Raw genomic sequence first — 288,358 nt, 5'->3', positions numbered from 1 at the left:
TTTAAATAATGGCCATGATTTTCCTAAGTGACTAATTAGTTTGGCTCCTCATTTTGGGGAGAGTAGGGGGGGTGTTAAACTGAGGCACCTTAAAGGGGCCTAATCTTCAAAGGATGGGTGCTGAGAACTTTCCGAAGCTCAGACTGTGATGTTACACTCCATATTCGTCATAGAAATATGGTTATGATATGAACATGGCATAACTAAGATATACTTTATGCAAGATGGCTCATTTAAGATATCATTGAAAAGGTTATGACCGACTGAAAGTGTTTATCCAATTTAAAAAGAACAGGAGTACTTGTGGCACCTTAGAGACTAACAAATTTATTTGAGCATAAGCTTTCATGGGCTACAGCCCACTTCTTCAGATGCATAGAATGGAACATATATACATTCTATGCATACATTCTATGCATCCGAAGAAGTGGGCTGTAGCCCACGAAAGCTTATGCTGAAATAAATGTGTTAGTCTCTAAGGTGCCACAAGTCCTCCTGTTCTTTTTTCGGATACAGACTAACACGGCTGCTACTCTGAAATTTATCCAGTTTGTATGCAGGTATCATTTTTGTGTCTGAAGCTGGGAATATTGAACATGTATCTGTATTTCAAATGTGCTACGTTGGATGACACCCACAAGCAGTCTTTCAGATACAACAGTAAAGAGGCCAAAGAATGTTAATGGCTAATGGAGGGAATGCACACAAACACAAGGACTACTGCAGGAACTGTGTACAATAGAAACCTCTCAGAGATAGCTTGACACATTGGGAACTATTTAACCCAGGTCATAGCAAAAGAGCTTTCCAGCAAGTGGGGCGAATACATTAAAGGGGGACAATGACAACATAAGGGGACCTCACTCTCCCTACAACAATACACCTGGAAACACCTGAGGAACAAAGACTAAACTGTGAGAAGTGATGGTCCCAGGCTAGGATTTTTAGCCTGTGTATGAAAACCTGGGAAAGCCAAAGCAACTTGTGCCTTAAGAATCTGCCAGCCCGTTTATTGCTCGGGGTGAGAATTTGCTAATTTATACCCTACCTATCGAATGTGTTAAACTCAGTTTGCAGCTTTTGTTTATTTACTAAGGTAACCTGCGTTGTTCTGTTTGCTATCTCTTATCACTTAAAATCTGCCTTTTGTAGTTAATACATTTGTTTTGTTTATTGTTAAACCCAGTTTGTGGAAATTCATATCTGATGGGGGGTGGCAAGAAGCCGTGCATCCCCTCCTCCACATTGATGGATGGAGTGGATTTCACAATCTACCTTTGGGTCTGCACTCCAAGGGAGGTGGGCACGTGAGTACTGGGTGAATCCTCTCACACAGAGCTGACTTTAGTCTGGGTCAGCAGCTGGGTGTGGCCCTACCTGTGGGTGTGTGTGCTGCAAGAGGCCGGAGAGCCTAATTCAGGAAAACAGGGAAAAGGAATCCAGGCTAGTGGAGGAGGGGCTCAGTGAAACCCCAGTACATCAGGTGGCCTCCCAGATGGGGTCTAACCCCTCACGCAGACCACTGAGGGTGTCTCCCATAGGGAAAATCATTCACCACTTTTGAAAATCTTGAGGGTGAAGTGGGGGAGAGAGAGACACACACACATACATGCATTCATGAAATGTGGCCCTCTTGAGGTGGCAGTAAATGATAGTAAACAGAAGAAATGCTGTGAGCTTTTTGAGGTTTATTGGGGGAAAACAGAATCTGAATTTTTAAAACTTTTACCACAGAGTAAATTTAATAAATAATACTTAATATATTCAAAGTTTACTTCAGAAAGATAAAGCTCTGATTCAGTGCTGCCAAGGTCTGAACCTGTGTGACTCAGGGGAGTCTATTTAACCTGTTGTTTTATTCCTTATATTAGCCCCACCAGTTTGAAAACCCATTCAATCAGTGAACAAATAGGAAGAGTCTACTAATTAGGCCAGTTGTCTCCTGTCTATTCCCTAGTGGACACAACAGGAAATAGACAGGAGTTGTTGTAATACTGACATCTCCCCAAATTTTAGGTGGATAAGCCTGAACTTTGGACAACAACACCTGCAATGCAGCAAAGCATACCAAATACCTAGTTACTACTCTTTCCTAATTGTTCTGCATCGAAGCTGAGGTGCCGACTGTTTTTAAAAATGTGAGGCTTCAGTTCACGTTCCCATTTTGTTGTGGCATTATGTGGCAGCTGATGCTAGAGATGAATGAATTGTATATTTTATTTAACAAAGATTAAAATAAATTAGTTATCAATGTATTGCCTGACCTAAACAGCTGGTAAGTACTGCCATCTTTCATTCCCTCAAGAAATCATTGTCTAGGTTTATGTGATGTGGTGATGTATTATTCATAGTTAATTGCACTGGCAATGTGACTGCAGATTCTAGATGCATAAGACTCTACATAAAGTAATGAAAGCCTTGGAAAGAAAAGGATAGGTAGTCTATTTTGTGAATACAGACACTCCCCGGGTTACACAAGACCTCACTTACGCAAATCCGCACTTATGGAAAAAGTTCCGTAAGCTAGAAATAGGAGGTTTTTGTTTGTTTTTTGCCTAATGATCGGAGATACGTTTCTGATTTACGCAAAATTCGAGTTACGGAAGGCATTCCGGAACGGAATGCTTGCATAAGTCGGGGAGCGCCTGTATGCATAGACATGCATAGAGAAAAACAGGCCTTCATAGATTCAGGAAAATGCAGTATTTTCTGTTAATCAATGGTAGCGACCCCTCTGATTGTCTTTCACATCCCATTATAATCCCCTAATTTCAATTGCTTATAACGTTGATACACTTTAAATATTTGGACTAAAAACTTCCTTGCTTGGTCTCTGCCCACATGTGATTAAAAAAAATAAATAGCAAAAATGGTTCTGCCATTTCTGAGAATGAGGCTAGGGAAAAATAGACAGTTCTGTCAATGTTAACCCATTTTTTTCTGGTTTATTTTTAAGAGATTCAGTGTCTCCCTGGTTTGTAAGAAAGACTTGAAATCAAGCTGGGTCATAATCCTATAATCAGCGATATGTCTCTTGCTAGTCCTATGAAAATTCATTCAGATTTGACAAAGTTATAAGCTACAGAAAATCACCATGTGCACTTGCACCGTGGAACTTGTGAAAGTCTTGCTGTTAAAATCTTGGAACATGCTCTCCATCCATAATAAGGTTCCTGAAGACTCCACAGAGACCAGAATGGCCTCTCTAGATGGATGGGACATATCCAAAATGGATTTTCCTCCACTTTCTCTTTGGTCTAAAGGAAAGTGAACAGAGCTGGAAGCCAGGAGTTCAAGTCTCGCTTCTTCTACTGACAGGTGTTGTTAATTCTATGCCCTTCACAATCCATACTGTTCTTCAGTATCCCTTCTCTAGAAAGAATTCAAGTATCACTACACTACCAATTATATGGAAGCAATTGAAAGCTGGCACAAGATTGTTATGGGCAGCCATAAGAATAATACTCATACTTCTGTATGGCACAATCAAGTAGCTGCTGCTTAGCCCCATTGCCTCTCAGAAACAGCCTGCCAAATCTATGTTCCTAGGTATGTCATTTATGAAAAGGGCCTATTTCTATCTATGTAATCCACAGATTTAATGTCTTCCAAATCCCCGTCTCCAGTAGCTGGTCCACAGCTGTTAACAGCCTACTGCTATCATCAGCAAACAGGTAGAAAACACTTATGGTAAAGGACGATTTTTCATGTTGCAAAGTCCAAGCATTCAAAAGTTAGGAATTGCCAGAATTATGGTTGCAGCTGAGAGCCCATAAACACAATGGCCCAGACCCACAAAGGTATTTAGGCTCCTAACTTCCATCAATATCGTTGTGAATCTGGGCCAATATATCAAAAACCAATAATAAAACCAATAGGTATAGAACAACTACTGTTAGCACCACCGAGGAATAGAGAAATACACCCACAGTGCACTTGTGGGCACTTCTGGCTTGATCCTGCTTCCAGCGAAGTAAATCACAAAACTCCCATTGATTTAATTGAGCAGTTCCATAATTATCCATTTGTAACAATAACAGACAACAAAAGAACCAGGGTTTATGCTTCACAGGCCTCCAAAGCAATTGACAATGTTTCTACGTGTGCTTAATCTCTCATGGAATATGCTCATGCATTTCAAATTACGGAACTAGTTTTCTTCAAACTTGGCTTTTTATTTTATTTTATTTTGGTATATCTTACTGAGCCATAAAAGTCAAGCCCAGCCACAAGATGTGCTGTTGCCGTAGAATGTATTATATGTAACATTGTATAAAAAATCCAGTTTGATTTGTATTATATATTTTATTGATTACGACTTTAATGATAGAATGATTGATCTGACCAGACCCCCAGCTAGTATAAATTGGCATAACTCCAGTGAAATCAAAGAAGCAAAATCAATTCACACCAGCTGAGGGCCTGATCTACCATATGTAAGGGATACGTTTAAGAAGGCAGAGTTCATGTCTCAACCTTACTCTGTATTTCCTGACCTTTCAGTACTTGACTTCGATGCTTATCACTGCATCAAAGCTAGTTTTTTCCTTGGCGTATAGATGGTGTTTGTTTTCAAATATCCACAAAAGTAGAGCTGGGTGAAATGTTTTGTATGCGACTTTTTTTTATTTAGTTATTTATTTTTTGTATTTTGGGTGAAAAATGCAGATTCAGGGACAGTGAAACATTTTAAACATTTGCATTGGTTCCACTGAATTGGTTGGGGGAGGGAAAAATCCAAAAAAAGTCATCCATTTCCTTTCAACATTTTCAAACTGAAACATTTTTATTTTTTTGTTTTGAAATAACTTCTCATTTCGAACCTTCTTTGTTTTCTTTGAAAACATCAACAATATTTAAAAATGATCAAACTCAAAACAAAACATTTTGATTTTGTCTAAATAGACAATTTCCTTTGACCCCAAATGAATTTTTTTCAACATTTAAATGGACTGAACATTTTGAAACATTTAGCTTTTGGTTCAGCCTGCGACAAATGTTATTACTGAATTTTTGGAATTGTCAGTAAACTGAAAAATCCATTTTTCACCCAGCTCTACCTCAGATCACTTTTCTTCTTAGCCCATGATTCCTGAGATGTTACATAGTCAAATGATGAGCTTGTACTCCTTGAATATTCAAGTTGTCTCATTACGCGGCATTTCTACCCTTTTCCCCCACCATATGTAAAAGGTCTATGGCCAGATTCTGATCACAATTACATTGGTATGAATCCAGAGTAATTCAATTTAAACCAGTAATGTTAACCTGGATTTAACTGCTGTAATTGAAACCAGCAACTAGCTTTATACCACCCTGTCCCCATTATTTATTGCAGTCTACATAATCTGTATTTTCCTGCATGGATTCTAACTGACTGGGAGATTTCTTGACACTTTTACATGAAAGATGCAATATAAAAATGAATTGTATTGTGTTATGGTATTCTACGTTCCCCTGTGTTGCCCTTGAACCTTTGTGGATACTAATATTATTCAACCTGTGTATATTGCCTAGTTACCTCAGGCAGTACTATGTTCACTGTATTGGTACAGTCACTTTTGAAAGTTTTTAGCTTTTCACCAATTTTGTTTTGTTTTAATTGGAGGTTTGCAGGGAGTGAAGGCTTGTTTTGTTTTGTTTTTGTTATCTTCACTGTTTGCAGACCATTTTGGACTGTGTTGGTTACCTAGGAAACGGCTCTAAGATAGAATTTGATGCCAATGATCTCAGACCTCCTCAGTGCACTAGAATTTGTGCCTTGTTCCTTTCACACTGCAGAGCCAGTTTAAGAGCAACTTTACCTCAGAAAGACTCTGCTCTGGGCGGGCTAATGTCGGAAAATGAAGGCTGGGGACTTTCAGTAGGGCTTAAGGAAGTTACATGTCCAACTCCCCTTGGAAATTCCTAGCCTAAAAGCCTAAGTCTGCATTTCTTATGCACCCAAGGCCTGATTCAACACCAAATCAAGAGAGTGGTACAGGCTTGAAACCGAAGCAAAGCAATGGTGAACCAAGTCATTAGTGTCCGAGGAAGTTTGGGATGAGTAACGATGACAGGATCAGATGCTTAGTTTCCCCTATTCTTTTGTATTTAGTACCCCAGTGCTGCCAAGTCTTGTGATTTTATCACACTTCTTGTGATATTTGTTGTTTCTCTTGAAGCCCCAGCTCCTGGAGTCAGATGAGTACCTGAGAATCTCAGTTTCTATTTGATTAAAAAAAGTTTCTAGCTTCCTCATTATGGAGGAAAGCTTCAAAATGTGAACTTTAAAGGCTCAGAAACTAGAAGACAGATTTAAAAAAAGTCAAGTTTGTTTGTTTTTAAATCTCATTTGACTCTTGATTTTCAAATGCAGGGGATTGGCCACATTGGCACCCTGATTTTTATATACTGTTTCTTCCTATTTATCTAAGAGGAACATGCACCAGCCATATCAAGGTTTATTGTGAAGTAATTAGGTTTGTTATGTTCGTGATTCTTTACATTAAAGCAGTTATGAAAATAGACTACTTTGCATTCTAAGTGTCTAATTCTCAAACCCAAAGATTTCTAGATCTGTTCTTCAGCAAAATAGAAAAAGGAGGTGGTAAATTTATATCTGATCCTTTGAAAGGGGTTAGATGAGAGCTGCAATGTGATTGAAAGAGGTTTCCAACCCATGAAATTATCTTTTAAAAAATCTCATTGCGACTGTAAAGCCTCTTTCATCATCACTGTATCACTTCTAAACTGCTCTCACATTTTAAGATGTATACAGCACCTTCCATCCAAGGATGTTACAGATGTGGAAAGTGAGGCATGGAGAGATTAGTGGTAGGATTTTTTACAGCACTCTGTAATTGGCCTAACCCTGATCCCATTAAAGTCAATGGTAAAACTCCTGTTCACTACATTGGGAGCAGACTTAGGCCAGGTCTATTCTCCAAAGTTAGCATAGCTAATGTCGTTCGGGGAGGTGGTGTCACTATACCAGTAGAAGAACTCCTGTTGGCATACACTGTGTCTACATGGGCCTCTGCCAGTACAGCCGTACCACCAAAACATTTGTACGTAGACGAGACCTTAGGCCAATGCTGAATCTTCTGAAAATCGTTCCCTATGTGACTTGCACAAGAGAGTCAGGGGCAGAATGGGCAACAGAATCCATGCATCCTGCACCTGTTTCCTGGTACATTCACTGGGGATGGGATTTTCAAAAGAGCCTAAAGGGTTTAGGCACCTAACCGCCATTGACTCTCAGTGGAAGTTGGGTCCTTAACTCGCTTCCTCACCTTTGAAAATCCCACTACAGCAGAGATAAGAATTAGGCAAGAAGGACCCAATCTAGACAGAAGTTAGGGTCAGAGTAAAGTAGTGGAGACCCTCCCATGCTTGGAGCAACCAGAAGACGTGTAGGGTAACAGAGACCTCCGAGTCCCCACTGAAGCAGCCAAAACCTTGCAACAGCCAGGGGTAGATTAGCGGGGATTTTATCCCTCTCTCCCTTATTCACATCATTAGAGGCTCTAGAGAGGGCAAAAGAGACCAAAAAAGCTCCTTATTCTTTCTAGCATCCACATAACACCTGCTAGCCAGAGGCTGATGCAAAAGATGGAGCCCCCCCAAGCAAGCTTCAAGAATAGCCCCCTGGTGGGTATCCCAGAAACGGCTGGGAACAGGTCAAGGCTCCTCCACTGATAGGAAGCAGCAGGGTAATCTGCTCCAGGTGACACTTTAGGCCTAGCCCACTGCTGGTTTCTAGACAGATCCTCCACCTCACCTTTATTTGCAGCCAAAATGGTTAGTACTCTGTAAAAACTGGCTTCAGCCACAGATTCCACTTGATGTCTTACTGCAGAGAAATGAAGCTTCAAGTCAGAAGCGACATGCATACTAGTATTTGAGGCTAATAAGAGCATGGGCACTCAGACTGAAGGAGTGAACGATTCCACCTGTCCCTAGGTGACACTGCCCCATGCTGGACAGGCTGCACCTTATCTATGACAGACCTTAATGCTTGGCCGGCCTTACACTTGGATTGCTTGGCGTGCCAGCCAGGTATTATTGAATGGAAGTTAATTGAAAGGGGGCAGGGTGGATGCAGGTGCTTGACTGAGGGGGACAAAGGGCGGGGGGATTTAGGCCAGGGTGCCAGGGCTGCCAGTGGAACTGTCTGCCTGGCCAATGCAGGGATGTAGACTCCGGGGGGGCCTACCTTTAAATTCTGTCAGGTGAAACACATTCAAAGACAGGCCTTGCTGCATTAAAACCCCTCCTTCCGCCACAGTGAAATGCACTCATTGTCCCATGAGTGTGAGTCTAATGGAGAGAGAGAGCTGGACTGGGGCTCAGGACTAGAGCTGGCTGGAAAAATGTCAGCAACCATTTTCCATCCGAAAATGCAGTTCCTCTGGAATTGAAACACTTCCAAAATCATGTAAAAGCAGCAAAGAGTCATATGGCACCTTATAGACTAACAGAAGTATTGGAGCATGAGCTTTCGTGGGTGAATACCCATTTCATCGGATGCATGTAGTGGAAATTTCCAGAGGCAGGTATAAATGCTACAAGACTCTTTGCTGCTTTTACAGATCCAGACTAACACGGCTACCCCTCTGATACTTCCAAAATCATGTTGACTCTGCCTACATTTTGTTTAGGAGAAAAACCAAAAGAAGTTCCTGGAAGGAATGAGACAGTGATTAGGTAAAGTGACCTCATGTCAGATGGAAAGGGCCTAAGTGTATTTAATGGATTGTATATTGGCTAGTAATGTATAAGTAAATGCATAAGTAAAATATAAACAATATAAATGTTGGCTTAATTGGTCAATAAGACCTTTGAATGAACCCTTTGGGAAGGAGTGCGTCCAAAGCTGCCTTGGCTTACTAAATACCTTGTCGTTCAGCTTTTGGAATGTGCCTGAATGTCCCTGACTTGGGTACAGGACAACGAAAAAGTCATTGTGACCTGCTAAACACAGTCAGGGAAAACAAGGGAAGTTCATGTCAAGTAAGATCGATAGCTTTCTTACTGTTAATAAGTAGATAAACATGTTATATAATCTAGTGTGTAATGTAGAATTTTATATATAGTCATTAATATTATTAATTATTATTATATAAAGATTCAGAAGAGATGGTGTTGATAAAAGTCGGGTGTCATCTTGTGTATGAAAAAAGTGTACTGAGACTTAAGCCTTTGCTTTCTCCGTGTAAATGGAGAGAACTATTTTGCTGTTACATCCCAATTGATCACTGGGGTGTGGCATTCTCCAACTACGTTGAAATAAATCTGTTCCTTGGATTTGAATTCAGAGTCAGCAGGTGTTTTTTATCTCCTCCGGCCAGCAGCTAGATTTGTTAGGTAATCTGTGGGCCTGGTGGGTAATCTTGAAATATCCGTACAGTTCCAACAGTGCTGAAACATCCCATATCAACATTTTTGGAAGGAAACATTTTGATTTTTTTCAATATGAAACAACTCTTTGTTTTGAATTGTTGTATGCAGTGTTGTTATAGCCATGTTGGTCCCTTAGAATTGTTTAATTCTGTATTGTATTGTCTATAATAAAAAAAATTTAAAAAGTCTAAATCTAAACAATTTTATTTTTCAGAATGAAATATTTCGATTGATCCAAAATGAATTTTTCTTTTTGGAATTTTCCTTCACAGAGAATTTCAAAAAATTTGGGATTCTTCCCAATTTGAAGCAAAATCCTTCATGAAATGGAATTATTATCTTCTAGCCAGCTCTACGTAGACACCTGTACAATGGAGCTCCTATCTCCAGGTGGCACTGAAATATTACTTCTACTAATGTGTTTGTTGTAACTTGTCTCAGTTTAAACTAAATAAAGGACACTATGGCATAAATGAATACTGTATTGTATACATATTGAATTCAACATAGACCCTTTACTGAAGACGTTAGCAATATCTATAAACGTGACAAGTTTGCAATGTCTAAGTGTTAACAATTTGAAGCCCGAGGGACCCAAAAAAGCAATATGAAACCATTGAAGACTTTTAACAGGTTAAATGATTGTGACTTTTAGCCTTTTGAGAATCACTTAAACCTTTTACATAAATTCAGTCTGTGTCTCTATAGAAGGTGGTGACAGATTGGGAAGGAAACGTTTTGTTTTCTCATACCAATGGGATATGTCCATTCTTTAATGGCATATTTTAGTGCATGATTAGCTACTCATCATCATCATGTATCCAGAAGATTTTTAAAAGTGCCTTAAGGTTTGGGGAGCACAAAGCAGGATCTGTGTTCCTAAATCTCTAAGGCTTTCTTTTAAAAAAAATTCTACTCAATGTCTCTATATTGTAAGTCATGTTTCTGTGTGGGTATATATACAATATATATATCTACAGGCACATATTGTGCACTGAAAACATTTCCAGAGACTGTTTCCAATCATTGTATAAAGCATAACTCCAGCTCCACCTGGTGGCTAACTAGATGCAACAAAGACAAGCTGCTAAAATTTATCCTATAAATTTTTTGTCTAGTAAAAATATTGCCGACTTCGAGCATGCAAAAATCATGAGAGCAGCTTGAATATAATGAGATTTCAAAATGTGGGCATCTTTTTATTTGCTTTCTGTTTTGTGAGACATTGAGGGTCATATTTTTCTCTGCAGTCAGGAGAGCTAGAAACGTACTGTTATTTAAATGAATGTTGAGATTCTGACGTGATTACATGACTCCAAGAGCTGGGGCTTTATGAAAAATACCAAATATTGTGAGACACGAAAACACTGTAGTACTAAACTCTAGCTCTCCATATATGACCCCCGGAAACCCTGCTCTCAGAAACAGAACTGCTTGCTGACAATTTGACCCTTGTAGCTAATTCCTCTAAAACATGCTATTTTGCACGAGATAGTAAAAGTAAGTGTATTCTGGTCTAATTAATTCCCTTACAAATATTAATTAGCGCTGGGTGGGAACAGGAATTCTCTCTTCTTAGGAAATTCCATGATTTTGAAATTTGTTTTCATTCCAGATTGGACCAAAATCAAATAATTTGAAAAATTCCCGCAAAACAAAATTTTATAAAAAAAAATTGTTTCAGGTAAATCAAAAAGTTTCATTTGGATAAAATGAACATTGGTCATTTTTTATTTGATAGTATACTGTAGTTACTGAAAACGTAATCTCAACACACAAAAATCACAATGTTTTCTTCCAAAAGCCAATGTTTAAATGTCATCCAAATGCTTTATTTAGATTTTGGGAAACAAAATATCGTTGATGTCACCACCACAGTAGAAAGCTTTGATTTTGACGAGACAGCATTTTCCAATGAAAAAAACATTCCCTTGGCAATTATTTGACCATCTCTAATGTTAACATAATTCCAGGTAAAATGCAAGGTAAGGACCAGAGTAGGCCACTGGGACACTGGCTGTCTGAGGAAGATGGATGGGGGCTTGGGAAGGGCCATTCCTCGGGTTCCTATGGAAGTGCTTGATACAAAGAGAGATGGCACAAGCTTGCCCTGGCTGATAATGCAGACTTCTACCCCAGCCGCTTCTGCTAACCAGTTTGGTGGAGGGTACGGGGCCCTACCCACCGTAGGAAGATATGTGTCCCTGGAGGAGCAGGAGGAGAATGATCAGGGCTGACGAGGAGGGGGAGGGAAGTTAGTACAAATTACCAGGGCCCGGCGGTCCAGAAGGGGGCCCAGGGCCCGGTTTCCCCTGCTTTCCCCCATCCCCCTCGTCGGCCCTTGCTGGGAGGCCCGAAAAATTTTTTTCACCGGGGCCCGAACCCACTCTCGGCAGCCCTGAGAATGATTATGTGTCCATCAAATACCAGAGCTGTGATGGGTCCTTGTATGCGACATGCAAGGGAGGCAAGCATCTTCCTGTACAAAAATCAGGCTCCATTCGGCCCATAGAGGATGCTGTAGACCGCATTGCTGGGTGGCTTTTGCTTTGCCCTCCACCGTGTAAGGCAGCCCTAAATAATGATTCACCTGACAATTTTATCCATCTCCAACTGTCTGAGAAGAACTTTTTGCTGCTTGTTAGTACGGCGCTCAATCCAAAACCCAGTATAGTCTAAGTGAGCTTTTCCATGGATTCCACTGGGCTTTGGAGCAGGCCAATACAGAGCACATGCCAACATGTTCCCCTTTCATATTCTTCCTTAAGCATGCTAATCGTCTGCAAGGGCAGCACAGCTCTGGAAGTAGGGTTCCACAGTTCATTTATACTCTTTCCTGGCTGTGCTGCACCTGAACACCCAGTTTAACATCTCCCAGGCCCTGGACACCAGTGGGGGTGCAAAATGCAAGACAGGTCTGTGTTCTCCTGGTAGTTACTATTAGTTGTATTGCAGTAACCGCCTAGAGATCTTAAATGAGATCAGGAGAGTATTGTGCAAGGCACTGTAAAGAGTAAGAGACAGTGTTGTAATCTCACATTACAAAGAGATTACGTTCTAAATGGGTCAGACCGATAAATGGTGTAGGGGAAGTAGGGGCGCAGAAGGGTGAAGTGACTTGCACAACCTCACAGAGCAAGTCCGTGGTAAATCCTAGAACAGAACTCTGGTCTCCCAAGTCCTGTCTAGTTCCCGAGCCATGAAGCCCTTTTCGTCTCCACTCAGTAGCAATCACAATACAATTAATAGCAAATAGAATGAAACCCACTTGCAAGGAAATTTGATACAGTGAAACAACAGAGATAAGGAATTGGGAAATTAGTTCAGTGCATTGTGATGTGCAAATTAAAACTTCAGGTGTCATAAACCTCGGCTTAGATGAAGAGATTCTGTGGGGGAGGAAGTTAATTATAAGAGATTTCTGTCATATTTAACTCTGCTGTTTTTGCTGCAGAGTTCTCTCCACTTAGATGCACCATCATAATAAACCACCCTGGAGTTATGTACCAAAGTCGTTAGGCATTTGGGGGATGGAAGAGTTGTATATTCCTGTGGTGTATTGAAAACTGATATAGCTGTGATCTATCATGTTATATTCTCAGGGGGTTTCCTGGAGCTGCTTACAAGCTAGGGAGCTCTGTACGGAAGCATGTGCTCTGGGCCTAGCAGCAGGCAGTCGGCAGACAGTCCTCTTAGAATCAGGTGGGGTGAGCTGTGCGTCACTGCCTTAGGGAGCAGTCTGCTTTGTCCCTCTCTGTTTTGGTGTTCTTGTGTGTCAATCTTTCTAAATTCTAAGATATAAAGCAGTGTTACATTGCCACCTTCCTGCAAAGTACTTTGTATTTTTATCTAACTTTTCTATATGTAGGCCATGAACACAACAACCCCCTCCTCTTTATGTTTTGCACATTTCTCTTTTCATTACAGTGAAGAGAGATCATATCACAACCAAGAGTTTTCTAGGTCTTAGGCTATGTCTACCACTAGCACTTTTGTCAGTAAAACTTTTGTCAGTCACGGTGTGAAAACACACCCCGACCGACATAAGTTGCACCAACAAAAGCGCCAGTGTGGACAGTGCTATGCCACCGGGAAATGCTCTCCCGCCAACATAGCTACCACTGCTCATTGGGAGTTGTTTAATTATGCCAACAGGAGAGCGCTTTCCCACCGGCACAGAGTGGCTACCTGGGAAACCTTACAGCATTTACCACCACACTGAGTTTTGTACCCTGACAAGAAAGAAATACCAGGGATTCCATGAGGTCCATTATGGACTTCAGTATTGCTGCTGATTTTATATGGAAGCATTTCAGATATTGTGGTGATGGGTGACAGCATAAAATCCTGAAATACATAGCCACAAAAACACCCTTCCTCTATAATAATTAAACTTTAATTTTATGCTAAAGGAACATTTGTTTTGCTCTAGAATATTTCTGCAAAACAACCGAGAGAGAGAGAGAGAGCGTGTGTGTGATCTCATGAAATGCAGATGAATTTGGCCTGAATAATGACTGTTTCTGAGTATTTTTGGTGCACTAAGATACAGTACGAAATTACACTAGAATTGGATTTAACATAGACCAGGGGAACAAACTGACCATGAAGGTGGGGGGACTTGAATCATAGAATATCAGGGTTGGAAGGGACCTCAGGAGGTCATCTAGTCCAACCCCCTGCTCAAAGCAGGATCAACCCCAACTAAATCATCCCAGCCAGGGCTTTGTCAAGCCAGGCCTTAAAAACCTCTAAGGAAGGAGATTCCACCACCTCCCTAGGTAACCCATTCCAGTGCTTCACCACCCTCCTCATGAAAAAGTTTTCCTAATATCTAACCTAAACCTCCCCTACTGCAACTTGAGACCATTACTCCTTGTTCTGTAATCTGGTACCACTGAGAACAGTCTAGATCCATCCTCTTTGGAACCCCCTTTCAGGTAGTTGAAAGCAGCTATCAAATCCCCCCTCATTCTTCTCTTCTGCAGACTAAACAATCCCAGTTCCCTCAGCCTCTCCTCATAAATGTGCTCCCAGCCCCGTAATAATTTTTCCACATCCTTCTTGTAGTGTGGGGCCCAAAACTGGAGACAGTACTCCAGATGAGGCCTCACCAATGCCGAATAGCGGGGAATGATCACAGCCCTCGATCTGCTGGCAATGCCCCTACTTATACAGCCCAAAATGCCATTAGCCTTCTTGGCAACAAGGGCAAATTGTTGACTCATATTCAGCTTCTCGTCCACTGTAACCCCAAGCTCCTTTTCTGCAGAACTGCTGCCTAGCCATTCGGTCCTTAGTCTGTAGCAGTGCATGGGAGTCTTCCATCCTAAGTGTAGGATTCTGCACTTGTCCTTGCTGGAAGTTTGGCACATCTGCTTTACTCCAATGGGTGAGCTCTGTCTCCCTTCATTTATAGTGGTCTGAGACTGCCAGATTTAGGGTGGGAAAGGAATTTCCCCCAGGTCAGATTGGCAGGGGCTTTGGGATCCTTGGGCATATCTCACTTAATCCTTGCCATTGCAGGGGCCTTGAAAGTTGACAGAACCTTGATTTCTTCTGGTCTCTGCCTGTGACTCACTGTCCACTCTCCTGAGAACTGAAATCCTTTGGGCTAAGTAGAGCGGTATCTGGATGAAATTCAATGCCCTGTGATATACAGGAGGTCAGACTAGATAATTTATTGGTCCTTTGAGCCTTGAACTCTATGAAACGATCAGACTAAGGCCTAGGTAGTGTTTTAAACCAGTACACACCGGGCCTGATTCTCCATTTTCTGCACCTACCTTGTATCGTTAGTTACCCTCATATAAAGGAGGGTAACATGCTCCCACTCGGAAGTTGCTTTACATCCATTTTGCACTTCTGAAAAATGAATGCACAAGGGACAACACCATGGAGAAATCAGCTGTCTTTCACCCACTTCCCCTTTAAGAAATAAATGGAGGCTGCAAAATGTCCCTTCTCTAAGCCTGCAATAAATATATGTTCCTTAAAGAAAATTGTGTTCTCCTACTGATTTGTGTGGACCACAGCGAAGTGGGTGCCTTAACAGCCCTTAAAATACAGCATAACGTAAATAACTACTTGGCACTTCTATAGCACTTTTTAATCCGTAGGTCCTAAAATGCTTTACACAGGCGGGGGAGCATTATTTTCCTCATGTTTGGATTGTGTGGCTGGGGAAACCGAGGCGCAGAGCGATGAAGTGACTTGCCCAGGGCCACGCGGTAAGGCACAGAAAGCTGAGCAGGATGCACAGGGAGATCTGGAGTGCTGGCTGATTTGAAAAATGATGGTCCTGCCCTTTCTGTCCCCTATTCTCATCTCAGTGCCTTTCCCTGTCTCCCCAAGAGAAGGCACAGCTCAGCCCACTGGGGAGAGGAAGGAGCAAACCGTGGAGAATGCCCAGCAGGGGAGTATCATCTACTCCCAGATGGATATTTGTTAGGTAATGTTGGCTTCCTCTGCAAATGTGTGCAAATGAGCAAATTGGGCCTCCGGATTTTGGAGGCCTGAAGGTAGGCAGATCTGGTGGGTGGCTGGTTGGAGAGCACTCTTCCCCTCGCCACCAGGCTCTGCTGCCCTCACCAGCTGCTGCACCTGCCCACTCCCTTGTTCTCATGGGGCCCAACCAGGAGAGGGGGAAGCAGCAGTCCGTAGAACCCAGTGTTTGGTTTCTCACAACTGATGCCGCTGGAGGAGGGGCATGCATGGTCCCTTGCAGCTTGGAGTTCCAGGTGCCCTGGGATTGGTCTCATACTCCCTAGGTGGGAACCACAGTCTTGGGGCGAATATAGCATCCTGTGGGACTGATCCAAAGCCCAATGGGCACAAAGGAAAGACTCTTCTTGCCTTGAGTGGGTTCGGATGAGGAGTGGGTACAAGTATTTATAAAGCTAAAGGAAGAACTCAGCTGGTTGCTCCTGAAGGACCTAGGCAAGCTGGAGTAAGGAAACAGATACAGAGGGACTTGAAGAGAAATGGGATTCAGAAGCCAAGCCAAGCCCTAAGCTTAAAACCCCTCCCCACAGCCACACCCTAGGAATCTATACATATAGATTCATCCTTACTAGTGTCTATTTGAACCACCTGGAAGAAAGTCAATTTTCCCAGTGAAAGGGTGAGGGAATTGCTTGGCATGGGAAAAAGAGAGAATATATATTGAGCCTTAAACATGCTTTTCCCCTACAGCAATTAGTTAAGAAACTTTATATTTCCTCCCTAAACCAAAAAAGGCCAGAAAGGGAAACATTTGCATAGTAAAGGAGAACACCTCTGCTATTTTAAACTGATTTCCTAACTGGGAAGTTTTATCAGAGTAATAGAAATACAGATAGATTGATAGTGTGCATATTTCTCTCCCTCTCTGTGTCCTGTGTTATATTTAGAGGCCAGACCAGACGATCATAGTGGTTCCCTCTGGCCTTGAAATCTGTCTGTCTGTCTATATCCATCTGTCACTTATAAAGGCCAAGTTAAAAATATTTGCTAATTATTCAGCACAATTATTTCTGAAACGTCAAAGGGGCTGCTTATTCTTGCAGTAAATGTACTATAATGCCATAACTGCAGTCTGCCATGCTCTTATAAGGCTATTATAGAAGTATTTTACATGGCTTATCATGTATGTTAAAGGAATGTTTACTGGGGCCTCTCTGGATCTGAGATTCAGAATGCGCCAGGGATACCTCACCAGAACTGTTTCACTGTATGTTTTGTGTGATTATTGGGTAATGGTAGAAGAACGCTGATGCTTTCTATAGTTTGGAAATCCGTGTCTTAATAATTTCACAAATGCAAAGCATCCCAGATTGCAGCTGATTGGAATGAGGAGAATGCAATTGGATGAAACGAAAATATCTTGCGCTCCCATTAGGGATGGGTAACCTTTGTATTTTGTTTTCATATTTTCAGTGTGACCAATTAGAAGGAAATGTCCAAGGACCCTATTAAAATCAACTATTACATTACAGCTACAGAATTCCTCTGCTTCACAATGAGACTCGCTGGGGTGCTTCATAGTCCATAGAAAACCAATTTATAAGGATTACAGAAATATTAATTTTGGAATAGACAGAAGGTAAAACATGTCCACAGTGGTGTGTATCCTGATGGGGCTTTGCCTAGCATTTAGTTAATTAAAATATGGGGATTACTAAATTTACGACTTGGCCTTTGCCTTTGAACATTTTTCTTGTTATCCAAAAGACAACAGAGAAGTTACAGTCATGAGAAGGAAGACACAAACAAGTGGAATGAGCTGAGCTGAGCTTTCTTGGGTATATTTTCATGATGAGGATATTTCTCTAATACCTAGAGCAGGAGATTAATCAGGATATAATTGTTTATGCAAATAGGGAGGAATCTCTTTTGATGCTTTCCTGGACATGATAGCTTCTGAGATAAAAGTGGGATTTTCCCTCAGGCTGGGGTTTTCAAAGTACCCAGACACTGAGGAAGGTCCTTAGCCATTGTCTAGGCCCACTGAAATCCATCAGACACATCCTATGGCAAGGTGTGGTTACAGACTGACAAACGCTCTGGAGTTAAGATAAACTTTGTTGAATTAAGTGATACCTTATTGGATGAGCGTTGAAACCTTTGGGGTACATTGTATTAAGATGCAATGGAGTATGTAGTGCTGTGCATTGTATGCAACTTCTCTAGTAGAGCGGGGGGATGTTGATGAATTTCCTCCCAGGGCCGGCTCCAGGCACTAGCTTGTCAAACAGGTGCTTGGGGCGGCCACTCCGGAAAGGGGCAGCACGTCCAGGTATTCGGTGGCAATTCAGCGGACGGTCCCTCACTCCGGCTCGGAGCGAAGGACCTCCCGCCGAACTGCCGCCACAGATCGCGATCGCGGCTTTTTTATTTATTTTTTTGGCTGCTTGGGGCGGCCAAAACCCTGGAGCCGGCCCTGCTTCCTCTATTCCTTTGAAGCCACTCGCTGGAGAGCTACGCTTACGCTAGGGCAAACTGGATTCTCCAGAGCCCAACAAGCAAAGGGAAGGCTTTTGGATAAAAAGCCTGGGTTTAAGCTGACTCAGTGCCTTCTTCCTGATCCAACACATGGCCAGGACCCTTGGAGGGCCCCAATCCTTAGGGAAGGATTGGAAGGATGTGGCCTACAGAGGACTCATAAGACTGTGTGCTTGTTCTGAGCTGAGGTTCTGATGTGCTTGTAACCACAAAGGAGCCCCTGAGGTGGGGTTCTGTCTGATGAGTTTATTAGCATGTGTGTGGATTTTTTTATTGTTTTTAGTATGTTTTCTCTGCATGGTTTGTTACCTTAAGAATAAAGTAGGATTGCTTAGAAAGTTGGTAACTTATATGTGTAGCAATCACTCAGTTATCAGTCGCTGAAGAGAAAGCAAGCTGGTGTCCTTGGGCAGCCTGTCTATCCTGGGAAATATGCAGTGAAGGCACGGGATTGTGCAGCCTGGAAATATCCAGGTCAGAAGGGAAGGAGACACCAGTTTCCCCCCAAGAGAGGTGGCAGCTGGGGAACTGGGAGTCTAAGAGGGGTGTCCCTTGCTGGACCATGGAGGGGAAATACAGGACCAGTTGCCCTGAACTGTGACAGACGTTATTATATTTTTAGCATAAACCAGGCTATCAACTACATAGGTTACAAGCCCTGATCTTCAGTCACCATTTAATTTAAATCAAACAGCACAGAATGGGGAGAGAGACATAGCAGACAAAAGGTTAAGCAGAGCACCTTGTATCTAATGTTCAGCTGAGGCTGAAATATTGATTTTGGAACACAAGTAAAAAAGCAAGTTTAATTGTGTGCCTCTGCAGTGATTTTTGTGTTCTGAACAAAATCTGAAAGCCAACACTCCATTTATCTCTGTGCATTACTTCAGCATGTGTGCCATAATAAAATAAAGAAGTCATGAAATATCATTAGTGTTTTCTTTTTGTTGATTACCAAGTTACTTTTGCTGCAGGGTATATCGGGGGAAATTTATGGTTCCGACCTTTAGTTTCGAATTAATGTAATTGCTGCGCTTTGGGATTATGAATGGCTGTCTGCTTGATGAACAGTGACAAACAGACAACCTTTACAAAAACTGTTTAAGAAGTGTGGCCTGTGTTTGGGAACTTTTACACAATATGTGAAGTTCTTGAGAAGTAAGAGCATTAATCTAATGGAGAATAGGGATACAAATAACAGTAAGAACAACTGGTGGAGTGTGCAGTACAAAACACATAATGAAGTTGTTTCAAGGAGATTTGCAGTAAGTACTGTAATTTTTTTTGGTAACAATTACAGGATGTGTTTGCAAGTTCTTCTACATAATTATGACTCATTCTTTTCTTCTCAGCGTTCGCTGGGCCAGATCCTACTCTTGATTGTGCCACTGTAATTCCATTGACTGTGATGGAGTTACTCCCGTTCTGCACCAATCAGAATCTGTCCCACAGTGTTTAGTAATATATTTTCACATTTCAAGCTAAATTAGAGTCAGATCCATATTCTGTCAAATGAATTACCAACTTCCTCCTGTTTTTTTGCTTTAAAATTTATACCTTTGAATCCTACTTTCCTCTTATAGAACAATTTAATGATGTGCAATTGTGAATTCACAATCAGGTGTAGGTAGTCAATTTCAGCTTTTTTGGTGGCAAGCCTTTCCTGTTTATATCTACTGAAAGTATATAATTACAGCGCCTCCCTCCCACAATGGCTAGATTCCATCGCTATGTCCCATTAGCATTTCGGCTGCCCTTTCAAGAACTTTGTCTATAGAAATTCTGCATAGAAAATGAAATGGTGCCAAAAAAATTGTACCTTTAAATACCAGTACTGAATTTTAAGAGGGTTTTTTTTAAATATATTTGGTATATAGTTGATTGTAATAATACTTTACATTCCTACAATATCTATTATCTAAGGATCTCAAAGCCCTTTACAATCGTTAACTAATTTAGCTTCTCAGTACTCCTATGAGGTTAAATAAGGGGAATAAAGAGATAATTTCCCTCATCACCGAACTGCACCTGCCTCTGGAGTGGAACAGCAGATGCTTAACAGCACACAGCAATGCTATACAGCAGTGCAGCACAGGAAGTGAAAAAAGATGGCATACCCAGTTCAAACTGGGAGGAACTTGTATGAGTTGAAATTTGACCCAGACACTTGGGTTAGTTAACACCCTACTCTTATAAAAATGGTGTAGACTCTTTAGTGGCTATGTGTAGTTTTACAACTTACACTGCTCCTTTTGGAGCATGCTGGAGCATTGATTTAATCCCCACTCAGAGAAGAAAGTGATGCTAATATCTATTAAATCATCAACAACTCATCGATCACCCTTAGTTGTTCTGTGGGAGGTTGCCATCCAACCACTCAGTCTGATCCTATAAGCTTTTGTAGGTTGGTAGTATCATAGCAATAGATGGCATAAATACAGTCTGTATTGTAATACTGTAAGACTTTAAAAATTGGCGCCTGAAAGTTAGTCTCCTAAATTTATATTTAACCTAAATAAGTGGCTGGGTTTTCAGAAATTCCTGCTATCTAATACAGAGCTGGTTGAAAAATCCCAATATTTTTTCAAACAACCCCCAATTTTTTTTAAAAAAAAATTCCCCATTGATTGTTTTCAGTTTTCAAAAACCATTTTTAATTAAAAAAAATAATAATCTGTCTGGTAAAAAGATGCGACTTGTTTGTTTGTTTACCAAAACCCAAACCAACTGCCTCCTCCTCCCCCAAATTTTAACTGAAAACCAGACATTTCTACGGATATTATTCTGAGCTCTTGGTTTTGTTGTTGTGGATGGACATTTTTTTAAAAAAACGACCGACATGAAATTTGCTCAGGAAATGGTTGTTTTGATTGAAACGCCATTTTTGTCTAAAAGAAGGTTGAGATGATTTATTTTGTAACTACCTCTATCCAACAGCTCTAATTCAAGTGAAAGGGAGCGTTGAATGGATTCATTCCTTATCCATATAAAGGTGTACTAAGTGCTTGATCCAAAGGCTACTGAATATGGAAATGCAGATCTAAGAACATGCCAGGACAGCTTCATACATGGGGGGAGGGATAGCTCAGTGGTTTGAGCATTGGCCTGCTAAACCCAGGCTTGTGAGTTCAATCCTTGAGGGGGCCACTTAGGGATCTGGGGAAAATCAGTACTTGGTCCTGCTAGTGAAGGCAGGGGGCTGGACTCAATGACCTCTCAGGGTCCCTTCCAGCTCTATGAGATAGATAGGTATAGGTATACTCCACTCTGATCATCAGATTCTGCAAACTCCTTTAGTCATTTATACTCCATGGGAGTCAAGGAGCATTATAACTATAAAGAAAACAAAATGTTGAGATTTTGTGCTGTGAGGCATGCTGCAGCCCTGCCCCTGACATGCCCTTCCGGCCTTGCCTCCAGCTTACCCTCTCCTGAATTTGTGAGGGGTCCTCAGAAGGCAGCAGTACAACCGTGTCCAGAGTGAGGAAAACCTCCTCAAACCAGATGAAGGGATTTTAGGGCTCCTTTCTGCCCTTTTTCGTAGGGTATAGTTACCACCCCAATGAATATGCATTGGGCCTTATTTTAAAAAGTGCTCAGTGGGACTGAGAATAATTTCCTGCAATAGTCTGGATAAATCTAATTGAATTCAGTTTAATACTCTGGGACCCATTGTATTAAGAATGCAATTGTTGATGTATTATTGTAGGATTCTATGTACTTTTTCTAGGAGTCCGACTCATGTAAACCTTGGGGAAATGTTAGGAACTTCAAAAAACTGTTTAGGACAATATCTGAGAAATGGATTTCCTAGGAAGTACATGGGAGACCTTTTGAAACTATGACATTGTCTACTGATTACCTGTTTCTGGAAACCTCAAATCAAAGCCTGCTGAATTGTATAAAGAAGGAACCTTTCTTTTGCTGGCAATGGGTGCTTGGGTACACGTAAAATGCTACCCCGCTTTAATGAAGACGCTCTAAGCCAACGCAAGAGAGCTCTCCTATCAGCGTAGTTAATCCATGTTCCTAACAGGCAGTAGCTACATCATCTAGATAGCTTCTCCTGCCAACATAGCATTGTCTATAAGGGGGGGAGGGGAGGGTTAGGTTGGTATAACTACATCGCTCAGGAGTGAGGATTTTTCACACACCTGAGGCTACGGAGTTACACCAATAGAGGTCTGTAGTGTAGACCAGATCTAACACCGTGAAGGCAAGGAACTGTTCAGCCAGGAGTTATCCCAGTCAAAAGGAAGAGGGATGCATGGCTCCACCCCAGACAGGCAACAGCACCCCGCAGCTCCATTTGAGAAACTCTGGTCCCTTATTTTTCTGCCTAAATGGGGGCCGAGCTCTTTGGAACACTTGTTCCTATGTGTAGTTATGGAAAAGGTATGTATGTGGCAGGGGCTGAGTCACTAATGAAATGTGTAGATTCGAGGCTCATACTCTAAGGCCTAGTACAATCACTGCCGAAGAGACAAGAAGGCACATTCTTGATCAGTCTATTTTGTGCTTACAAGCGCTACATCGTTTAAGTACAACTTTACAAGGTAAAGAGCAATGCAACTTGGGAAAATAACAGCAAATTTGTTCAACATCTTTTAATACAATAGTTATGTCAAATTGTCTTAAGTGAAACCCGTTTCTGCGACAGCAAATCTCTGCATTAAACCATGTGCAAGTCTGAATGCCATCACAAAGAATTTGTCTAATTGGCATCACACATAATGTCTGCTGGAGCAAAGGAGCTCTGCTACTCCCATAATGATTTTGTTGCCATGGTTACAGCTATCCGCTTCCCCCCCTACAGCAAGTTGACAAACTGCATTTGGACAAATTTTCAAACTGGAACATCTCACCTGGAAATGTATAGCTGTATTTTTGTATGAAAAAACAGCCCTACTTTGTGGTGTTACCTAACTGATCTGCTCCAATAGGACTTGCACAAGGCCCTGGACCTTGGCCCTGGGATCCATTGTGCAGTGAAGACTGCAGCCTATCTCCAGCCCTTGGTACAGGAGAGTATCAGCAGAGGCACCAAACCCGTGGATTTGTTGAGCTCCCTGACTGTAAGGATTAGCCCTTTTGCATGCGGCACAAGCAAAGGAGAAGGTTCTTATGGAAATCAGGAACTCAGTGTACACATGTGAAATGGATTTCGTAGAAGATACTGGAGTTGTGGGGAATGCAAATGACCTGGAGCAGAAAACCATTGTTGGTCTGATTATCTATTCACTCTCTCTTCAAAGGCCCAAACTTGATAAACAAGTGACTTTCAGAGTCATTAGGGGGGCTGCTTGCAGCAGAAGCTGCCATGAACTTGTAATGGCATGAAAAACTCCTGTGTGAGGTTTGAAAGACTAGTCACCCACCGGAGCCAATGTTGGGCTCTGGGAAGTATATTAGAAATGGATGTAGGTTCTTTTATTGTTTGTAATGTGTTTTCTATGTAATGCTTTTACCTACGAATATACTGGGCTTACTTAGAAATAGCTGTGTGGGAGTGGGACTGGATGTTTGCCCCCACACAAGCCCTGAGTGGGTTAATGTGGGCCAGAAAGGGCCAATTAATGGCTACACCTGGAGGGGGACTGTGGTTTGATAAAGACTAATGACAGATAAAGCCCAGCTGGGGGAGGGGCTGGGATAGGATTATAAAGCTAGGACATGAGAACAGGAGGAGACTGTGGGGAAAGGGTGTGGAGCCCCTCTCCAGAGGGAAAGGGAGTAGGTCAGGGACAAGGGGGAAGCCTAGGGGGAGAGTAAGTCCAGGGATCTTGTCCTGGACTAGGGAGTCTGACAATTGGCCAAGAGGGGTGAAGTAGCTGTGGGGAGCAGAGGAAACTTGGGTGATGAACCCAGAGATGGACCAGGAGATAGAGAGGTGGTGCAGGAAGGTGACGAGGGAAACAGCAACAGTGACTGAGGCTGAGCAGACATGGTTTGCTAGTCATAGAGGCCCTGGGCTGGAACCATGAGTTCTGGGTGGGACCAGTTTCTCCTACCAGCCCCTGGGAGGTGGCACAGGACCTAGAGGTGAAACAGACCATGTGAGATGGCCTCTGGACAGCTTGTCGGGTGGGACTTTGCTACCCCACAAGAGGGGGACTGTATAGCGACCTGGCCAGAGGGTTGAGTCAGAAAGAGGGAGTACTTTGAGTTGCAAAGAGAGAGATGGACCCACGGCATGAGCAGCCAATGTCAGCAGGAGCCTTAGGGGGCAAAAGCTAATTCCCAGCCCTAGCTCTAAGGAGATGCTCATGAGGTGAGTGGGCCCTTTACAGGTAGATTAACTGTAGCAAATACATTGTGTACTATCTCTGAGGATAAGACAAAACACCCTGCTTCTGCAGTCTATCTTTGCTGGGGATATGTCAGGATAGTTAGGGAACTATGAAGCCTGTAAATATCCCAATCAGAAGGGAGAGAGATGTGTATTTCCACCCATGAGAGGAAACAGCGGGGGAATGAGAAGAACTAGGTTGTTTGTGTCTGTATAGAGACTACTTTGAATGGACTAGTTGACCCCTTGAGGTCCCGTCCAGCCCTACATTTCTATGAATCTATGAGCTTCACAAGCAATTATGAGTTGCATGTTTTCACAACTGCCAAATTAATGGCTGACTTCAAGCTGCCTCTGAAATACAGGGCTACAGGCAAAGCGTCAGAGCCAGCTTTCATTCCCCACGCTTGGTTTCTTTCAGAAATCACACTCCATTGGCCCCACATAACCTGAGTCACGGATGGGGAATTGTGGGGCATGGGCTGGGAGCAGGAAGCAAGATACGTGCATTTAGCAAATGCACCTTTGCCCTGACAGCCCCGAGTCTGCTGCAGCTTGTTCATTCATCTGAAGCAGGAAAAGCTCCAAACTGTAAATGAAAGAGGAAGAGGGAAACGAAAGAAATGGGGATGTCAAACTGCTGAAGGCACTTTTAAGTGAAAACCCCTTTTTTCATCTAATTTCTTGCCTTCCTCTCCCCCCCCCACCCTTTCTTTGAATAGTAAGCAGCAAGACTAGCTAATCCATTTTTATTTTGTAACTTTAGCACCCTCGTGACCATAATGGAGTCTGCTCTGCAGGCAGCTCTGGCCACGAGACGGCGTGTGCAGGAATGCAGCAGTAAAAATCCCTTGCACCCCAGGGGCACCTGTCCCAAACCCCTCAGAGTGAACATACACCCACAGGAAAAGTACAATGGATATAACAAAGGGAGATATTTATTTACAGAGGGATGAGAGGAGAAAAACAACAAGGGGGAGCAGTAGAACAAGGTTGCATCCAAGCCAAGGCCCCACAGGCCCAGTGGGAGCACAGTCTGGAAGGGCAGACACCGAGCAATGTGTCTGCACACAGAGTTCAGAGGCCTGAGCAAAGTTCCAGTCCAGTGGTGAGTCTTGGGTGCTCCTAGTCGTCTTCGGCGCCAGTGAACTTTCCCCCAACAAACCCCTCCGGTGCCCTCTTCTGCCGCTCTCTGCAAAGCCACACAGAGCGACCACCTCCCCACTTAACTAGCTACAGCCTCTCTCCTTGTTCCCAATGCAGAGTCCCAAGCCCCAGTACTCCCGGCCCCATGCAGCTCTGGGCAGCTGTGATACTGGGTCCGGCTCCGGCCTGTCCTTCTCGGGCGATTCCTCCCTGGCACAGTCCTCCTGGCTCCTGTCCTGGGGTGTCCCCGATCGGCCGCCCTGACCTTCCCAGACTCCAGGCAGGTTCTCTGCTGCTTCCTTTGCGAGGGCCTGCGGGCTGCTCCCTCTCTCCCTCCGAGCTCCAGAGCCACCCCCTGGAGTTTCCCTCCTTTTTTCTCACTCTCCCCCTCCCCCTAGGAAAAAGATGTAAAGGGGGCATGGGACCATGCTCTCTAAACCCCCAAAGGGGTTACCATTTATTCTATTACAATCACAGCCCCTCCATCCCCATTCAGACTGTAAGCACAATGGGCCACATTGTATCTGCTCAGGTGTCCAAGGGATGTTGCAAGGAGACTCCCCTTCCTTGCATCCCCGGCCATAATTACAGACCCTGTTACTGCCCTCATCTGGGAAGGAGTGAAGGTGGCTGGTTGCATAATGGGTGTCACACTACACCATTCTGTTGCTTCCCCCCTTGTGGCTGGGACCTTCAGATGGGATGGAACTGGAAGAGAGCAGGCTTGAAATGCAGGACAGAATTTATTTCCCTGCAGAATCTTTATGAATGGCAAAGATGTGTAAGCAGAGAAGGTCACAGTATGGCTTTCAGATCCCAGGTCATTTCTGCAGGGCTGGCGTTAGAAAAACAGCTCTTGATGCACAAATTTAGCACATTTGATGTGATGTTCAAGGATGCTTTTCTTAAATATTTATCCTGTGTTGCTCTTTTTGTTTCCTTGGTCTGTCTTGGTTAAAGTGTGCCTGCAGACTGGCATGCAGTGGTGTCTTTTACCGACAAGGGGCACTATTCTTGAGCCACAAACCCTGAGTGATGGGTAGTGCATAGCTCTGCTTTACTAGGAGAAGAGCAGGACAAATGACTTGCTGTCTGATTTCTTGTTCCCTCCTTGTTTTTGGTGGAGCCGTAACATGCACCAGCCCTTTAGCTGGTGAAATTACCTTCCTGCCATTAGTGGCAGGCAGCCTAGCTACGCTTGCAACTTGGCCTAGAACCCACAACACTATTTATGGCAGTGAGAGCTGGGCAGGAAGTGGCTGTCTGCTCATGCAAAAAAAATTGAGATTTTGCATAAAAAATTCCCATCCTGATTCAGGATGAAAAGTCAAAATCTCAAATGTCTATGAACAAAAAAATCTTTGAAAAAGTTCATGTCAATCAAAATGTTTTCTTTTGATCATTTTGAAACTCAAGCGTATGCTTACATGCTTTTTGGAATCAGAGCTAAAGTGACTGGCCCAAGGTCATGCAGCTAGGTTGTAACAGAACTGGGATTTGACCCCATAGGTCCTGAGCCCTAAACTTCAGCTGGTCAGAAAATGAGGGAGAGTGTCTGCAGAAAAAAAGGAATGAAAAAAATAATTGATTTTCATCAACATTTTCCAAGGAAAACTTTTGACTTTTCAAAAAAAAAAAAAGAAAGATTTTTCTTCAGCCAAAACCTGAGAGAAATTATTTGGACATGCTGCTATAGCACCTCACAGGAGCTATAGTTTGGATGCTTCATGCTCCCATCCCCCAGGCTGGGCTCTGTGGTCAGACTACATCTCCCATGATGCACCATCGTCTCCCCTCTTTTTGATATGCTATGGTGAACCATGAGAGTCACTTGGTCATGATGCATCATGGGATATGTAGTCACTTTGGGGACCCAGCCCACTGAGGAGAATGTGAGCATCATCTTCTTCAATGCTTAGTCGAACAGTCGTCCGTAGCGCTCGTTCGCCATTTGGTTCGTTCCTGCACAGCTGTAAGGGCTTGACGTCCCGAGAGTCCAACATCAGAACAGACTTTATGAACCCATGTAATAGCGGGTCTGCCTCTGGGCTGCCTCCACCCCTCAGTTGGTGGAATTTTATCCTGGATGTTACAAGCCATCCTGAGAATGGCGTTTGCTGGAACATCTTGTAGCATTCTCACGACATATCCGAAAAGTGTAGGGCGCTGTCTGTGGACAATGGCCCCAGTAGTCTGTAGACCAGAGCAGCCATAAACATCTGCATTACAGAGGAAGTCATTCCACTGTGTGCCCATTATACAACATTGGCATTTTGTGTGGAAAGCCTCCAACTTTGCCAGTCTGAGCGGCGTAATGTCCATGTTTCGCAGCCATACAACAGTACAGGGAGGATACAGCTCGAATAGATCCTGAAATTGGTTTTCGTGCTGAGATGATGTTGGTTCCATATTCATCATAAAAGACCAGTGGCAGATGCTACAATGCCAATCCGATGGAGAACCTCCATGTGGGAGTTGGAGGAACTGGTGAGTTTAGAACCCAAATAGCAAAAGCTAGAGTCTGCTTCGACTGTTTCATTTTTCAAAGAGATTGGCGTCACAGGTGGACCTGGTCTTAGATTTTTGCAGGTTTGTCTTTGACCACGAAACATGGAGGCCAATCTTAGCCGACTCATCCTCCGTTTGCTGGAGCACCTTGGGAAACCTGTTGGGCTCTGTATTAGAAGAACAAAGTCATCAGCGTAATCAAATTCTGAAAGCGAGAGATCACCAATCTTAATGCCTACGAACCTGACAGAATGCTGCATTATGAAATCCATTGCCCAACAAAAGAGTACAGGGGCCTAGATGCAGCCCTGCCTGACACCAGATCCTGATTTAAAAGATGCTGACATCCGATTCCCCAGACGTACATGGCCAGTGGTTCCATTATGCAGCTCCCTAATCGAGTCCAGCAGAGTGGTAGGGAATATGACACTCTCAAATTAAATCTTTTTTAACATACCATTGCAGCATTTCAGTGTCAAAACATTTTGGTTTGGGGGTGTTTTTCTTACATAGTCCATTTTTTCCCCAGAAAGCTGACACTTTTTGCAAATAAAAATTATTTTTTAAAACACAATTTTCCATAGAAAAACAGTTTGGATGGAAAATTTTCAACTAGCCTAACCCTAAATGTGCACTTTATTAAAAGGAAGGATGACGATGTAGCTAAAATTTTCTTCCTTCACCTAAGATCTCAATATTTTTACAAAGACTCATTAATGTAATGTCTGAAGTGTGGTGAAGTTAAAGATAGCACAGATACACAAGGAGACTGTTGCACAGACTGAATAGAAATGAAATGTCCTGATTCCCAATCCTGGGCCTTATCCACAAGACCATGCGTTCCTCATTTTTTTAGCTCATGAGTGCCTGTAACTAACAAGTGGAAATGCATGGAGTAAGTAAAAACACATTATATCTACTAATATATGTGTTGCTTGGAGTGGAGCTGCTTGGATTTCAAAGTAATTTAAAATGCTTTACGAATTGTTCTGCCCTGTCTCAGCTCGTGAAAGCACAGGCAGGCACAACTTGCTCATGTTTGAAAGAATTTCCTGTTTTTGCACCACTTTTTGCTACTCTATTTGAGCCAGCAACAAGATTGGACTCTGAGAACAACCAAAACCAGAAAATGTTTTGCTGAAATATTAAAAACTTGGATTTGGAAATGCCATAGGAATGGCTTATAGGAGATGTTGTTTGGGTGCCTTGTGCCTCTCTCTCCTTAAGAGCCAGACTACATCTCCCATGATGCACTGAGGCAATGGGACTCCTATGATGCACTACAGCAGCTCAGCAAGAGAGTAGACTGTTGAATCATGGGCAATGTAGTCCAGTCAGGGCCCATAAAGGAGAATGGAGCATGAGGCCCCTTAACTACAGTTCCCATGAGGCAGCACAGTGGCATTTCCAAATTACATTTTTTTTTCTGTTTTTGCCCCAAATTTTTCAGTTTTTGATATTCCACCAAAAAGTCAAAATTTTCTGTAGAAAATTAGTGAAAGCTAATTTTCTAATTTTTCTTTTTTCCGATGGAAAACTTAGACAAAAAACAAACATAATCAAAACAAAAAAACCTTCATTTCCTGACTAGTTGTAACTGAGACCTTCCATAGTAAATGCACGAGCCTCTGCTGCTTGACTTAAAGGATTAAGGTTTCCAACTGCCACCTGGAGCAGGTTCACCAGCTGCTAGGAGGGGCGGAAAGACCCACCCTCTCTATTTGTGCTTTACAGAGATATACTATGCCTGGGACAAAAAAGGGCCTAGCCCAAGACTTGAAACATGAGCTTATTGACTTGTGTTATCTGAAGTGATTAAAATTATCAGACCCGACTTAGGAGGAGTTAAACCACGGAAATGTACTGATTTCTACAGTTCCCGTGTTCGGCAAATTACGGGCCATTTGGATGACGGACAGGGTCAATCGGTTTTAATAATTCTCTATGACTGGCATACAAATGAGTCGCAAACCAAAATATCACAAATACTGAGTTAAACCTTATATTTGTAAAGTACAGGAGTGATGTTGCATTCTTACATCTTAAGTTATAACCAAGCTGCAGGAAATACAAGCGCCATACTGAGTAAATTATAGAATACTTTATTGGGCTTGATGATGCCCAGCGAGCTAAAGTAAATATGTCCTTAAAGTATTAGTAATTCATGTAATATGTTAATTACTCAGTGTGTAGTCATTACATTTCCAGTAGCACTCATTACTCTAACAGCACTGTGGTGTTTCGGCAGAATTATTTGACTCATAGCTATAAGGCTAGCATTTTGTAAGTTTATAAAAGCTGATTTTTCTCTGATTTGCATTGATTTTGTTTTATTTGTCATTTTGATGCTTAGATTCTTCATTCCAAAGAGCCAACAATTATCAATTAGTTCAATCAAGAGCCAAACTAAAAACATGGCTTCATTTGCTAAGAAATCAATAAAGAAACTCAAAACCTTCCAAAAGCCAGTAAAAAATAAGCAATTAAACTATTCACAGTCACTGGAGCTCCTCACTCTTTGATATAATATTACTCCAAATGGAAAAAGTACTGCACAGTTGGAGAAAAATGAATCCTTAGGAAGCTCAGCGTTGATTTTTGGCATTCAGCCTCAACATCTGAAGTGTGCCGCTGGAATGTAGACACTGCAGTGATGGAAGGTGTTCTTTCATTTCTGTAGTGAATCCACCTTTCCAAGAGATGGTAGCTAGATCGATGGAAGAATTCTTCCACTGACCTAGCACTGTCTACCCTGGAGCTTAGGTTGTTTTACTATATCACTCAGGGATGTGAAAAATTCATGTAGAGATGTAGCTAGGTCAACCTAACTTTCTCGTATAGACCAGCCCTTTCCTATGTGACCTTGGGCAGGCCATTTCAATCAGCTGGGGCTTCAATTTTCCCTCTATATACTGGGGAGGGATAGCTCAGTGGTTTGAGCCTTAGCCGGCTAAACCCAGGGTTGTGAGTTCAATCCTTAAAAAGGCCATTTAGGGAGCTGGGGCAGAAATCTGTCTGGGGATTGGTCCTGCTTTGAGCAGTGGGTTGGACTAGATGACCTCTTGAGGTCTTTTCCAACCCTGATATTCTATGATTCTATGAAATCTTCTCCATCTCCATATAAAACACTAATACTCAACAGGTACTTTATACATACATGGCTGATGTAGGCTTACAAGATGTATAGAGATCAGTAATCCTACCGCCAGAGACTATACTCCCCCCTCAGTCAACATATTCAAATTGGACACTTTTTCAGTGTCACAAAACTTAATCAATTTTGTCTTTGTGGCATTGATACTATTGTTATATCTGACCATGCTCATATGCATGTCTTTTAGGTCCCCAGGCTATGCACTCCCAACCAAAATATGGAGATTAAGTACCTCTCTGCTGTTTGATACATCATTTGTTAACTCCATCCAACAGGAATTAGAATTCTTCCCCTCCCCTCCACTCCCCAAAAATGCCCCCATCGCTTCTTCAGCTGCCATACTTTGGAAAGCCTTAAAGCCTTCATCAAAGGTCGTATTATCTCTTATGCAACCTTTAAAAAGAAAAGTATTTAGAAAGAACATAGAATTGATAGCCTGGTGAAAGAAATTAAGGCCTTGGATATAGAATTGGTCCTGCTTTGAGCAGGGGGTTGGACTAGATGACCTCCTGAGGTCCCTTCCAACCCTGATATTCTATGATTCTATGGTGTCAAGTATCAGAGGGGTAGCCATGTTAGTCTGAATCTGTAAAAAGCAACAGAGGGTCCTGTGGCACCTTTAAGACTAACAGGTATTGGAGCATAATCTTTCGTGGTTGAATGCCCACTTCATCAGATGTCTAATGAAGTGGGCATTCACCCACGAAAGATTATGCTCCAATACCTCTGTTAGTCGTATAGGTACCACAGGACCCTCTGTTGCTTTTTATGATTCTATGATTATGATTCTGCCCCCTCTCCAGAGAAACTCAGAGCCCTGGTCAACCTACGATACGAAATCAACAAACTTCTATCCCAAAAGTCTGAGTGCTTTATTCTCTTTGAAGCAAAACTACTGGGTATCTGGTAAAAGAGCTGGCAAGCTGTTGGCATATAAACCTAAGCAAAAAGCTAAGAGAAATAAGATTGCTGCTATTTGCGATAGCAGCAATAAATTATGTACAGCGCAATCAGATATAATAAACAATTTCAGCAGTTTTATTCAAAATTAGCTGACAAGGTAATCAGTAAAGATGCCCTAACTGAGTTTTTTAGTGGCTTGTCTCTGCCACGGATCTCTGACTCTCAGAAGGACCTCTTAGATGCCCCTGTAGAAATCACAGATCTGACTCCGGCTATAAAAGAAATGAAGGTCGGAAAGACTCGTGGGGCAGACAGTTTCCCTATTGAATTTTCTGAAAAGTTCTCTGAGACTTTGACATGTAGTTTATTGGATATGTTCAAAGAGGCCAAGAATGAGCAAACTCGCCTGCCTAGTTTAAGAGAAGTTGTAATTTCAGTTATCCCTAAACCTGGGGAAAACCTTGCACTAGGCAGTAATTACAGGCCAATTTCTTTAATCAATTGTGATAAGATTTTAGCTAAAGCTCTTGCTATGTGATTGGACACAATTTTCTCACGTTATACACATAAATCAGGTAGGCTTCCTTTGTAATAGACATGGCTTGGATAATTTGTGTCAACTGATTGATATTATTGCTGTTTTGAGAGCTTTTAAAGAACCCTTAGCTGTCACTTCTTTAGATGCCTTTGATGACATAGCCTGGGACTATTTTTTTCATGTGTTAGCAAAATTTGGATTTGGTAAACAATGTATTGCTTAAATTAAGCTCTTGTACTCTCACCTGACTTCCAGGGCAGGTACAAAGGTTATTATTTGCAGGGCTGCCCCTTGTCTTCTGTTTGATTTAGCCCTAGAACCTTTAGTCATTGGCCCACCATGATACCATGACTATGTTGATTTGCTCAGGTGGCAACCAGAGCTCAAAATTATGCTGTATGCAGATGATGCTCTTGTATTAGTATCTAAGCCTGAGGTCACCATTCCTAACCTTCTAACCACTATCAGTAAGTGTAGACTCCTCTCAAGATATAAATTAATTGGGGTAAATCAGAAATTCTAGGCACTATCAAATATGCCAACAAAGGTCTCGTCTCAGATTGGGACTTTCAATGACAATCCTCTTACATGAAATATTTAGTAATACCGATTCCCAATAATATTCAGGACATTCCTAAGATAAATGTAGAATCAATTGTTGCCCAACTGGCTAGCAATCTGGGGTGATGGAGTTTGTTAACCCTCAGCTTTGGGGTAAAATTAATATACTGAAAATGAATGTCTTTCCTAGACTTTTCCTGAGGGGTCTCCCTATTTCTATTCCTCAAACTTATTTTAGAAATTCAATAATATTTTCAGAATGTTCCTTTAGGGTGCAGGTAAGAAACCTAGACTGTCCCTGAACAAATTACAGCTCCCCTTAGCTCTAGGAGGATTTCATTTTCACAGCTTGGAAAATTATCAGATCTCTCTTTTGTTAAGCCAAGCATCTTTGTGGCTGTTAGATCTGATGCCACAGACCCCATCTTGGATTCAATTGAATGAGAACTGGTAAACCCTTTCCCCCTTTCAGGCATTGTAGGATCAAATATTATAGGTTTGATGGCTCCAGAACTCCCACAATAACGGTTGTGAGGCAAGCTTGGTCAGACTTGGCTAGAAAGTAATGCTGCCATATGTTCTCCCATGTAGAGGTGGTCCTATGGAACAACCCCTTCCTTAAGATCTGTGAGAAACTTTGATGTAGAGAGATTGGATGTAGAGACAAATTATGACTCTGTCACAGCTAATTGACAACAATAAACCGTGTATAGATCTTCAGGAACAATTTGGCTTACCCTGCTCTGGAGCATGGAAATATCTATGGTTAAAGCATTTACTTACAAATGTATTTGGACCAGAGGCACTGGGAGCTCCAGAACCTCCAGAACTTTTATTATTTTGGAGGAAACTTCCTGGATTTACTCAGCCAGCAGTAGCCTTTTACAATTTTCTGGGCCAAATAACTCTGCCAAAGATTGAGAATGTGAGAGTTGCTTGGAATGGAGACTAGGATCTCTGAGCCAATGGAATACAATCATATCTAATGTTAAAAAAGCAACTACAGACCTGAGAACACGGTTTATTCATGAAAAGACACTTTTTCTGAATATATTGGTCCCCACAGTGGTAATGGACTTCATAAATGCTGACTGCTGTTGAAAAGGTAATTCTCTGGGTGCTACACTAGCTCACGTGTTTGGGGAGTGCCCCGGAATCAGGAATTTCTGATATGAGGTGGTCAAAGGTGGATGCTCTGCTGCAGCCCCTCCCCTGCCCCCCACCACCTTAAATTTCATTCTTGAATATATTCCTGAGACCTGGATGTTACCTAGTAACAAGGCAGCTTGGTTCCAACGTTTAGCTTTGGTAGCTAAAAAATAAATCCTGCAAAAATGGAAAAGTCAGTTCCCACCAAATATTTATTCCTGGCTCATTGAGATGTCTGAGCTCACATCTGACAAATAACTGGCATTCCTCAGAAAGGGAATAACCAAAAAATTCAAAGCAATTTGGGCTGACCTTTTAGAGGACTCTCATTAATGTAGACCCTGAAGATAGATGTATGGCTTCCCCACCCCTCCTTTTATCCTAACACTTCTTACTTTGTGCATCACGATGAAGCTGGGGTTTTGGTATATTTCTTGTATTTGGAAAAAAATGATAAAAAAGTGATAGACTTTTTTTTAAAAAGTGGGAATGTTAACACTTCCTTTGTCTTTTCTAGAGTGTAAACACTTGGGGGCAGGGACCATCTCTCCCTATACACAGAAGCACTCTTGTTCTCAGCTGTGTATATTGCTGTAATATAATAATAAGAAAACAATTCTCTATGTTTATACATGAGCATAGTTTGATATTTCCCCTCTCCTCCATAGTCTGGGCTAACATCACTCCATGGCACCTGAGGCCTTTTCCTCAGACAGTGCTAATGGAGGCTGTATTATACAATTGTGTATTGTGGGGTAAGATATGGCTTTCCTGTTCCTGCCCTTTTGAGCACCACGGATGCCATCACTAGGAGATTCTTTGGACTGTTACAAATTGTACGTCCACAAATGGGGTCTGTACTTGGTACTTCTAGAATCACAGGGCACTTAAAGCTCTGAGAAAGCTTGTGGGACATCAGGGCAGGAATTAACCCATGTGCCTGATGAAGGGTATGAACAAAATTCAGAATGAAAGAAAATGTTGTACTGAGCTAATTAATTCTCATGGAGCAGTGCCTTGACTGAAAAAGGATGGGTTTTCTAATGGGGTCTGGATATGTTAATTATTTGTTATGATGTATGTTTCCTAGAGGGCACCAGCTGAGACCAGGTGCCATTTTGCTGTGTGGTGCCTGAGCAGTTCATCCACAGAGTGAGAGCCCTGAAGAGATCATAAGCTAACTAGACAGTGAGGGAAAGGTAAGTAATATTGTGCCCATTTTAAAGATGAGGAGCGGACACCCAGGAAGAGTAAATGAGCTTCCCAAAGCTATCCAGAGCGTCTGTGGCAAAGCCATGAATTGAACTTGGGTATTTTGAGCACCAGAACCGTGAGCCCACCTTTCAGGTGTTGGGGTTAAAAGAGAGTAATCGACATTCTTTCTCCTTTTAAAATGTCTTAAAGCAAAGCCTGTTTTCTGCGTATGTAGCAAAACTTGTCAATAAATGCTGACAATTAATCGTGTGTGTAGAATGGAGAATTTAAAGAAACAAGCCAAAGATATCGCCTCCTCCAGTGTGATCTGAATAGAAAATACTGTCAAGGCAATTAAAGAAGAATAAAGGACAGCGCTGCAGTCAGACTGATGGAACAATAATTGTGTATGTGCTCCCCAGTCACACACTGTCCCTGCTGGGCGCCGGGGAGAAACCTCTATTTTCACAAAGCATATTGGGTTTGATCCTACCTAGCGTTTAGGCTGTTTGGCAATGCATGGGAGCTGTGTGCGCAGCCTACAACAAACCTGCTGAGTGCTGTGCCACTGTCATTGGAAAGTGTGTCCCCTGAACAAACCAAACAGAGTCAGAATTAAATACTTTAAAAAATATTAAACCAGGGGGCATTTAACTCTGGTTTATTGATGTAGTCACCAGCCACACTGCTGTGCCTGTCTATGGTTTTGGCAGGGTCTTGCATGTGCTTTGGATTTGGGAAGAACGGCACTGTTTGACATCTGCATTCTCGTACTATCATGGCACACAAAGAAGTCTCCGGGGAACAACTTAGGGAACGAGGCCATCGAGGTGTTTGGATGCAAGTGTGTAAGGCGAAGCTCCCATTCATGTCAGTGGGATTGGAGTTAAGCTAGCACAGGGCGACTCTGGGTATGTCTTCACTGCAATTAAAGCCCCCTGGCACTAAGTCTCAAAGCCTGGCTCAATTGACTTGGGCTTGCGGGGTTTGGGCGGCTGGGCTGAAATTAGCAGTGTAGATATTTGAGCTCGAGCCGGTGCCCAGGCTTCGAGACCCACCCTCCTCATGGGGTTTCAGATCCTGGGCCCAGGCCCGAGCATCTATGCTGTAATTTGTAGCCCCACAGCCTAACCCCCACAAGCCGGGGCCAGCTATGGGTCTTTCATGGCAGTATGGAAGTACCCTCTGAAAACCTTTTGGGGGCAAGAATTGTCCTTTTTTGTAAAGCCCAGCGTGCTGGTCAATGACTGGGGACTACAATAATACAAAGGATAGATAATAATTACAGAGTGCCACCAGGAGCTCATAATAAGCAATTCCTAGAAAGGCACTGGAGTTTTTCCCCTCAGAAATAAAAGGGGGTTGATGTCCTCAGCTGCCACACCATTAGCTCAAATGGTTGGTGCTTGCTAGAAAAGGAAGCCTGGGTGCGAGACAGTTTTAGTACTCTCAGAATTACAGAAGCAATAGATAAAGGACTCCAACTGAGATAAAGGACTCATTGCACTAGTAAGAGATGGTCCCTCCTCCAAAGAGGGCATAACCTTTATTATTATTATTAAATATTGAGATATACCTATCCTCATAGAACTGGAAGGGACCTTGAAAGGTCATCATGTCCAGACCCCTGCCTTTACAGCAGGACCAAGTACTGTTCCTGTTGTTGTTTTTGCCCCCCAGATCCCTAAATGGCCCCCTCAAGGATTTAACTCACAACCTGTGTTTAGCAGGCCAATGTTCAAGCCACTGAGCTATCCCTCCCCCCTAAATAGAGGGATTGGGCCTAAGAGAAACAGCAGCACAAAGATGTGAAGAGATTTGGCCAAGGTCTCGCACCAGGTCAAAGGAAGAGCCAGAAACACATGAAATCCTGGCCCCGCTGAAGTCAGTGGACCAAGAGTTCACTCCTAGTCTCCAAATCCCAATCTAGGGCCCAAGCCACTGCCTATCACCAACATGGTTTCTCAGATTAAGGTCTGATCCAAATTCCATTGAAGCTAATGACCCACATTTATTGCATTGGCCTTTGGATCAGGCCCCACTGGGTGCTAGGCTAAGTGGGCTAGCACTGTACTTCCATTGCCTCTCTCTTGTGTAGGAAACTTACAAATGCTTCTAAGAGTAGGGGCTGAAAGAGGGTTGTGGTATGCGCTCTGGCCTATGACAGGAACAAATTGTGAGCGATACCACAGCACACCCTCTCTGACTCCAAAAGAGAGAGTATCGGAGTACTTCATCTTTGGTGTGAGCTGGGTAGTTAATGATAGCACTGGTCTATAATTTTTGAGAAGTCGTCTGCTTCAGAGATAAAATGGGCTATTTATTATGCATTTTGATGTGCTGAATTCAAATATGACCATTAAAACAACTGATTGGCTACTGTTTCTAAGATATTTAAGTTTTTACATTTTATGTCTATGTAAATTGTGTAGATAGTAGAGTTTTAATCATAAATTGTAAACCTAGGTCTTTTCATGTGTTTATGGTTGCTTTACATGATAATACTTCACTTGTCCTGTTTATGTAACGCTTTAAAAATCAGCAAAAGGGTTATATAAATAAAATGTATTATGAAACAAAAGGCAAAAAACTATTTTGTACATAGTTTAGTCCTATTCAGTGTCTACTCGGCACTTCTTGGCTTGTCTCTTGTATTCATTAAATGGAGCATCTCTTGTCACTGTTCAGCAATAGTCTGCAAGCATTGATGGGCTCCATTTGCCCTGATAGTATTTCTCCATTGTTGCAATGTCCTGGTGAAATCGCTCGCCGTGCTCGTCGCTCACTGCTCCACAGTTTGGCAGAAAAAAATCTAAATGAGAGTGCAAAAAATGTATCTTTAGTGACATGTTGCAACCAAGGCTTTTGTATGCCGTGAGGAGGTTTTCCACCAACAACCTGTAGTTGTCTGCCTTGTTGTTTCCGAGAAAATGTATTGCCACTAACTGGAAGGCTTTCCATGCCGTCTTTTCCTTGCCACGCAGTGCATGGTCAAATGCATCATCTCAAAGAAGTTCACGAATCTGAGGACCAACAAAGACACCTTCCTTTATCTTAGCTTCACTTAACCTTGGAAATTTTCCATGGAGGTACTTGAAAGCTGCTTGTGTTTTGTCAATGGCCTTGACAAAGTTCTTCATCAGACCCAGCTTGATGTGTAAGGGTGGTAACAAAATCTTCCTTGATTCAACAAGTGGTGGATACTGAACACTTTTCCTCCCAGGCTCCAATGACTGTCGGAATGGCCAATCTTTCTTGATGTAGTGGGAATCTCTTGCACGACTATCCCATTCGCAGAGAAAACAGCAGTACTTTGTGTATCCAGACTGCAGACCAAGCAAGAGAGCAACAACCTTCAAATCGCCACAAAGCTGCCACTGATGATGGTCATAGTTTATGCACCTCAAAAGTTGTTTCATGTTGTCATAGGTTTCCTTCATATGGACTGCATGACCAACTGGAATTGATGGCAAAACATTGCCATTATGCAGTAAAACAGCTTTAAGACTCGTCTTCAATGAATCAATGAACAGTCTCCACTCATCTGGATCGTGAACGATGTTGAGGGCTGCCATCACACCATCGATGTTGTTGCAGGCTACAGGATCACCTTCCATGAAGAAGAATGGGACAAGATCCTTTTGACGGTCATGGAACATGGAAACCCTAACATCACCTGCCAGGAGATTCCACTGCTGTAGTTTGGAGCCCAACAGCTCTGCCTTACTCTTGGGTAGTTCCAAATCCCTGACAAGGTCATTCAGTTCACCTTGTGTTATGAGGAGGAGGATGGGAGAAAATGTGGGTCCTGTGACATTTATGGTTCAGGACCAGAAGTTTCATCCTCTTCCTCTTCCTCGTCTGACTCAAGTGAGAATGATTCTGGTGCATCAGGAACCGGCAGTCCTTCTCCGTGGAGTACTGGGCGTATAGCTGATGGAATGTTTGGATAATGCACAGTCCACTTTTTCTTCTTTGACACACCTTTCCCAACTGGAGGCATCATGCAGAAGGAACAATTGCTGGTATGATCTATTGGCTCTCTCCAAATCATTGGCACTGCAAAAGGCATAGATTTCCTTTTCCTGTTCAAACACTGGTGAAGATTTGTTGCACAAGTGTTGCAGCATGTGTGTGGGGCCCACCTCTTGTCCTGATCTCCAATTTTGCAGCCAAAATAAAGGTTATAGGCTTTCTCAACCATAGTGGTTATACTGCGCTTTTGTGAGGCAAAAGTCACTTCACCACAAACATAGCAGAAGTTATCTGCACTGTTCACACAAGTACGAGGCATCTCTGCTCACTTTGGCTAAACAGAAATGTGTCCCTTTGCAAAATCAAACACTGACAAATAAGAAAGCACGACACTGTATGATTGCTAGAGCTGATATAGGGCAATTTGTTCAGCAGAGTGATGTAAGATTCGTTATGATTGCATCATCCATGACTTCTAGGAATAACATGATGCAATTCATATCATGTATGATGCAATACCAGCTTCAGATTGCATCATTCATTGTTTTGCCTAAAAAGCAAGTACTGTCCAAACCCAGTCATAGATTTATTCATAGATCCAGTCAAAGATGTATTTTAGTCATTTCTGGTTTAAATTGAGATCCCTTCCCTTTATAACTCACTTATCCTCCGCCATTCCCAAGTCAAGGGTTGTATATACTGACCCAGTAGCATATCTTGACAACTAGAGCCAATCAACAATTTTAAGCATCATTTTTGTTCTTAGTGACCCAGAATTAGTAAAGTTTGACTACATTTATTTCAGAAGCATTTTGGCTGTAGAGCAGTGTAGTTTGTCCATTTGTCAGAATGATTAAGGTTGTTGGCTGCATGACTGTCACTTCTACGCGTGACCATCAGGTAACTGCAGAGTTCCCTTGAATAGCTCTAGCTATCATTGCATCAGCTTTCAAGCTCTTTCGTACCTATTATTTTTCCCTGGGTTCTTCCAAATCCTAATATATTTTTAGTTTGATTTCCTAAAGTAAAATGGATAGAATGATCCTAACTGGGCAACAACATCATTTACAGTTTTTTTCCCCCTCAAATTGTGAGATTGGACTAAAAATCGCCATATGTATTTGCCCTTTGCATTTTCAGCTTTTAGGGTTCAGGTTTTCAAGCTTTCCTGTGCAACCAGACAAGCTAGAAATTTACTTTAAAGCAATAAATGAACCCCAATGTTGAGATTTTTCTCTCAAATAATCACCTGACCCCAGAAGCTGGGGCTTTAAGTAAAATACCAAATATCCAGAGACTCGTGATAAAATTGCGAGTTGGAAAGACGGAATAAGTGCTGGTCTGCTGCCCATTGGCTGCACTTTTTAAAAACAAACAAAACCTTTTAAATTGTTTTATTGTTCGTGAGAAAAAATATAATTTCACAACATCCCTCTGTTTTGCAGACTAACATTTAATTATCGTATTATGTGTTGTTAGTATTCATTACAAAAGTGCTTAATAATAACTTCTGTATATTGAATATATTTCTATTTTTGTGCTATTGGTTTTCATGCATTTCCATTGGTTCTTCTCATTTGTTTCCCCCCCCCCCCCCATTGTTGATTATTAAAAGGCAGTACATATTGAAAGTTAAAGCAGTGGTTAATATTCTTAGGGACCCCTGGCATTTTCTTTATTAAAAGATTTTTCTCTGCATTGCATTGCAATTCTTTGCATTTAAAAAAAAATGATCCAGATGTCTGTATATTTTGGAAAGTAGCTGAAGTAAAAGCTTTCAGAGAAGCTGTTAATAAAGGATTGTTTTCTTTTGCTGAATCTGTACAGGGAGTAAATTTTTAATGACTCATTAGCAAAGCTAATAGTTATGAAAATCATTAAAATATGAGTCCATTATTTAGTTTCCTTTTGCAGTACGACGACTGCACCATACATCATAAAGTTTTTGGTTCTGTTCGCGCTTCCAATAAAAAGCCTTTGGCTTAAATCTGCTTCCATTGAAATCAATTGCTAAGGTCCCTATTCAGCCGCATAGAGTACTTAAGTATGGTCATCACAATTCAGCAAAGCACTAAGGGAGAGATTTTCAAAAGCACTGGAGGGATTTAGAAACATTAGTCTCATTGGAAATCACAAGGGATCAGATTTCCAAAGGAACTTAGGCGGCTAAGGACGCAGACAGGTGCCTAGTGGAATTTTCGAAAGTGTCTGAGCAGGTTAGACACCTAACTCCTATTGATTTCATTGTAAATTAGGCTGACTTCCTGGCCATTTTTGAAAATTCCAGTAGGTGTATTGCTGACTTTCCTGCATTTGTTAACATTTTGCACATGATCCTGTCTGGGGCTGAATATGAAGAACTTTGGACTGGAAGCCATTTGCAGCGCAGTACAAGAACGTTATTGAGCCTCCTAGCATATATACATTGCTGCATTTTCTTTTGTGCCAATGGATGTCACTAACTATCTTCATGCCTTCAGATTCAGTTCTGGTCTCCACAATTCAGTAAGGATTTTGTTAAATTGCAGAGGGTTCAAAGAAGAGACAAGGGAATGATTAAAAGATTGGAAAACCTGCCTTGAGCTCTGGGCATCCATCACTCTATTTAGTTTAACAAAGAAAAATGACTTGATCACAGTCCATAAGTACCTAGATGGGGAACAAATATTTGATAATGCTCCAGTCTATCATGCAAAGGTGTAACACAATCCAGTGGCTGGAATCTTGATTATCACTTCAAAAGTTTTTTTTCTCTTAATTAATTGGCCTCTCAGAGTTGGTAAGACAACTCCCACCTGTTTATGCTCTCTGTATGTGTGTATATATATCTCCTCAATATATGTTCCATTCTATATGCATCCGAAGAAGTGGGCTGTAGTCCACAAAAGCTTATGCTCTAATAAATTTGTTAGTCTCTAAGGTGCCACAAGTACTCCTGTTCTTCTTTTTTCAGTGGCTGGAAGTTGAAGTTAGACAAGTTCAGACTGGAAATCAATCATACATTTTTAACAGCGAGAGTAATTAACCATTGGAGCAATTTACTAAGAGTCATGGTGGATTCTCCATCACTGGCAATTTTTTTAAATCAAGTTTGGATTTTTTCCCTACAAGATGTTGTAGCTCAAAAGGGATTATTTTAGGGGAAGTTCTATGGCATGTGTTATACAGGAGGTCAGACCAAATGATCACATTGGTCACCTCAAATGGATTAAACTGTCTACAACCATTGGATATTGTTTACCTCTTTCTCAAGTGTCCATGTAGTCCATTGCTTACTGAGCAAAGAGTACTTATAGTAAATGTTGGTAATTATGTGTCATCTTTGTGAACTAGAGCATTAAATCTATTGTCAAGTGCTGCCAAGGGGTGATTTGTGAGCAAAAAAGAGTGGGTTCAGAGGTGGGTGACAAGAACTATTAGTGGCATGGAAAAAGGGCATGGAGAGATGGGAAATCTTAGGACTGTATACCTTAGAGAAGAGGCAAATAAGAGGGGATACACAAAATGACTAGCACAGAAAAGGTGGATCAGGAACGCCTGTTCTCCCTGCCTCAATATAAAAACAAGGAGGCATTCAGTGGAAAGGAAAGGTGGCAACTTTACAGCAGGTAACAGGAAATTCCCACTGACTTCATTGGGAGCAGGAGCTCCAACTCAATTAGGTCAGTACAACTAATAAAAACTCATTAGGGGTATGATTTTAGTTGATGAGCTCGTCATTGATGCGATCAGGCCCAAGTTACTTGATAACTTGTTTTTAGTAGCAAATACTTTCCTTTTTGCAGTCAGCTCTAGTTTTTATCGTGTGTTTAGAAGCAGCATGGCCCAGTGCGTAGGGGCTGGCCAGAATTTCAAGAGACTTGGAATCAATTTCTTGCTCTGCCAGTGACCTTTGGCAAATTGCTTCATCTCACTGTGCTTCTGTTTCTCCTCCACCTTTTGAGTAACTTGTCTGTCCTTTGGGGCAGTTTCTATGTTGCACTCAATGTCTGTATAGTATCTATCACAATGGGGCCTGATCTCAGTTGGGAGCCTCTAGGCACTACTGAATTTATCACAGAACCTCAGTTGTATTTTCCTTACTAGCTGTCCTGTCTCTCCTTCACTGCACGCAGCTTCCTTTGTTTTAATATTCCTAGTGCAGTGTGTCGCGTTGACGTGCATCGGCTTGTTCGTCTGCATCCATGGCAGTGCGGCTACTATTATGCTAGAGATGTTTACAGATGCGAGTTGCTTTTACCCAGCCAGAGAGACCCTAAAACAAGTTCAAGTTTGATTCTTTGTAGGACTAAATCCCGCTGTAAATAATGGCACATTGGACTGCTAAGAGAAATTAATCTGGAAGGCTTTCTTTCATGGTACTTGGGGGCATCAAGGTGTTACAAAACCTGTAAATAGAAATTTGTAAGAGATGATACACCTACTTGCTCTTACTCACTGATAATAGAAATGTGTTTCCGCTGCTGCAGGCGAATTATCTGACCTGTCAGTTACACACTATACTCTATTAACCACTGTGTTTAGGCTGTAATCCGTTCAGTGCCTTTGTTCTCCTTTTGTTATGTGTACACGGGGAATGTCCTCTCTCAATGCATGTGTGTAAGGTCCTGTTGTGCTAATGGAAATAAAACGTGGCTACATTAATGCAAAAGGCAGACATCACCCGAGGTCCTTTAATCTCTGTTCTCCTTCCAGGAGCAACAGGGGAATATACATGTTTAATCCACAGACTCCTCTTAGAAAAAAAGAGGGAAAGAACGGTCACTTCCGAGATCTGGAATGAATTCCTGGCTCTGCTACAAACTTCCTATGGGACCTTGAGCGAGTCACTTAATCTCCTGCACTTCAGTTCCCCTCCGTGAACTGGAGATAAGCGTCTTTTCCTTGTTTAGTTAGATGGCAAGCGCTCTAGGGCTCAGTAAGTTTTTGGTACAGTGCTTGGACCAAAGGGGTCCCAGTTTCAGTGGGGCATCTAAGTGTTGCTGCAACATAATGAGAACTGCTGTGCGTCCCCTGGCCCTTGCAGCTCCAGCTCAGAAAAGTCCACCTGAGTTCCCATGAATCAAGACAGCAAGACAGGTGGAAGGGGATGTCTAGACTGCAGTCAGGATGAGATCACAGCTCGAGAAGACATACCCGAGCTAGCATTGGGTGTGGCTCCATCGAAAGGGCTACAGGTTTGCCAATGCAGCTGCCCTGCTGTAGCGCATCGCTGTAGACACTACCTGCGCTGATGGGAGGGGTTCTCCCATTGCTGTAGTTAATCCACCTCCCCAGGAGGGGGTAGCTAGCTCTAGCACTGTCTACACCAGGGGCTGGGTCGCTACAGCTGGGGCTGGGTCCATGTCCACACCCCACAGAGACCTAGCTATACCAATGCAAATTCCTAGTGTAGACAAGGCCTAAGATCTAGCTAGCCTGAGTCCCAGAGCAGGGAAGCTAGGGCAGCACAGGCTGCAGTATGAGCCATACACACCCACCTGGAATCATGGGTCGTTCTCCTGGGGTTCGCCCGTGCTGCGGCATGCACAGCTTCGCTGCTCCGGCACGGGAGCTAGCTAGATTAAAGCTACCTCACGGATGTCTGCTCAAGCTGCAGTTAGCTCGTAGTTGAAGTGTAGACACAGCCTAAGAGTCCAGGATGGCTCAGGAATGTGTCTAATTATTCACTCTGTGGTTTCCAGAGAGATATTGTTGGCCTCTAAGTGGGTTTTAAGAAATGGGCAATTTTTAAGGCACATGATTCATAGCAAACTGGGTCCAATTGGTGCTATTTAATCCTTAGCCTGCAATAAGGGCCAGGGCATCCCAGGGAGAGCGTGGGCAAAATATTGTCTCAGGGAGGGTGCAGCCCCTTCATACACCTGGTCAGCCCGTGGTCCGTGTGGAAGGAAGTTGGACAATGGCCCCATCTCGTTCTGCTCCCCCTCCCAGTCTCATTTAGGATGACGCTCACTCCTGAGGGAGCATGGAGTAATTACTGTGCTCCTTGAGTGAACGCCGGACTCTGGGGCAATTAAGTGAGAGGAGCCTCCTTCATGTTGTCCCCTGATACCTGGGCCAGTCATCCACTATGTAGCTTACAATTGCATTGGCCTTATTTGCAACCATATCATATTACAAACTCATATTTAATTTTCTGTCCTCTATCACCCCAGGGTCTCTGTCAGTCTGCCTTCGCTCTCCCACTTTCCATCTCGCTGGTTGAAAAAATGTGTCGAACGTTCATCCTGATTTTTCATCAAAAATTGGCAATTTCATATTTTTCGGCCAGCTCTCATACTTCAGCTCACTTTCCTGTGCATTTGTTGAACTGGCTTGGATATTTCCACACTGAATCTCATCGGATGGTTGTGTTTTTTCTCTGAGCTCACTGGTGCTCCCAACTCCCCCCCAGTTTAGTATAGTGTGCACCTGTTTACTCCTTCCTGCAGATCAACAGTGAAGATAGTTCGATAAGGTGGCACCCAGCGTGAGTGCAGTGGAATTGTTAGGTGCTGTGTCCTTTTAAAAATCTGTCCCAAAGTCTGGTGCTGGATTGAGGCTTCCAGAGTTAGCACAGGAAGGTAGTGTCAGGAATCGGGGCCTGCAGCGGAGCTAGTCTCCAGGCAACCTCATCTGTACAGCTAGCTTGCAGCAGGCCGCCTGACTGGCAGGGCTCCCTGATTGGCTGGAGAGGCCAGCAAGATGGCTCCGCGGGCTGGCTCTTAAAGCAGCAGCAAATTGCTGGTTGCTCAGTGCTCATGCCCACCCATGGCTGTCCTACGTTACCTTGTTCCGGCTGCTCCCGCCTTGCCTCTGTCCTGCCCCACCTCAGAACCCCTCTTTTCCTGGTACCCTGCTTGCTCCAGTTCCTACCTTCTGGCTTGACCCTTGGCTCCTGCTTCAGACTACTGACTCCAGGACTGGCACTAGTCCTTGGTACACGACACCTGCTCTGGCCACTAGTCTAGACCACGCTTGTCCCAGTTACCTGACAACAAAGAGTTTGGGTAGGTTTGTTTAAAGTTGGTCAACTTCTTATTACACTAGGGTCTAGGGCCCTGATATGCTTGGGACTGTAGAAGCAAGTCTTGGAAGACAATTCCCGCCTTCAAGAGCTTAAAATCTGAAAGACAAAGAAGGCTGGCAGGAGGCGCAGAGATGAAATGACTTCCCTAATGTCACACAGTAATGCCAGAAATGGAACCCAGCCCTTCTGTTGCCTTAGCCATGCTGCTTCTCCAACTGTACTGGAAACTTATCCAACATTCTGCATTAACCAGAGAAAGAGTAAACCAGTGGTCCCCAACCTTTTTCGTCTGGCGGGCGCTAGACGACGAGCCACGGAGGACCGTGGTGGCGGACAAGCAACCGCCAAAATGCCGCCAACAAGTGGCGTCATCCAGCCATGGCACCCGTGGGCACCGTGTTGGGGACCCCTGGACTACACAATGTATGGAAAACAATTTTTGTAAAGGAAGCTGTTTAACATGCGCTCCTTGTTACTGGCCATTTCATTCAAGGGGAAATTCCACATGCCTCGTCCTCTCATAAAACATCAATGAACCATACAGTAGTCTAAAGATCCTGTGTAGCGATGTGAGAAATGGTTGGCTTGCAAACTAAAATGTATTGTTAGTATTGGCACATTCAGCATTCCAGTATTTTTAAGGGTAATTATTGTTGCTGTATGGATTCTAGCTGGTAATTCCCAGTCTTAATTATCTGGCATTTAGTTACAGCAAATGGTTCCCTAATTCTTTAAATGTAAATAAATTAGCATGAGCATGTGCTTAATGGGCTCTTTCATATTTTCCTTTTCACCAACACTGGAAATTATTCGACTGTAACTAAGCACCTCCATATTTTGAGACTGTATATTTATCTCTCCTCCTCCTTTTGAAAGTAACATAGTCAAGATAAATTGTTGGGCATCTTGTAGGTACTTGAGTGATGAATGTGGTAGCTATTTCCATGCCATTAGTTCATTGTACATGGCATTTTATCTTTGTTTAGGGGGGGAAAGATGAATGAAGTGCAAATGTTAACTACATATTAAACAAACTTGATTTATTCTGAAATGTAATAAAGCTCAGGGATGGGATTGCCCCATAAAGCAATGTCCTTACTCTGGGAATGTCTGATGTATCAAATACCCCTAATCTAAACCCACCTTTACTTATTTGGTTCAGTAAACAGTTTGTCTGTTCAAATATTGGTGCACCCAAGAAACACACATTTGGGTTTTGTTTTTCAGCATAACACTCAAAATGTATCTCTCTAGATGTCATGTATCACTACTGGACATCATCACAGCGACATGGAGTTTGGTAACAAAGTGATGTGATGTTGACATCAGGAGCTCGGTTAAATCTCGTCATGGGTTAGGTTAAGCCTTCTTGAAACTGATGGGTGTGAATGCACCCTTCATTTAAGATTGCTGAAAGAGACAGTTAAGGGACCCTACCTAAAACAAGGCAGAACAGAGTTTGCCCAGAAACTATTACTGTGTGGGTGGAGGGTTCCACGGGATACCAAGTTTGTTTGGGGTTTTTTTTGTGGGGGGAAGGGAGATGTCTGTGTGTGTATAAAAGACAAGCAGGAGGGCAGACAAATTGAGAGAGACTTAGGGAAGGCAAGAGAGCCAAGCAGCATCCTGTAAGCATGGTGTGACCCTGGGAGAAGTCTAAAGAGGGGTTGGGGGGTGCTGACTGAAAGGAGCTTGGGCCCATAAGCAAATTTCTAGCTTTGTCTTTGATTCCTCCTGTGTTCAGAGAAGCAAAACTTTGTGCACTCCTTGTAAATCAACAAGGTTACACCAAGGTAAATACCAGACTCCATCATCAATTTCTACCCTCAGCTGGAATAATCTACAAGGTCCCATACATTGACTGTCCATTTGGGTTGGGTTGAAAAGGGGGAAGATGATAAGTCCTGTACACCCGTATTGCTTGTTGCATTGCTCGCTGATCGCACTTAGTTGCGAGGCTTTTCTTTGTTAATAACTTTGCTTTCACTTATCATAAAAAATCTGAGAGCCCTCAGTTGTGACAGAGACATACACCAACTTCAAATCACTGGGAACTGCATGTGTCCTAAATGGTGGTTTGGGTTTTTTTATTATTTTTTTAAGACACCATGGTCCCCATTCTGCCTTTGATTGATCTAGCAGCAATTCCCATTTAAACCAGTGGGAGTTCCAGTCATTTAACTGAGAGCAGACTTTGGCCCAAAGTATGCAACTGACCTGTTATTGGCAGGGTAGCAGCCCAAGAGCCTTGTCCTTTGGGAAAACTAGATGTATGGGTCCTCTTTGCACTGTCAACAAAGGGAAAGCTTGTTTGTTTGTTTTTCTGCATTGGTGCACTTCTTCCAGGTAGCAATGGTGAAGTGTAGAGTAGGAAAAACACAGGCATACTTTCCGATATGTCATCCAAACCTTCAGACAAAGAAAGCAGCCAGGTGTGGGCAATGGATGCTCATGTGTGGGCTAAGGTGTGGTCCTCATGATACACATGCTACCCATAACAGGGTTCAAAAAAGAACTAGATAAATTCATGGAGCACAGGTCCATCAGTCACTATTAGCCAGGATGGGCAGGGATGGTGTCCTGGCATTGGCCACTGTCGGTAGACAGGACACTGGGCTAGATGGACCTTTGGTCTGACCCAGTAGGGCCGTTCTTATGTTCTTATGTCAGAGGCCTTAAATGCTACTGATAGGCAAAATACATTTGGTGGCTGCTCAGCGGTACTCTAACATGGGATCAGGTTCTCCTGTTCTCTTTGCTTTGCTCATCACTTTGTTTCTTGTGTTCATATCCCAAACCTGGGCTGGGTGGGACCTGCCATTATGAAGCAAGCCTTACAACATCCCTGTGAGACAGGTAGTACTATAACCCCTTTACCAATGAGGAAACAGAGCTACCAATTCAGTTGTCTAAGGTTACGTGCACAGCAAGTCAACGTCGTGGCCAGGAATAGACAGTTGGTGTTATGATTCCCAGGCCTTGCTGGAACCACTAGGCCAAACAATCACTTTCTAGTTAATCTTTACCAAGATTTTCCAAAATATTAATGGCTGAAGTTAGGCTCCTAAATCCATTTTAGGCATCTGAATAAATGGCTTCACTTTCAAAAGTATTTAGTTCCCATCAGCTCTAATTGACTTCAAAGCATTCCAAGGTATTGTGGAAAGCAATGGAAGACATGGGACAACATTTTCATAAATCTGGTTTTCAGCAAAGCTGATTGAGTTCAATGGAAGCTGTGTGTATTCAGCACCTTTGAAAAAAAGGTCACATATTTAGATGGCTAACTTCACAGATTCACATTTGAAAGGTCCTAACAATTCACAAGATCCTGTAGTGTTTATATATACTGAACTCCCATTGACTTCAGTTATGCAAATACATTGGCTGCAGGATTGGAAAAATATTCCTTTATAGTAGATCACTAATAATACCCCTTTTGCTCTGAGTGGTTAGCTAAGATTTGGGGTCTTGTAGGTTGCTTCTGTTAGAAGGAGAAATTGATGATGGAGCCAGATATTCTTTGCATCAATCTTCTTTATTTATAAAGAAAATACACAAAGTCCTGTTTTCCTGATCACAGTAGGAATCAAGCAACAGGAGGCAGTTTCCCTGTTCAATATCCCAAGCCTCTTTTTACAGCCAGCACTTTGCCCAAAAAGCTGTCTCTCATTTAGCTTTCTCTCACACTCCACGTGCCTCTCTGGCTGCCCTTGGCTTTCTCCTGACTTCTCTGTCTGCTTCTGAGGTGTCTCTGCCATGTCTGTGCACACATACGCACAGCTCCACCAAAAGAGTGCCCATCCTTCTGTATTTGCATTCAGCCCCCACTGAACCCCTCCACTCATCTAGCTCAGTGCCGGACAAATCTTGCATGTGGCCTGTGTTTTGGGTAGTGACTCCTATTGTCTCAGCTAGTTTATTCCTTAAAGCAGCTTAATTGCTTCTTACCTTTATCCCGAATGAAGGGCAGCTGTATGCCCAACTGTTTCAACAAGATTTCAGCCAACCCCTAGCATAACATTTATTATATGTTTATACAGTGCCCGGTACATTGTCAGGCTACTGTCGTATTACAATAATCCATGATAAGAAGTCACTGTTTAGAGTCAGTCTAATTTTGCACATATACAATTAGATTAATTACTATCTGCAGTAGCTTCCTTTTTTCTGGATTAGTGAGTCATTTTGTGTATTCTTGCAGTTTGCATGAAGTTGGGCGACATCTCCCTCTGAAAGCTGATGCTTGACTTTATGAACTGAATTCAACACCTGGGTAAGGCAGCACAGCTCTCATTGACTTCACTAGGCCTTGCATCTACTTATGTCAGGGTTCCATGAGATGCTGTGTAGTGCCTGTGTGTGTGAAAGGGGCAAAGGGATCCCATAGTGACTATAAAAAGCACACCGGAGATTTACCATCATGTACTATAGAGGGGAACACAGGAGGTTAACACAGGATGCAGGTGATGAGTTGGGACTGTTTAGTCATGGATTCAAGACTTTAAAGCCAGAAGCAATCATCTAGTCCAGTGGTTCTCAAAGCTGGTCCGCGCTTGTTCAGGGTAAGCCTCCTGGCGGGCCGGGCCAGTTTGTTTACCTGCCACATCCGCAGGTTCGGCCGATCGCGGCTCCCACTGGCTGCGGTTCGCCGCTCCAAGCCAATGAGGGCTGCGGGAAGGGCGGCCAGCACATCCCTCGGCCCGCGCTTCTTCCCACAGTCCCCATTGGCCTGGAGCAGCGAACCGGGGCCAGTGGGAGCTGCGATCGGCCAAACCTGCGGACGCGGCAGGTAAACAAACCGGCCCGGCCCGCCAGAGGCTTTTCCTGAACAAGGAGCAGACCGGCTTTGAGAACCACTGATCTAGTCTGACTTTCTGCATTACACAAGCCAGAGAATTACACCCATCCTGCATCCAGCCCACATCTTGAGGTTGAGTTAGAGCATATCTTTCAGACAGAGAAATCCAATCTTCATTTAAAGATTTCAGGTGATGGAGAATCCACATCACCCGTAGATCAGTAGTTCTAATGGTCAATTATCCTCACTGTTAAAAATTTGCATCTTATTTCTAGTCTGAATGTATTTAACTTCTGCTTCCAGCCATTGGATCACATTATTTTTTGTCTGCTTGATCGAAGATCTCTCTACTGTCAGAAATTTTCTCACTATGTTGGTATTTATAGACTGTGATTCAGCATATTTTATTGCTCATAATAACATGATCATTTTACTTTTACTTGGTCTTCCTACCACACTTTCACCTGTGGCGTTTTACCATTATTCTAGACTGTGAATTGCCTAGCTCAGGGACTGTTTTACTTGTGTATTCAGTGCCTGGTACAATAGGATCCGGATCCTTGAATGTTGCCACAGTGTGCAACCTAGACTTGGAAGGCTCATCCAGTGCATAGGGAACTAGACTCAAGACACAAAGTTCAATTCCTGCTTCTTTTGAAAACTATCTGGGATATCTTGGACAAGTCATTTATTTTTAGACCTGTACAAATAATGGATTTTCCAGGTCACTGTCTGTTCTAAACTTTTTTTTTTTTTTTAGAGTCTTGGTTCACCCCAAAATTGGACTTTTTTTTTTTCTTTTTTTTTTAATTTCCAGCAAACTGGGGTAAAAAAATTCAAGTCAAACAAACATTTTATTTGGATGTTGAGCACTTTTCTACATTTTTTTTCATTGTTTTAAAATAAAATTGAAACAAATGTCTAAAGACAAAAGTCATTCAGACCTCCAAACTGATTTTTTTTAAATTATTTTTTTACTTCTTCAGATTTGTTTTTCATCTGAAATTATGTGGCCAAATTGACACGAATTGGTGACATGTTGCAGTGTCATTGAATTGAGATGTTTTTTCAAACAAAAGTTTTCAACCAAAAACGTTCACCCAGCTCTACTCAGTTTGCCCTGTATTCCATCTGTGAAATGACAATAATATTTTCCTACTTCAGGTTGTTGTGAGGATAATATCCATTAATGAGCGGGAGGCATGCAGACACTATGGTAATGGTGCGGGGTGGGGGCAAAGTACTTGGATAGATATTGAAATACAAACAAATAGTTATTCTTTTAAATGGAAGGCCGTTGTGGAAGAGAGATACAGGGACAAAAAGGGTCAGAGTAATGGGGACCAGTCTATGGTTATTTCCATTCTACCATTTTGAATTTTGTTATAAATTGTCTCTCAGAAACTGTTTAAAAAAAATCAAGCTGAGATTTCTAAATCTGTCTCCATTAGAGAAATACTACACTAAGAGGAGCGACAAAAAATCCTGTGGCACCTTGTTGACTAACAGATGTATTGGAGCATAAGCTTTTGTGGGTGAATACCTCACTTCATCAGACGCATGAATACCTCACTTTTACAGATCCAGACTGTCAAGGCTCCTTCCCCACTCTGAACTTTAGGGTACAAATGGGTCCTGCATGAAAACTTCTAAGCTTAACTACCAGCTTAGATCTGGTCCGCTGCCACCACTCCCAAATGTGCTAATTCCCTTCCCTGGGTAGCCTTGAGAGACTCTTCACCAATTCCCTGGTGAATACTGATCCAAACCCCTTGGATCTTAAAACAAGGAGAAATTAACCATCCCCCCCCTCCTCTCTCCCACCAACTCCTGGTGAATTAAGATCCAACCCCCTTGGATCTAAAAAACAGGGAAAATCAATCAGGTTCTTAAAAAGAAGGCTTTTAATTAAATAAAAAGGTAAAAATCATCTCTGTAAAATCAGGATGGAAAATAACTTTACAGGGTAATCAAACTTAAAGAGCCCAGAGGACCCCCCTCTAGCCTTAGGTTCAAAGTTACAGCAAACAGAGGTAAACACTCTAGTAAAAGGTACATTTGCAAGTTGAGAAAACAAAGATAAAACTAACACACCTTGCCTGGCTGTTTACTTACAAGTTTGAAATATGAGAGACTTGTTCAGAAAGATTTGGAGAGCCTGGATAGATGTCTGGGCCCTCTTAGTCCCAAGAGCGAACAAACACCAAAACAAAGAGCACAAACAAACGCCTTCCCCCCACCAAGATTTGAAAGTATCTTGTCCCCTTATTGGTCCTTTGGGTCAGGTGTCAGCCAGGTTACCTGAGCTTCTTAACCCTTTACAGGTAAAAGGATTTTGGAGTCTCTGGCCAGGAGGGATTTTATAGTATTGTACACAGGAGGGCTGTTCCCCTTCCCGTTATAGTTATGACACAGACTAACACGGCTACCCCTCTGATACACTGAGAGGGACTGTCATGGAGCATTTAAAAGATTAAACAGAGAGGTGCTTGCATAAGCCCAAAGCCATCAGTTCCAGCGGCTTGTTGCATGCAGTATTGTTCATTTTGCAGATTACAAGTTAGCCACTGAAATGAAAACTTGTTGGTGAATCACCTCCTTTAAAAAGGAAAATGGAGCAGAAGGATGCTGCAACAGAGAGTGAGAGTTCACCACAGCGATATGCTTTGGCCATAGATTTCTGGGTCGATTGTCTGCAAAAACAAGGTAGTGTTTCTTTTGAGTGCATTTATTATCAGACATTTTCTTTGAAAAGGAGGATGCAGGACATGTATTGCCAACCGCTAGCAAATGATACAACATATTCTTTGCATGTGGGCATCTTTAATACATTCTGTAGGGATATTCTACGGATGCCCATCCTTCTCAACTTTCAAACCTGCCAATCAAGTGAATGAAAGTGGGAAAATGTATTTGGTTGCACTTCACACCATACTTTATAGATTACTGTGATTTTTTACAAGAATAAAAGTTTTTAAGGATGTTTTCTTACCGAGAAAATAAAACGAAACTGGTTTTAAGAGAACTGGAAACACAAAGCGTATTACATGCAGATCCCTCAGTATAGCTCATCATCAGTATTTAAATCAGATTTTCAGTTCAGGCCACTAGCACTTGAGTTCCTAGAATAATTGCTAGCCTTTATGTGAACCAGCCATGAGCGGGGGATTTGGCACACATTTTCCCACTGGGTTACAAAGCTATCTGCTAAAATAGAATATTCGACAATAATAGAAGCCTGGATAGCCCAAATTCTGGGTTCTGGACCTGTCTTTGGGAGGGGACTGTTCTGCAGTGGTTAGAGTTAGGGTAATCAAGGTACAGACAGTGTCTTCTGGGGAGCAGGTGATTCAGTGGCTAGCGTTACACCATTCCCTGCCTTTGTGGTGTAATAAAACAGGTGGCTTGATGCAGATAAGAAAGGGAATGTCATACAAAATCCAATATGTTTGAGAGGCCTTTGGGGGAGGGATAGGTCAGTGGTTTGAGTATTGGCCTGCTAAACCAGGGTTGTGAGTTCAATCCTTGAGAGGGCAATTTAGGGATCGGGGGCAAAAATCTGTCTGGGGATTGGTCTTGCTTCAAGCAGCGGGTTGGACTAGATGATCCCTTCAGGTCCTTTCTATCCCTGATATTCTATATCAGATTCTCCCTACTGTAATTTGAGGTACTGAATGAAGTTCAAGGCTAAACCAACAAGTTTGTAGCAGGGCTAGGAGAAAATATCTGTTGTCTTCTCTTTCTATACTGCAAACATCACATGCCCTAATTTCCTTTTCTCTGACAGGGGACTGTAACTCATATAGGGCATTGCTTCCAGGCACTATTCCACCTATTAGGAAAGATATATTGATTGCAGGTTAAATATAATTATTCGTGGTACACTTTTATATTACAGTAGTGCCCAAAGTCCTCAATTGAGATTGGGTCCCCATTATGCTGGGTGTTGTACAAACAGAGAAAAGATACAACCCTTGTCCTGGAGGGATTACGGACAGTATTTGTTTTATACTAACACACATACCTATGCATGTGTAAGTGTGGGGGCCCTTTAATTGATAGTACAGTGAGCATGATGTAATATAGCTTTTTATGAATTGTTGTTATTGATTTCAGAAGAGCTGGGGAAATAGTGATGTAATAGATGTGAAAATATTTTTCTGAATAAAAGCACTAGGTTCATGCTGGCATGACATTAGATCTTCTGAGTATTTCAATAACTACTGGTTGGCTTGGATGACCAGCAAAACAACACAGAAGGAAAATAGTAAATTGTGGAAATGAACAATTAGCAACCCACCTATAACCTAGAAACTCAGCTCCAAATCCTTAGAAATAAAATCAGGATTGAGAACCAAAAGAGGGACCAAATTTGTAACAATTAATATTTGTAATATAGTCCAGATAGATGCAGTGATAAGTAATATTGCATAAGATTGCAACAGTGGTTACTTACCAAGTAGTTAGCTTTTCCATTATTTATGTTGATGCATATGGTGAAATTCTGTCTACCTTCTAATGTGGCCCCAATTATCACAGTATTTGAGTTCCTCACAAACATTAATTACTTAATTTATCCTCACAACAGCCCTATACGGTAGGGAAATATTATCACCTCCCTGTTTTACAAATGGGGAACTGAGCATAAATAAATGAAGTCACACGGGAATTGCATGGCAGAGCTAAGGTGTCGTGAGTCCCACGCTTACCCCAGGACTATCCTTTTGACCATCAGCATAAAACCATATCAAGCAAAATTAAAAAGACTGATCATTTTAACACAATGATGCTTGAAATAATACTGAATTACTGATCAGTGCTTAGTGAAGCAAAGGTGGAAAGAAGCTCAGTGGAAATTATTAAATAATCATTTGTCACTTTAGCCATCCTTTCAAGTGTTCTTTAATTTCTCCAGGGCATATTTGCTATAACCTACAATTGCAGATGTAATCTGGGTTCATTTGGTCTAGTTGTCTTTAGGTTACCTGGCTTCTGTGCCTTCAGGCATGCATTTTCTATATATTAGCTGAGACATTACAATGTAATGGCACAAGTCCACAGAGAACATATCCAACTTCTGCTCCATGTATTTTTATAAGGCACCCTCACGACAAAGCAGTTTTCTTTCTCTGAGAGGATAATATGTTGATTACAGGTAAATGGACTCTTACAGGGGGGTGCTTTCATTTCAGAATTTTTCCCAGTTTGGGAGCTTTAGGTTATGTCTACACAGCAATAAAAGACCCATGGATTGGAGTCTCAGCATCTGGATCAATGGACCCAGGCTGGTGGAGCATGCATTGCAGAGCTAAAAGTATCAGGGTAGACATTTGGGCCTGGCCTCCAGCCCCGCAGTATAAGCCCCATGAACCTGAGTCAATATACTCGGGCTCCGAAACTCAGTGTCACGGGTTTTCTTTGCAATGTAACTATGCCTTTATTTCTTAGTATCCAGAATGATACCCAAATACAGAGAGAGAGAAAATAGAGAGGTACAACTCACCCCACCTTCTGGCTGAAAACTGATTGCTGCTTCCAGGTGCTGCACTACAGAGCGCCTTTTGTCTATTTTAGAGAGCAGTCTGTTTTTTCTCTCTCTGTATTTGGGTTCTTGTGTGTCATCGTTCTGAATAATAAGAAATAAAGTGGTGTTACGTTGCAACCTTCCAGCAAGAGTATCAGGGGGTAGCCGTGTTAGTCTGTATCTACAAAAACAACAAGGAGTCTGGTGGCACCTTAAAGACTAACAGATTTATTTGGGCATAAGCTTTCGTGAGTAAAAACCTCACTTCTTCGGGCTTTCACTCTATGCATCCGAAGAAGTGAGGTTTTTACTCACGAAAGCTTATGCCCAAATAAATCTGTTAGTCTTTAAGGTGCCACCAGACTCTTGTTGTTTTTCCAGCAAGAGTAGTTATGTTTGTATCTAACTTCTCTACATGTGTGCCATGAACATAAGTTTGCACACCTAAAATAAGCAGAAAATAAGATACATGTTTTGCCAATGTGCACCTGGTGACCATACTGGCTGATATGCTGTTATTTGACAGGAATTTGCTGTTCAGTGCAACCCAAGGATGAACAGAAGTGATGGAGAAAACAGTCATAGCACACATATACATGAGCAATGGCGTGATGGTGGCGCTTGTAGAGTCCAACAAGGGCAGATGGTTGGCAGCTGGCATGAACTCTGTCTAGGCCCTTTTGAGAGGGCCGTGAGGCAGATTTGTTGATGGATCCGGATCTTGGACCCTGTTTAGCTTTAATCAGATCTTGAATATAACAGGTGTGCAAAGCAAGTTCTTAGCATATCAAGCAGGTGCAACAAATTCTTGGGGCCTGATCCAAAGCTCGTTGACGTCAATGGAAAAGTTCCATTGCCTTCAAGACATGTTAGATCAGGCCTTTAGAATGCAAAAACGGCAGAAGGTGATGAGCTTAACTCTATGAATAATGGGCGGAGAGAGAAAGGAACTGAAGATGGGAAACTGCTTGCTGTTGCCAGATGGCTATTGCCACCCTGTGGTCTTTGATGTATGTCAGCAAGAAATCCAACATGCTGTTTTGTGTGGCATTTGAAACATTCCACAATCAGCGCCATCAGTACCCCAGCTAATGAAAGGGGGTTGAGCAGAATGGAGAGACCAGCTTTGCATTGTCACCTGCTGGCCAGTTTGCAGAAATGATGAACATCAGACCAACGGGCAGGTAGCCTTGTCTGTGTTTATAAGTCTTCTAGCAGCTTTTGTCAGTTTCCTAACAGTATCCTCTCCACTGGGGGCAATCCTTTCATAGCTGACAACCCCATTACATGAGCTGGGAATCTGGCATTGCCTGGCAATGTCTTCTGGGAGCTCCGATGCCACTACGTAAAGCACTGATGTAGGAAAAAATTAATTATCAAAGTATCCGAGAAAGCAAATTATTATTTTTTATCCCTCGGTGTAACTCTTCTGACAATTCTGCCTTCTGGAGTGTGTGTAGGGTAAGCAATATACATAGGGCTAAGTCATGAGCTGGCCTGAACATTTGTGCAGGGGAAGGTGGGGGACTAATGTGCCCCTTTATTAGTCTGTGTGGGCTACCCACATTGTATGGTAACACAGGGAGGCAGAGCAGCCTCGCTGGATGGGGTTGATTTCCCCCCTCCAGTGCAGGTGGGAGAGCTGCAGTGGGTGGAGCTTTGGTTCTGATTCCCCCCGCTGCCAATGTATTGTCAAGCCCAGCTGAGACGGCGCAGAGGTGGAAGTGAGCGACACCAAGAAAAAGGCTGGAGCAAGCATGATTTTGAGACTCAGACCAGTTTGATCCCTATTCTGCTCCTGGGACACTGCAACTATATGCTGCTCCTTACTCCAAGCGGATCGCTAGGTGCCAATCTACCCCCTCATCAGTGTTCTGAGGGCAATAGCTGTAAAATATTGTCCAGTAGAGAGAGGGGTTTTCGAACCAGTGATATATGATATTTGCATTAGATCCTGAGATAAACATTTTATAATCCTGTTACAAGAAATATAGGTTGGAATTACTGTCTCCTCAAAAAAATGGGCTACTTTTAGTCATTATTGCAGATAATGGTCATATGATGTAGTTGAGAACGGAAAATGAGCAAAATATAGAAAGTTCGTATAATTATATATTTTTGGTCGGGAAGGAAAAGAAGAAATCTATATTTAACAGCATTTTGTTTCTCCAGACACAGGCTGATTAGATAATTTCAGCATGAATGACTTAAGTGCACATCAAAACAAAACAAAAACCAAAGTCAAGTTTCCAGGAGATTTATGATGTCAGAAGTAATTTTAATGAATAGCAATACCAAGAAAAAATACATAAAGTAGTACAACTAAATTAGCTCAACAAATATGTATAATGAACCCTATCAAGAGTAACTAAGGCCACCAAACATCTTGGGATAGCAAAAATCTCACATTAAAAGAACCCAACAAAAAAAAATACAGGAAACTACAAAAAACCTCTCCCTAATCATTAATCAAATTTTAAACACGAAAGGCCTAATACTACTAAACTCAGTGGCAGAATAGCTCAAACAGACTATGAATGTTACCCCTATGACATGAAAAATCCAATATAAAGTTGAACTCTCTAGTTCAGAGTCACTTTCATGACTTCAAAAAGAATCTCAACAGCTCTTAAGAGATTAGAAACGCTTTACAGTCCTCATAATCAGAGTGAGGCATTTCGTCGTCTTTAAACAGGCTTTTATTATCCTTCACACACAAAAAAGTCTAAAAGTAATAAATGACAGTCTGTCACCATGTCTCACTGCTATTCTGACTGTCGTTCCTGCACAAATATACAAGTTCCAACCCCAAGCAATTCTCCATCCCAAAACTCCTTCATAACTGCCCCTCCAATGCAACCAATTCCACCCCCTTGCTACTCTGCATTCCTGGTGCTGAAGGCCACAAGATCCAGTGGCTAGAAGCTGGAGATAGATACATTCAAACTACAACTAGGCACCGATTTTTAAACTAAGAGGGAAATTAACTAGTGTACAGAGAAATAGGCGTGATGCAGGAATTCAGTGCTAGTCAGGAGGCCAGACTCGATGATCAAAAGGATCTCTTTCTGGCCTTAAAATCTATGGCTTTATGACTAGCTGCCTAATGTTATTGGAAGATTGCGGCTGAATGCTGCCTGGTGAAGATACAGAACAAAAGTACAGAGAAGCACTGAAGCGCATAGAATGGGTCATGCTGAAATTCCTGCCATTGGTTCATCAGTTCTTGTATCTTGCCTCCATCCGTGGGCAAAAGATAAAGCTTTTGAGGAAGGTGAAAACCCTCATAATGCACCTACCAACCATGCTACACTGGTATGGGACAGTTTCTTTTTTATTTCACCTCCTTTGACCTTTGCTGTCAAACATGCGTGTGACCCATTTAACCTCTACAGCAGGAGACCTAATTAGTAATTTGGCTCAATGGATGAGGCACCCATCTGGAAGCCAGAAGACCAGTGGTCTGTCCTGATTTGCTGTGTGATCTTGGACAAGTCAATGACAGGTAACTAAATTCCTCTGTGCCTCAGTTTTTCTCTCTGTAAACTGGGAATAATGCTACTTACCCACTCTTGTGCTTTGAGATCTGTACACACAAAGTGCCAAATAAAACAGAGCTCACATAGCTATACATATTATGAGTGGCCATAAAATAATTCAACCCTTTTAGAAACCCAGCCACTCACAGCACTTGACTCAATGACAATGTGACCCTGAATTCAACAGGTGATTGTGTAAAAATGTCCAGCATTTTACTGGGCTGACTTAGCTGCTCACATCCCATTTGGCGGCTTCCCCTTATAACTCCTTATGATGGGCAGATCCTGAGCTGATGTAAATTGCTCTAGCTCCACTGAAGGCAACTGAGCTGTGACCCTCTGCACCAGCTCAGGATGCAGCCCCTCGTGTGCCCTGATATAAAATGCACCGGATCTAATTCTGGGCTGCCCATGCAGGAGAAGACAGCCCCTAAAACAAGAGGGGAATAGGTTGGCTTTACACCACCTTTGCAGCAGCCAGATTCAGGGCTCCTAGGGGGCGGGTGAGGCCCCTGACATAAATTAGAGCCGCTAAGGGCTGTTTTAATGTATGGCAGCTTCTTATGCGCTGCCTGTGGGTTGTATCACTGTCCAGAACGTCTACATTGGCATGCGTAATGGCTACATCCGCTTGCACTCCCTGCACACCCCTTCTGCTGCGAGTTGCAAATCAGCAGTGTGGGGCCACCTGCTCTGGTGGCATTCTCCCTCTGCATCTTGTGGCACCTTTAACGGCTCCTGTGATGGGACGGCTGGCCCTCACTGGCAGAAAAGGGGTTAAAACAGCCCTAGGAAGGCTGTGCTGGAGGCAGCCAATTAGAAGGGTGCTGAGAGGAACAGCCAGTCATGGCTCAGCAGGCCCATATAAGAAGAGCTGCAGGGCAGAGCAGAGGCCAGTAGTGGACTGGAGCTCAAGGGGAGAAGACCAGGCTTCTAGCAGAAGAAAGGGGCCTTAGCACCTGGGACAATTCAATGCTGCAAGCAGGCACCAGGGAAGCTACAGAGAGATCCTGGCTGGCTGCTAGGGCCTGTAGGCTGAGGCCCTGAGGTAAGGGCAGAAAAGGGTGCTGGAGCTGCATGGGAAGTGGCCTGGGGACAAAGGACTGTAATTGGTAATCAATTGCAGGTAGATTGCAGGTCCCCCGGAAGGGGAGAACACAGAGCGTGGCACAGGCAGAGGGCAGTGTCACTGAAGAGGACCCTGAGGGTTCTTGGGGTGACATGGGTCCAGGAACAGAGGTGACAGTAGGGAGAGACCACCAGAAAAGGGCTCAGAGCTAATTGCCAAGACAGCCAGTAGGAGGTGCCACAGTGGTGAGTTGCACCCGGTCACTGCTCTATAGGGTTATGGGCACAGGGCAGCACATAGGGACTGATGTGTGAGAGAGTACCTGTCACTGAGCATTGTCATTCTCGCCTGGTTAAATCGGTGGGATTTTAGTTGTAACAGTGTTCCAGAAGTCCTTTTCCATGGACAATAGGTACATTACAATATGAGGTTTTAAGGGTGGAAATCATCCTGCTAGATCAGTGATCCTCAGACTCAGGGTCGCAAGCTGCAAGTGCTTCTTTAATGTGTCTCCTGCAGCTCTTCGCAGCACATGATATTAAAACACTGAGATTTAGGTATTAACCAATCAGGATGCTTTTACTATATTGTTAACCAACTGTAGTTAAATAAATTATAATATTTGTTCAATCATTTGGCTGTGAGAGATTATATCCCCATCATACTGTTTAAATATGAATATGTAGTACTATAATGAATTCATAGAATATCAGGGTTGGAAGGGACCTCAGGAGGTCATCTAATCCACCCCCCTGCTCAAAGCAGGACCAATGCCTACTAAATCATCCAATTTTTTGCCCCAGATCCCTAAATGGCCCCCTTAACAATTGGGCTCACAACCCTAGGTTTAGCAGACCAATGCTCAAACCACTGAACTATCCTTCCCACCAGTCCCTTCACCCTACTCTGGCTCTGCTGAGTAATGTTGATTGCTAATTTGGCTCCTAAATCACTGAGGTCTGAGTCTCCCTGTGCTGCACTATTGTTAGGTTACAGATGCTGTATCCTTTCTAAAAGAATTAAATGTGTTAATGGCTGAAAATCTACAGAGCATCTGAAATCTTTTTGTCATCTGTGAGCACCAGAGCAGCCTTCCAAGAGCTCTATGTCCAGAGAGACTTTTGTTCTCTTGGGAGCCAGGAAAAAACGCAGCCTTCAAAATGCTGATGGGATATTATGGTCACCAGTGGAAATTCAGTCATAACGGATGTGCGTCGGAAGCCCCTGTGGAGCTGGCAAGGTGAAAAAGAGAAGTGGAAAGATTTAAGACCGTATTAACTTAGCCTTTATTGTGCTCATTATTTAATTACGTTTTATTTTTCAAGACACCTAACTTAATCTATGTATGAAACTGAGTTTGGTACCAGCACAGGAGGGGACACGGCCTTTATTATAGCAATGCTAGCAGGTGTCAGCTCTTCAATATATACCTGACCCCTTTTCACGACAAACATGTCTTAAAAATTCACTAGATAGAGAAACTTACTATACAAAATCCAAGCCCAGGGGGGACATCATTGTTATATGGTTATACCACTGATGAACATTAATGGGCAAGAAGGACCAGACCAGATTTTGAAAAGCGCTTGGCATTTAGCAGTTTCCATGTTCTCTCTAATAACAGGGACACTTCATTTAGGCTCCTAAGTGGGAACAGAGCACTTCTTAACATCTGGCCCTCGCTTCATAATGTAGATACTGGAGATAGTCAACGTTGTTTTCAGCTGAACAGTTTTCTATGATAAAACACAATTTCATCAAAGTCATAATATTTTGCAGGGACATATTGACTTTGATGTTTTCAATGGAAAAGTGTCAATGATTTCAACTTTTTTCTTTTCATTTTGATAACATTAATGGTTTGCTTCTGTAAGGTAAAAATGTTGTGCTTTAAATTTCTCATTTCATTTAATTCCCTTTAGATTTTTATATATATATATTATAAATAAAACTATATAATTATATATCATTATGTATGTGTGTGTGTGTGTGTGGTATATAACTATAAAATCTAAATGCTTTATGTATTCATATTTTATGTGAATGTCCACTAATATTGAAACAAAATGTTTTTGCCTTTTCAAAATAAAACAATTGATTTAATGTTTCCAGATCTTTTTTTTTTTTTAATTTCTGTTCCACAAGACATTTTGACTTGTCTGATTCTATATGGGGAATTGATTTCATTCTGAAACTTATAGACTGTGATCAAGTCACTCCTTAACCTTCTCTTAGATAAACTAAATTGATTGAATTTCTTTAGTTTTTTACTATAAAGCATGTTTTCCAGACCTTGAATCATACTGTAGCGCTTCTCTGAATCTTTCCAAATGTAAGATAATCAGAGAGACTGTGATTATAAGATAGAATACTGCTACTTTGCTTTGCCTAAACACCTCAACTAAGAAGGAATTGGAGTAGGAGCCAGGATAGGTACACTAGGAAGAATAAGATGGGTGTGACTAGCGCCATCTTAAAATCAATGGTGCTACTAACGTGTGTGTTGAAGTCTTTAAAACAGCGTGGATTATTAAACAAGATGCAATTTATACTTTATTCTCAATACAGCGCTTTCAACCAAGGATTTCAGGAATTATTTGGATTATAATAAAAGAATTCAAACTGCTTACCCAGTTTTGAACCAACCCTATGTTGAGGTTTTCTTTAAAAAAATTGGATACATTTTCTCCCATTATTTTCCATCTTCAGAATCACTCTCTGAAGTACTTGGTTTTGGTGGATACACAACTGTACAAATGATGCCTTTACCATACTGTGATCCAGACATGACTGGAAGAAGAGAGCCTCAGAACTCTCATGGGATAGATTTTTGCAGAGGCGTCTGACTTACTCAAAGTGAGGCAAGCATCTAGATTTTCTGGGGTTTATCTAGACCAAACTTCCGGGCTCTCTGAGATTTACCTATCCCTGTGATTCTTGCCCTTAACTCTGCTATCAATGAATATTAAGAGTAGGGCACAAGATGGAAAACAATGGTTTGGAAAAGTAGTAACTGTGGCTGCAAATGGTGCAATGTAATCCCCAGTGTGTTGTCTGTTGAGAGTGAAAACCTGGCTTTTGCACACAGCCTGTGCACTGAAAAAATATCCAGGTATTAGAGCAGTTTGGATTTCCTCCCCTTCCTCTATTCCAGGAGTGAGATACAGGGCTGCATCAGCGCCTGGCTACAAAACCCCTCTGTGAGGGTTAAGGTATTGGCCCCACATAAGCATATTCTGTGGCATGACATTACATAGTAATGCAGAGGCCTGTGTATGTAGCTTCTATGACCTTTCCCCCTAAGTGCCTGGTGAAACTGGACCAACTCAGGGCGTTTTCGGACTTTAGGCCACAATCATGCAAACACGCACTTAAACCACATGGCCTATGAGAGGGATATTGGTAAGTTCAATACGTTACTTGGTACAGAGGACTTGGTGATGGCAAATAAAACTGAGGGAGGAATTCAAAGACAGTTGGTGTTGGCCTAACTCTGCTCCCATTAAAGTTAATAGGAGTTTGACCATGGACTTTACTGGGAGCAGACTAAGACCAATGTTGGCAGTTTTAGAAGATCCTGGCCATAGAGTTCTTGGCCCTCTACTTCCTAGAGAGAACCAGGATATGTTGTGTGGGGTTTCCACTTAGGAGGTCATTCTGCTCTCTGCCGAAGCACCAGTGCTGTTTGTCCTCTCTCTGGTCCTACAGCTGACTTAACCTTTCAGAAATGAGTGACGATTCCCAAGGGATTTAATGTGCATGCAGCTCACACAAACACATTCTGGCTCTTTGTCTCACTTTAGTGGCTAATCAAAATATAGAGGGTTAGGGATATGCCACCCCATCTGTGCTGAGAGGCTTGGTCCTTTAGCTCAAGCAAGAGAGGTTTGCGCTCAAAGGTCTAAGGGTCAGTTCCTGCAGGTGACCCAATTCACTATGTGCAGGGAAGGTGGCTTCAGGTAAAGTTTCCAATTAACGGCTGTGCACAAAACCCAGCAAAAGTAAAGGTGCCGTGTTTGTTGTTTTTTCCTGAATCCCTGAACCGTAACAGAAAAGTTTTTGAAGAAAAAAAATGAAACAGTAGGATAGACATTTCTATTGGAGATGTTAATCAATTGTTTGTATCCCAATAGACATGCCAAAAAAAGGCAAGATGATTCCTTGGCACTGCCACTTCAGACTTTTCATGGCACAAACTCTACTTCTAGCTGGTAACGGCAAAGCTAGGAACAATGGGGACAAAATCAACACACACACACATTTCAAAAACTACACAACTGAAAAATACAATCCAAGACATGACTGTCATTTGCTGACATTTAAACTGTTTTTGCTAAGTGTTCTAGTAAAGCTGATGTAACGGTGGTGTCACATGGTGTAGTTATGTCACAATGTTTTTTTTTTTTTTTTTTTTTTTTACAAGAGCTATAGACTTTCAGATGCAATCCTTGGTAATCCTACAATTGTATCACCAGAGTGATGAGCTCTCAGTTAAGCTCTCATCTTATGCCATGTTGATCTTGGTGAACTGATGCTTTGAACATTGATTTTGATTTTGCATGTAGCATTCTCATTAGTCTAGTCTGGTTTGTTGGTCGGTTGGTTTGCTTTTCTTTCCACAATTGCTGGGGGAGGGAGTGGAGACATGCTGAATCGTGACACAGCATAAAGTCTGATTTTTCACCTCAGGATTCTTATGGTTTTAATAAACTCTTCATTGCTTCATTCTTGCAGTTTACAGCAACATAGGGACCCTTCTGTAAAATTACAGCTATAAATTTCCTCTTGTGCTGGACAGATTTTACTCCTGCTCTTCTGCATATATGTTGTCCTCTTTCTGACAGAATCAAGATATGACACAATTGATTAAATATTTATACTACCCTTTCCAACTATATAGTGAGAATAAGATTGCTTAGGCAGAGGACGAGATAGTGAAAGCTTTAGAACCTAGTTTGGAGTTATTTATTGCTGTTCACACATGGAGAAATAAAATAAAACAAAAATACTGCCACCTATTGAGATAAAAATTCTTTATCTGGTCTAAGATGGGCAAAATATCTTTATTACTACTGGCATTTGGCAAAAGGTGTTAGTCAATCATCCATGAATGCATTTTCCTGCCATCTGCTTCTCCATCAGTTGAACCACTGATGGTCCCCTAGAAACTGTCTGCAGTTAGCCGTGATCCCTAATGATGGATAAGTGAACTAAGCAGACGTCCGCCTCCCCTAAAAATCTTCTGGCTGTGATTCCACATTTATTATATGTCAGGCTGGCAGCTGTAAATTGAGGTAACTGTATGCAGGCTTTTGCTGCAGCAATTCATGATGGGGTGGAGTCTTTCCGAGTTCCTTCACATTTTCATCTTTAGTCTGTTGCCCCAAAGGCAATGCCTTGGGCCTGCCCATTCTGCTACTAACAAAGCTCCGTTAGAATTCCTCCTAGAATCAACTTCAAAGGGGTCGCTTACATTAAATCATTAAGCAGCCTATACCTCCCAATGCCGTGGCACCAGATTCGAATGTCATGACTATTAGGAGTTGTTTGGGTATGCCTGCATGGCAATGGGAGGTGTGATTACAGCATGGGTTGGTTTACCTGCATTCGTTTTAATCTAGCTAGCCTGGCTAACAACAGCAGTGACGATACAGCAGTGCGGAATTCAGTGCAAACTGTATAAACCTGCCCGTGTTCCTAGCCTGGGTCTGCCCTACATTCACTGCTGTTTGCATCCATGCTAGCTAGATTAAAGCTGGCATGTGTATGCCTACCCGAGCTGCAACCACACCTCCCATTGCAGTGTCAATGTAGAATAGGGTTACCATTCGTCCGGATTTACCCGGACATGTCCTCCTTTTCGCGCTAAAAATAGCGTCCGGGGGGAATTTGTAAAGCACTCACAATGTCCGGGATTTCCCCCTCCCCCGGCAGAGCGAGCGGCTGGGAGGGCTGCAGAAAAATCCCGGGCTGGACTCCTGAGCAGCTGTAGAGGAGCCGGAGCCGCCCTGCATTCTGAGTTGGCCTCTCCTGCAACCCGGTCCGGCAGCACTGTGCAGGGCCAGGGACCGGGTTTTGTTGTGCAGGGCCAGGGACGGGTTTTGTTGTGCTGGGAAGCGCAGCCACGTGTCCGGCTCGGCTTGCACAGAGCCCAACACCCTGTTCTGAGCAGCAGGGTAAGGGGGACCGGGGGCAGGGAGGTTCTGGAGGGGGCAGTCAAGAAACGGGGGGGGGCTTTTGGGGGGGGGGTGGAGAAAGTTTTGGGCAGTCAGGGTACAGGTAGGGGGTAGGGTCCTGGTGGGCAGTTGGGGGGGGGTCTCAGGAGGGGGCAGTTAGGGGACAAGGAACAGGGAGTCTTAGGTAGGGGGTGGGGTTCTGGAGGGCAGTTAGGAGCAGGGGTCCCAGGAGGGGGCAGTCAGGGGACAAGGAGCAGGGGGGTGGGGAGCTGGGAGTTCTGGGGAGGGGCTGTCAAGGGGCAGGAGTGGGGAGAGGGATCGGAGCAGTCAGGGGACAGGGAGCAGAGGGGTTTAGATGGGTTGGGCGTTCTGGGGGGGGCTGTCAGGGGGCAGGAGTGGGGAGAGGGATCGGAGCAGTCAGGGGACAGGGAGCAGAGGGGTTTAGATGGGTTGGGAGTTCTGGGGGGGCTGTCAGGGGGCAGGAGTGGGGAGAGGGATCGGAGCAGTCAGGGGACAGGGAGCAGAGGGGTTTAGATGGGTTGGGCGTTCTGGGGGGGGCTGTCAGGGGGCAGGAGTGGGGAGAGGGATCGGAGCAGTCAGGGGACAGGGAGCAGAGGGGTTTAGATGGGTTGGGAGTTCTGGGGGGGCTGTCAGGGGGCAGGAGTGGGGAGAGGGATCGGAGCAGTCAGGGGACAGGGAGCAGAGGGGTTTAGATGGGTTGGGCGTTCTGGGGGGGGCTGTCAGGGGGCAGGAGTGGGGAGAGGGATCGGAGCAGTCAGGGGACAGGGAGCAGAGGGGTTTAGATGGGTTGGGAGTTCTGGGGGGGCTGTCAGGGGGCAGGAGTGGGGAGAGGGATCGGAGCAGTCAGGGGACAGGGAGCAGAGGGGTTTAGATGGGTTGGGAGTTCGGGGGGGGCTGTCAGGGGGTGGGGAGTGGTTGGATGGGGTGTGGGAGTCCCAGGGGTCTGTCTGGGGGTGGGGGTGTGGATAAGGGTTGGGGCAGTCAGGGGACAAGAGGCAGGGAGGCTTAGATAGGGAGTGGAGTCCTGGGGGGCAGTTAGTGGCAGGGGTCCCAGGAGGGGGCAGTCAGGGGACAAGGAACGGGGGGAGGGTTGGGGGTTCTGGGGGGGCGGGAAGTGGGAGGGGCAGGGGCGGGGCTAGGGCGGGGCTCCTCCCGTCCTCTTTTTTGCTTGCTGAAATATGGTAACCCTAATGTAGAAGCACCCAGGATGACATTAATCACTCAGTAGCTGCATGCTGGCAGCCATTATGGGGTTTCTTTGTGTTGCAGACCAGCTGCACACAAGGAAATTTTGCCCAGTTCACATCTGGAGACCAAGTCATCAAGTTTTGGTCTAAGGGGTTTCTCAGGTGTAAAGCCAGGGGCTGAGGCAGGAAAAAGAAACGGTGTGTTAAGCAGTTGGATTCTGTGGGAGCCTAAGAGGTCAGAGTCTATGAGGGCCAGGGACCAGGAAAGGGCTGTTTCCTGGTGACAGGACAAGTGGTACCTTACTGGAGGTTTCTGCAGGAAGGGGTCACCTGTGACAACCTATTAACAGAGACAGCACGGCGCAGGTACATCTTGTAAAAGAAACTACACTAGAAAAATCCCCTGACTATGACATCAATTTCTGCTTCAACCAGAAATTGACTTACAAGCTCATGAAAATCTTCCACCATTCAACAAAGGGGCAACACCCCTCCCCGCTCATATATCTTTAGAAATTTTTTTTTAATCTAGCAACCGGCTTAACAAAAGATGTTTTTGTTTATTATTTGTAAATATCTGTTTCTTACCTGGAGACTAGCTTCATGAAGGAAAATATTAGCTCAAACTTAAATCTGGAAGAAGGCATTGGTAACTGGTGAATGGCAACTGGTATGAATAGTTCAGGACTAGATCATATTGTCCAGAGAAATGACTTGTGTGGGGACCAGAATCCGGAGTTTCAAAATCCAAGTTTCATTCAAGAGGGGGGGGTGTTGATTACAGCTGCAGCAGAGAGGGCAATGAGGAGGGGAGGCAGAAGGGAGGCGGTCTGGCCAAACCCACAAATGACTTATGGGGAGGTTCCAGGGATGAGAAGATAGAGGACTAGAGGATTTGTTCCAAGGCCCAATATGTCACACTTTTGCTCCCACTCTGGGTGACAGTGTGGTTTCCTCAGTTACAGAGCTGGCAATGGTTCGCAGCCCATTCCTGCCCCAACCCTTCTCATAGGTGGGGGATGGCTATTCCACAACAGGAAAAGAGCAGTCAGAAAGGGGCTAAGGCAGGGAGACTCTCCGAGGGGTGAAACACCAATATACCTGGCAATATGCCACTCCCCTCTCTCCTCTCAGTGCAGGGGTGTGGCCAGAGGAAAGGAGTCATTACAGAAAGATGAAGTTCTGAGGCTTCTCTAAATTACCCTGGACTTGAGCTGGGTCCCAAATAATCTCATGTTCAGTGGTGGGGCATGATGATGGCATAAGACCACCTTTACCCTCTTGACTTGTCATCTGTGTAGCATTCAGCACCAACTCCGGTCTGGGCCAGAGAGTGCGCCACCTCTAGAGGCAGGTTTTCAAAAGCTCAGCTCCCATTTAGGTACCTAAATGAACTGGCCCCATTTTGAAACATGCTCAATCCCCAGACGCTTTTATTCAGAGCCACGGCATTTCTGGTTGCTCAGCTCATTTTAAGTGCCTAAGTGGGGACTGAGCACATTTGAAAATCTGGCTATTTGTTTCAGCGCATAAAGGGGAAGGAATTTCTGCTTGAAAATCTAACCCGTATTTGGAAAGAACACCCAAACCATCTCTCTCTCTCTTGTAATTAGTACAATCCTATTTCTCTAATGATCAATGTTTTTTATTCTCTTGGAATGTCTCTCAGACTGCAGCTGGAAACTAGCATTGTGTAGAAAATAACATTTTATCTTCTTTTGTCTCAGCTATAACATATTTTGATACGGAAGACAGGAAACTGAGTGTGTTTCATAAGTGACAGGCATCTAGCACTGAAACAGGTAACTGCAAAATTAATAAGACTTTTCATTTAACAGCATTTTGATAGAGCTGAGACAAGTTAATCAAAACATGGCCTTTTGCCCTCTATTAGAAATTATTGGGTGACTTCTTAAGTGGCCATGAACAGTAAGCGATCTATTGACATCTTCCTCGGAAAGCTGTAGAAAAGGAAGGATACATTTCTGTTACAAAATCATTGCCTAGTGCTAAAACTTCAGAACAATGAGCTTTGTTCCTACATTTTCTTTCACTTCAGGGAGCCGTGTTCAAATTAATCATGACATAATGCATTGAAGACTTTTTCACTGGTAATGAAAAATAAGTTCAAATAACCCCGGTGTCTCGGCATAAATGTCAGGAAGTTTGAAAATGCAAGTTTAGTGTCTCAAAACTCAAAGGTCTTCAAATTAAGAACCATTTTTAAATTTGCAGCTCTCATGCTGGTTTCAGCAGGGGGCATGTTTGAAAAGATGCATTGAAAAAGCTGTTAAGATTTATGTGGTGGTGGAATCATCCCAGAAATAATCTTGCGGGGTTTTATTTTTAAAAATGTCTTATGTTAAATCCTAGGGTTCCTGAGAAAGTAAATTAAAGATTTTAAGCCATAACTACAGGGACAAGGACACCTATGGAAGAAGCCTGTAAGACCCAGCAGGTCTAGAACCCAGACCTGTAGAGCTGCAAAAGACATCTCCATACCAGTGGCAGCTGTAACCAGTTTGCATTCCACTACCCACATCTTGCTGTGGACACAGACCATGGAAAGTCCCACCTCAAGGGGTCTGACAGGCAGCATCCTTAGGGCTCCTGATTGGCCCCTGCCCTATATAAACCATAGAATGTTCCGGAAATGTCCAGGCAACTCTTGGGATAAGTCTACATGGCAATTAGAAACCCACAGCTGGCCTGTGCGAGCTGACTTGGGCTAAGGAGCTATTTAATTGCGGTCTAGACATTCATACTTGGGCTGGTACCTGGACTCTAGGACTCTGTAAGAGGGGAGGCATGGGCCAGCCACGGATGTCTAATTACAGTGTAGATATACCCTTGAATTCCTGGCTTCAACCTTGGCTTGAGTTGGATTTCATCTCCTGACCTTGAAACCTGACTTGGACTCTGACTCTTGTTATTGAGGCTAGCCTGGAACCTGACTACAAACTCCTCCACCACTCTGAGCCTCAGGTTTCACCCAGCTCTGACCCTTGGTCCCAACCGCCCATTTTAGGAAGATATGTGAGACATTCGTTTTTATAAAACACACACACACACACACAACTTTTATCTATATACAATGGGTCTGATTCACCACTGCAAACATCCAGTTATATACTGATGGAATGCCACTGATTTCAGTGGAGTTCCAGTTGGATAAAACTGGAGAAACATAGTGGAGGACCAGGTCCTATGTATAGAATGTGATACATTGATCTAGCTTCCTCACAAATAGGGGCAATAGGTTTTGGGAGCCAGCCTGGTATAGTTGGGGAAAAGAAGTGCTCCAAAACAGGAGGGAGCAACCATAAAGTTGCTAAAGTAAGGAGTAATTCTGAGTGGTGTAGAGTCAATGTAGAGGACAACATATCACTCCACTCACATTCTCTAGAGTGTCAGGGGTGTGGTCAAGGGAAAGGGGCCATTACAGCAGGCTTGCAATATTGTGCAGTGTTAATCATGTGTGTTCGCAGGTTTGTGGCCTGAAGTTTGGACAAGGCTCAGTCAGTCACTCTTGATACCTGGGTCACTAATTTTTCCCCCAATATATCTCCCAATAGTGCTGTCCAGTTGCCCACTACCACATTTCATGGAATGTTAGGTCACATGGTGTTTCTTCTGTTCCATGAAGCGTGAGTGTGTCAGGTAGGGGCCAGGTTTTCCAAAAAGCTCAGAACTCAACAGCTCCCGTTGTTGGATTTTCAAAAGAACAGTGGCAATCGTTGGATGCTGAGCACTTTGGAAAATCCAGCTCTACATTTTCCCTTACTACTTACACATGCGACTTTGAAACTTGCTTCCCAAGAATACTTCTGCCTGTAAATTCCATCATTCCTGGAAAGCAGATACAAAAGGAGTACGAGTGTAGCTGAAGCAAACAAAGCTTTAAAAAGTAAGATTTCTTCTTGTAATGCTTCACCTTTGCCTAGGCCACTGCAACCCTTTCTTGTGATTGCAGACTTTCCAGCTATCCATGCCTTTCTTATCCTCAGACTTGGCTTACTGCACTGTGCCCCATGTAGGGTTGTTTTCTAACACCATTCAAAAGTTCAGCTAGTACAAAACATAGGTAACTTTAGTTAGTTTTTTGCATCTCAGGCAGAGTGTGTTAAGAGCTGTATCAAGGAAGATATTTTTGAAGGACAACAAGAAGGCAACTTAGTGGTTCTACAAAACCCAGAAACCATGGTATATATTCTTGAGTGCCATCTACTGGGACCTTATCTAGTTAAAAAAATATGTAAATACATGTATAGGGCACTCTTGTAAGTCTCTCTTCTTATAAAGAAAACTGAGTAATTTCAATTAACTATATAGTCTTTCAAATGACTAGCCACTTTCACCACTAGTCCCCTTTGTGTGGTTCCTTTTTGAAGAAATGTCTATACTTCCAGATTTTCTGGCATCACCTTTCCCAATTCCTCAACTATTTACATATATGGAGCACTTGGGTATCGAAGCACATTCACATTATACCTGTGCTTCATCTATGTCATGGATACTGCTTACTTCCATTTGCAATTCAGGGGGTTAAATTTGAACTATAAAGTCCTACAGTAGAGACCACCTTCCACGGGCTCTGTCCCAACAGTTGACATCAACAAGGATGAGCTTGCTACAGATTATCAGATCTGAACTCTTGGTAGTTGGAGATGCCGAGGTGGAGACTTCCTAAAACTCCTAAGGATTTAGGAATACAAGTTACATTGGCTTTCAGGGGTCTTGTGTTCCTAAATTCCTTATGTGATTTTGAAAGTCCCAGCCTGAATTTTCAGTGAAGGTGCTCTCAGTTCTAGATTTCTCTCTCTCTGCATCAGACATACAAAGACCACATTTACTGGCCTTCAGGACATGCGGCAAGTTCTATTTGTACTGGACTTTGCTTGCGAGAAAGGAGCTAAGTGTTTTGAGTTTCATTATTATGTCAGAGGAATTATTTCTGAGCTGACTTTATAATACAAATGTCAATGTTTTGCTTTATAAAAACTGGTCATATTTTAAATTTAAATACATGTTCTCAGAGGCTACCATTGGTATATTTCTATCAAAGAGAAAAATAAATTCTCACACTACTGTTGATACACAGGTGTATCAATGGAGTAGCATTGGTCCCTTATCAAATGTGCTACTTAATCAGCTGGAATATTTTAGTAATAATATGGTATCAGAGTCTGAGTCAAATATTTATAAATATTTAATTCAAGTCCCTATAATTAAGGTTGTTCTTACCTCATCACCATTTCATCAGAGAAAATTAATTTGGTCTATTTTTATGGCTTTTATTCAAAAGCACAAATGACGATACGATTAAGTAATATATTATAGTTCCCTAAAGTACTAAACAATATGAAAATTAGATTGAGGTTCCAATGTAAATCAAGTTAGTGAAATCAAGGAGTTAATAATGTAAATGAAAACTGTTTAATTAAAAGAAAACAATCTGAGATTAGCAAATGATTTAATCATTTGCATGACCACAATCAGTAATCAAATCACAAAGTTAACATGGGCTGTACTGGGACAATTTCTTGCTTCAGATAGTGGAGGAAGTAACTAGGGGCAGCCATTTTAGACTTGATTCTGGCCAACAGGGAGGAATTAGTAGTGAAACTGAAGGTGGATGGCAGTTTGAGTAAAAGTGATCATGAAATAATAGATTTAATTGCCCTAAGGAAAGGGAGGAGTGAGAACAGCGGAATAAGGACAATGGACTTCAAAAAAGCAGACTTTAACAAACTCAGAGAATTTGTAGGTAAGGTCCTATGAGGAGAAATTCTAAGGGAAAAGGAGATCAAGACAGCTGGCAGTTTATCAGACAATAGTAAAGGCATGATAGCAAACTATCCAGAGAAGAAGGAAAGATAGGAACAATAGTAAGAGGCCAATATGGCTCCATCAGGAGCTCTTTAATAATGAAAACCAACCTTGAAAATCAAAAAAGGAATTCTACAAAAAGTGGAAATATGAACAATTTGTGAAGGATGACTACGAAAGCATAGAACAAGAATGTAGGGACAAAACCAGAAAGTCTAACGCACAAAATGAGTTACACCTAGCAAGGGAAATAAAAAGCAATAAGAAGAGGTTCTCTAAAACATTAGAAGCAGAGAAATTCAAATGAAAGTGTAGGTTCACTACTTAGCAGGGAGGAAGCTAGTAACAATGGCATCAAAAACACTGAGGTTTTTAATATCTCTTTTGATTCAGTCTTTATTAAAAAGTTGAATTGTGATCAAATACTTACCACAATTAATATGAACAACAATGAGGCTGGAATACAGGCCAGAATAGGGAAAGAACAGGTTCAAGAATATTTAGATAAGTTTGATGTATTCAAGTCAGCAGGGCTTGACAAAATTCACACTAGGGTACTTCAGGAACTAGCTGAAGCAGTCTTGGAACCATTAGCACTTCTCTTTGAGAACTCCTGAGGATGGAAGAGGCCCCAGAGGACTGGAGAAGGGCAAATATTGTACTTATCTTTAAAAGCGGGAACAAAGAGGACCCAGGAATTTATAGAGCAGTGAGCCTAACTTGGATAACTAGAAAGATACTGGAACAAATTATTAAACAATCAGTTTGTAAGGCGCTAGAGGATTATAGGGTAATAAGTAACAGCCAACATGGATTTGTCAAGAACAAATTATGACAAACCAAGTTAATTCCCTTCTTTGCCAGAGTTACTGGACTAGTAGATAGGTGAGAAGCAGTAGATGCAATCTTGATTTTTAGTAGGGCTTTTGACACAGTCCCCATACTATTCTCATAAGCAAACTAGGGAAATGTGGTCTAGGTGAAATTACTATAAGACAGGTGCACAACTGGTTGAAAGACCATACTCAGAGTAGTTATTAATGGTTCACTGTCAAACTGGGAGGCAGTGTCTAGTGGAGTCCGACATTGATCTGTCCTGGATTTGGTACTAGTCAATATTTTCAGTAATGACTTAGATAATGGAATGAAGAGTATGTGTAGTGAGGCAGAGTAGCTTCCCACTGAGCCAGAGTGGGAGTGACCACTCTCCGAACCAAGGTGGGCGGAGCCAGGCCATGCTCAGCCCTACAACCGGAAGTCAGGAGGAGGGACAGGAACTATAAATGGCAGGTCCCTCAATTGGGCTGCAGCCACCGAAGGAGACAGACACCTCCTGCTTGCTCCTTAGCTGGGAGACTGCAGCGGACCCCCGCCAAACTGAGGACTGGACAGAACTGCTGGAGTCACCCACTGACCAAAGCACTGAGGAGTCGCTGGGACTGCCAGTGGCATTCTACGAATCAGAGGCCCTCCCACGGATCCAGGGGAGGGGAGGAAGTGGCCCAGGGGCAGCCAACCCTAGTCTGGCTGTATTGCTGCCAGACACCCAGTCAGCGTGTTGCAGCTGGATTCCCCAGTGGAGGAATACTCTGCCACTGTTAGGGCCCTGGGCTGGCACATGGTGGAGTTAGGTGGGCCTGCCCCCCCTTCCCCCTGCTAGCACACCCCTGGGTGGCAGTCTCCCCTCTCTGGGCTGAGAAGCCTCTGTTTGTCAGCCATCCACTGGAGCTAGAACACTCAACCCTCTTACTGCTCTGCCCTGAGTACAGACCAGAGCCATAGACTCTTCACTGACATGCACTGACTGCAGGCTTGGGCTTATAACTGATTGCCACTCTGCCCCGACTGCAGGCCAGAACCATAGACTTTGTGTAGTGCTCTGCTAATGTCCTGACTGGGGACAATGCCCAGTGATGATGTGAGAAGGAGTGGCCTCCCACTGACCCTGAGGGAGAGGGACCAGTGCTAATCCACCACAGTATGCTTATGAAGTATATAGATAACACCAACCTGGAAGAGGTTGCAAGCACTTTGGAGGACAGGATTAGAATTCAAATTGACCTTCACAAGTTGGAGAATTCCTCTGAAATCAAGAAGATGAAATTGAATAAAGCAAGTGCAAAGTACTTCACCTAACAAGGAAAAATCAAATGTCCAACAACAAAATGGGGAATAACTGGATAAGTGGTAATACTGCTAAAAAGGACCTTGTGGTTATAGTGGAACACAGATTGAATATGAGTCAACAATAAGATGCAGTTTAAAAAGGCTAATATCATTCTGGCGTGTATTAACAGGTGTGTTGTATGTAAGACACAGGAGGTAACTGTTCTACTCTACTTAGTGCTGGTGAGGCTTCAGCTGGAATACTGGAGTATTTGGGTTCCATACTTTAAGAAAGATGTGGACAAACTGAAGAGAGTCCAGAGGAAAGCAACAAATGAAAAAAAGTTTTAGAAAACCTGACCTGTCAGGAAAGAAATGGAAATGTTTAGTCTTGAGAAAAGACTAAAGGTGGGCCTGATAAATCTTCAAATATGTTAAGAACTATTACAAAGAGGGTGATGATCAATTGTTCTCCATGTCCACAAGAAGTAATTGGCTTAATCTGAAGCAAAGGAGATTTATGTTAGCTATTAGGGGGGAAATGTGAACTATAAGGGTAGTTAAGCACTTCCAAGTGAGGTTGTAGAATCCCTGTCATTGAAGGATTTTACAAACAGGTTAAACAAACACTTGTCAGGGATAGTCCAGGTATACTTGATCAGCATGGGGGGAAGGGGAGGCTCGACTAGATGACCTCTCAAGGTCTCTTCCAGCCCTACATTTCTATGATTCTGTAACACCAATGATTGAAAGACTGATGCAGTTTACTTAGCAGCTTATACTTTCTTTTGTGGTCAAAATGGGTTAAGGTTGGAATCTTTACTGTGGGTGACCTCTACTGATGTGTGGTAAGGTTTGCTTTGACATAAGAATGGCCATATGAGGTCAAAGCAGTGTTCCATCTAGCCCACTATCCTATCTTCTGATAGTGGCCAGTGCTAGATGCCCGAGAGGGAATGAACACAACACAACAATTTTGAGTGATCCATTCCCTGTTGTCCAGTCCCAGCCCCTGGCAGTTGGAGGTTTAAGGACATCTGGTGCACAGGGTTGTCTCCTTGACCATCTTGATTAAGACCCATTGATGGACCTAACCTCCATGAATTTAACCAATTATGTCTTGGACCCAGTTATGCTTTTGGCCTTCTCAACATTCCCTGGGAATGAATTCCACAGGCTGACTGTGCATTGTGTGAAGAAGCATTTCCTTTTGTTTGCTTTAAACCTGCTGCCTATTCATTTCATTAGGGGACCCCTGGTTCGTGTGTTATGTGAAGGGGTAAATAATACTGCCCTATTCACTTTCTACACACCATTCATGAATTTAAACCTAGGTTACTTGATGCCCCACGATAGCTTGTACTATGGGCTTATATGCATCCGCTATTCCGACCAGACACACACTTCCACATTTAAGAAGGCTAGGACAAGTTTTTTCTGGCAGACATCTTTGCACAGACATTCAGATATCTTATTAAGGAGACAAAAAGAAGTTGTTTTCTAAGGGAAAGGATCTGCTTTTTGGTTTGCTTGGTCTGTGGAGCATCATAATTAGTCAGGAACTGAAGTGAGGGGAAGCAGGTGCTGTTTTGCGTTTTAGGTACCAGCATATTAGTGGGCATCGTCCTTCTATCAACTTTCCTTGGGAGGGAAAGCAGAAATCTGAACCATCTGGTTAGTGCTGTGGTGACCTTTTGAGAAGCACACCCATTTACCTGGTCTTCTAAGGGTGAAACACAGGTTGGTTACCTCCCCTGAAATCTTCTGATCAAATCAGGGGATCACAGATTTGTACTCCAAGTGCATTGTCCAACCCTGGTCCAATGAGGTCAGTCTGATCTTTGGTCCATTCATGGGGCCTTCCTTCCTAGGGCACTGGTTCTTTGTCCCATCCACAATTCGGCTGGTTTTTTAACCAAGCAAGCAAAAATAGGGGAATAACAAGAGATGATGATGCCACCAACACAATCTCAACTCTCTTGTCTAGGCCAACAGATGGGGCTCTGAAATGGCTTCTTTTCCCTCAGGGACTGGCCACTTTCCTGGTCATAATTTATGACTCATTGTCCTTTGACTTAGAAAAGTTGTTCCTTACCCATTCACATAGCTGATGCTTACACTTTCTCAAGGCCTTCAAGACCTCATGACCACAGTAAGAAAGTACAGAACTGTCACCCTGCCAGGGAAACTGTAAAAAAACATTTTTCGCTCTATCAAAGCTCAAAGTCAAGCTGCTTGAAAAGCTACGTATTAAATCCCATTAATATAATCATTGAAAATATAACAAATTAAAGTGTATACGTTTTCTATATTACTATAGGGCCTACAATGTGTGTTGAAGGAAACAATCTTTCACAGTTATCTGTCTTAGAGATCAACCTCCTATTGTCATGGCATGTTTATTGCTTTGTTTTAAAGGGGTAGAATTCCTGGCTCAAACCTGTTTGGTTGAGGCATATGAAGTGGTCGTTTTCAAAGATACAAAGAATAGTTAGGTGCCCAACCTCCACTGAATTTTAGTGGGGTTGGGCACCTATCTCCCATATCAGAGGGGTAGCCGTGTTAGTCTGAATCTGTAAAAAGCAACAAAGGGTCCTGTGGCACCTTTAAGACTAACAGAAGTATTGGGAGCATAAGCTTTCATGGGTAAGAACCTCACTTCTTCAGATGCAGGACTCTTTGTTGCTTTTTATCTCCAATATGTACATCTGACATTCTCTCCAGCTTTCGTGAGTAAAAACCTCACTTCTTCGGATGCATCCGAAGAAGTGAGGTTTTTACTCACAAAAGCTTATGCCCAAATAAATCTGTTAGGCCTGGTCTACACTAGGCGTTTATGTCGAAGTTAGCGCCGTTACATCGAATTAACCCTGCACCCGTCCACACCGCGAAGGTATTTAGTTCGACATAGAGGTCTCTTTAATTCGACTTCTGTACTCCTCCCCGACGAGGGGAGTAGCGCTAAATTCGACATGGCCATGTCGAATTAGGCTAGGTGTGGATGGAAATCGACGCTAATAGCTCCGGGAGCTATCCCACAGTGCACCACTCTGTTGACGCTCTGGACAGCAGTACGAGCTCGGATGCTCTGAACTGCCACACAGGAAAAGCCCCGGGAAAATTTGAATTTGAATTCCTTTTCCTGTCTGGCCAGTTTGAATCTCATTTCCTGTCTGGACATCGTGGCGAGCTCAGCAGCACTGGCAACGATGCAGAGCTCTCCAGCAGTGATGGCCGTGCAATCTCAGAATAGAAAGAGGGCCCCAGCATGGACTGATCGGGAAGTCTTGGATCTCATCGCTGTGTGGGGCGATGAGTTCGTGCTTTCCGAGCTGCGATCCAAAAGATGGAATGCAAAGATCTACGAGAAGATCTCTAAAGACATGGCAGAGAGAGGATACAGCCGGGATGTAACGCAGTGCCGCGTGAAAATCAAGGAGCTGAGACAAGGCTACCAGAAGACCAAAGAGGCAAACGGACGCTCCGGATCCCATCCCCAGACATCCCGTTTCTACGAGGCACTGCATTCCATCCTCGGTGCGGCCGCCACCACTACCCCACCAGTGACCGTGGACTCTGAGGATGGGATAGTGTCCACGGCTGGATCCTCGGACATGTTAGCGGACGGGGAAGATGAGGAAGGAGATGAGGAGGACGAGGCAGTCGACAGCGCTCACAACGCTGATTTCCCCGACAGCCAGGATCTCTTCATCACCCTTACAGAGATCCCCTACCAACCCTCCCCAGCCGTTACCCCGGACACAGAATCTGGGGAAGGATCAGCCAGTAAGTGTTGTAAAAATCTAAACATTTATTTGTAACAGAACAGGAATATTAACAATTTAAAAAATGGGTTTCTCATGATTAGTTTGATTAGCTTAACGGTTCAGTCATGGGCAGTGCAACTATTGAAAAAAAATCTAGCAATGTCCGGTTTTGCATGATTGTCCTGCCCAAGCCGCTCTACTGGTTAGTCACTGCTACAGCAGCTACAGTAAAATGCGGTCTATATGTCCGGGGATGGAGCAGAAATCCTCCTGTGACATCTCGAGGAAGCTCTCCTGGAGGTAATTGGAAATCCGCTGCATTAGGTTCTTGGGGAGAGCGGCCTTATTGGGTCCTCCGTAGTAGGACACGTTGCCACGCCACGAGACAAGCAAGTACTCTGGAATCATTGCTCTGCACAGCATGGCGGCATACGGCCCTGGTCTTTGCAGGCTTTCCCGGAGCATTCGCTCTTTCTCGCTGTCAGAGATCCTCATGAGGGTGATGTCGCTCATGATGACCTGCTTTGAATGAGGTAGGGGAATGTTAGTGTTGGGACTGCTTTGCCGTTCCTTTACAGAACTGTAACCGCTGGTTTGCAGCCACGCGGTGGAGGCGGGAGAGGGGCAGCCGAAAGGGATCGTTCCCGGGGACAGCCGCGAGGGTGTGGGACAGGAGCAGACTTCCTGCTTGCCGAATTGCTGGCAGCAGGGACCGACATTGATTTCAATGTGAAATGAGGCCATTGCTAATATTAAAGTTTTAAGCTGCCACAAGTCTACGGCTTACCATGTCTGCCTGCAACAGAAATTCCGTTCTCCTGAGAGGCTTCTCAAATGTGCTGTAGAAGACCCCAGGCACTGAATGCGAAGGCCGAGAATTCGACCTTGTGCTGAGTGCGCATGTGATAGGTGCTGTGCATGGTCTTGTTCACAGAGAAAGACTATGTTCTTTGTTCACAACTACATTTATCTTTCTGAGGAATTCACTCCCTTTTTCCCATTCCCACAGCCCCATCTGCGACTGTCTCACAACCTAGCCTGTCATCACACTCCCAGAGGCTAGCGCGGATTAGGCATAAGAAGAAGAGGACACGGGAGGACATGTTCTCGGAGCTTATAGCCTGCTCCAGAGCCCAGGCAGCGCAGCAGACCCAGTGGCGGGAGAACTTGACCCGAATGCACCAAGCCAACATGGATCGGGAGGAGAGGTGGCGTCAGGAAGACCAGCAGGCGACTCAAACCCTGCTTGGACTAATGTGGGAGCAAACGGACACGCTCCGGCGCCTTGTGGATGTTCTGCAGGAACGGAGGCAGGAGGACAGAGCCCCGCTGCAGTCCATCTCTAACCGCCCTCCCCCGCCACCAAGTCCCATACTCCCCTCACCCAAAGTGCACAGAAGGAGAGGCGGCAGAGTCCCTGCTAACTCTCACTCCACCCCTGCAGAGAGCTCGAGCAGCAGAAGGCTCTCATTCCCCAAAATTTGACAAGTTCTTTCCTTCCCGCCTGACACAAGCCCCCGTCCAAGTTTCACTTTCCCAGTTCCATGTTTGGTTGATAATAAAAAATACGTTTCTGTTAACTACTGTTTCCATCATGTTCTTTTGGAGGAGGGGGGGATAGGGGGTTGGTAATTCGACAGGACAGTCACCTTTGGCAGGGTATATAGTCGGGGGCAGGCACAGCAGCAGGGCACATACATAGTGCAGTGATGCAGTGACTAGTTACCCTGGTTAGTCTGGGAGGTTGTTTTCATGTTATGTGGTGGGGGGTGGGTTGCTCTGTGACTTTGTGGCAGGGGAGGGCAGTTACAGATCTTAAGCGGCGGTCCTTAGGCAGGATCACAGAGCCACACAGCAGGGGATCTGTAACCGTCCTCCCCCTGCCACAAAGTCACATAGACCCCCCCATACACACAGTCCCTATCAGGAGGGGTGACAGGCTCTGTTGAAATAACCATCCCACCGCAGCGGAGCCTGTCAATCCTTGAGTTTAGAAGCTGCATTCGCGCCACTACAGTACACCTGCTCCGCACCACAGTCTGCGTCCCAGTTTTAAAAAATTCCCGCGAATACAGTATTAAAGAAAACGGTGTGCTTTAACAAAGTAGAACTATTTTTATTTTGAAACGTGTGTTGGAAGTGGGGTGAAGGGGGTATGTAACTGGATAGGATAGTCAACATTAACTGGGTAAAGAAACGGGGGCAGGTTTAGCTTCTCAATACACAAACTTTAAAGTCACAGGTTACCCTGCTCACTCAGGAACTTTGCTTTCAAAGCCTTCCGGATGCACAGCGCTTCCCACTGGTCTCTTCTAATCGCCCGGCTGTCTGGCTGTGAGTAATCAGCAGCCAGGCTATTTTCCTCAACCTCCCACCCCGCCATAAAGGTCTCCCCCTTGCTCTCACAGAGATTGTGGAGCACACAGCAAGCTGCAATAACAATGGGGATATTGGTTTCGCTGAGATCACAGCGAGTCAGTAAGCTTCTCCATCTCCCCTTGAGACGTCCAAAAGCACACTCCACCACCATTCTGCACTTGCTCAGCCGGTAGTTGAAGAGTTCTTTTTCAGTGTCCAGGGCGCCAGTATAGGGCTTCATGAGCCAGGGCATTAGCGGGTAGGCTGGGTCCCCGAGGATGACTATAGGCATCTCCACATCCCCAAGAGTTATTTTGTGGTCCGGGAAGTAAATACCTTGCTGCAGCCGTCTAAACAGACTAGAGTTCCTGAAAACACGAGCGTCATGAACCTTGCCCGGCCATCCCACGTAGATGTTGGTAAAACGTCCCCTGTGGTCCACCAGTGCTTGCAGCACCATGGAAAAGTAGCCCTTTCTGTTAATGTACTGGCTGGCCTGGTGTTCCGGTGCCAGGATAGGGATGTGAGTTCCATCTATGGCCCCACCGCAGTTTGGGAATCCCATCGCTGCGAAGCCATCTATGATCGCCTCCACGTTTCCCAGGGTCACTACCTTTGGCAGCAGTACATCAACGATTGCCTTGGCTACTTGCATCACAACAACCCCCACGGTAGATTTGCCCACCCCAAACTGGTTCGCGACTGACCGGTAGCTGTCTGGCGTTGCAAGCTTCCACAGGGCTATGGCCACTCGCTTCTGGACAGTCAGGGCTGCTCGCATCCGGGTGTCATTGCGCTTCAGGGCAGGGGACAGCAACTCACAAAGTTCCAGGAAAGTTCCCTTCCGCATGCGAAAGTTTCGCAGCCACTGGGATTCATCCCAGACCTGCAGCACTATGCGGTCCCACCACTCAGTGCTTGTTTCCCGTGCCCAGAATCTCCTTTCCACGGCATCAACATGACCCATTGCCACCGTGATGTTCTCAGCGCTGGGTCCCCTGCTTTCTGAGAGGTCTGTGCTACTCTCAGACTTCAGGCCATCACCGCGTTGACGTAGCCTCCTCGCCTGACTTTTCTGCATCTGCCTCAGGGAAAGGTGTATGATAAGTTGCGAGGCGTTGAGAGCGGCCACAACTGCAGTGATGGTTGCAGCAGGCTCCATGCTCGCAGTGCTGTGGCGTCCGCGCTGTCACTGACTAGAAAAGTGCGCGAACTGATTTCCCGCCGGCGCTTTCAGGGAGGGAGGGCGGGAGTGATGGACGGATGACGACAGTTACCCAAAAGCACCCTGGACACATTTTTTTTACCCAGAAGGCATTTGCGGCTCCACCCAGAATTCCAATGGGCAGCGGGGACTCCGGGAACTGTGGGATAGCTGACCACAGTGCACCACTTCCAATGTCGACGCTTTCCCCGTTACTGTGGACTCACAAAGTCGAATTACTGTCCTTAGTGTGGACACACACGTTCGACTTTGCAATATCGATTCCAAAAATTCGATTTAAGTAAAATCGAACTACTCTCGTAGTGTAGACAAGGCCTTAGTCTTTAAGGTGCCACCAGACTCCTTGTTGTTTTTGTAGATACAGACTAACACGGCTACCCCCTGATACTTCTCTCCAGCTGTGACTCCTAAGGCCTGCTAGCTGGGGGAGTGCCAAACGATCAAGTTTTAGGAAGGGAGGCAGAAAAGGCCATGTGTTCAGACCTGGGAAGCGGATGTGTTTGTAGATGGAGTTGATAGAGCAGAGTATGGAGGCTCCTGATAAGCAAGAGGAGGTGGGAAGGAGTTCCTGCTGTTCCATCCAGAATTGTGATAAAGAGGGAGACAACTCGCGTCACCTCAGAGGTCTCAGTCAGTCCAGCGCAGCTTATTCTCCACACCACATACACGTAACTCTGTCATTTCAACCTGTCCCTTCAGGCTGGATCACCCAGGAACCAAGGCCAAGCTACAGCTTTGGCAGCATTGCCTGAAAGTGCCTTTTTCTGTGACACTTTATTCATGTCATTTGGCTTTTGCCAGCCTTTTTGACATTATCCATTCATCCTCGTAAGCTGTAAACTTTCCTATAACAAAGTTACAAGAAAGGTTAAGCCACATATTAAAGTTTCGGCACAAAATTGCAGTTTGATCCCAATAAACACTAGCTTTTATGAGGCTGTAAATGTCTCCTCCATTTATAAATATTGTAACATAACTAGAGGTTTCAGGGTTATCAGGCAACTAAACCTTATAAGAAAGCCAAATGCTTTCTAAAGCACTGCTCGTAGAATCCTTTGCAGGCATCAATGTTTAATTAGTTCTCTCAAACAAATCTCCTTGGGAATCTAGATGCAACATAAAATCTGGGTCTCAAATGTGGGAGAATTTAACTGAATTTGTAAGTCATTTCTTTAGGATACACTGGACAGGACTTTGGACATAACTCAGTGATATTCAAAATTGAGTACGTAACCTCTCAGGGCTAGATTCACAACAGGACGTAGGTATCCAAGTGACACGTTAGGTGCCTCGTTCCCAGAATTGGGTCCCACTGGGATTCACAAAGCCTGTGAGCAGCTGCCCCCAAACTCTGTAGCCACACAAACTTTTTCAGCACCTACATTTTTGCTGTAAAATCTCCCTAGTTACCTATGATTCTGCTTCTGAGCATGTGCAGTACAGCCCCATGCCAGGTGTCCTGTTGCCTGAGCTCCACAGCTAAGCACAAGCCCAGGGGAAGGTAGGTGCCTAACTCACCTGCAGGGGCTGATCCAGTGAGCATTCTCAGAGCTCACCTACCAGGATGGGCCCCTATAGAGAGGCTTCACTAAACACCAAGGGGGAGGACAAGAAGGGCCTCCCTCATAGCATCTAGCCAAGTGATTAGCACTTACCTAGGATGCGGGAATGCCCTCTCCACATGGGGGTGGGGGGGAGAAGGAATTTGAACTGGGTTCTACCACATCATAAGTGCATGCCCCAACCACTGGGCCATGGGATACTCTGGGGATGGAGGTAGGTACCCTTGGTCTATCCTGTCAAAGCTATTCCACCGTGGAGAACTAATTTAAAAAAAAAGTCATTGGAGAAGGGTGACTGGAGCTTGGCTTTCGTACTGCCTAGGGGAGCGCTCTAATCAGCAGGTCATAGAGTCATTTGCACTATTCTTTCATTATTCTTCTTTTATTATTTAATCCACGGTGGGACAGCTTTGACAGAAGAGACTCGGGGAGCTCCAGGCTAGAATGTCCCATTGCTCAGTGGCAAGGCACTCATTCCTTGGTGGCAGACTAAAACTCAAATCCCTCCTTCCCCTCGGGTGGAGGTGGGGCTCCCACATCCCAGATGAGCACCCCAACTAATGGGGAGGAAAAAGTGATAAGGGAAAGTCCCCTCCATTTCTTGCTAAAACAGCAGTAACACCTAGTGCCGAGAGAATATTTGCAACTGAGAATCCCAGGCAGAGGAAGGAATCTATCTCTGAGAGAAGGGTGGGGCTTAGCACACTCCCCTCAGCTTGGCAGCTCCCGTTGTCTAGATTAGGCAAGGAGCCTATAGCTTGCTGACTTCTGTGAATCCTATTCTACAAAGTGTCTGTCTCCTCCCTTTCATTGTATAAGGCGCCAAGGCTCTAAACTCAGGTTTTGTGAATCCTGGTGATTTTTCCAGGCACCTGTGAGTCAGGTGTGGTGATAGTCAGCATCACCCTGCTTACGTTTCTTTGTGAATGTAGCCCTCAATGTTAATCCAACAACAAAATTCATAACACACACGTGTGTGTGTGTGTGTGTGTGTAAGTATATGCCCTTTGTAACTGGTAATTCCAGCCTCTGGTTACATGAGCCAAGATTTTCCAAACTGTGTGTTTAACTGTAGGCGCCTAAGTTCATGTTTCAGCATCTAAAGAAGTGCCCTCATTTGTCATAGCTTTTCAGGCCATTGTGACCATCTAATGTGACCTCTTCTCTAGCACAGGTTATAGAACCTCACTCAACCATTTCTGTTGCAAGCTGTGATGCAGAAGCGTAAAGCCCCAGCGACTGAAAACCCAGGCCTATAGTGCTACCAGGCAGTTGGCACCTCCAGGCTGCTATCCAGCAGCTATAACTAAGCTATGCTCCATTTCCCATGACCCACTGGGGACACAGACCATGGGAAGTTCTGCCTCAAGGGTGTAACAGGCAGCAATCCCATGGCTCCTATTGGCTCCCTGGGCGTTCCAGGGAGTGTGCAGGTAGTAGTGTGGGTCTTCTACAGGTGTCATGACTGTCCCTGCTCTGGAATTCTGACTTGACCTTGGCTTGATTGAGACTTTGCCTCCTGACTCGGATACTGAAACCTGACTTGAACTTTGACCTTCGGTATTGAGCCTGGCCTGGAACTGACAATATGAATTCCTCGGCCGCTCTTAGCCCCAGGTTTGCCCTTGCGTTGGCCCTGACTGCCCTTGCTGGAGATCCGGATGAGACGCTCCTAATCTGACTGAGCGTCCAACGGCTGCTGTTGAAACTCGGGCCATGTATGGAGGTGCCTAAAGGACAGAATTTCAAAAAAGTATCAGCATCTGGCAGCTACATTTGGGACCCTAAATGAAATGGCCGGGTTTCCATCAGTGTTCGCCACACAGCAGCACCCGGTGTTTTCAATGCTAGCCGCTGGGCTTACATATGGAGTAAGGAGTAGAGTGACCAGATGTCCCAATTTTATAGGGAGAGTCTCTATCTGGGGCTCTGTCTTATATAGGTGCCTATTGCCCCCTACCCCCATCCTGATTTTTCAAACTTGCTGTCTAGTCACCCTAGGAGTGGAGCCTGATTTTAATATCCTAGTTTTTGAAAATTTTGGCCATGGTGCATTAGTTGTCTGAAATGTTGTCTTAATTCCAAAGGCTAAACTGGCATGGTACCATTCCTAATTTCTCTGTGTCCTGGTCCCTTCACCTCCTTGTCCTTAATGAATCCTGTGTTTTCTCCCTCTGACTGATGTGTCAGATCCTTTCATAGGAAAAGTGTCTTCTTCTCTGTTTGACTGTGGTGACCTGAAGCTTTCCTTTTACTACTGTTCCTCCTGCCCCCTCCATCTCCTTCTTTGAAGTCTGAACCATCATTCTTCTACTCCCACTGAGTTGCTATCTATCATCTTCCCAACCTCCTTCACCCTCATCAATCTGGATGCTAAGTTCTCACTCTTCAGTTCTTCAAAGTCCACACACATCATTTGGTACTTCTGCATCCACACTGAAGATCCTTCCAACCTGTCCGCTTCTTACATCCATACCTTAGCTTCCTCAATCTTCTCTGATTTACCTGAGTCATTTCCATGGAAAAATACTTTCCTTACAGAATCCTTGAACATCTTCCTTGCCTCTTCAAATAACACTCATTGAGTTTGCCTTTCTAGTTGTCTGTTTCCCCCTCCCCCAAGTCGTATTCTATCTATAGCTCCCAAAAAAGTTCCATCCACTTCAGATTGGTTCTGCTTTACTTACTCCTGGATCATCGTTATATAATTAAAGTTGCATAACAGGCATTAAAGTGTAATGGCCATAGCCCTAAAAAGCAGCAATGCACTTCTTGCCTGGATGCTCATTATACAATATGGAAATCTTGCCTCAATTTTCAGTTTCTACTTAATGCATTACTCAGAACAAATGGTGCCTGAAATCCACAGGGCCTGAATATTTATTTCAGAGTAGCAGCCGTGTTAGTCTGTATCCGCAAAAAGAACAGGAGTACTTGTGGCACCTTAGAGACTAATAAATTTATTTGAGCATAAGCTTTCGTGGGCTACAGCCCACTTCTTCGGATGCAGAGAATGGAACATATATTGAGGATATATATATATATATATATACACACACAAACAAAGAGCATGAACAGGTGGGAGTTGTCTTATCAACTCTGAGAGGCCAATTAAGTAAGAGAAAAAACGTTTGAAGTGATAATCAAGATAGCCCACTACAGACAGTTTGATAAGAAGTGTGAGAGTACTTACCTGGGGAGATAGATTCAATGTTTGTAATGGCTCAGCCATTCCCAGTCTCTATTCAAGCCTAAGTTGATTGTATCTAGTCTGCATATCAATTCTAGCTCAGCATTTTCTCTTTGGAGTCTGTTTTTGAAGCTTTTCTGTTGCAAAATTGCCACCCTCAGGTCTGTTACTGAGTGACCAGACAGGTTAAAGTGTTCTCCTACTGGTTTTTGAATGTTATGATTCCTGATGTCAGATTTGTGTCCATTTCTTTTGCGTAGAGACTGTCCGGTTTGGCCAATGTACAAGGCAGAGGGGCATTGCTGGCACATGATGGCATATATCACATTGGTAGATGTGCAGGTGAACAAACCCCTGATGGCGTGGCTATTCATTGTTGATTCTTTCCCCTGCCCCAGCTTTTTAAAATATACAACCCAAATTCTTGCTCAGTAATTAAATATGAATAATTGGCAAGCTGTTCATTAACACGTGGTTTTGTAATCAAACTAGCAGCAACTCAAGGTTCTAACTTTTCTGGTAGCTTTCCTTTGACATTTCCTGGGCCTAAATGTCCTTTAATGCTATCTTTAATCTTTTTCCTAGCGGGGTGGTGATGTTGCTATTCATGGGATGGGGTGTTGGGAGCATATTTCTTTTTGGGGGTGGGCAAGAAGGAATAAAAAAGCCTGAATACATCACTGCATGAGCATAAATAAAAGATTCCAAACAACCAATTTATACCAAAGCTCCAGTGGAAAATTTGATCAAGATTCTAGAGATGTGGTCAATGAGGAAAGTTCTATTCAGAATGCAGATCCAGAATCCAAATCCCAGGTGAAAAATGGGGCCAGGGTGGTATGGTATAAGGAGAAAGCTGGTTACCAGGAGTGGGTGTGGTCTCAGCACACCAGCTGCCTGGTTTTTGTAGGCATCACGGCAAAGGGGAGTCTTGAGGAGGGATCTGAAGGTAGATAATGAGGTAACTTTGCTGATGTTTTTTGAGAGATCCTCCTAAGTGTGAGGGGCAGCCAGGGAGAGAGTCTGAAGGCCCTTCTTTGAGAATTCATCAAGTGGGCACTGGACAGGGCCGGCTCCAGGCACCAGCTTACCAAGCAGGTGCTTGGGGCGGCCACACCAGAGAGGGGTGGCACGTCTGGCTCTTCGGCGGCAATTCGGCGGAGGGTCCCTCACTCCAGCTCGGAGCGAAGGACCTCCTGCCGAAGTGCCACAGATCGCGATCGCGGCTTTTTTGTTTGTTTGTTTTTTGTTTTGCGGGGGGTAGAGGGGGGCTGCTTGGGGCAGCAAAAACCCTGGAGCCCGCCCTGGCACTGGAGGTTGGAATTGTGGGCTGATCAGAGGTGAATGTCAACAGCTAAATAGCAAATGAGACAGAAGAGGTAGGGAGGGTGGGATTGACCATGGAGGGCCTTGAAAATGAAAAAAAGCAGTTTATATTTGGGATAGAGAAGGGCAAGTCAGTTTGCTGCTGATTGGTCAATGATACCCATTGTATATGTGATGTATATTATCAGTGATGCTGGTAGCATTGTTTATTATCAAGGTTGCTGCCATTTCCCGTAATAAGACCCTGTATTCAGGTGCTAAACTTTAAGCATTTGGGGTGCTGGATGTGTCAGGCTGAATTGTTCTGGCAAATTTTGGCCAAAGTGGTTCATCCATATCTGAGAATGAAGCTCCTGGAAAAATACATTGTGTTCCTCATGTTAAAAAAAAATTCTGACAATGTTTTCTTTGAATAACTCTAGCACCTCCAGATTTTGGAGCAGGGATTTGAAATTTCGCCGGTGGTGGCCTTTGTCTCAGGAATGTGCCTTTCACCGTCCCTGTGAAAATATGCCCAAATTTGGCCGAGTTATAAGTCTTTGGGAAATAATAGCTGTTCGCACATGTCCAATTGAGTTCTTAGATTTTAATCCTCATTTTACAGATAAAGAACGGAGGCATGGAGACTTCCCCACGATGACATAGGAAGTTTGTGGTAGAGCAAGGACTTGAACATACATCTCAGAGATCCTGCCCTGGGGCCCAAACTACTGTATCATCCTTTCTGAACTGTTAATGCTGATTTTTAACAAATCTTGGAGCACTGGAAATGTACCAGAGACTGGAAAAAAGCTAAAATGTTGTGCCAATATTTAAAAAGAGTAAATGAGAGAACAGGAACTGGAGGGTGATTAGTAGGACATCAATCCTGGGCAAAATCATGGAAAGGCTGACATAGGATGAAATCAGTAAAAAGAATTAAACAATTGTCACCTAATTAATGTCAATCAACATAGTTTTATATAAATGAGTAAATCTTCCAAATGACTAGCACATCTTGTCATTTTTTTATGATCTCACAGGTTTGGTTGAGAAAGGTAACTGTGCTGACACGCTATATTTAGACTTCTGTAGGGTATTTGATTTAGTCTTATAGGACAATTGTATTTTTTAAAAAAAGCACTATACAATTTCAATGCACCACATATTAAATGGATTAAAAACTGGTTAATCTGAAAAAGTAATTTCAAATAATGAATCATCATCAAATGAAGGTGTTTCTACTGCAGTCCCACAGGGATGTGTTCTTGGCCTAATACTATTCAGTAAATCTCTGTCAAAGATTGAAAGAAAATACAAAATTGTTGCTGGTAAAATTTGCAGATGACACAAATTGGTGGAATGGTAAATAAGGATGGGGACAGGGTCAACTATACAGACTGTCCCCCACCAATTTGTGTCATCTGCAAATTTTACTTAGTAATGTGGGCTCTTTTAAACAACAAGCATTTTAATACAGCCAAATACAATGTCATAGGTCTAGGAGCAAAAAAAATGTAGGTCACATAAAATGAGAGACTTAATCTGGGAAAGCAGATTCTGAAAATGACTGAGGTCACAGTAGATAACCAATTGAGCATGCACACTCAGTATGATGTTGTAACTAAGTGGGTGAACATGATCTTTGGCTATACAAGTGGGGGAATATGAAGTATGAATAGGGAGATGGTATTACTTCTGTATATGGCATTAGTGAGATGATTACTGGAATACTTTGTCCAATTCTGTCATCTGCACTTCAAAAAAGATATTGAAAAATTGAAAGGGGTCAGAAAATGACAAGTATGATTCAAGGTCTAGAAAACATGCTGTATAATGAGAGATTTAAGAAGCTCAATCTATTTAGCTTATCTAAGAGAAGGTTAAGCGGCATCTTTATCTTGGTCTACAACTATCAACACGGGGAAGAGATTTTTGATAGTAGGTGGCTCTTTAATCTAGCAGAAAAAAGGCATAATGAGATTCAGTGGGTGTAAGACAAGAAAAAATTGAACATTTTTAATAGTGAGAGTAATTAACCATTTGAACAGCTTACCTAATGATGTGATGAATGCTCCATCACTTGAAGTTTTTAAAATCAAGACTGAACATCCTTATAAAGGACACACCATAGCTCAAGCACAAGTTATGGGCTTGATGCAGAAATTCAATTGGTTATTGTTCTTTGGCCTGTGTTGTGCAAGAGGTCAGTCTAGATGATCTTAATGGCCCCTTCTGTCCTTACATTTCCAGCAGGATTAATACATTTTAAGTCAGGAGCTATGAACCAGTATAATGCAGCTTTAAGTCAGTTCAATTATCGGAGCAGTTAACAATTGGATTACCTTGCATGAAAGTCTCACAGCTGAACTGCCATAAAACCAAGTTCACGGTCTATCCTGTATTAACCAAGCCGGAAAGCCAGTGTTTCAAACTAACACTACATCCAACCACTGTCAATTATTTCCCATTAGTAAAAGGAACCCATGAAACTTTACAAGGGTTTTCAAACCAATCCTTTATTAGGACTGGATTCAAAATGTGTCAGACATGAGAAATGTGAGATGAGAGGGAAAGCTACAAGCACGCATCACCGTTCACGGGTATGTGTGTGGGGGGGGAAAGTGTTCTTATCTACACAAAAATAATAGCCGTGCTGTCGTATCACATTGTTCCTGATAAAAGAAGAGGTCATTGTTGTACATATATTCTGACAGAATGAGGCCACTGACGTTATCCTGATTAGTTGAATAATGGTCATGACAGTTTCTTCGTTGCTTTCCCTTAGAAATGGCCGCCTAGTTTTCTATTCTCTCTGACTTTTTTCCCCCTCCGCACCTCCCCCTCTCTCCCCTTGTAGGGAACTAAACTTGTAGAGCAGCAGCAGAAGCCACAATCCATTATTTTTTTTTCTCCTTGCAAAGGAGGAAAGAAAGAAAAAAGAAGTGCCCTTGCCTATACTAGAAACCTTGCAGCAATTTAACTCAACTAATTAAAACGAGATCTAGTTAAACTGTTCCAAAACCCTAATGTAGATGTGCTTAAACTGGTTCAATCTTTGCTTTCTCATGCAAGAACAACTCCTCAAGGAATGGAGCTTGTCTACATGGGAAACGTGTATCCTGTTTAACTTAAATTCGATTTAAAACCTAATTATAGTTACATTGTTGTAAGCCCTCGTGTGGATAGTCTTATTTCAGATGAATTACCTGGAAACAGGTTTAAATTAAACATACACAGAAATAAGACTTTAAATTCACACTTAACTCATATTCATAGATTCGTTATAAGGCCATAAGGAACAATTAGATCGTCTATTTTGACCTCTTGCATAGTATAGCCCAGAGAATTTCAACACGTAACCCCTATATTAAGCCCAATAACTTGTATTTGGCTAAAGCATACCTTTAGATTTAATGTTCTTTCCTCTGCTCCACCTACCTAGAGATTCAAACTCATGATCTGAACTCCTATAACCTTAGGCCACCATATTAACCAATTTTAACTGTCTTATACAGGAGAACACTCTTTGTATTAAGGATTTGCACTGGTCTAACTAGATCAATTTAAAATCAGTTTAGATAAACCACTGCAACTCTTCTAACGTGGGCATGGCTGGTAATACACCAGGAATTCCATTGTCTCTATTTAATAATTCTGTCAGTTTAAAAATGTCACTAAATGTTTAGAAAATAGTAGATGACAATTAGAGAAGGTTTTCATCATCATCATCGTCATCATCATGGCAAATACCAAAGGGACATACCTCCTTGGATATCAAGTGTCAGCTGGATTGACCTTTAGTTAAGTCCCTAATGTGGTCCTGCTGGATATTCATCTTATGTCCCTCAACCAGCAATTTTATTGTGCTACCAAAGCTTTTGGTGGCCATGAAATCACCAGCCCTGCAGTGACATTCCTTTGTAAACACTCTTCAGAAATCCTGGCTCTTCTAACATAATAATAATCCATAGCCAGAAAGCCACCAAAACTGAACCCGTGCTGATAGAGGCGGTTGCTGGGTTCAGCTTTGAATATCCTCATCTGATCTTGTTCTGCCACATAATATGGAGCAGCTGACAAAGTCGATGAGAATCAAAAACGTCAATCCACCGCTCTCCAGCCTTCCTTAGTGCCCACATTTCACTGCTGTACAGTAGAGTTGGCATAACCATGGTTCTACAGATCTGCAGCTTAGTAGCAAATTTGATGTAACAAGATCTCCACCACCACCCCTGAGGCTGGTGAAAGGCAGCAGAGAAAGTTTTAGTGTTACATTTTCCTCTCTGATCTTTACATACAAGTTTCTTCATAAAACTTGAAAGATGAGAAATGAGAACAGAAATTACACTTTTTGGTGTCTTCTTTGAATGTGGACTGAATTTAAACTGATATTTTTTTTCTAACGTCCTTTAACCAGCAAATGGAAAACATATTCTGCTCCAAAAATCTCTAAGGGAATGCATGGGCAATGCAATTAATCTAACTAATCACTGGACTGGAGGAGATGGAATTTTGTAAAGTAATTTTTTTCTTTTGAGTCTCACTGGGATCTGAGCTTAAGTGGTCTGAAACTGATCAGAGAAAGGGTAGTGGTGGCTGAGAATCAGCTACCCTAACAGATAGAGTGGAACCGCATTATTATAAATGGGCAGTAATATGAAATACTGACCATTGTATTATGAGATGACGGTAGTCAGCTGGTTGGATCCAAATAGTCCCAACTGTGTGCAGATCTGTGGTCCGTACAAGTTTCTAATTCACTAGGCATGGTGAAAAGTACGTCATACGTAAGAGTAGGTAATGGTGAACTGCAGATGGAGGCTTTCTAGGAGATATTTTGACCATGTTTTATTTTATTCACAGCCTGGAGGAAGGTGAAGTTTTGTGTAAAGCGTGGCTATAGTTTTCACTGGACAGTTCAGGGGTGAGATTCTGTAATGCACCTCTAAGAGGCACAGCACAGAGCTCACAAGCCAGTGGACTGGGGGCAAAGGAGGCTTTGCACCCTCCTGATTCTGGGCTGCTCTGGGGGTTGGAGAGACCCTGAGGGACCTGAGTTACGGCAGCTTCCCAGGCTATCCCAAGGGCTATAACAGTGACTGGAATCTCTGCAGTGATGTTTGCTGTGTCCCTCCTGCCCCAACCCCATCCTAGGCATGCCCCGATGCCAGAGGTTGCCGGGGGTCCTCAGAAGGCAGCTTCACAGCTGTCTTCACAGTGCCTGTTACCAAGATAATCCTCCCCCCTATCCCCCAAAATGAATCTTTTAGGACCCATTTATTCTGTTCCGGCCATCTTACTCCAGATGCTTGGGCAGTGTCTAGTTTTTTCAAAATACTTCATTTGTCTGTGCTAAAACAAGCCTACTGGTTTGAAGAGTTATTGTAAACCCTAAAATGCCAAGAACCAGGGTTCTTTGTGCCTCTTCCAGGCAAAGGAAGCTCAGGACACATGGTACGAAATGCTTTGGGGTGTCACTCAGCTACTCTTCAATTGTCTTTGTGCATCACCCTCAAACACCACTGGATTTGCATACATTGGTAAATACCTAACTGATATGCATAAATACCCAACCAGTGTATCAAACAGTCCTCCTTGCAACCATGGTAGCCTATTCGGTATGATCCTCTGCTAATCTTTTTGTGGATGAAGTGTCCTTTTGATTCACCCAAGATATCACATCTTCCATCCAAGATCTTCTTTTACGGCCTAATGTTCTTCTGCCATCAACTTTCTCTTTCAGTGTCCATTAACCTGCATCATCCATTGAACCCCTTAAAAGGTGCTCTGCAAATCAAATCTCTCTTTTCATAAGATTTGTGACTAGCATTTGCTGAGTTCCAATCATCTCCCATACTTTTTGTTGGTTGTGATCTATGTATGATATTTCCAGAATTCTTCTACAACACCATAAGTCAGAGGATTGTAGTTTCTTTCTTTTATTGGAAATATGGACATTCAAACAGCTGTAATTTAACACAGATCAAATATAAGTTTTTATGAGATGGAATTTTGTCTTCAGATGTTTATTCTTCCAGAATGTCTGTCTTTTTTCTTCTTGCGATTCTAGTGCTGACTTCAGAATCCAATCTTCCACTTTTGTAATGATGCAATAATTTCTCTCTTGATGTACAGATGTGTCATTCATTGGAACCTTGCATAGTTTTCCCAGGATCCTTGCATACCACCAGTTTGTCTGGTCCACACTGAACTCTAGATCATATTCTCTGCTGTATTCATATCTAATCTCTACAAACTTAATCAGACATTCTTCTGAATCAACCAACAGCACTGTCATCTGCATAGTGAATGTTATTCACCCATTTCCCACTAATTTTAATACTTTCTTGTTTCTTTTATTAATTTCTTCAAACACTAACTATATATGTTAAAGTCAGTGATTTTATGTATCCTTGTCTCATTCCTCTCTTGATCTCCATTAGGTTTACGTTTCATCTCCCATTATAATTGCCTTCTGATTCCCGTATAATTATTTTATTACTCAGAATTTATATCCATCAGTCCCTACAGATCTTAATATGTTGGGCAATTTGTAATGGAAAATTCTGTCAAATGTCTTTTGGAAGTCAGTAAAACAGAAGCATACTGTTCCCTACCCCCTCTCTCCAATTTCAACTGAATATGAGCTTCAAGTTCACTTATGGAAAACAGATCTTGTCAAACTAATTTGACAGATAATTTTAAGATTATAAGTTTGGTTGAGAAAGGTAATAGTGCTGACGTAATATACATAGACTTCTGTAAGGCATTTGAACTGGTACCACAAGACATTTTGATTTTAAAAACTAGAAAGGTATCAAATTAACACGGCACCCATTACATGGATTAAAAACTGGCTAACTGATAGGTCTCAATGTAACTGTAAAGGGGGGATCATCAGTATCATCAAATAGGTGTGTTTCTAGAGGGATCCTGCAAGGATTGGTTCTTGCCCCGACACTATTTAACTATTATTATTGACCAGGCATAAAACATAAAATCATCCTTGATAAAGTTTGCAGATGACCCCAAAATTGGGGCAATGGTAAATAATGAAGAATACAAGTCACTGATGTCCACTTTTGAAGCTGTATTGTTGTTCACTTATTTCCTTATTAGTTGTTCAAGACCAAATACAAGGAAAACTTTGCAAACTCATCTTAGAGGCATGAGATATTAGTCTGAATGTTCTGTAGGCTGTACAACAAATAGTGGTGTTTGTTTTTTGGGGATTTGGATACACAGTGAGGTTGTAAAGTCTTCTGGTAATTCTCCTGTCTCAGATATATTCTTTATTACCTCCGACAGGGCTTTCAGTCTTCATCCCTCATGCTTTTTAACAATTCAGCCAGTATTCCATCCCAATCTAACTGACCATATGATCACACAAAGGCCCATTTACACGCATATGATGCGTGGATAAGTTAGGCATGTATTAAAAATGTGCGTCGTCATCTGTGCCTGTCTTTGACATTATGGCCCTCTACATTTCTAGCTATATTTTAAAAAGTGCTCGGCACCTACAGTTGGAGCCAAACTTTCAAAAGAGCTCAGATGCTAATTAGGTACCTATATTTTTGTTCTCAGTGGTAGCTGCTGGGCACTGAGCATTTTTGAATATCTGTCCCCAGTTGTGGGCACTGAGAATCAGTCCATAAAAATAAATTGGTATAGTTAATACTGTGCTGTATGGGCCTGATCCTGCACTCCAGGTACACCCAAAATTCTGGCTTGGGCTAGACCCTCAGCTGGTGTAAACGGCCATAGCTCCATTAACTTGAATAGAAATTTTGAGTGTAGAAGTAAAACCAGTCCAGCCTCTGAAGCGAGCGTTAATACCTTTACGTACTGCTGTAAAAATTCTAGGTTTTCATTGCAAGCATCTAAAAGTGGTTTAAATGCATTGCAAAACTGCATTCTTTTGTATATATTTTAAAAATCCAGTTATGTTTATATAAGTGTTGTATTGTGTCCTGATTTCTGATCATGTGTGTTATTTAACAGCTGACAATTCACTGAATGATATTGGGGATTCACATTTTAATATATCCTAAATAATATAAACCAGTTTTTAACCTGAAGGATTTTATTTACTGACCAAGTTTTGTACATGAACCCATTTCCCCCCTCTATTTATAAGGGAAACAATAATAAAGCCTTTCCTAGAAAAAAGTAATAGTGGCAATATAACAGAGAAAATAAATCCACAATCTAAAGTTATGACTACAAGCAGAAAAGGGAAATAATGTTTTCCAAGGTTGTTACCAAAGTTAATAGAGTGCTAATGAATATTAATTTGTCACAGATAAACGACTAATGTCTGTGGTTTTGCTGACATGGCATGCAATCAGTAACTTAATATCTAATATTTTATTTTCATTTGCCACAATTAATATTTCACAGCATGGATGTGTACTAATAATTTAAAAATTTAATTAAAAGTTGTCATCGTTTTGGGGGTTTTTTTGGGTAGACTAAATGACAAACAGAGCCATAAAGCCATGTGGTACCAGCAATCAGAGTGTAGATATAAATATGTGGAGCGGTTTTTAATAACACAGAGTTATTCCTTTGTAATCTCTTCACATTTTGAATGAAAACATGACTTTAAATGAAAATGCTTGTTATACAAATTAGATTGATAGTACTAAGTACATTAATCATTTTTCCCCTCCAAATGTTCACTTTACATATGTAATTATATTTAATCATACTAGTTCCACTAAATTAGAGATTCAGTCGCCTTTTTTATGCTCAGATGCATGGCCTTTGTATTGAAAAGCACATTACTTTTTATAGATTATTTCCTGTCATTTTACTTCAGAGGCAACTAATAAAATTTAATAAACGTGATTAACTAGAGCAAAAAGTTGCTCGGGCATTTTTAATCTTTTCATAATAATAAAATGGCTGACTCCTCGGACCCAGGTTTTGCAGTTTGACAGGGTGTGTGTGTGTGTGTGTGTGCAATACAACTTTAATGTGTCTTAAATATCTTTGACGGTTAGGTGAAGTTCTCCGCTGTGCAGAAGGCCTATGCACAATTTAAATCCTACTTATTTTGAAGGCTTACGTGGGACTTACGTAGTATGTAGCGTTTGCGCTTTCCTCTCTGCATCAGGATGAGTTTTGCCCTTTCAGGAAAGGAGCTAGATTTCACCTCCACAGCTCAAGCTCCTGGGAGATGTTTGTGCTATCTTTCTCCCCTGACAGTTCGTCGACGAAAAAAGCAGCCCAACCCATTGCATGATCAGCTACCATCTGGCAAAATTTCTTTGTCGGATTTTAACTCACTTTGCAGGGAACAACAATAAAACTCTGCATTGAAGATTAGTCAGCCTCACAACCAGATTCAGTGGTTTCCAATACCACCCCTCACTTAGTGTGGGGAATTAATATGTACTTTGAAATGCTAAGCAACTAATTCTGTAATTGAGAGAGATTTCATGTGCAGATTAGACTACAGCCATCTGCCACATTTCTTGTGCATTTCCTTCGGGTTTTTTTTATCATAGTCACTGTTTTACCACAGACCAAGCATGTTCCTAAGAGAAAGGAGCAGTGCATTTGCTAGAAGGATGCTTCAGCGAATTATAAGTTTGGATCCACGTTCCTCATGGACTTTTTCTACAACCATTTTGCAAATATGTTACACGATTTTACTTATAAAATGTTTTTAAAAAGTTTAGGAGAATAACTAGCAGAAGTCAGAAAACCATCTGTAATTTAAAGGTCATCAGCACAGAATTTCCAGGAGTAACGTTATTTTGATTTGTTGTGCATGTGGTATCAGGCCTATGCCTTCATTTAAGCAATTTATCCAGTGATATTATATTACATTGACTTGGTAAATAACTTCACTAAACAAGCTCAATCCTTCCCCCTCTCCCCCATGCAATTCTTATGATCTCCATCCTTCTTTTTTGCTAAATCCAAGGTTTCCCCTGTCCATGACTTTAAAGTTGGATTTATCTTCACCTCTGTGCTCCTCCCCCATTTCCCAGGCAACAGATGTCACACAGCAAATGCCGATGAAAGAGATTTATTGGCATGTTTTCACAGCATGGGATGTGCTGTAACTACATATGGCGGTTAAAAGTCAGTATAGGCATTACAAGAGAGGCTGGAAGAGAACAAAACTATTCAAAAGCTGCTCCTTAAGAAAATATTGATCCTTCCATTGACTTTGAAGTTTAGCACAGTTTCTAGCTAATGTAAGCATCATTCTATTTTACAGGTTATCATTCAACAGCTTTGTAAATACACGTCATATATACATATATAACTACTGTATTAGATTAGGAAAATCTATGCCACTTGTTTCTCTTCCAATAAGGAATTAAGACATGACCAAGGTCCAAATCAGAAACAATGTACTCTGCTCCCAATTTAGAACCATCAGGGTAAATATATTCATCTCAAGGCTTCTACAGTTTGATAGCGCTTCATCTGCTTGTTTCACACATATGCATCTTCAAGCTAGAGAAGAAAAAATATATCTATGGGTACACTAATATTTTTTTTTTAACACTAGCCAGCATTGACGATAGTAGGATACCCGTTCAGTGGTATGGAAAATGGGAAGGCTGAATCTCTTGCACGGGGCCTTTTGTGGTGTTAATTATTACCATCGAAAGTTAGGGGAAAGTGGGTGGCAAATGTTACAGTTTGGATCCAATAGCATTTTGGACTGACTTTGCTCAGATATAAATGAAAGAATCAAGCTGTATAACTTTTGTTAATACTTATAATACCATCAGGGCATATTGAAGAAAAAGCATCCATAAGGTTCCCAGGCATCTTCAACATTGGAAGGTGATGCTATAATTTTTTTACAGGCAATTTAATCACCATACAAATAATAATAATAAAAAAGCTATAATTTGCTCTGCCCAATTCACACTAAATGAGCTGAGAATCATCTCCCCTCACTTAAAATCTTTGACACATTACCTTTGCTTATAAAAAAAAAAAAACACTTCATCAGTTCATTCATGGGTTTAACTATGCTGAAGACTATCGTGTGGAGAGAAATCTTATTATCTTCACCTTAATGTTTCATTATCTGGTGCAAGAGGGTATTAGACTTTGATTGCTGGTTCTCTTTGGAGATTACATCATTTAAGATCTATTCCCATCTTCATTTTAAAATGTATTTTATTTTCTGTAGCTGGTTACATTTACATTGCATTTGTCTTGTCTTTCAAGAGTTCAGGGTAGAAGACTTAATGGCGAAATGAGATATTCTAATTAGATTTTCCTTAAATTGCATAAATTATTCTTGTGTTCATCCACCCATTTTATAACCTAACAACATGTCATAGAAATAATGGAACTCAAACTACTGCACTTGCAAGTTTCAGTATGTGCCATCTGAGCACCTGAGAGAAAATCCTTTTAAACAAACTACATAGGGTCCATATATGCATAGCATCATCACAACCAGTTGGCCCTGACAATGTCACTCAGTCACAGTAAATAAGTTATTTAGGTATTTTTATGGATGACAGTAAAATATCTGTTTGGAGTCCATTAAACTATCAAAGGCATATATATTTGCCATAAATGATTCTTCAGTCTCCCCGAATCACTTTGTTCTTTATGCATGCTATAATATTGCCACTTTTATGACCAGACTTGATGTACCATGCAGTGAAGAAATGTATAAGTTAATTAAGTAAAGAACACAGTACTGTCTCTTCTGTTGCACATAACTTTTCATGACATGAGATTTCCTGTATTAGCATTTTCAGGATGACAGTTTTTACTATCGGGAAACTTAACTTTGTTCAACTGAATAATAAAGGGAAGTGTTAGCTTGCCACAAACATGCTAGACATGTTCATTCTAATGCTTTGCTGGTAACATACATTTAGGGCCAATATCTTTAAGATTTTGTATCACTAAGTGGGGTATTTGCAGGGCCCATGAGGTGTTTTGCATTGCTTTAAAAACACCAGTAGGACATTGCATTACAAAACATAGCAATTTCTCTGTGGTGAGACCATTGAAAGAGAGATGAGGGAACCACAATCATGCAAATATTCCCTGTGCTGATTTGGTATCCATGTTCAAAATGGAGACTTACGATAAGTGCTAATCCTCTTAAGGCCACACTCATAGAACCTGACATCTGCTTTTGTTCTGTTAATCATACACCTACCATCCCCAGCTTCTCCCTTTTCCTTTTATGGTCGTCATCAGTGCTTCTTGCTATGTTTATGGCACACACACAGAAGTTAGATACAAACATAAATTCTCTTTCTGGAAGTTTGCAACATAACGCCACTTTATTTCTTAGAATTCAGAACGATGACACTCAAGAAACCAAGTGCAGAGAGAGACAAAGCAGGCTGCTCACTAAGGCAGCAAGGTGCAACTCTCCCCACCTTGCTTTAAACTGGCTTTTTTCCAGACTGACTCTGCTCCATCACTTTGCTATGGCACTCACTAGCCTATAAACAGGGCCAGGAAACCCTGCTCTTAAAGTGATAGCTTGCAATTCCAACACAGTCTTCAATACACCACACCTCTCTGTCACTTTTTCTTTTATGTAGATGACATTACAAATAGAAGATATGGTTGTCTTATAACAAATACATTCCTCCCCATACCCTTCAGCACATTTAAGATGAACTTGGCAATTAAAATATAGGAAGGATTCAATTTCCATCCCCAGTCTTACGCTTGGGAGGAGCTCTATGGAGAAATACACAAGGCTGCTACCCTATCCTCCTTCCAATGTCCCCTTAAAACTCATGTATACCATAAAGGCTACAAACTTTTGATGATGGCTAGGCACTTGGTATGTTGTGCCCAATGTTTATTACACTAATTATCTCCTGGTTACCTTGTCACATCCATCTCTTGACTTTCATCATATACTTAGGTTGTAAGCTCTTTGGGGCAAGGACTGTCTCTTTTTTCTTGTGTGTGTACAACACCTATCATAAGGGGGTCTTGAGCCCTGGGTGGGGCCTCTAAGCACTACCTCAATACATAGAATAAACAATAAGACAGGGCATGGATAATATGATGATAGAGTAGTATTGCCTAGTGTCTAGAGAACTGAATTTGGATGTGGAAGACGTAAGCTCCATTCCTGGAGCTGCTACTGGCCTGCTGGGTGACCTTGAACAAGTCACATCACCTCCCTGCTCTGTGCCTCAGTTTCCGCATCTGTAAAATGGTTATAGTGAACCTCATGGCCTTTGTAAAATGACTTGGGGTTTACTGATGGGGAGGAAAAATGGCTATTATAAACTAATGCCTAGAACGAGGAGTCCTTGTGGCACCTTAGAGACTAACAAATTTATTTGAGCATAAGCTTTTGTGGGCTAAAACCCACTTCATCAGATGCATGCAGTAGAAAATACAGTAGGAAGATATATATATACACAGAGGACATGAACAAATGGGTGTTGCCATACTAACTAACGAGAGTAATCAGTTAAGGTGGGCTATTATCAGCAGGAGAAAAAAAAACGTTTGTAGTGTTAATCAGGATGGCCCATTTCCAACAGTTGACACGAAGGTGTGAGTAACAGTAGAGGAAAAATATTAGCATGGGGAAATAGGTTTGACTTTGTGTAATGACCCATCCACTCCTAGTCTTTATTCAAGCCTAATTTAATGGTGTCCAGTTTGGAAATTAATTCAAATTCTGCAAAGTAAACCTGCTAGCCCCACCCAAGCTAACATCATCTGCTAGGCTTATAAAGGGGTTGTCTCAGGGAGAAAAATAACCTCATTCAACAACACCAGTGCACTAAGATTTGGAAACTCCTTGTTGTCTCCATATGTTTTTTTCTTTCCTTGCTCACCTGGAACATGATGTAACGCTAAGTCAAAAATGGATGTTCTGTGCATTCAAGAGTTTCCAAGGGGTGACAAGAGGTGCTGAGCTCCGTTGCAGATCTGGGCCATTGATTTGAATGGAACTTCTGACGTGTCTAACATGAAGTATATGCTTATGTGCTTTCCTGGATTAGTATTTGCAGTGGTGGGATAGTCGTGTTGGTACCAGGACCCTAGAGACACAAGGCAAGGGAGGTAATATATATTTTTATTGGACCAACTTCTGTTGGTGAAAGAGACAAGCTTTCGAGTTTGCACAGAGCTCTGCTTCAGGGCTGGGAAAGGTACTCAGAATGTCACAGCTAAATACAAGGGTAGAACCAATAAGAAGTTAACACATCACAAGAGTCCATTCAAGGTGAAAGGGACACTTAATAGGTCCTCGGTCTGCGGACAAAGGCGAGTCAGTGGGTTACAGATTGTTGTAATTCAACAATTCACCTTGAAGAAGAGCTCTGTGAAGCTTGAAAGCTCCTCTCTTTCGCCAACACAAGTTGGTCAGTAAAAGATATTACCTCAGCCACCTTGTCTTGTGGATTAGGGCAGTGATTTGAGGCTTCTGGCCACTAGTGTAATACAGTTTAATAATAACAATATCAATTAGTCTTAATTTTAATATTTATTTCCTCTCAATCCTAGTAACGATAGAATACTACTAATACCATTAATAACATATTATTTATTAGGATCCCAATGTAAGTCTAACCCTTTTTGATTTTTGTATTAACTAAATGTAATCATTTGTAGCCCTGGGTTACATCGAACGGGTTTGCTTTGTGTTTTTCTGGGGCGAGTCAGCAGTGAGTTTTTGAGCAGATTACTAGTACAAATATTTGATTGTTCTTTTCTTCTTCGATGGCTTATAATTAGGGCCAGATTTTCAAAACAGCCCACTTCCCATTTATACACCTCAGTGAAACAACATTCCCAATGGGCATCATTTGTAAATCTTGCCCTGGGTGTATTATTGGAGACTTGGTTTGAATGACTCCTTGCATAGTTTTTCTTTTCAAAACACAGAACAGTTTTAAAAGCAAAACAATTTTAAACTCCATCGTGTAGTGCACTAATAATAATACTGCTACCTAGCTCTTCGACAGCATCTTTCAGCTGTAGCTCTCCAAGCACTTTACAAAGGAGGACTGTATCATCACGAGCGGTGTCTAACATTTGTCTTCTTCACTGGCTGTTAGAATCAGCCGGGCTGTGATTTCCCTGTACAGTGCTCCTTGTTTATGGTGCTTTTGGCCTCTTCTGTAAACAAGAATCAAGTCTATTTCCAGATGATATTTGCAGAATTGATCCTCTGAGCCCAAATCAATATCAAAACCGATGTGCGAGAACACAAATATTGACTTTGGTCTAAGGGCCTGATCCTTGCAGGGATATGTGCTGCTTAGCATTTTCAACGCCCACTGATTTCAGGTAGGTGTGGGTGCACAGCACCGTTCAGGCTGGCATCGTAAAGCAGCAAGCTCGTTGGCCTGTTAGCAGAGAGGAATAGCTCTTTAGCTACAAAAATAAACTTTTGTTTCCGTCATTTATTTCAACGACATGTTTATTTCCTTGAAGCAGCTCACAAAAGGGTGTTGCACACTGAAGGTAGCTGGGGCCAGATGTTTGAAGGAACAGAAATGCAGAGCCTTCAGTGTTTTGACTGATGGATGATTTGGGTGGGGGGGGATTTCTCTGCCTCTGGTGGAAGTGTTCCCGTCTCTCGAATCTGATAAACAATCCTTTGAGAGGCAGCGTGGTCTAATGGATTGGGAAACTGAGCTGCAAAGCAAGCTACCTGATTTCTATTGCTGGCTCTGCCACTGAATTGTTGTGTGTCCTTGAGCAAGTCACTTCACTTCGCTATGATGCTGTTTCCCCTTTGTCTTGCTAGAGGGTAAGCGCTTTGGGATAGTGACATGCTGTATGTACAGGGGCATAGATGACTTTTTTTTATGAGGGCGTGCAACGGGGTGCCTATGCCAGGCAAGACCGGGCTAGATAAAAAGGGTCAGTTAACTGTGTGACAGGCTGCACCGGGAGGACAGTCAGGGCTGATAAACTCTAACTGATGAGCTGGTATAAAACCAGGAAGTAGCAAGCAAGAGGGGCTGCAGGAAGGAACTCTGCAGTCACTTGCTAGAGAGGAAGGGAGTTGGCAAAAGACAAGGAAGAGTCCTTGGGGGAGTAAATCCTGGGGCCCTGCTTTGAAATATTGGCTCTGGCAAGAACCTAAGGGTCTGTCTACACTACAATATAAGCCCAGGGTTAGTGGGACTCGAGTCAGCTGACTCGTGTTAAGGAACCCTGGGTGTGAGTGTCTACACTGCTATTCAACTCTGCATTAAGACTTTTTTGACCCACAGTGCAGCACTCAGACCCAAGTCAAATCAACCCTATCCAAGAGTCACTAATGACCTCCCGAAATGTGGCCGAAATGTGGCCCCTCTAGCTCACTGTGGGAAAACTTTCCTGCCCACCCTGCACCTTACAGGAAGTTTGAACAGCCTGTCAACACAGCCTGCCGAGCACTCATTTTGGTCTGGGCGCTCCGGGCTACCGGAGCCAGCAACATGGAGGAGGGCCTTTTGAAGATCTTCTCTGCTTGTGCTTTCACTCCTGTGTCAGGAAACTGGCACAGCATCTGTGAGGCACGTGGGGACATTTCGTCAGTGTTTTCTGTCCCCCCAGAGGTACCGGACAGAGCCTATGATGGAGCAGGAGGAGCGGGCAGAGGAGGAGGAGGTGTACCCTGCCATGGCAGACCCACACTGGCTAATACAGCTCAGTACAGCCTTTGAGGTCCCCTCCATAGACTGGTGCAGGGACACGAGCACAGGCTGGTGGATCACGCCATCATGCAGACCTGGGATGACCAGCAGTAGGTCCAGAACTTTCACATGAAGAAAGCTACGTTTCTGGAGCTTTGTAAGCAGCTTGCCCCAACCATCCAGCACAGAGACACATGCATGAGGTCACCCTTGCCTGTCCAGAAGCGGGTTGCTATAGCTGTCTGGAATCTGGCTACCCCAGACCGTTACTGGTCCACTGCCAACAAGTTTGATGTCGGCAAATTGACTGTGGGTGAAGTGGTGGTGGATGTTTCAGAGACAATCAGGCGTCCGGTTTGCCCCAAGGTGGTGGGCATTAAAGAGTTACTACAGAGAATTCTTTCCTGGGTTTCTGGCTGGTGAGTCTTGCCCACATGCTCAGGGTTTAGCTGATTGCTGTATTTGGGGACGGGAAGGAATTTTCCTTCAGGGCAGATTGGCAGAGGCCCTGGAGGTTTTTTGTCTTCTTCTGCAGTGTGGGGCATGGGTCACTTGCTGGAGGATTCTCTGCACCTTGAGGTCTTTAAACCACAATTTGAGGACTTCAATAGCTCAGGGGTTTGATACAGGAGTGGGTGGGTGAGATTCTGTGGCCTGAGATGTGCTGGAGGTCTGACTAAATGATCATAATGCTCCCTTCTGACCTTAAAGTCTATGAGTCTATATTCCAGAGGTAACCGCTGGCTTTGAGAGGATGGGACTGCTGCCCATAGTTTCCCTTCCCTCAAGAGCACCTGAGTATAGCAACCAAAAAGGGTACTACTCCATCGCTATGCAGGTCCTCATGCACCACAAAGGCCGACTTATGAATGTTAACATGGGCTGCACTGGAAAAGTTCACGATGCCAGTTTTTTTCACTGCTCAGGAGTCTAAATTGATGAACACATTTCCCACCAAATGACAGAGACATAAAAGACATAATTGTCCCCATGGTTACTCTGGGGTTTCCTTGTGTCCCGTTTTGCCTTGGCTTATGAAAACACACTGTGATTCAGGGGTCCCGGCAAAAGAAGGCTTAATTACACTCTCAGCAGGTGCAGAATGGTGGGTGAATGTGCTTTTGGCAGGTTGAAATCCCACTGAAGATGTCTACAGACCCATTTGGATACCACAGTCATCAAAGCCGTCTGTGGCTTCCTGTGCTCCTTGTAATCTTCATGAAGCCAGAGGTGAGCCATCTCCCCTGAATGGACCTCACCCAGAAAGTACAGGTACTGCTGGGTGCACCTGGACAGCAGACGTCAGGGATGCTGTGTTCTCATATTATGGACTTGCAAAGACCAATGGAAGAGGGGGAATAGTACTGTAGGACTGTGCTTGTGGCAGGGAAGGGGCTAATTAAATGTTGGGGCGGGGTGGTTAGTGCTTTGGAAGGTGTATGGGTTTGATTGCCATGCAGCGTAATTATGAGTGGCATGCTGATTAACGAATTGATTTGGGGGGGCCGGGGGAGGATGGGTTTACATATAGAGTTGTCCAACCTACTGCATGTCTAGGGTGACCAGATGAGAGGAAGAAAATATCGGGACACATGGGGGCGGAGGGGGTCCACTGGCAGAGCAAAAAAAAAAAAAAAGCCGAGTGCTGCTGGCGGAGCAAAAAAAGTACTGCGAAATTTTACCATAGATTGGTCGGGACATGGGAAGAACGCCTAAATATCGGGACAGTCCCAATATTATCGGGACATCTGGTCACCCTACTGCATGCCTGAGGATACGCTGTAGGGGGATCAGGCCGTGGTGTGGGGGAGGCCCCAGGAGACAGGGCTCTGGCAGCCATGATGTTCGTGAGTTGCTGAAAGGGTTCTCTCTGAGCTCTCTTCTCCCTTGGCCACCATTCCTGTTCCAGGAAGTCCTTTGCCACTGCCTGCTTCCTTGCTGGAACCCTGTCCTCCACTGGGGCAGCGAGCATCAGCCGTTCCTCCGGCCGGGCACCATGCCATTGCTCCACTCTTGCATCCCTCTGCTTCTGGTACTGGACCTGCTGGTCTGCCCTCTCAAGAACATTGACCGTAACTTCATCATGAAAACGCTTCCTTTTGGAATGGTCCATGAAGGTACGTTGGGCCAGAGATCGAAGGCCTGATGAACAGCAGGCAGTAGAGGTTAAGGGGCCTGAAATAAGACAGGAAACAGAGGGTTATTGTCTAAAGTAGCTCAGTGGTGGAGCACAGAATTAATTCACGTGGAATCTCAAGGACATCAAATGTTACATTTCTCAACTGAAGGGGATGCTTCTGTCCCCATACTCTCTGGACGTAGCCTTGTTAATAGCCGTTGGAGACAATGGTAAGATTAAAATTACAAACATTTCTGTTTCATAAAAATGTCATAACTAAGGGCATATGGAGGGGAGATTGCAGATAGTGCCCTACTGCAAGGGGCTTTTTCTATCATTTCTGGCCTTTCACCCATGGCTTACCCTGGTACTGCTGCGTGCAAACACACAGAGCTCTGCACCGTTTCTCTTCCCCACACCCAGCACAGTTCTGGGCAAAACCTGGCACCCCGCTTTTTCTTGGGAGAAATGATTGTGGGACCCACAGGCGGCATAGACTGCCTCTGCTGGAAATAGACAGGGTTGGGATATAGAAGGCTGTTTCCCAAACACACATGCTGAGTCCCCTGTTTCTTGGAGGCTCCATAGACCCTGGAGGAGTGATCACAGAGCAGCACATTTCAAGCCCATATTACTGAAAGGAAACCGTGAATGACCCTAGCGAACAGCAGTGACTTTACGGGGAACGTACCCTTTACAGCTCTTAATGAATGTTTGACATTCCCAGTGGCCATTGTGAACGTCACGTGGTGGAGGGCACCAAGGCACTTTGATACAATCCCCCATTCGCAGACACCCACCGGTAGCCAGGGCTTATCATTGCTTCTTAGAGCAGAAATCCTTCCCTTTACTGTAAGTAAATTATCACCATAAACTTACTGGGCTCTGGAAGCTTCTGTTTCCAGCAGCGGGTTGTTCCTCAGGGGTCCTGGGGAATCAAACAGCTCCTCTGAGCAGAGACCTAGAATTTGCTGCTGTTCCTGATCTACAGTCTGCTCGGGGACTGGTTTCACAGTCACGTTATGCACCTCACTTGGAGCCTGCTGCCGGCTCCCATCAGCCACCAGGCTGGATTCAGGGCCCAGCAGGGCACCATCCCAGCTGCCCAGGACATTACGAAGCACGGTTGGTGCTGTGCGTGGCACAGTGACCAGCACACAGTCAAACCCCTCATAAAATGGGCGGGTTCGTGGCGAGTTGCCCGAGGTGCGATTCTTGTCCCTGGTCTTCAGCCTCTTAATCCATTCCCTGCACAGGTCAATAGAGTCAATTGCAGATTGTTGGGATAGAGAGGACTAAGGAAGTTGTCCATGGAATTGTGGGATACTTCTGGCAGACTCCCAGGACACGAGTCAAGTGGGCTGCATCTACACTGTAAAGCAATAGGGCTCAAACCCGGGGTCCCGGCTTCACTAGTGCTGGAACCCTGTAAGGCCCTGGATTTGTGCAATTGCAGTGAAGACACAAGGGGGTTAGGACTGAGCCCAAGTTTAAACATGGGCTTACATTGCAGTGTAGACATACCCTAAGAGAGGGTGAAGTAGCCAGAGGGAGGCGAGGTAACCAAGAGGTGGGCCAGAAGACAGAGAAAAGGAGATAGGAAAGAGCCCAGGGAAACAGCAACAGAATCTGAGATTGGACAACCTGTAGTTGCTGGGCACAGGGTTCTTGGGCTGGAACCCGGAGTAGTGGGTGAGCCCTCACCCCCTGCCAGTCCTGGGGGAATTGGCGTAGTCTAGGCAGTGGAATGGAAGACTGCCTGAGACACATCGTCCACTGGGTCTTTGATACCCTGAAAGGGGAAACTATAGTGACCTGGCTGGACGACCAAGCCACGAAGAGGGAGCACCCTGAGTTACAAAGATGGAGGAATTGAGTCCAGGGAGGGTGAGAGGTGGGGTGAGCAACCAAAAGAAGGGGCATCAGACTGCTTGAGAGTTAATCCCCCCACACGGCCACAAGCAGGTGCCACAGTGGTGAGTAGTAAACCCCGTGACAGGGGGCTAGAGTTCAAAATTAGCTGTTAAATGTCATTTTAATGAATAGTTTTGCACGTGACTAAATTTGTCCACGTCTACTAAAGTGAGAGATGAGTTTCTGTTCCAAGCTTTTGTTCTCCTTATTAATGTGATCTCTAATTTTGGAGGGGAAGGGCACTAAATCCCATCTGCAAAGCCTAAATTGTCTTTGCCCGTGAAGTACACCGTATCTAGCACAATTGGGTACAATCCTTGTTAGAGCCCTTTCGTGCTGCTCTAACATCATCAGTAGTAATCACTTTCATCCTTTATAAAGGTAGTTGTGAAGAGCAAATATGGATCACATCAGTTGGCATCAAATGGGGGAAAGGATTTTGAAAATGGCTTTCCCAGTAGAGGAGAACCCCAGAAAATCCTGTAAGGGTTGAATCCTCTTCACACCTTCCATCTGCAGGTTCATATTTCCAGTTATTCACTTCCACCCCCGAAAGAACAGAATTAAAGGCGCTAGATTAAAAATATATCCACCTCCTTCAATGTACCTTCAGAATTACCGTTGGGCAGTAGTTAGCCTTTTTACAAAATCACTAGCCACCATTATTTTTCAACATATTTTTAAAATCCAGATTTCTCGTCCATGAAGATGGGTCACAGGATTTGCGAGTGTGCTGGGCACAAACACAGATGCGAGAAGCCATGTTCATGTCTCCATGTCTCATAGAGCATATTGAAATCCCCAGGCAATCGGTATTTGAAAAGCATTTGTATGAGTCCAAACTTTCATCCCTGGCATAGCCTGATCCATGTGGGAACACAGGGGCAGTCTCCTGAGCTCCTCACCAGGAGGAAAAACAAATCTCTGCGAGAAGCTTGTGTGACACATAAAGAGGGACTACAGTTCCTGCAAGTCTGAGGATACACAAGGATGGCAAATGAAAAGGGCCACACCTTTGCAAGACATCATGGCAGCCAACTTCCACCTAGTCAATGAACAATGAATGGGGCTCCTCCAAATCCCAACACTCTGCTTTGCCTGGGTGCGCGCTGCCTGACACAGCAAATGACAAACTGCACAGGGGTGTCCTGAACTGATGAATCATCTAGTAGATCTTCCCTGGCCAGTGCTGCATGCTGTTGGGCCTCAAAGAAGGGGATCTTCCTCCTAAACTGGAGAGAGCTTTGGGACAGCAGCCCGGAGAACAAAAAGGTCCCGAATTAAAATTCCGATCGTGTATATTGTGTTGCTAACCATATCAGGTGGAACTGATCTAAATTTTTTTGACAGAACAGTTTTCCGTCGGACAATGCTGCTTTGTCGCAACAGGAATGCAGCTATTTCAATGAAATATTCGAAACACATTTTTTTTCAATCAATTTGAATTGAAAATGGCGTGTTTTGTTTTGACTTTATTGCTTTGTTTCATCTTGATCGTTTCATTTCCATGATTCTAACATTTTTAAAAAACTTGTTATTAATTGTATGTGATAATGTTTCAACCTTATTGAACCATTTTGTTTCAATAAGGTCATTTAAATGGTTCCAAATACAAAAATCTTTCAGAATTTCCACTTTGCCAAATATTTCAAATTTCCAACTTTGCCTCCCAATTCAGGATGGAAACAAATTTTGAAATGTCAGCATTTCCCACAGGATGGAAATCCCATTTTCCCACCAGCTGTACATGAAGCGAGGAAAGGCTAACCAGCAGGTGTTCCCCAGAGTAGAACTATGTCGACATCAGGGCCGATGAGATGGGGGGGAAGCCGGTACAAATTACCTGGGCCCAGCGGTCTGGAAGGGGGCCAGGGGTCCGGCTTTCCTGGCTTCCCCCCCACTCTTGTCTGCCCTGTTTAGCCAGTCTGCCCTTGCTGGGGGGCCCGAAAAAAATTTTCACCGGGGCCCAAACCCACTCTCGGCGGCCCTGGTCGACAGTCATGTTTTCAAGTCCTGGTCATCACAAGGCCATCAACTCCTTGTTTATTTCCCCATACAGGAAACTTAATCACAGTTACAGCCCCAAAATGTATGCGTTTATCAAAAGGAGCAATTTATACAGCAATTATTCTACTATATCATTAAATGTGCTGGATTATGTGGCTGTTGTTGTCTTTTAAATTTCTGATAAATATGTTGTTGACAGCCAGCTGTTCTTTTCAATGGACCACAACCAAGCCTCCTAGAGAAGCACATTAGTCTGCATGCAGCCATCCACTTTATTTATGGCAGTCAGTGCAATTACAATAACCATCTGCAACTGCAGCTACTCCGTTTTTTAAGAAATGAGATGCACCACTAACAGGACGGTGAAGGAGGCTGCCGTTTCAGGTACATTAACTCCTTCATAACCTTAGTATGTTTAAAGTCACAGCAAACGGGCTTTTCTGTCTCGTAGGTAACTTCATATTATTTCTGTGCTGATGTCAGATCGTCAGTCATCATTTCAAAGCAATGCTGGCTGTTAATAGTGGACTGTGCCCAGACACAGCTCTGAGCAAGGGGCAGGATGTTAACTGCACCCCTGAGGAGCAACTCCAGGAGCTGATGGGTCTCAGCCACCACCTAAACCTGGATTCCCTCCCCTGCTTGCTGTGTGCTCCTGGGAGGCAGTAATTTGCTACTTGCGTCTACCCCAGAGCAAACTACGATCCCATCTGCACTAGCTCAGTTATTGTGGCCAATGAGTAGGGAGTGACGGAGTCAAGGCATCACCGTTTCTTACCATTCCTCACCCACCCTGCTCCAGGGATGGAGTAAGCTAGCTAATAGCCCTGTTTACGTCTACATGTCCAGACCCAATGGCTGGGTAGCCCATGCAGAGGACAGATGTTTAGTCTGGGAATTGGTCCTGCTTTGAGCAGGGGGTTGGACTAGATGACCTCTTGAGGTCCCTTCCAACCCTGATATTCTATGATTCTTTTAGTCGCACTGCTCCAGGTCAATTCTAATATTCCATCACTTCTCACCATATTTGTTTTAACAAAAAGCCCCTAGACATAGCTTATTCTTCTGAGGAGCTTTCCCTGGTGTTTTGCTTTCTCCTGAAAATCATGTGGAACCCTCCTGTTTTTCTCCGCTGTCCCCACATTCTAGTCTACTGTGATTAACCTCCAGCATTAAGCTCAATCTAAATGCGGACTAGAAAGCCATCCATGTCACAATCCCACCCTTTGCGGAACTGCCATGGGATTTCCGCTTCGGCGGACTGACAGGGCCTCTTCCAGCTTGAAACAGTGCGGGGTGTAATGGCATACTAAACTGTACTATACTGTTCAGCCTCCAAGAGTGTGTGTAAAATAAGCTAACCTTAGCTGGACCTGGCAGAGCGTTATAGGATCTTATGATGAACTCAGCTGGTTTGTAGAAGCAATCTCTGCGACCATGTCTGGTGCAGAAGTACATGACAGGTGAGGTTCTCAAAACCGCTGAGCGTCAGCCTAGCTGGGCTGCTGCCAAGGGGAATGCTATCAGTTGCTGCAGAATTTACAGTAACTAACAATGAGCTAAGACTGGCTTTGTGTGGGAGGGACGTAGCTCTGAGTCTATCATGAGTGATGTACGTTGCATTTTGAGAATGGGAAATACACAGGGGCCCATTGCTAACCCGCCTGGAAATCTCTGCAAAACAACAGGATGCTTCATTGTTGCAGTGTGCTAGCACGGAGAGTGTCCACCTGGGATGAAGAGTATGTCTACAAGGCAAGCGGGAGGTGTGATCACAGCACATGTGGACATACCTGAGCTAGCTTTATCCTAGCGAGAGCAGGTATTAATAGCGGGAAATGGATATGCAGATATTTGTTCAAAAACACACAGCAGATCATGGAGAAGAATCCAGATCTCCCGAGACATAGCTCTAGCCACTGGACCACACAACTGCTTTTATACCACCAACATATTTCATTAGCTTTGAGGGAATTACATGGTGAGAGAGAAGGAACACATCTCATGTTTCTTGAGCTCCCTACAGCAGACTTGACGTGAATGCAAAGTAGCTGAGGGGTGAGCTGGCCTGGAACAATCACTCCGTTATCAAAAAGAAACACTTATTTCCACGAGCGTATGTAATTTATTGTGAGCGCCACAATATTTCCCTCAGTTACGCTGCAGAGAAGAGCTTTTTCAATGATGTGGGAAAGGTGAGGGAGCTGACACAATTAGCCAGATTAATTATTAAATAAAACAAGACACTTACGTCTCAAAGAGCAGATGGCATTGTCAGCTTGAGGCAGTTGGAGATGTTTGATGCAAAATCCCCTTCGGGTATGAAGGAAACAGCAATGAAGGACTGTCAGAAATATCAGACTGAGCGCAATCCTTGGTACTACTAGCCTTGCGTGGCTACATCTTACCTTCTGTGACAGGCCCAGACCAGTGGGGTACAGGAGTCTGGTAGAGGGCAAATATACTGGATGAGTAGTTTTCTGTTCCCTGAGTGACCAGAGCAGGGGCTGCACTAGAGTAATCAGGAACCTGCTAGAACCAGTTAAGGCAGGCAGGCTAATTAGGACACCTGGAACCAATTAAGAAGAAGCTGCTAGAATCAATTAAGGCAGGTTAATCAGGGCACCTGGGTTTTAAAAGGAGCTCACTTCAGTTTGTGGTGTGAGTGTGAGGAGCTGGGAGCAAGAGGTGCAAGGAGCTGAGAGGGAGAGGGTGTGCTGCTGGAGGACTGAGGAGCACAAGCATTATCAGACACCAGGAGGAAGGTCCTGTGGTGAGAATAAGGAAGGTGTTTGGAGGAGGCCATGGGGAAGTAGCCCAGGGAGTTGTAGCTGTCATTCAGCTGTTACAGGAGGCACTACAGACAGCTGCAGTCCACAGGGCCCTGGGCTGGAACCCGGAGTAGAGGGCAGGCCCGGGTTCCCCCCAAACCTCCCAATTGACCTGGACTGTGGGTTCTCCCAGAGGGGAAGGCCTCTGGGCTGTTCCCCAACCCGCATGGTGAATCTCTGAGGCAAGAAAATCCGCCAATAAGCCCAGGACCCACCAAGATAGAGGAGGAACTTTGTCACACTTCCCATGGCATGAAATGCAGGCTTGTATTCAAAGAAATGGTGAGACACTGAAAGGTGAAGGGCTCTGATGGCTAATAACGGGAGATGAAATGGATGCAGCCAAATAAAGGCCAATATACATTGCAAAAGCTAATGACGTGAAAGAATGGTTACTGGATGGCAGGTGTGAGCACCAGGAAAGGGAACTGAAGGGTTCATGTGTACACACTACCACAGTCAACCATCTTTTAACGTTTACCCACAATGCTGCTCTGTAGCCATCTGTGTAGCTCTCCTCCCTCCCCTCCCACCAGTTGGTTCACTTTCTTCATTGAATGTTTCCCCTGGCGGTGACACATCTAGTCTTTGGGAGCTTCTAACTTCGTTCTGCTTGCCCCTGCCACCCTCCCGCAGCTGGACTTCTGAATGTAAAGGTCCCCTGACCCGTGTGGGACAGGAGTTTGGGCCGCTGCCTTCACAGGAGGTTGCTACTCCCCCAGTCCTCTGTGCCCTGTGAATCAGAGGGGATGAGCAGGGCACTGGCAGACAGGCTTGGGTGGGAGGCAGGAGCAGGCCAGGGCCCAGGGCTAGATGGGACAGCCGTGTCTGTAGTTTTAGGCCAAGCCCCAGCTTCCCCAATACAAATTGCTGGGGCAGCTCCCACCAAGTGTTGTCCCTCGGAGGGTGGTTTCAGTGGAGCCATGCTACCAAGCAATGAAGGGGGTGGGTCCAGTGGGTGACAGAACAGCAGGAAAGGCACAGGGCCTCTGCGTCCATGTCCGACCACCTCTGAAGAGCCTTGGGGGGCATCCACATTTGATGGGATGGTCCTGAGGCAACCCCCACCAACCTACCACATGGCTAAGCATGTCATTAGCATCTGAAAGATTTCACTTCATCCCATGGCTTGTCAAACATGCCCTGTCTCTGGTCAGGACCCCTCCCACCCCCTTTACACCTTGCATGCTTGTCCTGCAGTGTGCTCCAAGAGTGCGATGTATGTGTAGATAGTTCATTACCATGAACAGCACCCCCTACTGACAACTGAGAGGAGATAGGCTTGCCCACTGCAAATGGTTTCCTGTGTCCAGCTCTCAGCACAGATGCAAATGATCTGCCCACTACCCCTCGCTGTGCAGAGCTACCAGTAAAGTGAAATCATGCCCCCCACCCTCCATTTATGCCAATGAGAGCTTTGCCTTTGACTTCAGCAGGGCTGGATGTCACCCCTCCGGTTTAATGATCCCTACGCCATACACATTTGTACTGGAGCACAACTTTAGGACGCCGACATGTGCTCTCCATCGGGTTGCCAGGTGTCCGGTTTCAACCAGAGTGTCCGGTCCAAGTCTGGTTACCTGCAGTAACCGGTCTCTGCCACCGGGAGATGGGAAGACCAGCAGCGGCTGCTGGTACTTGGAGGAGAGGCTCTACTTCGCCGCTGCTGCTCTTCCCGCCAGCCTGATGGAGAGAACTAGCTGGCGCACAAACCGGGCTCCAAAGTAGGTACCGCCACAGTCCGGGGGATTTGTGTAACTGTCTCCCCTGGTCCCGCTGTGCCCTGATTTCCCTGCCCCAGCCCCTCAGGCTCTGTGTCAACTCCTCTGAGCCCGGCTCTGAAGGCAGCAGGTGAGTCCCAGGGGATGGGGGAGTGAGCGACTGGGGCGGGAGTGGAAAGCGACACAAGTGGGGAGGAACAGGTGGGGCAGGAGGCGGGGACTTGAGGGGACGGGTGTTCAGTTTCAGGGATTAGCAAGTCAGCAAAGGCACAGCAAGATGCCTGCGTTTTGCTCACTTTTCCTCCTTTGGGCACACAACACAAGAGCCACTGGCTGCCGAAACTCGGTGGGAGACAATGGCTCTATTTGCTTTCCCCCACAACCCTCCTTTTTTCACCTTTTGATCATCCTCGAGCCTGTCTGCTAATGTGAACATTTTTATCGACGAAAATGAATGGTGATTTATCCAGCCCCGTCTGCTGCTGCATGAAATTTTTATGTCTGGTGACCTTGTGTGTGTCCTTAATCTCTGCCAAACAAGTTCCTCTCCTTATGTCATAACTAATGCATCAATTTGATTTTCTTCACCCAAAACACTGCCCATCTTTCCCTTGCATTGGTCCCCTTATCTCCAGTAGGGCAGTTTTGCTGTCGCTATAGCAGCCTATTGATTGTATGTGTCAACGTTACATCTGAGGGCCACTGAAGGATTTGATTTTAGTTCCGTTTGTGCAACAATATCTGAAAAAATGACCACTCTTGGGAGCTGCTTGGAAGCAGGCGTCTTGTCAACATGTTTTATAATGCGTTATTCACATATAATTGCAGCGCAGCGATGTGATTACATCAGTTAGCTCCTTTGGCACCCGGAGATAGCCACTCGGCTAATGTATGCTTTGGCGGTCCTGGGAATATAATAAAACTATGCTAGGCATGATTGTCCTATAGTCTGTTGCACTTGTCCAGATTTAGTGCTCTTGTATAAACTGTGTGCCAGTAGATAAAAGGAAACATTTTTCTAAGCGGTTGCTAACCGTCATTGCTGATGTCTTTCTTTTCGCATGGGACAATTCCCTGCACGCGACAGTTGGGAAGAGGCATTGAGTGTGGCAATGCCTGTTCGGTAGGATGGTGCACCAACAAGTCACAGAACCCAAAACACTTACATTGAGCCATGCTTAAAGTATGGGCAGGGAGGGCAAAGGGTCACAGTCTAACCCCTGTCATACCAAATCTTCTGTTCCTGGGTTGTGCTACCTCCCCTCCACCCACATGCACTCTAAGCAATGGCACTGAGCGAATGTTATTGGCACCCCAATACTAGTAGGGCGCGCCCACTGGCTATGACACTCTCTCTCACCCTGTTGGGACCACGACATTATTTCAGCCCAGCTCAGCTTCTGCAGGGGAGAGAAAGAGAGACCAGTGAGTGTCCCTCTTTCATTAGAGGTGGCTCTGAGGTCTACCCTAACTCCCACAGCCCAGCCTGAGCCCCACATCAGAGCTGCTCACCAAGCCAGTGTCCACCAGCTGCCCGGGGCAGAAATACCCTTTCCACCTAGTGGGGTGATGGTGGCATTTTACCCAGTGGGTGCCTGCCATGCATGGCAATTGTGGGGGGCCTTCATCCCTGCTGAGAGGGGAGGCTGGGCCACAGGCACCAGCAATGTGAAGTTCGGCGGCAGCATGGATCTGTCTGAGGGTCCATGCTGCAGACATGGGCAATGCCAGCGTTTGCGCCACTATTTCTAGCCCATCACTTTACAGTTTAGCTTTGGCCTGGAAAGTCAATTACCTATCTGAGCAGGCGGCTGCTTTACCCCATATTCATTGTTATCATGGGAGCACTTAGACATTCCATTGTGCCAGGCTTTGCACACACTAGGGAGCGAGTGTAAGCTCTTTGGGGCAGAGGCCATCTAAATAGACAAGGCAGAAGGAAAGCAGTGATTTGTTCAAGGCTAGACAACAACCCATTAGGAAACGCAAGCCTAGAAACCCAGCCCTCTCAACTCCAAGTTCATTGCCCCAGCCCCCTAAGCCTCACTAGTCATCTTATTATACTGCTTTGAAAATATAAAGCCACAGGCCTTGTCTCTGCGTCGTGGTGGCCCATCACGTTCCTTTCTTATTACACAAGGGGAGCCGGGTGTTCAATAACATGGGCTCTAAAACTAAAATCCCGTATTTCCAGTTGGTGTGGCTATTCCTGTGTTTAAAAGCCCTTGTAGCAGCAGGAGTGGCTATAAGTCCATATGAGATTTATACCAACCTTAAAGCCACGTCAAGCTTGTGCACGAGCCTGCCATGTCACAAGACAAAGAACAGGAATATAAGTAGCGTTGTGAAGAACGTGGGTATTAGCTACTGGACCTGCTCCTTTCAGGGAGCTCTTTCTGTAGCTTTTTGTTAGGACAGACACCACGAAGGTTGGAGGAGCAAAAATGTGTATATAGGCACCATAGGAAATGCCATATTGGTTTTCAACCTGTGGTCCACAGACATCTGGAGACTGTGTCTAAGATGTGTAAAGGGGTCTGCACCTCCATTTGAAATTCTATAGGGATACACAAATGAAGAATGGTTGAATGCCACTGCCATACTGGTCACCCCCCTGAACAAATTAGTCTAGGACAATGGCGGGTAACAACACTTTCAGAAGAGGGTGCAGAAACCCTGCAGTGACTTGTATCGAAGCTTGTCAATGCTCAACATTTCTGAAAAAAACAGGCCATTTGCTTAGGTGCCCATGTAAGGCTTCAGAAGCCTGACTTTCTGTACTCGTATTTGAAAAAAAAATCCTGGCCTTGATTTTTCCAGCCCATCTTCTAGTAGAGAGAGTTCTTAGTTACCCAGAAAAACAATAATAGATACCCACAAATAAGCACTTAGCAACATCATTCTTTCATCCCCCTTTCTGGCTTATCTTGTCACAGAGCTAAGGTACAATACGACTATGTTGGAAAAGTAGCCAAGCAGCATTGGAAGAATAAGCGTTAATGGTTTTGGACAGAAAATTATTTCAAATAGCTTCCGGTCTGGAAAGTAGATGCTGAAGAGTGAGGCTCAGAGGAGATGGGGTATGTCTTTTTTCTCAAAGAAGGATGGTAGGGTGGATAGGTCGCTAAACTGAGATTTATTGGACACAAATTTACCTCTCTGCTAGTCAACTGACTTCTTGTGTGACTTTAGATGAGTGACTCACTCTCACTGCACTGGCTGTGAAATGGGGATAGAGCTTTCCTCCTTCACAAAGGTGTTATGACTATAAATCCATTAACGATTATGCGAAGATCATATGTTGAGGGCAATAAGAATACATTGATGGCTTCTTTCTTGTTAGACTCTTCCGAAGTCAATGAAAGTCTTTCCACTGACTTCACTAGGCATTGGCTCGGGCCCTAAAGTCTGTTTAATAGTTACAGAGAGTAAGTTAGGAGGATTCCAACTTCAGAAGGCCACACAAAGGACATTGAGAAAAGATGTGATGTAAGCCAAAGAGTGGAAGAATACGAAGTTCTTGTGTGTGACAAATATTCCCTGTTGGTTAAGGATGGGTACTTTTCATTAGATATAATATTGGAGATGTGTCATCTTTAATCCATTGCTGTCAAGCTCAATTGTCAGAAAAGGTGAAATTTCTTTCCAAAAAGACACATCCACTAATCCCTGACAGAACACTGTGACCACATTCTGGTCCCTCACACCCTCCAATCAATGCTCCTCATGTGGTAATGCCCTTCAACCTGGAAAACGGCTTCAATTAAAAAAAAGCTCTTAGCAAACTACCATTTTTTAAAATTCATGGTTATTTAAAAAATTGTTATTGTATCTCTCGGCTATAATACTCGTGCAAATAGAAAGAGCAAAGCATTTCAAGGAGATCAGTGTCAGGAAGAGACAACATGTTCATGTGATATATTTTCACCGCAGCCTGCCTTGTAATGGTGCAGAAGAAAGTGTCCAACCATAGCAGCAATTTTGAAACTAAAGTTTTCTCCCTGAGCAGAATGGTAGGAACAAAAATAGGACCGTCTGGCAAAGACTGTTTCTGCCATTAAGAATATGAGTTTCAGAAGGGAGCTAGCTAATGAGACTGCATTTTTCTTAAAATAAAAGATGCTCTTTCAGTAAGACATTGACTAATATTGCTGGGTACTAGAGCTAGCGGGAAACAGAAATCCCTATCACTGATAAATTGTTGTTACTGATTTTTTTTCCTGAATCAGGACAAAAAGTCAGAAATGTGAAACATCTCATGGGAAGGGATTTCCAGAAAAAAAAATCCTTTCAACAGCAGCCAAGTGGAATCTTTTGGCTTGCCAGTTGCTGGCTCTATCTCCCTGCAGAGGGAAAATTAAATTAGCAAGAGGTTTCTGGCCTGGCAGCCATCAGTTTGATTGTCCTGAGGGGGGAAAAAACCCAAATTTCCACAAAATTGAAATTTTCCAGTGAAAAGATTTTGATTTTTGCAAAAAAGGGATTTTTTCCATCAATCATTCCATTGGGAATTTCCCAACCTTATCATACCGATTTAAACTGTAAATGCCTCTGCAGTTTTTCTTGATTCTTCTGTCTTCAAATCAATTGTCAGATGGACCAAAGCAGATGCACTTTGTATGCCCAGATCCCTGTGGGGTGCTTAGCAGTTCGTCATTTTTACCACATACAAATAACCAAATGACTGTCTATTTCTCTCGTTTCACCTACTGAGCAGAAGTCTGTACGGCATGAATGGAAAGCATCAAACAAAGAGGCTAAAGATTCATGTGTTCAGGGAAAAGAATACTCAGGCTGATCCATGTTAGGACTTTTTAAAATAAGTTTATCAAACCACAGTGGCACTGAGCAAACATGCCCACAAATCCTTCGCTCTGTGAAGGTTATTCTTATTCTTATTAAGTATGTGCATTAGGGGATTCAACCAAGAGTTTTCACAACAATAAGAACAAAGAGCAGATATCCAGTCTGATGCAATCACAACCTAACATTTCATTTCAGTTTCTCTATGCAAATCCTGGAATTAACATATTGTACATTCCTCTAAAACCTTTAACGGATGCTGCTGATGAGGAATGTGTGTTCAAGACAACTCTCACAGCTAACTAAAAAATAGAAAAGATCTGCAAATAAAACATCACACCGGAAATATTAGCTTCTTGGAAAATTCTTTATGGCTTGAGTTTGCTTTGACTTTAGCAGCACTTGTAGCAACTGTAACTAGATAAATGGGTCTGTAGTTTTCTTTCCCTTCTATATTGATGTACAAGTCTTTGTATTCAGTGATTTTTATTTTAACACACTTAGCTATCACAGTAGGATCTCTTTGATATCAGGCTGCTTTATCCTGGTTCCAAGTGTGATAAAAGCCAGTTCAGAGTCATTGAATTTATACCAAACAATGTGAAATGAAGAGTATTTTGATGATAATACGAGTTTTAAAAGGGAGGGGAAACTCCTTTTATTCATCTGTCTTACTAGATGTCTTTTTGGCTATAGTTTCACCATAAAAGGATGATGTTATTACTCTCATTCCTTTATAGTCAGCTAATATCGAAAGTGGAGGATATAGTGTATGTCTTGTATGGCAGGCATTTAACTAGACACCCCAAGCTAAGATTTTTCAAATCAGGGTCCTGCACGTAGGCTCGTAACAGCACATACATACACTAAGTAAACGGCCCTATTTTCAAACATGCTGAGCACCAAGCAGCTCCAATGGTTCCCAATAACATCTGCTGGACGTTGAGAACTTTGGAACAATCCAGCCACCTGCATGTGTGGCAAAATATTGCTTTAGGGACCTAGTTTTAGGTCTTCTCTTCTGGAAAACCTTGGTTCGCCATTTGGGAGGCTAAAATGAAGAGATCTCTGTGGAAAATTGCAGGCCAATCCAGATTCTAACCCACTGAAGCAGGCATTCCCTCTTTTTAAGCTGCAAAGTTTTGCCTAATTGCATCCAAAGTTGCCATGACACAATGAGAAATTTGGTCCAGGATTTAGAACTGCCTTAGGAATCTGTGGGCTGCTAAATCATCAGACATGGGCTGCCAGAGCTAGTTGAGAGAGAGAGCGGTGGAACGTCTGAGAAGGAACTGCTTCTCAGGTCTTCTCTTAAGTCTGGGGGAACAGGTTTTTAATCATGTAAAATATCATTTTTTGGTTACAGACCCATCTGCGAGGCATGTGGGAAAGGTTCGTGGGGTGTTTTTGGTTCTCACCCCCCAACCCATAGCTTCTGTCACTGACAATGTTTCCCAAACCTAGAAGCTTGGTGAAGAATCTCCTGAGATGCGTGTGAACATTAGCTGCATCAACCTGGCATCTGAGTCAGGTTTACTTATCAGTAAGTTCACTGTGTTGCTGCCTCTCGAGCAGACAAGAAGGACCCATCTATTATTGAATTTTGCTGAGCCACTTTGCAGTCTGGTGCACCTGCATTTATTTACTAGTTGCTTCTAACAGGATCTGATTTCAGTGTCTTTGGTTGCCTTCCAAAGTTAAGCCTGTCTCCTGTTGATAGCTGGTTGCTGAGAACGACTTTTCCGATGCAGGGTGGAGTGAGATGAATCAGTGTCAACTCTGCCTTGAATATACAATAGAATTCAAATTAATATAGCCCTCTTTCTTTGCCTACGTAATCAGGAGGCAATTGACCTATTCCCCTCTACATAGGGATCTGGATTCCAGTAATCACCCATTCCAGGGGTTAATTCCTCCTAAAGGATTTAAAGACAGTGGGAGACAGGCATATATATCTGAAGGTGTGAGACCCTTTGAATAAAGAGCCTCAGATAACTGAGATTGAAATCCACATTCCCCAAGACAGAAGCCTCTGATGTTTAACAAAGTCTTCAAGCAATTTGAGATGAGTCGACTTGCTGGCTGGGGTACCCTGTCACGGCTGGGTGTGGTGTAGCAGGCTCTAGTGCCAACAGATGCCTCTGACCCTGTAATGGTCTGTATCTCTACTTGTGACTCACTCGTCTCTCTGGCCAGGTCACTTCTAGTCCCACCCCCCTTCCAGGGTAACACAAAGTCTAACAAACAGAAGCTCAAGGTCCTCACAGCAGGTTTCAGCCCTCTGATTCTGGGCTCTGAGGTCCGTACACCCCCTTGAAAGTCTTAGGGCTTTCAAAAGTCTGTATCTCCTTAGCTCAGGGGGCCTCATGCCTCCTTCCTGTGGCTGGTAGGGGAACTCAGGCTCACCCTCAAAACTGGGTTTCAGCTCAGTGACCCTGTATCAAGCAGGCAAGGTGTGTCTATACAGACAAGCATGCTGCTTCCTCTCTGGGCTTCTTCCTACCTCAGCCGGTCTGCAGGCCTTTCCCACGGACCCTTCTTGGGGCCCCTTCATACCTGTATCCTTCCCAGGCTCCACAGTGCCCTCTAGTCACCCATCTTTGTAAACCCCTAGAGGATAACATGGTGATAAGTAAATAGCCAACATGGATTTGTCAAAAACAAAATTATGCCACACGAATCTAATTTCCCTCTTTGGCTGAGTTTCTGGCCTGATAGCTGGAAAGGAGGTGGGGGAAACTAGGGGTATATTTTGTCTTCAGAAAAAGAAGACTGAGGGGGGACCTGATAACCATCTCCACCTATGTTAAGGGCTGTTATAAAAAGGACATTCATCAATTGTTCTCCATGTCCACTGAAGCTAGGATAAGAAGTAATTGGCTTAATCTGCAGCGAGAGAGATTTAGGTTATTCATAGATTCCGAAGCCAGAAGGGACCATTGTGATCATTGAGTCTGAACTCCTGACCACAGAACTTCCCCCAAATAATTCCTAGGCCATATCTTTCAGAAAAAAAAAATCTTTAATGTAAAAGTTGCTTTCTAACTATAAGGATTGTTAAATGCTGGAATAGTTACCAAAGGAGGCTGGGAATCCTGGTCATTGGAGGTTTTTTAAAAAGGTGAGACAACCACCTGTTAGGGATAGTCTAGGTCTATTTTCTCCTGCCTCAGAGCAGGGGACCTTTTGAGATCCCTTTGAACCCTATGTTTATAAGAGTGTATCAAACACATCTTTACAAAGAATGTAATTGGAAGTTGGAACACAAAAGCATACAGCAAATACCATCTTCTAAAATAGATCTTTATTATGGGACATAATTTTAGCTAATTGGTTGCTCACAGTGATTCTGGTATATATAGGCAGCAATGAAAAAAAAATGCCAGGTGTTAACAGCTCACCGGTTTAAAAAAATATATGGGAAATTATGTATTTACATTACCAAAATTAAATGCAATTATTCTTTACATACATCATCCTTACACAGGATTTATTTGGTACGCACCATGTCACCACACGCTTCTAATCTGTTTCGGTGTAATCCGCTGCGTTTCACTGAAAGGACTAAGATATGTGCATCTCCCAGGACTTATGGGTCCACCAGAGATGTTGTCATAGGCAAAAATTCATATATGCCTTTCCCTTTCATCATTACCTTAAACAATTTTCAAGTCAACCTTTCTTATTCCTTTCTCTTTCTTACCCTCGCCATATAACCAAACTCAGTTGTTTTCTTCCTTTCCAAGTTTTTAAAACAACATATTTCACTCTACCTACCAGTCTAGCAGAATTGCTGAAACTTACAATGTGTCTTGGCTACTATTTCACTTGAATATTTATAACAGTCAACACACATAAATTGTTGCTTGTCTTGCTAACAGGATAAACACGGCAAGCCTGTAGATTAGACATTTGAAGAGGGATATGAACCCAATTTATTGGACAAATTAACTTTGTTAGAGCCCTTGAGCACAGTGCCGCTAGGCAAGAGAACAGTTTCTCTCAGAGCCTGAACTTGTCCTGCTTTGCTACTGTAGCTTGGTTCTACACTCATCACTGAAGTTTTCAGCCAGGCTTTTTAACCTGCCATGAGGATGTGAGAAGCATCTATTAAGGTGCCAAATAAATAGAATGAAGAACTGAAGATGTGGGGTTTCGTGCATCAATGCTTCAGGAGGCAACTCTGGCCCCTTTGCTCTCCAAAGCTACTACAATTCTATCATACCTTGCCTCTAAAAATTGTGTTACTCTGTACTAAAGGAGTCATTGCCCTGCAAATGAATTTACGTAGAGTTTCCAGGGATTTGAATAAAAGCCCTTCCCTTTGAAAAGAATGATGACACTCAAAAAAGAAACCAAAGAAAAAACGGACTAAGCAACTCAAACCAGGGCTTGATTTCCAAAAACAACCTCAAGATGCACGCGATGCCAAACGAGATCCATGAAGTGTTGCCCATTTGCACCAGCTGAGTACCTGTCCTGGCATGTTTGAACCAAGATCGGCCCTGAATTCTGGTGGGGATCCTCTCCCTTCCAGTAATAATTGGCATTTAGGTACAGGTTACATCTCAGGATCTCAAAGTGCTTTATAAACAGAGGATAAGTGTTAGCCTGAGATGGAAAGTCTGAGGCACTGAGAGGTTACAGACCAATTTGTGATCCCATTACTGACACTGAGTAGAAACTTACTGCACAAACAGTTCCATTAAATCTGTTGTGATTAATTCAGCATGAGTGATTTCCTCATGGCAACAGAGCACATAAATGGCAAGGTGGGCCATACTTGGGGTGACCCTAAACCTGGGACACCCAGAAGCCGGGAGGGGAAGAGAGGGATGGATCACACCATAATTGCCCTGTTTTGAGCGCTCCCCCTGGTGCTCTGGTACCAGACACAGTTGGAGACAGAATACTGGGCTAGACGGACCGTTGGTCTGACCCATTGTGATAGTGCCTATGTTCATAAGACTGGAATTAGAACTTCATTCGCCTGATACTCACTCGATCCACTTAGGCCATGCTGCCTCCTAAGACTTCTCCACCGTGCTGACTTTAAGCCAGTTTGCATCATCAAACAACTTGCCAGTAGTCAGGAATTGGTTCAGTAAAACAAAACTGCAAAGCTACCCTAATTAATACTGTATAAACCAACCCTGTTTGGTGGTACAGCTTAGAGGGATTTACACAGAACATGCTGCGTTGAATACAATTAAAGCTGTGGCATTTCCTGCAATGCAAAACACTCAGAATCTGATCTGCATGTGCTATTGAACCTTAAAGGGGCCAGCTCCTCACAGGGAGTAGAGCAGCATCACCCCACGGGCTTGAAACAGAGCAACACCCATTTACACCAGCTGCTGATTTGGCCCAACATTCACAAGACAGAGTTTCCTGTCTTCCTGATTAGCTCCATTGCACAAACTCTAATTAAATCGTATCATCTAACACAAACCGAGGGTTCAAAGCCAGATTCTGTTCACTTAATTCAAAACGCCCCATTCTGACGTTAATTGTCTGAAAATGATACTCAACAATTCTTGCCCAAGCCTTCTTTGGTTACTAAATGAAAGGGTTCATTTATTTCCAGAATCAGTTCTCAAACAGTGACTATGGGCTGCTCGTGCTTCAAGAGCTTAGAAGATGAATGGAATCATGGCTGTTTTCCTAAGCGCACCCATATTATATTTCTTCAGGTAAAGCCTGTGTTTCTTTTGGGCCCAGAGGGACATCTGGATGGCCATCAGGAAAGCAAAAATTCCAACTGCAAAGAAGAAAATGTGTGTCAACAACATTCGTATTTACCATGTTTTAAATTACATTTCTTAAGCACATCTGTATATCTTACATACCCCCATCGTTGTCTACAGCTGGGTGGGAAATGGTTTTCCCATCCTGGGAGAATTTTTGAGACCTTAACCATATTTCCTGTTTCCAATTAGGATGAAAAGTTGAAAAATCTAAAAAATGTTCATCGAAATAGAAATCGGATTGGGTCCATTGAAACATTGAGCTTTGATTTTTAACCTTTTTTACATTTTTTAAAATTCACTGTAAATTTACTTACATTTGAAACAGAAAGTTGTTTCACACCAAAATCAGAAATTTTGTTTTGCCAATGTTGAAATGGGATGTTTTGACAATTTCAAAGCTTTATTCTCTCCCCCCCCCCCCCCAATAAACAATTTCCAAATGGGAAACTCATCAAAACCAACCTTTTCCTGCAAAAAGTTTTGGTTTCTGAGAAGCATCATTTTCTGATGAAAAAATATTTCATCAAAAAATTCATGACCAGCACTATTACCATAGTATCTGCGTCCCTCACAGTCTTTTAATGTACTTATCCTCGCCATATCTCTGTAAGGTAGGGCAGGGCTATTATCCCCATTGTACAGTTGAGGAACTGATGCATCGAGAGGCTAAGTGACTTGCCCTAGGTTACACAGAAAGTCTGTGGCTGAGAGACAGCTTGTGCCCAGGTCACTCAAGTCCTAGACTAATGCCCTAAACACTGGACAATTCTGCCTTACTATTTTGAATAGCCATGTAATTTGGATGGGAACTATTCCAGGGGGAGGTTGATGTGAGCTGTTGAATTCTCTGGTTCGTTGATCGTGGATTATATTCAAATATAATTTGGGCTATTCATTCTGTGTTTCAGTTATGTCAAGGCCCTAATCCAGGAAAAATAAAATAAATAAAAAAAACCACTGCTTATTTTGAAGCATGTGAACAGACACGTGGGGTAAAATCTTGACCCTCCTGAAGTGAATGGGGATTTTGCTATTGACTTCACTGGAGCCAGGATTTCACGTGCTTGAAGCTAAGAATTCTCACCCATCAAGGGGTGTGGCAAGTTACTACCTTTCCTGCCTGAAAGGAGGAAATGTGCCTCTCTGAGGGGTGAGCTCTTGTTTTAAAGCCCTCATCCAAAGCCCACTGAAGTGAAAGAAGACAGTCACATTGACTTCAGTGGGTGCTAAATCAGGCCCTAAAGGCACAATCAGAAGGTAACATGCCAGAAAAATAAAAAGACCATTGGCATTGATAAAGGTACCTACTACCAGGCGTATAAAGTCTGAGACCTTAAGGTATGCCTAAACTGCAGTCCAAGGGGTAATTGCAACATGGGTAGACGTACCTGCACTAGCTTTACCTATGCCAGCACATCCCAAAATAATAGTGTAGCCGTGGGGGCATGGACATCGGGCTAGTAACATTTGTGCCTAAGGTTCCCGGCATGCTTGTGCTAAAGCCCAAGCATCATGTCTACACTGCTGCTTTGAGCTGCACCAGCACGGGTCTGTGTACCCATGCTGCGATCACACCACGGACTGCAGTGGAGACATACCCTAAGTGTACATCAAACAAGGTGGAAGGTATTAGAAACATTAGCACATTGTAGTGGTGGAGAGATACCATGGAGATATCCCATCTCCTAGAACTGGAAGGGACCTTGAAAGGTCATCAAGTCCAGCCCCCTACCTTCACTAGCAGGACCAAGTACCAGTGTCATGGTACACTTACGTTGCCACAAACTACACCAATCTATATGAATAGGTAGCCGCTTTGAGGAGGCTTTTGCAGGTTCATTAATCTGGCTTCCAGAAAGTGCTCCAACACAATATACTAGGCGCTAACAAGGCAAGAGAGTAGAAAGTGTTGCAAGGAAGAATACAATGAATGGAAGAAGAATTAGAACAGCACAGGGCGTCAGATGTGAACTCTCCGGCATCCTTTAGGAAAACAAAAAGCATTGCTGAGAGATGTCTGGGGTACCTCAGGGCAAGCAGGGGAAGGATAATTATCCTGCAGCTCATTCTGTTACTTGCCTCTTAACTCAATAGCACCATGACCCTCGCTACACACTCACGTCTTTCCTATAGTAACTATGTATAAAGCTGTTTGGAAAATAGTTTTGTTTACATTGTGATAATTAAAAAAAAAAATCATTTTCAGTTAGTTTGTCATGAAAATTTTCACCCAGTCTTGAAATCACTTTTATTTAAGTATCTATTTTAATTGCAAAATTGTATGTGTACCATTTCTTATTTTCTGGTAACAACAACAAAAATAAAACATGACTATTTTGGTCAGCTTAGCCATATGGGGCTAGATTTCCAGAGGAATTTAGACACCTCAAGACAGAGATAGGCCCCTAGTGGCATTTTCAAAAGATCCTATGCAGGCTTTCAATGGGAGTTAGGTGCCTACTCACTTAAGCACTTCTGAAAATCCCAAGAGGCGCCTATCTGCATTTTTAGGTGCCCTCAGTGTCTTTGGAAATCTGTTCCCTGGTGAAATTTCTTTTAAATAAAGTCCAATTAAAAACAAACAATCAGAAAACGTCATACACCTCTACCCTGATATAACGCTGTCCTCGGGAGCCAAAAAATCTTACTGCGTTATAGGTGAAACCGCGTTATATCGAACTTGCTTTGATCCACTGGAGTGCACAGCCCCGCCTTCCCGGAGCACTGCTTTACCGCATTATATCCGAATTCGTGTTATATCGCGTTATATTGGGATAGAGGTGTACTTGAAAAAATGATGAATGGTAAATGAAAAAAATTCTATAGAATTTTTTATAAAATTTCAGATTTCTATAGTTGCAAAATATTTTAAAAGAATATTTTTTCACACAAGTCACTGATGTCCAAAAAAGGCAAGTTTTCAACCACAACCACAACTGTTTTCCAAAGCTGGCACTTTGAAGAATGATGTGCTAGGGTTACAAAGAACAATTTGGTGGTGATAGTCCATCAATTATTCTTTGGGGTGGTTTTAGGTTTACAAAACTCACTTTTGCCAATAACGCATTTACATCTCATTTGCTTCCAGTTGGCGATTGTCTTACCTGGCAGTGTTTGTGTCATCACCGTAAAACTAATCCAAGACCCAATCTATATGAAGAAAGAAGAATTGTTAATCCTGTCTATGGCAAGGTTTTAACTGTACTCTGTACACAACGGCTCCCACTGCCATCCACTGGAAGCAGAGAAGGTTGGGTGTCTTTACTGCACTGCGGATAGGAGGTAGAATGAGTTGGGTGGCCGGATAAAAGGTGAGCATTCAATGCATCAGATGGGAGTGAGGGGATCATCTGCACGGGAGGCTGGGGGTGACTCTGAGGGTCAGTTGGAGCATTTGTTCTGGGAAGGAGGACGCAGAAAAGAGCTACTAGAACGATCAGAGGAATGGGAAACCTGCCTTATGAGAGGAGACTCAAAGAGCTGGACTTGTTTAGCCTAATCAAACGAAGGCTGAGGGGAGAGATGACTGCTCCCTATAAATACATCCGAGGGATAAATACCGGGGAGGAGTTATTTAAGTTAAGCGCCAATGTGGACACAAGAACAAATGCATATATACAAATGGCCATAAGAGGAGGGAAGTGCTGGAACAGCCTTCCAAGGGAAGCAGTGGGGGCAAAACACCTAACTGGCTTCAAGACCGAGCTTGATAAGTTTATGGAGGGGATGGTATGATGGGACTGCCTACAATGGCATGTGGACCACCAGTGACTGCCAGTGGCAAAAATCCCCAATGGCCAGTGATGGGACACTAGATGGACGCTACATGTGGGTGAGGGATAGCTCAGTGGTTTGAGCATTGGCCTGCTAAACCCAGGGTTGTGAGTTCAATCCTTGAGGGGGCCACTTAGGGATGTGGGGCAAAAATCAGTACTTGGTCCTGCTAGTGAAGGCAGGGGGCTGGACTCGATGACCTTTCGAGGTCCCTTCCAGCTCTATGAGATAGGATAGGTATATCTCCATATATTACAATGTATTCTTTCCCAGGTGTCCGGCTGGTGGGTCTCACCCACTTGCTCAGGGTCTAACTAATCACCACATTTGGGGTCTGTAAGGAATTTCCCCCCAAGTCTGATTGGCAGAGACCCAAGGGGGAGGGGTCCGACTTCCTCTGCAGCACGGGTCACTGGCAGATTTAAGCCAGTGTAAATGGTGGACTCTCTGTAACTTGAAGTCTTTAAATCAAGCTTTGAGGACTTTAGTACCTCAGCCAGAAGCTAGGGGTCTATTACAGGAGGGGGTGGGCGAGGTTTTGTGAGGTGTCTGGAGTTGAGGAGACTGCACTAAAGAGGAGGGATGTTCACCATGGGCACGCTTGGCGCACCCTGGGCTGTGACCTGACTGGGCTGCCCTTCCCCCACACAGAGAAGACAACAGCATACCTCGTATGTGTAGTTGGGACAGGAAACCAGTGTGAATAGCCATGTGAAGGGGTTGTAAGTTGGACTTGGAAAAGAGGCTTTATTCCCTTTGGGAAAGAAGAAAACACAAACAAACCCACAATGTAAGTACAGCAGGGATCACCGACCTCGTTGCACATACGACGGCTACCGTTTGCACCGACACACGGGAAGGAAGGAACCTCCAGAGCTACAAGCACAAGTCCCCACAGCGTGAGCTGGGGCTCCAACAGACTCCTGTGCTCTGGGGCTCAAAGGACCAATACGACACGCTGACCAGTGGGTCTCGCCTACGCCCTACAAACATGCAGAGAGACACGGCTCTCAGCATGGGACCGTTCACCGCCTCAGAGTAGAACCAGTAGGCTCACGCCTAGTGGCTGAAGTTGCCGTCAGGTGTAACCATAGGACTGACAAAACCTGCTGCCACCAGTGCTTGAGTCCTGAAAAAAGAAGTGCCAAATTCACTTCTCCACGGGAGCCCTGCTGACACCGGTCCAGATCAATTTGGCCATGGGCAGCAAACAGGGATGTGGGGGCACTATACTCCTGCCAGGACCCTTCGGCCTGTGGAGTGGTAAAAGGAGAGAAGAAGGGGGTCTGGCCATAGGGGAGGCAGGGACAGGGTGCAACAAAGTAGGAGGTTGCCGCTTCCTTTCCTGGCTGTGATGGAGACAACAGTGCAGGGCCACCCATGCAGGAGGAAGCAGGCTGGGGCACCCACATCCCTGCCCAGTGGGGAAGCCCCTGCTGTCATTCTGGTTCAGTGGGCTGGGTATGGAGGCCCTGGTGCTTTCCCCAGCCCCCTGCCCTGGGTGGGGCAGCAGCAGTAGGGAGGGGAGAGGAGCTGCAGACTGAATGCAGGGACTTTCCATGTGGAGCAGGGGCACTGGGAGGCTGTGGTACCTCTCGCTGCACTCTCCAGGCTGTGCCCTGCTCTGGCAGTGGTACCAGGCTCAGCAAATCCCGGTGCTTCCTTCAGCTCAGTATGTTCCAGCACTTATGTCCCAGGCCCCCAGTGCTAAGCCAATTTCCTCCTGTACGGGCTGTCCTGGGCATGGTCAGGAGGGGAGGCAGAAGCTGCTGGCCAAGAGTCCCCCGTTGTTGCACACGTGTTAGGACTATTGGAATCCATTCTAGGGGTCAAAAGAAGTGCTGGAAAACTGCTCAGGTGCAGCCCAGTGCTACTGGTTGGTGCTTTGAACCCGATGGGGCTCCCATGTGGGCACTAATGGCATTCAGAGGGGAAGAGTACTGGGGAGAGCTTCTCAGAGTCCATGGTAACTGCATGCCTACATCACGTAGGCCCCTTTGGAATTCCCGCCTTCTTAAAAAACAATTTTCATGTCATAGTAACAGAATTTCCCAGGAAAATAGTTAGAACTCAGAAAGAAAGTGCATTGCAGTAATAATCAAATAAAATAACAATAATACAATAAGATAATGCTATATTCCAGAACCTGACATTTTCGTTCCATTATGCTAATGTTGCTATTACAAAATGCAACGCGTGAGACTGATTCAAATACCTTTCAGCTCTCACAATGGCCATAATGTTGTTGACACTGTAATGGTATTTAGAGATGAGGTTGTGTGTATAAATAAATACGTTTATTTGTTGCTTCTACTGCACGTTGTGGCCCCTGTTAAGCACATGGTTAACTTTAAGCACATGCTTAACTGCTTTACTGCATAGAGATTGTCTTAAGCATGTGAATAAGTGGTTTCTTGAAATGGGGACTATGCTAAGAAAAACAATGATTATTGTGCAATACATGTTTCTTTCTAGAAAATGTGCTGTAGCTATAATTATTTGCCCTAAATCCAAAATGCTCTGCAAAAATGAGAGGTGTGGAGCACATTTTAACAGCATATTTCCGCACACTCCAATTTTAGAGCAGAAAACTATGCAAATTAGTTATTTTAATGTTTGTTGAATCTTCATTAAAATTAAATCCTTCATTGTCAGTCAACAGCATGTTTTAATACATTTAAACATTCCAATCAAAAGCTGAATTGTGGATATTTATAATGAAGACAAATTTGCTGCAAGCTTTAGAACAGCAATATTACAAATATCACCACATTTATTTAGCAGGTGTGATAACAATGACATGATATCTCGCTCATCTTTCTTTATTTTGTAGACAGACGTAGAGGTTACAGTATATCAGGGAAAGGTCCATAAATAAAGTGCAATTCAGTATGAAGTAAGTGGGGTGGGGGGAAAGAAAGGGGGAGACAAACCTGAGTGATTTTGCTGGACTAAAGCGACGTTGATAAAATGATTTCCAGCTTCACACATCTGCAAAACAAATTAAAGCATGGTCACTGTTACACATTTCGGATGTTACCAGATAACTGCATGACTGGTTGATTCCAGCAATAGGATTAAACTCTGCATTCAAAAGAATAGCAGAGCGTTAAAAAATATATATATATTGAGAAACCCATTCAAAGAGAAATATGTTACACTCATTGTGAGAGCCCCAAGAAGGGCTATCACACTGAAGGGGGTTCCCCCCAGGACCATACAGGGCCAAGAGTGGGCACAACCTGTGAGTCCATGACATCTTGATCCTGCCCCATGGAAGCTGATGAGAGTTCAGCCATTGTAGTGGGAGCAGAATCAGGACCTAAGCGATGAACTCCCTGTCTCACTGTCAGATATTATGCTCATTCTTCCTCCATGTTTTCAAGACCGTCTTTGTGTTGATCAAGGATCACAAAAAACATGTGCTGAATAAGTTACACAATGAAAAGAAACGGGCTAGATAATGTATTTGTCAAATATTACTCAGAAGGAATTGCTCCATGAAGGGCAGTGTGATGCAGTGAATGGATTCAATGGATCAGCCTTCAGAAAACCTGGGTTTTCTATTCTCACCTCTGCCAATGACTGGCTGTATCACTTCATCTCTCCTTGCTCTCCCCCACTTTATCTTTTCTATTTAGATTGTAAACTCTTTGGGGGCAGGGACTGTTTGTACAGCACCTAGCACAATGGGGACTCCAATCTCAATTGGGGCCTTGAACTGCTACTGCGATACAAGTACTAGTAAGCAAAATGCTGCTGTTATTGAAAACGGTGCTTTTTTTTTTTAACAGAGTTCTATTTTTTTTCTTAGCAATTTTTCTGTTTTTCACAAGAAAATATCAAAACAAAATGGATCACAATTTTCATGTCAATTTAAACTGAAATTGTTTCATATCTGTTTTTGAAAACTGAAAAATTCTCAACTTTTGAAATGTTACACCTTTACATTATTTCATATTTCTTTTAATACTCTAACTTTTACGATGGAGAAGTTTAAAAAAGTTACAGTGGTAAAGGAAAGGAAAAGGAAGGGAAAACAAACTAACAAACAAGACATTTTTATTCTGCGATATTCAGTGGCAACAAAAGAAAAAGGAGGAGAGAAGCAAAAAACCAAAAATCTGAAATTTCAAAAATGTTTCAATTTTCAAAAACCAAAAGGAAACAAAAAATTCAATTTGAAATTAAACAACATGCAAGAGTTTGCTTCATTTCATTGTGAAATTTTCCATCAAAAATTTAAAAATGTAAAAAAAAGGCATTTAAATGTGAAAAAAAATCAATTTTGAAGAAACCCCATTTTTCATCAGAAAAGTTTTTCATTGAGGCATTTTGATCAGATCTATTTAAAAGTTTAATTTTGGCTGGGTAAGAACTTCAGGATTAGACCCAGTTCTTTTTTCTGCATATTTTACCCAGGGTGAATAAAAAATGGAAAACCTCTGCACCTCAAAAATGCCAATTGATAGAAGAGGAAATTTATTCCAAAATACCATAAAAGTGGCTACAGTTGGTATATTCCAGACAAAAATAATATTTAAAAAAATACATAAGCACCCAGCCTTTTTTTCTTTTACAAAACAATACACACAAAAATTTTCAAAGTTAAAAGTAATTACATGAAACACTTTGCAAATGCAAATATGTTACACACACATGAGTGTGCAGCACCACCCATTCATAAATTATACTTAACACCTACTAATTCTGTAATCAATTGTAAGTAAAAGCAAGTTAGGGGCATTTTTGCCGGGATTCTTATTAGCTTACCTTTGATGCTGCCGCTGCCGTCAGCTGTAATTAGCTTTTATCTCCCTCTTTAAAATTTGGCTGGTAATCCTCCAAATGGAGAAGTATAGCTAAATATAAACCAGCCCTTAAGCTAATGTCTTAGAAAATGGTCACACATTGAAAATCAGAAGTTTTGCAAATTCCCAGATTTTAAATTTTTATCTCCTTAATGTGTTGTACATACATTTTTTTCATCTTAAATTTCAAATGCACCCTATGTGAAAATTTATCTCTTGGCTGACTTGCTTCTATTTCTTCAAATAGAAACAACTTTCAGAAAGGCCTGCTGAGCTCTTGAAATTACTCCATGCTGTTGTTTACCATGAATGTAGAAGCACATACTTAATACAAATCAGAGGTATCTGATAAAGACAAGCCATGAAGGAAGAAAAACAGTAGTCATATATTTTAGGACCCTTTAAAAATGACCTCAAATAGATTTTTCAGACATATTGCAATTTTAGGCTTCAGTGTCTGAGAACCTGCTAAGACTAGAAGCAAGCACTTGTATCTGGGGAGACGGCTCCCTTTTCAATGGTATAAATGCCCTGGATCTCAGACCTGAAATCTGGTCCTGTCGCTGGACTGACTGCTGTCTGCAATATTTTGCAGGAAAAAAAATTAAAAACCATTTCTTCATGCAATCAACTATAAAAGATGAGAAAAAGAATATTCCACTTAAGTTGGACTGCTTTTACTAAGTTGTTACTTTGGGTAAGTACTATTTTTATTGTTAACATAAACTGCAATTGTAATCCATTTCCACTGACTCTGAGATACAGACTGCTATAGTCGTGATGGCAGTAAGATATTGCATGCATCACTGGATTAATACACAATCCCCTGGAGACACAACACACTAAGTTAAGCACTTACTGCTTTTAGCCTCAGGGTTTCAGTGACTACATGAAGTTCTTTCTTCACATAAGTATACTGTCTGTCTTTGCTAGAAAACTGGTTGGAAATTTTTCAATGCGATTTTTATTGTTGAAAAATGCTGATTCATCGAAACCAAAGCTTTCCATGAGAAAAGTTTCCACAAAACTTTTGTCAGGAAGGTTTCTCAGGTACAGGATGGAACTTCTGGTCAAACCTGGGGGTTAGAGCACTTACCTGGGCTAGAGAAGACCCAGTTTCAAATCCCTACTCCCCATTAGGAAGAGCAGGAAATTGAAGTTAGGACTCCTGTGTGCCCGGTGAGTGCCTTAACTTCCCGCCTGTTCTTGTCTCTGTGTTTGTTTACGGACTTTTCTGTGGGAAAAAATGGAAAGGTCTTGATTTTATCTCCCTGAGGGTAGGTCTACACTTACCCGGTAGTTCAGCGGCGAGCGATTGAACTTCTGGGTTCGACTTATCGCGTCTTGTCTGGACAAGATAAGTCGAACCCGGAAGTGCTCGCCGTCAACTGCGGTACTCCAGATAGACGACAGGAGTACCGCGGAGTCGACGGGGGAGCCTGCCTGCTGTGTGTGGACCGAGGTAAGTTCGAACTAAGGTACTTCGAACTTCAGCTACGTTATTCACGTAGCTGAAGTTGCGTACCTTAGTTCGAATTAGGGGGTTAGTGTAGACCTGGCCTGAGGAACAGACAATATTCTGAAATCTCAAAGATTTTCAATGGATGGGAAAACTATTTCCTCTCCGGCTCTACTTCGCTAGCCTGGATCTGGTCAGGAAAACGTGGGCTGTAGGGGAGTGTCCAGGATCTGAACACTGCCAAAATTGTGATCTTAATGGCTCCGATTCAGAGAAGCATTTACACATCTACTTAATGTTAAGTACATGCTGAAGCACTTCCTAGATTAGGTGGCTTTCCAGGATCAGTCTAAATCAGTCAGACTCCTCTTTTCCTGTTGCAGCTGTGGACTCCCGCCCACACGCATGTGGCCTGATTTTCAAAGGGGATAAGCACATTTAGCTGCCTATGATTTTGATGGTATTTGTGAATACTCAGCGCTTTTGAATAGGAGACCAGTGGGACAGAAAATAAGCTTCCAAGAGCGTTCTTCTGTTTAACTAGATCCCCAGTGCTCCTGCTGTGATAATCAAAGCATCATATTCAACTTTCTCAGAGTTCTACGCTCTCACACTAGTGCATTCATATACATCCCTGGACCCTCCGTCTCACTTAGTAGACACTAATATATGGACCCGCTATGCTAGTACGTATGGGTTCAACTGTACAGTCAGATATACATGTACAGTTCCCATTAACTTCAATGGGAGATGTACGGCTGTATTTGAGGAAAGAACTGGGCTCTGTGTTAACTCCTGGCTCCTAGAAGCTTTTCTCCTGGAGAGACCTCAGCACTTTAATCCCGTTCTCCTAAATCACTGTATTTGTGAGTGGATGAGACCCAGAGGAGAAAAATCATCAGCTCAGAAATCTGTAATTCGGAATTTTAGCCCCCCATGGGGCGCAGATCTAATGCTATGCTACAAAACCAGCCCCCGTGACATGATCTCCTTCCTGTTGTGATTACAGAGCACAGGCCTTTCTTTCTGATTTGCCAAAGTAGCTGCACTGAGATATTTCTACTCTGTAAAAATAGCACCCAAGCACATAAATACTGGGAAGATGGCAGCCCCGTCAATGGAAAAACAAGGTGAAGAAACAAACCTTCGCCATTCTTCATCCATAGATGCACATATTTTTTTTAAAAATCTGTTGCCAGGTGATAGCAGGCATGTTATTTAGGGAAGACAACTTTATTGAAAAGCCAGGATGGGATATATTCAGCATTTGAGAAATGATGGTAAGTGATAGCAATTGCCTAAATCTTCAACTTTGGACGTAATTCTGCATTATCATGATGATGTAACACTTAAGGATCTAAGACAGGGAACAGGGCCCCAACACAGCAGGCAATACACACACAAATAACATAAGGACTGTTCCTGCCCCAGAAAGCTCAATAGCGCCATTAACATTAATAAGACGAGTGACATGCTGAAGGTCTGCAAGACCAGGCATTAATCTTCACTCACACAAGGTTATTCCTCTTGACAAATCATGAGTCTGTTTTATCCCATAAGCATCCTTAATACTTTATTTGAGTACGTACCAGAAAAGCGAGGGCAGCAAAAATAACTTGCCTGTTGCCAAATGCTAGAAAACAGAAGGAAATAAGAAGTTACACTTTGGTCTATGTGCACAGTTCACTATAGGTGAAGTTCACCCTGGTGCAGCGTGCTTGAAATGCTTATGTCCCTCGGGGACTTTGCACCCACACTGTCTGAGCATTATGCAAATAACAAATGTGTTTGGGTCAATGCCAGTCTCTTTGTCACTAATTAATAGTGATAATAGAGCGCCTTTCACCCATAGATTTCACCACTCTTTACAGAGGAGGGAAGCATCATTCTCCCCATTTTACAGATGGGGGAGTGGAGCACAGAGACATGCCTAAGGTCACCCAAAGGCTAATGGCAGTAGTGGGACTAGAAGCCAGATCTTCTGTTTCCAACAGAGGTGCTTTAATCAACTAGTCCACACTGCCTCCACTATTAATGAAGCTGAGATGTATCCTGCCCTTCCTTTTTTGTAGCACTAAGGCATCATATATCAAGTACCAGCAACTCATCCAGATCACCTCAATAAATACACTTAGTCCCTACAATGTTCAGCTCCCCAAGCCTACATTTCCCTATCCCTTTGGTATCCATGCATCATGATAGTGTTACACCATGAACATCTCAGAGGGTTGCAATCTTCCCCCAGAGCTTCAATCATGTTTTTAGGCGCACAGAGCATGCTCACTGTCATTGATTCTGCAGCTCCTTCCCCTGTCCTGCCTCTCCTCCTTCCCAAGCCCACCTCGTCTCAACTCGGGCTGACACACAGCTCCTCAGTTGGGCAAGGGTGACATCCCATGCCATGGTCAGCCACTGCTGAGCATTTGGCTGCTAATCAGATGTTCTTCCAGGTTCCCGTTTCAACCTAGCTCAACTTGTTATTCCTGCGTGCTATTCCCCAATCACCGATGTGTCCCCAAAGACACTGTCTCTGGGTCTGAGACTCAGGGCTCTGCCCACGGATATTTCCCAAAAGGAAGGGGCTGACAGTCATATCGTTCTTCGCTGGACCATCTGAGTATCGTACCATCCAGCTCACTGAGGTTTACATCACTTTCAAGAGCATTTGTTTCAGGAATAAGAGCACCCAAGGTGGAGATGACCTCCACTGAGAAATGTAGAAGGAATAGACAAAATGGCTGGCCTTGGCATTAGATACTCGTCCTATTGTAAGGGGGGAAAAAACATGTGTTTCAAACAAATACTTGTGTTCAGTGCCTGCTGATCAGGGCCGGCTCTAATTTTTTTGCCGCCCCAGGCAAAAAAGAAGAGCGCCGCCCCGCCGTAACACCCCCCGCGCCGGACGCCCAACTCACCACCCCAGTGCCACGCCAGACCACTCAACCTCCCCCCCCCCCCGAGCGCCGCGCTGGGCCGCCGAACCCCCCCAGCGCTGCACCACCGAAAGCCCCGCCCGGCCCCCGAGCGCCTCGCCGGGCTGCCCAAACCCCCTGAGCGCTGCGCCGCCGAAACACCTCCCGCGCTGCCCGGCCAAAACAAAAAAAACCCAAACCCTCGAGCGCCGCCTTGCTGAACAACAACAAAAAAGCACCGCGAGCGCCCCCCGCCACCCCAACATTGGCCGCCCCGTCTAAGGTGCCGCCTCAGCACGAGGTTGGTCGGCTGGTGACTGGAGCCGGCCCTGCTGCTGATTCAATGATCCAGAATCTAAGAGTTCGTTTTCACACAGACGTTCAATCCACTGATGCCATTTCCACACAAACTTAAAAGGTCATTTGCGGAAATGCCATTTTTCAAAATGAAATGTGATGATTTTTTTAAAATTGAAAATATGCCATTTTTTAACTTTTTTTGTTTTAAATATCCCACCGTGACACTCAGATGAGCAATTGAAATTGGCAGAGCAAATCCTGTATTCTCCCCAAACCCACAGACAGGGCCCTGACAACACACATACAACAAAAATAAAATAAAAAGGAGTAGAACAAAGATGGAATGCCAGCAAAATAAAATACCCGAAGGAAGGTGTGACAACCAAGCCCATGAACGGAAGAAAACTGAATGATTACGACTGAACTCGAAAAAAGGGAAGTTCAATGACTGGACAAAAAAGGACACCCAGAAAGACTAGTGGTGCAACAATGGAACACAAGAAAAAGAAAAGTACAACATGATGAATGAAGACTGCACATGAAAAAGAAAAGGAGAAATGAAGATTTTTCCCCCCCAACGTTGCTGCAAATATTTAACAAAGCCTTCTTGGGTTCACAAATCTTTTAGTTTTCATAAAAAGGCAGCTTCTATACCAAGCAAGAATGTTCTCATTTGAAAATACTCATCCAGCTCTTATCCCCTTGTATATTTTTTAATGGAAACATATTGCAGAGGTGAGGATATTTATCATGCTGTTTCTTTCAATTGGTTAATATTTCATGTTCACAGAACTCGGAGATGATTAAACTGGGTTAAACGGTAACATATGTTCACAGCCATAGCACAAGAGTGATGCTTCCATTAATCTTTCTACTGACAAATATGCAAGCCTATGGTCTGATCCTACTTCCACTGAAGAGAAGCCCCAAACTTCTACTGACTTCAGTGAGAGCAAGGTTGGGCCTAGAAAGATTTAAAAAACAATGTCATTTTCATGGTACATACATGGTGGAGTGTATCGGGGGTGATTGACATAGTAAGCAATCCAAGAAGTGAATCCCCAGTAAAAGGCGCAGCCCTGGAATAGGAAAAAAAGGAGATACATTTTAGGAGGAAAAATTACAGGTAACTTCAAATCTATAACTTCATATACATTTTCTAGCAGCAGTGCTCTGAGTCCAGATGACTACAGTGCTTTTTTAAAATGAGTCATTTATAAAAAGTAATCATATTCTTCACTCTTCAAAATTATTGTCATTATTAAGTCCAAATTGGAAATTAGAGGCACATTTTTAACAGTGAGTTAAATGACTCTTGGCCTGCTCCTAGAGCAGCACAACTTTTGTTCTTTCCCTTACCAAGGGATCGCAGTAAATCAATGATCTAGCCCTATGAAAGGAGTGCCACTTTATCAGAGTGCAATATAGCCGGACTCCGCTATGGTACAGGCATATTCCTTCTGACTCATACCGATCTAAAATCTATTTGTAAGAGATGATCGTAGATAGGTTCAACTTGTCAATCTGTAATTTGTTTTCAAATCCTATGTTCCAAACTGAGATAGCAATGGTCATGTAGAGGTAAAACTTCAAAGGCAATAAAAAGCAAGTCACAAAGAAGTACATATGCAAATAAGTTCCCTTTTGGGGACTACACTGGGTGGAATATTATTCCTGGATAAAGTATTACCGGTTGTGACAAAACTTTGTGTGTGCTATTCGTCCAACATCAGTAACTCTTGTAGAGTCACTTATTCAGCAAATGTATGTTTTCTTTGGGTAAAACGCATTAGCATTTTAAATCTCCCAAACACATTTTTGTGGAACTGAGTTAACATTTATTAATTATTATTATTTATATGTCTTGCCATAGTAGCATGACCATTACTGGCCATGGTCCAGGATCCCCTTGTTCTAGGTGCCGTACAAACACAGAAGTAAAAGACAGTCCCGGCCCCAAAGACCTTTAATCTATAGCTGATGTTTTCTTGATGCTATCTTAGATGTATATCGCTTCTTTCAACAAGAAGGACCCCAAAGCACTTTACTGGGTAATTAATTCCATTCTGGAGGTTCCCTGCAACCTGAAATCAATGGGACTTGGTGTAGGAATGAGGAGCAACCCACAAGGAGTTTGTTGCAGGACTGGGTCTTACGGCTCTGATCTGGCCCTGATGGGGGCAGGTGCAGTTCCACTGAAATTAACTCAGTTGCACTGTACCTGATCCTATGTATTCAGCATCACTTCCTCCACCCACGAGACACAGCCATTTCTGGGGCTGGAGCATGGCACTTGCTTGACGGTGACTGAAGAAAACCCCATTGAACTGAAATGATGGGGGTGAAAGAGAGGGTACCGTATAATAACCCAGTTGTAATCTTGCATAGATGCCCGGGGGAATAGTTCACTTCTTACCAAAACTACCACAGAATCCAATTCTCATAAGTGCCTAAATGACAGTGAAAATCAGTGTTCCTCCCAAGTGCCTAAGTCCCTTTGGAAATTACAGGTGCTTTTGAGAATGTTACCTTTTATTTTGAGGTGTTATTTTTATTAAGACTTCTGTTTTACACCTCATTTGAAAGTTAGCAGCCTCTTCAGCACATGCCCACTAAATCTTATCTCCTTCCTTGCTTGGATCAAAGGGGTCTGTCTGCAGAGCCAAACCTTTTGTTCTTGACTACAAAGTTTAAACATATCTGAAAGACGTTTAGTTTAACGTTCCCTATTTCTCCTCGTGCATAGCTACAGCTTACTTCATAATAAAGCAACTGGAGCAAGAGGAAGGATGGACTGTTGCTTAAGGTGCCAGACAAATGCTTTGGAGACCTTGGTTCTATTCATCTATCTACCACTGCATCCCCATGTGACTCTGGGAAAGTCACAAGATGTTCTCCCTGCCTTGGTCCCCCCTCTCTAAACCAAGGATAATAATCCTTCAGTTGCATTGTCTCTTTAGAGTGTAACCTCTTCAAGGCAAGGAGTGTCTCTGACTATATGTTTGCACAGAAAATAGCACAGTAGAGTCTGATTTCAGTTGTGAACTCCAGTTGTTAACATAATACAGATAATAACAGCAAACCAATATCATTCAGTCAGAGAAATGTTACGCCCTCTGAAGGCAGGATCCTCACATGGCGTAAATAAAAAATCAACACAGCTCTGATGAAGTCAATGGATTTACATCATCTACAAATCTGGCCCTGAGACTTTAAATATTGTAAAGGGAATAATATTTAAAGTCTGGGCCTGGAAAACAAATGAATGTTCTTTTCTTGTCATTGTTCTGGGCCCCGTTAGCACGAGGTCCTTCTCTATATTGGATACAATGATAAATATAATTATAAATAAATAATAAATATAATTGTCACCTTTATCATATTTTTCAGAGGCGTGTGCCCTCCGGAAATCTTGTGAACAAATAACGTCTCCAGAAGATGTCTGACATAGTGTAAACAATGACAGAAGCAGGCCAAGCTGGAAAAACAATGAAAAAGGGGGAATGAAGGTACAGGAAAGATGGGGGGTGAGGTCGGTTTTGTCTTTTTTTAAACAAAACAACAACAAAACCCACACACGCACTTTCTGATACATCACACTTTATTTTCACATAAAGAATAAGGACTAATCGTCTAGAACTGAAGAGTCACGCTTGAAATCTCTGGGCATAGACTGAATCCCGAGAAGAATGGAATCGTTTTCACAGAGTTATATAACATTGTATCCATTTTACGGCGGAAGCAATATATTTTACCCATCTTGAATTAAAAAGGACACAGCATGCTCAGAATGTAATGTACAGCTGTGGGCTGGTCCACACTAACCCCCCAGTTCGAACTAAGATACTCAACTTCAGCTACGTGAATAACGTAGCTGAAGTCGAAGTACCTTAGTTCGAACTACAAGGGACTTACCGCGGGTCCACACGCAGCAGGCAGGCTCCCCCGACGACGACGCATACTCCTCTCGCGGAGCAGGAGTACCGGCGTCGACGGCGAGCACTTCTGGGATCGATTTATCGGGTCTAGACAAGACGCGATAAATCGATCCCAGAAGATCGATTGCTTACCGCCGAACCTGCAGGTAAGTATAGACGTACCCTATGACCGTCGATTAAAACAGTACAGCTGTGTATACAAGCAGATGCCTGCGATGCTTCAAACAGATGTCGCACACATTTTAGGGATATCTTAATGCTCTCGTAGGATGTGTCTGACATTTGAAAACATTCTGAATGGTTCGCTTGTCCTTTAGTAAGTACAGGAGCTACACAGAGGTAGTTTGTATTTCATTTCCTTGTGGAGTCCAAATGAGATTTTGTTGCAAAAGTGAATCCATTGCGATGGCTTTTTTGTTCCAAGTTACAATGGAACGAGATAATTGTTATAGAATTTATTACACTGATTCCCTTTTGAGGAGGATTATGAAACAACAACCAGCACTTCTGATTTGCTTCAGAGAACGAGCCGCAGCTCATAAAGATTGGGTTTAAAAAACAAATGTCAAGAGTGATTCATGACGGCATTTTATCTTGGTTGTATTTACCGTACTAGCTGTGCCTGTCTCATTGAAAGCCAATTATGAGACATAAATGAAAAGTGATTTTCCGTGTGTGAAGTTTCAAATACTTTGGCCACCGTACAAAATGCCCAATAGAAGTCAAAGATTAAACAATTTGAGGTTTGAGCTTAGGCAAATCAGGTAATTAATGACTGTGCAGAAGGCTGAATCACACTTTCCTTCTTGTCAGGGATTTTAAAAATATTTGGCTTCCATGAGGAACCACAACAAAACAGCTTTAAAGGGATCAGCAGAAAGACTCGCTGGGTTCCAGCCCCCAAATAAATAATGCAGATATTTTGGCCTCTCTTCTATTAAAACCCTCTATCTCCTGTTAAATGTGCAACCCATAGGAGAAGGGTGGTCTTGTGGCACTGTATTACTCAGGAATTATTCTGGGTTCTATGCACAGTTCTCCCAACTCAATCTCTCTGCGTCTTATTTCCCCATCTCCCTCCCAATCTACGATAGTACTTCCTTTCGCCCAACCTTTCTCTGGCTTGTCTATTTAGGTTCCCCCTATCCTACAGCTGATAGCACACAAAAGGACTGCTGACGGCAATGGAATATTTTTATTAGTAGCTCAGCAACTGCTCTTAAGCTCCTTCAGGACTCTTGGATGGATCCCATCTGGTCCAGGTTGAACTTTTAGAGTGAGATTTTCAAAAGCACCTTCAGGATTTAGGAGCATGGGCCTCATTCAATCAGAGCCTTGCACTTAAATTTCTTAGATCCTTTTGAAAAACTCTCCATTTATTCACCACTTTATTTTTGAATATTCTCTTCTGATACCCCGGTCTCTGACAATGCTTCTCCTTTACTACCTGAAAAGAGCAGATCTGGGTATCCTCTTTGCTGAAAACTGATGCCATTAATCTTATAATACCCTCCTTTATGCTGTGGTCCTGATCCTGAATTCATTTGAGGGAGGTACTCTGGTCTAATGGATAAGGGGCACTGGACTGAGGTCCGGGAGTCTACTCCTCATTCTGCCACTGATATACCGTGTGATCTTGGGTGAGTCATTTCCCACCTGTGTTTCCCATCACACCTTTTGTCTAGCTTGTCTATTTAGATATAAATGATTCAGGGCAGGAACTGTCTCCCACTGTGCACACGCACCTACCCACACACACACAATGCCTAATGCAACAGGGCTCCATTTTGGGGTGGGACCGCTTGGTACTACTGTAATACAAATAATAATTCATAATCACAACAACCTGAAACTCTCATTGACTTCAGAGAGGAGAGGTTTGGATGTGGAAGGAATGTAGGGTCAAGCCCTCTCTGGGCTCTACCATTACAGAAACAACAGAGTCTCATCATGGAACGTTTAATGGCTTACCATCCTGCATGACTTTGGCTCATTCACTTACTGAACTACTGGGTGGCGGAAGCTCTCTGTACTCTCCTCTTCAGCATAAATACTTGAGAGACGAATGTAAAAGAGCAAGTAGATTAGTAGAGGCCCGCTGTATTCAGTCAGAAAAACCTAGAAATGAAAAAGACTTCTCAGGGTGGGGAATTGAACAACAAGGGAATAATAATAAGAAGAACTCATAGTTCTTAGGCAGACCTAAGTATTTGATCTGCCATGGCAAAGGGGCCAGTGGTACACCCACCCCTTGAATACTGCGTGCAGATCTGGTCACCCCATCACGAAAAAGAGATATTGCAATTGGAAAAGGTACAGAAAAGTGCAATAAAATTTATTAGGGGCATGGAACAGCTTCCGTATGAGAAGAAATGAATAAGACTGGGACTTTTCAGCTTGGAAAAGAGACAACTAGAGGGGGATATGATAGAGGTCTATAAAATCATGACTGGTGAGGAGAAAGTAAATCAGTAAGTGTTATTTACTCCTTCTCATAATACAAGAAGTAGGGGTCACCAAATAAAATTAATAGGCAGCAGGTTTAAAACAAACAAAAGGAAGTGTTTCTTCATACAAAGCACAGTTAACCTGTGGAACACTTTGCCAAAGGATATTGTGAAGGCCAAGACTATAGAAGTGTTCCAAAAAGCACTAGATAAGTTCATGGAGGTTAGGTCCACCAATGGCTATTAGCCAGGATGGGCAGGGTTGGTGTCCCTAGCCTCTGTTTGCCAGAAGCTGGGAATATACATCCCTCAAGTCTTGGGATCAGTTTTGACCATTTTTTTCAACTGGAAAATTTTTGAAAAAAGTTCAGAAATTGTCAAAAGGTTTCATTTCCGGTTCAAAAATAACTTTTTATTTCAAAATTTGAGCTAATTATCATACAAGCAAATGGGGGGAAAACCCCTCAAAAATGGTTGAAATTGAAACAAAGTGATTTGACTGACCCAACCTGAAATCTGATTTTGAATTTTTGCTTCATAAACATGTGCATGATTTTGACTATTCATTCTAATTCGGGACAGTACACGTTTTTGATATCTTGACCATTGTCGCAGGATGGGAAAACTCTTTCCCACCCAGCAGTAGTTATTACAACATTCTTCAACTAGCCATTTATAGCTCATTGCCATATGAAGTCTGGGGCCCATCCTGCAGTCCTTATTCAGTGAAAGCCCCCAACGGAAATCACTGAAGAGGGATAGCACACCCAAGCCTTGGAGAGAAATGTACACAGACAGTCAATAGAGGTGTATAAGGAACAGCACCTTTTCCCAAAGAAAAATAACTCCTCCTTCTCTCAGAGTATGCTGTGTCTACACTAGGGGGCTCTGCTGACATAGCGCCACAATGTTAAGAGGAAAGGACATTCAGAAAAGTAGATACATGGTCATAGCCCTTATTCAGCTCCTGGGGGCAGTAAGATGAAGTGAGCCCCATCCTCCTTAGCCCCACATAGACTGTGCCATGGGTGGAAGAGCGGGGGCTGTTTGCCCACGACTCTATCCCCACTGTGAGCGAGTGAACAGTGGAGTCCTGGCTCTGTCCCCTCTCTGCCTACTCACCAGCCACGTAGTTGCCTGGGCGCACAGAGGGGCAGTAAACTACTCCGCAAAGCTGGGTGAAGTCACCGAGCCGCTGTAGCGCTTCAGTGTAGACAGTCAGCACAGTGATGGGATGGGTTCTCCCATCACTAACCCGCCTCCCCGAGAGGCGGGAGCTAGGTTGGCAGAAGAATCATACTGTCTATCCTGGGGGTCAGTCAGCATAGCTGGGTCTCTCAAGGGTGTGGATTTTCCACACCGCTTAGAGATGTAGCTATGCCCAGGTAAGTGTTCAGTGTAGACCAGCCCTCAGGCTCTGGGTATAATACAGAGCCTATGCCTGCATAACTATGTCGGCAGAGCCCCCAGTGTAGACACGGCATCCTTGGAGAAGGAGAAGATCTGCCACGTAGGAACCTCCACCTCCCCAACCAACATTAGCTATGCCGACAGAAATCACTTTCTGTCGGCATAGCTGCGTCTACACTGGGGATTTTGCCAGCACGCTGGGTTGGTTTGTTTTTTTCGCACCCTTGCCTGACACATCTATGCTGGTATACGTTTGAAGTGTAGACCAGGCCTTACTCCTGCCCCACAGCAAGGGGAAAGCCGGGAAGTCATTGGGACGCCGAGGGCTTGTCTACACTGAAAACACTGTAGCTGTGCCACTGTAGCGCTTCAGGGATAACACCACTTATGCCAACAGGAGGGCGTTTCCCATCGGCACAGATTCTCCATCTCCCCGAGAGGCGGTAGTTAGGCTGCCGGGACACATCTCCCGTTGACCTAGCTCTGTCCACACTGGGGGTTAGGTCAGTTTAACTGCAGCACTCAGTTAAGCAACAAAGATATACCAGACTAATTTCCTATCGTAGACTCCATTCTCTAGTCTCTCCATTGGGCGATGCAGCTATGCATCACCCTTTTCTCAAGGCGGATTGTAAAGTTACAGTCCAGCTCATGGAAAACAGCTTTCCTTTGATATTGACACAAAGCTTTAGAGAATCCCTGCGGGGGAAATATAATGTAACCAGAACAAAATGGAGCAAGGATCTGATTGTCTAGCCTCTCTGGAATGAAATCCAGGGTTAAAACGATGTAGGACCAGATACTTACAAGAGATTGTAATGAGCAAATTGTAACGCAAGTGCATAACACTGTGGAAAGGAGTTTAAGGGATATATATTCATAATGAATCAACTATTTAGCTTAAAGGTAGCTGTTTGCAGTGCTTTAGAACTCTAAATGTTAAATGCTTGTGGTTTAAATCAATTTAATTTTGAATAGCTTTCTCCAAATAGTGCTTTGGCAATCCATCAATGGACCCCCTCCCCCATGCATTGTTTTTGAAATCTATCTTTAGCAGCGCTTATAAATGACTGCAACAGAGAGACTTTCCTTGAGAGCTAGTCTTTAAATTGAGATGGTTTTTATTTTGGGACATTAAAACTCTTCCCTTTTCCTCTGTTAGCTACTATGGGACAAATTCTCTGATGGTGTCAATTCACTAACGTTCCAACTGAGCAGCTGATTCTGTGTGGTGGCTTTGAAAATCTCCGCTGATAAATGTAAGGCTCAATTTTTGGAAGGTTTTGCTCCATTGAATTAGGCCTGTGCACAATTTCCCTCTCTCCAAATAAGTGTTTCCCTAACTCTGTCTGTCAGTAGACGGGGGGAAGAAGGAAAAACACTGTGTCTCCTGTAAAAGAGGGCACAGCGTAGTGGGGAGGGAGGTTTGGTTTGGTTTGGTTTGAGCATTGGCCTGCTAAACCCAGGGTTGTGAGTTCAGTCCTTGAGGGGGCCATTTAGGGATCTAGGGCCAAAAAAAAGTTGGGGATTGGTCCTGCTTTGAGCAGGCGGCTGGACTAGATGACCTCCTGAGGTCCCTTCCAACCCTGATATTCTATGATCCAACTTCACAGCTATGCAGAGAGGCCAGTGTGAGGGCTATTCACCTCTTACATGCCACTTCCTCCCCAAGTGAACTGAGGCTGCCGGACTGTGAGGGGTCAAAGCGTCCTTAAAAAACCAGGCTCACCATGGACTGCCCAGGTGCAAGTGAGAATGATTATAAGTGATATTACAGTGACGCCTAACAGTCTGGGGGTCCCATTGTGCTAAGTGCAGGACAAACACATAGTAGGAGACAGTGCTTGCTAGGAAAAGCGTATACACTAAATAGACAAAGGGTGGGAGAGGGGAAAGGCAGAGAGAGGTGAGTAGCTTGCTTGAGATCACCCCGCATGAATCCCAGCCCATTGCCTTACTGAACAGATCTCACTGCCTCTCTGCACTAGTATCCAAGGTGTGAACCAAAAAAATAAGCCGGTAATTGCCTGCACTAGGCAGCGAGCTCACAGCAGCTGTTCTGTGGGGAGTAGCCAGGGACACAGAAGCAGTATTTGACAGCAGTTTGTGGCAACTTGGCACTGCAGCAGAAACATGCTCTCTCCTGACCCTTTGGTCAATTTCAGACTCAGACAGGAGGGGGAGAAGCAGGCGAGCCCTGTGGATGGAGCACAGCCTGACTTTGCCCAAGCAGCAGTAATATACAAGCTGTGGGCGAGCGGATTCCATATGCCTGAGGAACAAGCCACTCAGATACAGTTGAGCTGCACATGCTGTACTCTATCACCGCAAGGAGCCACCTCACACACCAGGAGCAAGTCATGATAAGTCTGTGACACTGACTGAGCTCCACCTGTCCAAGGTGGTCTACAGGTACAGGGAAGGGTTACGTGTAATCCATCATCTCCAATGCAAAACACCTCATTGCAGACTTTAGTGGCACATGGTCCAGGAGCCTGTCATCAGTCTTGCAATCAAAGGTGGCAGGGAGATATTATGTCTGGATCGCTGCATGGGGCAGCACATAGGATAAGTGCTGGGGATCAGTTGCAGCATTATTATTTAGCGCTGATAAAAATACCTTTTTTTCCAGACAATATTCAGGGTTTCTTTTTCATTTTTGTTGAAATTTCCTTCAAAAAGTGAGTTTTTCAATGAAAAATTTAAACCAAAAATCATAACGTTTTGGTTTCTGAAAACCACTTTGGACACATAAACAAAAAATCAGTTTTCAAAAACTGAAAATCTTTGCCCAAGAAAATGTTTGGTGTACAATTAGTCTTTGAAAACCTGGAAAACAACCATCATTGAAAATGATTTTCTTCTGCAAAAGTTTGCCTTAAAAAAAAATTGGGGAAATCCCTTTTCAACTAAAAATGTTGACTCGCTCTATAGTTAGTATTACGGTAGGGAGAGTGCTCGGCAACAAACATTCCTGTGTTGGACATGGATTCTGCCGGAGACACTTATAGTGACACCTGTACAACAGTGTGTGCTGCTCTGTAGGAGTGTGGACTGCTCTCAGAAGGGACATACCCTCTTTGTCCGTCCCCACTATGAGTTTCTCATTTCATATCCCATACAGTGGATAGCTGCCTTCCCTTTTTGTTCCCTCCCAGTATCCCGCAAATCTGTCACTGTACCCCCTGACTGTCCCTTTTTCTTGGGGGCATTGAAGAAGTCTATTTTTTTTGTTGGCAAAACCATTATGGGCAGGAGTTCATCACCAGGTGTTTAGGAGCATCTTTACTCACTGGTCCATTGGAGGGGCCTCTATTTCTCCCTGCCCACACCATCTCCCACTGCCTGGTTAACCACTGGCACAATCAGATGTGTAGCCCACAACTGGTTGTGTGGGAACACTGCAATTCTATGTTCATAGAACCATAGAAATATAGGACTAGAAGGGACCTTAAGAACTCATTTAGGCTATCTTCTCCCCCTGCCCCCCAGTCAACTCTTTATTTTCAAACATTTTTCAAACCACTAGTTCCTTTTATGACAATAAAAGGCCAAACAATGCCTTGGTGCGCTTATAACAAAGCCACAGGAGGGGTCGCTGCAGGGACTGAATTTGGAAGCTATGGATCTAAACCCTGTACACCTTGAGCTACAAGACGACACCAGTTATCTTGGAGGAAGTTGCAGACTCATAAACGTCCACCTGTGGTCCAGCCACTACGAGGAGACAAAGAGCCACTCCCTGCCAGCAGGTGCAACATGCTTCTGAAAATGGCACACTTGCTCAGTGCCTGATTTTCAGAGGAACCGGAGCTCGGATTGGTCTCAGTTGGAGCTGGTGGGCACTTAGTATGTCCAAACATCAGATGCTTAATGGGTTAGTCCGTAACTTCTGACCTGACAGCACCTACTAAAATATCAGAAAAAGTGGTCTGAGATTATAGAACAATAGTAGCCCCTAGCATATTAATTCTATCAGCATGAATGGAGATTAATGACAAAGGGACACAGGGGAGGAAGCCTCATCTACAGCATTCATCCTGCTTGGATCAGATTATTCCGACCTCTGACAGGTCCCTAGGTGTCTGGGATTTTATTTTATTTACCCCTTGGTAGCATTTGTACTGTGTGTCATGCCAATAAAGCCTGACTGCCCTGAATAACAATCAGGTCAGGGATTATAATCCCAAACCGCACGAGGCAGTGAGTATATTTAGGAGACATGACTGCAGAGGAGGTGAAAGGAGCGCCTCAAAGTTATTCATTGCTTGTAACCCAGATGGCATGTGGCTGAGACAATTTATCTGACTGGTTGATGCAGCTGGATTAGAGCTCTGACATGAGCCCACTGGGACCACCAGAGGGGATCACAGGATTTCTAATGCCTGTTAATAGCACTGCATGCACGAGTTAAATCAAAAGAGACGAAAAGAAGATACATTGGGGGAGGAGGGACTGGAGCCTGGAGGACAAAGCAGAAACATTATTTTGATGTAATAAGAAATAGCATGAAAAACCCCATACATATAAACTAGAAGCCCACAGAGTCACAAATAAGACTTCCTGAGAATATACTAGCTGATTCCTCTAGATAACACGTCTGACGTGCCCTTTCCATCCTGCCATGGAACAGACCCCTAGTGCGGATCATATTGCGTTTTGGAATAGTCTAGTATTATTTCATTTATGGTGAGCTGCGGGATGGAACTCCAGAGAGGCCATTTAACCTTTCCCTGCTGCTCTTTTCTCAGCTATGTACCATGGCTGTTTCCATGCCATGTAAGGCGAGTTTGCCGGTTCATGGGTGACACTTCCATCAGTGAGAGCTGCTAACAAGGTACTGTGCGCACAGGGAGGGGAGCTGATGGGAGTGGTTGAGAGAGCACCCTTGCTACGAGCAATGAGTTTGGGTCATTGCCTGAGGCTATCAGCAAAGCAATAGCTATGACCTATTTTAAGCATGTATGGGGCAATCATGTGGACAAAACACCACAACGGCAGTATATTAGTTATCTAAAGGACTGAGTTTAGTTTTTTGACAAATGAAAGACAGAGGGTGGCTGGGTGTACAACCCTGAGTCTAGGCCAAATGGATACAGTGCATACCACACAGACCATATGATACTGCATATCTTCTCTTTATATACATTATAGAGACCATTACTGTGTGTGTGTGTTGATAATGGCTGGGATTTCTAAGGAACCTAAGAGAGTTAGGCACTCAGCACCCACAGGCACCCAAATCCTACAGCACTGAATGCCTAACTCCCTTAAACTCCTTTGAAAAATCCCATCTCCAAGTATTACTGTGTTAACTCTTAATATACAGCATTAGCTTCTGGGCCAATTTCTACCCCCACTCATACTTCTGCCACCTCAGGAAAGTCAGCAGGGCACCATTTTGGCAATATCTTCAAATGATCTCTATTTTTGGCCTTTTATCTCAACGGTTGTTAAGGATTTGGGAGGCAGGTTGGCAGCGGACGGTAAAGTCCTGCAGTGCTGGATAGTCAGACAACTTTTTTGTTCCCAACTCCTGAACATCTCCCCAAATCCGTGGTGCTATATTTTAATTCCTGCAGACAGGGTCTGCTCAGGCCAGTATTTCTTGGCCTGGGGTTACAGTGACAATGAAGCAGCATTTCTAGCTATTTAAGGCTGCATCCTGGCTTGTGCTGCAAGTGTCTGAGGTGGAGCAGCTATCCGAGGAGGAATTCGGCCAGACTCAATCAGTACCCCCTTCCTCCCCCGCAGTGAACAGAGAAACGGGTGCAGCTCCCACCCTGTACCAGGCCTGCTCTGCTGGCTAAGGCAGAAGAGACAGAAGGCCTCAGTCCCAGGTTCTCTCTCCCCAGTCCTGGGATGCTGGATGCCACTAGCCCTCCCCATTCCTTGCAGAGGACTAAGGCTGTCTGCCACTTCAGTAGGACACATACCTGCCAGCCCCTGAAAAAAACAAGTGATTGTAAATTAGTGCACAGTTATTATAGCTTTGTCTATATTCAGGCACAAGCCAGGTGACCCATCTGTAACCTAACTCCAACCTGGACACAGAATGACTGGCAGTTACGGGGCACCGGGTGTATTTGTGGGCCAGATTTCAAAAAGAATTCAGCTCCCATCAACTCCCCCATAGGCACCTAAATGAAGTGGCCCTTTTGAAAACCTGGTCATTTAGAACAGTGAGTAGCATGTCCATGGAACTTTTCATCTAGAGGTTTCAAAGGAGGGTTATCTCCATTTCACAAATAGGCAAAAAGAGGTTAAGCTGCATACCTGAGGTCACCAGAAGGAGAACCCAAATCTTCCAAGTGCCAGTCCAGTACATTATCCACTAGGCAACACTGCCTCTCTAATTTAGCTACCTAAATGGAAGGTGCTTGAGTGCTACGGTCTTTTGGAAATCTGGCTCATCTGGTGCTGAGCATTTTGAGAAATGGCCATAGTTAAACCTAAAATATAGATCAGTTCTTCAGTACAATAACTTCTTGGGCTAAATTCCTACCTAGCCTGTCCTTAAACAGTCAAGCTCTTTCTGAACTGTATAAAATGGACTCCATGGATCTGGGACAAAAGACACACTTTTGAGGATCTAAAGAATCTATTAACCCAGGGCCGGCTCCAGGCACCAGCTTAACAAGCAGGTGCTTGGGGCGGCCAAGGGAGAGGGGCGGCATGTGCGGCAATTCGGGGGCGGCAGGTCCCTCACTCCCTCTAGGAGCGAAGAACCTGCCACTGAACTGCCGCCACCGATCGCTGCTTTTTTTTTTCCTCAATTGCCACCGCCGGTCGCGATTGCTTGGGGCGGCAAAAATGCTGGAGGTGGCCCTGTATTAACCACATCCCCAATACTAGCATTTTACGATGCTCCCAAACTGACAGTCAATTCAACCCATGCCAGAGCAGTGGTCTCGGGGTGACTCTACTCCAGTTACACAGAGACGATTAGAAGCCAGTAGCTTGCTGTTCCAAATGGCTTTCAAACTCTGCAGCCAGAACGCAGAGAGGATGTTTGGGGAGAGCGTGGGAGAGAGTGACAGTTTATTTGCAGCCTCTTGTTAATTTTAAATTTGTGGGCGGTCACAAGCCACTGATAATAAATAGTACACGCACGCTCGCATGCCCAACCACTCCTCCAGCCTCATGGCACTCCTCTGCTACAATACAAAGAATGCCGGGCGTTCAAGGTAATCCAACGATCTTCTGATCAGTGAACATGTTGTGCAAAATCCATTGCCGTTCTGCTGCATAAATCAGAAGTCACGCAGCTTTCCTCAGGTCTAACGTTCTACATGGACTTTGTATAGAATCAACAGTAACGAGCATCTAACCCACACAATTATACAAACCTGGAAAATACTGTGGTGCATACAGCTCGTTACAGTTAAGAATGTGTTCGCGAGTACGAGAATGGGATTTTCCAAGAAGGAATTCAATGGGATTTGGATCCCTTAGGCAACTGGGGATTCCCAGCCAGTAATATTATTTATATAATTGTTACACATGCCCACGCCTCTGGGTAGATCGTGGGCAGCTGGGATTAGCTAGGGGACCCCTGCTTCTAAAAGCACAAATCTCTCCTGAGTGCCATATTCAATGTGTTACATAAAGATGTTTGCTATTTTGTTATATAGATTAAATTATCCTGTCCGACTAACCTAAAACTCTCATTGAGACCACCCATATATCTCAAGGGAATGAGTGGGATCAGGACCTGGACCGGGCAGCCCTCTAAGAGTCACCAGCTAGTGTGTCTGTCAACTCCACATTCCACTGTTCAAAAGTTGTATGAAGTTGATTGAGCAGGGCCCAGTTTCTCCTCCTCCATAAGAGCCCAGAAGAGACCTTTAAAGTGGGATTTCCAACAGGACGCAGCGTTGGCCTACCTCTGTTACCAATGACATGAATAGTAAAACTATCAACATCAACAGGAGCCAGAGGTAGACCAGCCCTGAACATTTTTTTGGAAATCCACCCTACTGAGCCACAGTTCCTACAAAATGATCCAAATATAGACAGGTCAGATGGCCAGGGTCTATCAGCCTTCCTCAAAGTGAGTAGCACCCCACCTTCCCAGTAATCTCATTGGTTTCAGTCGAGTAACGCACTACTCTGAATCAGGGGAATAGAAATCAGCACTTAGCAATTAGGAAAATGACTTGGCTACTTTAGTTACCTGGAATTCTGTCTACATTGTCTATGCCCTTACAACAATAACAACCCACAGGGGAAGGCCTATAATACGTATGCACCCATTCTTCCACATGTGCTATGTTCAATAGAACATAAAACGTTCGCCTCTCCTAAAATTCACTACGCTCCCAGCTGCTTCCTGGAGAACTGACATTCTGGCAAGGTTAGTCATATGCTTGTGGTTTTTGCTCCTGAGACAGAGAGAGAAACAATCACAGCATTCTACTTGGCCTTATTAGCAGTGGCATCTGATGAATTATGATCAGCCAGTTGGCCAATTTCAACAGCAGGAAGGTCCCCGCTTCCCTTATCAGTAGATTTCACTGCAGCCGCTGGGCAATAACAAAGGGCCGAGAATATATGTGGGCCAAAGAAAGGCCTAAACAACATTATACCATGGCACAGTGTCAGGCAAACTCAATCTGTTCCTTGTTGATAGCTCTGGACGTTGAAAACTATTTGACTTAATTAACTAAAGAACAAAACCAACCATGTGTGTACAGCTTGCCTTTGCAAAAGGCTACAACATTTTCAAAGTTCACAGTGTTGACACGCATTAGTTCATGGCTTGTCCAGTTGTGCCAATGTAAAGCAACATGCATTATACGTAATATTATGCATTGAATCAGAAATCTCAGCCATGAACCAAGTGTCTGTTTAGATCTGAGGTCACTTGTGTCTCGAAATTATGGTCAGAAAAGTGACTGTAAAAAACCCACCGTCTTATTCAGCATAGATACTTCCTGGGACCAGATTCTCAAGTGATGTAAATGGGTGTAACAAATCAGAAAGCTTTGTCAAAATGTGGCTTTATGATACCTTCATGCGTTAGTCGGCGTTAAGGCAATTGTATACTAAGGACATTGAGCATGTAGAACTAGTTAATAAAATGGTATGTTCTTTTGCTATTGTCACTACTGCAGAGTTTTCAATTTACCTCAGAATTCCTTGGTGGTGCATTACAGAAATCAGAGGGCCTGGCCACATAATTGTAGTCAAATTGGCCATGGAATCCACAGGCCTAGGCTCATATATGATCCACTCTTCCAGTCATCCACTGGCATATCCTCCCAACCATCAGCTCACCCATTCTATCTTGAACTCACATTTCCTCCCATTCATTGATCCTATCAGCATCCCACAAATTTGCTGGGACTCCTATTCCCCCATTACTTCCCCATACTCTGTGCACTTCATTTGTCTTGCCTCTTACCAAATGATGGCCTCTGGACTGCGGTATTGAATACCAGCCCATTCCCTGGCCTCTTTCACAATCTCACATTGAGTCCGAGCCAAATAATTTGCTTTCTCTATGGCAAAGATTCTCAACCTTTGGAAAGCAGCCCTGCCCCAGGAGTTCCCAAACAGGTATCAAGGTATCTTCCCATATGGCCACATTGGGAGAGGGGTCCTGAACAGGTCTGGACTGGAGAGGAGGAGATGGTCCTGTTATGGAAAAGGTTGAGAACCACTGATCTTTGGTGATTTGGCAACTTCGTCTCACAATACATTGAAACATAAAGGTTTGGAGATTGATTCTCTTCTTACATACCCCAATTTCATTACGCAGACTTCATAGAATCATAGAAATGTAGGGGTAGAAGGGACCTCCAGAAGTCATCAAGTCCAGCCCCCTGCACTGTGGCAGGACCAAGTAAACCTAGGCCATCTCTGACAGGAGTTTGTCCAACTTGTTTTCAAAAGCGTCCAATGATGGGAAATCCACAACCTCCCTTGGAACCTATTCCAGAGCTTAACTGTCCAGAGAGTTAGAAAGGTTTTTCTAACATCTAACCCGAGTCTCCTTTGCTCCAGATTAAGCCCATAACTTCTTGTCCTATCTTCAGTGGACATGGAGAACAATTGATCACTGTCTGCTTTATAATAGTCCTTAACATATTGGAAGACTGTTATCAGGTCCCCCCTCAGTCTTCTTTTCTCAAGACTAAACCTGCCCAGTTTTTTTAACCTTTCCTCCTAAGTCAGGTTTTCTAAATCTCTTATCATTGTTGTTGCTCTCCTCTGGACTCTCTCCAATTTCTCCACATCTTTCCTAAGTTGTGGTGCTCAGAATTGGACACAGTACTCCAGCTGAGGCCTCACCAGTGCTGAGTGGAGCCGGACAGGTACCTGCTGTATCTTCCGTACAACACTACTGTTAATATATCCCGGAATCATATTAGCCTTTTGTGCAGCTTCAATGTATGGACGACTCATATTGTGTGTGTGGTCCATTATAACCCCCAGATCCTGTCCAGCAGTGCTACCGCCTACTCAGTCATTCCCCATTTTGTAGTCATACATTTGATTTTTCCTTCCTAAGTGAAGTACTTTTCACATGTCTGAACCTGGGAACTCAGAATCATGAAACACAAGCCTGCTTGAGCTAAATAACCGCACCCCATTAACCAAGGCTGGAGCACACTCATCAGCCTAGCGATCACTAGCAGGGGAGAGTGCACGCTCAGCAAGAGAAGAACCAGGTGACTTGTCTCTTCCTCTCTGAGGGAACAGGAATACCTGATCCTTTCTATAAACCATGTCCTCTCCTCCTGCACGGTGTTGCGTTACCCAGACATGAATGGGGGCAGGAGAGGGATAGCTTTACAGTTATTATACTTTGTTATTTTGTAACTATTTAATGTTTCTGTCTCAGTTTCCCATGTCTCTACATTGGGAATAACATTACTTATCTGCCCCCAAAAGCGTGTGGTGTAGATTGATTAGTTTGGAAAATATGTTTAAGAGAAAAAGTGCTATCATCCTCATTATGTTTCCGTTGTTTATTAGAGACTGTAGGTGGTTTTTATTTTATTTTATTTTTATTTTGTTGCCAAAGTAAAAAAAAAATGCTTCTTGGACCAAACTGAATAATGTTTCCATTATTTGAGACTGTAGGTTTCTTTGTTTCTTTCACCAAAAATGTTTCTTTGACCAAACTAAATTTTTTCTAGATTTTTCCCCATTTTTTGGTAAATGGTTTTTTGTTTTTTTCTTTGTTTTCAGATGCTGAATATTTTTTATTGAAAACAAAAACAATTTTCAAAAATGGAAAAAAATGGGTTTCAGTGTTCTATCAAAAATATTTTTTTATGGGAAATGATCAACAGAATTTAATTCCCATCTAAAATAATTCCCGTTTTCAACCAATAGTATTATTTATAATTACAGACATCCATTGCAGCGTGCAGTAGTAAGTCAAGTTAGAGAATGAAAGTCTTCCTGCACTTAGAACAGTGTAACTGATTATTACTAATGACTTGTGTTGCAGTAATATCTACGAACCTCAGTCTTGGTCCAGGACTCTATTGTGCTGGGCACAGCGCAAATACAGAACAAAAAGACAAGAGTTTATCATCTAAATCATTACAATCTAAGGCATCGACATGGGGACACTCAGAAAGATTCATCTGAATTAACTTTAAAGTGGATTAATTAAATCACACAGAACCCCTGCATCGATGCTCTTATTCAGAATTAAATTGGATTTAATCTAATTTATTTTAATTAAAAAGTGAATTAATCTAAATCAAATGAAATCCACTTTATTTCAGAATAAAAGCATACACCTAGAGGTTTAACTTAGTTTCACTAATCCACTTTAAATTCACACCTTTACTTAATTCAAATTAACTTTCCTGAGTGGCATGTATAGACAAACCCTAAATAAGTGTTCCAGTTCTGCTGTTAAACCAAACATTTTAATTCCCCCAAACAGCAAGGTACACCTCTACCCCGATATAATGCAACCCAATATAACACGAATTCGGATATAATGCAGTAAAACAGTGCTCTGGGGGGGCGGGCCTGCGCACTCCAGTGGATCAAAGCAAGTTCGATATAACGCGATAAGATTTTTTGGCTCCCAAGGACAGCGTTATATCGAGGTAGAGGTGTACTTAAGAAATTGACTACCTTTAGGCATATGCATAATCTCTTTGAAGTCAATGGCACTCATGTTCTTAAAGTTAGGCACATGCTTAAATACATTGCTGCATGGAAGCCTAAATGAAGTTCTGTCCTCAGATCTTAACAACCTCATTAAATTGGCAGATTTAACCCTCAAATTAATAAAGCTTCATTCTCACCTCTTCGAGTTGGCTTTTATCATATTTTCTTCACCTCTGACTATGAGGATAATGATGGCGCCTGACACTTTTAGTGGCTAGATAACAGACCCAGCTAAACCTGATTGTGTAATCACTGCCCAAATAAGGAGAGTTTTAACGAACACCTGAATTAGATAGATAGAGGAGTGGCTTGAGGCTGATTTACAATAAGAGACTTGTGTATCTGTCAGCCAGACAACAAGGCAATATATAAAAGGGGTCTCTGCCATCTAGATTAGGCCCAAAATTAGTCATAGATTAAACAAAGCCCCAATACCCCATTCAAACCCATCAAGGTAGCATTTTTACGGGAGCCATATAAAAATGATCTGTGAACTCAGCTCCCACTAGCATCTCTGCAGCAGCAAACTAACCGTTTCTACTCCCAGTGCTTAGCTAAAACAACCAACAGTGCTTGCATAGAAGTAAATTACACGTTTGTGCTAATTTTAGTCCCATAAGAAACCAGGAGGGGAAGAGACTAGAGATGGCATTTCCTGTAAGAAAAACCTATTTTGATTAAACTGAAATGTTTTACAAAATTGTATCAATTATGAAGAAATTTTATTTCAGAAAAATGTTGAAAAAAGTTTTGAAAATATTGTTTCGACATTTTTAGAATAAAAAGTTCTGATTTTTTGTTTCAAAACTTGTATATATACAAAATTAAAAATAAAACAATGGTTGACATTGGAATAAAATGTTTTGAGTCACAGATTCTAAGACAAGAAAAGACCATTGTGACCATCTAGTCCAGTGGCTCTCAAACTTTTCGACTGGCGACCCCTTTCACATAGCAAGCCTCTGAGTGCGACCCCCCCTTATGAATTAAAAACACTTTTTTATATATTTAACACCACTATAAATGCTCGAAGCAAAGTGGGGTTTGGGGTGGAAGCTGACAGCTCGTGACTCCCCCACATAATAACTTCATGACCCCCCGAGGGGTCCCAACCCACAGTTTGAGAATCCCTGATCTAGTCTGTCCTCCTGCTTAACCCAGGGCAAAGAACTTCTCAAAAATAGTTCATAGAGCAGATCTTTTAAGAAAAAATAAATCTAATAATTGACCTGAACCAATTTTTCCCTCCAGAATTTCATTTTGTTAAAAAAAAGTGATTTTTTTTAAACAACTCCAGATAAACAAATCTCCAACTGTTTTGAGGGATAGATAATCCATCTTCTGACCAACTCAGCAGACAAATTTACAAAAAGCTCAATGGAGCTCAACAGCTTCTCTCTCTCACCAACAGAAGTTGCTCTAGTAAATATTACCTCATCCACCCAGCACTATAAGAGACAGCTGGAAGAGAACAATTCCCCCCCCCCCAACATTTCTTAAAGTAATAGTACTGTTTAAACTGGGAGAACAAATTATTAATTTTATATTATTTATGTACACTGGTTACACTTTAAAAGTTCTTTCTGGTGTGCAAAATTCTCCTGGTCTGAATGATTCACTTTTACCGATGATGGGGAATTGCTTTGGAATTGGTTCCAAATCAAACAGAAGAAACCTCTTAAGAGTAGCTGTAGAGTGATCAAAAGTATGTTAGTTGCTTGGAAGACACATAGGGCCAACTTCTGAAAGAGCTCAGTGCCCGTTTAGGCATCTAAATCAACTGGCCAGATTTCCAGTGCCTGTTGAGACTAGATTGTGGGGAAGAACTGTTCTCAGTGGGAATGTTAGTTGTAGAGTAATCAGCTCCTGCCACTCCAGCCCCAATCAGGGGAAATGGGCAGAGGCTGGCCACTAGCTAGGACTGGCCTGGAAACTGGCCACACCTGCTCACCTGCCCACCTCGTTAACAGGGGCTAAAAGCTTGGGAGGAAGTGAGCCCAGGGGGATGGAGACCAGGAGGAGGAGACCAGGCACAAGAATAAAGAGCATGGGTGTTGCATCAGCTAGAACTGGTCCTGTCTCATTGGGGAGCGGGGCCAGGAGGCTGAACCCCGTGAGACCCCGTCACAGTACTTCACGTGACAAGCACTTACGAGTCTAAGCTCCATTGACTTTTGATGAGATTTAGGGTCCTAAGCGCCTTTGTCATTTTTGAAAATGGCACTTAGGCTCTTAAATCACTTGGGGTTAGATTCAAAAAGTGGCTTAGGAGTTGCAACCCCTAACTTGTAGGTGCCCTGTGGCCAAGTGGAAATTTCAGCTGCAAGTTAGGTGCCCAGGCTCCCATACCACGCATGGGGAGACTTAGGTGCCTAGACAGAGGGGTGCTCAGAAGCCAAGCAGCTGAGTGGAGATCTGCCTAAACTCACAAGGCCTGACATGCAGAAGGAAGAGATGGGGTTTAGGGCCCAGATTCAGAAAGGTGGCTAACTCCCATGGATCTGTCCCTCTAGATGACTGACCGATGGTCTGAAGGGAGATGCCATCTCGGCTTGGGATTCTCAGCCATGAAGTCTCTCCGGGAGCGGGGTGCCCAAACCAAGTCAGCCCTTTCTCATGAAAAACCAGCAGAGGGGGCCAACCCACTGCAGAATACCCAGTAGCCTGGTGGCCAGTGCACTCAGGTGCTCAAATCCCTACTCTACCTCATTTGGCTGGGGCCTTGGAGTACTACTATAATTATTAATAACCATAAACCTTAAATAAATAAAAGTTTTAAATGCCTTTTATTGTACAATACAATAGTTTATACACTGTAACTATATTGTTATAGAATAACCCTACCATAAAAGTTCTGAATATTTAAACTAATGGCACAGCGAGGAAGAATATTCCTCCTGCTGAGAACGGAGACAGTTTAGTCTGTGGGACACAATGTGGTAAGACGAATACTGAGAAACCCACGGAGAGGACTTTCTACACATGGATTAAATAGTAAAAGATGCTACCGCCCGCGGTACTGATGCCTCGCAATAAATTCATTATTTACAATGGGAAATTAAGCTTTGGTTATGCTACTGTTTTAGGTGACATAAACCACTGGGAAGGAAGAGATTAAACACGGTTATTGCAGATTAGTTAGTTGTAACAAACATGAAACAGCACCAGAAGCACTTTTCGCTTTGCAGGGAGGTTCTACAATTCCTTCCCATGAGTGGGATGCTTGAAAAAGAAAGGGAACCAGATCCTCAACTGCTGTAAACCAGCCTAGCTCTATGGAAGTCAATGGGCCATATATGGTCAATCGAATTAACCCCACTGAAGTCAACACTAGGGTTGTCAACCCTCCAGGATTGGCCTGGAGTCTCCCGGAATCAGCATTGATCTCCTGGTGACTATTGAAAGCAATCTGGGAGATTTTAATAGGATATTTTAAGAAAATGACATTACGTCATGTTGGGGGAAAAAATCTCTCAGAATAGCTTCAGTCAGAGTTGGCAACCCTAGACCACACACTTATTCTGATTTACACCAGTTGAGGATCTGGCTGAAGTGGTGGAACTAGACACTCAAAGGGAAGGGCGTACTGGGCAGATGCTCCTGCGATTCTGAGTTCAACCTTCAAGAAATCGCCTTTCAGAGTGTTGCCGTCTGCCCTCCAGGGTAAGCAGAGATCTATGAGGCATTCATTCGGCAGGACAGCTACAAATGCCTACAGGTGAGAACCTAGAGGGCTAGGACTGTAAGACCATCACAAGTTGCAGGGAAGAGATGTGCTCTGAACCAGAAGCTGCCCTTGACCAGGCCAAAGTCAGGCAGTAGCGAGCCTTTTGCCAGTGTGTCTGCAAAGCACTAGTTCATTGCTGAGGCACAGTAAAAATGGGTCCGCTGGGTAAGTGATTTGCAGTAATGGTTAGTAATGTGCAGTGATTGCTACCTATCCGGATTACTGAGGGGCGGATCACATCCCTGCTCCATTACACCTTAAGCTGCAGTGCAGGGGAGGCACTGAGGAGCCACTACACATGCACAGCTTGTGTTGGTATGTCTTCACTACAGAGTGAGCCCAGCTAAAGCCTAATTCCCCCATCTCTCCACACAGGAAAACCTCGCACCTAGGCTGGAGGGTGCATTAAGCCCGTGCTAACAGGGACAGCTGGGGGTGTAGGCTTGAGCTGAAATTCCACTTCATGGGCGGGCAACATGCCTACTTTGCGGGGAGAATGCCGCGAATCAAGCGTGGGTGCTGTTAGTCCTCAGTGCTATCCCACAATTCCACTGGGGTTGTAGATTCCTGTCTAACTGTTCCCTGTTTCTGCACTGTGGCTTAACCCAACCATTGCCAGCTCAAAGGCTGTGGAAGTGCAGCATACAGAGATGCCATCCAAGAAATCATCGTGTCAGCTGCCCAGAATCTCAAACCCACCCCCTGGGGAAGCTGTGATGTGAAGATCCACTTCTCAGCGTGGTGGACAGGAAAGAAGTGGAGAGGTACAGAAGTCAGTCGAGCGCGCTATGGCCCACTTGGTGGTTTGCCAACTGAGTTCCTGGATGACACGCTCATTAAAAGCTCTTGCTGCCAAATGCTGTTTGCTTTCACCTTCAGAACTATCTGCATAAACAATGAGTACCACCCCACTTGGAGATTATATTCAAAAAGCCTTGTCCCCTGTCCCTGCCACAGAGAGCAGCTCCCTGCGAGGTGAGAGAGAGAGCGCGCCCTGTGAATGAATGAACAGAGCAGCCCACTTTAATGCACCGCTAAGAACCATGGGCTATACCCCCAGAAATCCATCCCAGCACACGGGCTAGTACAGAACCCTGGATGCAGTTACATGGGTCAGGCACAGGTAGCACTTTGCAACGGGGATACTCCACACGTATGAAGCTAGCCCAGGCTTGGCAGCGAAGACTTACCCTGTAAGGACTAGCCGGAACGGCAGCCTGTATATTTCAGGGAGCACAAGGGCTAGTATCTGGTTGGGAGCAACTCACTGGAAAGAGGGCAGAAAGTGGGTGGAGCCAGGACTCAGCCCTCTGTCACTCTGTGCACTAGCCTGTGGAGCTGCCCCGCCAGAGAGAGGAGGGGGAAAGTGTGTTGCGTCCTTGGAGGGGCGTCATAGATTAATTTCCCACAGTGCAAGCGAGCAGCTCTAAGAGACATTTTGCTTCTCTAAGGTGGGAATCTTCCCAGTGCTCTCCTGCCCCGTGGCAGGGCTCTGGCTACATGCAAATTAGCTTCAAATTACCTTCCCCTATTGATTCTGACCAAGACATTGAAATACTAAGGGCCAGATTCTCACAGCCTTCCTCACCATGGGCTAGACTTGGCCCTGGACATGCTCAAGGCGAGCAGGACAGCCACATCCCCCCGCCTTCCCAATCCCTGGCTTGGTGCAGAGCGGAGGCCCTGCTTTCTTGTTGCACGCCCCTCCCAACAAGAGGGCTGGGAGAGGGTCAAGAGGAGCTGCCTAGGACATGTGCAGAGGAAGCTGTTCCCTTGTAAGACTTGCGGTCATCCAGGCCCTCCTGTCCGAGAGGCGGGTGGCTCCCGGAGTCACAATTCCATCCCAGGGCTGCCTCTGGGAGGCAGGAGTTCCACACTGCTCCTCATGCAGTATGGCTCCACCCAGCCCATTGAGAATGGCTTTAATTCTGACTCTCTGACTGCTAAGGAGTGGAATACCCAGTATGGGGAAGGCTGGGAATCTGGTCCTTCCTCCTCGATGGCCATTAAAAACTAATTCAAATGCAACATTAAAAGACGTGTAAGTAATTTACAGAGAGTGTTAATTGCTATGAACGACTACATACTTCCTCTTATTGCTTTCAGAAACCAAGCAACTCTAAATAACGTACGTTTCCGCATGCAAAAACCCAGAATTCCCCTCCTCTCCCCCAAAAGCTCTGTTTGCTGATGGGTCTAGGGCTCCCAAAAATCACATTTCAGACCTTACAGAAAAGCCACAGGGTACGGCAGCATGATCGAGTAGACAGAGCACTGGATTGAGTGCAGGAGACCTGGGTTCTAATCCCACCTCTACACCGACCTGCTGTATATCTCCATTTCCTCTCCTACCCTTTAACTGTCTTGTCTATTTAGACACTAATCTCTTCGGGGCAAGGACTGCCATTTACTAGGTATCAGTACAGTGCTTAGCACAATGGTAAGTAAGCCCCAGCGGGCGCTACTGTAATAGAACTATGTTGCTATTTCATAAAGTAAATTTCAGTATCTATTGCAAATTAATTCTGTCCTTGTGGCAACCCATATCAAAGCGGTTAAAATACCTTGGAATCCTTAGCCTCATTAGTCAGCTTCATAACGTAATCTATAGCTTGATCCTTCCTATTCCCCTTTCCGGTGAACTGATGGGTAAATGCACTGAGCTACTACAATCAGATTATCTTCCTGTTTTAGTGAAGTTTTAGATCGATGCCCTTTCATTCTGAATCCCAAAGAGCCTGTGCAGCAAATGAAGATCTTTGGTCAAAGGTCCTTCACAGGTACGTTTAGCCTAAGATAAAATTGTTTTTAAAAATTGATTTCTTTCCCCTCAGGCACTATTGTTATGTCCGTCCTCTGATCTTTAATTGGATGTCCGAGCGACTAGGTTGACGACTTAGCTGACTATCACTTAATTCGGGTTTGAGGAATGATACAATAATGATGCAATTTGCCATAGAGAAGGACAGGCCAAGGGAGTGGAAGCAATCCGAACCTTAAGTGTGTTTTACATTAAGATCTATCATGTTGATTGTTACAAGGACATACTTACCGTGGTCCAAGTGACCTGCTGACCCAGATCTGTAAAATACAGCGTAATGATCGAGGAAACGGCCAAGCTTTGAATGCTAATGGAATCCTTCAAATAGGGCCCATCTAGAATGACCAAGAAGCAAGACCAAATGGTTTGAATAATACACCCCCTGCAAAGACTCAGCATAAAATGCAAGACACACAGGAGTTAAGCAATGGTTATAATTCATGTTCCACCCAATGAACTGGGTCTGGAGTGAAAAGGAAACCACTCGTTTTCTGATGTATTTGGTGCTTTCAGTTCTTACTCTCTACGTCTAGTGCTCATAGGATTTGTATTAGATGTTATCCTCACGATGACACAAGTGTGAAGATGACACTGCATTGAGAAGCAACACACAACAGTTGTTATGGGGTTGACTCCTGTGCATCTACTCTATAAAGGGACTTATTGTTCAGAATTGCATAAACCCTTCTGTAAAGCAGTTTTAGATCATGCCTTAGAAGGTTTAACAGAAAGGCACCATGTGAGACGATGTCTCCGTCTCTGAATCCCTGAACTGTTTCTGGTCAAATGTTCGCTTTTTTCATGCTCAGTGGTAGTTAGTGATGGGTGGAACTGCAGAGATTAGGAAGTCAGCTTCTGTTTGGACACGCTCCCATAACCCAAGATCTCTATGTCAACCTTCTTGGACCTAGACAGACTTTTTGAATCTGGGCTTAGAAAGCCTTTCTCACTGTACTTCCAAGCACCAGCTTCTACTCCTGCTGAATCCAGCATGTACAGAATATAGTAACAGCTGGGGAGGAGGTAATATAGTTTTTTAGGAAGTAGTGGATAAGGCAGTGGACTGAAAGTTAGGAGACCTGGGGTTGGTTCCCAGCTCTGCCACTGACCTCCTGTGTGACCTTGGCTGAGTCACTTCATCTATTTCCCCTTGTCCTTCTAGTCTATTTAACTTGTAAGCTCTTCAGGGCAGAGTCTCTCTCTCTCATTATATGTTTATACATCAGTGGGGCTGCTACTGGAATACTACTAACAGCAGACTGACAAAACCATTTGAACCTCCAAAAAGATTGGTTCGTATTTTGGGAGAATGTCCAAGTGTCTTTACATATCATCCATCCAAGTCAGCAGGCTACTGATATTTCTGTTATCTAGCTTGTAATAAATGGTGGCCGTAGAGCATTTGTCAAATGCAAAATCCAGTGGGTTTGTCTCTTTCTGACTTTGTGAAACATTTGCAAGCTAGACGTGAGATTCTTCCACCCTTACTTACATGGTGTAGTACCTTACTCCTTGAGAGTAATCTCACTGAAATCAATGGGATAGTGAGTAACACTCCACGAGGAAAGCCACACTGTATGGATAGGGATAGATTCCAAACTAGTGGGTGAGTTTGGGTACCCTTAGATATGAGCCACATTCCGTTTGCCGTTTTGGCATCCAAAGTCCCTTTCAATGGGAGTTCCTTATACAGGACAAGGACAGAGGGTAGTCCTGTCTGCATTTTATCTTTCGTTTTCTTTGTTTTGGAGGTGGAAACTTACCGAAGCATCCTCAATTCTGTGTGTGAATTGTTCGGGCTTGAGAGAGTGTTGGCTAGTTTGATGTTCTGTGTGAGGAAGCAAGGTTCTCAGAAGGGCCGAAACCTGTAAACAACAGTGGCCTGCTCACACAGATCATCAAACTGGCCAACCCCCTCACAAGCCCGAACAATTCTCACACCCAACTGAGGACACTTCGGTATGTTTCCACCTCCAAAACAAAGAAAGCGAAAGACAAAGGGGAACAGATCACTTGGGACGCATCAGAACAGTGCAGGGAGGGGCATGGGGTGACAGGTACATATAAAGGGCACCAGCGGTGGGTGAAACAATAATGGCTGCCCTTGCCACAAAAGAGAGGTGCCAAGAAGAAAACCAAGGATCATCTAACTGGTGGGGGTCAAAAATGGGAAAAAAAGGAGGGATGAATTAGAGGTTCAAAATCATGGATGCAGAAGTAGACCACCTCAAACAATGCCCACGGCTCAGTGAAGAGAACTGAAGAGTTAATGCAATTAAAGGGTCTAACCTACTTGACCCCTATAAACATGGGTGTGGCTCCGCCCCAAACCCCCCACATGCAGCCATCCCTCAACAAGAATGAGGAGGAGGGCTACAGAAAAACAAGGATAAGCTAATTCTGAGGGACAATGAATGCAAACACAGTGCCTACTACTCTGTGAAGGAGCCAGTGGAAGTAAAGGGTACAGGTTGACATCACTGGCATATGAAGTCCTTTATTTATTCACACAGGTGCAGGTTGGGCACTGGGTGCTGGGGGCAGGCTCTGGACAAGGGCAGGGGGTTGGGGTGTGGGAGGAGGGCTGAGGGGTGCGGGCTCTGGGAGGGAGTTTGGGTGCGGGCTCTGGGCTGGGGCAGGGGGTTGGGATGCGGGAGGGGGGCAGTGCTTACTTTGGGCGGCGCAGCTCCCAAAGTGACCGGCACACCCCCGCCCCCCTCTGGCAGCAGCTCCCAGGCAGGGGGGACAGGGGGTCTCTGTGCGCCGCTGCACTCAGGCGCCGCCCCCGCAGCTCCCATTGGCTGCAGTTCCCGGCCAATGGCAGCTGCGGAGTCGGCATTCGGGGCGGGGGCAGTGTGCAGAGATACACCCCCCCCCCGCCCCGGGGCTGCAGGGACATGCCGGCCACGTCCGGGAGTGAAGCGGAGCAGAGGGGGGAGGCGGAGTGGGCAGGGAACCGCCTTAACCAGGCTGCGCTGCTGCTGGCACGTCTCTGTGTGTCCCTTGGGAGGAGGGGGTGGGAGTGGGTCTCTGTGTACTGCCCGGGGGTGGGGGCAGAGTGCGGAGCTGCCTCCTCCGCCTGCCTGTGGAGTGCAAAGACGTGCCAGCAGCCGGCCACTTCCGGGAGTGGCGTTGGGACACCGGCCATGGCATGCAGACAGCCTGCCTGAGCCCTGCTGCGCCGCCGGCTGGGACTAGGGGCAGGTTGTCAGATATTCGTCCTGCATTTTGGGGCCCCCCTGTCGTTGGGAGGCCCCGTGCCACTGCACGGCTTGTTTCATGGTAAATCCACTCCTGATGGTGGCAGTAGTTTTGCACTGGCAGCTTTACACTGAAAACTGCTGCCCCATACTTTTATTTTATATTAATATTTGACATGATAGTGCATACTGAGCTAAGGTAACATGAAAATCCTCAGACAAATTCCTTAATTGAGGGGAAATCTAATTAGCTAGTCATACATATTAATTAGCAAAAGTGCTAATGGCTTAGCCCATATGGTGTAATAGTGTTAGGAAGAAACACAAGCTAACAGACTCGTAATATACTAGTAGGTGGTTTGACATCCAAATAAATACTTACTGCGTTCTAGTCGCAGGCCAATACGGGAAGGGTTCCACTGGGGACCTATTTAATTCATAAAGAATTACATTTAATTTCATGGTGTAGCTTCTAAACCTCATTTCTTATTAGTAGCAACAGTGTCCTTTTAGATCACTGCTAGAATCGTGAGACCATAAAACTGTCTACGTCAAATAGTAGAAAGTCAAATACAGTAGAAATATGGAATGAACATGCAGCACAGTACATATGGTTATAGGGGAAACTGCCCACCTCCAAACTGTCTGGTTGGCTCAGTTTGAATGTCGAGTGTGCAATCATCAGATGAGTGTCGTGTGTGCGAATGCCCAAGCCTTGTGGCAGAATTGTACCAAAGAGTGTGTGTGTGTATGGAGTGGAGGGGGAAGGAGTCCATGTTTATTTTAGACTTTTGTTTGATTGCCATATCTCGCCCAACTTCCAAGGAAAAAGCTGAATTTTCTACTAGAGCAGTTTGGAAAAGGTTCTTTTTCCCCCTGCAGAAAAAATTCAGTAAAAGCTTGTTCTCACCAAACTTTTCAGCAGAAAATTTAAATGTTTGATAAAAATGCCCCCCAAGCCCTCCAAAACTGCAATCCTTTTGGTTTTCAGATTAAAAACAGAAAAATGTTCAGTTTTTCACCCCCTTTTTCAGTTTCGGGGGTTTCCAACAAAAAATAAAGAAAAAATTGAGGAAAGCTGACATCTGTGAACATTTTCACTTTACTGAAAACCCAATTTTCCATTAAAAAAAAAAAAAAAGATTTTTTGATGGAAAATTTTCAACCATCTGCATTTTCCACCTGCCAAGCCAGCAAATTCCACCTGGGAGGGACTCTGCACTATACTATTTGAAAAGGAAAAGAGAGGGACTTTGGCCCTACTTTGTGACATTCCTCCACTGCAAAGTGCTGCTAATCCCCTGATCCAGCCCCCAGATCTCCCCCATGTAGAAGGATCATCAAGTAGCATGGAACCACTTAAGGAGCTCCTATACCATCCCTTCCCCCACTGCAGGTAAAGGATACCTTCCTGGGGAAATGGGTGCATCTAGTTCTCCTCTGGCCTCTGGAGATCCCCAGCAGCCCTTTTCAGCCATTGTCTGCTGGCAGAGGTTGGATCAGCCTTCAGAACACTGAGGCCGACTGGCTGGAGAACAAGGCTAACCAACCCAGAGTATGATTACAGAACTCCTATGGGAAATCTGACTTAAAAGCAATGGATAGAATTGATTTTAAGAACATAAAACCTGTCCTGTCTCACTGAGGGTGAAAAACCAGCATGAGTTGTCACCCAGACACACTCTCTCCTTCCTGTTAAAATCCCCTCATGCATCAATTAAGTCACTGGCAAAACAAAACAGAAGGCCTCTGTGCAGGAAATAATGGGTGAGGTTCTGGATGATTTCTGTTGGTACCCTCATCAATTGCAAAATAAAACCAGGCTCTAGAGGCAAAACCTTATGTGCTGGGTGGTTTGCTAAGGCCGTGTCTAGACAAATAATATAGGTAGCACATATTAGCGGTCTCTCATCAATGCTGCATCCCCCTATCCCTCCAGGGTTGATCACAACCATCTAACATGTTTTAAAGCTGTTAAACCCTCGTTTTCATTTGTGGTTTTGAAACATGTTAGCAAACATATTTTTTAAGCATAACTTATTTTCCTAGACAAGGCCTAAAGGAGCAGCCAGTCTTTTAAACATGTGTAATTTTGCCTTCCTCTCAGCAAGGGCATAAATATTGATCCAAATGCACTAGCACGGACCCAAAGCAATAACCTGTCTTTAACAACAAACACATCAGGAGTCAAATTTTCTGAAAATAAAGCTGCAATTCCCGTGACTTTAAACTGGCTCCATGGTGTAGAAAGAGCTCTCCCTTCCAGCCAGTTACCCAGTCCATTCAATTCAAACACGGCCAGTCCTTTTTTTAGGTCTGTGATACATCTGTCAACAGAAGTTGCTCAACCTTCTCCTTTATTTACTGTGAGAAAACACAGGAATGGTGGAGGATATAAATATCATTTGGTTACTATGTTGCTGTTTAAATTGGTAGTGCTGGTCAAACTGAAACTGATGGAAGCTGAGCACTTTGGAGAGACATACAAGGTGCTTTGTAATGGTTAAAACACAGCAAACTAAAATCCTTGTTTGCCAAAGCTTTTAATAAAAATGTACAAGCAAGTGGAGCTGGACAAAGTTTTGTGGCCAATTTTCTTTTTTTAAATAAAAAATGCATATTCACCGATACTGAAATGTTTCATGAAGATTCTGACAGGGTTTTTTTTTTATTAGTCGAAAAAAAAAATCTGAAAAAAATATCAAAATTTTCATTTTGAGAGTCTTTGTGTTTGGATCAAAATGACTTTTTGGTTTCAAAATTTTCTTTAATTTTTTTTAAGGTTAAACATGCTTAAAATTGAAATACAATGTTTCTCTTGGGTCAAATGAAACATTTTGTTTGACCTGAAATGAATTATTTTCTGACTTTTTGATTCACTGAAAATTTACCATTTTCAGTCTGACACCCAGATATTTTTTTTTTTACTTTTAAAAATAGCCAAGAAACCAAAATATGCATTATTCACCCTGCTCCTGCAGTTAGACAAGCTGTAGAAAGCAGAGTTGCTTGCACACAGTCTCTAAAATATAAGACTGCAGCCTAGAACTCTCTTGTTTTACAGCAGAGGGAATAAGTAACTTTTGTCAGAGAGTTCAGTAGCAGAGTACAGGCATTAGACTAGACAAGGTGTACTGATGACCCAGATCAATTTTAGCTTTGATCTCTGCAGGCGAAAGAATTATCCACAAACTGATGCTAGAAGCACAAGAAAAACCCTATCTATCAAATAAGTTTAAGATAGATACCAACTAGTTTTCTCAAGGCTATTAGAGATAACAAAAGGAAGATAGAGAAACAGCAGCTGTCAGACATGTGGAGGATATGATTTGCTCCAGGACAGCAGATATCAATAATTAGTGGGGTCTAAAATGTGATGTGCTTGTGCTAAATTGATTTTTTTTTCCACCCTGCATTACTGTATGTTTCAATAAAAGCAATACGCCTAATTCTGTGCTTTGAGGCACAGCTCATAATCTTCAATAGGGCAAACAGAGACTGTGCTTTTAGACATGTAATCCTACATTTCAGTGCATTATCCCAAGCACACCATTACTTTATAAACAGACTACCATTTTAACTCCACCTTCTCCATGCAGGAAGATCTTTGGCTTAACTCGGCTATGCAGCTAATCTCTATTGACTGTGCTACTCAGGTTTCACGAGGAAGAGCTGTTTATGTTTTCCAGGGGGGCTTCACAAGCTGTAGAATATTGCAGGGACTGAGTTGTCAGTTTCTTCGATTTTCAGGGTTTGGGGCAGAAACCATCTCTTGGTTCTGTGTTTGCACAGAACCTGGCACAATTGGGCCCTGTTCCATGACTAGCTCGTAGGTGCTACCATAATTACAGCTGGTAGGAACATTTAGAAAAAATGGCATTTCAGCAAAGTATGCCCTTTTGTCGAAACTGAAAGGAGACATTTTGGTTTCAAGGAAGTCGTAATCCAAATGGGGTTCTGTTGGCTCCAGAGAGAGAGACAGAAAGAGAGAGAGAAAGGGATATTAACCGCCAGGCTTCAAGGTTTAAACCAATCTCTAACTACTAGAAGTGAGGAAGTTTCTTGCACTTTCTTTTGAAGCATCTGGCATCGGCTACTGTTTGAGGCAGAAAACTGGACTGGATGGTTCTTGGGTTGAATCCAATCTGGCAATTCCTGTGTTCCTATTGTAGATTTTAAAACCTCCATTCCCTTCACCCCCTTTGCCTGTTCTGATGATTATTTGTGTTATATATTATTTGCATAGCAACAACAGAATGCTAGATACTTGAAAGAGCTATGAAGACAAAGTCACTGATCTAAAGGGTTTACAATCTAAACATGCAAAACAACAGTGGTTGAAAAGCTATTGAACCATGACACAGACAAACCATGTGTTTTGACAGTTACCTTTTTTTTTTAAATCATTATTTGATTATTGGATAGTGATTTGAGGTCCTGGCATCAGATTAGCTACTGCCTCTATGGGCCTGATTCTGATACCCTAATCCATTCTGAATAGCACCTAACTCCAAAGGGGTTATCTGAGCAGTAAGGTACCATTCAACATGGGTAAGGAATCACAATCTGGCCCTACACATGGGGGACAAAGCATTAAGCACTTGGAAGGGGTTTGTTTTAGAGAGGGACTTGGAGAACAGAGGATGGCTTTATGACAGATCAGGTCAGGACAGGAGGTAGAAGGGGAGTGTTCTGGTACAGGGAGCTGCGAAGAAGAAAGCTCAGATATGGGAACTGGAGAAGGAAGTCAATTTGATGTGCAGCTTAGAGGAGTCAATGGAGATAACAGCAAAGACATAGTCAGGAGCTTCAGTTTGATATAGGAGGCCAGTAGAAGCCATGAACGTAATGATGCCCTCACTCTTCCGCCCGTTTGCTAACATTATTTCCATTAAAATCTCAACCCGTCCTGCATATCATCTGAACAACAGACCTTCCAGAGACAAATGTACAATCGGGACACTGGAATATTTACCTAGCCTTCTTAAACGTTAAGGGTCAGAGACTCTGCTGCCGTGAATGGGCATAGCTCCATGGAAGTCCATAGGGCTACATCTACTGGCACCAGTGGAGGAGTTCACGGTGAGAGCTAAGCCTGGCCTTCTTGCAGCAAATGGGAATTTTGCTAGGATTTGGCCCTACCAAACTAATACACACCACCAAGGAATACGCAACCGGGTGCCATTTTTGATGCTCCTGGGTTGGTCATCTGCCGGGACTGAACCTAGGTTCTCTGATCTCCACTGCCTGGGCTGAAGAGCCAATGTCCTTAGCTTGAAGGTAGAAGCAAACTTATTATCCTCTTAGGTGTTTGAGTGACTAGAGGGTGACAAAGAGCATTAGTGTGGATGACCAAGTTAACATGGAGAGGCTAACCAGATTCATCGATTCCAAGGCCAGAAGGGACCACTGGGATCATCTAGTCTGACCTCCTGTCTAGCACAGGCCAGAGAACTTCCCCAAAACAATTCCTACAGCAGATTTTTTAGAACATCATCCAATTTTGATTTGAAAATTGTCAGTGATGGAGAATCCACAATGATCCTTGGTAAGATGTTCCAATGGTAAATTACTCTCCGTGTTAAAAATGTATGCCGGATTTCCAGTCTGAATTTATCAAGCTTCACCTTACAGCCCTTGGATTGTGTTATACAGTCCAATAGTAGATTAAAGAGCCTGATATTTGTTCCTTATGTAGGTGCTTATAGACTGTAATCAAGTCACTCCTTAACCTTCTCTGTGTTATACTAAATAGATTGAGCTCCACAAGTACTCCTGTTCTTCTTTTTGCGGATACAGACTAACACGGCTGCTACTCTGAAAGCTATAAGGCCTGTTTTCTAGTCCTTTAAGCATTCTCACGGCTCTTCTTGGAACTCTTTCCAATTAATCTACATCCTTCTTGAATAGTGACACCAGAAGTGGACACACTATTTCAGCAGTGGTCGCTCCAGTGCCAAATACAGAGGTAAAATAACCTCTTTACTCCTACTCAAGATTCCCCTGTTTATGCCTCCAAGAATTTCATTAGCTGTTTTGGCCACAGCATCACACTGGGAGCTCATGTTCAGCTGATTATCCATCCTGACCCCCAAATCTTTTTCGGAATCACTGTTTCCCAGGATATAATCCCCCATCGTGCAAGTATGGCCTACATTCTTTGTTCCTAGATGCATGCACTTACATTTAGCAATATTAAAATGCATATTGTTTACTTGCAACTCATCAGATGAACCAAATAACTCCATATTAGTGACCTGTCTTCGTTATTTACCCCTGCCCCCACCTTTTGTGTCATTTGCAAACTTTAAACAGGGATGATTTTATGTTTTCTTCCAGGTCATTAATAAAAATGTTAAATAGTGTAGGTCCAATAAATGATCCCTGCAGGACCCGACAAGAAACACACCCATTCTATGACGATTCACAATTTACAATTACATTTTGAGACCTCTCCATTAGTCGGATTTTAATCCATTTATCATGTGCCATGTTAACTTGATCTCTTCCTAGTTTTTAAATCAAATGTTATGCGATGCCAAGTCAAATGACTTACAGAAGTCTAAGTATATTACATGAAGGGTATTATCTTTGTCAACCAAACTTGTAATCTCATAAAAAAAAAAAGATATCAAGTTTGTTTGACAGGATCTGTTTTCCATACACCCATCTTGATTGGCATTGATTATACCTTTATTTCTTTATTAATCAAGTCCCATATCAGTCACTCCATTATCTTGCCTGGGAATCAATGTTAGACTGACAGGCCTATAATTACCCAGCCATCCCATTGACATTTTTAAAATATTGGCACAACATGAGCGTTCTTCCAGTCTTTTGGAACTTCCCAACTGTTCCAAGACTTACTGAAAATCAACATTAACAGTCCAACAAGCTCCTTGGGCAGCTCTTTTAAAACTCTTGGATGCAAGTTACCTGGACCTGCTGATTTAAAAAATGTGTAATTTTAGTAGCTGCTGTTTAAGATCCTCCTGAAGTACTAATGGAAAGGGAAAAAAATGTTATCATATGACATGACCATAAAATTTGTTTTTTTACCACATAGAGAACACTTCTGCCTTTTCTCCATTATTATCAATAATTCTTCCATTTCAATCTACTAAAGGATCAATGTTAAGATTTATTCCTAATATACTTTAAAAATTCTCTCTTATTCCCTTCATCCTGCTGACCATAGATTTCGCTTTGTGTCCCTTTGCTTCTCTCATCAATTTTATACAATTCCTAGCTTCTGAATTATATTCATTACTATCTACTTCTCATTTCTTGCACTGGATTATACATACACACCTCCACTTACCCTCCAAACCAGTTTTTTTTTAAATTGAAACAGCCTTCTGCCTTGATTGTGGCTTTTTGCACATCTAGTAAAGTGTTCTAAATAATTTCCAATTATCACTCACATTTTTTTCGGATTAAATTCTTCCTCACAGCTGATTTGCCTCAGAATTGTTTTCAGCTTTGCGAAATTGGCACTTTTACAGCACCAGGTATATATCATTTGTATCAGTTCCTCTTTATCCGTCAAGGCAAGGGCTCATATTGAGTGTTCCCCTGTGTTGGATGCAACATTTTTTGAGTTAGGAGATTCTCATTTATAATATTTAGAAACTCCAAGGATGTTTTACAACTGGCAGCATGGGAGCTCCAGCATATGTCACTCAAATTGAAGTCCCCCATGATCACACAGCTTTTTTCCCCAACATATTATAGATAGGTATGTAAGGAGCTGGTCATCCCGGTCCATAGTGTGATTCGGTAGTCTATAGCAGACGTCAACTAACACCCTATCTTGTGCTCTATCTGGTAGGATATTGATCTGTAAACATTCAAAATCATTTTATTCTGAGTCATCCATGACTTGGAAACAGGAAATGGTATTTTTACACAATAGTTCCAGTCCCATTCTCCCCCAGTCTTTCCTAAATTGATTATAACCACTGATTTTAATATTCCAGTCATGGGAATCATTGCACCGGGTTTCAGTTATACCAACTAGATCAAATTTATGCTCATAAATGAGAAATTCCAATTCCTCTTGTGTGTTACCCAGGATCTTCTGGTGATGTTCTTTGATTCCTTGATTAATTTTGGTCTCAACATCTTGATTATGTGCAGAGTGCTCAGATCTTCACTATTTTACCCTTCCCTTTTGCTATTAGTTTAACCCCCTCTTGACTAGTCTAGGCAGCCTGTCCCCAATGAGACTGGTCTCCCTTCTATCGAGGTGCAGGCCATTCAAACTAAAGAGCCCCTTCTCCCTGTGGAAGGTGGAACAATGTTCCACAAAAACCAAACTCCTCCACCCTACGTAGCCATCGGTTCACTTCCAAGAATCTTCTGCCTTCTCTCTTCCTTTGCTCATGGAACAGGAAGGATCTCAAAGAAGATCGCTTGGACATTCTCCTTCTTTAGCGTTTTTCCAAATTCCCTGAAGTCATCTCTATCTGTGTGATGTTCTGAGATGCAGTGTCCTTAGTGCCAATATGAACCATCAGTAATGGATCCTTTCCCATCGATTTCAAAACCTGTGCAATCTTAGAGTGACACCTCTCCAGGAAGGCAGCACATCATCCTGTTGTCCACCTCTCCCTTGCTGAATGTTCCTTCAGTTCTTCTGAGTATTGAATCCCCAACAAGGATTGCCTATCTTGCTTGGTTGGTTGAAGAACTCTTTGTAGACAAGCCTGATTTTCTTACAGGTTGGGCGGAGCTGCCATCCACAGGTCTGTCCCATACATCTCTCCATTCCCTTGGAGCAACTGGATCTTGAGACGTAACTTCCAGTTTCCACACTGAGGACCTGTTATTGATTGGAAACTTCTAGCTGTGAGGAATTCCTCCAGGTCCTCTCCTTTCTGTTGGCCACAGCCTGCCCATCATAGTCTGTCTCCAATGGTGGGTCCTCTTGCCTCTGATGGTTACAAAATGACAAGATTCCTCTCTGACTCCTTGAACCTGGGGTATTGATGTTTCCTGAACCTGGCTGTCTAGGAACTCCTCAGCTTCTCTGATTTTCAGTAGCATCTCTGCTTGTCCTTCCAATCCAAGAATCTTCTCCTCCAGCACAGACACTCCTCCAGCAACTTGCACTTCACACTTAGGAAGCCCCCTTCTGGCGACATGCAGGGAAAGAAAACATGGCACATCCATTGCAGGTCATCACCACTGTCCCATCGCTGGGCATCTCAACATTGCACACAAAGCTGAACCTAGAAGGAAAGCCTCTCACACTCCCTCTCTCAACTCCCTCTGAAACTCTCATGTTAGCTGCCTCTGTCTGAAGCTCTTGAGTTCGCCTAGCAAACGACTTTTTATACCTGCGTTGCTCAGCTCTGCCCCTGACTACAGAGACCAATTAACCTCTCAGAGACTTCAAATAGCTACACAGCCTGTACACAGAGAGTGAATAGTCAAACAAACTACCCACAGACATACCAATCAAAGAGTGATATACTATGGCATAATACCTCGTTCTGATATAGCACTTTTCATCAGTAGATCTCAAAATGTTTTATAAAGAGATCAGTAGCATTATCCGCATTTTACATATGGGGAAACTGAGGCGAGGCAGTGAAGTGAATTGTCCAAGGTCACCCAGCAGGCCAGGGGTGAGCTGGGAATAGAACTCCTGGTTTCCTGAGTCACAGTCTGGTTCTATAGAGCTGGACTTTCAGTTTTAGCGCTAGGCTTTAAAGTTTCTGTCTCATTCCCATCAACATGGAGAAGGCTAAAGATCTCATGTAACACACCCATTAGAAGCAGAGGTAGATACAGTGCCTTAGCCTCGGGAGATGGAGGGGTAAATGTTCCCATTCACTAAGGGTTATTTCTCTAGGGACTTACACAACTAGCATTTCAAAAGGGGGTCTAGAAATATCCGTGTGTAACTTCATCTGTCTGTTGTATCAACCTGGTGCCTCTTGTTTTATACTTGATTGTAAACTCTTTGGGGCAGGGGCATCTCTTTGATCTGTGCTTGTACAATGCCACACACAATGGGGCCCTCATCCATGCTGAAGCCCTATCATAATACAAATAAACACAACAATAATAATAGCATCAACTCCCTGGACACCACGGTCAGCTTCAACAATGGACCCCTACAAAGAACTATATACAAAAAGCCCACGGATCGCCACGCCTCAGCAACCACTCCATACACTAGAGGAAATCTGTTCGCTACAGCCAGGCACTCTGGCACCACAGAATATGCTCCAAAAAGAAAGTCTAAGATACACAACTAAACACACTTAAAACCATCTTCACTAAACAAGGACACTCCAGCAGAACACATTCTGGAATGGGCTACCCAACCCCCCTGGGAGAACCTGCTTCAATACAGAATAAATCCTGACTGCACATGCCTAGTTGTCAATTACCACCCCACACTAGAACACATATGGGGCTTCATTAAACAAACAGTTACAACCCATCTCAATAAGGACCACATCCTGAAATAAATCTTCCCTGAACCCCCTCTTCTGGCCTTCAAACAACACCTCAACCTCTCCAAGCTCATCATCAGAAGCACGCTCCCCACAGACCAGGACTCTCCAACTCAGACCGCACCAGAACTGCAGACATATCTTCACTTCTGTATGGATCTGTATCACCCACACCACATTTTCCACGATCCCTGGGTTCTACACATGCCTATCACCACATGTGGTGTCCCTCATCCAGTGCATCAAATGATCAACAACAACTATGTGGGCGAAACCAGACAATCACTATGCTCTCAAATGAACTCAAACCGAAAAATGGTAAAATATCACAAAACACGCTGTCTCCCATCATTTTCACAAAACAATCCCTCCATATCTGACCTCTCATCCTCACAACAAACCTGCACAACACCTTCAAAAGATGAGCCTGGGAGCTCAAATTCATAGCTCCACTGGACATTAAAAACCACAGACTTAACAGAGACATTGGTTTTATTACAATGATTTGTAACACACCTTACTGCCTAACGCTTAATTGCGGCTACAGTTGCGTGAACACCCTACGCTTACTAATATGTCAAACCCTGTATTTAGCTTAGATGCTGTAGTTACCTTTTCCAGCTCTGGGAAGCCTGAAAGCTTGTCCATTCCACCAACAGAAGTTGCTCCAATAAAAGCTATTACCTCACTTACTTTGTCTCTAACAACAACAATAATAATATGTATTTAATGGAGCTGTGGTGATGATAGACAAACATACAACTCATTTATCAAAGTGTGGACAGATCCCATTTCAAAGCAGGTAGAAAATAGCAAGAAGGTTAAGCTGTATCTAGAGGAGTCGGTTATACAGAAAGGCACCATAACTTCCCAGCAGTGCAATGCCATTGACTCGCTTGTGTGTGCTTTTGGATTAAAAAGGCCAAGAAATGAGTCAGCCTAAGATCATAGGAACTAGTGACATTTTTAAAGGTTCATATAAAATTTTAAAGGCTCTCAATGGTATTATAGCCACATGACTCCAATTGACTTTAATGGGCGCTTCCGGGCAAAAGCCCCATGGCGTGCTTTGAAAGATCAGAGGTAAGTGTTGTGAATTTTCCAGCCACTATGTAATTGAGGGGTTCCCTAGAACAACATTATCATTTTGTACCATTTCATAAAAAGGTAAGAAAAGTTCTTTCAGTGCTTTACTTCATCCGGTCATAAATTATATGATTGGATGCTAATTAGTTACACAGCATTAAGGAAGAAATCTTAATGTATATCACAGAAAAAATAAAAGTATAATAAATGTGTCTCTCTCTGTGAAATTAGGCATTTCCCCTCGAATTCAGCCCTTCAACAGTTACTCCATCAAGCAATAAACCATCTAAAAACCAGATAATGGATTTGATGGACACTGTTTGGAGATAATTTGGCAGACTGACTTTCCATGAACTGCTAATTTTATTATCAGTTAAATTGTTTGCTTCTGATTGTATTTTACTACCCATGCATCTCTAATAACAAAGAGGCTTAATAATTACGTGCAGCACCTGCTGTGATATGAATAGAACAATATGAACAACAAAATTACTATAATCAATCATCAGCAGCATGTTTTAAAAAAACCTTAGAAACATAGGATGTCCTGGGGTATACTGCAGTAGGAGCAATTCATAAACATCCCATCATATGATCACAGATTGCGATGCACCAGCTGAGAAATAGAACAGGGCTTTCCCACAAAATACCCTGTACTTATACCTAACGTACCTCATCAAGGTAACCTAACTCGGGTGTAGATCTAATACCTATAAATCATTGGCGTTATGCTGCTATGAAACTCCCATGACTGGAATGTAGCTGATTCAATGGTGTATATAAATTGTGGTGACGCGCAGCTTATCTGACAACTAAACTTGTCATGGTCTTTCCATGACAAGTGAATGCTGAGCAAACGTTGGTATTCACATCCTCAACCTTTAAACGGCAGGGGTCATGAATGCCATGTCTATCGGCTGGAATGGAGCATCTGAGAATTCTCAAGAACACTTCAGAGTAACCAGGAGTAGATAAAGATATCATCATTGTGACAACAGAGTCCTCTGCTGAACGGAAGTTTGAGTATCACTGCTTCATGGAGCTGGGAATGCTCACAGAAAGCAGCTGAAATGACTGGAGGTTTCTTCTTTCCACTTTCATTTTGAGAAAAAGCCTAGGGATTTATTCTGCTAATACCAAGTAACTGATTTGTCAGTTGGCGGCAATTCTGAAAAAGTGGGGAGAAATTAATTAGGGTTGACCCGAAAATGAAAGTTTTCAAAATTTTCGGTGAATTGAACAACGGATGAAAAAAAATTCAAATGGAATGAAATGTTTCTTTGCATGTTTCATTCAACCCTAAATGAAATATTTTGTTTCAATTTCAAATTGTTAACTTTCTTTATTTTTTTTTTTAAATTGACAGTACGAAGGTGTTTCAATTCAAAACATCAAAAAAATAAATAAATAACCCCGCTCTCCCGCAACACAGACTATTTGGTGAAACAGGCACAAATTCACAAAACGTTTTGGTCTTGCCAAATCTACCTTCTTCACCAAAAAAAATTCGCCCACCTCTATGCATAAGACTCGTGGCAGCAAACAGTAAGTGAAGCACAACCACCCATGAAGGAAGCCATGATAAAGCATGGCTGTGGCACAAGGATAAAAGGAAATAGGCATATGCTTGACACTACAATCTGCGACAGACGCTTGCCACTGAATGGCAAAATAGTAACAATAGTAACGTAGCTGGGGTAGATCAAGAAGTGGAGACACGGGTTAGCTGACCCAAGTACATACCCATGTGGACATTGTGGGTACATGATCGGGGCACTTAGCCCATGCTGCCACTCACCACTACCCGTGCTACACAGTTACACTATTATTTTTAGCACACGAGCTCGATGACAGCTAGCACAAGTACGTCTACTCAAACTGGGGACCCCACCCCTAGCTCCAAGTGTAAACGCAACCTGAGTCTAAGCCAGTAGTGTCCAACCCTGGAGGCTAGAACTTATGATTTCCATGTGTTTCGTTAGCCAGAAGTGATGAGGCAGACAGGCAGCATTGTAGGAGGGAGATCTTCACTCCATAGGCTGTGGGCAAGCAGCCAGAGCTCCACTTGCATTGCTGAGCCCCTGGCATCACACCACCCTAGCTCCCTTATGAAACCTGACCCTCTGTCTCCAGTTGCACCCATCATGCTCCGCCATGGGCAGCTGTGTTAAGAAAATGTGTATTAGATACAGAATGGAAGTGTAGCCGCTGAGATGCCCCCTGCAAGTGTTTGAATCTGGCCTGCCCCAGAAGCAGGTCCAACGTGAGTGACCCGAGTATCTGCTGTGTCCTCTCTGCTTTTCTGTTCGGGTTCTTATCCCACTCTCATCACGGGAGTATCTGAGGAGCCCCCACTACTGCATCTAAGCAACAGGGTCAATACCTGTCACACGCCATGCATTCTCTCTCCCATCCTTTCCCCAAGGGGAGAATTGCGTATGCAGTGGAGGGTTCTGGTTTGGTAGGGATTCTTTGCTTTGTTTTTAGATGTACATGCTGTTACGTGTTTATGTTGGAGAAGTGCCTCTTGCACTTGGAGTGGAAGGTGGTGAGGTTTGAGATGTTCCTCAGCTCCTGGTGGAGTTCAGTCCATGATCCCGACCTAGTGCCTCACCAATGTCTGACTCCTGCATAGACGAGCTTTACCCTGGTGGTAGAAACTTCCATTGTGCCAGAGGTGTGGAGTTGCTGACCAATCTTCATCCCTCTTTAGGCTTTTTTAGATATGCTGGGCCCATGTGAGGGATCATCCTGACGATAAGGACCAAGTCCTCAAACTTGATTCACTATTCCATGGGAATCCAGTGGAGGGAGCAGAGGACATGCATGAGGTGCTCTTGGTAGCCCCTGTTGCTGAGGAGACATGCTGCTGAGTTTAGTACTAGCTGGAGTTTTCTAAGAGCTGATGGCTTAGAGTCATAGAATCATAGAATATCAGGGTTGGAAGGGACCTCAGGAGGTCATCTAGTCCAACACCCTGCTCAAAGCAGAACCAATTCCCAACTAAATCATCCCAGCCAGGGCTCTGTCAAGCCTGACTTTAAAAACCTCTAAGGAAGGAGATTCCACCACCTCCCTAGGTAACCCATTACAGTGTTTCACCACCCTCCTAGTGAAATAGTGGTTCCTAATATCCATCCTAAACCTCCCCCACTGCAACTTGAGACCATTACTCCTTGTTCTGTCAAGGCCTTGTATACTATGTTGCTGTGATGTTTAGCCTGAGCAGTACAAAGGGAGTGAAACAGGACAGAGCATCTACCCCAAAGTATTGATGGTGGCCCTTTGACCAGAGCAATGAGTAAGATTTCTTTAGAGTTACAATCCAGCAATGGGAACATTAAACTCCAGTGCTTACATAATGCTGTCTGGGCAGAGCAAGAGGACCAGTTAATTGCACACGTGAGCACAAATTTCCCACAGAAAGGCATGGAGAAATATCTATACCCATCTTTGAAAGAAGAAAAACGGACTTTGCAGTCTTCAGCAACAAACATGGTACAGTACAAAGCATCAGACAGTGGATGGCTGACAGCAACAATTTAACTCTGTAAAATTGCCCTGAAACATCTTGAAAAGTTCTCTGTACTTTTTAGTTGCTTGGTCATTCTAGTTTCACCTCCTACACGCTACACATCCTTCTAGCGCACTCTAGCTGTGCCAATCACTGTCTACCACGTAATCCTTTCTGAGGCGTGAATGTAAAGGACATGCTTTGCATAGCTTTTATCCAGTGGATAGGGCATTAGACTAGCACTCAAGAGATCTGCATTCCACCCTGTTATATGATGACTTTGAGGATGAGAGCTGTAGGAGGCAGGTTGAGATGGGGAGAACGTTTTAAAAATCACTGGCTTTCTCAAACAAACGCTGTAATCCCACAATTGACAGTGCAGGAGTAGGGTGCTGTTTCTAAACCAGAAGACAGTGGGTGCTGAAGTCTGCTTGTGTGCGACCAGTTGGAAATTTGGGCCTATAATAAATACGTCAGCATGGAAAGCAGAGAGATGAGAAGGGAAGAGGCGGGGCATTAAGCACAGATGTTTAAGCAATGGAAATGTGTCATGCCTGGCGACACTTTGTGTATGTTTCAGCTCCTGAATGACAGCATGGAGTACTGCAGTGTGATCAGATACAAAGGCCAGGCTAGATTAGTGACTAGGAAGAACTACGGTGTGAACTCACCTCTACACGTGACACGGGGGCATATGGTCTTGCAGCTGAATGTGCACCCGCCATTGTGATATATAAAGAGCTGCCGCTGAGAGGGAAGAGGGTCATCTACCACACAGCTGTTATTGTTAGGGAACAAGGAGGCACCAGCAGCACCATCCGTGCCGGCCAGGAGCAGCGCTAGTAAAGGAGAAAGGGGAAAACAGCAGCAGCAACGTGGGCAACAGACGCTAGAGGGTGGTGGACGATAGATGGTTGCTTCTGCATTTGACCAGTGGGTGGCGCTATGCAGCAACAGGGATCTGCACTGGGTGACCCCCCCCCGGGTAGGGTGGGTGATGGAGGAGGGATTCACATAGCTGGAGGAGGGACATGGCGACTACTTGAGGAGTATCAGCAAGCTGCAAACTGCCAGCAGTTTCTTTTGGTGTCAGATTCAGTTCTGGCCTGAACTAGGCTGTGAGCTGGCTAGTGCCTCTGGCTTGGAGCTCTTGAACTGTAAGGTCAGATCCTTGCTACTGCTGCTGTTAATCACAGACAGAGCTGGGCAGAAAACAGGAAGGGAAAATGGCACTTGGCTCCCTTCTCTCTCCCCGCCCCGTTATTTTCAGCCTTCCAAGCACAGACTACACACGCACGCACAGTCACTGAGCTGAGTGGGAGGATGACTGTAGACGTACAGTCAAGTCAATATTTGGTGTCATATGTCGGTTAGTGTCTTTCTGAAAATCTGAATTCCTACAGTCATGGATGATGAGAGCATCTCACTTGTCTTCTTTCAGTCATTTTCTAGCCCATTCGGTTGTGGAGAAATGTGACCCAAGCACCCCTTAAAGGCTCCCAAACCGGAAGGGGCAAGGCACCAAAATGTACTATTTGGCTCAAAAAGACGAGACTTGTTTTTTGTAATCTCATTATTTTGAGGGCCCTGTTTCATGGTTTTCCTTTGGGTCGGCAGTACTGGAATGGTGACAGGGGACTGAAAATGGGAGACCGGTCAATGCAATCCATGCAGTAAGCAGATACATAAAATAGGGTTGTATCGACACAGCATGGGACCGGGAGGGAACACTTACAATAAACATGCTCGGCCATAGTTACTTTTTAAACCAGAAAGGGCTTCGAAAAGTATCTCGGCTACTTATCTGGCCCCCAGCACCTGAGCACCTCATAATCTTCAGTGTATTTACCCTCAGAAAATCCCCATGAGATAAGGCAGTGTTATGCTCCCCACTGTACAGGTGGGGAGCTGAGGCTCAGAGTCTATTGACACCAATTGAAATCATTGCTACCAATGGAAGTTAGGCACCTAAACACCTTGGAAGATCTGGGTATAAGGGACATGCTCCACATCACACAGGATGTCTGGGATAGAAGAGGGATCAGAACGCAAGTCTGTAGCAGGCCTTGTATTTCCCCAACCTCCCTTCCTTTGACATAGGGGCCCAAACACTTGCTAAATGCCAAATCTGCACACACAGGGCCCTGTATGTCTAGCCATAAGCAGCCATCAGTGGGAGGCTTTGCCGTTTTATAGGCACAGAACGGGTTTGGGCATCTCATGTGGATGCACCTGTTAAAAACTTTGGACTGATGAGTCCATTGCCAACCCCGCAATTTATGGCCTGGGGGATCCTCCCGCCAATTGCTGCTGAGTTTGGGATGGGCTTGTTTTGTGAGCAAAGGAACAAAGGACACCCCTTTAGTGCCAGTCCTGCCCCGTGAAATCAGTGGGGCTCTGTACAGGTACACGTGTCCATCTGCACAGATCAGAGTCTAGGAGCAATTAGCCGTGACAGCAACTGTTACAACTCTTGGTCATTGTGCAGTTGGGAATTAGTTGTAAATGGTTAATCCCCTCTTTATTCTGTAACACATGGGCAGCCATGAACGTGCATCACTCTCAGGAAGGATGTTGATACATTGGAGAGGGCTCAGAGAAGAGCAAAGCGAATGTTTAAAGGATTAGAAAACATGCCTTATAGTGATTGGGCTCCTTGAGTCTATCTATTAAGCTTAAAAAAAGAGAAGGAAGGGGTGACAATTATATATACAAGACCTACGTGAGGAACAAATACTTGACAGTGGGCTCTTCAGGAAGAATAGAAAGATCTAACGGGATCCAATGGCTGGAAGTTGAAGCTAGACAAATTCAGACTGGAAACAAGGTGAAAATTTTAACGCTGACAGTAATTAAGCATTGCAACAATTTACAAGGATCATGGTGTAGTCTCCTCACTAACAATTTTTCAATCGAGATTGGAGCTTTTTCTAAAAGTTATAGTGTGGGAATTATTTTGGGGAAGTTCTATGGCCTATGTTACACAGGAGGTCAGACTTGATGATCACAATGGTCTCTTCTGGCCTTCGAATCTATGACTCTTCGTGCTCTAGTCCAACTAGGACCCCACAAATTCCGAAAAATCAGGTACGGTAGTTCATTTAGCTCTAGAGTTTATTGATTTATTTGAAAATAGTTCTAATACTTTGTTAGCAAGGAAGAAGAAAAAATACTTAAGACTGAAAATTGTTCATTCATAGCTCAAGAATAACGAACCTATTGGAAACATTTACTATAAATTGATCTGATGAAGGTAACTGTTATAAGTAGCAGAAAATAACATTCTGCTTTTCATGTAGCAGCTCCTATCAGTTTGTCGCTTCTGTGTTTAGTATTCTGTTTTAGATGTAAAGCAATTGGACCCTAAAAGCAATTTTTGATGCCCACATTTTCAGCAGCAGATTACAAAAAAAAAAGCAAACATTTAGCTGTGTGTTTTAGTGTTATTAAATTATTTTCTTCTTTCAGCTTGTAAAGTCTAAAGAAAAAGCCAAGTCCATGCATTATTAATTTTCCATGTAGCCTGCAGAAGCTATAATTAATTTTGAATTTTTAGGCATGCATTTGCATTTAAATGATTTTTTACTGCATTAATAGCAAACAAAGTGGGATGTGGCAAAACAGGAAAATAGATATTCTGACGGGACTGGCATTTGAAGTGGTGGTTGTAGCTATAAATCAATCCATTTAACACTGCCACTGCCTGCTGGAGTCGTGACTTTAGCGAAATCAACACCTAACACCAGCGCTAACAGTTGATGGCCACCTCATTATTCAGCAATTCTGGAGAAACAGGTCCTTTGCATACCTGACGGATGGAAGTGATTCAGCAGAGGCCTGCCTTTGCTCGCTCTGAAACTGCAGCAACAATTAAAACAGTAGCGCTGGTACGTGCTGGAGACTTACGTTCACAACAGAGATTATCTGTCCCATGGTAGCTAAGGTTGTATCGGGCTTTCCTATTACACATCTGTGGAAAGCCTTTGAAAATGATGAAGTTGGTGCCGATATACCCTGCTGGGGAAAGAACTAAAATAGGATAGACCATGATCTTGTTGGGTAAGTCAAGGGCAAGTTGAATCTCTCTAGCTCAGAGGGATCAGGATGAAGACCCACTATTAAGGTTGATTTCTGTTCACATGGGCTCGAAAAAACAATGGCCTCAAGGAGCAGTGGCTGTGTTTCAATGTGTTTATAACAGGTCAATAAACGAGTAATAAATGTTGTAACAAATGCTTACTCAGTTGTTACAGAGTCCCACAGGTTGCTTATGACCATCACTGACACCTTCTTCTACTGCTGTATTTATAACCATTGGTAAAACACATTGTTCATGCCTGTAACATATGTATAATAGACATTACTCATTTATTAACCCTTTATAAATGGAACCTCAGTACAAAGTGTGACAAAAATACCAGGGATCTCACACTACGGAACAAACAAAGGTACTTATATAGCCCAATAACCATAGTGTCTGAGCACCTGACAATCTGTAATGCACCTCTGGGAGGATGGGCAGTGCTATTATCCCCACGGTACAGATGGGGAACTGAGGCACAGTGAGAATAATGCCCCATTTTCCAAGCTCGTTAAGCATCTAAAGGTTCAGATAGGCACTTTTGTAAATGCCCCTAAATGCCTAAGCAGGTTAGGTGCCTAATTCCCATTGACTTTGGCTGAATAGCTTTGGAAGTCTGGCTCTTGGCCACGCACAGGAAATGGACAGTAGAGTAGGGGATTGAAGCCGTCTTTCTCAAACCCTAGGCTAATAGCGTAACTACTGGAATATCCCACCTGGACTCAAAAACAACACTGTGAAATGAAGGTTTATTTTTACTTTTTAAAAAATCTGGGGTCAGTTTCAACCGGTGCCAGTTTCAGACAGAACCAAGAGTTGCTGTGATTTGCAGTGAGGAAGTGTTGCTCTGATAATGCTTTGTTCCCAGCACACTGATTGCATATGCCCTCCTCCCACTATCAGAGCTGCAAAAGGTTTGTTTTGGACACTACCATTTATTTTTAAGGCTGCGAAATATTTTTTTACCCGGCAGCTCTGGACAGAGTATAGGCAGAGAACACACAGCTGATAAGAATTTAATCAGACTGGGCAGAACCCCTTTCCTCTACTTGTCTTTCCCAGAAAGGCTACTTCTGTTGGGAAGTTCACACTCAGCGCAGACAAGAGAACAGAACCCTATCTCAGCTTTGACTTCTCTGTCTTCCTTGATAAGTGGCACATTCTCAGGGCTGACCACCTCCGGGGAGGTGCTGAATGATCTCCGCACTCACTCAAGGCTGTGTGGGAGAGTTAATGAAACATGCTCCAACTGACCTACAACAGTAGAATTCTTACCACGGGTTCCTTTTACCGGGGCATTTAGAAAAAACTCAGTGTCTGTTTTCTGCCTACCACATGGATTGGGATATTTTCAGATGGTGATATGTGCAGTCCTTCTTTCACGGACATTTGGCCAATCCCTCAACTCAAATCAGCGACGATGCAGGTGGATTCAGCTGCCTGAGGGTTCTCCATGTGTGAGGAAATCACTGGATGGTATAGGGACAGTAGTGGCCACTGGCATAAAGGGAGTGAAATGACCAAAAAGGGGTGTGGCCATCAGGGCCGGCTCCAGGGACCATCCGAGCAAGCTCGTGCTTGGGGCGGCAGATTCTAAGGGGTGGCTTCCCTCCATCCTTTTTTTTTTTTTTTTTGCTTCGCCGCTCTGGCCGCCCCGCAGGTTTTTTTTCTTTTTGGTTCGCCGCTCCGACCGCCCTGTAGGGGGCGGCGGCGTGGAGGAGGAGAGCACCCTGCTGGGAGCGGGCTGCGCGCTCCGTCTGCCCCAGCCGGTGCCAGGTCTGCAGCAAGCCTAGCAGGGCAGCCCGCGTTCTTCCCTGCCTGCCGACCACAGAGGCGTGGAGCCCTCCCAGCAGGTGGTGCAGTGGGAGGGGCCACGTGGCGAGCACCCCACTGAAGGAAGCCCTGGCTGCCCCCCTTCTCTCTCTCCCCCCCACTCCCTCCCCCTGCTAGCCGGGGCGTGCACTCCGCTGCCCGGGGCACGTCTGCAGCGCAGGGAGTCCCCCTGCACCCTGGCTCCGGCCACCCCACAGGTTTTTGGGTTTTTTTTTGCTTGGGGCAGCAAAAAAGGCAGAGCTGGGCCCGGTGGCCATGGTCTCCACACAGCAGTTGCCAGCTGCCGGAATGCCATAAGCAGCTGCATAGCTCAGAGTAGTCTTAGGGCTACTCTACGTTGCAACTTGCTCCCCGGGATCAGCAAATATGGGAGACGGGGAGAGAATTGGAGCATGGGGTGGAGTAAAGGTGACAAAGGTTGGAGCTGGTCAGGAATGTTTTGATAAACATTGATAAACATTAGATAAATTCATGGAGATTAAGTCCATTAATGGCTATTAGCCAAGATGGATAAGGAATGGTGTCCCTAGCCTCTGTTTGTCAGAGGGTGGAGATGGATGGCAGGAGAGAGATCACCTCATCATTGCCTGTTGGGTTCACTCCCTCTGGGACACCTGGCATTGGCCACTGTCGCTAGACAGGATACTGGGCTGGATGGACCTTTGGTCTGACCCAGGATGGCCGTTCTTATGTTCTAAATTCCTCCCCGCAATCAAAAATGTGGATTTGTCAAAACTGAGAATTCAAGAATCAAGGTCCATTTTGACAAATCTCCAGACTCAAATTAAAAAAGTTGAGAAAAGTTTCAGAATTGTCACAACGAAACGATTCAAAGTGAATAATTCCAGTTTTCTGATTCTAAGCAAGTTTTCGTTTCAAAATTTAAGCCAATGAGACAAAAAAGGCAAAAAAAAAAAAAAGGACAAATCAAAATGAAATATTTTTTTAAAGTGAAATGTTTCAATAGACCAGAAACAATATATTTATTTTTTTGCTTTTGCAAAAACTGAGATTTCAACTTTCCAGCCCAATTTGAGATGAGAACAAAATTTGAACTCAAAAATATTTGAAGAATAGTAAAGCCATTTCCTGCCCAGCTATATTAAAAACACCTTTACAGTCCATCCCCGACCTGCACAGAAAGGCTAATGCCAATGATCTGGACCCATGTCTTTAAAACACCACCTCTCAGGCAATTAGCAGTTATTAATAGAGGTAAAACTGTAGTTATATTTCCATATTTGCTTGACTGACTAAAGCATAAAACTAATCTCTAATCTAATTATGATGCATTCATTCACTTTCCATAATGGCAGAGTGTTCAAACATCACACAGCTCCACCAACATCTGCTACAGTTAACTGAGTACATTTTAATTGACCTTATTTCTTGCATACTGTAAATTAAATTCTTTTAATTCATTGTTTAATTCACTACACTGAAAATTAATTCCAGCTAATAGCATAGGGCTAAATTGTAGCTTTGCCACAAACCCGGAGTGAAGGGCAGCATGTATCTGGGTCCAGATTATAACCCCGAATCAGAGTCAGGCACCCAGCTCCCCTTTGTTCCAGGGGGAAGTAATTTGTACCAGTTCCGTACCTGGCACGGATTAATTCTCCCTCCATTTCAGCATAACTACTTTGCCTTAGCCACTGAAACACATTCAAATGGAAGTCCCTTTTGAAAGCAATAGGAGTTAGGTTCCTAAGTGCTTTTGAAAACCCCACTAGGTGTCTAGCGGCAGTTTTAGGCACCTAAATACCTTTACAAACCTGGCCCTGAGTGACTTGCCCACATTCACACAGAAAACCTGTGGTCAAGCAGAGAATTGGGCTGAGGTCTCCCAAGTCCCAGGCTAGCTCCCTAACCACTGGTCCGTCCCTCTTCTCTATTGACATACAGGAACGGTGACATATAAACGTTCACCAGAAGCTTAACCCTTTCATAGATTCATAGATTCTAGGACTGGAAGGGACCTCGAGGGGTCATCGAGTCCAGTCCCCTGCCCGCATGGCAGGACCAAATACTGTCTAGACCATCCCTGATAGACATTTATCTAACCTACTCTTAAATATCTCCAGAGATGGAGATTCCACAACCTCCCTAGGCAATTTATTGCAGTGTTTAAGCACCCTGACAGCTAGGAACTTTTTCCTAATGTCTAACCTAGACCTCCCTTGCTACAGTTTAAGCCCATTGCTTCTTGTTCTATCCTTAGAGGCTAAGGAGAAAAAGTTTTCTCCCTCCTCCTTATGACACCCTTTTAGATACCTGAAAACTGCTATCATGTCCCCTCTCAGTCTTCTCTTTTCCAAACTAAACAAACCCAGTTCTTTCAGCCTTCCTTCACAGGTCATGTTCACAAGACCTGTAATCATTCTTGTTGCTCTTCTCTGGACCCTCTCCAATTTCTCCACATCTTTCTTGAAATGCGGTGCCCAGAACTGGACACAATACTCCAGCTGAGGCCTAACCAGTGCAGAGTAGAGCGGAAGAATGACTTCTCGTGTCTTGCTCACAACACACCTGTTAATACATCCCAGAATCATGTTTGCTTTTTTTGCAACAGCATCACATTGTTGACTCATATTTAGCTTGTGGTCCACTATAACCCCTAGATCATTGGCCTGCTAAACCCAGGGTTGTAAGTTCAATCCTTGAGGGGGCCATTTAGGGATCTGGGGCAAAATCAGTACTTGGTCCTGCTAGTGAAGGCAGGGGGCTGGACTTGATGACCTTTCAAGGTCCCTTCCAGTTCTATGAGATAGGTATAGGTATCCCTTTCTGCCGTACTCCTTCCTAGACAGTCTCTTCCCATTCTGTATGTGTGAAACTTATTTTTCCTTCTTAAGTGGAGCACTTTGCATTTGTCTTTGTTAAACTTCATCCTGTTTACCTTCATCCTGTTTCTCCAATTTGTCCAAATCATTTTGAATTATGACCCTGTCCTCCAAAGCAGTTGCAATCCCTCCCAGTTTGGTATCACCCGCAAACTTAATAAGCGTACTTTCTATGCCAATATCTAAGTCGTTAATGAAGATATTGAACAGAGACGGTCCCAAAACAGACCCCTGCGGAACCCCACTTGTTATGACTTTCCAGCAGGATTGGGAACCATTAATAACAACTCTCTGAGTACGGTTATCCAGCCAGTTATGCACCCACCTTATAGTAGCCCCATCTAAGTTGTATTTGCCTAGTTTATCGATAAGAATATCATGCGAGACCGTATCAAATGCCTTACTAAAGTCTAGGTATACCACATCCACAGCTTCTGCCTTATCCACAAGACTTGTTATCCTATCAAAGAAAGCTATCAGATTGGTTTGACATGATTTGTTCTTTACAAATCCATGCTGGCTATTCCCTATCACTTTACCACCTTCCAAGTGTTTGCAGATGATTTCCTTAATTACTTGCTCCATTATCTTCCCTGGCACAGAAGTTAAACTAACTGGTTTATGGGTTGTTTTTATTTCCCTTTTTATAGATGGGCACTATATTTGCCCTTTTCCAGTCTTCTGGAATCTCTCCCGTCTCCCATGGTTTTCCAAAGATAATAGCTAGAGGCTCAGATACCTCCTCTATTAGCTCCTTGAGTATTCTAGGATGCATTTCATCAGGCCCTGGTGACTTGCAAGCATCTAACTTTTCTAAGTGATTTTTAACTTGTTCTTTTTTTATTTTATCTGCTAAACCTACCCCCTTCCCATTAGCATTCACTATGTTAGGCATTCCTTCAGACTTCTCGGTGAAGACCAAAACAAAGAAGTCATTAAGCATCTCTGCCATTTCCAAGTTTCCTGTTACTGTTTCTCCCTCTTCACTGAACAGTGGGCCTACCCTGTCTTTGGTCTTCCTCTTGCTTCTTACATGTTGATAAAAAGTCTTCTTATTTCCCTTTATTCCCATAGCTAGTTTGAGCTCATTTTGTGCCTTTGCCTTTCTAATCTTGCCCCTGCATTCCTGTGTTGTTTGCCTATATTCATCCTTTGTAATCTGTCCTAGTTTCCATTTTTTATTTGACTCTTTTTTATTTTTTAGATCATGCAGCACATTTCCCCTCCACCCCCTTCACAGTGGCCCAACAAGGCCCCTTCGTCCTGAGTCCATGCTTTCCTGTTCCTCACTCCATTTTCCATTGTCTCAGCCTACCCCAGAGCTTTGGTTCCTTGGCCTGCTGGAAGCAGGGGGTTTCCAGAGGACAGGCTGGTAATAACTGCAGCAGCATGGAGCTGGGACTGGTCGGCACTTCAGCTGGTTATGTACTATGGCCCTGATCCACAGAAGTAATTAGGCTCCTAAGTTCCCTTGACTTAAACAAACATTAGGAGCCTTTGTGGTGCTGGGCCTACCTCCCGAGAGAGTCATGCGATTCTGCTCTGGCCTGCATCAGAGGCTGCACTAGGATCCTTGCAGTCAGTTAAGAATTTCCTCTTCCTCTGGTAGGCCCCTGTGAGAGCTCAGAACAGAGGGATCATTCCTTTGTCCTAACTTTTAACAGGGGAGATCATCGCCACGTCTCTTAAGATTCGGTATCCCACCAACACCTGCAGGACCGTGCCTTACAGCGGATCACTGGACGTGTCACATACAACTGTATTTGCAGAAGAACTTAGTAGCTCCCCTGGGGAACTGCGGAGTGTTGAGCTCTTCTGCAAATCTCCTCACCTCATTCAGGTGCCTCCATGGGAGCGAAGATCTTTGGGAAATCCGGCCCATTTATAGGTGCGGAGCCCATTGAGAAATCTGACCCCATTGCAATCAACAGGCGTTTTGCCATTGACAGCAATGGGGCCAGGATTCCTCTCCTGGCTTAACAGCTCTGCTGTTGAACTTTCATTACACTGTTTGTTCCCAGTGTCCACTGTTTGTCCCAACACACCCGCTGAGAACACAGCCTTAATGCGAACAATGTCTATTACTGGGGGAACATTGAATGTCGGAGTCTAAATTAGTCCAGGAGGTTTTTTTAAAAGAATCAAAGTGATGTTGGTAGCATTTTGTAGGCCTGAACCTGCTTCACTGTGACTCCTCAGGGCTCACTACATGTTTATGCAGCACCTACTACAATGGAGCCGCATTCTCAGATGCCTCCGATGCACTACAATAATAAATAGGATAAATACTAGAGCAGCCTTGGAAAAGAGTTATGTTGTTTCGCTTGCATATCTGTCAATTAAATCCCCTGCAAATGCAAACATAAATTAATAAAAGTAAACTAAAAAAGTCACAACAACATCAAATAATCTATGAAATTTCCTTTTCCTAATGAGGCATTTAAATGATATCTTACATTCGTTCGGAGATTGTTTACACAGGATGTCGTTATGATGCAGTGTTAGAGCTCTGTAAATCTCAGCTAGGAAAAATGTCCCAGAGAGCAAAGAGGACCAGTTCTGCTCCAAGATATGTCTCAATAGATTCATTGCCTTTTTATTATTATTATTACTACATTACTCATCAGAAATATCTGTAGTCCTGCTAATGCACTGCAATAAAAATCAAATCAGCAGCTGCCAAAACCGGAAACAATTTTCATTTGCATTAATGTTTTTGCGATGATCTCGACTGTTCTATCAGTGGTTTAAATGCTGAAATGTTTTTGTGTTTATCAAGGTCATCTTCTTTTCACAAACATTTAATCAGCAGAGTAGGGTTTGGATTTCAGAAATCTCCATTCTTCTAGATTCCTCCAGTTCAACAAAGCATGTGCTTAAATCCATTGGGAGTCACCAAACCACGTAAACACATGCTAACTCTAAATATGTGCTAACGTCCCAAGGTCTCCTTACAGGATCATGACCTGAACCAGACAGGCAAAGGATGGGGAAAGTTATTCCCATTTTATAGAGAAGAAACTGAGTCAGAGAAAAAGAAAGGGCCTGATCCAAACCCATTCAGATAGTGGAATGACTCCCATAGGTTTTGGATTAGGCCCTAAGTACCAGATTTCTATGCAAGTTAGGCACCTAAATACCTTTAAATGTCTGTCCTACGTGACTTTGCCCAACGTTACACAGGAAGTCTGCAGCAAAATCAGGAATTGAACCCAGACAGCCTAAATCCTTGCCCAGAGTTGGAAACACAAAGCCATCCTCCTTGTCTGAGGAATTCAGGATTGCCTCACCAGCGTCATGAGTTAACACAAATCATAAATATTCTCGAGGAGGAGTAGCTTGTAACCTGCAGAAAACACCACTCCAGGAAGATTTGATCCGATGTTCTGAGTCTGATCAAATAGCTATTCCTAATCGCTCCACCCAACACAATTCAAACTCTCCGTGAAAAAGAAACGGAGGGTACCAAAAGAAGCTTTTAACTTGGTTACCCCAATGCCTCTCTCTATACACATGCACCAGGCACACTCTTGAGACACACAGACAAGTGTGATACTTCAGTAACAGCTGGAGCCTTCTTTCACTGACCCTTACTATGCAAACCTGTCCAAAGGAGTTGTAGATAAATCCTAGGAGCATGAAGAGACACAAACAAAGTGGGGACAAGTCTGAACTAAACATTTAAAATGCCTTTCAGGAAAAGTCTCAGAATTGATAATTCAGTCTAGCTTTTTTTTTTTTTTTTAAACCAAGCAAGATCAGTGGTAGCCCCTCCACTGTATGGACTTCATTTAATAAGTAAAAGAAACAAACACCAAGTTTCCCATGTGACTTTCAGTTATCCGAACACATGAGCCACCAGTTCAGCTAACACAAGCCTAAACCAGCGGACCAGCGCTTGTCTAGGATACAAACATGCTTGTGCAGATGTGTCCACAGCTGAACCAATCGGGCAGCCTCATATTTCTCACTGTGTGGATGAAAACAAAGCATAAGAGGCCGAGTGGCCACGTGGAGCTTTGCACTCAGTTCCCCGCTCTGAGACCGTCAATGAATCACGGAGGCACTGCAATGTGGAGAGGGCAATGCATAGCTTCTACGTGCTTAGCCACTCAGTGGAATCCACAAAGCCTGAATTAGGCCCCTAGGTTCCCCATACAATGAATGGGGAGAGATTGGCGCTTAAGAATGGGCAATGGCCAATACACTACGTGAGGTGGGTGGGGACACCACGTAAGCTAGCCAATAGCAGATGCTGAGGGGAGGGGTGATTCCCAAGCCCCACCCCCTCCCAGACTTAGGCCTGGTCTACAGTTAGAAGTTAGATTGGCCTAGCTTAATGGCTCAAGGCCATGAAAAATTTCACACCCTGAGTGCTGTAGTTAGCTCAAACTCACCCCCTGGTGTAGATACGGCTAGGTTGAAGGAAAAATTATTTTGTTGACCGAGTTCTCTCTCTGTGCTGCTCTAATGCTGACAGACCCTTGGGCACCTAAGTCCTTTTGTAGATCTGGGCCTTACTGTGTCTGCTCTAATTGTAAAATAGGCACGACGATATCAAAGCGTTCATCTGTCCTCCCATTTCGATTGTATGTTCTTTGGGGCAGGAGTTGTCTCTTACTTTGTACAACACCTTGCACAAACACAGAGTAAGGGGCCCCACTCTAAATTCGGGTCCGTAGATGCTACCGTAATAATAGCAAAGACATCTAAGTGTTCGTTAAAACCTGCTCAGTAAATGCTGTTGTCTCAGCAAAGACAGTAAGATCATTGTAAGGAACTCTAGAACAGAGCTTTAATGTTTTTTCATTAATGTGGTACCGAAATTCACCATAACACGTTTCTATTAGTATCTTTAATCTGCACCAAAACCTCCAAATGTCTTCTCCCAGTCAAACCATTTCCATTGACAAGGTCAACAAAGATGAATGAATAATTTGCCCAAATGAACTTGCTGTATTTCTTCACTCCCTTTGCTTTAACTATCTGTCCCCACTGAACACACTTCATTGTGCGTTTCCACCTGAGTTACTACGAGCATGGACGGAGGAAGTCTTATTGAAAAGAACAGATGGAAGTGATTGCCAAGCCCAAATTATCTGTAAATCTGCCCTGGGGATTGGACGCTATGGATATTGGCCTTGCAGTCGACCGACCTAGTTAGTGGGATTCTGGCTGCCCTCTACAAGCCCATGGTTTGCAGTCATAGCTCTGGGCTGGAGACAGCTATCTGGAGAATGTGTGAATTGTTACAAATTGTCCCTGCCACAACCACCTTTCTGTCCAGAGAGAGAATCCAGCCCCAGCCACTGGCCCCAGGATAGGATCAGGTCACTCTTCCAAAAAAAACTTTATATTATATAAATAAAAACCCTGCTCTCCTCAGTGGAGAGGGCAGGAAAGATCCCCCTGTGAGCCTTCATGTCCTGGACACAGCTTATTTGTGTCTCTTCAGCTTCTGTGACACTTGAAGGCTCCCTGGCTGATTGACAGGCCTAGACTACAAAACTGGTTTGGGAGAGCCATAAATAGCACGATTTAGCCTCTGAGTCCCCAGCAGGTGTATTCATAATGCAGATCTGTCTTTCCAGGCATCCAAACTGACAGATTTCATTAACTTTCTCCCACCTCAGACTCCTGCTTGAATAGGCAGTGTGGAGAGATCAGAGGAATTGCAGGTTCTTAGCAAGACTGTTATCAGACTTCCCTGCTTCTACCAAACTGGTAGACAAGGCGTTGCTGAGCAATCACTGGCCTCTTTCCTGACACTCTTAATGACTAAACCCCAGAGCATGCCTGGTTACCTCTTGGAACTATGTAGCTTAGTGTCAGGCCCGTTCTCCAAATGGAATTACTGATGTATTAAGAATACTCATCCTCTCTGATAACTGCAGTTTTTCCAGTTCCCATGATTTTATTGTTATCTGTGTCCTATTTGGTGTCTCCCCCACTACAGAAAGGATGTGGGCAAATTGGAGAGAGTCCAGAGGAGGGCAACAAAAATGATCAGGGGGTTGGGGCACATGACTTATGAGGAGGGGCTGAGGGAACTGGGTTTATTTCGTCTGCAGAAGAGAAGAGTGGGGGGATTTGATAGCAGCCTTCCACTACCTGAAAGGGGGTTCCAAAGAGGATGGAGCTCGGCTGTTCTCAGTGGTGGCAGATGACAGAACAAGAAGCAATGGTCTCAAGTTGGAGTGGGGAGGTCTAGATTGGATATTAGGAAACACTTTTTCACTAGGAGGGTGGTGAAGCACTGGGATGGGTTACCTAGGGAGATGGTGGGACCTCCATCATTAGAGGTTTTTAGGGCCCACCTTGACAAAGCCCTGGCTGGGATGATTTAGTTGGTGTTGGCCCTGCTTTGAGCAGGGGGTTGGACTAGAGGACTTCCTGAGGTCCCTTCCAACCCTGATCTTCTAGGATTCTATGTGGGGCTGGCCTTACTGCAGCGGCTGGAAGGGAAGTCTTTACCCTAGGTATCCCCTCGCCCACATGGCCCACACAGCCCCTTGCCCCCTTTTGTAAACCTGGCCCAGGCTTGCCTACAAACAGGAAGCAGCAGTTGTTAAATGAGCTGCTCCTCTTCCAAGCAGTCAGCCTTCCCCACACTCTGGCTTCTCAGCAGTGCTCCGCTCAGCAAGAGAAGCCACAGAAGGAGCAGAGCTGGCAGACAGCCCTTGATGTTCAGAAAAAAGCCAGCAGGGGGCTGGATAGAGGCCCACAGCGCTGCTGGAAAGGACCATGTGATCTCCTATGTCTGTGTGGGTGTTGCTGGTGCTACCTTCTGCTTGCCAAACCACAGAGCGGAGAGGGTACCCAACACTACCATACATTACAGGCCTGATGCAAAGCCAAGTGAAGTCAATGGGAATCTTTTCACCAGCTTCCAGGGGTTTTAGAACAGGCAGTAAAGGAGATCTCCTTTGTTAAACACCCCACATAAACATCTGCACAGAGGAAGCCATTTTCAATATACAGAAACACATTTTGTTGGTCCTATAAAGCCTACAGCTGATTCTCTCTCTATCATTGAGCATCATCTACTGGTGCTGCATCTACTAAGTATTTACCTACATAAACTTCTCATTTGAAGAGCACTCTTGTACCATCTTTTATCTCAAACGATGGCAGCTTCACGTTTTGGAGCTAGAGGATGAGGATTTTAGTCCACTCATTTGTTTTTCACTCTGCTGAGCTCACTCTAGTAACACCTGTTAGATCAAGAAGAATGCAGACAGACCCTGGTCAGCAGCAACTGGAATCAAGCCTGGGACCTCTTCAGCTTAAAGCATAAGCCTCTAATACCTGTGCTGAGAGATGCATCTCTCTTAGCCAAGGCTGCAGCAGGCTCTCTCATGAGCTGGCCCAGCCACCACTATGAGGGGGGCAGATTGTAGCCAATGTGTACTCAGGGTGGCACACGCACCAGCCAGAATCTTTCTTGCCCACATGTTTTGTATTGTAACTGACCCCACTTCCCTCTACCTGTCTGGCAGTATGTCCTGTGTACCAGAGGCAAGTTCTGTACATGCACCAAGCATTGGGCTGTCTGGGGTCTAGCCAGGGAAGACTCCCTAGAATACTTCAGTCCAGGAAGAGATTTCTTCCAGGGCGGCCAGAAATGGAAGGTGCAGAAACCCTGGCCTTGATAGCTGTAACTGTTAAAGCAAACAGATAAACCCAGCAGTTCCCACCCCGGCCCCTAGGTGTGAAGGTCACAGGGGTGCACAATGACCCTTCCACTTCTGCTGCAGCTCCGGCTAATCCCCTGCAAGCAACAGGGAGTGACTCTGTCCAGCTCTCAGGCCTTCCAGCCCCAACTCCTGAGGGGCCTGCTCTCCAGCCCTCCCTTTACTGACAGGCTGCTGCCTCCAAACAGAGCTGCAGCTCACTTGCAGCCCATGGGTCACTTCTGAGTCATGTCCCGTGACCTCAGACAGGCCTCCCCTTTCCTGTCCTAGGGAGGTTATGGAGCCCTCTTCTGGCTGGCTCTGTTGCTTTATGATCCAGCAGGTTCATTGCAGTATTCTACTCTTCTGCTGATCCAACCATTTTTTCCCCTCAGCAATTTCTGCCCATAACCTTGAAATCCTTTTCCCTGATCAGTATGCTGGATGGCTTCCCCATTTTATTACCTGTTCTAGAGGCTGGGTCCTTGATCCTTGAGTAATTACATTTTCCACTTTATAGTTCTCGAGAATCTTTCCCAACTCTAACAAAACTTTGCAAACTAATAAAAGTTAGAGAGAATGCCACGGACATCAGCCCCAAAAGTTTGGCCTGCTCTCCAAGTCACTGTTTTTAATTAACCCAACCATGCTTCTACCAAAAGGAAAAGCAAAGCTTGACAAAATAAACATAACTAGACCTGTGGTTCCTAAAGTGGGGTCCCTGGATTCCTGGAGAGTCTGCTGTGAGTCACAGAGAGGGGATCTGCCCTTGAGCCAGGGCCCAAAAGGGGTTCCAGCAGTTTTGAAAACAAAATGGCATCCTCTGCACAGATTGACCTGTCACGTACCGGCTGGGAGAGGTCATGCCGACATAGGTATTCCAGTAACACTGGAAGTAAAAGGGGTCCAGGACATTTAGTGAGATACCGAAGGGTTACTTGGCAGAGAAAAGTTTGGGAACCACTGCACGAGACAAAGCACATAAGGAATAACATGTTTTATTTGTCAGTGCTTGATTTTGACACCCTCCACTGCTCATCATTTTGTTCGGGCCCATTATAACACCCAGTTCTTATCTCAAAACACTTTCCAAAGGAGAATGGTATCATTATGGCCATTTTACAGATGGGGAAACTGAGGCACGTGGCAGTGAAGTGATTTGCTCCAACTCACCCAGTGGGCCAGTGGAGGAGCCAGGAAGAATGGCATTCTGAGTCCAACTCCAGAGGTCTATCTATTAGGCTACACTTCCTGCTAGAATCATTAAATTCAAAAGAGATGCTAGCAGTTAGATCTGTAAAAGGGGGATATGATACTTCCTTGTTTCTTAAGCGCTTTGAGATCTACAGCTGAAAATCTCTCTCTAACCAGTAGGTATTAATGTGAGAATATCCTATATGATCTAGGGTTAAGAACCTGAAGACCCAAGTGTTTAACTTGCATCAGATTCGGTAGACCAAACCCTGAACCTAAACTACTCTTCCCTGATTCATAGATGCTAGAGGGCTGCTGTAGACCAGGTTTACTCCATTCACATCAGTGTAACAAACTATAACCTACTGCTGAGTGTGATTTCAATGAGACTCTGTCAAGCCAATGGGAGTTTTGCCCAAATGAGGACTGAGAATGGACTTCAGAATGTGTTCCTATGAGCTCTTGAAGACACTGAATTAGAATCTACTGCAATTAGAATCTCAAAAAAACCAGTAACAAGCTGTAACCTGGTGATCATGATCCATTGTGTTCTTTAAAATAAATAAATCTAATTCAGTTGCCACTCCCTTCTTCATTGTGGTGGGCAGTGAAACAGACCCTGCTCACTACTAGGAAAGGATTGGTGTTGAACAGAGATGACTTGCTCACCAAGGCAGGCTACAAGCTAGGGAGAGAACTTAACAAGGGTGATCAACGGGAAATGGATGAAGAGGGAGCAGGTGCACATGCATGCTTATTTGAGAATACCGGAGTCTGAGAACCATAGAATGAGGGTAATTAGCGGGTGAGATATTTCATACTATCAGTGATCTATGGTGAAGATAAAATTTCACAGACTGAGCATTGAAAATGTAGCCTCTACACCCGCAACTATTTTCTGCCCCTTCGTAAAAGGTTTGTATTTACCGATTGCCTTCCCCTCATGCCCCATTTGTGCATCCATGCATGTGCACACACACTAAGGCTAGCAGCTATAAGAGTGGGAGAAAAGGGATGAAATTAAACCAAAAATGATAGAGTTGTATTGAGGAAAAATTAGTGAATCAGAACTGGTAGGAAAGAAGTGCTAGACTGAGGGCTTGTCTATACTACTGGCCGGATCGATGGGCAGCAATCGATCCTGTGTGTGTGTGGGGGGGGGTTGATTTATCGTGTCTATTATAGATGTGATAAATCAACTGCCGATCGCTCTAGCGTCGACTCCGGTATTTACCTCAACGAGACGTTCAAAGGGAATCGACGGGAGAGCGTCTCCCATTGACACACTGCAGTGAAGACACCACGGTAAGTAGATCTAAGTATGTAGATTTCAGCTACGTTATTCATGTAGCTGAAGCTGCTTAACTTAGATTGATTCTCTTCCACCTCCCCATCCCCCCCCCCATAGTGTAGACCAGCCCTAAGAGAACAATCCACTTTTTAGTGAGACTAGAAGTAGAGTAGCGGGTAACAAACTTACAGGAAAAGCTGTGTCACAAAGCTTGCCTAGTGGGCAATATAGAGCTACATTGTCATACCTTTACTCATGACAAAGAGCAACTTACTCCATACACAGCTCCATCAACGTCATTAGGAGTACATGAGGAATATGGTACTATTAGGTGTAATGAATGGTGTCACAAGGCTGGTTTCACACAAGGTTGCACTGGTTTAACCAAACAAAAAAAATTCCAACTTGATCTTAGTTAAACTGATGTATACCCTTGTGTGGAATTTTTAGCATTGATGTCTGAACAATATAAACCAAGTTTAAGTCAATTTAAGAGTCTGTACAGGAATTTGCACCAGTTTAAGTGAATTTATTTAAAAAAAAAATCCCATCTTTAATTGAACAGATACAACCCCCAACTGCCCAAACATTCTTCACAAGAACATTAACAGTTTTCAAGCCATTCCTGTTCTGAAGTTCTCAAACCTTTACAGAGACAAAAAAGAAATACACCTCTACCCTGATATAATGTGACCTGATATAACACAAATTTGGAAATAACGCAGTAAAGCAGTGCTCCAGGGGGGCTGCGCATTCCAGTAGATCAAAGCAAGTTTGATATAACACGGTTTCATCTATAACGCGGTAAGTTATTTTGGCTCCAGAGGACAGTGTTATATTGGCATAGAGGTGTAATTTAAGAGCAGTCACAATAAAGGAAGTTTAAAGTAATCAACTGCAAGTGTTCACAATCAAATTCAGCCCTGAGATTCAGAGATTAAGCCCAGAAGGGACCATTAGATATAGTCTGATCTTCTGCATAGAACTTCACCCAGTTACTCCTGTACTGCGCCCAGTAACTTGTGTTTGGCAAAAGCATCTCTTCCAGATCAGAATCCAGTCTCCATTGGAAAAGATCAAACAATGGAAAAATCAGCCCCTTTCCTTGCTAGTTTGTTCTAATGGTTCATCCCCTTCCCTGGTGAAAAAAAATTGTGCCCCATTTCTAGTTTGAATTTGTCTGGCTTTAAGTTCCTGCTAGTGGTTCTTACATTGCCTTTCTCCCCTGGACTCAAGAGCCTTTTAATACCAGGTATCTTCTCATGTTGAGTTCTTATTCAAAGAATGGGAATTGCAAACAGATGTCTGAAGCATGACTGCAATCCTAAGGGACCACCTCTGCTTCCATTAGTTCATCTTGAGTACCACCTTACTCTCACGACGCTCAGAGAGTCGGGATGGAGGAAGGCACTAGCATAAGGGTGGCAGAATCAGAACCTATGAAGAAGTTACTTAAATATTGTGATTACCTGGAGACAATTCAGAATTAAAAAAGACATTGCAGTATATTTGCTTGTGGCGACCCTATTTTAAAAAGGACATAGGGCAGTAAGCACCTATGGATGGAGCTATATTTTATAGACTATAAGGATATTTGCTTTATCACCATTGTACATCATGATAACAGTGGGGCTACCTATGGGTCATATCTTTTAATCAAAGTCCATGGAACTCAGTAGAAAGATTCCCATTGACTTCAGTGGGCTTTGGGACAGGCTCTGAAGGTACCATTCAATGTAAAAGTTGCTGAAGTGACATCACTGTTTTCTCACATCAAGAGCATGCATTAAATGGCATCACAAGCACACATGGCATTTAGTTGATGGGTCACGGTCCAATAAGACTGGCATAGCCAGCTTCAGAAAGACCATGTCAATGCAGAAGGTGCTTATACACACACACACACACGATAAGCATCAGGATATTATCTGAGTGAGGATCTTAGCTAAACCAAAGCCTTAGCTAAACCAAAGGAAATGTGAATAAGAGGAGTGCTACAGAGCAATACATTTACTAGTTTTCTTTCCAGTTGTTTTCAAATGCACCATCTCCCAAATTTGGCCCATCAGCTCAATAGAGGAAGAGAAGCCACGTTGCATCATTGCCTCTACAGTCAGCAATTACAGTAGGAAGATAACTAGGTGCCGAATATTTCCTTTTTTGCATCTTTGGAAGACACAGAACCTCAAATAACTTCTTCTGGGAAATAGGTAATGCTCATGCTGCAGAAGTGAGCCAGGGACAGCATCATATACCACAAAGGTAAGAACCATGCAGACCACAGTTCCTTCACACCCATCAGGATTCTCCATAGACATTTTAGACAAAGCTTTGGAGTCTAGGTTCATTCCCAGCTCTTATTCCCAGCTTTTCATCACCACTCATTTTTATAGGTGCACGTGGAGGGGAAGGGAATGTAGATTCAAGTAAGCTTGCTCTTACTTGAATCCACATCTACAAATAAACATGATCCATTGTTTTATACTCAGCTATCTGAAAAAGACCAAAAGAAGAACAACCCTAGAAGAGGGGAAGGATTGTCTGATGCTAAAGGAGCTAGAAAGGGAGGGTGTAATTCTGGACTGACACAGATTTACTGTGTGACCCTGAGCAAATCACATAACCTCTGTGCCTTGCCTCATCTGTAAAATGGAGACCCTACTACTAGAACCGACCAGAAAGCAAGAATTCCATTTCATGAAAGATTGAGGTTTTAACATTTGGTTTTGTTGAGCATCAGGATGAAACCGAGACCTTTTAATTTCTGCATGAACCAGAGAGCGCCCCCACATACACGCCCCACCCCAAATAGCCAATAGCCCCAGTAGTTGAGCACTCATGCAGGATGTGGAAGAGGCAGGTTAAGTCCCTGCTCTGACTAGGGACTTAGGTGCCACTCTCCTACCTCCCAGATGAGTGCCCCAACCACTTGGCCACCAACTATTTGGGAGGTGGGTGGCAGCTCCCATCCCTGGTTTTGCATCTTGGAATTGAAGCCTTCCCAACAAAGGGTTAATCAAAACTGATATTTGTCTGCAAAACGTTTCCATTTTGGCAAGTTGGCATTGTGATGGAGGAGACGTTTCAGCAAAAGATTCCCAACCCACTCTAAACACTACCTCCTTCACTTTGAAGAATGTAGTCTAGATAGGCAAGACAGTCAGTCACTATGTGTGGTACAGCACCCAACGTACTGCAGGGCTCTGTGGTGGCCTTTAGTTGCTACTGTAATATCAAGTCAGCTGTATTTTATATTGCCCTCCTACAGGTCTGGGAGGCCACAGCACTCCCACGGTGTCACTGTTACTCCAAAACAGCTGTCAGGCCAATCTAAGCCCTGGTGTGAAGTGTCATGGAAGTGAAGTTGACAAACTTTTCCAAGCATTAAGTCCCTCCAGCATGCTTCCAGATGGACATCCAGAGTACTTACATGTTTTGTGAAATTTATGTTTTACATCAAGGAGGGAGAATGATGGAGGTACCTGAAAGAGAAACAAACAGGAGCAGATTAGTTTTTACTCCTTTGTCCTCCTCTTCTAGACTGGGGATGGGAACATACACACATTCATTTCACAAGTGGCCACTTCCATGTGCCTACAGCTGCTTCGGACAATGTCCATGCAAAGCAGCGACTTCACTGTTCTTGTTTGTACTCCAACACTCTTTGCCCATGTAATGTTTTGGTTATAACTGGGATTAGCCTGATGTGGCCTGTAACTGGTATAAACAGCACTGGCATAAATTCCAACTGCGGAGGAGGAAAACTGCTACTTATCATGTGACAATCCCTTCCCCAAAGATCAAACCAATGGGACTCCTTGAGGACTAAGGTACTACTCCCTATAAGGGAGATTATCAGAATCTGGCTCTTGGAGCTAGGAACAGGTAGGGAATGGGCAGTTTTCAAGAGGGCCTGCTTAAGGAGTAAAGAACTACTCAGTACAAGGCTATAAGAATCTGTATTTCCATAAAGAACTGACAAGCTACTTTGTTATCCTCCTTACAACTCTCCTTTGCTGTGATGCCTACAAAAACCAAAAACCGACACACTTGACAAGGTTTAGATTGCTGGTGTGCCAAATGAGACCAATATGGTCTCATTGCTTCCTTGTACTCCCATGTCTGTCTGTAGCCATCTATTGGCCTTGTATTATACTGTACACTCCTTGAGCCAGGGATGGTCTGTTTGTTCTGAGTTTGTACAGCACTTATTACAGGACCCTGGAGTCCAGGTCCTTGGTTGGGCACAATAGTCATAATAAGTCGCTCCCAGTCTAATAAGAACTCATGAAGACAATCAGGACATGGCCGGGACATAACTGCCATGGGACTGCCTTGCTCTAATTCTTAGCAATACAGAAGAGCAATAAAGTTGTGTCATCCTGTTAATCAGGGACCTGTGGAACAAGCAGACCGCTTCTGTAGCTTCTTCTCTAAAGTAGTTTATTTTCTGCACTATTGTTCACATACAAATCCAATCATGGTATTTTACTTTCGAAAAACAGTTGAGGTACTATCAAATATTTTTTTTTACAATTCATGTTGATTTAAAAAGGTATAGTGTACACTGTATCTGTGATAGACACTAGGGATATATGGCAAATTAAGAGCAAAAGGAGATGGATCACTAAAGGAATTGGTGAAGGATGCAAAGAATTTGACTCTTAGGTTAAGAATTCATACCAGGCCCTGGGAAATAGCAATCAAAGCCCATGAGGGATTGGTGGCCTGTGGAAGATACGCTAATACTCTCAGTCCAGCTCTTGGTAGGAGAAGGTCCAAATAACACCACCCTATCTTGGTCATCTAAGCAGAGAGACAAAGAAGCAAACATAGAATCCTCAGCTGGTGCAAATTGTCGATGTTCCAGTGGAACATTGCTTCCCTGAGATCTGCCTACATGACTTGTTGTCATTACAGCAAGCCTCCTTTCCAGGGCCATTCGGCTCTGGCTGAGATGGGTCTACATGCATGTGAAACAGTAAGAGGACAGAATTGCTGCTCTTCAAGGTCTCGGAAGATACAATGGCTAGGGTGGGATCATCTTAGTTTGGGCTGTAGAAGGGAGTCTTGTGTGGTGATTCCAGTAGGTTAAAAATGGCTAATTTAAATTACGATGGTTAAAGTTATGGAAAGCCTAAAGTAAGTATGCAGAAGGCCGCATTTTCCTACATGAGGCTTATAAAGAATAGACTTCTGTAAGAGAGGAAGAATGGTCCAGTGGTTAGAGTGTCAGCCTGTCACTCCAGTGACCCACGTTCCATTCTCTGCTCCGCCACAAGCATCTGTGGAAACCATCGCCAAGATGTTTGTCCCCATCTTTAAAATGAGGAAAGTACTATTTATCTAACTCCTAGGGGTGTTCGGCACTCAGAAACCATGGTAGTGGGGCCAGTTAAGTACCTTAGGTTTCCTTGCTTGCCAACTTTGAAGAGAATGGGGGGGGGGAAATATTGATCCAAGGAAATAAGAGGATCAAGAACCAACAGCTGTAGCTCAATACAGAAACCAAATGAATTCATCCGTTGCCTAAGTGAGTAAGATATAGAATAGACAGTCAACTAGGTCTGGATTTTGACAGACCAGAGCAATGTAACCATATGTTCCAGTTGATCAGTAAATAGTTTCCGTTAAATTCCAAAGGAATAAATGGGGTGGGGCTTAATTTAAATCAGTGGTGTTCAAACTTATTTGATTGCTCTCCCCCTTTCTTTTTATCTGTAGTTGATTACATCCCCATCTCCCACAAGGACATATATCACCACCGAGCGCCGAAGGCAGAGCGGAGAGCAGCAGCTGGTGGCCTGGCACCCAGCTCCGAAGGCAGTGACATGCCAGCAGCAGCACATAAGTAAGGGCGGCAATGTGAAAAGTGATATTCATCAGTATCACTTTTCACAGCAGACTTTGCAGCCCATGACCATCCTTAGTTCTGTGCTGCTGCTGCTACCACAGGGCTGACAGCCGGAGCCCCACTACTTCTAGGTGAGGGATTGGGGGGTGGAGTTGGGTGGAAGGAGAGCCTGAGTACGGGGCTCCAGCTGTCCTTTATTTGCACATCCCGGGAGTGCACAGCCCTAGCCACCCAGGGCTGATAGCCAGAGCTGGGAGTTAACTCTTCCTTCCCTCAGCCAAGGTCCAGTGTCTGTTGGAATTGTGGAGAGTTAGTCTGTAGCCAGGGCTGTAACGCCACTGAATTCACTGGGTGAAGTCCCTGAAGTCAATAGCAAAACATCCTCTTGACTTCAGTGGGGCCAGGATTTCACCCAGTGAAATTACACCAGGTATGTGAGAGGAAGGTCTGATCCTGAATTCTTGGGCATTGTTTTGGAGTTCTAGCACCAGCATTATCTTACCCTGTGGATACAATGACAAAAGAAAACATTTTATCTGTATCTGTATCTGGTGTGTACATAAGCCATTCCATAAGAGTACCTAGAGGACCTTTATAGAATACCACATCATCTTATAATGTACATACACACATGACAAAAATGCTTCAAAGTTTTCAGACTTGGCCTGATTCCAGTATCCCTCTGCCTTTTTATATGAGGCTAGAATCCCTTTGTTACATGAGTGCACCTGCAGAGGTCTTGAAAGGAGAGGGAAGGTCAGACTACATTTTAGAAATCTCTAAAAATTACCAAAAATACCTTTCCCCACACAATGTTTTATGATCTGGAAGCTTTCCCACTGTTAGAAGCAAGTGCTGTATATCCAGAACTAAGAGTCAAACACAGGAAACCAGACTAAACTCTGGACATTTTATTTTCTGGCCCCAGAGACCTGACCCAGATCAAGATTCTAAAGGTTTATACCCCTGTCATAAGACGAGGGCAGTACTGCTCATGGTCTGTTCTTACACTGGAAAGGGAGGAGTCCTGACTTTCGAAATGTTTACGGGCACTAATTACTTGTGTTAGGCCTGGTCTACACTAGGGGGAGGGGGCGGGAAATTGATCTAAGTTACGCAACTTCAGCTATGTGAATAACGTAGCTGAAGTCGATGTACTTAGATCAACTTACCATGGTGTCTTCACCGCAGTGAGTCAACTGCTGCCACTCCCCCATTGACTTCGCCTGTGACTCTCGTGGCAGGGGAGTAAAGGAGTCGACGGGAGAGTGCTCGGGGATCAATTTATCACATCTAGACTAGACATGATAAATCGACCCTCACTGGATCGATCGCTGCCCGCCGATCTGGCAGGTAGTGTAGACATACCCTTAGTGTCTGCAGCCCCAGTCAAGAGCAGAGCCTTATTGGGACAGGTGCTGGGGAAAAAAAAAAAACACACAACCCAAACAAAACACTGAGAGACTATTGCTGCCTCAAAGAGCCTTTGATCAAAATGGACAAAGGGAAACAGAGGCAGAGATCAGCAGCATAGCCAGGAATTGAACCTCCTGATTCCCAGTCAAGACAGCACTTCGTCCACATAACCATACGGCCTCCCCTCATTCAACAAAAAACTTCCTGTTTTGAGCCCTGATTAGTGAGGAAGTATTGTACCTCAACGCTACCATTTGTCCAGGAGTGAATGTTGGCTCCCTCGGACGTCAGAGCAGTGCAACTTTGTGGGAGACATGCTGAAGTTGGGAAGAAATGAGGAAACATTTCTGACAGGTTGCATTTTTAAATGGCATCCCTAAGCATAAGGGTTGATGCCTGTAGCGCTAAACACTTCCCTTTATAAGCCCTTCTTTCAATTACTTATGACTTTGCCAAACTTTAGCTCTGTGGGCTGAAGTCAGTGGACATTCCACTGATGTGTCCCAGGGAAAGAATTGAGCCACTAAGTGTTGGACTCTTACTCTAGATAGGGCTCAAAGAAAATGGTTTCCCCATCCCATGAAAGTTTGAGAGTTCAAGTAGTTTCCTGTTCCACACTGGGACAGGGCAGAGACTTTCCAAAGTTTTTCATAACATACCCCACCCTCTGCAAAGAGAGTTCAACCTCCAACTAGATGAATCAGGCAGAGCCGGGACCAGAACCTGGGTCTTTTGAATTGCAGGTGAGCGTTTTAAGAACCAAGCAATTTTTAGGTGGTTTGACCAGAAATTGGATCCTGAGGAAAAAGCTTCACAACAAGAGTTTAACCAAAACAACCCTTTCCTGTGAAAAGTTTCAGTTTTCCGTAGTCAGCATTTTCCACCCAAAAACATTTAGTCAGACGCTCTCACTGCTCAGCCCTGAAGTTTTTAAAGAAGAGTGATGGACTTGGGGCTGGGGTCTATATTTAGAGATACCTATTGAATCTGAGGTTATAGTACGTATTTCCAAGCAACTATGGGCTTCTACAGGCTACCATTTATGTCACTCAGGGGTGTGAATAAGCCACCCCCTGGAGCGACGTAAGTTACTGACCTAAGTGCGGTGTGGACAGTTCTATGCCAATGGGAGAGCTTCACCCACTGAGATAGCTACCGCCTCGTGGAGCTGGATTTTTTATGCCGACGGGAGAGCTCTCTTCACCAGATGCGCTACAACTGCATCAGAGTAGCACGTTAGTGTAGACTAGCCCTATGACCATTATGCTTATGGCTTAAGGAGGACAGGCTACTTAATAGATCTGGAGTCACACTCATTATGTTTTTATACCTGAGAGAGCCTGGAGCATTGATGAGGCTAGAAGGCTGAAAGATTTGTTTTGTGGGTCAGTTGACTACCAGCCAATGATTTCTCCATACTTCAGAAGAACTATGCAGCATAGAAGGAGAAAAGGCATTTTCCTCTTCAGGATGATTTGGGACATTAAGAAGTCAAGGTGTCTCTTTATCCTGCAGAGGTAAGGAGGACACATCTTATAGAAGGATTAAATACAATTTTTGTGACTGACTGCCTTAAAAAAAAGACTTCATAAAGCAACAAGTGAAGTTATGGATTGCAATATTGATCAGCTTGAAGACGATGCAGAGACATCTTACAAATCAGAATTTCCTCTGCATGCTCCATTAATTATCTTTTGTTCAATGGAACTTGAAATGGAATCGTAAGGTTGGAACACCACACCACCAGCCATGAAAAGTGCCATCTTGCTACCTACCCTTAGATCCATGCAAAGATCATTTTCCTGCCTCATTACTCCAACGACATCACCCAACCCTTTGCATGCTTCCATTGTACGTTTGACCATTTAGCCATTCTTGAGCGGTTCTCCCATATTCTTTGGGAGAAGGAAGGATTTTTAAATTGAACAATTGGAAAATGTATTTTTTATATCCTCACATAACTCAACAGCTAATATGTTGATGTTTAGGGGATTTAGGCATGTGCTCAAAGTTAAGCAGATGGGGCTTTCCTGGATAGGGCCAATGTGTTGAAAGTTGCAGCCTGAGAGATAAATGTTTTACAAACGAAAGCATAAAATCCAGGCCCTTCTGAAGGGTAGCTAGCGTCTGTTTCTGATGAACCCTCACTAGCTGCCTGGGCTGTTTCCTACCTTGGTTTGCTTGCAGGCATCTGCCATGGATCTGTGCTCTCCAGTTCTCTCCCTAGAGTTTCATCTCTCCATGCAGCTTTTCCCAGTTTGTTGCTGAGGAGTTTTCTTCAGGATCTCTCTTAGACTTTGTCAACCCTATGGAACCCCTGCTGCCCTACAGGGCTAATCCCTACAACAGCTGTCCTCTTTCACTCCTCCCCTGGTGACTCTTCCTTTATAGGGAGCCACCCAGTTTGGTTCTCTCCAGCTGGGACTAATCCTTGATTACCTGCCTCCCTTCCAGGTACCACAGAAAGGGCTAATTGGGCTCTCCGATTCCTCTTAACCCTATCTTCATCAGTGTGGGCTTTATACACCACATCACAGTGAGGTTATAGTGGAAAGTGTTTTACAACCTTGCCTGTCACTATGAGAAACCACAGTGGTCTCGTATATCAGGTGTCACCTCCAGGAAGGAAGGCCGGGGTAGAGACCGTCGAATCGTGGAAGTCAATGAATGGCTACGCAGGTGGTGTCGAAGAGAAGGCTTTGGATTCTTCGACCATGGGATGGTGTTCCAAGAAGGAGGAGTGCTAGGCAGAGACGGGCTCCACCTAATGGAGAGGGAAGAGCATCTTCGCCAGCAGGCTGGCTAACCTAGTGAGGAGGGCTTTAAACTAGGTTCACCGGGGGAAGGAGACCAAAGCCCTGAGGTAAGTGGGGAAATGGGATCCTGGGAGGAAGCACAAGCAGGAGAGCGCAAGAGGGGAGGTCTCCTGGCTCATGCTGAGAAAGAGGGACGATCGATGAGTTCTCTTAAGTGCCTATACACAAATGCAAGAAGCCTGGGAAACAAACAGGGAGAACTGGAAGTCCTGGCACAGTCAGGGAACTATGATGTGATTGGAATAACAGAGACTTGGTGGTATAACTCACATGACTGGAGTACTGTCATGGATGGATATAAACTGTTCAGGAAGGACACGCAGGGCAGAAAAGGTGGGGGAGTTGCATTGTATGTAAGAGAGGAGTATGACTGCTCAGAGCTCCGGTATGAAACTGCAGAAAAACCTGAGAGTCTCTGGATAAAGTTGAGAAGTGTGAGCAACAAGGGTGATGTCGTGGTTGGAGTCTGCTATAGACCACCAGACCAGGGGGATGAGGTGGACGAGGCTTTCTTCTGGCAACTAGCAGAAGTTGCTAGATCGCAGGCCCTGGTTCTCATGGGAGACTTTAATCACCCTGATATCTGCTGGGAGAGCAATACAGCAGTGCATAGACAATCCAGGAAGTTTTTGGAAACTGTAGGGGACAATTTCCTGGTGCAAGTGCTGGAGGAACCAACTAGGGGCAGAGCTTTTCTTGACCTGCTGCTCACAAACAGGGAAGAATTAGTAGGGGAAGCAAAAGTAGATGGGAACCTGGGAGGCAGTGACCACGAGATGGTCGAGTTCAGGATCCTGACACAAGGAAGAAAGGAGAGCAGCAGAATACGGACCCTGGACTTCAGAAAAGCAGACTTTGACTCCCTCAGGGAACAGATGGGCCGGATCCCCTGGGAGAATAACATGAAGGGCAAAGGGATCCAGGAGAGCTGGCTGTATTTTAAAGAATCCTTATTGAGGTTGCAGGAACAAACCATCCCGATGTTGGGGTTACTAGGCCTGCCTGAGCCAGAGTTCTTCCATGTTTAAACTCTGTCCTTCCATGTTTAACTCTGATCGACCTCAACAACCAAGAACAGGAATTGGAATGTGTAAATAGCCAGTTAGCAATTACGACCTTGCTCATGCCAGGTACCAAACAATGATGATGAGGTTTGCATGTTTCTAGCTGGGGAGGGGGTAATAAACTAAGGGTAAACAGGACCAAATAACAGTTTGGGGAGAAGTTACTAACAAGCTAGATTTATAGCCCTAGAATGATTTAATTGCTTAAATGTATAAACATGCCTTCGGTAGAGAGGGGAGGGGGAGTAGAGGGGAGGTGATAGAGAGGGTGAGGGGGGGGGCTTAGTTGTAAAATGTATAAAGAAGAGAAACTGTTTTTGCTGGTGTACTTGATTTGAGACTTGCCTGTCTCCTTGCACCACTTTGAGATCTCAAATACACCTTTGATTGTTTCTCCACCCCGGTATGTTTCTTGGCGCGAAGCACTCTGGGCAATGAACCCCACTGTTGCTGTCCTCGGGCCCCTGTGCCGGCAACACTGATGTGTAGAAAGAATAGTAAATATGGCAGGCGACCAGCTTGGCTAAACAGTGAAATCCTTGCTGATCTTAAACACAAAAAAGAAGCTTACAAGAAGTGGAAGATTGGACAAATTACCTTGGAGGAGTATAAAAATATTGCTAAGGCGTGCAGGAGTGAAATCAGGAAGGCCAAATCACAGTTGGAGTTGCAGTTAGCAAGAGATATTAAGAGTAACAAGAAGGGTTTCTTCAGGTATGTTAGCAACAAGAAGAAAATCAAGGAAAGTGTGGGCCCCTTACTGAATGAGGGAGGCAACCTAGTGACAGAGGATGTGGAAAAAGCTAATGTACTCAATGATTTTTTTGCCTCTGTCTTCACGAACAAGGTCAGCTCCCAGATTGCTGCACTGGGCAGTACAGTATGGGGAGAAGGTGACCAGCCCTCTGTGGAGAAAGAAGTGGTTCTGGACTATTTAGAAAAACTGGACGTGCACAAGTCCATGGGGCCGGATGCGCTGCATCTGAGGGTGCTAAAGGAGTTGGCGGGTGAGATTGCAGAGCCATTAGCCATTATTTTTGAAAACTCATGGCGATCAGGGGAGGTCCCGGATGACCGGAAAAAGGCTAATGTAGTGCCCATCTTTAAAAAAGGGAAGAAGGAGGATCCGGGGAACTACAGGCCAGTCAGCCTCACCTCAGTCCCTGGAACAAGCATGGAGCAGGTCCTCAAGGAATCAATTATGAAACATTTAGAGGAGAGGAAAGTGATCAGGAACAGTCAGCATGGATTCACGAAGGGGAAGTTGTGCCTGACTAACCTAATTGCCTTCTATGATGAGATAACTGGCTCTGTGGATGAGGGGAAAGCAGTGGATGTGTTATTCCTTGACTTTAGCAAAGCTTTTGTTATGGTCTCCCACAGTATTCTTGCCACCAAGTTAAAGAAGTATGGGCTGGATGAATGGACTGTAAGGTGGATAGAAAGCTGGCTAGATCGTCAGGCTCAACGGGTAGTGATCAATGGCTTCATGTCTAGTTGGCAGCTGGTTTCAAGAGGAGTGCCCCAAGGGTTGGTCCTGGGGCTGGTTTTGTTTAATAACTTTATTAATGATCTGGAGGATGGTGTGGACTGCACTCTCAGCAAGTTTGCAGATGACACTAAACTAGGAGGCGTGGTAGATACACTAGAGAGTAGGGATCGGATACAGAGGGACCTAGACAAATTAGAGGATTGGGCCAAAAAAACCTGATGAGGTTCAACAAGGACAAGTGCAGAGTCCTGCACTTAGGACGGAAGAATCCCATGCACTGCTACAGACTAGGGACAGAATGGCTAGGTAGCAGTTCTGCAGAAAAGGACCTAGGGGTCACAGTGGATGAGAAGCTGGATATGAGTCAACAGTGTGCTCTTGTTGCCAAGAAGGCTAATGGCATTTTGGGCTGTATAAGTAGGGGCATTGGCAGCAGATCAAGGAACGTGATCGTTCCCCTTTATTTGACATTGGTGAGGCCTCATCTGGAATACTGTGTCCAGTTTTGGGCCCCACACTACAAGAAGGATGTGGAAAAATTGGAAAGAGTCCAACGGAGGGCAACAAAAATGATTAGGGGTCTGGAGCACATGACGTATGAGGAGAGGCTGAGGGAACTGGGATTGTTTAGTCTCCAGAAGAGAAGAATGAGGGGGGATTTGATAGCAGCCTTCAACTACCTGAAGGGGGGTTCCAAAGAGGATGGAGCTCGGCTGTTCTCAGTGGTGGCAGATGACAGAACAAGGAGCAATGGTCTCAAGTTGCAGTGGGGGAGGTCCAGGCTGGATATTAGGAAAAACTATTTCACTAGGAGGGTGGTGAAACACTGCAATGCGTTACCTAGGGAGGTGGTGGAGTCTCCTTCCTTGGAGGTTTTTAAGGCCCGGCTTGACAAAGCCCTGGCTGGGATGATTTAGTTGGGAATTGGTCCTGCTTTGAGCAGGGGGTTGGACTAGATGACCTCTTGAGGTCCCTTCCAACCCTGATATTCTATGATTCTATGGTCCAGTAGGCTTGTAGGTGGGTAAACTGGGTTCAGCTCTCTGCTGTATCCTGGGGTGTTCATGTGTCCATCAGAACACAAGGCACTGGGCAGAGGTCTGCTTCATTCAATGTCTCAGTTTCCCCCTCTGCCTCTGCGTAACATAACAGGAGCCTCTTAAAAAGGTACAAGTATCAGAGGGGTAGCCGTGTTAGTCTGGATCTGTAAAGAGCAACAGAGAGTCCTGTGGCACCTTTAAGACTAACAGATCTATTGGAACATAAGCTTTCGTGGGTGAATGCATCTGACAAAGTGGGTATTCACCCACGAAAGCTTATGCTCCAATACATCTGTTAGTCTTAAAGGTGCCACAGGACACCGTTGCTTCTTAAAGGTACAGTATCCCAGATTTCCTCAATGACATGAGGCAATTCACTTGAGGTGGAATGCTCAAAAGAAGTTAGAAGTTTAGCTCCTTTTGAGCATCCCATCCTTAGTCTCTGTGCCTCAGGGATGCATCTGTACCATGGGGCTAATAGCCAGGGCCAGCTCCAGGCACCAGCAAAGGAAGCAGGTGCTTGGGGAGGCCAATGGAAAGGGGCGGCACATCTGGGTCTTCGGCAGCGGGTCCCTCACTCCCTCTTGACCCACCACCGAAGAATGAAGTGGCATGGTAGAGCTGCCACCGAAGTGCCGCCAATCATGGCTTAATTTTTTTTTTTTTGGCTTCGCCGCTTGGAGCGGCAAAAAAGCTGGAGCCAGTCCTGCTAATAGCACTTCCCTTCCCCTTTGAAGAGAAACACATTGAAGAGTGTTAGGGGGATCAGTTATTACAGTAAGGTGTTGCCTAGGGGATAGCATGTTAGACTGAGACTCTAGAGACCTCAGATCAATTCCCAGATCTAGCACTGGGTGACCTTGGGCATGTCACTTCACCTCACTGTGCCTCATTTTCCCCTTCTGTAAAATGGGGATAGTGATACCAAACACCTTTGTAAAGTGCTTTAAGAGCTATTGATGGAAAAATGTGGGGTGTTATTATAGAAGTACCTTAGACAGAGCAGATATCACAAATGCAACCTGTCCCTTTTTCATATTATCTTTCACATTTATAGGTCAAGGAAAGATAAGTCCATCGATGGATGCAACACAATTACGTACTTTTTAGTGCTGAAGGATTATTTTCAGTGGCTAAGGTTAAAAGAATGTCAATAAGAATTTGAGTTATAGAATTTGAACAAATAAATGATCTTCCTATTCATTATTATAGTTGAATTTTAATTAGTTTTTTAAGTTTGTGGAAAACCAATACTGTTGAACTATGCACCTCCTCTATGTACTAATTTTCAATGACTATTGAAAGTCTGAAACTCCGCCATTTGAATTGTTTGTTATATTCAAGGTGTATAAACGGAGAAGTTGGATAAATTAAAAGAAATACTCACTGAAAGGTGGAAATGTAAAGACTTGATTTCTTAGAATCCAGAACCTTAACACACATGAACCAAAACCAGAGAGACACGAAGCAGGCTGCTCCCTTCGACAGAAAGCTAAAACTCACCCAACCCTGCTTTAGGCTGGCTTTTTGCAGACTGATTCTGATCACACCCTACACACTTCCCTCAGAACTCCCTAGCCTGCAAGAAGGACCAGGAAACCCTTTATGATTTAAAATAATGGCTTGAAAATTGTGTACAAATTACAATGCATCACACTGTTCATTAACATTAGACAGCCAGAACCTTAGTCAGCATCAATGTACTCAAGTAGAGTTATGTCAGCTTACGCCAGTGGAGGATCCGGCCTAGAAAGTAGATAAATAACTGTCATGGGGTAACTCACCACACTGGCACCTAATGCTGGGCGTTTCGGGAATTAGCTCAGTCCTAGCAGGTGCATCCTCAGGTGCTGGTGGTGGCTCTCCCATCTTCGCCTCCAGACCCATTACAACTCCTTCCTCTCGGTGTTTGCTTTGTGGCACAGCCCTCTGGCTGTGTCACCATCTGGTATCCCCCCAACAAGAGCCCAGCCACTCCTCACAGCAGCTTGGCGGTCCACAACCAGGCTGCTCCTTCAGCAGGTAGTGGGGGGGGGCAACCCAGGTGCCCTGCAAACAGCAACTTCCTGTTGCCTCTTCCTTCCAGCTCACTGTCTCTACTTCCCCAGAGCCTCAGTTCCTTTGGCTCCAGCTCCTTTGCCCTATTCCCAGGGCCTCCAGCCTGTAATTCCTGGCAGACCACCAGGAGCCTACTAAAAAAACAGTCTTCTCCCTAGGGCTCCGTGCAGCAGACTAACATGCTCTGGTCTGCAGCTTCCTTTTATATGGGCCGGCGGGCCCTGATTGGCTGGTCCAGCCGCCGCCCTAATTGTCTAGAGCCCCCGTCCTAATTGGCTGTTTCCCCTGCAACTGCCTGCGGCGCAGCCTCCCTAGGCTGGTTTTATCCCTCCCAGGGCCAGTCCTATTGGGTTCCAGGCAGTGGGCGGGCCCCCCGTCACAATAACGAATGGGAATGCCATTTATTTGTTAAAATGAAGCATGCAACAAGTGTCTCTTCAATACTGCTTTCATATACAGCCCTTGCCTAGGGCACGTGCTGTGCTATCAGCAGGAATCGATGAAAAATCAGTGCGAAGAAAGAGCCATTCTAATTCATCTTCATTTTTTTTTTTTGCCTTTGACTTAGCTTTAGCTGATTTGTTCCTCTTTGCGCTCATTTTCAAAGAGTATTAAAAAAGATGTTGCACTGTCCATATCCTCCCTACATACTCTCCAGCTATGACCCCATTTGAGCTTGAGCCATGAATGAGGATCACGATAATCACTTCCAAACACTATATTATTCACCAGAGTCCCACGGTTATGGGAGATAAGTGGTTACGTGTAAGAAAGTATCTTCAGCAACCACCAGTGATTAAAGCTTCCATCATGGAATTTGACACCTTACCCATGGATTGCTGTGGAAGTTATACACTAAGGCCCAGATACACACAGGTATGGAAATCCATGGAAGTTAGGAGCCTAAATACCCTAAACGGAGATCTGGATCCAGACTTTCCTAGAATTCACAGATGTTCAGAGCTATGGTTTTAGTCCATGCCCATTATCACCTACCTGGGTATTGTTTGACCACAATTAGTAATTTACTACCGATAATTGTGTGCTCAGATTGGCTTTGACATAGAAAATAATCTGAATGACATACTTTGTGGTTCTGAATTAATTTCACTTGCAGACAGCATACAAAAATATCAAGAATAGAATGTCCAAATTCTCTGCTAATGCAAATCATCACAGATGTATTGACTTCTGTAGAGCTGTGCCGAGTTACGGCATTAGAGAATTTAGTCCCAGAGGTATACTAGGCTGATATATCATAGTAGTAGCTATATTTAGGTAATATATTAGGTAGCAATTTCCACAGGTGCTCTAAACACAGGGTTGTTGTCATCCTGGAGAACTTCGAATCAATCAAATCCATATTTGAAAAGTGTGGTGGAAGTAGTGCATGACTATTAATAATGTTGTAGGAGACTTCACTTTCCTTTACAGTTACAGAATCCCTTCACACCTGGAGGCTGAGAATACTTGAATACTATGGGGCAGTCATTATTTTCTACCTTCCCAGTGTCACCTTGGCACTTCAAATAGTCTCTCTTTGCAAGGAAATTGCTGAAAGCAAAGGACAGATAATGCAGGAAAATACTTAAGGCACCGGAGTGGGATAAGGTAAAATGGAAAGAGAAAGAAGTCTGTTAACATTTAAAAAGCTTTCAATCCGTTCCTGACTTTACTATGCTCATTTCTGAGCAAACCTCATCACTTCATAGCATCGTACAGAAAGGACACTACCAAGGTTAAGTTCACATTGCAGGCTCAGAAGGAAGGTCTTGTGGTTAAGAGGATTCAGGAGATGTGTGTTTAGTTCCCTGCTCTGACACAGGTTTACTGTGTGACATTGGACAAGTCACCTGATCTCTCTATGTCTCATTTCCCCATCTGTAAAATAGGGATAATAATCCTGTTCTTCTCTTATTTTGTCTATTTAATCTGTAAGATCTTCAGTAGAGCTGGGAGAAATTTTTTAGCCAACATTTGTTTTGGTTTGGGGTTTTTTTGTCCAAAAATGTGGATTCAAGTCAACTGAAAAATGTTGTGGATTTGTTTTGAGTTCAGCAAATTGTTTCAGTCAAACTAAAAAATCAAAATGCAGGAAAGTGGACATGTTTGATGCTGACATTTTTGAAATGAAGCATTTCAATTTTTCAAGTTGAAATAATATTTCATTTAGGAATAAAATTTTTAGCTTCAGGTGGACCAAATCATTTTATATGACCTGAAATGAATTGTTTTTCAACTTTTCAATTTGTTAAATATTCTTGGGGGAGGGGGAATGGTTTGGGGTCGATGCAAACCTTTTTTTTTGGGGGGGGGAGGGTGGGAACAGACAGAGAACTGAAAAATCAGTTATTCACCCATCATTGCTCTTCTGGGCCGGGACTGCCTCTAATTATGTGTTCCCTTCACAGATTGCCCCAGCAGGCACTTTGCCTTCTTATGAGTTGGACAGCAAGTTCCCTACAGTCCTTGCAGGGAAATAAAAAGAGGAGAAAGAGACAAGAGAGAGCAGGAAATAAAGGAGAAAATGTAATAGGGATTAAAAATCAGCTCTAAGACTGGTGTGGTCAGAAATTCAATTATTTTTTTCACAATACCAAAGGCTATCAACGGAAGATGTTTGCTGATTCTCTTTTCAACTCATTTTTTTTTATTGTGGAAGTACAGTGCACATTAAAAGGAGAGAATGGTTTTTAAAAGATAGTTTTAAAAAAGAATGATTTAAACTTAGAAAGTCATATTATGATTACAGTATTAATATATTCCAGGGCTTATTTATAGTCATTACTACATGGCTCAGGTACTTTGTGAAGTACCACAGGCCTCATACTTCAGAAAGTACCTAAAACATGTACCAATAAATCATACCCTAGTACGTTTTAATGCTATAGTAATGCACATATAGGAGGTGATCATACAACCACATTTACATCATGGGTTCTGCTGATTAACCCCTAGGCTAATATGGTATCTGAGGCTCCCCATAATATTGCAATGCTACCATACAGTCATAACTTGCAATTACCCATGAATTATCCTCAATATAATGGTTTGATCCTCAGCTTTACACAGTTGAGGATCTGCCCCAATAGATATATACTGGGCCATATCCATCCCTGTTGTAACTCCTCTTAATTTCATAGACTTACATCAGGGGGAAGGATGACCCACTGTTCCTAGCCAGGATGATGGCTCTCATGAACAGCTTGATGAAAAGCCCATTGATGTCAAAGGGATTAATTTGAATCAGGCCCTCAAAATTTGGATTTCGTTTTTTTTCATGTCTAAAGAGTCTTCTCACTAAAGCAGGGAATGAATAAGTAAAAACCTGACATTTAAAAGAGTCTTCCGAACTTTGGAAATGATTATCATTGAAAGCAGGAATCCTCTTTAATGGTTTCTATAATTCTCAAAATTACCCACTTTACCAACTTTTGCATGCCCCAAGGTTACCAGCTCTCTCCCTAGCAGAAAACCTGATCTCTGCTAAATAAATCAATAGCTTCAAAGGCTGCTCCCAGGTTTTCTGTGTCCAAAACCACATCAGAACAGGAGAAATAAAAGGGAAGAGCAAGCAGAAAATAATGCATGCAAATCTCTCCTTTTACACGAAGCTATCAGTTACAGTATTGACATTTCTATGAGTAGGAAGACGTGAGTCCAATGATTCTGGTTTAATAGAACTTGAGTTTGTTCACCTGCAGGGTATTTTGCAAGGTTCAACTAGTTTCCCAGGGTAGGGTTTTCTCTTTAGTTTAGTTTTGTTTTCCCCTCCCTACCTAGTGGTTAGAGCAGAATTTTGAATAAGTAATTAACAATAATAATCCCTAGCTCATAGGTCACCCTTTCCATGAGATCTCAAAGCACTTTACAAAGGAGGTCAGTATCATTATCCCCATTTTACAGATGGGGAAACTGAGGCAGGGGGAGGTGAAGTGAATTGCCCAGAACCACCCAGCTGCCTAGTGCCCGAGCCAAAAATGGAACCCAGTCTGGTCCCAGACTCTAGCCACTAGGTCACACTGTAAATGTCTGCTTGTAATAGGCTTGTAAATGAATTATGACTTCTATTGCAGTAGAACCTAGAGGCCCCAGCCCAGGTCAGTGGTCTATGGTTCTAAATGCCATAGAAACACATCGTAAGAGACAGATCCTGACCCAAAGAGCTTACATTGAAAATAGGGTGTGGAAGGGTTGCACCAATTCCAGTGAGTTGCCCAAGCCAGGAGAGTAGGTCATTGGCCAAGCCAAGACTAGAACCCTAGCTATCTGAGTCCTAGGCCAGTGCCCTATTTGCTAGACCAGGATGTTGAGACATTGAAGTAGTTTGTTGCAAATCCTCATTCCAGCACTCACCCTAAGTAGCGGGGCTTGGCCACGGGGTAGTTCCCCAGGGAGCGGCATGGAAGGCAGGCCCCACTAGGCACTGTAACCAAGAAGCACTCCCTCTCCAGGGAAGAGGATCTGCTAACAGTGGACCTTCCAGCCTGCATCCAGCCAGTCCTTGACCTGTCCCCACCCCTTTGTTGTGGAGTCCTGCGCTGTGCAGGGCTATGTGCCACTGCATGGTCTCTCATGGGATTCTGCCCCACACCAGCAGAGCAAAAGCGCACAGGCTATGCTGTAGGTGGGGGTGCAGCGAGGTGCATGCTTTCTGCATGTAGCTCGGTAGCTGCAAGGAAGGCAGGCTGGTCCCACTGCTGGAGGGCAGGGCGCTACCAGAGGGAAAGGTTGGTGATTCTTTAGGGAGGCGTATCGTCCATGAACCCAAACCTGGGGAATTAGAGTGCTGACTTCAATCAGGCCCAGTGTATTTCCTGAGGGCTGGCTTGCCATCCCAGGAAAACCCTGCCAAAGGAAATGTTACAACTGCAAGAAGAGGAAAGAAAAAAAAAGAAAAAAAACACTGGGGAGGCACTCGGCGGATTTGATGATTTGCACTGGATGAGAGCCCCTAATTTTGTCCTCCAACATTTCTGTTCATCTGAGTCTTCACCCCCCTGGGGCCTGATTCTTCACCACCCTGCCCTTTGCACGGTCATTTTCACCAGTGCAAAGTACATGTAAAACAGCACCAGATCACAATGGTACCACTTTATATCCCCTTTGCATTAGCTTTGCACTGGCCTTGACGCCTGCAGAAGTTGTGGGACAATGGAGAATCAGGCCCACTAGCTGAATACATCATTTGAGGTCTTCCTTTTCCTTCTTTGTCTCTCATTCTTTTTGTGTGTTGAAGGAGAGGCTTTTGAAACCTGTCTTTCTTCCATTCCCAACCTTCACCTCCCTTCCTTTCAATCCAGACCGATGCATTTCCTTCTGACTCCCATGATCTTTGGATCAGGCCCAAGTGCATTTTGTTTTGAAGGTTCAGACAGTTTCTTATTTCGTCTGAACCCATTGGCCTAGCTCTATTAACGGACATAACAGTTAGCACATAATCACTAGTTGGATAGAAAACCTATCTTAGAAGGTATTCAAGACAATTAATGAAGGGATAATCAAGGGCTGCAAGGTGCTGTAAATACTAGGAGGAAAGGTTTCTAATAATTCCATTGTTTAATAAAGCACATATTCCTTTAAAAAGACCTTTGGCATTCATGATGCTCCATTGAAATTATTTGCATTTTTTCATTTGTGAAGTGTATACACAGATATAGCTGTAAGGCAACTAAATTATACTAGAAAATGGTTTTACAGTTCATAGTTATAATAGCTGGAGAAACCCCAGAATTGACTGTGTTCAGAATGGCTAAGGGAACTTTCAAAAGTATTATGCAAATATCCTATCTGGATTTTAGTGGTCCTGAAAATATAGGTTTTGTTTAGCTGCTGCTGTTCCCAGTGATGGTCGCTGCTAGATCATGAGTGTTGGCAACTGTTCTAAAACTTGCTCTTGTCTTAAGAGAAAACCTGAGTACATTTCCTAGAAAAGGAGCTGTTCAATGCTACTTCTCCTAGCCCATCACTGCTGCATTGTAGAGCCAAAGAGGAGAGTCTGATGTAAAATGAAATGTCATGTTATTGCAGGGAATAGCTTTAAGAACACTCAATACCCTATTTTAAAGGTAGCAATTGCTCACTTACAAATGAATGCGATTTTTATAAATATAACATACAGGTCAGAGAGTGGGAAGTTAATTTTACTTGCTAGAGATGATTATACATGCCTGACTCATGCCTTCTTTATTTGGCTGCTTGTGAGCTATGGAGGAAAATAGCTACTTTATTATTCCTCTCTTCAAAGAGTGGAGATCAGTGAAGTTCCTTGTGAGTGGGATATGATACCAGGGTCTAGTTTCTATAAAATAAGGACAAGAGGCCCGATTGTGCTCTCATACCAGTATAAAATAGGAGCAACCCCACTGGATTATGATGATCACAGAGTTGGAAGGGACCTCAGGAGGTCATCTAGTCCAACCCCCTGCTCAAAGCAGGACCAATCCCCAGACAGATTTTTACCCCAGTTCCCTAAATAGCCCTCTCAAGGGTTGAGCTCACAACCCTAGATTTAGCAGGCCAATGCTCAAACTACTGAACTATCCCTCCCCCTAATGAAGATGAAGATGAAGATGGTAGCCCTAGAAGGCCCAGCCATGGAGCAGGACCACATTATGCGAGGTGCTGTACAAAGGCAGAACAAAAAGATGGTTCCTTGCCCAAACAGTTTACAGTCTAGTTAAGCCAAGAGGGTTACACCAATGTAAAACTGGTGTGAGTGAAATCAAAATCAGGCCTAATGTTGCTTTGTGGCTTACGCTGATTACTCAATGTCATATCATATAGCAACAGGGGCCATAGAATTACATTGATTAATAATAATGCTAATGATCTTTATTTGTATTGCAATAATGTTGGGGAACCCCAGTCATGGAGCAGGACCCCATTGAGTGAGGTGTTTTACAAACATAAAACAAAAGAATGATACCTGCTCCAGAGAGCTTCCGATCGAACCAGATAGAGAGAAACGTCAATGATCAGTCCATAGTTTAAATAATTTTTGTACATGTGAATGTTAATAAATGCATAACAATAATACACAGGTCTCATATCATGCTTTTCAAGCATTCATAAATCATGAGGCAGCCCCCAAAATCATGAGCATGTCATAAAAATCACGAGATCGATATTAATAATAATAATAATAATTAATAAATCTGAAGGCTTATTTATTTGCCTGCTGGTTTGTGAGCTTTTAGGGTACAAATTTTCAAGTTTTCTCTGCAATCATGAGGAACTGAAGGATACTTAAAAAAAAAAGAAAATTGAGAGTCTCACATAATCACGACTCCAGGAGAAGCGGCATTAAGAAAACCCCCAATATCATGAGACTTTTGATAAAATCACAACAGTTGGCAATGGTGCATCTAACATTTACATGCTTATTGCAGACAAGCAGAAAATGGCATGGGGCAGTGGAGAGTGGAGTTGCAATGGGGAAGGGGCAGCAGTAGGCATTGGTGGGGGCTGGTTTGCAGAGCAGAGGGAAAGTGGGTTTCCCAAGGTTTGCAGAGCTCCCGTCCTATGCATTTTAGAAAGTGAGATCTCCCTGTGGAGACCTGGGAAAGTTCCCAAGAAAAAAATCCCTGCCCTGTAAAACACTGGGAGTGTGTCCTCGTGCATAGCTCAGCCAACAAAATGCTGAATCACATAACTGCCGAGCTTGAAAGATTTTGATGAGGAAGGCTTTCTCTGTTTCTCTTCAACGGGTGAGTTCTCCTGCAAAACAATGCTGTACAACACATTCTGTCTTAAAAGCAACTCATGCAACATTAATTACACTGTGCCATATGTGTTGGAAAATGCATTTTACTACAAGTTAATCTGAAGAAAAAATACTATGTGGCAAACGCTGCAGCATAAACAAAAATGGCTGAGTTGATTTAACAGTGTTCATAAATCAAACCACTGAACATTTATAACCTTAAAAATAAACTATGTCTGGATTTTGGAATAAAGGACAAATAAAGTCAGTTGAAAAATGGTAAGTGACTTTCATAAACAATTTTGAAATTTTCTGAGGTTTTGATAAAAAAGATGAAAACTGAACATCAACATGTTTTCAGTTTTTCATAGCTTTCCAGAACATACTGTATATGCACAGATTACAAAGGACCACTGTTATCATCTAGTCTGACCTCTGCAGGGCCCACAACTGCCCCGAAATAATTCCTGTTTGAGCTAGCAGATCTTTTACAAAAACACCAATCTTGATTTAAAAATTGCCAGTGATGGAGAATTCACCACAACCCCCGGCAAGTTGTTCCAATGGCTAATTACCCTCACTTTACTTCCACGTGGAATTTGTCTTCTAACCCTTGGATCTAGTTACACCTTTTCTGGCTAGATTGAAAAGCCCATAATCACATTTTTGTTCCCCATGTAGGTACATACTGAGTGGCTTTGGGGGTTTTCTTTTTTCCTCCCTTTTCTTTTTTCCTTCCCTTCACTCTCCTCTTATATTTTTACTGACACTCATTTGTAGAATACACTCATGCTTCAACATTCATGAATAATACACACATTACAAACACATACTGATAAAATGTTTGGAACTCACTTCACCATCCTGTCCTATGGCCATATTCATAAATTGCTTCAAATGTAGCACATGTTAAGTGTTAAACAGGAATAGAGAAGCTTTCCTGGATTCACAGAATCATAGAATCATAGACTACCAGGATTGGAAAGGACCTCAGGAGGTCATCTAGTCCAATCCCCTGCTCAAAGCAGGACCAATGCCCAACTAAATAATTCCAGCCAGGGCTTTGTCAAGCCTGACCTTAAAAACCTCTAAGAAAGGAGATTCCACCACTTCCCTAGGTAACACATTCCAGTGCTTCACCACCCTCCTAGTGAAAAAGTTTTTCCTAATATCCAACCTAAACCTCCCCCACTGCAACTTGAGACCATTACTCCTTGTTCTGTCATCTCGTACCACTGAGAACAGCCAAGCTCCATCCTCTTTGGGACCCCCTTTCAGGTAGTTGAAAGCAGCTATCAAATCCCTCCTCATTCTTCTCTTCTGCAGACTAAATAATCCGAGTTCCCTCAGCCTCTCCTCATAAGTCATGCTCCAGCCCCCTAATAATTTTTGTTGCCCTCCGCTGGACTCGTTCCAATTTTTCCACATCCTTCTTGTAGTGTGGGGCACAAAACTGGACACAGTACTCCAGGTGAGGCGTCACCAATGTCAAATAGAGGGGAACGATCACGTCCCTCGATCTGCTGGCAATGCCCCTACTTATACAGCCCAAAATGCCGTTAGCCTTCTTGGCAACAAGGGTACACTGTTGACTCATATCCAGCTTCTCGTCCACTGTGACCCCTAGGTCCTTTTCTGCAGAACTGCTGCCTAGCCATTCAGTCCCTAGTCTGTAACAGTGAATGGGATTCTTCCGTTCTAAGTGCAGGACTCTGCACTTGTCCTTGTTGAACCTCATCTGGTTTCTTTTGGCCCTATCTTCTAATTTGTCTAGGTCCCTCTATATCCTATCCCTACCCTCCAGCGTATCTACCACTCCTCCCAGTTTAGTGTCATCTGCAAACTTGCTGAGGGTGCAGTCCATGCCAATGCTTGAATGCTCAACACCTTGCAGGCTAAATCTGATATACATTGTAAGCTCTTTGGAGCTCAGACTGTCTATTCACAATATGTGCATACAGTGCATAGTACGATGGGGCTCTGATCCTTGAGTGCAGCTATTTTTATCTGTCTCTCACTTCACTTGTATAACAACATTCATAGCAGTGTCCCAAGAGCTAGGTATTATTAATTATCATTAATTGTGTAGAGTGCATCTATGGCATACAAACACCTATGCAAAATGTATTACCAGTGCAGCCAACTCTTGGGATTTTATCACAACTCTTGCAATATTAGATGTTTTTTCTTAAAGCCCCAGCTCCTGGAGACAGGGGATTTTGTGAGAATTTCAACTTTAAAAAGATATATTTCTAGCCTTCATGGTTTCAGAGAAAAGCCTGAAAAGTTGAAGCAAGTGTATCCTACAAGCTCAGAAACCATAAAAATGTAAAAAGAACCTAACATTTATTAGTGTTTACACTTCAAGATTTTTAAGCCAATCTCATGATTTTTTGGGGAGTGAGGGGTGGAACTCCTGACTCATAATTTTTAAATATTTGGTACTGGCACTGCTGAATTACTCTTAACCCTCCTTTCCTATACCTCTCCCTGCAAAAACTTTATTCTTTGTGCAACTACAGTCTGGCATCTTTCCCCCCAGAGATATTAAGAGAAAGAAGGAAACAGTCAACGTCTCTATATTTAAGTATCCCGTTATCATTATTAGTGAATACACAAAGTAGGCTTAAACAAGATTAGGCCCTTTTTGTGCTAGGCATGCTACATACACGTACTAAGAGACAGCCCCAAAGAGCTTACAGTCCACATAGACAAGAAAAAGGAAATATTATTATTCTACAGAAGGCAAGTTGAGGCACAGAGTAATCCAGTGATTTACCCAACATTGCACAGGAAGTCTGTGTGATCATCTGAACCCACATCTCCTAAATCCCACTCTGATGCCTTAACCACAAGACGATCTTCCTTGTTATACAGTCTATAGCTCTAGGATTCTCCTTACTGAATGCACAGATCTTCTATTAACTGTAATGGGATTTCTGTGCCCGTGTAATGATGACAACTAACCCATCGGGTAGCAGTGCCTGGTACTTATCTTCAGAGGGATTAATCATCTCTTCCCTCCACCTGAGCCTCCATAAGGGTGAGAGAATAAGAGGCACTTGCTCTGTCATTATTGATTTAGTTTTCCGGTCAGATTTATTAAACTGGGAATATTACCCATGCATTTGCTAAGCAGCATACTCTGAATTGTTAACAATTTGTAATGACGGAATAAGAATATATGTATTTTAAAATATGTGCGTGGTGTGCCCACCTATTATTAATCTTGACAGGAAATAATTACACACAGGGCTGAGAAGTGAGGTTAATAGCAATTATATTAGAAATAGAAAGCAGACATTAGACGTGTCATGTTAGGTCTGTTCTATTCTCCATTTAATTAAGCAGCAGGTTATGTGAAATTTAGTGAAATATTACAGAATGGTGCTTTGAAAGACCATGAACGCTGGAAATTTTTTGGTGTATCCCAGCTTGCACATATAAACGATGTTAAAATTAATATCTTCAGAAGTTTGAGTTATTTGTTCCAGTGTGTGTGTGTTGGGGGGGGGGCAAGAATCTTCAGTGGGGAAGATATTAAACCATTACTGTTTAGCCAAATGAGAAGTCTCATAATTCTGCTGTGCCATGTTAATGTTCTATACTCTAAAGAAATATTCTGTATTTTGCAATTTTCCTTGCAAAATACAATAGGTCAGATTGCCTGCTGGTGTACACTGGAATAGCTCCATTGACTCAATGCTGATTTTTTTTCCAGCTGACCCTCTATTTGTAATTATCCAACATTAATAAATAGCTTTGATTTTCCGCAAAAGCCATGGGTAATCCAGCCTCCGAATCTGCAATAGAAATCTGTGGTGAAAATGTTTATTTTTAGATAAAGTCTCTTGAGGTGTTTTCTCAAGCCAGCATTTACTTATGTGGTAGAATCCAATCTTATCCCATCCCTTTGCCACACTTGTCCATAATTTGAATGTAACTTAAGCCCCAGGATGTACGTCATTAACACAAAAATCTCTCTTAGCCAAACTGCCCTATGTGAAAATCTACTCTGGATCCCGGTTCCCCTTTGGATAAATGGGGTTCTACTGAATGCGTTTGGACACTAAAAAGAACCTACAGTACTGCAGTGATTCAAGTCTTTGCAAATATCTTATAAAACTGAATAACCTTTTCTAAAGTGCCTGTTTAAGTATTAGGCCCTGAAATAAACATTGCAATCTCATAAACTATAAAACCTAAGCAAAGTATCTGCTTGATTCTGCTGACCAGTCAGCAGGTATAAAAAGTCCAAACGTATTTATTCGCAAAGGTTTTGGAAGACGAGGAAAAAGAACCAAAGGACAGTGAATAAGGAGACATTCTGAGTATGTCCCAGTAGGATGAACAAGATTAAATCCATGTTAGGATAATATTACACTAGAGGAAAAAGTAAACCATAACGGCATCTTTTGAATCACGCACTCAGCAGTGTGCCGAAAATGACACACACTCACCTTATCCACCACACAGATCTGCCTCTTACTTTGGGCATCAAGGATTTCCACTTCAAAGTAAGTGATTTTTGAATGCCTGAGTATGGGCGGTGATCTGAGCTGGCCAGCAGAGAGTACAAGCTGAGACAAGTTGAAAAAAGACCTCATGTCATTCTGTGGCCCCGGCAGTGCGGCTCCATGCACAGCAAAGTCCTTCTTGTGCTCTGCAACGCCGGGTTTATGCCTCCTGAACATTGTGTGACCCAGCAGCAGCAACTGTCATGTCGACACAGGACACTTCCAAGGGGAAATGTGTCCTCCCTGCATCAGTTAAATACAAGCACGGACTGATGAGACATTAAAGGTCAAGTGGCATTCCATTTTGAGAGTCCAGTCTTATGTAGCAGGACTGAAAACAATGGCTCTCTAATCCATTTCTATATTTAACTTGCTATTGTGATGTGCTGCTTTTTTTATTTTTTTTTTAAACCAGCATTTGAAACAACACGTCCTACTTACTCCCTTTATCTTGATTCTCTACTATGACAAGTCAGTCCCTGAAATTCCACGGCCAGAAAGGAATCAGGAATGAAATGCAATGAATTCCACAGTTATCTATCAGGGCTAGGTGTTTAAACATGTCCATATATGAAAAATATGTGAAATGTCATCTCCCCTAGAGCTGTTGGTTAATGCACAAGGGGAAGTTAAAACAACAAAATGCCAGGACTTCATCAGCAGAACTCGAGAGCTGCTGACATATCCTGGTGGCAGAAAAGGTTTGGCATTTGGCTACATTTAATGCAATGCACGGTATGTTATATATTCAGAGCAGAATTCTCTCGTCAGCTATGCTAATACCATTGAAGCCAAAGAAATTATACCAGTGCAAGGCTCCATTTCAGGAAAGCGTTCACGCTCAGAAAGAATGAAATCAATGGGACTCTTCATGGACTAAAGATTATGTAAGAACCTTCCTGGGTCCTGGTAATTTGAACCCTTTCCCCCGCCTAGTTCAATACAGTATTAGCCCTTTTTCTGATGTTCCACACTGAACTAAAAGAGGCCTTAATTTTATAAATAAGCGTCTGGTTAAAACAACACACATTTCCACCATGCCCTTCGTACTGCTGCATTTGCCACTGAATGTCTTTTCATAGAATTTGAGCAAAGCAGTGGCACCATATTGATGTTTTCCATCTCAAGAGTCTCACCAAACTCTGCACCATTTTACGCTGTTAAATGGCAGGAACTCCTCTCTCCCCGAAACACTTCTCTTCTAGCACAATCTCCAGGATGTTACTGGCAGAGCACCAAATGAGGGCTGAATTCAACCCACATATTAAAAAGAACAGGAGTACTTGTGGCACCTTAGAGACTAACAAATTAGAGCATAAGCTTTCGTGGACTACAGCCCACTTCTTCTTAGAGCATAAGCTTTCATGGACTACAGCCCACTTCTTCGGATGCATCCGAAGAAGTGGGCTGTAGTCCACGGAAGCTTATGCTCTAATAAATGTGTTAGTCTCTAAGGTGCCACAAGTACTCCTGTTCTTTTTGTGGATACAGACTAACACGGCTTCTACTCTGAAACCCACATATTAAAATCAGCCTTGCAGCTATGGCTCGTGTTATAATGCTGATCTCGCCTTACCAGTTACAGCCAAATGGCAAAGAGATATGGGACTACAAAACTGAATAAATAGGGCCTAAACCTACTCCCATGGAAATTAATGGCTTGACTTCAATGGAAACAGAATGAGCATACACAATAGCAAAATATATGTATGGATAACAAGAATATATACATTACTAAGAGATACTTGATCTATTATGTGATCCTACGCCTAGCTGATATGACTATGGAGGTTAACCTGAATCAAAGCAGAAGAAAAGTAGTAATACCCCAGATGTCATACATGGACATGTCATGGCACCTTTCTGCACTTGGGACATCATACAAAACCCATTTTAGTTGCTAAAGCAGTTACGTGGCCAATGGTGAGTCTCCCATTTACTTCAATTAACTTTGGACAAGGCCCTTGATTTTGGAATGCCGACCCATGTGATTTTGGGTAGAGGTTATAAATATAGGATGAAATCTTAGCCCCACTGAAGTCAGTCAGTGTTTTGCCATTGATTTAATGGGGCCAGGATATCACCCATACTATTGGTTATTGTTGATAAGGAATTTCAGCCTATAACTGAGCTGGAGAATTCTAAGAGTGTGTCTACACTTGGAGGTAGAGGCGTGGCTCCCAATTTGTGCAGGCATACTCATTGAGCTACCATGCTAAAAATAGTAGTGTAACCGGAGCAGCACACAGTCTTACAAATCCGCCAGAACCTGGTTTCATATCCAGTATGGCAAACTTTATGCTGTCCCTCACTACTTCCTGTGCTACCCCTTTTACACTATTATTGTTAGCATGGTAGCTGGATGAGAACTAGCACAAGTATGTCTACATGAACTGGGAATCAGACCTCTAGCTCCAAATGTAGACATAGCCTAAAGCTTATAGAAAGAGTTAATCTGGAAAAAAAATATCCTTCAGTCCATCTACATGTCTATCTAGTTCTAATATTAGCACTCCGCACAGTAGTGGCTGAGTGCCTTCCCAAATAAAAAAATCGACAAAAATGATATTTCTCTGTTCTTAGCCAACGGAAAATTACATTATGATAGATGACGAGGTCCACTCTTCAGCTCAGAAACCAGATCATAGGTATGACATGAATTACAACCACAGAGTAGCCAATATGCCAAGTAGAACAAATATGGAAAATCTGATCAAATGTAGTTTAACTGTTTAGATCACTTGGAGGCAGACAGATGGGTGTTAACTGTATTGGACTAAATGAAAATAGGGGAACGTAAACATCAGAGAAGAACACACAGTGAAGACTGGCTGGCTTTCTGGAAGATAAGCTTTAGTCCAACAAGAGGTATGGTTGGATCCTCAATATGGGGATAATTGGATGAAATGCTATGCCTTTTTTATAGAAATCAGACTAAATGAGCTAGTCATCCCTTCTGGCCTTAAAATCTCTTGATCTATGAAATACAAAATATATCTTAACAAACTTCCCAGCTGTTTATTAATTACATTGAAAATAACAGGCCTATGAAAGTATAACGACAATAATGACTAGATCAGATGCACGTACTAGAATAGCAAACGCGGTGTAACAACATATGCAGTTACATTTAAAAATGAAATACAAAGATTTAAAACTATAACAATAAAACCTTTGCTGCTTATATTGAAAAAAATATTTCACTTCCTGGATACATTTAAATGACATAATTGTATGATCTGATATTGACAAATGAACAGTAGTAGATCAGAATCCATTTCCACTAAGTAAAACATCTACAGATGTTTTGTATTCATATTACTTCAACACTCTGTTGGCGGTAAGCTAAGCAAATGTTATAGGATATCATTTTTTTTGGTGGTAAGTTGGATTGGGACAGATCTGGTGTACATTGGCACAAAACCCTCGAAGGCAACGGAGCTATGCTGATTTTCACCAGTTGAGGATCTGATCTCCTCCTTTTCCTCTTAACTCATGGGTGTAGGACTTGGAATATAGCACCCTTGATAGCAGTGAGTGGGGACTGATGGATGGAAAACAAATCACTTATGTACAAGGTGGGTGAGAGCTACTCTTCCAAAAATAATCAAAGATAGGGTGAGTAAAAGATAACCCGAGATTTAAAAGGGAGATGACATACAGTAAGCAGCTGATTGGCCACTCATTGGTCAAGGGCTATTCTGACCCTTTAAATTTCATCTCTGTCTTTTACCACGGGCTTTGATGTAAAATAATTAGGCCCATATGCTTCCCTCCTGTGCAGAAGTGCACATGGGGGTGGGGGATTAACAGCCAAATTCGACATCTCCGTTGGCAGCACAGTGCACGCACGTGCTCCCTATTCAAAGACTGGTGGGGGTGCGGACTGAAGAAAGACGAGAGGCCTCAAAGGGAATGTCCCCAACCCCATGGAACCCCAGCAGTTGTGTGGAGAGATTGAGCCAATCTTAGCTGATATTACCATTGTACGGCAAGATGGTTTGGCAGGGCCAGTAGCCATTGGCTCCCTGATCCCCGTTCATTCTGGAACTCTGGGAGGAGCCAAAGAGCACGTAATTGGAATCAAAGCTGCTTCCACCAGCTTCCAGTCTCTACGACTTTTCCTGCCACACACGGGCCAGTGTTTGGAAGGAGCGCGCTGGCTGTCACGTCTCTGCTCTCAAAGCCTGGCTCTGCTTGCTTTCCCCACTTGGCTGTTGGGCAACACAAGCTTGTATGCAGCTTTCCAGGTGGATCTGCTCCTCTCTGCACCATGCAGGGGGGGCGGCATACAGACCACAGGTTCAGGCTGATGGAACAATTTGAGATTTTACACACAAAAGGGATGTCAGGGTTTTGACCTTCTGCAGCCTTCTAATATGCTTCCTTGCAGTGAACAAATATGTATCTAGCAAGAAGCATTTGGAGAAAAGCAGCAGGTTTGAATGGCTGTACACTGAGACTTAGGAGACCTGCCCTGTCCTGGCTTTGCCACTGACCTGCCTGGGGACCTTGGACAATTCGCTTCCTACCTGTTTCCCCTCCTGTCCATTGTCAAGCCTATGTAGATAGTTAAATCCGTGGGGAAGAGTGGTTTCTTACTGTGTCTTTGAACGGTGTCTAGCACACTGGGGCAATGATCTCAGTTATGGCCTCTGATTGCTACTGAAACATTAATAATATTTGCTAATATTCTGTACTCGTATTTCCCTCCTCCTGGAGTGAAGGAAATTTCCTATTGGTCTACAGTATTTGGCTGTTAAGGCAGCAGAGAGGCAGCATCTCTGTCACTCAGAGCTCCTGTCGGCAGAAGCTCACCCATCATGGTTTTATCACCGACATTCCAATCTGTGTTGTGGAAGTAGAATTCCTCCTTTCCCACAGGAATCTTGATTAGCGAGAGCCCCTGAAATGAAGTCTGCTGAGCTCCGTTCCAGCAAGAGAGATTCCATTGGCCAAATTATGGCTGTTCCCAGGCCAGCCTAAAGCTAGGCAGGCACCCAAATTAATATCTCAGCAACTAAAATAAGGGCCTAATTTTCGGAGACCCTGCCATTAATTTTGGTGTAAGTTGTATGTGTTTAGTCTTTATATAAGTTACGTCCCTTTTATTCACGTGCCTACGTACGTATTTTAAGTGCCTGACTTTATGCACTCAGTTTGAAAATGCTGGCCATAAATTGCTTGTGTGCCCTTTGACTTGCCATGGCCAGGAGTTTAGGAGTGAGTACGGCTACTGGGTTAATGACTTTAAAAACGCTGTTGATTCTGCTATGTGGGTTGATTCTTTACAACTAGAATCCACTTTTGAAACAATCAAGATAGGAATGTGTACATGTGCATAGCTACTTAGGCTACCAGAATCTTGTCTACACAGAGGCATATACACTATCACAAGATGCTACATACCATATATTTAAAGTTGTATAAAATGGTATATAATATTATCCAGTGTTATTTAAGTGCTACTATTTGATTATGTAATTAAAGACGGCATTGTAATATGTTTGCACAATACTTTGGTGTTGTCTAACTTTCAAGTGCTTAACCATGCAATTTTCACCAAAGTTTTTTATATAGAATGTCTAAATTGTATATATATTTACACACACACACACACACACACCACCCTATCCTTCAGGGTGGGATTTTTCTAAAGCACTCAGTACTGACTTAAATCGGCTCCATTGAAACCAAGGATTCAGCAGCTAAAGAGTAGGTACCATGCTTGGGGAGAAAGGCACACAGTTGGAACATGGTGGCTGCATAGCATAGACCAACCCTGAGGTGCTCTAAGTTATGCTTGCGGCTGAAGCCAGCTCCCCGTAGTTTGGGGTATCCCGGCAATGTAAAAGTAGTGCACAGTCATCTTTTTCCTTCTCGGCTGTCCTAGTAATGCTCTGGAGAAGCTGAGGATCTAGCCCCACGTGCATCAGCAGTAGGGCTCAGTGACTGGATGTTTGATCATATGGTGTCCATTAGAGATGGTGCCACCTCTCTGCCACATCTGGCTTCACTGGTGGTCCTAACAGGAGACCCTATCTTGCCAGCATTGACATGGGGTATGTTGAGGGTACATGTAGCAGGGGATTTCAGACTTGAGCTGGAAGCACCATACTGAGCTGAGGCAATCAACTGGAGCTTACCCCAATGGGTTTAGATGCAAAATACCCATTTGATTGAGCAGTGCTTGCTGGGAGTTCACAGACTGTTAATTTGCAATAAGGGAAGGGGGCAGGAATTTTGCTGGTTTACCACCTGCTAGTTCAACAAGAATTGTGTACGTAAATCAGAAAAAGCAGCGGGGGGTTGGTTTTGTTCGTCTTGGGCCTCTTGTGAACCTTCTCTCCAGTTGCGAGATTTTGGGGTTTTATTTATGTATTTAATGTTGTGCCCCAAACGGCAAAACTAGTTGTGTTCCAACATTTTTCAAGATTTAGTCACCTACAGGCAGAGACCAAGCAAGGGAAATGGCAGCTGAGGAAAAGTTGTGAGTAACTGAAAACAGGATTGGAATGGAAACCAATAGCCAGACAGCCATTCGACACAATACGCCCCCCCCCCCCCTCACCCTCAGCCCCCGTGTGAATGTATGATTTAACAAATGTTAGACAGCTGGAAGATGGCTAGACATTAAATTACATCTGAATGTTACTGCAATTAGTGCCAGTCTGCAGCAATGGGTCATATTACACTTGGCAGTTTTTCTTGAATGAGAAGTATCACCACCCCGTGTGCTAATTCTGCAGTGTAACATCACTAGTTTCATGTGATGCTGGAGAAAGTTCAATACCAGAGAGTTCAGTGCTAGGAAGATATGTGCCTAAAGACCGCCAGTGACAGACAGTTTGGATTTGACAAAGCCTTGGGGTGGATTTCTGAGTCCTCATGCGGTCCTGTGCCTGGACAAGCAGGCAGACATGGATATAATACTCCATAGCGTACTTATGAACCAGGGACCTCTTGAACCAAAAGCCTGGGTCCTACCAGGTTGAGCTAAATAAACAACCTCTTAGGCTGCGACATGTAACAGACTCATATCCTCTAAGGACGGCATATCACATGGCATCTATAAGCCACACTGATCAATAAGTTATAAACACACATTCCTAAACATAGGGAGCCGGCAATTTTCTGTCATGAAACAATGGCAAAACAGACACGTATCAAGACTTGTTATGAATTTTACACAAATGAAAGCAAAATTACCTAAACTTATTTATTTGCCTTCTGCGGCTCAACATTCTCATCAATGTAACACATAAGATTTACAGAGGTGACTAGCGATGTTGGCTGCCTTCATTTCTGGGTGCCGAGAACCCAGCCTCTGACAACCTAGGCCAGAGATTTCGGTATTCATTTTAATGAGGGGTAATGTTTGCCCTTTGTGGCTGCAAAGCAGAGAAGCTAAAGGCGGGCAAACTGAAGCGCTCTATAGTGCTCTAGGTAACCTGCTATCCCAAACATCACAGCCACTAAGGGGACAATGGCCAGGCCTAACTTGTCCCCCATCTGACTAATGTTTTAACTGAATGCTGCTATTACTCAGAAGTACTAAGCGGCAGCAGGTGGCCATGAATGTTGCTACCGTTAGAAGAGCAGTACGGTTCACTTCCTGCCTCGCTGCCTGGGGTTACCTGATCCTGCACTAGCAGGATTCCTTTTACTCTAAAGACAGCCAGCGGCTGCGCAGAGAGAGTTATGGAGCTGGTAGGACAAGGAGGAGAAGCATCAGCCCACACAGTGAAACTCCGCCAGCCTCTCTCAGTCAAACTTTTGCCAGCCAAGTGCCAATGGATGGCTTCCCCTGTGGTACTCAGAATGGGAATCCGCAGGGCTGGATTAAGGCATAGAGAGATTTTCAAACTTTCTAGGCTGTGTACCTCTTTCCAAATAATGTAGTCTACCACATACTCCCATCTGAGATAGGGTCATAATATATCTATGATTAGATTGCCAAGTCTGACTAAATAAAAGTCTGTCCGCCATTACAGGATTCTTCTCACGAAGCCCCTGATGAGAACTCACATCCCCCTAGAGGTACACGTATCCCCGTTTGAATACAGGCCCCTGCCCTGGCCCTTCTGCCTGGAGTCCGTCACGACCTCTGAATCTCAAATTATTAAAATGTCAGTTTCTAGCCCTCATGGTCGCAAGAAAAAATTGAAAACATGACCCCAGTGTAGTTACATCTGCCTAACGCTGCAGACAGCATAACAAGAGCTTTGAACTCTCCATTCAACTGAATGCTTTGGGGTGAAGGGGATGGTCACTGCCAACACAACCCTACCCACGGACAATGGTCTGGGAGTGGTGATAGCATCCTTCCTCCACTAGCCCAATAGATAGCTTATTACTGCTCCAAGCAGGAGTGAGGCCACACCACATGGGTAGGGTCACAGAGTCAGGGAATTTATGTCTAGGGCTCTGTAGGTCTTAATCCATCCCTGAGACTCTATGGCTGTATGAATACAACACAGGACTCTATGAGCCACCCAGACATCATGAGAAATCTGGGAATAGTGTCTCTGAGAAGCATGATCAGACCTGATTTGTTTTCTAGCAAGTATCTCAACATGTAAGTGAAGATTCACCAAAGCCCACATCCAGACTCAGCTGGAGGAAATTCCCTTTTATATATACCTCTACCCCTTTATAACACCACCCGATAGAACACGAATTCGGATATAATGCGGTAAAGCAGCACTCCGGGGAGGGCGGGGGCAGGGCTGCACGCTCCGGCGGATCAAAGCAAGTTTGATATAATGCGGTTTCACCTATAACGCAGTAAGATATTTTGGCTCCTGAGGACAGCGTTCTATTGAGGTCGAGGTGGACTGTGCAGCTTGGAGCGAGCACTAGAAGACAGTGACAAATCCCAGCGAACCTGAATGAAGTTCCCGAGGACTCGTTGTGCTCAAATAATTGCTTGCTGGTGAATTTCAGGATATGCCTGCCGTGTTCCAAGCTGTGAGCACTGCAGACATTACAAACTTTTGCTATCTTGGCTCTTTCATCTCAGAGCCCACCTATGGATTCTAGTGTTGGCAACTGGCCCACAAAAGCCTCTGCAACCGCAGTGCCCATATGTTTGCTGTTGAACCCCACACAATGTAAGATTCCTGTTCTTGCACACTCCCTCGCTCTCCAGTGTGCTGTTCGCTACAGAAAACACTATGATGTTTTGTCTCCACAGTGAGTGAGTGACATTTGGGATTGCTGGTCCGCATGATACACTTGCTGCCAAACCTTTTCGGGGATGATATTGTCATTGTCAACAAATCACGCTGGTGAGTGAAGCACCGGTGACGAGGCCAGCTCCACAAAGCATAAATCATCTATAGCAAGAAAGGCTGGCTATTAAAGGCAGTGTGGTCAAGAGGGGGAAGGCCTTGAACTGAGAAGACATTGGTTCTATTTTTGGTTCTCTTACTGGATTACGTGTCCTGGTGGTTCTGTCACTTCACCTGTCTTTCCTTTCCCTGCCTTGTCTATTAAACTGCAAACACTTTGCCTCCTAATCATTTAATTGATGAGGAGGGAGCTACTGGGCAGGCTTTTATGAAGACACCGAGTCCCTTTGTCAATCAGACTAATAAGAAGACACTGTGTTAGATTAGAGACAAAACTCCACTTTCTGCATTTTGGCTTCATTTCAGCTCCTCCTGAAAGGCAACATTGGGCAACCTTTCCTCGTGCTAATGTCTACTTCCTCCCTTGAGTGGTGGCGTTGACTTCACTTGTGCAAATAACTCAGCAGCAGGAGGCAAGCATGCACGCTCTAGCTCAGAATTCTCCACCCATCTCGGCACCTAACACGTGCCCAAACTGAGGTGAATTCCATGATGCTTTGCTAAGAGAGTCTCTTTCAGCTGGCCAGAAAGCACGGACAGCAAGTTCAAATGTATTTTATCATGGCTGTGTGTTATCATGCCACTTCACAGAGTAGAGAGAGAGGGACTGAGTGGATTAATGAGGCACAGGTGCTGATATCCAGCACTTTGTGTCAGTGTAACCTTACTTCATGTCCTCACTTACTTTCATTGGAGTATTTTACTGACAGCATTGTTTTGTTTTGGTTTTTTTACCCTCCATCCTGGAACTCATCCTGAACGGATAATGGACTGTGGCTTAACAGGATCAGATCGAAGAACTGAATTATTGGAAGTCCATCACCCACCAAGTAAGGATAATGAATAGAAATACAATGATGCAAAGCCATTCCCACAAATGGGAGCAGAGTAGGACTGAGAAAACCATGTGTCTATCCCGATGTAGCAAAGATAAAGCCTGCTATCCTTTACACAAGCTATTGTGGTAACTGCCATGCTATTAAAAACTCATATGCCACATGGGAAGACCTGGGAGAAAGTTATTGCTAAGAGACTATAAAGGTCAGTGACAATCAGTTTGGATTTGTGCCAGGCAAGTCAACAATGGATGCTATCTGTGCATTAAGATTGCTTGTGGAAAAATATAGAAAAACAAGGAAAACCCTGTGCATAGTATTCATACATCTTAAGAAGGTTTATGTCCATATTCCAGGAGAAATCATCTGATGATGTCTGAGAATGGAACAGATACCAGTAGACTATAATCAGACGCATACAGGACATGTACGAGGGTGCTGTTACCACAGAGGGAAGGCTGGGTGGACAAACTGACCAGTTTCTAGTCAGAGTTGGAGGACATCAAGGCTCAGCACTCGGCCCTTTTTTGCTCGATGTCCTGACAGAGAACACGCTGGTGCATGCTTTTTGCAGATGATAGTGTTCATGGGAGAGAGCAAAGAGAAGATGGAAGATTGAGATGTGTACTTGAAAGAAATGGCATGAAAAGCAACATAAATAAATAAAACGTAAGTTCAATTACCTAGGTTTCATAGTACAGGATAATGGTGAATTCAATGACAAACTTATAAGCATAACAGCAAAGGCATGGACTAAATGAAGAGAAGTGTGCAGAGTGATTAGGGTATAGAAGAATGCCTATCAAATTGAAAAGCAAGATCTACAAGCTGGTATTGGGCCTGCACTTTTGTACGGCTCCCGATGCTGGACACAGAGAGAGGAGCAGATCCTGAACACAGTGGAAATGAAAATGTTAAGATGGATGGACTGAGTTCAGAATGAACAGTTTAGAGGAAATGTGAACGTGGTATCTGTTATTGAAAAAGCAAAGGGAATCCAGGCTTAGAATGGTTTGGGGGGCATGCAAAAACAAGACTGGAAGAGTCTATAGGAAACAGGTGTTAAACTTAGAATTGGAGAGTAAGAGAAGGCCCAAACTTAGATGAATGGATGTTACACAAAAGGATTTGATTAGATGTGGAGTTTTTGAGGAACCGATTCAAGACAGAGTGGAATGGAGAAGAAGGACTACAAGATCCAACCCCATTTATATGGGACCAGGGGTAAAAGAAGGTCAATCAATCAGAATTAGAGCTGGTCATTTTTTGCTGTTTTGTTAAAGTTTTCCCCAGGAAGATTTTTGAGGTCTAGGGTTTGCTGATCATTTCTGACCAGAGAGAGAGACCCAAATTAAACACCTGATGTCTTTGATTCAAAACCAGCTGTTTTGACACAATTCTGTTGCATAAAAACAGTCAAAAGGTATGACTCTTTTAAAAAACAACCTCAAAACTCGTGAAATGGAATGGTCTTCCTCTAGACAGCTCCAATCAGACTATTATTTGCAGCAGGGGTGTGGAATAGATTTCTTTTTGGAGTTTGGTGTGTGAGCAATGGAGTCCTGTAAGAATCACCAGACATGATCAGACCCAGAGTCCTTCAGTACAATATCCTGTCTTCAACAGCAGCCGGCACTAGATGCTTCAGAGACAGGTGCAAGAAACCCCACAGTAGCAGTTCTGGGCTACCCTGCCCCCAGGGAAAGTTTCCTCCTCACTACCATTAGTTAGAGATTGCCTCAAACCCTGAATCAGGAGGTGTTAAATCCCTTCCAAAGCTCCTGTTTATTTTTAATTGTTTGCTATTATAATTCTGGATATTCTTGTGATCCATATAAATATCTAATCCTTTTTGGAATAATGCTAAACTCTTGCCCTCAAGACTATGTACATTATTACAGGTTAGACAGAAACATTTGTCAGGGACGGTCTAGGTGTACCTGGTCCTGCCTGTGTACAGGGGAATGGATTTAGATGACTTCTTGAGGTCCCTTCCAGCTGTACATTTGTATGATTCTATATATGCACACGTGTACCAAAGAACATTAAGGTTGAAAAGTCAAGCACTTGGCAGTTAGGAATTGCTAGATTTAAGGTTGCCTTGGCAACGTTAATGCGGCCTCCTTGTGGATATGCATTATCATATGTCTTTAAACACATGATCAAACTATTTTTTTCACAGGAGCCCTACCTCATTGGGCACACTTGTGAAAGACTGAAGCGACCTTTCTTTTGGATTTTGTTTTACTTCCTCTCTGGTGCTATCCTTATTCTTGATTATTATTTGTACCAAAGCAGCACTTACAGGTCCCAGTTAGAGTCTGAGCTGAATGTGTGCTAGAAATAGATGAATGATCAACTCATACTCTGGGGGCTTTTTTCATTCCAGTGTCTTGTTTAAGATTCTGTCGGAAGTCTGTGTCAGAGCCAGGACTATTATTATTATTCAGATTACAGCGGAACCTAGAGACCGCAAGTGAGACCAGGGCCTCATTGGGCTAGGCATCGGATAAACACATGTGAAGTAGGCCCTGCCTGCAGAGAGCTCACAATCTAAGCCAATGAAGTGTGGGATGGGACACAAAGATGAGATCACCTGGTGGGACAGTAACAGAGCTAAGAACAGAACCAAGGTGTCACAGGGAAGCTGGCCTTCTCAGGAGGTCAGGGGCTGAGCCTACCTCTGACAGGCCATTAATTAGGCAGGGAAGTACTGTGGGTGCGATAAAAGGCAGCTAGTCCCAGTGTGGGAGGGGAGGCTGGCTAGTGAACAAAGGCTCTTGGGGAGAGAAACAGAGTGAAAGCTCCCAAAGGGAGGGTGTCTCAGGGGGACCTGGTGAGGGGGCTCACCAGGAAAGGAAACCAAGGAAGAGTGTCCTAGGTGGGGCAAGGAAGAGTGACCTACTGACCGCTATACGTACCTACATGCCTCCAGCTTCCATCCAAGACACATCACACGATCCATTGTCTACAGCCAAGCCCTAAGATACAACCAAATTTGCTCCAACCCCTCAGACAGAGACAAACACCTACAAGATCTTTATCAAGCATTTGTAAAACTACAATACCCACCTGGGAAGTGAGGAAACAGATTGACAGAGCAAGACGGGTACCCAGAAATCACCTGCTACAGGACAGGCCCAACAAGGACAATAACAGAACACCACTGACCATCACATACAGCCCCCAGCTAAAACCTCTCCAGTGCATTATCCACGATCTACAACCTATCCTGGAAAATGATCCCTCACTCTCACAGACCTTGGGATGCAGGCCAGTCCTCGCTTACAGACAACCCCCCAACCTGAAGCAAATACTCACCAGCAGCTACACACCACACCACAGAAACACCAACCCAGGAACCAATCCCTGTAGCAAACCTCGTTGCCTACTCTGTCACCATATCTACTCTGGCAACACCATCAGAGGACCCACCCACATCAGCCACACCATCAAGAGCTCATTCACCTGCACATCCACTAATGTTATACATGCCATCATGTGCCAGCAATGCCCCTCTGCCATGTACATTGGCCAAACTGGACAGTCCCTCCGCAAAAGAATAAATGGACACAAATCGGACATCAGGAATGGTAACATACAAAAGCCAGTAAGTGAACACTTCAATCTCCCTGGTCATTCTATTACAGATTTAAAAGTCACTATTATTGAACAAAAAAACTTCAGAAACAGACTTCAAAGAGAAACAGCAGAACTAAAATTCATTTGCAAATTTAACACCATTAATCTGGGCTTGAATAGGGACTGGGAGTGGCTGGTTCATTACAGAAGCAGTTTTTCCTCTCCTGGAATTGACACCTCCTCCTCTATTATTGGGAGTGGACTACATTCACCCTGATTGAATTGGCCCTGTCAACACTGGTTCTCCACTTGCAAAGTAACTCCCTGCTCTCCATGTGTCAGTATATAATGCCTGCATCTGTAACTTTCACTCTATGCATCTGAAGAAGTGAGGTTTTTACCCACGAAAGCTTATGTCCAAATAAATCTGTTAGTCTTTAAGGTGCCACCAGACTCCTTGTTGTTTTTGTCTAGGTGGGGGAGGCTCCTAAAAGGGAGGAGATGGGACTGCCAAGTCTCAGTGGAACCTGGTCACCCTGGAAGGACTTCACCAAGGAGCAGCAAATCCAGAGCAGAGGATTCATATGCTGTTCAGAGGAAGAGTCATCATGGTTTGAAAACTGTGGGGGCCTTGACCCAAGAGAAGAGACCCACCTCCAGTTGATGACAAGAGGCGCTGACTCCAGAAGAGGGTTCAACGGTAAGAGGGCCTTACTAATAAGGGACCTAGACGTAAGTGGGGTAAGTTAACTCAGCCCTCCCCCCTCCAGCTAGAGACACTGGGGTGGAGGCCTATTTGCATAATGTTCTACCTTTGGGTTAAATAAACTAGACCTCTGAAGGGTCACTGCTGAATACACATAAACCTCATTAGACAAATTGAAATCATCTACGTGAAACTGAGGCAGAGATGTAATTGTATTGCTAGGACTCCTAGGGGACTCCAGGGGTGAGTACCCTCCACCACACAAGGTGACCACACTCGCAGTGAAACGCCCTTTTCACTAGACAACAATGCCTCCTTGGAAGCAGAAGTAGAAATAGGACCTGGTCTTCACCTTTCCTCCCCTAATTATCTTATTTTAAACTTCACTTTGCCAGGAAGGACAAAAATGAACCTATGCTATGAATTTATACCAAGAGGTAGTGCAGAATGAGTTAATATAAACCTAAGAAAAGAGTGGGATTTCAGTGCAGGCACCAATAACTTGAAGAGAATCAAATCCAGCAATGTCATGATCCCTCCGAATTAGCGAGCTTTATGACTGAAGGAGGAAACGTTTCTCACCACACTCTCCATTGCCAGCGATTTTCCCTTTACTTGTGCTAGGTTAGATCGCATCCACTTGCAACGTTTACAAGCATACAAAAGGGAAGCATTCTCAAGTGCTGTCTGCTATTCAGCTAAGCCAGCAGGGAAGAACTGATTGTACCGCATAAGTCAGCAACACATTTTCTTGCCTTGCCCACTGGCGTAATGGAGAGGAGAGACTGCTGCTTATATTAGCCCTCGTCTGACAACTCAGTGGTAAGTAATTTGGCACTAAAGACAAACACAGCTAAAACAGTTGCCATAGTAGACTCTGAAACCTTGACAGGACCTGATATGTAAGCTCAGGCTGCCAACAGGCAGCACTTGTGGCTTGACACATTAGGAACAGCATGTCACTCACCGCCTCCACAGCTTAGTTTTAAATCTAAGGGCTCCCACTCAGGCAATGACTGTTTTGCAATAAATTTCAGGACAGCCACCATGTGTGTGGCACAAACCAACAGAATTAGCTTCTATTATTAAAAACAACAATGACAACATTACTCTTGGTCATTAAACCGAGAAATGCAACTACAGAACATGGCTGTGATGTATATACCTGTAAGGGATTCAGTGTTATGTATATACAAGTGGTGGAGAAAGCTGTGTCATAATTTGCAGGGCCATGAAATAGATTACATTAATTATTGACCTTTGGGCATGTGAGCTGCACTCTGCCCACTAATCCAACTGTGACAAGGTTTACCAGACTTTCTCTGCTCCCAGCCTAGAAAACCCAACAAGTCTTGGTCCTCCAGGGTCTAGAAGGGCCAGGAGGAACTAACCAATCAGGAACCACCAGGTAGATTAAGAAGGCTTACCTGCATCAGCTAAGTAGGAGTGCTGGGTAAAGCTGGGACAGAAAAAGGGCTGAGTCCTAACCCTGGACCTGGGCAAAGGCCTATTCCTTGGACTGCACCTTTCCAGTTGTACAGCCAACTTGTTTTTTTGTTGTTGTTGTTGGTGGTGGTGGTGTTTGTTTGAAAGTTTAAATGCAGACAGACACATTTTGAGTTTAGCCTTAGCTGACTATTAAATGACTGCAAATCAGCCCTCTGCATGAGTCATCTTGCTGTGGCTCAGATGAGACAACATCTCTACTGGACTTATTCCAAGTCCATGAGCAGTTTCAAACCAGTGCCATTAAAAAGCAACACACCAGCAACCCGCTAGAGACATGAGTCTCTTTTCCTCCCTCTACCCACAAATGGGGAATTTGTACTCCAAGTTAGAGGCGGAGAATAGGCAGTATTCAATCCTGGACCAGCGACTGCTTTAAGGTATAATACAGGGGTAGGCAACCTTTCAGAAGTGGTGTGACGAGTCTTCATTCATTCACTTTAAGTTAAGGTTTTGCGTGCCGGTAACACATATTAACGTTTTTTAGAAGGTGTCTCTCTCAAAGTCTATATTATATAACTAAACTATTGTTGTATGTAAAGTAAACAAGGTTTTCAAAATGTTTAAGAAGCTTCATTTAAAATTAAATTAAAATGCTGATCTTACGCCGACAGCTTGCTCAGCCCGCTTCCAGCCTGGGGCTCTGTTCACCTAGGCCTGCAGCGGGCTGAGCAGGGCCTGTGGCCGCGACGCCGGCTGGCAAGGGGCCAGCAGCTGGGACCCCAGACCTGGGGGGGGCGGTTCAGGGGTCAGGGCAGAGGGTGCAGGGCACAATGCTGGGTGTGTGTGGGGGGGTTCAGAGGTCAGGACAGAGGGCAGTGGGGATGTGGGAGGTTCAGGGCAGAAGGCCGGGGGTGTGGGAGGATTCAGGGGTCAGGGCAGAAGGCTGGTGGGTGTGGGGGTGCAGGGCAGAGGGCTGGGTGTTGGGGGGAGATCAGGGCAGAGGGCTGGGGGGGTGTGGCAGTGCAAGGCAGAATGCTGGGTGTTGGGGGGAGGTCAGGGCAGAGGGCTGGTGGTTTGTGGAGGTGTAGGGCAGAAGTATGTGGGGGGGTTCAGGGCAGAAGGCTGGATGTGGGGGGGTTCAGGGCAGAGGGCTGGGGGGTGGCGGTGCAAGGCAGAAGGCTGGGTGTTGGGGGGGAGATCAGGGCAGAGGGCTGGGGGGGAGTGGGGGTGCAGGGCAGAGGGCTGGGGGGTGTGGAGGTGTAGGGCAGAAGGCTGGGTGTGGGGGGGTTCAGGGCAGAGGGCTGGGGTGCTCGGCTCGTGGGGGTGCTCCCAGCCCCCTGTCCTGAGCAGCTCAAGGCAGGGGGCTGGGAGGGATATGCCCTGTTCTGCCCCCTTCCCCAGGCTCTGTCCCTACCTCTCTCTGCCTCCTCTACGGAGCAGCGAGCACGCTGCGCTCAGCTCTGCTCCGCTCCCCCTCCCCCTGGCAAGGGCCATCGCCAGCAGGGAGAGGGAGGGGGAGAGGGAGGAGGAGGAGAAGAGGGGCCGGAAAGCCCCACGCTGGGGGAAGAAGCGGGGGAGGGGGGGAAGCTTGGCTGCCGCAGGACCAAGCATCTGCCTCCTGCCTCCGCAGGGGAGGGCTGAGGGGCTGAGTGGGGCGGGGGGCCGGGGCCAGGACCCCCACCACCGCTCTCCCCTGCCTGGGCAGGAGATTACTGAGATATGAGACTTTAAGGTGAGATGTTTAGGAACCAAAAAGCTTTTTTGAAAGTCTGGCCCCACTTGTAGTTGACGAGCGCTTTGGAAAATGACACTCAGTGCTTGCCATTTCGATGGTATAGTAAATAACACAGATTAAGGCTAGAAGGGACCTTGATCATCACCCAGTCTGACTTCCTGCTGATACAGGCCAGAGACTGTCACCCAGTGATTCCTGCATTGAGCCCATATCTTGTGATTGAGTTAGAGTATGATTTATAGGGAGACACTGAGTCTTGGTTTAAAGCCTTCCTTCCATGTTCTGCTCTCCTGATGTGGTCAAAAGGTTTATTACCAGCAAAGAAAACTCAGCAATCCATGTCAGTACCATATACCTGAAACTCACCATGTTGCTGTTTGCTGTTTTGTTCTGTTGACAGCAAACAACTAGCAAGCACTGGACACTTTACTGAGTGAGATCATCTACACAATTATTTTTAGCACTGGTCTGTGTGTCAGAGTTCTTGGCTTCTTGTCAGCTTCGTGATGAATTGGCCAGAGCTCCTTAATGCTGTTGGTTGTTACTGTTCTTGGTATGAAGGCATCAGGTGTTTCACTCTGTCCTATTCTGGCTAAAAAGGACTAAGGATGCATTGCGAAGTGGGGGACGTGATTAGTGAGATTCATTTATTGCATATTGTGACTATTATTTATATCTGTGTTTACCTTCTATAAGGTGCCCAGATGCTACGGTGATGGTTACTGAATACATTTGGATAAATAAGTAAATCAGCTAAAAATTCACAAAAAATCTGTCCCAGGCTGATATTTTTTTGCATTTACATCTTATTTCCAAATTCACTGCATTTAAAGGGACTCAGCTAGTCAATGTTCAGAGGGAACTAGCTAAGCACTGAATTGCCTGTGATGGAAAAACAGGCTCAACCTCCGCTTCCCCTTCATTCTGTGCTACCATATTGATTTCTTCACCTCTCAGGAAAAGTAGAAGAATTCCTGTAAAATTTCTGGCCTTGATTCTACTTTTGTACTGAACATTTTGATATTTGGTCAAAAACTGAAACATTAGAGCCCAGACCTGAAATATTTTCATTCAAAATGGTGCTATGGGGCCTGATGGGAGTCATAGTCAGGATGCCTTATGCTTCCATTCTGCCTGGCTCTGTGATCAGATTCTCTCTCTCATAATGCATCATAGGTAGGGACTCATGTGATGCCCCCCTGCCCCCCCACCGAAAATGAGAAAGTGGTGCATCATGGGAGATGTAGTCCAGCCCAGGAGCCCAGCCCATAGAGGCAAATTGAAGTTGAAGGCACCTTAACTACAACTCCCAGGAGACATCACATCAGTTTGAAGTAAAACGTTTCTGTGGAAATTTGACAAAAATGCAAACAAAAAATCCTACATTTTCCACGGAAAAAACACCTATTTTCCAATCAACTCTAGCACAGAGGGAATAAGGCACTTGCCAAGGGCACAAAAGGAATGTCTGGTTGAGTGGGAAATTGAATTTGATCTGTTTTTTGGACTAGCTTGGCTTATTGAGAGGCAAGGAAATGAACGTGGCAGCCACCACCAGAGACACTTACACTGCACACCTTTTTAAACAGCTATTCACCATCATTTTGCACCAGTAAACCACTTACATGATTTAAACAATGTTCACCTATCACTAAAAAGGTATACCTCCAGCCAGGATGCTATGTAATTAAAGCTGCAATTCACCTTAATTGCAAGAAGCGTGTAATTACTTGCAAATGAACCTTACAATTTAACTGAAACCTAACCACACCAAGAAAACAATCCCAAATATTATAGGGCCAGGTGGTGTAAGTCCATGTAGCATTAGGAACTTTAACACAGGTCAAGATTTGGCCTACAGTTCTGAGGCAAAAAAATGATCTCTGTCTTCCTTAATGTTCTTTTTGTCCAGTTACATTGCCTTAGAACTGCGTTTCTATACGGTGAGCATATTACATGGAAATGCCTGCAGATTACTAATTATCCTTTGATAAATGCCATCCCGTAGAGTAATCCCTTCTATTGTGTTATGTATCCGTTTTACGATAGCTTGTTAGCTCTGCCAGGGTACCAGCCAGCTCCTCTGGAGTTAGCTACACTTTCTTGGGTCATTAGTTAAAAAAAGAAAAGAAAAAAGGACTATATTTAACAGCCCTAATGGTGGCCCAAAGCTGCTCTCAGATAGTCATCACCTGTGCCTTGGTAGGATCAACCCCTTCAAAAGGTACAACACAAATCAAATGGCTGGAATTTGAAGCTAGACAAATGAAGACTAGAAATAAGGTGTACATTTTTTGTGTGAGAGAGTAATTAACCACTCGAACAATTTACCAAGCTGGTGCATTCTTCATCACTGACAATTTTGAAATCAGGGTTGGATGGGGTTGTTTTCTGAAAGATCTGCTCCGTGCATTATTTGGGGGAAGTTCTATGGCCTGGGTTATACAGGAGGTCCAAGTGGATGATCACAGTGTGGCCCTGGAATCTATAAACAGATACAGGGATTACTTCACTCCCTGCTGTAATGCAGCCACCTCTGGGGTAAAAAGGGGTTTAATAGCAACGCCTGGGCTCACACTATGGTGCTAATAATAATTGTGCAGATGATCTCACTTAGGCTGGAACTCGGGGTCTGAAACCCCACTGTAGCACTAGCCTGAGTCTGTAGATCAGGGTTCTGAGACTCGCTGCCAAGGGGTTCTCTTTAGCTGCGTAGATGGTCTCAGAGAGACCACTATTTATCATGGAAGATGCAATCTGGCCAGGGGGAAAGACCTATAGGGGGCATGATGGTCCCAAAACTACAAATCCCATAAGGCATTGTGGCAGCTCAGGTGGACACAGAGATTAATGTCAACCCAACCCAAAATGAAAGATTCCCATTTCAGGCTGAGAAATGGAACTAAAATATATTGATTCAGGAACATCAAAACCTTTCGTTTCAGTAAAAAAAGAAAATATGTAAGCAAATCTTTTGACATTTCTGAATCAAAACCTTTTGGGACTTTTTGTTCCAGAAAGTTGGGATCATTTGACAGTTTTCCCCAATTCAGGATGAACACAAATGTCAAAATATCAGAATTTCCCATAGGACAAAAATTCTGCTCTAGTCAATACATTGGTTAGGTCACAGAACTAACAAACAGACCCCTTAGACCGGATGTCACAGAATCTTGAATGACCAGAAGTGCTCGGGATCTTAATCTTTCATCCCACCTGAATAGCAGCAACTCCAGCACCACAGTGTTCCCATAGCCCAGAGGGTCTCAAACTGGGGGTCGGGACCCCTCAGGGGGTCGTGAGGTTATTACATGGGGGTCATAGAATCATAGAATATCAGAGTTGGAAGGGACCTCAAGAGGTCATCTAGTCCAACCCCCTGCTCAAAGCAGGACCAATTCCCAGCTAAATCATCCCAACCAGGGCTTTGTCAAGCCGGGCCTTAAAAACCTCCAAGGAAGGAGACTCCACCACCTCCCTAGGTCGCGAACTGTTAGGCTCCACCCCAAACCACGCTTTGTCTCCAGCATTTATAATGATATTAAATATATTTAAAAGTGTTTTTATTTTATAAGGGGGGTCGCACTCAGAGGCTTGCTATGTGAAAGGGGTCACCAGTACAAAAGTTTGAGAACCACTGCAATAGGGCAATGCAACAAATCCCGCATCTTGACAGGGCATTAGATTAGATGACCCTTGCCATCCCTGATTTGGTGAGATTGAAGCATTTTGCAAATTTGTGCTGGTTTCACTGAATTGTTAGTCTCTGGATTTTTCATTTTTTTCATATGGATTTTTCATTTTCATTTAAAAAAAATATGTAAAGCCTTTACAAATGCTTGAAATAAAAAAAAAACATTTTAAAATCAAGGTACTTGGTCAGACTCAAAATGGTATTTTGTTTTGTTTTAAATTTTGATTGACCAATTTAAAAGAAAATTGTTTCAGGTAATTATTTTTGGACATGCCAATGAACTGAAAAATTATCTATTCACAGCTCTCTATTCAAGAGTAACCCCAGTTCAAAAACTAGTCAATTGAAGTGTGTGTGTTCAAGGTAAAGGACTAAACAGAAAAATAATAACCAAACGTTTGACAATTAAATTTTTTTTGGCATGGTAACTGGATAGCTTTAAATAATGTTAATTAAAATGCCCCGGTCATAAGATGCATAAATATATGGTAGTTATTATGGTCCTTTCTATCACAATAAATACAAGATGAACTTCTAATACTTTCATTACTTAAAATAAAGGGACGAACTGATGATCACAGAATTTGGTAACAAAAACTGGACAACTTTGAGGGAAAAGATATCAACAACTTATCGAAGAGGATAAACAAATCCTTCACTCTTCTGAGTGAAATGCTACAGAAGCAAGAACAGGGATTAAGAGATACTTTGAGCCAGAAACTCAGCTGTTGTAACTCAGGTTAGCTCCACCGAAGTCAACAGGGCTATGTTAATTTATACAGGCTTAGAACGGGTCCCTTTATTTATACTCTAATCAGCAGTAGCTTTGGCAAAGATAGTCTGAGAGGAAGCCAGTGGCAGTTGCATACTGTGCTACTGAGTGAGATCATGATTTCCTATACACTAGAAATATTAAAATGTTAAATGCAGAAAGTAGATGAGACGCATGTTTTAATAACACCAACAGAGATTTTCTCTGGGATGTATAAGTATCCCGGAATTACACAGCCCACCTGATCCCAAAGGGGAGTTATTTTAGATTTAGAAAAATCAGGCTTTTAAAATGGAAAATCAAGTCGTGTGAGCCGCATGTGCTATAGAATGGGGCTTTAATAGTCAATAAAGCTGGCAAAAGTCTCTGCTCGCTACCTAATAGCTAGTAGATTTTCAAATTATAGAATTCATCTGTCACACTCCACTTAGCATATCTATATCATTTCAACAAGAAATGCCACCATCAGACAGTTATTTTAATGGGTGAAGGGGTAAATGCACTGAATAAAAGGTAATAGAATGGAAAAATGAAAGACAATTAGATCAAGACTTTATCACTCTCCTCCCGCCACCCCGCCCTCTGGTGCGACACTGAAGATATTTTTTCACTTGTCTTTGAATGGGAAAATAATTATGAAATTGGATTCACACAAGGACTTGCTTAATGCAGAGGGATGTTTAAAGTGCTTCAGAGGTGATCTTTTAGGCAGCAGTAGACTAAACCAAACCTGGTGTTTTTCCCATTCCATGGATGAGTTGGCAATAGTGCCGGATTTTACTGCATGCATAAGGAACCGGACAAAATAAAGGAAGATCCAACCATAAAACTGACCCCAAATCTTTCCTCAAAACTCAAAGTGAACCTATACCGAACAATTCTGTAGTTCAGTAAAATCCAGATAACTTTTGCCCTCATGAATGTTCATTTTTGCACCCTTTTCCAATTTTTAGATTCTTCTAGTAACCCATGAACCACCAGCAAAACTGCTCTTATGGAATTTGTGGACTGATGACAAACAGAGGATCCTAGAATCCTTGCCTGTGCGCATGAGATTTCCTAACCAATATTTCAGACCCAGACTGGATAGAGATCAGAGATCTGCAGAAGCATCTGAACTTCCGGGTGCTTATGCAAACAAACAAGGCCTGCAAACCTTTTGAGTTTTGGCCATTGTTATAGCCGAGATAACACAATGGAACCCCCTGAAATAGTATGCCAGTCAGGCATGGGCAAACCTCAGGAGATCTCCTTGGAAAAAGCATTCAGGTGATCAGATCCTTATCAGAAGCTTAACCAAAATTCGAGGTTTGCCTCAAAACATTCCTAACATCTCCAGCTCCCCCATTCAACAGGCCACTGCATTCTGCCTCAATACAATCCAAGAGAAGGCCCTTGATGATTTGGCTCTGTGCCCTCGGCAGGCAAAAAAAAAATCAAACCAAGTCACCTCAAAACGCTGTCTGCAAAACCATTTGCCTTTCACAGGAACTCAACTAAAACCAATCAGCTCAGTACAGGTGTATTTACAGCATTACTGGAATTTTATTAGGGCTGGTCAACGTTTTCCAGTTTCAAAATTCTGGAAAAAATAATAAGCAAAAAATAGCAAAATTCCTCACCGTTTTTCAAAAAAATATGAACGCAGTCTTTTTTAAACTAGCTTTATTTCTATCGTCTCATTGTTAGCAGTGCAGAGCCAAAGTTTTGCTCCTAGGCTCTCGGTAGTACTATTGTCTGCATTGCTACAGAGAGTTTTCTTCCAAATATAGACACTTCTGCTGCATTACTACTGTCCACACTGACTCCCATGAACATCGTTAAGCAGCCAGTGGTGTATCAGCACTGTGCTGTAGAACATCAGACTTTCTCCATCTGAGCAACGTCCTAAATCTGTGACATTATGCCCAGAGTTGGCCAGGATTTGGGGGGGATGGGAGGGGGTGACAGGACAAGGGGCATAAAACACTGATGTGCTGAAACAAAAAGATTTTGCAGGAAATAAGATTGGGAGTGTTTTTAAGCTTCACATTTATCAAAGTGTCCCATTTTGACTTTTTTCTCAACAAACGAAAAAGGATTTTCCATTTCAAAATGAAAGCGAATTGTAATACCAAAAAATTTTTAAAATGGTCAATCTCAAAATGAAACCTTTTGAAACCACTAAAAGTCAGTTTAACCTGAAACAAAAATAAGGGGGAATTTTTTGTTTGCAAACATTTTCAGAATTTTGATTTTCCATTCCAATTTGGGGTGGGAAACATCTCAAACATTTCTGTGGGGTGAGAAAACCATTTCCTACCCAGTTCTAAGTATGAAAGTCGATTAAAATAATAAATATCAGTGTGTCAGTCACGTACATACACAAGTGAACAATTGCATTAGAGGGACATGCATTCCTTGTGTGTATGAACATAGGTGCTTACGAAAGATGCTGGACTGGCAACTCTGGTGACTGACGTCTTCTCTGTCTATAAAAAAACCCAGCACTAGCAGCAAGCATGCAGCCTTCTCCCTTACTGCCACCCCACTACAACTGGTCAGAAGTTTTCTGACTGAACATTTTCCATCAGAAAATGCTGCTTTATTGAAAGCAAAATGTTTTGCAGAAATTGTCATCTTTGCTGAAAATTCATTTCGAAAGAAAGACTGAAAATAGTGTTTTCATCTTTTCAGAATGTTTCCACGTTGTTCCAAAATCACGTTTCATTTTTTAATATTATATAATATTAACTAATAAACAGTTGAAATTGGAAAAAAAAACCAGCAGTTTTGTGAAAATGAAATGTTTTAATTGACCCTGAATAGGTTTTTAAAAAAAATGGCTCATGGAAAATTTTGAAACTTTTTGTTTCTATTCTGAAACAGAAGTTTTTTTTAAATAAAACCTCAAAAAACTGCCCCTGGAATGAAAAAAAAAACCCTCTGGTTCGCTTACAGCTCCACCTACCAGCTGGCCTAAACCTTGGCCTGGAAGAACTACTTTTAGGGATCAGTACCCATGCAGCCCTTCTTGTCTGTCTGAGTGCCAATGAGGCTGCCAGTTGGGATTAATTCTGCCCCTGCTTTTTTGTGATGTGACACCTGTCCTCTAGTGGAGCAGTTCTCAAACTTTAGCAACCTGAGGACCCCATTTTGATTTAAAAATTGTTAGGGCTCCACAAGTCCCCCTGCTCAGCCCCAGGTCCCACCCCCACCCAACTGCCTGCCCCCCATCCTCCCTCCCTCCATCGCTCACTCTCCCCTACCCTCACTCACTTTCACCAGGCTCTGGGAGGTAGTTTGGGTACAGGATGCAGTGCAGGCTCTGAGAGGGAGTTTGGGTGCAGGATGGGGTGCAGGCTCTGGGAGGGAGTTTGGGTGCAGGAGGGGTGTGGGCTCTGGGAGGTAGTTTGGGTACAGGATGCAGTGCAGGCTCTGAGAGGGAGTTTGGGTGCAGGATGGGGTGTGGGCTCCGGGAGGGAGTTTGGGTGTGGGGTGCAGGCTCTGGGAGGGAGTTTGGGTGTGGGGTGCAGGGTCTGGGAGGGAGTTTGGGTGCAGGATGGGGTGTGGGCTCCGGGAGGGAGTTTGGGTGTGGGGTGCAGGCTCTGGAATGGTGCAGTGGGCTGGGGTGCGGGAGGGGGTGCGAGGCAGCACTTACCTTGGGCGGCTCTTGAAAGCGACCAGCACAGCCCTCTGGCAGCAGCTCCTCGGCGGGGGGGCAGGAGGGTCTCCGTGTGCTGCCCCTGCCCGCAGACACCACCCCCACTGCTCCCATTAGCCGCAGTTCCCAGACAATGGGGGCTGCGTAGTCGGCGCTCGGTGCAGGGACAGCGCATGGAGACCCCCTGTCCCTAGGGATGCGCCGGTCGCTTCCGGGAGCGGCACGGGGCCAGGGCAGGCAGGGAGCCTGACTTAGCCCCACTGGGCGCCTGGACTTTTAGTGCCTGAAATCTCCCGGTTTGGCTTCAGTAGCCTCCGGGAGATGAAGGGAGGGAGGGGAAGGAGTTAATCAGTGGGGCTCGCAGACCCCCTGCGTTCCCTTGGGGACCCCCAAGGGTCCACGGAGCCCAGTTTGAGAAACATTGCTCTAGTAACTGGACTGGAAGCACCAATTCATTTCAAAGATCTTTAAGAGCCACCCTCAGCTATTGACTGGTACCCAGAGGCAGCATTGGGTGCTGGACTGGGACTTATGGCACCTGCATTCTAGTCCCCGCTCTGCCCCTGCCCTGCCCTGAGTGCTTGGGCAAGTCCCTTCCCTTCTCTAGTCCCCCCCTCACTCTGTATCTGTCTGGTCTATTTAGACTGTAAGGCCTTTGGGGTCAGGGAATGTCTCTTACGCTGTGTTTGTACAGCACCTAGCACAATGGAGCCCTGGTCTGGGTTGGGACCGCCACAATTATTTGATAATAGCAGCAACAACTTTCAGTCACCATCAACTTGGGTTTAATTTAAACTGGGTGCCGAGCTGTGAAAGGCAGACAGGTTCTAAAAAGAAAGCAGAGCTTTCTTACTAACCGATAAGCTGCTTTGAGTGTTTCAGGCTGAAAAGAAACTAAACCCGAATTGGAAAAGAAGCCGTTTGAACAGTTCTCTAAACAAAACCATGTTTCGTAAAGGGGAAAAAATTCATGCACATTTTGCTTTCCCCCCCCACTTCCTGCAGGCATTTCCAATGGCCCTCTCCATTGTGTGACATTCTCAAAAGGGAGGGTGCAGGGGAAGGATTTGCTTTCTAGGAGCAAACCAACAAGAATGATCACATTCAAAGTACTTGCTCCATTGCAAACTTCCAGCATCTTTCTGATCTAGGCAGTCGGTGCATGAAAGCCTCAGTATGTCTCCGGTGTAAACACAATACCGTATTTATTTCTTCACCTGCTAGAAGAAAGCCCTATATCTTCTTCAGGTCTTCCTTTTTCATAAACAGTGAATTCGTCTACAGCACAAGCAATTAGCTCTGGATAGGAATATTTCACAAAACGTCCTTTGGTGATTATTTAATAGAACCAGAGATCATGCACTCACGGGAAACAAAAAATGTTTTATTCAAGCATCTTCCCATAACTTTCCTGTTTTTCCGCCATCCCAGTAATAGAGTAAATACATTTGCACTGCACTCGCTGCAGTGTTTTACAAAGCACACTCAGATTATATTTCTGCTTGTCTTTGAAATAACTATAAAATGCATTAAATAATCACGATAAACCATTTTTTTGATAAAGTGATCACTGTGCTGTACTGAATTTTTCATACTAGTCTAACATCCTATCACTATATTGTTACAGTAAAGCAATTAAAGTAGGCTGTAGATATATCATTTGAAGAAAAAAAGGAAACCCTATTATTCTGTTCCATGGGGTGCATTCCCTCCACTACTCTAAACATAGTTAGGTGAGAATCATAACATATTGGTCAAAGATCTGTGAACTGTTTTTTTTTTTAACTTATTATTATAAATTGTATATGATGGGCAATCGATAAAGGATTGTATAACAATACCTACCACTTATATAGTGCTTTCTATCAGTAGATCTCAAAATGCTTTATAAAGGAGGTAAATATTATCCCCATGTTGCAGGTGGGGAAATTGAGGCACAAAGAAGTAGCATGGCTTGCCCAAGGCAGGCCGGGGGCAGAACCAAGAATAGAACCCATGTCCCTTGAGCCCTAATCCAATGCTCTAGCCACTAGAATATACTGCCTATATATATATATATAAAAAAAGCACTGAGCTCCTATTTAAATATTATTGTTCTTTACAGGGGCTGAGCACTTTTGAAAATCCAGTCCCTTGATTTAGGCCTTAATATTTTCAAGTACTTTTGAACAGCAATGATGCCTTTAATATTTCAGTACAAAGTAAAGGCTAGATTGTGATTTTATCTAAGGGCACGCCTACACTACACAATTAAGTCGATTTAAATTGTCAACGTACAGCCACCGCGGTAAGTAAATTGGTTTTGTATGTCCACACTATGCTTCTTCTTTCAGTGGTGTGTGTCCTCACCAGGAGCACTCGCACCCATTTAACTGTCGGTGTGGGGCATTGTGGGGCACTGATAGCCCAAGCCCCACCGCTCTGCCTGTCAGCCACTAGGGACTGACAGCCAGGGGTGGCTCTATGTTTTTTTCCACCCCAAGCATGGCAGTCAGGCGGCTTTCAGCGGAACGCCTGCTGGCGGTCTGCTGGTCACGCAGATTTGGCGGCGTTTCTGCAGGAGGTCCGCCGGTGCCATGCCTTCAGAGTCCCCGCCGCCGAATTACCGCCAAAGCCGGGGGACCGGCGGACCTCTCGCAGGCATGCCGCCAAAAGCAGCCTGACTGTCATCCTCACAGCAACCGACAGGCCGTCCCCCATGGCTTGCCGCCCCAGATATGCGCTTGGTGCGCTGGTGCCTGGAGCCACCCCTGCTGACAGCCAGAACAACCTGAAAGGCAGCAACAGGTGGTACAAGGAATGCAGTGTCTACATTGACTGCATTGACCTAACTATATTGACGAAGATGGGGTTATTAAGTCGGTCTAGTGGGCGACTTACATTGGTGGGACGACATTTTAATGTAGACGCTTACAGAGTTAGACTGATGTAAACTGTCTTACGCTCACCTAACTCTGGAGTGTAGACCAGGCTTAAGAGTTGGTCTACGCACAGTTTTAGCGCCAAACTAAAAATTGATTTTGAAATCTGATTTAGTGAAATCAACACAACTTCCTAATGTAGACACATTGATTTTAGATTAAGAAAACCCTATATTGATGTTGCTTAATTTGTTATTTTATTGTCCTAAACAAAATTGAAATAGGGCACTCTGAAATTCAGAATAAGTGTGTTTACAACAGGGGGCTGTGCTGATTTTACTAACTCTGTTTGGCTTTTAGTTAAATTCATTGTGTGCGTGCGTGCATGTGTGCGTGTGTGTATCAAATCCAATGCTACCTGAAGGGAAGGAGAAGGGAGTAATTACACTCCCCAACCCTTGCAGAGCCAGAGTTATGGTACATGTTCAGCCGGTGAAAAGGACTAGTCCTCTTGGCATGACAATGAATAGGGGTGATTGGAAAATGGGAAAATTGTCAGCAAAAAGTTCTCCCAAAAATTTATCCCTGTTTTTGGTCAAAAGATCTGATTTTTTAAAACCAGTTCTTACAATGAACCATCCTCGTCAGGGAGGGTACAATCAACAATTTCATGGAGCTTTTCCCACCCTCTAGAGATACCCTTTTTCTGTCACAGTGAGTGGAAGAGGATTGGGCAGGGGGGGAGATATGACATGGAACTAGTGTTGGTCAACATTGTGGAACTTCCTCAGAGTGGTATCTGACATTTTGATTTTGAGTATAAAGACAGAATCTACTCCCATTTGCCCACTATCCCCAAATCAATCACGGTTTCTTGCCATAACCTCCTGAGAATGGGATTAGATATGAAAAAACATATACACAGCTGGAATTGGGAGGACCTGGGAGATGAACGCCTGAGGACCCCTAATGTGGAACCTTGCCTTTGACGCTCCCTTTTCTAACAGATGTATAGGAACGAGTATGTCTCTCCACATTACTTTTAATAATTCCCAATCAAAAATACTCCAAGGCACACACTTCTCCCCCGGCGAGAGGTTAAGAGAACAAACACATGGCAGATGTTAGTCATGTGGCTTAATGCACTATTAGAAGGTGCTCAGAGACTATGGTGAGGCGTGCAAGAGCAGAACCTTTATAGAACAGAATAGAGGTTGGCTTGGACTGTACAACAAACAAACAACAGCTCCATTCCCGGGACATCTACTCTGAGATTGTAACACAGCGCCCTCAGGATGCCCAATACACACTGGAATTCAACAGGATTAGGCCTCTAAACTTCTTTAGGCACCTTTGAAAGTCCCGGCCATTGATCTTCTGCAATGGACGGGGGTAGCTGGGTGGGGAGTACCGGGAATCTACCTTCCTTCCATTTATTTCTCCAAGCCTGGTGGGGTCATGTAGTTACTAGAGACCAAGGCTGGATTAACCGCCTTGTGCAGCTCCGTCATGGGGAGGGGAACTAGCCTGGGGCTCGTTTTCCTCACCATCTTTGCTCAGAAAAATACACACACCTTGAGTTTTGAAGAGAGGGGAGAAACACCCACCCCTGATTTGCAATCTCAAAGACTCAGGAAAGCTCCTGCGACTCCTACCACTGTTCTTCTGTGGGCGTGCTATGGAGGCGGACACCCCTCTACACCCCGAGCTCACTGCTAGAGAGAGCAAAAAGAGCTTCAGTGTGATTAGTGCTGCCCCAGGCCTGAGCTCCTTTGCCGACAAGAAAGAGGGCTTCTGGTATGCTGCCCCTTTATTCCTAGAGGGCAGATGTAATGAGGAAGTGATCAAACTCCTCACTTCACACACAGCCCCCGAGCTTGTGACAGCCTGTCACATGCAGCTGAAATCAGCAGGACGCCTGCTGCGGAGAGAGCTGTGTTTCCTTTGAGTCAGGGGCCGCCTCCCATGTATCACAGAGTCTTTATGGGCTGGCTGCCAGAGAGGTCATTTTGGGCTGGGGATAGCTCTCGGGAAAGAGAAAAGCCGTGTCAAGCCATTGTTTGTCAGTTGCATACAGTGTAGTGAAGGCAGACTAAGCCTCTCCTCTCCACATTCAATAATCCAGAGCATGAAATGAACCAGGGACTGGCAGGTTAGCTGAACAAGAAGGGCTGGGTAATTTATTATACACATCTCTCTAATGAGCTGTAAAATAAATTGAGAACTGGTCGTTTTAGGAAATTCAGAGTAAGCGCCATCCCTCAAGTGTCACGGCTAATGATTTACAGTTTGTTCACAAATGGGAATGTAACACCCCATTCTGCTGCTCCTGGAGGTATTATAGGGAAGCAGTAATTCCATAGCTATTATTTGTATTCTGGGAGTACCGGGATGCGCTAACTGAGTTCACGGACTCCACTGTGCTAGACCTTGAGGAGACACATTGCAGCGTTAGCTTGGGCTCTTGCTCAGGGTACGTCTGGAGGTCTAATGTCCACCTTGAGGAAACATACCCATGCCAGCTGTAATTGAGCAAGCATGCTAAAAACAAGGGGCGCAAGTAGCGGAATGGGCTCGCCACCTGAGTATGATCCCATCGGAAGCCCTACACACATACCTCCCACTGCTACAGTGACATACTCTAGTATTAGCGGAGTAGGTCAAATCGGAACCAGCATGAGTGTGCCTACCTGAATTGGACGTTACACCTCCAACTCCACTGTGGACATTCCCAAATTACAGCAGTGTGAATAATGGATTTTTCAGTTCATTGGCAATCCTGGGGGGCGGGGCGGGGAATTAAATAAAAATCGATAAATAAATAAGTGTTTCATTGAACCCAAAATGTTGTGTTCTGATTCGGAGCCTTTTTTGAAATTTTATTCTTTTCTTTAATAAAATCAAAAGGAAATTTGTAAAAAAAAAAAATTTTTGAATAAAAAAAATCTCAGTGTTTCATATGGAAAGTCATACAATGTTTGATTGGGGGGGGGATTTTTAAGAGGTGTTTTGGGGGGAGTGGCGGGGGACTGAAAAAAAATCACCAAAATTGACATGGATTCAAACTGGTTTTGGTCAATCCAAATCTGCACTTTTTTGTTGACAAAAAGTTTCAGTCCAAACAATGTTGCCTAGCTTTAGCTCGAATCCCCAGTCCTATCCACACAAAGCCCCCTCACCTGAGTTTAGTGGTGCTTTAAACTCAAACTGGCCTGCCCGGCTGGGGGTGTGTGTTACAGCATGGGTTCTGCTTTCACCTGGATGCAGGCTAAATCACTTGATAGTCCTCCAGTGCCTTCCCACAATTCCCCTTGTCTGCCTGGACAAGTTCTCCCCCAATTCACTGGGAAAGAATTAGAGACTGCAGCACAAAGAACCATGGAATATGCCCCCCATAGTCCTATTAATACACATGGGGGAATGCAGCTGGCTTTGTAGTGTGGCTGCTCTCGCTGGAGGTAGGCTAACCCAGGCGCCAATAACCTGAGTTAACTCTGCAGTGAAGACATACCTATAGTGAGAGAATCCATGCCTCAAAGTGATTTGTCCAAGAGCAAACCACAGGAAGAGAACCCAGGACTCTTGGTCCACTGGGTAGGACATTGGCCTATGTTGCCTCTTACATTAAGACAGATTTTCCAACACCTTTATAAAGGTCTGGTCTAACCCCACTCCTCATCCTCGAATGGTGCCAGAACTAAACCAAGCCACCTGAAAACTGGCATGTAAAGTCCTTTGGCAGGGTAGAAATTTCCTGTGACGTTTTAGACAAACCAGATCAAGCATTTTAAAGCTATGAGGGATCCAGAAAAGCACATCCTGACTTTTTGTAAAGTTCTCTCACACATTTTAGCTCCCTCAGCACTTGGAAACAGTTTATCTTAGAAATTCAGTGTTTAGCCTGGCGAGCTTCCTTTGTCGAGAAGAAGTTCCATTGACTAGTTTTGCAGAACTGAGAGTGGCAAATATTTGATTATTAAAAGGAGGCAAATATCTGGTTTGGGGTATGTGTTTATGAACCTGAGAGGCGTGTAGTAAATGTGCATATGGCGAGAAGCATACACTATTTGTCTAGTTTACTGGGGAAGGGCTAATTACTATGGAACTAGTCCTAAGTATACCCAGCACCCAGTGAAGTCAATCTCCATGCAAATGCAGTATCGCTCCCTACAGAAAATTTGTACTGGCATTTCATCTCATCTAGTTTTAAAAAGTCTCCAGTGATGGTGCTTCCAAAACCTATTACATTGTCAGGAGGCTTTGCTGGTATTCGTCTGAATTTTTCATTTCCTTTATTACATCCTACGTGTACTACACTGTCTCATTTCTCTTTCTCCTTGATATTTCACAACCTTTAATTATTTGTAGATTCCTAATCTCCTCTCTCACACTTTGTGTTGGCCAGTAGCCAAAGTTAAAGTAGACAGGTCAGCCCCACAGCTGGTGTAAATCATTGTAGCTCTTTTGAATTCAATAGAGCTATGCTAATTTCGACCAGCTGAAGATCTGCCCTACATGTTAAGTACTTTTAATCTCTCTCATATCATGAGCATCACTGACCTTGTGATTGTTTTCAGATGGTGCATCTCTGTTCTCCCTCCAGTTTGTCAGTGTCACTCTGATACCACAGTGCCCAACATTGAACACAGCATTCCAGCAGTGATCGCACCAGAACCATAGAGCTCTGCATTTGTAGATCCAAATTGCATTCTTTCTTAGAGCATTCCAAATGGATGTCTGATTTCTGTCCACTATCACCCTCCTGTCTCCTTCAGCGTCCCTGCTTCCTACGTCTTCTCCCTCCCAAGGTCTGTAAGTGTTTCAGATTGTTTTCAACTCCTGTGCAAAAAAAAGGCATTTTTCCCAAAATAATTTCATTTTGCTATTTTCTGCCTATGCCTATCACCTCAGGCAGAATTTGTATTTTTTCCCCTATATAATGCAACGACAAACTAAAATGCATCCGACAATCTTGGGTGTATTTAGGACCTCTGTGTGGTCTAATGAAACATGCACTCAACTAGTTTCAGTAGGGAGCATTTGAGGTTATAACAAAACATCGTCTATTCCATCAAGAGAATCAGGGTCATGTGTCATCTGTATCCAAAATACAGGTGCAGGGTGTACAATATTATATTTTCCCACCCAATAACTCATGGAGAGATGGTGAGAATTGGTCTCTGGAACACACTGAAGTGTCTATCTGTTCCGTAGGTTGAATTTGATCAAATAAATGTAGATGGTCTTACTGCTTACTCTTTGGGGCAAGGACCATCTATCATCTTTTCCACTGTGTGTTTGTATTGCACCTAGCACAACGGGGTCCTGGTTCATGACTGAGGCATCTAAAAGTGCTACCACAAGGCTGCTGCTAAAAGTAGATATGAAAAGACCATCTAAGTAAGTTTAAAAACTCTTTGAAGAATCACAGGCATTCTGGATACTTAGCAGATAATGAACGTATCTGAATATTGCTCACCTTTATCCTGCATGTGCTGAAGGAAAAAGGCCTTGGACAACAACCTGTTGGGCTGAATTGTTCAGTACTTTTTAAATCCAACATACAATCCAGTTCTATCCTCAATCACTTCCATTACCTTTAGTTGTGTTACTGACAGGAGGAAATGTCTCTAGGCTTTGGTAGCTCTTGGACTCAGCTTCCTTCCTGGACAAACAGGGCCGGCTCTACCATTTTTGCTGCCCCAAGCAAAAACAAAACAAACAAACAAAAAAAAGCCACTTGGACTGTCCTGTCCCAAGAATGGATGGAATGCCGCCCCTTAGCATGTGCTGCCCCAGGCACGTGCTTCCTCCGCTGGTGCCTGGCCCTGGCCCTGTGGACAAAAGCAGATGGATGGTGTCACATCCCTTCTGAGTTTTGCTTTCAAGAACAAATACTATCTCCCAGCGCAGTGTATTAGTTGCAGTGAGGATAGAGGTCAAAGAGAAGCAGGCTCATTCTGTGCAGCTGTTCAAGGAACACACACTTTAGAAACCTGTAGGTTTAAGGCACGACAGTGGCTCAGGCTCTGGACAGAGGTGTCAGTTTTCACAATATAGAACTCAGGGGCCTGAACCAGATAAAAGAAATGAGTGTCAGGCATCAGCGGGGTATTAAAGCCACCAAGCACAGGGGGACATTCTCCAAGGAAGAGAACAGACATGGCTGACTGAGGCCCTGTAAACACTACACTCTTGGATATACTGCAGGTAAACAGATTCAGGCAGAACTGACACAGCTGAACTAACTTTTAGCAACAGTTCAATGGACAGGGCCTTCCTTAAGGGCTGCAACTGTCAACACATCCAAGCAGTCTGTGCGTATAGCGAAGTGAACAGCAATTATCTACTAGTACTCTCAGGACCATAACACAAGGGACAGTGACTTTACTTGTCTGATTTCTGGGGATCCTGTTTGAATCCTGCCTTTCCACACTGCTGAGATAGGGCATATTTTGCAGGGCATCCTGTGAAACTGGTTAGAGGAAGCATAGCTCAGCAGGGGACCATGGGACACAAAGTTTCAGACTGTCATTACAACACAAACAGGAAACACTTTCGTAAGCTGTTTCACTTAATACTGAGTTGCAGATGCCCTTAATGACTTAAAATAAAAACAGGAGACTATTTCAACTATTATGACATCAGTAAGCGCTACAAGTGATGAAATGTACACATTTCAAATAATGAAAAATAAAATTTGAAACAAAATTCTTAAATGAAATTTTGAAATGTTCCCAAAAAAACCAAACCAAAACAAAAACCACACACACACAAAACACACTTTTCCAAACCAATATAAACGTTTTCCATTTTGAAATATTATTTCCACATCGGAATTTTAATCTTAATCGACACATTTTTTTCAAAATGGTCTAATTTAGATAAAAATGGTATTTTCTGTAGAAAAAAATGTTAATAAAATTCTGACTAATACTATTTGGGATGGTTCATAAAAAGACTGGAAAAGGGCAAATATAGTGCCAAATTATAAAAAGGGAAATAAGGACAATCCAGGGAATTACAGACCAGTCATCTTAACTTCAGTTCCCAGAAAGATAATGGAGCAAATAATTAAACAATCAATTTGCAAACACTTAGAAGACAATAAGGTGAGAAGTAACAGTTGGCATGAATTTTTCAATAAATAACTGTATTCATGATTTAGTTTAATATTTATCTTGTTTGAAGAACAGAAGATCAGCTCCTTATGAAACCTCCCAGTGACAACCTCATGGTGTTGGGTAATGCCCCTACCCCAGATCGGATTCTTTTACTCAGGTTGAAGAACACATGGGTCTACTTCTGAGGTTAGGGATTACTCAGTGTAATCATAAAGGTCAGAATCCAGCTCTGGCTCATAGCGTGGTCCCTCAACGTAATTCTCCTCGTTTCTTCAGTCGTTCAGTATCTGCTCTCCCACCAGCTCCAAGAATGGCCATAGAATCCTAGAATATGAGGGTTGGAAGGGACCTCAGGGGGTCATCTAGTTCAACCCCCTGCTCAAAGCAGGACCAATCGCCAACTAAATCATCCCAGTCAGGGCTTTGTCAAGCCTGACCTTAAAAACCTCTAAGGAAGGAGATTCCACCACCTCCCTAGGTAACCCATTCCAGTGCTTCACCACCCTCTTAGTGAAAAAGTTTTTCCTAATATCCAACCTAAACCTCCCCCACTGCAACTTGAGACCATTACTCCTTGTTCTGTCATCTGCCACCACTGAGAACAGTGACTGGTCCAAAGACTAGACAACTATTTAGGTTCTCACATTAGCCTTCACCACTTTGGGAGCACAGCTGATATCCCAGAGCATGGATGAAATTTTTCAAAGCGCTCAGCGTTGACCTAGCTCTGTTCCCAGTGAGGTCAGTGGGAGTTTTTCCAGTGGGAGCAGAATTACTCTTGGGAAATCCCTCCCTATATTTTCCCAGTGCAGGGGAGTCAATGCAGTCGAGGTCCTGAGGCAGATGCTTTAGGACAGAACAGATTGGGGAGCTGGTTATGATTCCATGATTCTCAGGGCTGGGCCTCCTTCAGAGCTTTCCCAGAGCTAACTTCCAGCACTATTATTGACCTATTATTGGGTCCTAGTGGACTCTGTACCAATTCCACCACTAGTATATGATCCTTAGGTGTAGCTAAGCACCACCTTGTCCTCTGTTCCCTGCTGACATTACATTTTCTGTTCTCAGGACCCTCCCTTTGTGGAAGGTGCAGGGCCCAGCAGTGGTAGATGCCTGAGCAGGGGCTCCCCTCCAACAGGAAAATTCTGCGCTGGACCTTTTCTGCCGGATTCTGGGCCCCTTTATATAACCCGAATGGTGCAACCGTGGCTATAAGTAGAACTGACAATCTAGCCCTTTCCCTCTAGGAGTCGGAGGTCCTGGTGTCTCTTTGTGTTGGTGTTTAAGAACTGACTCTGCAGAGAAAGCATTCTCACAAGGGTATAGTCAATCTGCCTGCCTTTCAGCTAAACAAGAAAAAAAAATGGTCATTTTAAAAAGCGAAGATTTCATATTGATGACTTCCATGCTTCACAACAAAACGTTTCCTTACACTGATTGTTTATGAAAGAGGGGACAGGGGCGAATGAAATAAGCACTTCTGGAGAAAGAAAATGACAGCGTCGCACAGTCGTCTGGAGAGCAACACAAACAAGGACGCTGTTCCAATTACCGTGGGGGGCATTTTCCTGTTACTATTTTAACTACTGGGTCTATTTGGGGAGTAACAAGTAAAATATTCCCTCACCCACCTTGTCTCTCTAATATCCTGGGACTGTCACAGCTACAATGTCACTGCATAGAAGTGACGTCACTGACAGTCATCAGTCTGTGCGCCAAGCAGTCAGGATTTCTTCATCCAGCTAGAGTCAGGGATGCAGCTTCTTGTTAGGAAACACTAGACAAACTGGCTACCACTGTCTAGCAGTAACACACACAGCGGCATTTGATAGGTGTTTGTATATGTGTGGGCGACTGCTTCCCCCCTTCCCCATTTGAATTGGCAGTTTGAGAGATTAAACTAGCTGCCAAAGGTGACTCTGCTCTGTGTTAAATCCTGAATAATCCAATAACCAAAAAGGAGAAAAGCAGAATGAGAAAAAGAGGTGGAAAAAAATATAGTGAATAGCTGCTGCAATGTAATTAAAGGGCTTTTGTGCTCTGCTGCTGGCAACAGCTGAGTGGGGTTTTTTGAGACTCTAAGTTTTGGATTTACATACTCAAAGTGACAGGCACATAAATTCCTTTGTGAATCTATCCCCTAGTCTCTGTGCCTCAGTTGCCCATCTGTACAATGGGAATAATATCACCGCCCTGTCTCACAGGGGTGAAGTACATTAAATACATTAAAGAAGGCACTCAGATACTATGGTAAGGGGAGCCATATAAACACCTATGGTGGATGGACATAAATGTGTGGAAAAAGCCAGTCATGTTACAACACACAATTAGCCTGTGGAACTCACTGCCTCAAGATGCCATTGAGGCTCAGAACTCAGCAGGATTACAAGAATATTCAGAATTATAACAGAAATTTTTAAAGATGGACCAAGAGTCTTGGAAGGAAAATAAATCCCCCTGCTTTGGGGCTTGAGGCGATCTCCATCTATTGGGGATCAAGAGGAGAGTTTCCATGGAGCCGGGCCAGCCTTAGCGGCAGGGTTTTCTTCCACCTTCCTGTGAAGCAGCTGGTGCTGGCCTCTGTTAGAGAGGAGATGGAACTAGATGGACCCCTGAGCTGATCCAGTCTGGGGACTGCTAGGAGTTTACGTCTCTCCCTCTTTCATGTCAACTCCATCATTTTTGCATGTGATTGAGAACCAAGGTGGTTGCTATTTGAACAGGTGGATGCATATTGTCCTTGTGGGGTGTGCAGAGGGGGGAAGAGTTGAAGGACCAGGGTGACTGCAAGCTCCTTGGGGCAGTAATTGACTTTTTGCTGCCTATTTGTAGGGTAAATAGCACTGCGAGGTCCCTTCTGATCCTTGACTGGCCCCCCTTGGTGCTGCCATACCAAATGCCAGTGATGCTGGCACAAGGGCGGGTGAGAATCACAACTCCCTGAACCTGCAGCGCCTGCTGTGCTACAAAGAGGATTCACCCAGGTGCCGCTGTCTTCCCCCCTCCCCGTTTCTGTTGGGGGTATGAGTAGTCTGAGGCCCTGATTCAGAAAAGCTCTTTAAACACATGCGTAAGTCCCACTGACTTCATTGGGAGCTAAGCATATTTTTCAGTGTTTTTTTCCAAAGCCCACTGAAGAGAATGGAGAGCCTCCCATTGACTTCTCTGGATCTGGCCTCCAGTGCTTCCATGAATCAAAATCATCATCTCTAGCTGTGCCTCCTACAGATCCCCATCCACAACCTTCCCAGGTGGGGCAGGTTCTTGGAGTGCTTTCAGGGCCAAAAAACGGCTTTGCAAACTCAGATTTTGTGCCTCTGTTCTCATTTCACTAGGCACATAAACACGGTGAGGAGAGATTTTTCTTCTTAGGACACACCAGATAGTGGCGATTGCTGGGGGTAAGATGCTAGCTAGATGGACCAGTGGTTTGATGGAGTGTTACAGATCCCTTGCTCCTGTTTTAAAGAGATACTATATGTTTTGGTAAGACTTGACTCATGACTACAAAGATAAAAACCTAGTTCTTCAGCTGGGCACTCAAGATAGAGGGGAGGAAAGGAAAGAAACTCCAAAAAAAACTATGTTGTTCCATAGTGGAAAGGTAAGATTGTACAAATATCAGAAACTAATTAAATTGAGCGGGTGATATTTAGCTCTCTCAGATCCTAGGAGAAAAATTGATTTCTGTCTCATTGAATTAAATTACATTTTCATACTGATTGACACACGTAGATTGTTTCCAATCTTCCTGCCAAGGTAAACATTAGCTGACGTTTATTCTCGAAATTACGCTGCTTAGCTCTAAGGTTGTTATTTTAGCATTATACTGATGACCAAACACAGAGACTAGAGGTAAAATGGAAACAAATCTACCTTAGATCCCTTATTTCAGCCAGTCACATTTTTCAGAAATTGAAATCTTGGATTTAGTAGATGGCAGTTACATAGGCCATATACCATGGCATTGTGCTGGTAAACATGGGCCAGAAACTTCTAGAACACCCAGAGTTTACGGTCTTAGATTTTTATTATTACTACAATATTATTTTTGTTGAGTCTAATAAAGCATAAGCCTTTTATTGAGGCCTGAATGTGCCATTAACTTGTCTAATTTGCATCTTCATGTCTGAGTTCTCTAAATGGTGATATTCAACACCGTGCAGCATGGTAATGTTAAATAAGTTACTTTTAGCTCTGGTGCATGTAGGCCTTAGAACTGGTCTCATAAAACTAGCAATTTTCTATATGCCCTCCTCGCTCTGTAAGAGAGGTGAAATCCTGCATAGCATCTTGGAAGCATTTAGGGCTTTGGACCCTAGTCCTTCCTTGAGAGTTGAGTCATTATCAAGTGCCACGCCATTGGATGTGCACCCAAAGCAACTGGAGGAAAGGAACATTGAGGTTGAGCAAAGAGGTCAAAGTCCAGATTCCAAACTCATTAAACCTAGGAGGGGAGAGTGTTGTTACCTGGAGATGAAGTTGCTGGTTGCAAAGGAAAGGAATGAAGGAGGTGTCTGCCTCGGACAAGTGAGCTCTTAGTCAAGGAAAGTGGAACAGTTGCCCAAGAAGTAGGAGAATGTTTCCTATGTAAGTGTGGGAGCACTGGTCAATACTGAAGTATTTTGAGTGTTATTGACTTGGTGCCCAATCCTGCTGTCCTCACTCAGGGTAATATCACCCCCACCACGCAAAAAAAAAAAAAAAAAAAAAAACAGGCAGGGATGGTAGTGGGCAAAGAAAATCCACCAGTTCCCCTTATGGAGTTTCCAATATATCATTTTATCCGTGGGGGGGGACAAACATTTCTCTCCCCTTGAACCAGAGCGTCTAGATCTGGAACATATAACTAAGTCTCTTGACTTGGAGAAAACCAGGCACAGGTCAGAGCAGGGTCTTGAACTGCTCTTAGGGGCACAGCTCACCCTTTGAAAGCGGCACTGCTCATCCCTTCCAGGCCCTGTGTGAGCCCACCCACTCTGTGTTCTATCTGCTTCTTTTCTTGGTGGATTCCTGTTGATCTCCATAACAGAAGCTGCCTGTGGTATGTCTCTTACACTCACAGGCTTATCAAGGTAAAGGTGACAAGACACTCTCGTCCCAGAATGATATCAATCTGCAACAAATCTAAGACCCCAGGCCCATGGCATCTCCAGACAGATTTCTTCTACTTCCAGTTCCCACGAGTCTGGGGAGCACTCCCATTAGACAGATAAATGCCTGTCACACACGGAGTGTTGGGGATAGAATTAATGCCCACGAACCAGTAACCACAGGGAGGGACAGGGGAATGGGTCAAGAAGCTGCCATGTAGAAGAGAAAAAGAAATGAAGGGTGGATGGGTGATGATTTGTTCTGCTGCATTAACCTGCCAGGAGCGTGTTGCTGGAAGAACTTTATATGGTCACCACAGGCTCAGCTCTTTGATGAGGACCTGGATGACAGGCAAGGAGGAATCCATCCAGCTTCTTTAGTCTATACCAGGGGTGGGCAAACTACAGCCCGGGGGCCGCATGTGGCCCTCCAGACGTTTTAATTCGGCCTTCAAGCTCCCGCCAGGCAGCAAGGTCTGGGGCTTTCCCTGCTCCGGCGCTGCAGCTGGGGAGTGGGGTCGTGGGCTTGCCCCACTCTGCACAGCTCCTGGAAGGAGCGGCATGTCCCTGCTCCAGCTCCTACACGTAAGGGCAGCCAGGGGGCTCTGCATGCTGCCCCTGCAGCTCCCATTAGCCAGGAACCATGGCCAGTGGGAGCTGCAGGGGTGGTGCCTGTGGATGGGGCAGCATGCGGTGCTGCCAGGCCACGCCTCCGCGTAGGAGCCGGAAGGGGGACATGTTACTGCTTCTGAGAGCTGCTTGAAGTAAGCACCACCCAGAGCCTGAACCCCTGAGCCTCTCCTGTGCTTCAACTCCTTGCCCCAGCCCTTATCCCCCTCCCACTCTTGAACCCCTAGGTCCCAGCCCGGAGCACACTCCTGCACCCCAAACCCCTCATCCCCAGCCAGAGCTCTCACCCCCTCCCACACACCAGTCCCCAATTTCCTGAGCATTCAGGGCTCGCCATACAATTTCTATACCCAGATGTGGCCCTTGGGCCAGAAAGATTGCTCACCCCTGGTCTATACCAGGGTGATCTCCCTGCCTGCTACCTGCAGGTCCATATTGTCCCCAGGAATTGCTAACAGTTTGCTTTTGATAACCATTCACGGCTAGAGAAGGGGAAAGCAGCCCCCTTTTGGGCCACAGTTGCAGTCTTGGCAGTCTAGGGTCTGCTCTATGTGCCCTAAATGGGACACAGGAAATCCCGGAGGAGGTGGGAGGGGAGACAGTGAGGCCTTGTGGTGGCTGCTCCTTCGCACCACCCAACAGAGCTAACCAGTCACTAAGATGCTACGGGGATGGGGCTGTATAAGTACCTACAGAATGCAGTGTGTATGTGAGAGACGGTTGAGCCCACCAGGCATTGCCTGTCCGTCCCTTGGAGCCATTTTCAAATGGAGGTTTGTCTCCACTAAGCTGACCCTCCCCTACAAAAGTCCCCATCTAATTCTGAAAGACATGTCCTGGCCTATTCACCAGCTTGTTACAGGCATTAGGCAATACTGCTTTGAACAAGTGAACCCTGCAGTTTTCTACCTCGCATTCCGGTTCACGGATCAGGTGCAAACAATAAAATAATACACCCCGTTGCCACCAGACCTGCAAGCATTTGAACACAAAAGCCAAGCAACAGAGGCCACAAACTACGAAAATGTCTGTCTGAGCAGGACATCACCAGCAAGGTCAAACCTGTTTTTGAGACGGGTTCTGTCTGGGGAATGTTGTGCAGGGTCTATAAAATGAGATAGTGGGCGATAATGCAGGGGAAACCTTGAACAAAAGAGTCAAAACACCCTCGGAAAGTATGACGAGAACATACCGGACCAGCTTTAAAATCTCGCTGACCCTTTAAAATGCACAATAATGTGCCTTGGTTGATAGCGCAAATGTGATTCCTGGTTCAGAGTCAGACTGTGCCCGTAAACAGCGGGCAGCATTGGCACAGAGCACAGCTGGAAAAGCAGACTGTCCAGCTACAAGAAAGGCATTACACCAACAACACAGGGCAAGAGGGCAATGAGCAGACCAGGAGGAAGGTGCAGGGCCGCCCAGAGGATTCAGGGGGCCTGGGGCAAAGCAATTCTGGGGGCCCCTTCCATAAAAAAAGTTGCAATACTATAGAATATTATATTCTCATGGGGGCCCCTGTGGGGCTTGGGGCAAATTGCCCCACTTGCCTCCCCCCCCCTCCCTGGGCAGCCATGGGAAGGTGGCAGGCAAAAGGAAGATGTGGCTAGAAGGGCTCTTGGGGAAGTTCAACAGTTGCGGGGTCTCTGGAAAGAGAAAGGAGACCGACTGCTCGTGACTGGCAGACTAATGAGGCGAGGGTTGGAGTCGGACTGTAAAACGGAACCATGCTGGGTTGGATTTGTAGCCAGGAGAGTACGGTGTCTGGTCCGACCTATAAAAGAAGAGACTCGAGTGCGGTTCTCTCTCCGCCTACCTCAAAGGGTTTCACGAGTAACAGGGTGGACGCTGGCAGCGCAGTGGCTGTGTAATAACGATATCGGATATTTATATAGCTCGGTTCCTGCTGAAGGCACCCAGAAGTGCTTTACCACCGACTTAGACAGGAATTACCTTGCTTACCTCTGAAATGCAGCTGCTTTAGGGTGGGGTCTGGTGTCTCTGACAGTCCACAGAAACATGACAGAGCATTTCAAGCGAGGAAACACATCCCGCTGAAATTCCAGGAGGAACTGAGGTGGCTACAACGTTACCCAAAATAGAGATTAGCCTGTCTTGTGTCCAGTGTCCTCCTGTCCCTAATGACCTCTCAGTAGCCAGGACTCAGCTTCAGCCCTCACCTACAACAAAACAGCTCTATCCTATTGTACTAAGAGGTGGAACGTGGGCTACGAGAAATATCCTGGACTCTTTTCAGAATGTGCTATCTGATTTTCAGTAGCCTCCCTTTCAGCACTACCAGTGAGAGGTGGGAACTCAGTTCCATTTCTTAACTAAGGGCAAAGGGGAACATTTTCAAGTGCACCTGAGTGACTTAGAAGCCAGAGGATGTGTCTGTGCAACTGCTTAATTTGTGCCAGGGCCTGGCAGTTCCTAGCCCCGGCATCTCGAGGCTTGCTGCATTCGTTATAAAAGTAAAAAAATTGCTTTAGTCCTGACACCTCTTTCATTACACATTAAGCCCTGGTACGTGCTGCAGTCACAGCTCACGTAGACGTACTTGGGCTAGCTTTAACCCAGCTAGCTTGCATCCTGGAGGAGGGAAGCCGTAGCAGTGCAAGCTTCCGGGTGGGCTAGCCCCGTGAGTAATTACCCAGGGATCAAGTGGGGTTGTAGAGCCCATGCTCCAGCACACGCTGCTGTGGCTGCATTGCTCCGGGACCAGAGCTAGCTCGAGTAAAGCCAGCGGCAGTACATTTAGCCAGGCTGTAATCCCACCCTGGGATTACAGTGTAGACATACCCTAGGTCTCATTTTCAAAAGGAATTTACACACCTAGACCAGATTTTCAAAGATGTTTAGCCACCTAAAGATGAAGATAAGCACCTAATGGGGTTTTCAGAAGAAGTCAATGGTGGTTAGGCAACTAACCTTCTTTGGAAAATTCCCCGAGGGGCCAATCCACACCTTTAGACACCTAAATGCCTTTAAAAATGTGGCCTTTGGGAGCCAGGTCTCATTGAAAACCACTAAGTGCCTGAGCCATTTTTGAAAATGGGACTTCAGATCCTAACCCACTTAAACACATTTGAAAGTGTGACCCAAAGCCTCCTCTAGTGCAGCTTTCCCCTGAGGTGTCGACATTTTGTATGGACCCACACTGCAGAGTGCAGTCTGAACTGAAAACCCTGCCTCAAATCTACAGAATGCTAGTCCTGACCTGTGAATATTCAGCAACCAAATATGCTTCAATCAGCTAAGAGAGGGATGAAATGTTGTGAATTTTGGAAAAAAAAACATGGGGGAAATTCAATCAAATCTTCCCATTTTTTCAACCAACTGCAGACCTGGTTTCAAGTATCGGGGGGGAGCCGTGTTAGTCTGGATCTGTAAAAAGCAACAGAGAGTCTTAAAGGTGCCACAGGACTAACAGATGTCTTGGAGCATAAGCTTTCATGGGTGAATGGTCACCCACGAAAGCTTATGCTCCAAGACATCTGTTAGTCTTAAAGGTGCCAAAGGACTCTCTGTCGCTTTTTGCAGACCTGGTTGAAATTTTCAAATTATTGTTTTTTGATATTGACTTTTTCAAAATTTGAAAAAAAAACCAACAACATTAATTTGTTTCCCCTTTTTTGGACCCGTTTTATTTAATAGACTGAAGTGGAACATCACAGCTTTGACTTTTCGAAGAAGAACTATACAAAAAGTAATGTTATATAGAAACATTGGTTAATGGTTTTCCATTGCTTTAGTTTAGTGTTCCTTGGCATACAAAGAGGTAAAAAGCTATATCAGTGGACTGGCTATTCTCATTGGAATAACAATCTGTCCTTATCACTCCATCCTTACCCAGTGGTCACTTTCCATGAGGACAGGTTGAGGAAAAGAAAGTAATGGTCCCAAATCGGTTACAAAACGCATCTAAAAAAAATACTCCCACAGATTCACTGAAAATATTTTGTTTTCTGAACTCCTTGCTCACTTCATTCTTTCACCTCTGGGTGCATATTTCATCAGATTATCTTAAAGAAGCATTTTCTCCGTAAGTGGGGGAATGAAAGTAACATTTTCCACATGTCACTACCCAGACAAAAATACAGACCAGTGAGAATTAAAGCATTGGTGACTGTGTGGTGCTCAGGTACTTATAAGTACCAAAATAAACAGAAAGCACATAAATAAATGAGGTAAAGAGGAGAGGCCAAAAGGCTGTTCTGGTAAGAGTTAAGGGGCTAAGCCTGAGGCAGATGAAGGAATGGTTTAAGTCACTGATGCAAAACTAGAAGAGAAATGATATATACAAAACCAGAAGCAACATCCCCTTCTAAATACGCCACAGCCAGTAAGGGCCAGATTGTGTTACCCTAATTTCACAGGACTGCACACAAAGTGAATTACAACTCAGGGTGGCAGAGCTGAACACCAATTCTGGGCATGTTGCTACGTGGCTCCATCGCTATCTATATTTAGCAGTTATTGTTCTGATACTGAAGTTACCACGTCACTGAGCAAACCAAAGGCAACTGAACAAGTTAATGAGAAGTGTTAGGCAGGTTCTCACCAGTCTTATAGAATGGGGGTGAAGATCTACTACTCTTCCATTGCATCAGCTTTGCTAATTTCCAGCCAGAACTAGAATCCAAACCCAGACCGCCTTCATGCCTTAACCACAAGACCATCCTTCCTCCCTCATTAACAAACTGAAGTGGGTGGGGAGTATTGCAAAACCAGGTCAGAAAGCTAGGCAAGGGCAGTTTGACAAAGGGCCTTGAAAACAAGGGCAAGAAGCTGGCATTTGATGTGTAGCTCAATGGGGAACTAGTGAAGTGTTTCCAAGTGAGGGATGATATGGTCAAAGTGATGGGCAGAAAAGATTACTTTGACCGCAGCATTTGGGATGGGGTGAAGTTGGGACTTCACTGGGTCTACTCACGTGCTTAATGTTAAGCGTATGCATACAACTGTTTACAGGACTGGGACTCAACTGAGCCACAGGGAGGGGGTTTTTGAACTTAGTTATCTTTCTGGACAGGATTGTTGAACTGTTTCTTTACTGAAATTTCATTCCAAATAACTGCACAACACCTATCAATGGAAGACATTTGTCATAGTGGGAAAGACTCCATAGTTTCCAAAGATTACCAGGAAAACTTAATTCTAGATCATCATTACAGTAATGTTTGGTATTTAGGTATTTCTAACTACTAACTGTTCATTAAGTTCACCATATTAGTAGATTGTTTATTATCATGGCTAATCATCATCTGTAACATCTTCTACTGCTAACCATCAACAACATACTAATCATGTCTGTAACCTTTGTTAGGGGTTGTCTACACTACAGAGTCTTTGCTAGTATTGCTTTACTGACCAAGCCCCCTAGTGGGCACACAGCATAACCCAACAGAACGAGTTCTGCCCACACACCTACACCACCTCAGCTAGCAGAAGCACTGTTCCGTTGGCATAGTTGCCTGCACACCAGGGGTTTTGCCGGCAGAGCTGGGGTGGGGGGCGATTTTAACCAAACTCCTAACTGGCATAACGTTGTCAGTTTAGAACAAGCATTAATTGATTAAACCTTTATAAACTATTTATAAATATCCCCTTAACAAAGGCTGACCCTATTTACATTATGCAGAGAGTTCGCCAAACAGCTTCTGGAAGAAGAGGCGATGGAAGAAGTACATCCTTGTTCAGTTTCAATGGAACTACTCCCGTGCTTAAAGCTAAGCATATGTTTAAGTGCTCTGCTGGCTGTGGTCCTTGAGAGCTGTAAAGAACAACACAGAGCCAGCATTTGGGGACATACGCTGACCTAGATCTATACTTATAGCCACCTATTGATGTCAGTGGGAAATGGGAACACTGCTCAAGAACAACATATGGTCCTTGGAAAAGGAACAGTCAATATCAAGTGTTATGAAACTCAGGGAAAGTTTGATAGTCTAGTGATGAAAAGATAAAGGTACAATCTGGATAAATATATTTTTGGTTATATTAATAAAGTACCTTACATTTGTTTATACGCATTTTGCATGTCCTGCTCATTCCCATTTAGTACTATACTAGTTGGTTATATTCCTTTAATTGATTAAACAGATACATTCATGATGGAAAACAATTTAAGTGAAACATCTCTGGATGACATTTTGCTGGTTGATTTGTGTTAGCCGCAGTATCTAGTATGCTAAAGCAAGTGTGCCATCTAGTGGTACAGCAAGCAAGAATTTGGCAATAAACTCATCCTCCAGTTTAAACCCATTAAATATAGGGCAATTTTAATGGCTCCCTAAGTGCTGCTTATTTATCGTTAAATAACAAGTGACAAATAGTGCTCTGGTGATATATCAATAGGTAGGAAGACTTTTGTAGCGGAGGTTGGGCATGTAGCCAGATGGGGACATTTCTTTGACTACGACAGGCCTGGAAAAGTGTAAAAGTGGTATTTAAAAAACCCACCATGACTACTACTTATTTAAGCTCCCTGATCATTACAGAACATACCGTGTCTATCAGAATGGCATTTAACATCACAAATACATGTGGGCGTAACCATTAAGGTGAAGGAACTGGTAACAGGACACCATGCTCTCCCCACGCCCCTAGGTTGTGGGTTCAAATCCAGGTCAGCTTGGTAGTAACTGTAAGACAGTCACGGACCTCTAAACGGCTGACGGTGTATGAGATTTATGTGTCTGTTGCCAGTGAGCAGTTGTCTAGCCACGTCACAAGAGATGCTATCATAAGTGGCAGCCCCAACACAGAAGCCAAGGACTGAAGGCAAGAGTCGTTGGGGCCTTACTGACTGCTAAGGTAACTAAATCCATCCTTTAGGCACCACTGACATTCTCAACGCCAAAGTCCAACTGCTACCTAAGCCTGTAGGCATTCAAGTCCCCTAGGTGCCTCAGGGTGCCCTGACCAGCATGCACAAAGCCTTCGACGCACAGACACCTCCCCACAGGAAGTGAGCAGTTCAGGATAGTAAAGAAAAACCTGCAGCACCAAGTCTCAGAGCCCTGGTCAATTGGCTTAGCTCGCAGGTCTGAAAACAGCAGTGTAGACGTTCAGGCTTGGGCTGGAGCCTGGGCTCTGCAACCTGGCAAGGGTCTCAGAGCCCTCCTGCTCCAGCCTCAATGTCTATACTGCTGTTTGCAGCCCTGTAGCCCGAGCCCCACAAGCCTGAGTCAATTCACCCTGTTTTTCTTTGACAAATTCACACAGCCCTCACTCAGGGGGAAGCCCCGGGGGCCCCAAAGTGAGATTCTCCAACTAGGCAGGGGAACGCCTCTCTTGCCACTGGGGCCTGATCCTGTAGGTATGCTCAGCATACGCTTAACGTCTGTGACCCGTCAGATCCCACAGCAGGAGGGCTGGATGCAGATGCGCGGGGTGGAGGGCACTATTAAAATACGATTATACCCTTGGTGTCTGTTTCTCTCCCCACAGACGGCGTGCAATCTGTATTCACTTCTTTTGCTATCATTCCCTAGCATTGCTCTTTGGCCAGCGAGAGTCACCATGGTTGAGAACCCAGAGCCTTTGCTTCAGAGACTTTCATTGAGGCCATTCCAAGTAGGGATTATGCCAACAGACAAACCCACTGAAGGCTTCAACACCCATTGTCAAGTCTACCGGCATGCAAAGGATCACATAAGCACTGAGATGGCCCCTATTTCCCATTGGTGTCATGCCATGCAGGTCACACGCTATGTAGCGCACACTTGTAGTCCCAAGAAGGAGAGCAGGGTGGAGATCTCAGCTACCTCTAAGATCAGGTGAGCTTCTATCACAGGGGAAAGATCTATTTATTCAGATAGTTCCAAGTGTCTAGCTCAGAGTCTCTCTCGCCTTCCACACTCTGTGTAGATTTAGAACCCATTAAAGTCAATGGAGAGACTTTAGTGGGAATGAGATTAGTCTCTCAGGCAACAGACATTTCAAACTGAGTTGAACACAAACCTCTGTAGGGACTTATTTGTCCTTCGCTGTTACAGTATCTGAAAACCTCCATGTCATCTGTGGCTTACCCACTGTAAGGAGTTGGACACACCCCTGCAGCGCCTCCTGCTGGTCATCCTCTGGAATTAGCTCATTTTCCAGCCAGGAGCAACCTCCGCAGGCTGGTGACCCACCTTACCTCACTCTGGCCCCGTGTCCCTCCCAGGACCCCAGTGCCCCTTCACTGGGTTTCTGCTCCCCTTGCAGAACCCCTCAGTCTCAGGGTCTCCCCCCAGGGGAAACCCCACCCACTAACCCCACCTCACCTCAGAATAAGGCTACTGCCAGTCACCCTCTAGCCCCACGCCCTGGGGCAGACTGCAATATAGGCCACTCATCACAGGCAAGGTTGGGCTGTCTCTCTCCGTAGCTGGGCTGCCCCAGTACTGGTCTTAGGCCCTCAGCCAGGCCCACAGCATGGGGGTTTCCCAGGCTGGAGCTCCCCAGCTCCTCTAGCCTTCTCCCAGCCCTGCTCCACTCCCACTACCCTGCTCAGCTCCCTTGCAGCCAGGCCCTTCTCTCTCTACAAGCAGAGAGAGACTGTCTTCTGGAGCTCCAGGCTCAAGCCTTTATAGGGCCAGCTGGGCCCTGATTGGGGCATGGCCTCTGCTGAGCCTGGTTCCCACTCAGTCTGAGCTGTTCTGTTCTCCCAGCCCTCTCCCCGGGCTGGTTTTAACCCTGTCAGGGCTGGAGCAGGTAGCCACCCCACTATACCCCCCCTCACCCCACAAGATAGTATTAGTCCCATTTTACCAAGGGGAACTCAGATCCAGGGGAGATGTAGTGATTTCTCCAAGACCACATTGCTGGTTAAAGGCTAAGCCAGGAATAGAACCTATGTCTCCTGAGTCCCAGGCCAATGGCTTATCCACTAGATTACCCTTCCTCCAGTAAACAAGTGTTTCCAAATGCAGCAGCTTCTGATGGCCTAACCCAAACCACTGCTGATGACTTAGCAGACCAAAGAGCCAATGGAATGAAGATCAAGGCATTTAAATATTACTGAAGTACATTGACTTGTGTCCAATGTGTTATTTACAGGGACAGGAAGCTGGGGAATGGCAGGGACAACAAGAAGGGAATGAGCACCACTTGAAATACAGCAACCACATGACAGAAACCTATGTTTCCAAGACATAGATAGTGGTTTTTTTTTCTTTTCTTTTTTTAAACAAAGGAGATTTGTGAAGGCCATGAGGCATTGTATAGAACTTGAACATAATTTGTAGCCTAGGAAAACTAGAAAGACAAGCAAGGAGGCTTTCGTTACATGTACTGTAAGATGAACAGTGATGTAAGTTACCGATTACCACTCTTAGCTACTGAGAAAGTGTGATTGACAAGGACAGACAAGTTCATCAAAAGAGAGTAGCTAGGAATGAAAGGTGATTAGATAGGAAATACAGAACCAGTTATTATAGGAAAAGCAACAGTCTGTGTATGTGTGTGTGTGGGGGGGGTAGATTATAGGTCTTTTCTCCCTACGCTTCAGACCATGTTTGAAAACTAAACAGCCTGCTGTCTAAAAACATTTGGTGGAGATAGTATCAGGGGGTAGCCATGTTAGGCTGTCTCCACAAAAGCAACAAGGAGTCCAGTGGCACCTTCAAGACTAACAGATTTATTTGGGCATAAGCTTTCGTGGGTAAAAACCCCACTTTTTCAGGCCTGAAGAAGTGGGTTTTTTACCCACGAAAGCTTATGCCCAAATAAATCTGTTAGTCTTTAAGGTGCCACCGGACTCCTTGTTGTTTTTGTGGAGACAGGGTGACATGGGCAAGTTGCAAGTAAATACGAGGGATGGGCTAAATATTAGGCACTAAGTGATGAGTTGGACTACTTGCCCAGGCAAGGGAATAAGCAAACCCCTGATGCCCCAGAACGGGCTACTCAGAACTTGGCTCTGGGTGCGGAGGAGTAAAAGGTGCTATTTACTTATGTCCTCTTGGAGCTGGTGGGTGGGGAAGAAAATGAGTAGAGCCTTAGCTCTACTCCCCCCCACCACACACACACACTTGCTGGCTAGGGCAGGCTGATCTGGCACGGAGGAAGAGTTGTAATTTAATATTGGAGGCCACCAGTGTCATAGGGCCATCTTCCACCACCAGAGAAGGAAGGAGAGGAGGAACTGAGCCTCGGAGGGGTCTCTGAGTTGCAGCGCCTTGTAGCGCTACTCCTGAAGGGATGCACAAGACACACTAAAAGGAGGGGTGGCACACGAGTGATTGGCATGCCATCCAGCATTTCGTAGCAGGTGCAATTTCCCCTCAGACTCACAACCCCGGCCTTGCAACAGCTGGATTTTGTTTTCTCTTTAAAAAGCAAACGTTGGAGCTCCAGAAGGTGGATTGCGGCCCAACCCCCATTCCTCCCCTGCCCCCTCAATTTGCAAAATTTGTCAATCTTAATTTTACAAGCAACACGTTTCACATTGCTACAAGGGTGACACAAGTTAATTGCATCATTATGGCATGATGGGCATGCAGCGTAGTCCCAGCCTTCTCTTCCAACACAAATCACAGTCTCGATTTCCTGACTCACCCACTCTCCCTTTGGGATGATCTGGCAGTAATAGTTAAACAGCCCCATGGCACCCACACAGTTCTGATCAACTCCTTGTCCTCTCGCGGCTATTAACGATGGAAGTGTGGTGTTTCACCTAGCATCATAGGAAGGTAGATTGGCTTAGTTATACTCAACATGGGCCCAATCCAAAGGTCACTAAAGTCAATGGAGAGATTCCCATTCAGAAGGTCTCGGATCATGTCCTGGGGGAGAACTGGCAGAGAGGGTTTCCTAGAACTATGAAGGCTAGATGGTCCCTTGTGTGGGTAAGCAGAGCAGTGGAAGATACAAAATGTTTGCCGTAACCCTGAGCAAGAACCTGGAGCAATCACCGGAGACCTTCTGGAGCCATCGTGCTTAAGGTCTGCCCCAAATCCCCTGGGGGTAGCATGAGACTGGCCTCAAAGCCAGGGCACTGGAAGCAGTTCCCAGTTGAATACCCTCTTTGCTGAGCCCAGATAATCCCAACATTCAGAGGATGGTTTGGTCCTCCTCTTAATCTTTGCTCACTGCTACCAAACGCTGAGATCCTGTAAAGACCCCACACACAGCTGCTCAAAAGACCCCCATGATTATTTATAGACATTTTTGAAACAGGTTTGGGTTTTCATTCCAAAAAAAAAAACACACCAAAAAGTAAGATGTTAATGGAAAATTCTCTGCTGTTTAAAAAGCCGTTGTACACAAAAAACAATTTTCAACCAGCTATACTTATGTTTATGCGTTGCGTGGTCCCACTGACTTCAATGAAACTAACTCACGTAGCATAAATTTAACCACGTGCTGAAGCCTTTGCAGGATCTGGGTCAAAGCTATCATGAGTCTGAATGGCAGAGAAGTTTCATCCAACCGCTAGTAATATATGATAGAAATTGCCTAACTCTCTTCACTGACTTCAAAGTCATGCAGTCCAATTTAGAAAGATGTGTTTTTAATTGATTTCCACTTCTTTCCCTTTTCTTCTGCCTTACAGACATCTTTTTGCTACTTGTAATGCTTCCCAAATTCCTAACTTGATTTTGCAATAATTAGACAATTAACTGCATTATTTATCAAGTATGCTAATATCCACTGATCTAAAATATATCCACACACAATCAATGAGTTTATCCACAAGCTATTGCTCTGGATGTAACAGAACTGTTTTTTATTTAAGCCAAATATTTCAATGGCAAACACGAGGATTATATTTCCTTTCGGTCACTGTTGCCTCCTTCTCTGGGACATAATGTTGCAAAACACAAATAATTGCCTTAAGTTGGAAACACTCAAAAGTCCTAAAGATAAGTGGGCAAAACTTTCTTCTACCATTTGCATGACATATTTCAACTGTGTTCTTCCATTGTAGTCAATGGGACAGATCACCATGTAAGCAGAGAATACTGGATCTGTGATTGTAGCCTGGAATCAAAACTTTCGGGTCGGATTGCCTATTTAAGAAGACTTGTACGGTACCTTAATAGTTGTTTTCTTTAAAATAAGATGTTCATTTAAGTCACTGCTGCCTACATACAACCTTTCAGTTAGGTATAAATAGGTGATTAAGTTGTTTGGATGACAAATAGGTGTCATTTGTTAGCTATCTGTAAGTGTTCATTTCTTGAGAACCCTGATATCAAGAAGCATTCAGCGAACAGTTTAACTGTATGTACAGTATGAATTAAATCCCTAACTTTTAACAGTTACATAAATTCATAGATCACATCTCACAAGTTCACTCCTAACTAGAGCTGGGTGACACTTTTCCAAAGAATAGCTTCTTTACCCCCCACCCTCCAAAAAATCAGTTTGGAATTGACCAGAACTATTTGTGAATTTGACAACAGTTTGTCAAATGGTTTTGGCCCCCAAAAGGTCTTTTCTGGGCTAGATTCACTGATGACTTCACTCCGGTCACACAACAGGAGGTGGTGGTGTCCCCCTTACTTCCACATCTGAGAGCGGGCAATCTGGTTCCAGTCCCTGCTCCAGAGCAGCAATTTGAACCCACCTTCTCCTCCTCCCAGATGAGTGCCCAAGCTACTGGGCAGTTGGGAATCAAAGGAGACATCCCCACCGGTTTTGTTAAAACTAACTCTCCCTCTCCCTGGCTTTTGTAAAGGAGAATAGAATGCCTGAAATCAAAACAAAATGTTTCATTTCACCCAAACCAACATTTCAGACTTTTTCCTATTTGCCAAAAAATCCAAACCACATTTTTTTTTTTTATTCTTCAGAACTGCCAGGAAACTGAATATTCAGTTATTTGCCCAGCTCCACTCTTAACATAAAAACAAATTACAGTGAATTAATATCAACATGCCACAGAAGCGAATCATGTTAAACTATCAAATAAACTGACAAGTGCATGCCAACTTGATCACTTTGCCAATCTGCTGCACCATCGAGTAATCCTTATAAGTCCCGTTTCAAAGGCAAACACTACTCCTGGATATGTAGCCTAACCATTACTTTTGTTTTGCCATTTGATTCAATTTGTTCTTAAGATGATGCGGCGCATCCTGTCACTTTGATGGATTGCATTAACAGCAACAACTAATGTACTGGAAGAGCGAGTGCAAGAGACAAAGTGATTTTTCTTTTAATTAGCTTGGCATGGATCATTCTGTTGTTTTCCTTTTTTCATGCTCACTGGTCTCCACGCTTCATCTTTTTGTTTTGCCTCTTCAATTGTACTAGCCTCACTGATCCATAATGCACTAATGTTTCACGCAGAAAACCAGAGAACCATGAACATCCGTTCTTGTGCTACTTTTAATGCCACTTTAATGTTGCATAAGTACCCATCATTGATGACATCTTTTGATCTATGGTGATTTCTGCAGTTCCCTCTTTTTTTGTTCTTCCCCTTCAACTCTTCTTTTCCAGGAGAAACTTGCTGAGGAAGGCAAAGAAGCTGAACTGGAAAAAAATTGCTCCGTGTTCTGTGGCATATCTTTAAACTATATTTCACAACTGGCCATTTTACCCTTTGTCTGCTTTAAAGAAGAGATTTCTTTGGAATTTTTGTTCTGCAGTCTTCTGTGGGTCACACTAAAATATTCATCAGGAGGCTGGTTCAAAAGTTTGTAATAAGAGTTTCCAATTTTGACAAACCCTGTTTTCGAACTGAAGTATCCCATGGGAATGCATTGATTTGGGTGGAATTTTCCTTGAGAAAAATTAAAAGTGTTTTCTTTCAGTGTGTCAACCCAA

At 43.8% G+C, this 288,358-nt stretch overlaps 1 protein-coding gene across 3 annotated transcripts; it reads right to left on the bottom strand.

Moving 5' to 3' along the window:
• Nucleotides 1–125,759: 125,759 nt before the first annotated feature.
• Nucleotides 125,760–233,377, bottom strand: TECRL (trans-2,3-enoyl-CoA reductase like). 3 transcript variants are annotated; one of them, XM_054031094.1, is made up of 13 exons: nucleotides 233,057–233,377; nucleotides 208,582–208,633; nucleotides 186,908–187,075; nucleotides 171,550–171,594; nucleotides 168,199–168,302; nucleotides 147,421–147,536; nucleotides 144,853–144,958; nucleotides 142,487–142,559; nucleotides 139,858–139,901; nucleotides 134,932–134,989; nucleotides 132,667–132,743; nucleotides 131,329–131,374; nucleotides 125,760–128,235 (listed from the first exon to the last, which is right to left on the bottom strand). In XM_054031094.1, exons 1-13 carry the CDS (start codon nucleotides 233,288–233,290, stop codon nucleotides 128,108–128,110), a joined length of 1,251 nt encoding a protein of 416 aa, XP_053887069.1. In that variant the 5' UTR covers nucleotides 233,291–233,377; the 3' UTR covers nucleotides 125,760–128,107. The 3 variants fall into 3 exon arrangements, with proteins under 3 accessions (XP_053887069.1, XP_053887068.1, XP_053887070.1); XM_054031093.1 differs by having other exon boundaries at nucleotides 132,667–132,752; nucleotides 233,057–233,374; XM_054031095.1 differs by lacking the exon at nucleotides 186,908–187,075 and having other exon boundaries at nucleotides 132,667–132,752; nucleotides 233,057–233,369.
• Between the last annotated feature and the right edge of the window lie 54,981 nt (nucleotides 233,378–288,358).

The sequence above is a fragment of the Malaclemys terrapin genome, chromosome 5, assembly GCF_027887155.1.
Source record: "Malaclemys terrapin pileata isolate rMalTer1 chromosome 5, rMalTer1.hap1, whole genome shotgun sequence".
In the NCBI taxonomy this organism is placed as follows: domain Eukaryota; kingdom Metazoa; phylum Chordata; order Testudines; family Emydidae; genus Malaclemys; species Malaclemys terrapin.
This window is presented reverse-complemented; position numbering and strand designations above follow the sequence as displayed.

Coding starts and splice junctions, on each gene's coding strand:
- TECRL (XM_054031093.1), bottom strand. CDS start 233,290: ATGTTCAGGAGGCATAAACCCGGCGTTGCAGAGCACAAGAAGGACTTT. Junction 142,560..144,852: donor CTCTGAAAAATATGATAAAG/GTGACAATTATA, acceptor TTCCTATTCCAG/GGCTGCGCCTTTTACTGGGG. Junction 132,753..134,931: donor AGTCCAGCAAAATCACTCAG/GTTTGTCTCCCC, acceptor TCTTTCCCAAAG/GGAATAAAGCCTCTTTTCCA.